A 248013-nucleotide genomic window follows, 5' to 3' on the forward strand; every position below is an offset into this window, starting at 1 on the left:
TAAAAATGTGCAAATGAATTCAGTGGACTGGATATTCATCAAATATGAGGCTGTCAGATCAGAGGGTGTGTGTGTGTGTGTGTGTGTGTGTGTGTGTGTGTGTGTGTGTGTGTGTGTGTGTGTGTGTGTTGTGCACGTAGGTGTGAGCACAGGCATGATTGATATGCTGGTCCGTATGCAGGTCAAACAAGTTAATAATAAATTTGCTCCAGATATGTTTTTGTCTATTTTACATTTTTTCGCTCTCGAATGTTCAGTCGTAATTGAACTTGGTCTGATGAGTCATCAAATGTATTAATATGAACCGAGATAAATAAAAATACATTTTAGAAAGATCAGTTGATGCTGTAGCTTAATCTAAATCAAGATGATTCCGTTTGAAAGATATTATTTTTCCACTAAGAAAATACATTTCCAATACAATTATACATTTTGTGTACTATTATCATATTGTTGGCTGACAAACATAGTTTTATTAATTGATTTTAAATAATATTAGTCTTGTTTTTCCCTTCTTTCAATGTAACCATACACATCTTGTGGTTTTCCCCTTCAAATACAAACACTTTGATGCAGATTGCCTTATTTAGACTGATTTCTTTCATATGTATTGTAACAAAAGCAATGGCAAAACAAAATATGTTACTATCCATAATATACCTTTTTACAAACAAAAGCGTTTATAACAATAATTATAATAATAAAATAATTTTCAATATTGATGTAGCTAAACAAGTTGTTCTAGTTCAATTAAATTATTGTAAAGAAAATGTAAATGTTAAAAAGTTTTCACAGCACCACAGCACAGGTCATCCGTTGTAGTTAAAACAGGGTAAGAACAGTACAAAGATTCATCAATCCATCCAGAAGCCCGCTCGTTGGTCGTCAGGTGCCCCTCTTCTGGTGGGTAACACGTCATTCCTGGAAAAATACCTTGTCATTGGAGTTTACTTCACTTGTGAATAAGAGCTCAAAATCATTGAGACCCTTTACCTGGGGAATTGGTCTCATCTCCAGTCGTCATGAGATCCTGGATTCATCAGACCAAAGAAGAAATGATGACCATAAATATTCTGAACAGACATGGCTTCAAAGGCCGATCTGACCATATGAGGTTTGCAGAAACACCAAAATGTTACAAAAAACAAAGCAACCTAGACCAGACCATTTTTGTTTTGCTTCGCAAGGAGAACAAACATGGACAAATTTGGGTCGTTGTTAGTGAGAGCTGCTGGAGTAGCACTATCAAAAACAACAAATAAAACCAACCATGAGCCGAAAACATAACAGGGACTTATTGCTTTTATTGCAATTGTTGTGGAGAACGTCTTCTATTTCTAGCTCCCTTTTGAAAATAATTGTGAATAGCCTGTCCTCCCCAATCGCACCGTGTCAGACCACGCTCTTGCTGCCTGTTCTAGCTTTGAAGTCTTCCAGTAGAAAATTGGAAGGTTCTTTAGACTACTCCGACTGGTTCCAAATGTTGTGGGTTCTCCAAATACAGCTTAATTCTCTGTGAATTGTTTCCACTAGTTACACAATTTTTCTTGGGCCAAGTTCTCTCTGGCAAAATATCACGTTCCCTTCTGTGTGTCTGCGATAGGGCTGTCACACTGAACGCTGGTGGGACAAAGACTGTTTTCACCCCCACCTAACACCCCTTCCTTTGCCGCTACCCGGCATGTGTACCATTTGTTTAGTTCAGAATACCTGGTTGTGAACTAGAACATCTGTACGGAATCGTCATCAGTCAGGTCACTGCGGCCCCAGTATTAATCTGTACCTACACTGTTGTGATGTTTTGCACCTGTTCGTTTTATTATTCTGTCCACAAAAATAGATGTAGTTGTATTTATAGAATGAATTTATGAATAAAACAGTATTCAATTTCACCGCAATTCCTAAGAAGACCAGCTGTAGATTGTAAATGTCGAATAATAAGGATTGTATATAGACTTGTGACAATCCCTATCTCCTCCCAATTTCTTCTCTCAATTTTGTCCATACCATCTCGACTGCTAATACATTCGGGTCAGCAAGGAGACCAAGACTTTTCTTTTCCTGTCTACTTCTTCCAGCTCTGAGACAGTATATCCAGTGTGTCCTGGGTCTTCCTTTGGTCTGATAGTGGTGCGATACAAATGTCCAAATCTGCAGATCAGTCTTCAATGCTAATGGTTAACTAGTTGGGCTAATGTTAGGAAAAGAATTTCTGTATTAAGGCGATTCTATGCGATTTGAAGTTGAGCGACGCCAGTGGACTAAAATGGTAGTGTTTAGCCCGACAGGAGACCACATTTCCCATGAGCACTCTAAACTAAACGTCCCAGTTTGTAGCATGAATTTTCTGTTTCCAGACTTCCATTGACTGAATGAAGGATGGATACCGATGAGGTAATGAATCAGATTGTGAATAATAAAATATGATATGCGTTATGATTGCTTTGTAAATAACATAACTTTAACTTTGTTATTGTACCTTAATTCGCCCCCCCTTTACCCCCACCCCCATAACCAGCGTGATATGTAGCATGTTCACACCATCCCCAAGAACTTTTACAGTGAAAATAAAAATCGTGTAACGAGTAACTGAAACTTGTGATACACAACAAAAACAAAAGCCTCACTATCAATTCCGTGGATAAGGAAAACGTTTTTAATCTTGGTTTATTGTTATTGTAAAATCTACAACTAAAACCACAATTGGAAATATTGTGACTAGAAATCTATTTTAAAGCATGTGTAGAAGTCCTAGCACGCCAGCTGAGATCATAAGTTATTCAAATGAATATCAAACGAAAACCAACATTTTCATGTTTAAATTCATCATCTCAGTTTGCTTATTGGTGTTATTGTTCTTACTGTACTGTTAAAAGAAACTTCCAATTATTTGTTTGCCTCAATAGTTATATATTATATATGTATAATTATTGTGTAAGTATAATATTTTTTCTGACTCCCCCTAGTGTCAGAATAGTGTAACTGTAATGACCTGTCTTGATTGTTTCACCTTTTCAGCAGATATATATTTGCTTACAAGCTCTTGTCAGTTTCTGGTTTCAGCTTCTTGGTACATGGTAACAGTCTTACAGTCCTTCATATAAAAAACTGTCTCTGATTCACTGCTGTAAAGTTTTGACGGGCTGATGAAGCCTCGTAAAGCAGTGTCATCATTTCCCAGGTGCAGAAGGTGGTGCTTTTGTCCTTAACCATTGCGTTATCTCTGGGTCAAGGTGACCCGGAGGGCCCAAGACAACCCAGAGACAACACAAGGGGTAAAGTTTTAAATACTCGCTCAAACCCAAAGATTAGAGAACCATCTCTAATAGCTCTGAAAATGATGTTTCATGAAGCTTTATCACTCCATAAGCACTTTTATGACATGTCACCATTTGGCTTTCATGTACAATAAAACAATAAATTAATGTCATAAAAAATAAAAAGTATGAGACTTCTTGTCCATACATATCAGACCTTGTTATAGAAGTTTTCTTTCTTTTTAGGGGAGAATCGAATGTCCTAGGTTTAAAATATATATTAATCCCAGCTGAACATTACAAATTATAAATCATATGTTACATGCATTGTTATGTATCTTCTGCTCTTTGTTGTTGGAGTTCCTCATATGTTGATGGGCCACGAGTGGCTTATGAAACTTGACTAAGGCACTGATATAAGCCTCCTGTTCTATTACATTTTTTGGAAACATACTTTAATCCATCAAATGTTTAATTCTTGTTTAAACATTATTTCTTGAGTGATATTGAGTCACATTGTAAAAAAACAAACAACTATTTTCACTTTTTCATTTCTAAGATCAACTGATGAATGTGCAGGATATGCAGAAATGTTTATGTTTGTACAGATGAGTGACTTCTGCACACAATACTCACAAAGAAATAAACATAAAAACATGTTGACACTAATGTTACATAATATAACATTGTATAATAATATGATTCTGAATACATTGATGAAGGTTTTATGAAAGCTTTCGATCATATTTTTTTTATAATATTGATTCTTTCTTTATCAGCCCTGGCAATAAGCCTTTATGGTTATGACGAGCCGAGCCAAAATGACATATTCATTTAGTGGATCCTTGTCAATAAATCCTGCTTTAACTCTACATCGCAGGCCGTGCTTGTGTTTTTCTCTTCAGTTAGAGTTGATAGAAGCTATTATTGGAGCCCATTTATTGATACTTTTTTAATCTCCCCAGTCACACACTAGATAGCACTCGAGCTGTTTCAAAGGACGCATTGCTGTTTCCCTGGAGTGGATTTCTCTGCTATGAATCTATAATGTAATCCCCGACATGGAGAGACACACATCATTCAAATGTTACACTACATTACAATTTCAACCCATCAGATATTTGGAAAGCTCATGCATGGAAATCTGAGAAGCATATGAGCTGGAGAGAGAAGAAGGGTGTGTTCTATAATTGTGTGTGTGTCTGTGTGTGTAGCTTGTGACTGTGTGTGTGTGTGTTTTGACATGCATTAGCATATATGGTGCAGCAGGAGTATGGAGTGTGTATGCGTCGTGCATGAGTTTATAGCTTGTGTGTAGATGTGTGGGAGAAGTGTTGTGTGCATCTGTGAGCGTGTGTGCGTGCGTGCATGTGTGTGGAGTTTTATTGAGAGGAACTGTGTGTGGGGGTGGAGAATGTGGAAGTGAATTATGCCTTTTGCAAAGGGGAGGGGCGCATATATATACATCTACGAGTGAGTGTGGGGGATGGGCAAACTGTATGTATGTGCATTAAGTATGTGTGGGTTGGCTTGTGGTGTGTGTGTGTGTGTGCGCCATTTTTTTTTTGAAATTCAAGAACATGCATTTCAAGTGCATGTGGTCATAAACTGAAGTGTAAATGAGATCTCCTGTCTGCTGCTTCACATTTGAATTTTGAGGATAAGCATAGGAGGGATTTGGACAAAAAACATATACAATTCTACCACGTTGAGCACCGAGATGATTTTTTTATGTGGACCATCTGTTCAAAAACATATATATTCACATCTGTGCCAGCACCAGACAACACTGAATCTATTTTCTTTTCTCACACACACTCTGTTTCATTGTCTCATTTATTTGGCAGACAAAAACAAACTCAATGGTGAAAAAAATTGGCATTGACTTTCTTTAAAATTGCAAGTTGGTCACATGGGAACAAATGACAAGCAATACACTTAGTTTTGCTTTCTTTTGTTCTCAAGGGTTTGTCGAATTAATAATATAAATGACACATCTTTTTCTTGTTAAGGTGTGGCTGGCAACAAACCGTCCAAAGAATCTGTAAGCAGAGCAAAAGCTAACATTCATGACATCATGAATACCTGCCACATATTGTGTCTCTCTCACCTGCTAATTGCAGGAATGTGGTTTTGTTTAAGCACGGTTTGGGAATGTTTCTTCGGTCTGAGCTTTCTGAGCCAGTCTGATGCAGGGAGAAAGGTTGAATTAGTGAGTTGTTTTCATGCTTTAAATCTAACACATGGTCTATTTTCAGAATGAAGGTCATAGATACACTGACACAAAAATGTGTAAACAAGTCAAATAATAACAAATATTTTGTGTTATGTTTGTACTGTGAATTCATTGTTCAAACAAAGAGACAGAGATCATTTCTATCGTCAGCAACAGTCATGTGATTACCATGTGCATCAAGCAGTGCGAGGGTCTATATAAAACTGAATAATTAATGTATGCTAACTTGACCACAATCACTTTAGAATAGATGGTTTATTCTGGTTTTAAATTCCAAATGAGTCAGACACAAAACTAAAACAACAAACAGAAGTCAGAACATGAACATAAATATAAATGTAGAATGAAACATACCACAAATTCCAAATTCATCTGGTACCAGATCAACCTGTTTAATTTCCTCAGGCCAAATGTCACCTTTCATCTGTCGAGCTCTGAAGTCAAGTTTTATTTATCTACCTCATTAATGGAAGAAGAAAATGTGCCACTAAAGTGTTAGTGTTGTGATCTTGATTGTACTCATCAGTATGTGTCCGTTTGTACAAAACTCTCTTTTAACTGTAATATTTATATAGCAAATTATACCATAATGGCCTTCACTCTTGTAACCTCTTGTTCGCCAAGTTTTAAGACTAATAACTTAATAAAGTAATATCTTCAAAACATCGTCATGATGACAGATTTACTGCATCTTGGAGAAAAAGACAACATTTGTCTTCTAGTCCATGTTAGAATTCATTGATAATTTGTTAACAAATCAAATATCTTGTCTTGTTCGGCCTCAAGCTTTATTAGTAACACTATGTCCAACCTATAAGTTGGTTCTTAGTCTCATCATCAAGCAGGTCGCTGCTCATATCAAAGTAGGAACAAACTTTTTCCATAAAGATATCTTGATTTTGGAGCAGCAGTCTACTACACTTTTAGTACAATTTGCTATGTTGTCTATCTTGGGGTCCTTTAATTGTAAATGTATTGTTTCTCTGTAATTTATTCTTCCTTTTTTTATTTTATTTTTTTCAGTACAGTAGGTTGTGCTTTTTTATTTTTTTGCATACAAGTTTGATTTTTACAAACATCACTCTAAATAAGAGGAGGAAGATTTAACATATAGTTGGACCCTTGAAACTAGAACTAGTAAATAACATTCTAAAACTCTTAAGGATACTGCAAAACATAACAATCTGTTTATACATTCTTCACTGTATTGTGACTGATAAGAAATTAGTCTATTACAATTTGAAACCCATTTATATATGAAAGTGATGCTTCACCCAAAATTCAAATTTCACTTATTTTATACTCACTCTGATGTTGACTAAAGGTGAATTGGGAGAATTTTCCTTTGACAGTTGCAACCGTAGCTCATTTGTCTTCGTCCAATAAGACACACCAAAAAAAAAGGCTTTGAATACATACTTGTATAATTTTTCTTCTGAACAATTTCTCATGTCAATCTACAATAGAAGAATGTAATTGTTACAGATGAGGAATTTGTTTTTAAGTGCGTGTTTTTGGACAAAGAAATGTCAGCCCCAGTTGTGACCGTCTTAGTACAAATCTTAACATATGTAAATGATAAAAAAAATTAAAAATGATACATTTTATCTCTTGTTTTTTGCAGCCGATGCATACAATTGTAAATAATATTTCAATAGTGATACAGGTATAAACAATAAGAAACAGCTTATCAAATAACGACTAACAAAATAACATTGAAAACAAAACAACTAGAGCAGTTTAAATGCAGTCATTTGTTTTATTTCAATAATCTATATTAAGTAAGACATAATATAAATTACTATACATTTGCATTGGTCCAGTTAAAGATTAAACTTTCAATATTTGCTAGACTCAGAACAAACATTTTTTTAAATAAAATATGATTTATGGTCTAAATTATGTTTCCTGCCCAGATAATTTCTGCATACGTCTCACACACCTGTATGTTAAGAGATAAATATAAAGTAGATGCATAACTTTGATTAAAACAGAATAAGCAGTAGGAAACCATGAATAAATGAATGAAAATCACATCGAAATTAACAGCATTGAAATATCTTCATTTTAACCCAAGATAAAATTCTTATAAAATATGATACCACATATATCTAGGTAAAGACAGGCTTCCTGACGTGGAAAAAGCACTTTTAATGATGGTTAAAATTGCTGTCGAGTGTAAATAATTAAATTATCTGGAGGAAATGGAAGGTGTCAGTTGGCAGAATAAGCCAACAAACCATTCACTATTAGGATGTAAACAGCATATGTATAACAATCCAGTGACAAAGGGTATTTAAACAAGCACATATATAACGTAAACAAATAAGTATTTCCGTTTCAGATGAACGCGAAAACCTGACACATGTGTGGATTTATTTTGAAACGAATCCTAACTTCCGGTGAGGGGGCAGCACACGCGCCAGCTTCATGACGGTGCTCTTTGTACCGGAGCAGCAGCGCAGCAGCAGCAGCAGCGCCACACGACAGTCCCAGGCAGGGACTCACCGCACCAGCGTCCTGTCCACGGAACTCTCCCCGGAGAAACACCGAGAAACTTCCACACTTCCAGAGACAACCTCCAGTTCATCTCCGACGCCGAGTTATCCGCTGAAAAGCGGGAAGTTTTGAGTTGTAACGCCGGTGGTGGAGCGCGAAGCATCCCGAGAAACTTCACGGACTCCCGCGTGAAACTCTCGTCTCTCTCTCTCCGCCGCGAGCTCCATAGTTTTGTCAAAAGTTTTCAGTTCCCCGCAGAGACGCCAGGAGCCGCAGAGGCTGTTGTTCCTCCAGCCATGGATGTAACCGTTTACCCGCCTCCGCCGCAGCCTCTGGCCGCGCCGGACCACAGCAGACTGGGGCAGCTGTCCTACACGGACCCGGCCTTCGGAGGAGCCAACAAGGTGAGTTTCCTGGAGGGTTTTCGGATCAACGTCACCTTTGTGTTGTGCGCGCGCGCGTGCACTCTGACGGCATCACGCGCGCGCTCTGTCAATTAAGATGTAATTAATTGCTTGATTAGCCCGAGGTTAATTAACGGTGCTGATGAAAGTAACTACACTCAACTTCATCCTCATCCATCATCCGCTGCTCCACTCCAACGACACGTATTATGGGATGGATCTGTTGAACCAAATGTCATCATCCTGAAGATATTCTCTACATCCCCCCACGAACCTTGTTGCCTTTTCAGCCATATTTGTTGTGAGTTAATTGGGGTCTGGGAGGCGCCGTTGTCTTCTTCCCAACTGAATGGGAGGTCAAGGGTCATGGTCAGAATATGAACCTGGGACAGAGATGCACTGTTGTGCTCTGGGATGTGGAAAATCCATCCATCCGTTGGCTAACGTGACAGTGATGAATGGCATCATTAAATAATTAGCTGTTGTTGACGAGTGGAGCCAACAACACATAATTAACCTTCGATCTGAAGCCCGGCGAAACAGAACATTTACTTATTGAAAATGGAATCACAAACCTTTTTAATTATCGCGCTGGGAAAAGGCAATTAATGCCGGCGCCATTGTGGAGACTTTCTTAATAACGTGACACTGAAAAGGGGGATTTCGTCTCTTGACACAAATAATAACCAAAACAACATTTTCGCCTGGATTATTATTTCACTATTCATTATCAGTCATCTACGCCATTGTGATCTGAGGAAAGACGTTTCGATGGTTCATAATGTGACATGTTTTTGGGTCTAAAAAAGTGTTTTGAGAGACTGTAGAGCTAATGATGTACTGGACGGTTTGCCGCTCTGTATTGTCTTGAGATCTTCTGTCAGATTCCAGTTGTGGAAAGAGACGCCCATCAAACTTTAAGATGGAAAAGCGGTTGAAAAACAATTGTCTTTGTGCAACACTAGCTAGTGAGCTCGCTTTGATCGTCGGGTAAGGTGAAAAAAATACTTTGACTAATTGACTCGTATCTGTTTGATCCCAGGTGCACATAAACTTTGGCTGTTGAATATTTTATGCAGCATCAGATTCTATATATTTAGTATATTTTTGTAAAAGAAAGAAACGCATTGCACTTCCCTGGATTATACCGTTGCCGCCTTGAATAATAATTTAATTCTTCTTATGAGATCTTAAATGTGTTGTCGATTCATCAAACTAATGAGCTACTTTTAAAAGCTAAAGCGCTTTGAAAAGTGTCCAATCCATAGGACTGGCACCGTCCCAACTAGCAAAGTTATTAGAAATAAAACCGGTTATATGAGCTTGTTTTTAAATTCCTCGACATCTAGCCGAGCTCATATGATCCACTGGTAAGTCATGATTTACCAGTCGGGCAATTCCTCAGAATATCTATTTTTTTAACGTTGTCATAAAACAGTACATTTGTGAAAGCATTGCACAAAAGGAAGAAGCTGCAAACTGAACGAACCCAGGAGCTACTTTGTTTTTTACGTTGATTGATTAAAACAGGATTATGCAAACAGAGGTCACAGAGTCGCCGCACCCCCACATACGATAACCTCAATACTCAAACAATAGTGATAACTGCGTAAAAGGAAATTTGCATGTGGATGTTTTTTTTCTTCGAAACTTATGCGAAGTACAATATTTACACATCCTCTCTTTATCTTATACTGCAGGGTTTATTTATAAGTTGTTTGATTTCTTAATGTAAATATGTATTTAATCTTATGGTTACTATCACACATCCGTGCAAGTAGAAAAACAACGGATATGTTGATGAAAGATATTTAGCTTTCTTACTAGGCGTGATTATCTTTAAAAAAATATATATCATGATCATTGGATGTTTAGTTTAATATATGCCATTGTGATCAGATAAAAAAATGTTCTGTAATAGCAAATATTGTAAGAAAGAAAATTGAAGTAAAAGCAGCTCTTAACTACTTCGAAAATATTTGTTACTGCCTCCGCCTACTGGTAGAACTGTGCAAATGCACGGTTTCGTGAAAACCTAAGTGTTTCCCTTGTGTGAATTAACATTTGGAAAATGACTTTTAAAGCAAGTTGTTTTGTTTCACTTTTCTTTTCAGCTATGATGGAAAAGAGTAAAAACCATCATCTCCTGTCGACTCAGAAGTTTGACGGTTACATCAACATGTTGTCGAGGCAAAGTTGTCGAGTGAAGAGTAGGGAGGGAGCAAAAAATCAAATATTTTGCTTTAAGTGAGTCACAAATGCAAAACCTTGAAACGACAAAGTGATGGTGAATTAATCTTCCATCTGCAACTTCTAAATATATTCTCTTTTGCTTCTTTGTTCAAAAAGATGAGAGAGTTTCTTAATGCAAAACTTTTAATATTTTCAGATTCCCTTTAAATCAGTGTGTTCAACAACTCTATAGTCGGTTCAATTCATCAACGTTCATGGATGTTTCGTGTTCAACAGAAATGTACGAAGCAGCAACCTTGATATTCACTCGACAAAACTTTGGTGCTGACCAAGAGGTTTCGATCCTCAACTTATCATGCGAATGAACATGTGTGTCGACAACGTGAACACACCGACGACAACACAACGCACCGGTGTGTTTAAATACGAAGAAGGCAGGAGCACACGAGCGAGAGTAGAGAGTAGTTTTCATCTCGTGTTTGTTTCAGAAAGAGAGCGAGATGTAAAAGATAGAGGCTGTGGATGTAGAGAGCTGGTTGGGGGTAGGGACTAGAGAGAGAGGGAGGGAGGGAGAGAGGGAGGGAGGGAGAAGGTTGTTGGGGGTAGGGATGTTGTAGTTGTGTGTGTGTGTGTGTGTGTGTGTGTGTGTGTGTGTGTGTGTGTGTGTGTGTGTGTGTGTGTGCGTAGTGGGGGTGGGGCCACTAAGGTTTATACTATATTTCTCTCTGTCTTTTGATTCATGGCTGTGTCGGCCTGATAGACGAGATCATATTACTGTGTGGGGGAATGGAGAGAACCGAGAGAGAGAGAGAGAGAGAGAGAGAGAGAGAGAGAGAGAGAAATGGGAAGCAGAAGGAGAAAATGACACAGGGCTATTGAAGGAGGGCACAAAGAGTAGGGCATGCCATACAGATGTGTAGGGCACAGCTGTAAAAATACCTATAGATATTTATCCGAGTGACTATAAAAACATCGGTCTGTCGTAAACGATGTTCACTTATGACAAGTCAACTTCAAAATGAGTGTTTCAAATATGCATGGACCTAAAAGTGTGTAACTGAAACACACATGTGGAGACTTTAAATATAGACAAACAGCCCAGGTTATATAAATACTCCTCTGACACGAGTAACTGTATGATTTGGTGGTAAAATGTGTGAGTTACCAGGATATACTTTTTGTAGAAAAGACGGACATGTACAATGAATATTATAAAATATACTCAAAAGCTTGAATGTATGATACACTTAATAGAATGAATAGTATCCTTTGATGCAACAACTAAGTTATAGTGTTCGGGTTGACTCTGTAAATGAGTGAGCGCTAAACTTTACTTTCTCACAGCTATAAACCACCAAATACCAATCAAACCAATTTGACTGATGTTAATGTTAACACTTATTTTCTGATGAGGGCGAAGCACTTTTTCAAAAATTTCCAACCAAAAACATTTATAGTTGTAACCCGACCTCAGTGTTTAACTGCAGTCTTTCACGTCCCCCGACTTGGACCCTATAGATCCAGTTAAAGACCAGAGTGAGCCGACTCTTGCCCTCCATCAAAGACATGAGGTTGAAGCTCGGCCACAAGTCTAGATACTAATTGTAAGACAAAGTCTAAGTACAGCGGTAAAGTTGGTTTGCAAACTGTAGTCTATTTCTGTCCTTCTGCACTCTTCAGCTGGACCACATGTTTCAAACTCATGGCAGCGGGCTAACTCTGGTCCGCCAATTCATTTATATGGCCCGCTTGATGGTACGCTGACTTTGTTGAAGATAACATTAGATCATCAAAGAATTAAAAGTCAATATAAACATTTCTGTCCTATTACATAAATATACAGTTAGTTGGGCTCACTTGGCCCTTGTGTGATTGAGTTTGAAACCCCTAATCCAGGCTCAACTTTGACCTAAACAACCTTCAAAGGAGCAGATGTTATCATTATCTTAATCCCTCAAAAGCTTTTCCAGCAACAACATCTCTCACTACCTGTGTATTTATACCAACATACCCCCAAGTTAAAATATTGAAATAGTCATTGATGCATTCATCTAAGTCTTGAGCATTAAAATGTGATTTTTGACTTGATTCCAATAAGTGACTGATAAGGTAATGCAGAGTGCCAAGTGAAGAACTGACTTCCACTCATCACTTAAACTCAGGCGTTGACGAAAGAAAATCTCTATGAAAATGTATCAGAAGCCAGCGCACTGTATTGGAAGAATGAAAGACAGTGGCAAACATCTATTTGACACAAATGTATAGAAGGACATCAACAATACACTTTGTAAATCACATTCATATGATTTTTGATCAATTTAGTTGCTCAGATTACAAACAAAAGCTATGTGTAAACAAATTAATTTGGCAGAAAAACTTACATTTTCTAATGAAACTATGAAATAAGTGATTCAAATACAATGACAGAATTTAAGATCTCCTCACTCTTGGGCTGGGATTTAAGAAGGAACATTGAAGACATAAAAAACATAATTTGTTGAAACTTGGATCAGTTCGAAGGGTTTTTAAGTTAACCCCATTATATTTTAAATTGTGTTTTGCCAATGGCGTGGATTAGTAAGGATGAAATGAATCAAACAACAGTTTTGTGTGCTTAATCTTAGTGCAAAATGTTGGGGCTTAAGTTGATTTGCTTCTAACAAAAACAAACATCATCAAGGCAACCTTTGAGGCTCCACTATAAACAGAGTATACATTTTTAAGACTTGTTTAGTGTCATAACAAACACAAATTCATCAGCACAACTAAGATTGCGCAACCAAAGTTCCGACGTTTTCAGAATTTGTTTATATTTGTTTTTAAAATGCATATTTTCAATTCATTCTTATAACAGAAACCCCTGTTGTTTGTATTGTTGTTGTTAAAAACAGGACTTTGATTGGAACAGCCACTAGAAAAACAACTTGATTATTCACGTTCTTCTGGTAAAATACTGCAGTGTTTACCTGGTAGTTGCTACTATATCGGAGCACAGCTGCGTTCAAGAGCAGCTTCCTGCTGTGTTCAAAACACCCACGAGAGCCAGTTGAAATACTTAATTTGTGCAATTGAAAGAGTTCAAAAGAAGTTCAGTTAATAATTCTCTTTTGATTTGTCGCCTCTCTTCATGCTTAAAATGTGACAAATGGTTTTTATTATAATGTTGAGCCTGCACAGATTAACAAGGATTCAAATCCACGTATCCTCCATCCTACACGTGCAGCAACCCTTCAATTATTTCTCACAAATGGCTTCATTTCATCTACATTTTACATTATAATCTCAGGAAGAGTGTGTTTCTCTTTTTTGTTTGCCAAACGCTGTGAAACAAATGTATTTTTCCAGTTGGTAAAATAGAAAAAAACAGTATCTGCTTAAAACATTAGGCTGATGTGCAGCAACAAAATCCATCCCATAATCTTTTTTATCAGAGGTGTGAGAATAAAAAATGGATACACGTGAATATAGCAATACTTGTTTTCATTATACCATATGGATAATTAACAGCACTATATCAGTTAAGATATAAAAGATGTTGATTAAAATCTTTATTTTGGTCCTCCAAATGAAATTTTATTTTTAATCATAGCTCTTAAAAAACAAACGTCAAGTAAAATGTATACGGTATATATAGATATTTTTAAATGTATATTTGAGATACGCCTTTATTCTTTCCAAATTGGGAAATTTGAAGGAAAAAAATGCAGACTATATTTAAAGTCAAGGAGGGGTCAACATACAAATATTCATGGTGTTTGTTCATTTTTGTGTTGCAATCAAACCTTCAGCCCCTAGATGGCAGCAGTCAATATATCTTCTGCAGTTAATGTAACAATGAAATCCCGCGAGATCCTGGTGATTACTGAGGACAGGAGGATACAGTTGACTCTGGCAGTTAAAGTTGATGTTTGACATATTTTGTTTTCAAAACAAATGAAAGCAGTAACGACTTTGTCTGGAATCTCGTTATCCTGTATCTTGATACGTATCATATCGCCTGCTTCTTGCCAATATACATATCCCTGCTTTCTATAGAACCTGATTTCATTACCTAGCCTATTTTACTTCCAACAATTGATCTATATTTTACACTGTTTAAATCAGATCTTAGATTAAGAGCCATCGTATAATCCAGTTATCCAGGACTGTAAATGGTTGTTGTCATTCTTATCAGCATGGAATAGACTCAAGTTTCATCCCATTGTTTTTCTTTTATCTTATTTTTATTTAATTATGTTACCACGAAGGGCAGTTGTCACGTTTTTGGTTTACTCTGTACTTCGTCGTCATTATAAATATGCACCACAACCGTTTGACTTTCCTCTGATGTTGTAATTTTTGGCACTGTGTCTGTTAAATAATCCTCAGTCTGCTGACAACTGATTCCTCCCTAAACCCCCGTAAGGCAGTGGGAACAAAAGTATCTGTCAATCATGCTTTTGTCCAAAAATATGTAATGGAATGTCATTATACTTGTTAATATTCGATCCAAATGTCTGCGCTTGAGAGAAAAAGCACTGTGATAATCATGGAATGACTGAGTTCGAGCTGGTGGACATGCGATGCTAAAAGTGTTGCAGCTTATCTAAACTCGGGGACATAACAAGGAGTGGCTCCTGATTGATGGAGGGATGCCAAATGGAACAGATGGGTGGAAATTGAAAGCTGCCAGAAGAGACTAATTATCAGAAATCCATTTCCAAAACAAACATATTGCAATCAAATCACACTCGGTAACCATCTCTACATTGTGTTTGTGTGCACGTTGTCTACAATGGCTTAGTTCAATTAAAGCCCATTTGGGAGGCTTGGATGTGTTCCTGGTGAACTATTTAAAAGTTCTAGTGTTTTGTTTCTTCACTGCTTAATTCTTTTGTTCATGATCATACACTAGTAACTGTCATGGCATCACGCTAATTACCAGAGCTCGATGGAAATACACTTGAGAAACGCAGGTCTGTCTTGACCCCGTCCTTATGTTCCTAAGCTCAATCTTTCGCAAAGTTTTCCTGCTTCTGCTTGCCACTTTTCTACTAGTTAGGCTGACATTTGATTACAAACGTGCATGAATTAAAACTCTCAGAAATACGCAAAAATAATTGATGCTCACGGATTAAACTGTTTTTATTTAGCCTTGATACTCGATGGAACGATTTGTTATTGTAAATAAAGATACACAATGTGAATGTCAGGCAACTTAAATAAGGGCCATGCTTTATTTTTCTACATTTTTAACGACATTTTAAAGGGATTGGACCAAGTCACAAACCTACCATATGATAGTACCAAATGCTTGAAAAATAGTTTGAAAATGAATATGACCTCCCAGTGAGGTTTTACAGGGGAGGGCAACTAAATCAAGTCAAGAGAGGTCCATTTAAAATAAAATATGAACCATAAATATTCAAGTTAGGTTGATTTCCTGGATTGTATCTCCTTTCAACATCTGTAAGCTCCAGACTTTTTTGTTATTAGGTCTGCAAATGTCCAATTATTTTTCCAATTACATCATACATCACATCTATTCATTCCCTTTTCATCAGACTCTTACTTAAGCAAACGTATATGCCAGACGTACAAAGCTAGTTTTCATTTGTAATTGGTCCTTAAAAAGCTACATTGCCACTCATTTATTTATACATCAAATGATTTCACCAAAACCTTAACGTATCTTATTTTAAAATTTGTTGTAGAATTTATTGGAATGTATTGCTCGATGACTACATTGATCACATTAGCAACGTCGTAGCTGATGTTGACTTACATAATTCACGTAATGTGCTAAAATATGCAGGTGATTCATGAACAGATCAGAAAATCGTTGAAATAGTTTTACATTTTCATTTTACAAAGTAGATTGTTGCCATGGTGATTGGGCGAATAATTTAATATCAACTCATCCTAACTTTTTAAAATGTATTCAGAATTAGTCCTACCTATTGGAAACTCGATTGAATGTAACAGGATTTTGTGTCCAGATTGGACCTTTTTCATCCCCTCCCTTATTTCTCCTCCTGATTCCTCAACTGTACAGTAAATGGAATTCCACTATTTCTCTCTCAATTCTTTCTCTCTACTACTGTATTTCTCTCTATTCCTTTGTCCTTGTCTGTCATCCTAATAGTCTCTCTCCCCTCTTTCTCCCCCTTCCTCCGACCCTGACCCACTTAGCAGACTGCTTGTTATTCAAACCTTTGCTTTCCCACACAAACACATACACACATGTGCTACAGAAAGAGGGTAATTTGGTCCGACTACAAACCTTCCAATCGTTTTTTATTTCCCTCATTGGGTGCGGGATGATTTTCAAAAGCTGCATGATCTTAAAATGTCTTATTCTACCCTAGAAATACGCAAAAAGAACACTCAAAAATACATGCTGATTTTTCATATAAGAAACTACTTTTCAAGATGATCCCTGCTTTCTGATGATGAGGTTTACTATGAAGACATGGATGCTAAACTTCTGCTTTGATATACGTGAGGTAAAAACTATAATTTGCTTTTTCTTAGGCACCCACCACAGATACAGCAGGGGTACTAATGGGGCACATGTACTATCTATAACTAATTCTATTTACTACTGTATAAAATGTAATGTATACATTTAAACGTATAAAATAATATTGTGTATAATTTGAATATCCTGTTTATATTTATTCCACTAAGGAAGAAAATACAAGGCAATTAAAAGTAAATGGGATCAGAAATTGAACAAATACTAGAAAGTAATAAATAAGTAGTACATTTAGCCCTAACTGTATTATTAAATAAAGCTCATGTAGAATACGTAGTTTGGTGAAAATGTCTCAAGTAATCATGCATGAATTTGATCTTTGTTAAATACACATTTTCCCCAAACTAAGACTACAATGGCAGGAGTTATGATGATGTTTTGGTACTGTGTGCATCTCTTAACATGACAAATGCACTTTGACGGAAATTGCCAGAATTTGAGAACAAAACAAACAAATATTTATGACCAAATCTGTGCCTAATATGGGACCGTCAAATTAAGTCCTTAAATTGAAGCTTTCAGTTCGTTCTATTCTGATGCATTTACAGGAACTGCGTTGCAGAAGCACCGCAGTTCGGTGGATGATCTGCTGCTGGTTTCTGGAACCGAGAGTTGTAGCCCTTTTACATAATATGAATCGATAACCTGAATAAAATAAATAGTGTATAAGAAATTCCAGTGAGGATATAATTGTTTGCATTTTGCAGTGTGAAATAAATATATCAAATTTGGAGAAAAATAGTGTATTTTATATTTATATATATATATATATATATATATATATATATATATATATTTATATATTTCTGTGCCCATGTCTGCAACTACAATCCATCTCAATGAACGAGTCACATTTGTAGGTGGAAATAAAGAACCAAACGTGCTACCAATGCTTTGAATGAGTAACTTATAAACTATTGTATAAACGAGGATTGATGTTGTTACAGCCCATAATTGGGAGACGTGGTTCCTCGTCTGTTCCTGTACCTTTTTTTGCTTTTCTTCTTTGTTGTGACTTAATAAATAAATACATTTAATACAAATGTATTTTTCCTGCTGCTGCACGACTCTATCTTTTGCTTGTTTATTATTACCAATCTTCTTTTAATGTAAATTACATTAGATAAACATAAAAAGCGAATGGTTCTTTATGTCGTTGCACATCTAAAAATAATCGGGGGCTATTGGGTTGATCTCTTAATATACCTAGTACACCAGCAGACCAATCTAATGAAATAAACCACGGTTTACTGGGACATTTCTTTTGTGAGTGATTATTTGCTTCTGTTGTTGTATGGTCGACATGCTGTGCCAACTTTGAATTTGAGTCAGACATTTCATCATATAATTCCTGAAGAGGTCCTTCTTATAAAATCCATAATTAAATTCCGAGCCGAATACTTCAGTGTGTGTGCTCACTGTCTCCGTGCTCACATTGAAGATATCAGCCGCCTTTAGAAGTTTGTGAGAGAGCAGTTTTGACAGGAAGGTCAACGTGTCCGCTCCTCTATCCTTCATCCTTGTTTAGTCTAAATACTCACTTTCCAGCGAGCAGAGACAAGGATTAGGCGGAGGGACGGGGATTGGCTGGAGATATTTTTCTTCTGGATGTTTTTAACAGAATTTTTTCATGTTATTAAAATTCAACTGTCATTCATATAGAGCCTTGAGAACTTGTCAGTAGACTGTTTCAGCTTTCTGTTGACTCTGTAAACATACACCCCATTTGCATAATACCCAACAGCTGGCAGATGGTTGGGCAGTTACACCTCTCTGTCCACTTGTGTTTGTGTGTGTGTGTGCGTCTGTGTGTGTCACCTCTGCCCACCTGCCTAAACGATCTCCTAAATACGTGTTTGACGACCAAGATGACAATTATATCCCCATAAAACCTGCTGTTACTGGACTGTTTAAGAGACACTTTATAAATTAGTTCATTCCAAGTGGGACTCGTGGAGTCGATAGCTATTGTTCGATAGCTTTTGTGTAAAATAAGTGACAACAACTTATACAGTTAAATCAAATTCCTTCTTGACAAACTACTTCCAGACCATCTGGCATTCCAACTTTTCCAGGAGAAGCTTAAGCTTTGTCGTCTTTTTGCATCGAGTCACTTCTTTACGCTGCCGTCTCCAACATTGCCAAGCTTCTTGTCAAACGGGTGTGTGCAGCATCTGTTTCTTCAACAGCCAGATAAAAAAAACTTTGAAATAAAAAGATGCATTTAATGCATTGCTTTTGCCATCATGAGGGTGTGTGCAACTATTTTCTTCTAAACATCGAAAGTGAAAAAAAGATCTGCTTTTACACCTTATATTACGGTAGTTGTGTGTCGTGATGGTTAATGCAGTCATGTGTTTCAATGGCCTTGCATTTTTTACCTGAATAAATCTTCACTTAGCTGATGCGCAGCACTATCTACATAATACATAGCCAGTTAAAATGTATGCGTACATTTCATTGGTTACTTGAAGTAATGAATGCTCCCAATATCAGTATTTTTTGTTACATTACTTTTGTGTAACTAAAGCAATTTTGTTGGCTGTTACAATGTTCTTTATGTTCTTAATAAGATGGGAATTTTTTTTATTTATTCATTTTGTTTAAGTTTTGACTTGTGTGTGTATAAATATATAGATAAATACATATATATCTTTATATATTCCCAATTGTAGGTGTAATTAATGCACAGGTTGTCAATGAACCAATCAGGAATGAATGCCACGCAAACAATAGGTGCTTTGTAATCCTGAAGATGTTTTGAAGTGACATCTGAAAAATGTATTGACATGGATTAGTAACGTCTTGTCTGTAAATTCTTTGAAATCTTTGAACAATTTCCTATTTATTCATGAGTCAATTTAAATATGTAACAGTCAGTTTGCTTACATGGCATTCCCTGTTTGATCATTGTCTCTCTCGCTCTTTCTTTAGTTGGAAGGAGACACAGTCTTTCTGGGCATGCAGGAAGCCAGCCTCGACTACGTTTCAGCCAATCAGGTGAGAGTTTTTTGTTTTTTGCTGTTTCCCTTCTGCTCTTATTCAAGGTGTCTGAAATTCAAGCTCACAGTAGTCGTTTTCAAGTGACTAGTCCATATGAATTCTTTTTTTTTTTTAAATGGTGAATATTATTTACTTGATTTTCTTTTAAATTAGAGACGGAAAACTATGTTTTAAGAGTTAATTATTTAGAGTTATATAGTTGTCTTCATCCATCGCTCACGCACATCACTCACAATAACACAATAACCTAGTCAGAAGTATTACTGTTTCTCATATTCCTAGCTTAACCAATCAACTATTTGCATATGTTGTTGAAGTGGACAGGTTATTGTTTATGGTGCTTTTTAGATGAGCATGAGTGTTTTATTTATATAATTTCTAATGACACATCTTACTTAATTAATTTATATCAAACCAATAATTGAAGTTCCTGTTATCTTGGGTCATCGTAATATTTTGACTTTGGATCAGACTTTATGGAGCCTTGTTATTTCAGGAATAAAAGATAATATAATGGGATGTTACTCAACACAGAAATTATGCCGTACCAAGTGTTAAGTCATAGCTTAATGATCAAGAACTTTTTTTTTTGTTTAAATGAATGATACGGCAAAACAGCATTGATGGTTTGTGTCGTTTTATTATCTTATCGGTTACACTTTGATTTGTTATGAAGTATTACAGTGTAACTATAATTGTATCACTGATGGCAGTAACGCCTTCTGAACCATCAGGAGCCCATTGCCCATTAATATGGGTCAAGTGCTTTGCTCACAGACACAATGACGCATCTTACTGTGGAGAAGAGTACAAAATAAATGAGTAATAAAGGTTAAACAATGATATTTTACAGTGTTTTTTTTACAGTGGTTCAATTTATGTTATCTTGTTTAGCTTGTATACAGTATATTTCTCTATATATTTCTCTGAATTAAATCATTTTATGGGCTACATTTCCACTTGCCCTTGACCCATCCAAGCGCCCTCTTGAGGTTGCTACAGTATTGAAATGCCAAAGAGAGGTTGTTTGGGTTCTGTCACTGTCATCTTTAATTTCGCTTTAAAGATAGATCTCATGTACGGTCAACACAAATACACTTTTAACTGGACACGGTATGTTTGTGTGTCTATGTGTGACATCACAGCGCACCAAAGCCATGCTTATAGGAAGGACCCCCACTCTAAATGCATTATTCATAGTGTACAATGGAGAATATTGTGTGGCAATGGCGTCTGATTTAATGTTTTATTCAACACAGTTTGGCTCCTGGAGTAGAGAATAAATGACTTTAATATCGAGTAGTAGTGCCTATATTCAGCCATAGGTTGTTGTGTTGGAATATTTTAAGGGTTTTAGTACAAATTATTCAACTGTTCTTCTAAAATAACAACATTATCATAACATTTTTACTTATCCTCCAAATATTTTTTCTGGGATTTTTATGAATGAGTAAGAGAGAGCTGGTGTGATCAGCTTCTTGATATGTCTCTTTTGCAAAAAGAAAAACAATGAAAGGCTTTGTAATAGTTTTTAACTAATTCAACAGATAATATTTGTATATTTATTTACCCTTTGTTTTAGTTTAGAAAACCACTCTGGATTACATTTTATAAAAGAAATGTTTTTGTTGGAGAAAACACCGTCACTGTTTATGCCACGTTTGAAAGAGGAGAAAAAAAAAGCTGTGGAAGCAATTATTAATGTGTTTTTTATGCCATCCTCATCTTTATTTCAGCCTTAATTTGTGTTTCTTATCAGGGATTAACACAACAAGACATTTATTTACAGCTTCTCATGCTAATTTTTCTCTGCTCAATTTTCTCCGGTGCTTCTCCAGGCACCTACTACAAACATGTTGTTGAACCTTCAAACTCCTTCCTCACCCCTGCCCCTCTTCCTGACCACTCAATGTGACCTTTGACCTCATCATGGCCCTCGGGTCCATCCTAATCTATTGTTTGTCTCCTCGCTTCTTCTCACAGTTTCGGGTGCCTCAGCCCCCGCCGCCCCAGAGCAAGGCAACACCCCTCAACCCAGGCTCGCAGCACTGGAGGAGGGAAGGACACATGGCCGACACACACCGTCTCCCCTGGGTGATTATCCACACACACACATGACATGTTCATGCACCATTTTCTAGTTCACGATCAATAAAGTAAATCTATCTATCAAACCATTTTTGAACGCAATGAAAGGGTTTCTGAAGGTCTGTAAAAGGTTTCGATCTGCTATGTTGTTTGAATTATTTTTGGCCTCTGCAAAAGCAAATCAATCGTTATTATAAAAAATGGAATCAGACATAACTAGGATAGACAGGCTTATATGTGTATTTGTTAACTTATGAAGAAGCAAGTATGTTGAGGGCCAGAAACCCCCAAAAATGTGTCAAAATTAATCAGAAAGGATGAAAACTATTAATAGTTATAAATTGTATTTTAAATGTAGATACTTACTGTGAGTTTTAGTAATCCTTTTAAAAGAAGCGTAACATTTCCAAATGTCTGTAAAATCTCACATACAATAACCAAAAAAATATATAATAATTCTGTTTTGTTTTTTATTAAAAAAAAACAAATCAATTACAAGTTCTTCCCACCAAATAACACTTGCATTCTGGTGGTCTAGATATTACTAAGACACTGTTTCTTTAGGCAGCAAAATAAAACGGATGACATTACAAAAATACATGTTAATTTATGTGCTTTTTTTTGTATTCAGTGTCTGGTAAGATTAACATTGCCATCCTGTTACACCTGACTTAGACACTTGGCAAGTTGATAGCAGTACAAACCAAAATTTTCTACATGTTGAAAAATGAATAAAATGAAGGTTTAGGAGAAATATTAAAGGATTATAATTAAATAAACAATAATCATTATAGCATGCCAATCAGGTTGTTATGAATGTGACAACGTGAATAATTGTTCGGTCGTTTTAAATGAAAACATGAAAGAGGAAACGGTGCTGACAACTTTAGCTACTAAAACTCATTAAAGTCAACCCATAAAAAAGGGAAACAATTTCATTTCAAGTTCAGATTTACATTTTAACGCAGCTGGACGTTAAATTTCCACATCATCAGATCCTCAGAAAGTAAAGTGCTAACACTGCAGTATCTCCAGATAACAGACACAGATAAAACAAAGTGTAGAGAAACTGACCCAGATATCTCTGCTCGGCAAGAACAATGCATGTTTAACATACTTCTATTTAAAAGTTGATCTTTTTGCAATGGCTGGATGGTGACGCTCATTAGAGGGCTTCAACATGTTTACTTCAAATTGATCATGAATATGAAGCAGCTAGAAGTGCGCTTCAATGTGAGCAGAACATGCTTGAATAGAGGTAATCCTCACAACGTTAGGTTTTCTTCTCGCTATACTCAAGGAGCAAGCTTTTGTGCCCACATGAATGAGAGAGAATTGAGAGACAAGGGGGGGTAATTTATGCATAACATGAAGAAATGATTGAGTGAACAGGAGAGAAGGCAGACAGACAACAGACAAGAGGTGTAATTTATGCAGAGTCCCGGCAGGCCACTCTGTCCGGACCCTATACACCCACTCCTGTTAGATCCCTGATATTTATGACATTTTTACTGTCAAGGTGACATTTGGCATTTCATGATAAAACAGTGTTGGCTCTTGTTTAGCTTTGTATTGGACGCATTTGTGCTTTCATACTTTCTTTTGTACAAAAAGGATTTTGTTTCTTTCCATCTGTAATCTCGTATGATCTAGAGGTGGCAAAGATAAGCTCCTCCTGCTCTAAATCAAGGAGCTAAAATGTTTTTTTTCCTGAGATCCTGAGTTTCCTAAATCCCATAGTATTGAGACTTTTTTAACATAAAAAATAGACAAACTTGACTGCACTGTTTTTCTTGGTTACGTTAATTGGTTTTAAGCCTAAATTGAATTAATTTTTACAAGCAAAAAAAGGAACTAGTGCTGGAATCATGTTGAAATATGGTAAATCTGACTGAAATATAAACAATGTAAATGGATCAAATGTGTTCATATTATGAACAGGTGCTTCCGATACATACATGAAATACTTGATAGAGCCAATTAGTCATTTAAAATATCAATAAACTTATTTAGTGAAATTATAAAAAGGGGTATCAGATGCCAAAAGACTAGGTGACTTGGAGAACCAATGATTGTCTGAGGATCTGCAAGAGATGTTGAGGACGACACTCCATAGTGGGTTGTTTCTCATTTAGAAATAATGTTTAGTCCTCAAAGTTTACTGATGTTCCTTTAACAAGCATGAAGATTTAAGAAGCAAGGTTTCATCTAAACTAAACTGGACTTCAACCGCTTCAAGTTGAAATTAAAATTTTAATAAAATAATTAGAGTTTTAAGAAATCTGTCTTCAAACTCAAAATAAAGAGTAAATTGACAGTGAGTAATTCAGAGAAAGTGTTATGTGTTGATGAGATGAAAATAATAAACAATAAAAGGAAGGAACTGTGTTAAGCTATGACAGAAAAAAAAATTCAATGATTGACTATGTTTTGAAGTCCTATTGATTGGAGTCAGTCCAGCCAGCGATGTCAGGGAGAAAGAAGCCACAACACCTGAGTTTAGCATGTTCCTCAGTGCAACTGTGGACCAGTCAGAGAGCTCGCCACAATCCTCACGACTGCCAAACGCACCAACCATGAGAATCCACGCTTCAGAAGTGGTTCATTTTATTCATGCTTTATTTAACATCACGTGATTCTGTTGTCGGTTCACTGCTTTTTTTCCCGTCTCACTTGAACCACTTTTTAATGGCTACCAACCAATGCAGACCAGGAAATGTGCATCAAACTGCACTTTGATGATGTTAGTCCTCAGAAAAATGTGATGTTATTTGTTTTTTAAAGTCAGTGATGATGTAAATCTCCATACTGTCATGCAACTACTACTTGAGGTTTTAAGTAGATAGAAAATCAACTGGATGAAGAGCAGAGATTCAAAGAAAGAGAGCCAAAGGAGGCTGAAAGGTGGATGATGAGAGATTTAGAGCAAAAGAGTGAGAGAGAGAGAGACTGGTGTGGCCAGCCAAGCAGAAAAGCTGTCAGTCTCTATAAAAGATCTTCTCTGTCAGATTAGTATGAGAGGGCTTCACTACCACTGCCTCTCGCTTTCTTTTAACCCCCATGTCTCTCACTCTTCTCTCGCATGATTCTTTCACTCCATTTCCCTCCTCGTGTCTCGCTCTTTTGTCTTTGCACTCACAACAAGTCATTGTCATATCAGTGAGCTGGAGGATCATGCACCTGAGCCAGTCCCGCATTCAAAAACCACTTATGAGACGTTGCATTGAAATGGTTTTTGGTGCTTTTTTTCTTCCAAAGGTTGTAATCATATGACTCCAAACCAACAAAAAAGTGACTTTTTACCCATTTAGGTGTCTAAAGGGACATTTGTGGCTCTCCAATCAGACATTTATTAAGTCTCTCGTCTTCTTCTGTGTCCTCAGTCTTATTCAATGGGAGGTTTGGGGGACGATGACTACAACATTCCACCCATAACCCCTCCTACCCTGCCAGAACACATGCTGCCTCCACATCTTCCCCACGATTCCTCCTCTGGACACTACCCACCTCTGGAGAACACCTCCAGATCTGCTCCTCACCACCAGTACCAGATGCAGAGGATGGACCATCCCAACATGGCCAACAACCCTGAAGGACCCATGCTGAACCAAGATCGTCGGACATTCAGCCCAGAAGGCGGTCCGATGACCAGCACCTTGTCTGTGGTGAGTTCAGAGTAACACACTTGTCACACCGACAGTCGGATGTTGCTGAAGCAAAACCACAGCTTCTGTTATGGAAAATGAGAATCCTCAATGATGACAAAGCTGCTTCCCCCACCGCTTTTCATTAAGAGTGAAACTCGCCTCCCACTCATGATCTTTCTGTTCTAGCTCCAAATATTTTTTTCAGTAATCGAAAGTATCAGCTAAAAAAAAAGAACCTGCCCTCATATGTTCTTCGATTAAAACACCTTTATCTTCTTTGTCTTTGGGCAATTTCCAAATTCAAGTCAGCTCCACGTTAACGTATCACTCCTGTCCTCTTCATGTCCTCTTTCAACATCTCAGTAAACATCTTTACGTGTCTTCCCTTTTAGTAAAATATAACAAGGTCATATATGAATATATTACTTATAATTGTGTCATTCTTTTTTTAGTGCTTCATCTGTCTTCCTAGGCCCAATCCTGAGCTGCTTTCCTTCTCTCTACCTTCTCCTGCCTCTACTTCACTTTTATATTCTCATTCCAACATACATTACTGCCAGTCAGTGAATTATGGTTGCCTAGCAACCCTCCCTGGCTTTGCCTAATCGGGGTGTGTTGGGGGTTGAGGCGTGCATGTGTGCGTGCGATTGCTTTTCCTTGCAGGACCATTACCACTGGTAATAGATTGACAAAAACAGAAATTAAAGATGAAAAGTGAGTTAAGTCATTTGTTATCATGGCTGTGTTTACTACTTTAATTCCAAACATGCATCTACGTTAACAACTAAGCTCGCATTCAGGTTTTTCTTATAAGGAAAATACACATTAGTCAATTAAATTAAGACATAAACAAAAGCAGGTTCAGTAACCTAGGCACATTTAGGGTAAACGAGTAAATAGAATTGTAATTGTGATTTGTTATTTTTTATCAACCACAGCTGACCAAACTCTTCTGCCCAGGAGAATTTTTTTTTTTTCTCTTTGCTTTAATTGGTTTACAGTGACAAGTTTGAAACACAGGGTACGCTGTGGTCGTCGTCTACAGGCAATATAGGGTTTTCAAAATATAAAGTCAGTATTGAAGTGCAAACAAAATGCAATTCACCAAGTGTCCACTTGAGGCTGACTAAGGAAAGACTGGATGTTGCAAACGCAAGCAGCCAATGAAACAGACTTTTACAGCATTAAAATACAACAAATATACAATACATGGCTACAAACATATAGTGATGATGATGAGTATATAGATGGGTAGAACAATGTTTTTTTTTTAATTTATGTAAAAATAGTAAACTCCAAATGTATACAATGGTATTCAAATATTTTCTCTGTGTGTATTGTTTGTCAATTCAGTCACATGCAGAAGGAATACATGTTGTGTCAATTGATCTTATGCTTTGCACATTTTAAATAAACAAATTTTGATATATAAATTACGGATTAAATATAAATGTATAAAGGTCACTTGGTAAAAACGGCAAGGTTCAGTTTTGAGAAATATTCTGGCAAAAATGTAATTTAACTATGCCAAACTATCGTACCTTCATAGTGGTTTCTGACAAGATTAAGAATACAGTTCTTCTTTAAATATATAGATAAAACTTTATAGATCCCTCTGGAGGTCTCATTCGGGACATTTTTTTAACCAAGAGATTACTGGCATTTTAATAAATCAATCAAGAACAAAAATGATAAGAAATAATTTAAATTCAAAACTGATGAATGGTGATGCTCGTTCATCTGTGACATTTAAAAAAAAAAGTCTCATCAAATGCCAAACCACAGCTATTATCTTTTAGCTATTGTTGCATGATCACGTGAAATGACAGTTTCTGTTTAAATACCACAAATGCCGCCAAATCAAGTGGAATAATGCACTCCTAAGTCAAGCTCACCACATCCGTGTGACCTAAAGCTGCTCCTCTATGATGACTACTGTCAAAGTTTCCACACAATACACTTTCGTTTTCTGAAGAAATGGTCAGATTCTCACGAGACGGCTTTTTATTGATGCTAGTCTGAGGAAATTCAGTTTGTGAAGAATATATTCAACTCATGAAGGGAGATTGATGAGATGTTATCAACGCATGTAGAGGTTGTTGTGATTAGATTAATAAAGTTTTGACCTGTTGGTCAACAAGGCTTTGTCTAGTGATGTTGACACTGGAATACAAAAGGTCCCGCAAACACACAGAAACAAAGACGTGAATAAAAATCCCAGACTGCCATTTAAATGAAAATAAATGTTGTAACAATAAAAAAAATGGCATTAGAGGCCTGAAAATGCATGAAACGCCCTTTACAATAGTTGAAATGTAAAACCAGTTGTACATAAATCAAATCCGTCATGTTGACATTTTACTCCACTGTAAATAAGATTTAGTGAAGATTGGAAGGCTGCAGGCAGACATTTGTTGTCAAAGACCACAAAGCCCTATAAAAACATGGCCGTCATGTTTGCATGACGCAGGTGGGCCTGTAAATCTGGTCCCCGTCAGGCCGGTTTTTATCTTGCTCAGAGTGGAACTATTAAACTTCCTGCATACACAAGGTGATATTCTCATCTTTCAGGGAAAGGTGCAGCAGCAATAAGAATCTAGACAAATGTATTTGCACAGCTGAGCGTTCTAGATGACTTCTGATCCTCTCTTTTGTCTGACCTTTATTGCTTGTTGCCACGGTAACTATCAGATTTCATTAAAGCTCCACGTCGTACAAATCCTGTCCATCAAAGACATGTTTAATGGACCCTCTTTCTGTTAGACCCTAATCCTCAGTCAAACACAGTGGACAAACAACTGCCTTTAGGTGCAGTGACTTCGGCAAAATGTTATATTTTTATATGATTACTGATTAAATCAGAAGATTTCTGATTAAACTAAAATAACATAAATGTGCGTTGAGTGTTTTTCTTTGTCTTTGACGCACCAAAGTGGATATTTGTTCACAACTATATTCACTTGTGTGTTTGCACAGATGCAGCAGATGGTGAACTCGGATTCTCGGTTTAACAGCAGCCAACAGCCAATCGAGGCAGCGCTCGGGCCGAGGAGCCAGTCGGGCCTGACACCGCAGGGCCAGCTTTCAACCATCAACCAGTCCCAACTGAGCCTGGGCGGGAACTCAGTTACCCACAATTCTCCTTCACCCCCTGGAAGCAAATCCGCTACACCATCTCCCTCCAGTTCAGCCCATGAAGATGACAACGATGATGGACTCAGGGTAACACCTACACACGTGCATACAGTAAGACATTTTTTTATTGCAGTTTATTAAAGTTTATTTAAATTATTCCTCATAGATGTACACAAAACAAGATTAAAGTATATGATTCATTCGATTTAAATGTGTACTGTAAACAACATGAGATTGAAATAAACCATAAACAACAAGAATAAGCACATTTTCAAACGATATATGTGTAGTTTCTCATTTGAAAGACAAACTACACATGCAGAAGAAAAACCTGGAATTCATGTTTATATTATAAATATTCATATCTTTCTGCGTCTTGATCCAACAGGTCAGTGTGGCAGAGAAACGACCTCTAGCTTTGGACGTCTGCAAGAAACCCAAAACTCCAAAGAAAAAAAAGCGGAAGGATCCCAACGAGCCAGTGAAGCCGGTGTCGGCTTATGCCCTTTTCTTCAGAGACACCCAGGCCAACATCAAGGCCCAGAACCCCAATGCCACTTTCGGAGAGGTGTCCAAGATAGTCGCCTCTATGTGGGACGGTCTGGGTGAAGAGCAGAAACAGGTGAGTAATCCTGGACATATGAAAGAAAAAAACAACATTTTTCTCGTCCGTGAGTGTTAAACAGAAGCTGGTTTCCACAGGTGTATAAGAAGAAGACTGAGACGGCCAAGAAGGAATATCTGAAACAACTTGCAGCTTACAGGGCCAGCCTGGTGTCACAGGTATGACACGAACATGTTAAGATCAAGTTAAATATGTGTAGGACAAAAATGTAATTGTGTTTGATTAAGTTGTTAATTCATTAATTTGGTGTCCACCACAGAGTTACAACGACCCCTCTGACATGAAGCCGCCCCACTCCTCCACACCTTCCTCCTCTTCTACCTCCATGTACACATCGAAACCTCCCATGTACTCCGGACACCAGGGCCAGCACCCTCACCACATGCCCCCCCACCAACACCCAGGCATGTACATGCAGTACCCTCACCCATCCAGCCTCAGCCACGCCGGCAACCCCGCCCTCGGACCCCACCACCTGCCTCCACCTCACCCCCAGATGCACCCCCAGCTCCAGGCCTTGTCTTCCAGAGGGACGGTACCGAGGCCGAGCGTGCCCCACCAGGGAGGGTTGTCACTAGGCGGCGTGGTGGCAGCGTCCACCCCCCCTCACCAGGTCAGCCCGCCTCTACACAGTCAGGCACACCTGGGGGGGCTGCACAGTCCTCATCATCACCAGCATCAGCAGCTCAGTGGACACACGCTCGGGATGACCCACTCACCTGCCATTACTCAGGTAAGATTGTTACACACTGTGGCCCCTGTGGTTCAAACTGGTGTGACCTTTGCTTCAGTCATCATGTGCTCATTAGGTGTGTAAGAAAACATCGATACACTAAAAAAACTATTTCAGGTTACCGTACCAACATTTAATGATTTTCTTAAAAAAAATTTCAATGACGTGTGAAAGAAAATTATTATTTGCAATTATATACAAATATCACAAAGTTTGTTCATTTTTGTGTTGCAATTAAACTCCAGGCTCCTAGATGGCAGGAGTCATTACAACCTCCGCAGCTAATTAAAAAAAAGATAAAATCCCTAGAGATCTCGGCTATAACTGAGGACGAGGGGATACAGTCAACAGCATTTTCTTTCTAAGGTAAAGTTTGGACATATTTTGGTTTCAAAACATGAAAGGAGTCAACATTCCATGCCAGAGTGAATTACTCACGCAAAACCAGGAATATATTCTTGTTCTTACAGTATCGCAGTAAATTCTATCATTCCCCGGTATTATTATATATACCGTATTGCCAGATTCTTGCCAATACACACTCCTATAGATGGCACGCTGCTCTAATTTTCAGGCTCTTAGGAATTATTTTAATGAAACCTTTTATGATGATTAATCAAACAGCGCCATCTACTGAGCTTGGAAAGGGAGGACGATGCTTCATGAACCTTCATCCGACATAACTAGTTTTCATCAAACTATTTTTACATGTATTAAAAAAAGGGATTTTATACCGATGACTTGTATATGCTAACTCTGCATGCTTGCTTTGAGGTTCTAAAAAAAATATGACTCACTTGTGTTGCTAATCCTGCAAGTACACGTGACCCTCACTGTGGTTTCAGCAACGAACCAAACTAACCACCTGTTATTTTGTATTTGATGTTTATTTGACAACAATGGCCTGCCCTTATTATAGTGCACCAATGTTTTAGTCAGCACCATAATCTTCTCCACTTAACTCTACATGTGGGATACTTGCACATAATTGCTTATTAGTTGCGAGTTAACTCACTTTGATCTGGTCATTTAGACTGTTTATACGTCCATCTTTAACTGCTGCTCAGCAATCTGGAGGTTGTCACATGGTCATAGAGCCTAAGCATGATACATTTTCCTATGAAAAAAAAGAAAGGGAGGGGTTGAAGTAAGAGCGTAGGAAGAGGACAGAACTAAGTTTTTTTTCATGAGAAATAATGGGGGATGGGAGAGCGAGGAGAGACAAAAGAGGCAGATGGAGTCTTTGTGAGGAGTGGAGGAGAAGAATTTACTCAACAATGGATGAATAGGTGAGGTAGTGGAGGAGAGGGGGAGAACCCAACCACCTGCTGTCCTCCTCTTTCTCCTCTTTCACACACAACACTCAGATTAACTTCCCTTTCAGCCTCTCTCTTCCACACACACAAACACACAACCCTGCACTGACGCAGCACTGGCTGGATTTCTACTTGGGAGACATTAAACTTGCTCCTCTTACCTTTTCATCCCCCTCTTCCCCCCGCCGCCCCTCAGCGATGATACAATCTGCATGACACTTAAAACTCTGTAATTACTGTTGATGAACTGTCAACTCATCGCGGCTACATTTCATTCCAGTGGCTTTTATGGCTCAATTCATGTGCCAGGCAATCAGGCTGCCGCTTGTCAACGAATAAAAGAGCTCGAGTGTTGATGATTCAGCGTTTAAGTGGAATAACAAAAAGATGTCCTTGCATTAGTATTTCAGTTTGAAATTGTTGGTTTTACTTTTAAACAACATGTTCCCGGTAGACTGATCAGTGCGTGTTGTCAACACTTATTAATGTTTTGTGTTAAAGGAGTGAAAAGAAAAGACGTTTCGAAGTGTCTTAGATTATCCATGTACCCTGTGAAAGGATGACAAGGCGTGCTATAGAGGCCTGTGAGGTACAATTATCTTGACTCCATCTGACAATGACAACACAAACCACTGGCAGCATTGTCGAAGAAACTCTTGACAATTATACAATTGATTCTTCAATCTCCTGCTGACTAGCTGACCACAGTTGTATATTCAGGGATTAAAAAGGAAAAAAAAAATGTCATTGGTGAGTGAACTAGTGATGGGCTGATGACGCTTCATGAAGCGCTGTCCTAATTTTCAGAGCCCACAAGATGCCACTCTACTGTAAAATGTATGACTTTAGCAAGTCTATTAATGTTCTCCTACTATTTTAAGCCAAGATCTACATCTGCCAGGGTCTGAAAATGATGACACTGTTTCATGAAGCTTCATCCACCCATTAATATTGTTAAGTCTTCATATTAGTCTGGGGATCCACCATATCCCCGTGATTACTAGCTATGATCCGAATGAATACAAATCATGAAAGAGGTTATGTGTAACTGTCACATTTCCTTTAAAAAAAATAAGTAAAGAAGTGTAATGCAAAGGAATTTGAATCCCATCAGGTTGACAACTAAGGCACTTTCAGGTCAAATTATTTACGGTTAATAAGGCCCTGCATATTAAGCAAGGGCTTATGCTGCTATGATTGGACCGCGCCATGTTAGCTCGATTGGTCTCCAGTGCTGTCTAACAAAGGGAATATGTTTTTTCTCCTGGTCACTGTTTTACATATTGTGAAAGCCAAGTTCATTTGTTTTGCCATGGTCCACTGTTAATGTCTCTGCTGCAGAATAACCATCTTGATCATGTGTTTAAAGAAATGTAAAGGAAGACATACGCCTGTTTAGATTATGCCACTATTAGATTTCCAGTGCCTGTTTTTCAGGAACTCAGTTTTGTATGGGAAGGTCCAATCAGAAAACTAGGTTATTCAGCTCCTTAGGTATTCACAAATTTTTTAAATACAACTAGGATGAAGTATCCTTAACAAACGTTCATCTCAATATAGCTCCTTCTTTTCAATTGAAGGCTGTACGTTCATCATTTCTATAGAGAAACTGTTGCTTGGTTGGCCTTGATGAAATAACATTGTCTTAAGGTTAACAAAGACCATCTTCTCACGTGTCTTCTTGTGTGTGATTCCAGGGCTACCCTCTCTCTCTCCAGTCTGATTATCAGACAATAGGAGGCAGTATGCTCAACAGTGGGCCTGTGATGTCATCTTCAGTGGACTACCACCAGCAGCTGGGCCGACACACGCCCAACCAGCACCTGTCCTTAGACTGGAGCAACGATTACAACGGCACCGGGTGAGTAATCCGACTCTCGCTGATGTTTGTCCAAGACCTGCTGTACTGCTCTTTAGATAGTGGATAGATAAGGTGCCGTCATGTTTGGGGAGCACTATAAACAAACTAGGAAATGTCTTAGCTTGCTTGACTTTGAAGGCCTAAAGTTTTTCAAAGCTTCCCGCCATTAAAGTTATAGTTAACCCAAAATTAAAACGTCATTAATGTTCTACTAACCCTCATGTCGACCAACAAAGGGTAAGGATTACTTTCAGAGTGATTTTAATGTAGGACTGGAGCTCCATTGTCTTCTAGCTCATCTTCCTCTAAAAGACACTTTTAGATACAATCTATATACCTCCGTGCTGCTTGTTTATAATTTCCATCATGTATTGAAGCCTCAACAATAAATATTTTCGCACAAAAAATTAAACCCGTCAATATTTTACGCTCCTTTGTAGCAGCCGTTGAAAGAATAACAACTGACGTAAACCAGGAGTACTTTGAAAGTACTCCAGTCTCTACTTTAAAATGGACGAACATTTTGGTCCTTAAACTAATGACAATGCTTCATGAAGCTTCATCAACCCATGTGTCAAGAACACAGACGTGTATGCAGGTGGAAGGCCTTAAATCAATACTGATCTTTCAAAAAGGCTGTTTCCTTTCCAGCTAAAAAAAGCACACGTTGTTTCCTGATTTCTCACATGCTATTGTGTACACATATCATTGAACACACCATACTTGTCGTCAATATGATGAGGGTCTACAGTTTGTAAACTCAATTTAGTCTTGTTTTATTCGTCACCTTGAATTTTAACTGTTATACCCCTCCTCACATGATAACGCTGTATTTGACCAATATTTTGTCACAATTTTCTTTGACACCATCGGAGCTTATGGGACTATGGCGGCTAACATTAGGCATTGGTTGGCGATCATGAATACGTAAAGCACTGGTCTGATATGGTATTTAGCAAATTGAAGACACACATTCACATAGTGATCAATGAAATCATCTTAACAAAGTGAACTTTAACACTGTTTTGTAGTCATTTTGAAAGAGAAAATCTGAAATAAATCAACTTAACATACTTGTTTGAAGCCATTCTGGTTTCAAACTCGCTTGAGTTCATACACATCTACCAGCCTGCATCACATGACTAGCACACAAGACAAGGCTAAGGTGAGGGATTATGAAAATAAATCCTTCAAAACCAATTTTCAGTCTCTCATGCGGAGTAGAAAGATGCATGTTCGTGTTTTCCTCGTGTGTTTAACTCATGTGTTTTCTTGTATTCCAGGGCTCTTCAGAGGGACAAACCTTTGTACCTGAGCTAAAGAAGTATTTGAACCTGCTGCCAGACCAAGAAACCTCTCTCATGGAAACTGCACTTCAGGACATCCTCCACTGATTCTGGGGGTCCAGCGTGGTTAAAAATAATAATTGTAGGGTCCTTCAGCTCTGGCTCTGGACGTCTTCTTCAAACTGGCTGTTTTTCTACTGATTGCTGTATAATGAATGCAAATGGTAATTCATGTAAATATGAAATAAGCTGGTCAAGAAGACTAACTTCATCCCAGTTTATGTTCCTTCACTCCAGGTGATACAATTCTGATTTTTGTAAAAAATGAATAAATTTGAGCTCCTGTTTCAAGTGGCTCTGCAGAGCCAATGTAAAATATTGTGATTGTTGTCAGTTAGAAATCCAGTTGGCTTTTTATTTTCTGTACAAAGTCAAACCGAGGATTAATGACCAAATACTCCCAACAACAAACTGTGCTTCTGTAAATACACGTTTTACAAGTTTCGGAGCGGTGATCTGAAGCTAGCTGTAGCCAGGTAAATGCTAACAGCTTGTTCCTGTGTGTTATAGTCTGTGAAATAATGAAATCTTCAATTTCTTTGTTGGAAAATGCAGGAAAATGTTCCTTTAATAGACGACAGCCCCCCCCTCAGTAGTTCACTTGATTTGGATCCAAAGCGTGTTGGTGCGCGGTCCTGTCCGTGAAGAGGGTGCGTGCGTGCGTTATTAATGACCCGGGCTGCATGGTCGATATTGTCATCATATTTAAAAATTGTAACTGTTGCTTGATTTACTGTATTTTAATGTTTTTTTTAATAATGACAAACTTTGTTTGGTCTTATCAATAATGGGAGACTCGATGCGTCTCGCTCTGTATCTCTATATTTTGTTGTTTTTCTTGTTTGTTTTTTTTTCGACAGATTTAAGGACTCCGTGCAGATTTTCTTATTTTTAGATTCTTATAATGTGTTTGAGAATAAAGTCTGCGCTGCCTTGATGTGCAGCCGTCACTCCAAGCTTCCTCGCAGACCCTTATTTCTTAATGTTGTGTGAGAATGTGTCTTTTATCTAAAGATAGGATTCATCACGATCCCCAAGAGTCTCACTTGTCTGCACACTAACATACAATTAGATATAGATTTAATGTGGGCTCTTGTATTCTTTTGTTTCTTTAAGGATGATTGCAGATGCTATTTTTAAATGGAACCTACGACATTGTGAATTAACATTACCTGAAAATAGTTGGGAGAACCCCAAGAAAATGGTGACTTCAGGTTTTTTTTGTAAAGATTAATTATTTAGCAGATACATGTTTTTCTGGCTCTCCAGTTGCTACCATAACAATTAAGAGTACAACTCAATGAATACATTGTTTAAAGTAAACTGAGAATAGAGATTAATTGTTTAACGTGTGTGTGTGTGTACCATTATATCAGAACGTGTACGTCTTAACGTCTCTTGTCTCAGTCCACGTGACAATACGTGTTGAAGATTAATACTGCCCTCTAGTGTCAGAATATACACCACATTACTCTCGAGTATGAGAAGTTATATTGTAGAATTTCTAAAATGACCATTACAGCAACATCTTACACTGGGAAAACCTCTATTTTAGTTCATTGACCATTATTATTATTATTTTTATCGGGTGCAATAAACTGTTTCAACCGGACAGAGGAGGCGAGTCCGCGCGTGGCCAGGTCAACAAACACCTGCTCAGGTAAAGAGCGGTTGAGAAGATGAAGCTTTGATCAGAAGAAACCTAACTCTAGTGTGTTTAGAGGTCAGTGGTCTGACACCACACCAGCAACAGCTGCGAGTCAGAACGACGAGGAAACTCAATCCAACACAGACACTGAAGCTCCCAGTGAGCACGTGCACAGAACACCACACAACCGTCTCATGAGATGACGAGGCCAGAACTTTGCTGTTGTCGAATTAGAACTCATAACTAGTACTACAACTGTGACATGGTTTCTTAGGTTAATCAAATCTACTAGTTGACATCATGGTACACCATGACCAGATGTTGGATTTAAACAACAAACTAATGAGAATAATGTTTGTTAAAGACAACTTCCCAGAGTCAATGTTGAAGTCTTTCCCTCCAAGATGCAGTAAGTCTCTCATCATGGTCATGTTTGAAGTTATTACTTCATAAAGTTCTGCCCCGTCGGAAATCTCAGTGAACAAGAGGTGACAAGAGCGAAGCCCATTATAACAAATTATTGGGATTTACTCCTCCTCCAGCCAGCTGTAATCATGTACCACTTTGTTTATACAACGAGTCCCTTGGAGGTGGAGACTTCCAGGATGGATGACGTGTGGTGACAAACCTTCATGCTTGTCCAATCACAGAAGTGCTGGTTTGGTTAGGGTAAACAATATTTCATCTCCAGAAAAAAAAAAATTGTTCAGTGGGCGGGGCTTAATCACATTTTCTAAGGTAAATATTTCAATGAAAAGAGAGTTTTGTAAGATCTTTTTAAGAGACACTTGAATCAACACATTTGTTGCGCTTTAAACGGAGATCTGCTTACTCAATATTTCACGGACCACAGTGTTGTTTGCAAAGGTTCTTTGATATACAACATGTTTTATGAACACAACATGAACACAGTTTTACCACCAGGCAAGAGTACAAAATAGAATGAAGCACTATTAAGTTTGTATTATTTTGCTTGCTTATTTACGACTGTGTCAATAATATGTGTCACAATTTCTTTACAGCTTTGTTTTCTCTTGTCCTGCAATGAGTGGTTGCCTTTATCCTCCATTTGGAACTCCCTCTAACACATGTCCTCTACTTTTGTGTCATGGCTGCTGACGGTAAACCATACATCCTGGCATTTTCCTAGAAGAGCATCTGCTCAGATTGTGTCTTAGTATGAAGTGGCATGAACATTAACAGTCTTGATAAAACTAGCGTATCTTCTTCTCCAGGGCGGTGGGTGGACGGCCAGACGTCTTCTCCGGAAGAACCAGTCTTAGTTTTCTCCCTGGTGATGCGGCTCCTTCTTCTGAAATGTACTCTTGCTGTAGTAGGGCAGGATCCACGATCGCGTCCTGTGATGGTATGTTGGCTTCAGGCACCACGGTCCCAGAAACATCAGCTCCAATGATTCCTCCTGCTATCGGAGTTGCCATCAAAGTCCCGGTTGTGTTGGCGCTCCCTTCTAAATTGCTTGAAGAAAGTCCAAAAGTAGTGACTTGGGCAGTAAGTGTAGCTGGAGTCTGCTCCAGAGTGACTGATGGCTCAATAATATCTTCACCAAGTACCTCCTCAGTTAGACAATCTTTTTCATTCTTTAGAACTTCAGTTTGATCTGGATTTTTTAGTGGGCTTTGGGGCACTGTCTGTGTGGGTTGTGTTTTTCCAGCTATGTTTGGGGCCCCCCCTGAATCTTGAGAAGTTGATAGAATATTGGTATGACTCTGACTTCCTTGAACACTGGAAACATTCACGGGTACAGTGGGAGTGGGTGGAACACCTGGCAATAAACCACTAACTTTAGCAGGACCGACTGGACCTGACGCAAAAGAGGTAGTTGGACCACCTGGTGACCCACTAAGTTGACCCATATTATTCAGTAGACCGGGTAAAAAACTAGTAGTCAGACTGGAAACGACAGGATTAGCAGGGCTAGGAAGAAGAGCATTGGCCTGACTACCTAATATCAAGCCAGGCGCAGTAATATTAGACAGAGCACCTGGCAACAGACTAGAGACTGACTGTTGTGCATGAGGTGCCATGTTTTGGAGTAAAAAGTTGCCTCCTAGAAGAGAGATGTTGCTTTCGGTCAGCTGAGACGTGGGGGACCTCATCTGGGACAGGTTGGTTGCTGAGCTTCTGTCAAAAGCAGAGAGGGAAGAGCTTGTCTGCGAGAAACCTGGAACATTTCCAAGAACCAAACCAACACCTTGTTGCTGATGGACCGGCCCGTGCCGGACCTGACCAGTGGTGGAAACCTGCGTTTGTGGTGAAGTCTGAGTGATCACAGATGTGTTGGATTCTTCTATTCCACCACTTGATGACTTTGTCTTCTCGTCGTGCTTAGGATTTTCTTTGTTGCTGCTCTTCTTTACCTTCTTGTCTTCTGCCTTTCTTTTCTCCTTCGAACCTTTTCGCTTGTGTTTGCTCTTCTTGGGGCTTTTTACCAATTTATCAGATTTCTCACTTTTCTTTTTGGGGTGGACTTTCGTTTTTCGGAGTGGACTCAGGTTTAGTTTGACCCTTAAGGGACGGACAGATTTGCTTTTCGTTTCTATTTCCATGTCGTTTTCTCGAGTCGACTTTGATTTTCTCTTCTCTGAATCCTGAGCTTCCTTTTCCAGCATCTTCAAACTCTCCAGGTCAAATGACACGTATCTTCTTAAATCCTGACTGCTGCCCTCGATCCGCTTCTTCGCGTTGGGTCTATGTTGCGGAGGGATACCTGCTCTGACGCCCTCTGGTGATCTGTAGGTCTGGTGGCAGCCCTCGCATTGAGGCAGGTCAGCTCTGTAAACCATCTCGTTGTTTGCCTGAACTAAAGCTATGCTACCTGGGCCCGTGTAAGAAGACAACTTGCCATTAGAAAAGACATGATTATGTAGGTCCAGCTTCCTTCTCCCTTCTTCTCTAAATACTCTTCTTCCTTCTGGATCATGCTTTGCTTCTCCTTCGTTCCTTCTGCTGTCTATCAGATTCATCCTTGTTCCTTCAGCTCCGCAGCTGGAGCATCTGGGGTGATTCCTGTCACCCTCTTGAATCCAACGCTGTCCACTGACTTCTGGAATCCGGGCTTCACCTTTTGAGTTGTCCCTCTTCTTTTTGTCAACATAGCCACTCTCCTCTTCGTCTTTCTCCCTTTGTCTTGTTTCTTTAAGCTTACGCCGGCGAGATGTCTGATACCAGATCAGAACCACCAGCAGAGTTGTGCCGACGCCACCTGAACAAAGACAAAGTGGTTGGCGATAAAAACATCTCTTCTCCATTGTCACATCAGAATAATTACGATTACATCAGAACTCGAGAACAATCCGGAGCTCTTTGTTACCTGCTGTGCATTTGTAGGACATGAGGAAAAACGAGGATTGGATTGCCATGACGGATTCTTACCGATGTAGCAAATTACTGCTGCGATGGCTACATCTCGAGCGTAGAGCTGAGGTGTCACGCTGTTCCTGCTCTCTATCCGGACTGTGATGTTCTGATTCGGGGGCACACAGTTGGCTTCTGTTAGCTCAAGAACCGTAGTGAGCGCTGGGTTGTCCGCACTCACGCACACCAGCTCCCGTCCATTGTGGAGGGTCTAATAAGACACAGACAGGAATTCTTCAAATAATGTTGGGGCTTTAATTTGTTGAAATGCTCAACTGCTGTTGGGTGAATAGATGTCTTTGAGGTTGGGTCACCTTGTTGGGCTGCTGTATGAAGGTCAACAGGAAGTCTGCTAGTTCAACCAGGTGACATGTGCAGTTCCACATATTTAGCTCAAGGTTGAGGTTGGTCAGTGCACTCAGGTAGGAGAAAGCCTCAGGAGGAGTTGAGGTAAGGCGGTTTCTGGAGAGATCCAGGAGGCGTAGGCCTGGCAATCTGTTGAAACTAACACAGGAAACAGTTATTTCATGCAGATGGTTTTCGTTCAAATTACAGACAAACCTGTTTTTATTGATCTTATTTATCAGGTTATCTGATAGATCCAGGTTCTCCAGGTGCAACATGCCCTGGAGAGGGAATGATTTCAAATCCACACTGACCAGCAGGTTCCCCTCCAGTTGCAAGGTACGCAACGCTTCGGTCCCTTTAAGAAAGTCAGCTTGAATCTGTAAAAACAAGAATATGCTTGTTACATCTGGACACCACTTGTATTTGAGTTTTGACCCACCATGCTGATACGATTGTGACCCAGGGCCAGGACCTCTAGATGTGCCAGATTCATCAGGACTCCGCCCTGGAGGGTTTCACTTGTCAAAAGGTTGTGATCCAAAAGCAACGTGGTGAGTGACATCAGGTTACTGAAGGATTCTTTACCCAGCTCTGAGATTCTGTTATGACTCAGACCTGGAAGTATAAACAAATCATTTTGTGGTTGTTTTTTATTTTTATTTTTTATTTAACTACCAACACTATGGCAGTTAAGCTAAAAGATCATTTTCAAAAACTCCAGCTCTAAGTGTCATACTATTCGTTTCTACTGTCTACACTGCAAGCATGAGGACGACCCAGACAGCCTGCAATATTTACTCAGAGTACTTCCTGTTTGTGTAGGATGTCGGCCTACCATCTAGCCTAGCAGAATCAGCTAAAAACAAACTTTAAAACTTAAAACATAGACGTCTTCATGTTTTTCCGGAACAATTTCTCTTGTCGAGGCTTCAATATAAGATATTACAGACGAGCACCATGGAGGTATTTGGATGTTTTTAAACACGTCTTTTTGGACGAAAATGAAGATGAAGACAATCAGTTGCTACTGGACTTACATTTTGTCTATAACTCCTTAGTCGACATTGATAAAGATTGAACATATTTATTTTTGGCTCCCTCTACTGTATGAAACAGCACAATAGCAACCCAAGGGATGTAGGTTGTAGCTCCCCCAAAATGTTAATTAACTAAACTAGATTACTAGTTTGATTCTGATGTTTTTATTTCTGGATGCTTGAACTATCCTAATTGATACCATGAATTTGTTCTACTTCATCAAACACTAGCTAATATCAGTTCCTTATCGTAGCTTAAACTATTTTCATCTACATCGACATTAATCTACATTTCTTTGGAGCCAACTATCCTTCGGGCCACATAAAAGAGTTTGGCCCCGGAGCTTTGAGTGGTTTAAAGTGTGATGAAAGGTCTCCTGTCCAGCCACCAAAGTTATAATTTGTTTACAAAACAAGAAGACAAAAGGTTTCTTGCTGGGTATTTTTTTCTTCTTCAAAAGCTTCAAAAAGTACTACTACTAAGGTTTTCTACTTGATGGAAATGAATGCAACCACCCCAGGCATCACACTCTGGGAAGAGCATGAGGTTCTCCATGCTAAATCATTAAAAATAATGGTTATAATTGTATGAGCCATAAATGTTGAAATGTAAACAAATCGCCACGACATAAAATGTTGAAATGACATAATGAACCGATTTCAGCAACTGACCAATCAGAGTGACGTTGCTCAGATCAGACAACGAAGACGACTGGACGTTTGAGATGTAACCTTCGGTGAGCAGCAGCGCTTCAGTTGTGTTTGGAGCATCTGGACACAGGATAGCAGATTGTAATGTTGGGTTCATCTGAACAGTGTGTGTGTGTGTGTGTGTGTGTTTTACCAATAATCTCAGTAAGCATGTGGCAGATTAAGGCTTTATCAGAACAGACAACACATGAGGAAGGACACGATGGGACACACTGGGCTCTGATCGCTGACAACAGCAGCACCAACAAGACCCCTGAAAAAACAGTAAAACTTTACGTTAAAGTTAAGGCAGCCTCTGGAAGACATTCTTTTCTTGGCAGTTTTCGTTGCCACATTGATCAATAGAGTTCCTTCATGGCTTAATAAGTTGTTAAACTCATAAACATTAATACAATATTAGATTTAGAAGAAAACACTCCTGTCTATAAATAGACAATATAATGACCTGTATGAGAAATAGTCAGAAACACAAACTATTCCGTTTTACTTACTGGTCATGTTGTGTTACTGAGGCAGCAACATGGTGGTGAGGAAACATGGCTCCGGTCAGGCTGCAGCCTGAAAATAATGAGCAACAGTCTTTCTTATAAAGATGCATCCCAAAGTGTTTTCTCTCAGAGCGATGCAGGTAAAACTGTACAATGAGCCACTTGGGGTAATAAAACACTGGCTTTGTATTCTCTTACTAACAATATTCATCAGCTCAGAGAGATGTGTTTTAGAGAAACTTTGTTTCTGTGAGGAGCAAATAGCACTAGGAAATAGAAGAGAACCCAGACCGTCTATTTGTTTGGTTGCTAGGCGAGTGGTTCATTAGAGTGTTATTTGCCGAGAGATGGATGACAGCCAGACTTTGGCCTGATCATGTTTCTACCGAAGCTCTGGTGAGATCACTCTTTACTATCATGTCTTACATTACACAATGTTTTCTGACACAAATTATGAATTATGACTTGTTAAAGGGCAACTCATTAAAAAAAAACTCTTCTGACTTACTCACATGTTTCAAATGGTGAAGTCTTCTTCTCAAAGATACAGTAAGTCCCTCACCATGAGCATGTTTTGAACTTATTGCTTAATAAAGCTCTCCCCCGCTTACAATCTTGACGAACGAGAGGTTACGTGAGTCTATTATAATGTAATAATGGTCTTCACTCCTCCTCCAGCCCCTTCGGAGACTTCCGGGATTGATGACGCGTCGTGACAAACCTTGATGTTTGACCAATCACAGCAAAGTGGGTGTGGTTATGGTAAACAAGGTTTTATCACCAGAAAAATACATTTTTTACATTTTACATTTGTGTGTTTTCAGTGGACAGGGCTTTAGCACATTATCGAATAAATATTTGAATGAAAGGAGAGTTTTGTATAAACAGATTCATACTGATTACAATAGTACTGTAGTACAATAGCACTGTACAATAGAGGTCCAAGAGCAATCAAAGACACACTCAAATCAACACATTAGTTGCCTTTTAAATTTCTGCAAAAGCTATTTTCATGGGTTAAATTGAAAGGTCTCATGGTCATAATTCTTACATCAAATGCTTGTATACTAGATTCTAAAGACAATTTAGTATGAGTACACATTGACTCACTATTGTCGGAGATTGACTACTGGATAAACAATTTCAACATTTCAAGAAACATCTTAAGACGTTTTTATTTGTTCAGGCTTTTCCTTGATTTTCTGGAACTCCTGTTGTGTTATCAGTTTTATCTTGATCTTTAAAGTATATACTTTATTGAATATTGTTTTGATTGTTTAAGCGCTTTGTGACCCTGGTCTGGAAAAGCGCTATATAAATAAAAATTACTTACTTACTTATATTAATCAACCACGGTTTTGAAGTCAGTCGGTGGTCACAGCCATCTTGGAAATGTTAATATGTTATTTATTGCAGTATTGCAGTTGAAGTCGGTGACTTCTTGTTTATAACCAGCAGGCCTCAAGTGGACACTCAATGAACTGCAACTTTTTGAAGATAAGTTTGAGACCCCCTGCTTCATAGTAAGTAAATAAGATAATGTTATTAGTTATTAATGTCACAAACGTTTGAAGATATATATATATATATATGTGTGTATATAATATACCCTTTTGTATATATGACCATGGTCTAGAAAAGCGCTCTACAAATATTACTTACTTACTTTTACTTGTGGACTTATTTCTCAGTTACTTACAAACAATATTGTTTATATATATATTTTATATTTATAAAGGGCACATTCCAGGTGATTTAAACCTTATAGCGACGACTGTTTATTTGCTGTCTGCTAACTTATCCAAACATGATGTTGAACACAGTTTCACAAACACACTGGTTGCAATAGTCTGTTGGTTCCACCAGTCAAGTTTCAGCCATGGAAACACTCACCTGTAGATCAGAACGTCACAGTCCACACCGGTCGACTGCAGCATGTTGCATCCTCGTCACTCATCAACTCATATCCATACTCCGGAGCTCTATTGGACTCCTCCGATGGCTGTCCAACTGTGAGGTACTTGTGTTACCATGACAACATCAGAGCATGCTCAGTGTCACACTGTGATACCTGAACCTCAGGTGTGAGTCCGCATGAGCCTCAGACATGCTTCATCAAGAGAATAATCGCATAGAGAAGCTGCCTTCACACTCACGTCACAACATTTGACTCAGGAGAAAAAGTTCCCTGACATAATAATGGCTTTATAATGGCGTTATGACAGCCAGGTAGTTTTCGGTTTCTTCGGGCTCAGATGAGTCACTGTTAGAACTGATCATGCGAGCCGATGTAGCTCTGATAGCAACAATGTTTCTGGTGTAAAGAACCGGCACAAGTGAGCAGCAGAACTAACTTACAATGGTGGAGCAAAGTAACTTAACTCACTAGTTTCACCTGCTTTTATAAGGCGAAGTCCACCTCAGGATACAGGAGTTGAAGTATAAGCAGGTAAATCTCAGACAATCTCAGTCAGGTTGTCAAAATGTTAACCCTGATGGACTCATGAAGCTTCATGAAGCCTCATTTAAACCTCCCATTAATTGAAAGTTAAGAGCTCAATATACTGAGCTTGGAAAACGACAGCACACTTTCAAGAAGCTTCATCATCCAACACTACAGCGTTCACATGAGATAGTATTGGTTATTGTTACTGCCTAACCACAAGAAGATTGTTGGTTTGCTTTAAGCTTTCTGCCTCTTGTCCGAGACAGCTGGGATAGAGGGAAAACACTGTAGAAATTGAGTGAATAAATGACTTTGGACACATTATCTGTTTATTTTTGAAAAAACATGAATAATTACAATGAAGGTTTTGTACCCAACTTGACGATTGTTCGCTTGATCACAAAAGAGCAGAACTGGTGAAGAGTACAGTGGAGGATAGTTTTAAATGTGTACATACTGTTTCCTAAATGATCTAGTCTGTTCATTGTACAGAATATCTTCGAAATGAATATTGTTGACATATGTTGTGAGAAATTCCCTAAATAACCCACTAACCTTTTACATGTTTTGTCGTCGTCTATGGGCATCTATCACCTGATGAACTAATGTCTCCTCGACCATTGACTCGACTTGTGGATCTCTGGCTTTGTCAAATGATCACATGGTCAGAACCATCTTTCCAGCAGCTCCAGGACATTCGATGATATCATGGTGGGCCTGAGCAACTTTGTCCAGTGGATACTGTGTACCGACCCGCGGTCGCATCCACCCACTTTCCATGCCAGCAAAGAAGAATGCAGCAGACTCCTTCCTCTCCTCCTGCAGCAGATTCACCCAAAATTAAAATATAATATATATAAAATAAGTTATTTTAACTTTTAAAAAAAAGAAGAAAATTGACATTATAAAATATCATATACTGTAAGAAGAAGAAGAGAGCTCAGATTGGCTGCTCCGCATGTCAATCAAATTGTTATTGCGCCGATTGGTTGGCGATTCAATTGACATGCACAGCAGTCTGAGCTCCCGCCTCTTCCAGTGTACTCACGGCAAAGTATATATGTACCAGGAATAAAAAGAGCACTTCCCGACAGGCATTTTCACACAATTCAGAAAAACAAGAAGGAATTATAAGATTGTTTTTATTATAATATAACGAACAAAATCTGCGTGTTTGATTGCTTCAAATCTTCGCCACTAGAGTCACATAAAAATCACGTCAGTTCTATAAAATGCTGTGATAACACTTTTTTCCTAAAATATAATAAGGGTCTGCAGCCGGATTTATGTATGTAAACATATATTTTGGCCTTCAGTGAAATAAACTTTAATGATTAAAGATATTGTGGAAACATTGTTACATATTTGAAACCTTATATGTGGGACATGCAGAAATACAGCAATAGACATGTGTCGATTTAATGAATCAACCCAGTTTGTGATAAACTGTGCAATCAGAGGTGAGTCACAGCACCAGACGTATCACTTTTGTATACATGTATGGAAATATATGCTAATTTAACGATTTTACTTTTTTTAAACGCTCAGAATTAGTCAGACATTAAGATTGGTTGAAAAATATTAATATTCATTTTATATTACAATATTTAATTTTACATGATGACAGGTGAGTCACACGCTTACTTGCCTTCCCTAATACATAATATTATTTTCACATGCACCTTAAGGGGATCCATAGAATCTTATAGAAAAAAATATTTAAGGATGAAAAATAATTATAGATTTTAAAATAAATTAAGGGAATTCTCATCAAAATCTTTCTTCGTTACTGTAGGAACTATTCTAGAGAATTAATATAGTTAGCAGATAGTTTATTATGGATCAATAATATATTAATAATTCAGTTAAGCATGAAAATGTGTCGTTTAAGAAAAGGGTTGCCTGATTACTGAGATAGTTCTTTTCCACCATCTAGTGGTGGATTATATTAATACAAAAACAAGAAAAAAATATTTTTTTAAAGTTATGTAATTTGAAGCATGTACTGTGATTGTTATACTCGTTTCGTAGCTTTAAAAAAACACAATATTATGAAGAACAGTGTTTATTTACCGGAGAGGCATTGAAAAGAGAGACTCCAATGATGCTGCTCTCTTTACCCATGGTGTCTCTTGGGTTTATCTCTATGGAACCTCTGCAGCCAACAACCTAAATGAGGGAAAAAAATCAAGATTAATATCTTGAACAACTGTTTTTTTCTGAAGCTGTGATACTCACCAAAACTCGTCCTCCAATGCTGAGCATGTGAAGATCTTTAGCGAGGTTCACGTTGGAAAGCATCTCGACAATAACATCGACGCCACGGCCTTCAGTGGCTTTCTGACACGACAACGGACACATGGACTCAAATACATACCGATTTAGAACTTTATGAATTATTTTGTGAAACTGGTGACGAGTCAAGGGATGTCAGTCATCGGTGTTATTAACATTTCCCAACACATCAACACATGTACCATGATCTTGTCAGTGTAGTCTTCCGTTCTGTGATTAAAAACCAGATGAGCGCCATTGTTCAAAACCAGCTGCGTTCCTACATCGGTCCCTGCAGTGCCCAGAACACGGAGGCCCAGGGCTCGTGACAGCTGACACGCTGCCAAGCCAACCTACGAACGACAGGCTCGACTTAAAGAGTCTCATGTACAGAATGTAAACATTGAAATGGTCCTCACTCCTCCACTGGCTCCATGGATGAGGACGCTCTCCCCGGGTTTGACATGAGCTCTGTGGTGCAGGAAGTAACACCCGTTAGTTACAGAAGTCAATTTGATAGTGACAAAAAACATGGTGGATTCACTTGTGAACCAAAGCTCTGTATGCAGTGAAGTATGGGATGCTGATGGCTGCTCCCTGACTGAAGTCCAAACTTTCTGGCAGTTTGTAGACACAGTCGTCCGTCGCGACAGTGAACTCTGCGTAACCGCCGGAGTCCGTCGATGTGGTGAACACACGATCTCCGGCCTGGAGAACATCAACACCAGAAAGATCAATAAATCATTTTGATTTAAATTCATGGAGAAGAACATCTGACCTTGAATAAAAGTACATCTGTTCCAACAGACTCCACCACTCCAGCTACATCAGTGCCGGGTGTGTATGGCAGGGCAGGTTTCCGAGGGTATGTTCCAGACCGGATGTATGTTTCCACTGGGTTTAAACCACACGCACGCACACGGATCAACACCTGCGTCACAGAGGGAGATACGAATGAAGGTCACGTGGTTCTGTTGCACATGATCGTTACAAAAAAAAGTAGTCAAATAAAATGGAACTACTTTGACATGGCTGGAACAGTGCTGGTCTTGTAAACCACTTATTACAGTTTGTTAACAGTTTGATTTTAAGTTCGTCTGAGTCACCTGTCTGAGGCCAGGCTTCGGAACCTCCACGTCCGAGCAAAGTTTAAGGACGGCCGGGCCTCCGAACTCACTCACCCTGATGGCTCTCATGAGCTTAGACATGACACACACACCAGCAGACACACTCGTGCAAACATGCACCAATGGAAGCTGCAGCTTCTAACGCAGACCGCTGGCTTCTTCTTCCCTTATTTTCTTATCAATAAACTTTTGGTCGTTGAAAGCGTTGTTGGTGCCCCCTAGTGGACAGTAAATAATAAAACATAATATAATTTGATATAATATCATCGTGAACCTAAACCTATATTTAAATTATATTATATTATATTATATTATATTATATTATATTATATTATATTATTTTATATTATATTATATTATATTATATTATATTATATTATATTATATTATATTATATTATATTATATTAATTATGTTTTATTATTTTATATTATGTAATATTATACTATGCGAACTACAAAAATAAAATAGATTCGATCCCTTTTTCTCCTAACACATTGCATACCAAATTGTTACGTTATAAAAATGCGACCACGCGTACGTTTTCGATGTCGTCATCCAGGCTACGCCGTCACGTGACCAAGGTCAATTGTAATAAACGCTGATTTTTTTTCCCGACACATTAAATTAAATATATCTATGACACTATATGAAGCGCAGTGGTAAAAAATTACGGACAATAATTAATAATGAATAAATAAAGAGTTTTCGGTTTTTTGTTTCAGTTCACGGCTACAGTTAGCTCCGCCCACAACACCAAACAGGAAGTGAGTTGAATGAAGCACGTTTACTACTTTATGTCATTGAATTATATTTGAGTTGTTCCCACACAGTGATGGATCTTCTTTAAAATGTCTGCAAGGGTAGGATTCTTGGTACAGAGAGTTCTTGGTGGACTCAGCTACTGGGGCTTGAATTTAAGACGTGTTGTAGTATTTCGACCTCAAATTCGTCCCTTGAGCTGCTCTCAGAGTTTGGACAAACCTCATCATTCAGGTACTGATTCATTTTATACGTTATTATTGTAAAATAAGTGAAGTAAACCCATAACACACATGTCAGAAGTGTGTGTCGTTTAAAAAACATAGTAGTAACAATGTATAATAGTAAACTATTTTAAACATGTATTGTAAAGATGTCCATAAAGACTCAGATTTAATGTATTTATTATTAGTCACAATAAGATAAGTCCATTTGTTTTTACTTGTGTACTGGAGTGTGTATCATCTGCTAACATGCTCCATCCATCCGGTCAGGTCCCAACAGTCTGTCCATCAGGAGTCATACATGTGGAGAACTGAGGCTCGAGCATGTCGGGGAGAAAGTTTCACTGTGTGGCTGGATCCAGTACTTGAGGTATAACCCATCAACATTGTATTTGAGATCATATTAGTGATACTGGCCTGTGATATTTGTGTTTAAATGAGTAATATAAATAAATATTTCTTAGTAACAGTTGATTATAAAAACGTAACCCAGATATGTTTTGGTTGAGAAGCCAGTGATACATTTGTGACCATAGTTTCCTTCTCCTTTACAGGCAAAATACATTTATCATTCTTCGTGATTACAGCGGCTTGACACAAGTCCTCGTTCCGCATGATGAAGTATGGTTATTTTCTACATAGTAGATTAGAATGCAACTTTTTAATGTATTTTTTTAAATGATTTAAACATGTTATTTGTCGACTGTAGGCTGCAAAACAGTTACAAGAAACTGTACGTAAACTTACAGTGGAGTCTGTGGTCAAAGTTACCGGAACAGTCTTGGGACGACAAGAAGGACATAAGAACGAGGTGAGACAAATTCCCCAAAAATAAAAAAAAGGAACAATGAACAATGGGCTTAAGACTAAAACATTTAAATAATGTTGTTGTAATGTCATTGTTTTTGATATCAGTCAATGCCAACTGGAGAGATTGAGGTTCTTGCTGAAAACATAGAAGTTTTTAATGTGTGCCAGAAATTGCCATTTGAGATGAAGGAAGTTATTAAAGTAAGGATTTATTATTTATATATTTATATTCATATTGTAATTACCAAATGATAATAATCATATTTAATTTGCATGATCAATTTTAAGAAATCAGAGTCTCTACGCATGAAGTTCCGTTACCTGGACCTGAGATCTTCTTGGCTGCAGAACAACCTTCGACTGAGATCAGAGATGGTTATGAAGATGAGGGAGTACCTTTGTAACCAACATGGTAGTGAGCATAAAAATGATCATAAACACAATGTTTTGATAATTGTTTACGATCTGTAATGAATTGATCTTTTATGTCTACATCATTAGAGCATTATTTTAAAACACCAGGTCTACATATAGTGTTGTAAGTTAACAAAACAAGAATGATATGATTCACCAAACCAATCAATGTCAACTTCAGCATGTGACTGACCATTGTTTTCACCCCAACAACTTAAGCACAATAAAACACAAAACAACACTCAGTCACTCAGTGATTAAATCACTTTAATTGATTAACTACATCATTTTATACACCTACTTATAATCTTGCAACATTTTCTGTGATTTCCTCTCACTGGATCTTCTGTATTCTTCAGGATTTGTTGATGTGGAAACTCCAACTTTGTTCAGGAGGACTCCGGGGGTAAGAATTTGCCTTGAGTAAAGCTATATTGCTTACATACCCTTTAAAGACAGACAAGCTCATTTTCTTCTTGTCAAAATAAATTTGTTTTATTAAGATTAATAAGAACCTGTGCTGTACCATTTCCAAATGTTTTATAAATAGTGCCCAACGTTAAACTGTTCTCTGCTGTGTTTCAGGGAGCCAAAGAGTTTTTGGTTCCGACCAGTTTGTCGGGTCACTTCTACTCACTCACACAGAGTCCCCAACAGTTTAAACAACTCCTCATGATAGGAGGAATCGACAGGTACAAACAAATTGCTTGTGTAGACACTGGCTGTGTCACTTCTGTTCTTCTTAACTGTGAATTAAAACTTAAAATAAGAGACTGAAAAGACACTCATGATCTCAGCCAAGCAGCTAATTATTATTTCATGATTTTTATCCGATGGGATTGGCCAATATTTTCATTAACCTGATAATGAACTGCAGTTTTTTTTAAATATGGGAACTATTAATAGCTTTCCTAGTTATAACATAAGCTATAACATTGTTACTTATGTCACATAATCTGTTCAGTCTTCGAAATACATCCAAAAACATGCCGATCCAACATTCTCTCTTGCTTCGGTGGCAGGTACTTCCAGATTGCCCGTTGCTATAGAGACGAAGGCTCTAGACCAGATCGGCAACCGGAATTCACACAGGTAAAATAAATGAAGGAATTGTTTTAATAGTTATCTTAATGAAGAAGCTTAAATACATGTTATGTTTTTTGGCTATTTATAGTCTTTTATCCATTTTATAATTCAAAATATTGATCTCAAAATAACCCATAAAGGGATGGATAATTTTACCGAAATAGTGCAACTTTGACGCCATTTTTATTATTGCATCCTGTGTGTCATTCAGAAGCATTTATGTGTTATTGTAGGTAGATCTGGAAATGTCTTTTGTAGAGCAGTCGGGCATCATGGCCCTGGTGGAGGGTCTCTTGAAGCACTCCTGGCCTGAAGCGAAAGGCTCTTTTAAGCTTCCGTTCCCAACAATGACTTATGAAGAAGCCATGAGAGACTATGGTGTGGACAAACCGGACACAAGGTTTAATATGAAGGTATGTGCTGTAATGTGAAATGCTTTTTTCATTTATACGACTTGTCTTCAAAAGTTTTCCTAATATCCTTTAATTTTTGTCTGTGCAGCTCATTGACGTTAGCGAGGTTTTCCTGAACACAAAAATTGACCATTTCAAGTCAGTTCGAAGTCAACAAGGATCCATCCTGGCAATCTGCGTCCCTGATGGAGCAGTAAGAATAGTTTATCATTGACAACACAGCTTGTTTGTTCCACAAAGGATTTCTACATGTAACGTTTTTGTATAAAACATTCAACATTAAGTCTTGTTGGTATCCACAGAAACTGTTCTCCATATCACATTTGGAAAAACTTAAGAAAACAGCAATGAATCAATTCAATCAGGTACGTTTTTAAATCAAATTCTTTTTCAATTTATTTTGAAAAGTGTTATTAATTCTTTTCATTTTTCATCCCGTGACTAGCTAAAAAATACAACAATTACAACAAAAATACAAATATAGCAATGACCTGCTGACTCCTTCAAGAAACATTTTAAAACACTTTCATGCAGGCTTCTCCTTAATTCTCTGAGACTCCTGTGTTTATGTCTTTGGTGTCTTGACCTTTTAAGTATATATTTTATTGGGTATTGTTTTAATTGTTTAAGCGCTTTGTGACCCTGGTCTGGAAAAGCGCACTACAAATATTACTTACTAACTTACTTAGATCGATTTAGATTTGCATGTATGGCTTCCCTCAGTGTCGGAACAATGTGAATGCAATGTTGCCAAATACTGCATGTATATTTGTTAACAAACAAACCTCTTGTAGGTCGATTTACCATTTTGTTTTCCTGGTAATTTCAAAAGTATCCCAGTACTTCAGTTGTATACAAACACTGTCTCTGACTATGAAAATGATTGTTTTTACTGTTGAACCTCTTCTGCCTGGATTACTGTGTTGTCTGTGTGTTCAGGGGCTAAGCACTGTCATGGTCAAAGAAGACAACCTGTTGAAATCCTCACTAAAGATGTCTGAGCTAGAAAGAGATTGTTTACTCTTGAGTACGGGAGCCAAACCAGGAGACCTGCTTCTATTAGCTGCCGGCCTTCCTCGAAGTGTGGTATGACTATTGTCCATTTTTGCTTGTAACAGCATTGTACTTTTAGATCTTTCAACATGAGTTATGTTATGTAACTGAAAGGTTTATCATCATCATCAACTCACCTGACTCACTCGCATGTTTCAAATGCTGAAGTCTTCCTCTCCAAGAGGCAGTAACTCACTCATCATGATGATGCTCCGTTTGAACGTTTTTACTTCATAAAGTTCTTCCCTGCTTGAAGTCTCGCAGAAGGAGAGGTAACAAGAGCGAAGCCCATTATTACGTATTAATGGACTTGGATTCTCCAGAATGCCCTGCTTCTTTGTTTATAATCTTTACTGCGAGATTATTTTTGCTTCAGGAAGATTCAGTCCAGATCCAGTAGAAAACATGTAAACATTTTGTTTGTATATAATGATGTTGTATATTTATATTTATGAAGTCTTTGTGTTTACAATTAGTTCAAATTATTTTTCTTCATTTTGTCGAAGCGCCCCCTGCTCGGTCATCTTCGCCTGCAGTGTGCAGCACACCTGGAGAGTCATGGCATCTCTCTGTGTGACCCTGATGCTTTCAACTTTTTGTGGGTGGTGGACTTCCCTCTGTTCCTGCCAAAAGAAGAGGACCCAGAGCAGTTGGAATCAGCCCATCATCCATTCACTGCTCCCGTGCCAGAGGACGCACACCTGCTCTACACAGACCCACAAAAAGTATTCGAACAAATGGAGTTTTGAACTCATGTGTGATTGTTTGATTTAGTAACAAACTCCTTGTTCTCAGGTTCGAGGGCAACACTATGATCTTGTGCTGAACGGCAGCGAGATCGGCGGAGGATCGATCCGCATCCACCAGGCTTCGCAGCAGCTTCACGTATTAAAGAATATCCTCAAGGTTTGTCTCGCATCAACTCATCTTACTTTGTAACATCGATGTGATGAAGCGTCATTTTCTCTGCTGATCATACAGGAAGATGCCAGTGTTCTCTCACATCTGCTGGAAGCTCTGGATTCTGGGGCGCCACCGCATGGAGGACTTGCTCTTGGTAAGAAAAGTCCTTTAAACCATTACTCCTCAAGAAACATAAAAAAGCCAGATTACAGTTTGCAAATGGATTCAAAGATCTTAATTTTTGGAGACGTGTCCTGTGGTCTGGCGAAACAAAAATTTAACTGTTTTGCCATAATGACTATTGTTATGTTTGGAGGAAAAAGGGGGAATCTTGAACGCCTGAGAACACCATCCCAACTGTGAAATACGGGGGTGGCAGCAACATGTTTTGGGGTTGTTTTGCTACAGGAGGGACTTGTGCACTTTAAAAAATAGATGGCATCATGAGTAAATAACATTATTCCAAGTGTGTTAAAAAATTATCTTTGTCATTATTCTGGCTTTTAATAATAATTGTGGTTATCCTAATTTACCTAAAACAGGAAATGTTCATTTGATTTCATGTCAAACAATGACAAAAAAATCTGTATGTGTCTTTTTATACAGTGTATGTAAACTTCTAGTTTCAACTGTGTACACGCACAAAGTATAACGTTGGCTGGACAGAGTTGTAAACAGAAATTAAACCTACATTTAGAGAGGTTCCCATATTTAAGATTAATAGGTTTTAATTTGTTTCTGACAAAATTGCAGAGCAAAACATGCATTTAATTGGTTGTTATGTCCTGTCGCTCGCCCTAGGCAGCTGGGACTTGCTCCATGACCCGAGTATGGGATTAAGGGGTAGAAAATGAATGAACAAATGACTTGAACTTTAAAGCACGACTCTTTATTTTTAAAGAATTTTGAGCAAAAATATTAAACAAGTTGCAGATGTGGTGGTCCGCCTACAACAGAAAATCATTCGTTTTCACATTTCCCTTTCATATATTTTACCCAAACATTCAATTCTACACTTCTTTTGTCTTTGTGGATCTATAAAACTTAAGTGGACATGCCTCTTTTATGAAAATTACTACATGAATGTGACATCATCATTGATCTCATTGAACTTAATTTGATGCAACAAATTACATGGAAACTATGTCGGCAAAACACACTATATGGCAAGTTCTCAAAAAGACCTGAAATCACATCATTATTGCTTATATTGTTCAGGTTTCATTATGGTCCGAAATAAAAAGTCAGAGTCTCCTAGAATGATGGAGTCGGATGGAGGCAGTGGGTTTATTTCAGGCCCATCATCTGCAGAAACTGTGTCCAGCTGAAGAACAGGGTCTTCCTCGAATATCATTGCCATGCCTTCATAATCGGATACATTTTCATCATAACCCGAGTCTCCATCAGCCGCTGGGTTGTCCACCACCACCAATTGATCTTCTGGGATCAGGATTCCATCAACTACGTCAAGGAAGGCGCCATTGTGTAAATGATTGACAATGTGCTCGTTGTTGACATTCTCGTTGTCGTTGTTGGGGACATCATAGATGAGGCCTCTGAGGAGTGCCACTTGCCTATAAATTTCAACAAGGGCGTTTGGTAGGGCGTCCCCTTGTCCCAGGTGAGGCCTTGAGGAGATGAGCCGTGACCACCGGTTCCTTATAAGTCGTTCCTTTAGCCCATCTCCCTTTGAACAGAATGAGTCTCCTCTGGTCCAAACTCAAGAGCGCATGAGACCCTTTATATAATGTTGGTGAACCATGTCACAAGATAAGAGTTGTCCATACTTTAAAGCCTCTGATGATGTTTTTTTTTACAATACTAACTGCCTCTCTCCCAAGCAGCTAGGACAAGCATAAGAACAATTAATAATTAATAGAAAATAATAATTTTGTGAAAGCCCAAAGCTTTCCCCATCCACTTGTTTTTGCATATTAATCCCACATTGGTCTTTTTTGCCTCTGAGCTAATCGAGCTGGATCTTTATCACGTAAGCTTTTGCCAGGTCGTTTATGACACAAAGCATTATTTTTATCTTTGTATATCTCTTCCTCTCCTGCGAGTTGACCTTCAACCTGATTTTCAACTTTGCATGTTCCTCCAGCCTCAAGTAGATCCTCGTCTCTGGGACTGTCCTCATCCACGACCAGTGCTGCTTTGCTGGCATCTTCATCTTCATTGTTATTTTCAGCAAATTCATCCTACCATTGGCTGCCTTCCCAAAGGAGTCACCAAGATCTAGCTATTCTCTTGACATAGACTGTTCTACGGTGGGCTGGACTGGCTCGTCTCCAGGGTTTACTTCGGGCATTTGGTCTCTTTCATTAAACGGGTCCTTTCTGCAAACATTGATGGTTTCTTATCCTGTAGCTTGATGTCTTTGAACCACTGATTCTGCTACTTCTTCCAGGTTTAAGTTGCAAAAGTTGAAACTAGTGGCTGGGTCTTCTCTTAAACACACAGGGATGGTCTTTGGTGGGTCTTCTCGAGTCAAAGCAGAGGGTTGCAGTCTCTTGTAGACACTTGGAATAAATGTTTCTCTAGTTTTTGGAGGGTCACTTATTATCACAGGCCCCCTGCGGTTTCCATCTCCTTTCTCTAGATGTGGTCTTGAGGATTCTAGCAATCTTCTGTACATTTGAAAGTATCTGTGAAACTCGTTTCTTTGATCCATTCAATTCAAAGAGAAGGTCACTATGCCTTTCTGCGAGTTGAAGTAAATTTGTTGGTAGATCCGACTATCGACATCAAGCTTCATCTAGCTTCTTTATAGCCTAGGACTGTGATGTCACCTAGAGGGATTCAAGCACCATCAGATACCTTAATGCAAGCCATGTTCTTTATTATGTAATACTGTCTATATCAGAACAGCATTGATGCAAAGACATCGTTTACACTTTTGAGTTCCAACATACTACTATAATTGTTTTGTTTTGTTTTTTTCAAAGGTGAACCATTTGTGTCATAAGGTTAAAAACATATGCCACAAAAAAAGCAAAAATGAGGACAAAGCTTAATTAATCCATAATTTGCTACAACATATGTTGGGTGTTGTTGCCCACACTTGCAAGGCTACCCACTTAAAAGAAAAAGAATGACATTTTTCTCTAAATTAAAGCAGCATTACATAAGATTGAAAATAGTGTTTCTGGCTCCCCCCGTGTAAGTAAGTAAGTAAGTAATATTTATTTATATAGCGCTTTTCCAGACCAGGGTCACAAAGCGCTTAAACAATCAAAACAATACTCAAAAAAGTATATACACTTTAAAAATCAAGATAATACTGAGAACAACACAGGAGTTCCAGAAAATCAAGGAAAAGCCTGAACAAATAGAAACGTCTTAAGATGTTTCTTGAAGGAGTCAGTAGATCCATCAAGCGCAAAGAGAGAGGAAGATTGTTCCAAAGCTTAGGAGCAACAGCCTGAAAAGATTTCTCTCCTCTGGTACTGAGTAATGTGCATGGAACCATAAGTAGATTCTGATCCACAGACCTCAGAGCCCGAGCTGGGGTGTAAGGCTGGATCAGATCAGTGATGTAAGGAGGAGCCTGACAATGAATAGCTCTGAAAGTAAGAACCAGAATTTTAAAGTTGATCCTGAAAGAAACTGGAAGCCAGTGAAGAGTTTTAAGGATCGGAGAAATGTTAGTACGTGTCAGAACAATATAACTGCTCCATTGTCACATTCCAAATAAAATAACACACATTATTTTGTAATGATAATAGTTGCCTACATCTTTAAACTTCTTTTCTAAATTAAAGTCTTAAAATAATGTATTTATATGGCCATTTTTGTCTTCTAATGCTAAGCAAATCCATAACATACAAGACACATTTTCAACTGTACATTTTAAATTCAGTATTAGGATATTAAAGTTTAATTTTCAGTTAATGTCTAATGCTGTTAACATTTTAAGATGGTGTCTGATATCAACCTAATTTGCCATTTACGTTGGCGGGACAGTTATAAACAGTAATTAAACCTATATTTAGAGAGGCTTAATTTATTTCTGACAAAATTGCAGAGCAAAATATGCATAGGTGTGTGATTGGTTGTTGTGTCTCTGTGTCCCATGTGACTGGTGTCCTCCGTCTCTTGCCCTAGGCAGCTGGGACTTGCTCCCATGACGCCATTGTGGGATTAAGGGGTAGAAAATGAATGAATGAATGACTAGAACTTTAAAGCATGAATCTTTATTTTAAGAAAAAATATTAAAGATGTTGCAGTTGTCATTGTCCGCCTACAACAGAAAATCATTATGTTAGCATTATAGAAAGGCGCTATATAAATAGAGATTATTATTATTTATATTATTATTATGCTAACATATTGGCAGCCCAAACATTCAATCTTACTCTTCTTTTGTCTTTGTGAATCTGTAAAACTTAAGTGGACATACTCTTTTATGAAAATTACGTCATGAGTGTGACATCATCATTGATGTCATTGAACTTAATTTGATGCCCCAAGTTACATGGAAACTATGTCGGCAAAACACACCATATGGCAAGCTCTCAAGAAGACCTTAAAATCACATCATTATTGCTTACATATGTCCAGGTTTCATTATGGTCCGAAATAAAAACAAAGTTATTCTTCAACTCTTTCCACACACTGACGACTGCATTACAGTCCATTGGATGGAGAAGTAAACCATATGTTGAGCCCACTATATTGCTTTGATTGTCTTTATAAAAGATAAATCGGCAAGAGAAATGTTGGGCAAGGAGACTGTTACAAGTTACAATAAGTGTATAAGTTCATGGTTTGACTTGGCAAATTTGACACATCAAGATGCTATTGATTGTTGCAGAGTTTATTTCAAGACGCGTCATGAAAAGGTTGTGAAAGCTATTAAGTACCTTTTATTGAGCTGTAAAGCATTGGTGTTTTCAGTAAATGGTCTTTTCTCATTTAGCAAAGAGTCTCCCCCAGGCTCTCCTTAACGTGAGCATCCTTCTCCAGAAGCCACGTTTCCTCCGAACATGGGGGGTATGAGGCTCCGAGTCTCCTATTATGATTGAGTCGGATGGAGGCAGTGGGTTTATTTCAGGCCCATCATCTGCAGAAACTGTGTCCAGCTGAAGAACAGGGTCTTCCTCGAATATCATTGCCATGCCTTCATAATCGGATACATTTTCATCATAACCCGAGTCTCCATCAGCCGCTGGGTTGTCCACCACCACAAATTGATCTTCTGGGATCAGGATTCCATCAACTACGTCAAGGAAGGCGCCATTGTGTAAATGATTGACAATGTGCTCGTTGTTGACATTCTCGTTGTCGTTGTTGGGGACATCATCGATGAGGCCTCTGAGGAGTCCCACTTGCCTATAAATTTCAACAAGGGCGTTTGGTAGGGCGTCCCCTTGTCCCAGGTGAGGCCTCGAGGAGATGAGCTGTGACCACCGGTTCCTTATAAGTCGTTCATTTAGCCCATCTCCCTTTTCCATTGAACAGAATGAGTCTCCTCTGGTCCAAACTCAGAGTGAATGAGACCCTTTTTATAATATTGGTGAACCACGTCAGAAGATAAGAGTTGTCTGTCCTTTGAAGTTGCCTTTGATGATGTCACGCCACAATACTGCCTCTTGCACTGAGCAGCCAGGACTAGCTTTAGCACAATTAATAATAAACAAGATAACAATAATAATTTTGTGAAATCCAAAAGCTTTCCTCATCCACTTGTTTTTTTTGCATATTAATCCAACATTGGCCTTTTTTGCCTCTGAGCCTATCGAGCTGGATCTTTATCATATTATTATATTTTAAGCTTTTGCCTGGTCGTTTATGACACGAAGCACTATTTTTATCTTTGTATATCTCTTCCTTTCCTGCAAGTTGACCTTCAACCTGATTTTCAACTTTGCATGTTCCTCCAGCCTCAAGTAGATCCTTGTCTCTGGGACTGTCCTCATCCACGACCAGTTCTGCTCCGCTGGCATCTTCATCTTTATTGTTATTTTCAGCAAATTCATCCTACCACTGGCTGTCCTCCTTCTCAGCTGCCTTCACAAAGGAGTCACCAAGATCTAGCTCTTCTCTTGACATAGACTAGACTTGACCGTAGATTGGTCTTCTGGAGTCATAGCAGAGGGTTGCAGTCTCTTGTAGACACTTGGAATAAATGTTTCTCTGGTTTTTGGAGGGTCACTTATTATCACAGGCCCCCTGCGGTTTCCGTCTCCTTTCTCTAGATGTGGTCTTGAGGATTCTAGCAATCTTCTGTACATTTGAAAGTATCTGTGAAACTCGTTTCTTTGATCCATTCAATTAAAAGAGAAGGTCACTATGTCCTTCTGCGAGTTGAAGTGAATTTGTTGGTAGATCCGACTATCGACATCTAGCTTCTTTATAGCCTAGGACTGTGATGTCACCTAGAGGGATTATAGCACCATCAGATACCTTAATGCAAGCCATGTTCTTTATTATGTAATACTGTCTATATCAGAACAGCATTGATGCAAAGACATCGTTTATACTTTTGAGTTCCAACATACTACTATAATGTTTTTGTTTTGTTTTTTTTCAAAGGTGAACCATTTGTGTCATAAGGTTGAAAAATAGTGTTTCTGGCTCCCCCCGTGTCAGAACAATGTAACTGCTCCATTGTCACATTCCAAATAAAATAAAACATGCATTATTTTGTAATGATAATAGTTGCCTACATCTTTAAACGTCTCTTCTAAATCTAAGTCTTCTAAGTCTTAAATAATGTATTTATATGGCCATTTTTGTCTTGTAATGCTTAGCAAATCCATAACATACAAGACACATTTTCAACTGTACATTTTAAATGCAGAATAAGGATATTAAAGTTTAATTTTCAGTTAATGAGGGATCAATGAAGTTCTACCTAACCTAACCTAACCTAATGTCTAACAGTTACCTTTTTAAGAGTTCTGATATGAACCTAATTTGCCGGCCTCTAACAACTATGTTCTGTGTGTTCCAGGTTTGGACCGGCTGGTCTCAATCGTGGTAAATGCTCCTAGCATACGTGATGTCATTGCGTTTCCAAAGTCGTACCGTGGTCAAGACCTCATGAGCAAAGCCCCTAGTGTCGTGTCAGAAGAGGAGTTAGAACGTTACCACATCTCCGTCAGAAGGAAGGAGGGGTCGGATGCCCATGAATAAGATGACTAACTTGTGTTTAGATTTTGAATGAATCTGTGTTGAAGTTCATTGTAAACTAAATTAAAGCAGAATTTGTAAATAGACGTTGGTCATGGTTACTGGCTAATTGTAATATTGTAAATCAACCAATACTCCTATGATTCAACTGAACCACTTCCCAGTGTTATTTAAAGTTCACTTGTTTTTTCGTATGCTTAAAATAATGTTTAAAGTTTGAAAAAAAAAATTCAAAGGTCAACTAATGTGTTGATTTAGTGTGTCTTACATAGATCTATTGACCCGCCCACTCTTCGTTGCATCGAGGTTTGTTCCATCCCAGAAGTCTCCAGCTCCATGGGACTCATTGTATAATCAAAGTTGAGAGCTTGATTACAGCTGGCTGGAGGAGGAAGTTAAGTCATAATGGACTCCGCTCTCGTAACCTCTCGTTTATGGAGATACCAGACGGGGGAGAACTTTATATAGTAATAAGTTCAAAACATCATCATGATGAGGGACTCACTGCATCTTGAACTTCAACATTTGAAACATGTGAGTAAGTCAGGAGAGTTTGGTTTTCACATTAGTTGCCTTTTAATAAAACAGTCTTTGTGTCTGACAATTCTGTTTAAGGCCCCATATTATTATTATTATTATTATTATTATTATTATTTTATTGTTTGTATTTTTCATTAGGTGAATCCTTCTGCTAGTTTCTGTACATGCAATATTATAAATTATTCATTTCGCTATTGTCAATGTTTTCCAAACAAGATAAAGGCTCTTATTGCGTCACTTTTTCATTTTATCCGATCGGTGCGTTAACAAATAAAAACTTGGACCCGTTTTCAATCAAGAACAACAACTGTTTTTAATAAATTGAAATGATCAATAGATTCAGTTTGAGCAATGAAGTATATATTGTATATTTTCAGTAGGGCCAGTAAAAAATGGGGGGTCAGACCTAAGAAATGTTACCAGGTGATACGTGTCTGTGTAAGCAGGGGAATAATGTTGCTCTACCCATCAGTCTGCACTCCAACATTCGCATGCCAACATTCTGACAATCATGACCTTGTTTTGATTGAAAGAAGGGTAAATGATTTTCATCAAGAACAATATTTTGCTTGTTGAATAGATGAATCAAGTTGCCCTGAACAGCTGCCACCTGTTCTGTTGTGTCTGCTAGTCATGTTATTTTTTTTTAAACTGAAGAAAATACGGGTGTAATAGAAAGTGTCCAAGTTAACTAGTAATTCATAATGCTTGAAAATCTAGTAAAACAGTAACTTGAGCTGTTATTGATCTATCTATCTATCTGTCTATTGTCAGAAGCCACCTCGGTCCAAATTGACAGAAACCTTCATGAATATTATTAGAGAAGTAATTTAATCGCCAGGAAGGTATGAATGGACTTGACAATTTCTTCAATTGAATTTAGTGTCAACAGTGAAAGGTTTAGACACATTTCAGTTTCCACACTTTCTATGGGGATTTGCTTCAATTACTGGTTGAGTAGAACTCTTATATTTACTCTTCATAATTCAACTTTGTTAGTATGTGACCAACAAAATGCTCTAGGGTAGTGTGCCAGGAAACATTTTGTTCTATTAATTTCTGTCATGGCTGAAGTACGTTCTAAAGAAACGGGAAGAGAAAACTGTCACAACTTTTATCTTGTTTTGACAATGCCTTTACACTGTTTTAACAGTGGAGGGATCCGTTTAATCTCCTGTAGCGCTGCTTTAAACACGAGGAAGCATTACATTTGATGTTGCACAATTGACCAAAGAAAAATAGTGGACCAGTTTTTTAGGGGTTTTTTTTGGACCAGGAGATTAGTTCTCCACTAATAATGGCAATAAAGATTTCTGATTCTGATTCTTAAGTAGGGTCTCAAATGTTGCTTGTGTCAGATCGATATCTGCAGTACGCACCTTAAACAACTTGTGAAAAGCAACCATGCGATATCTTGAGTAGATATAAGATCCTTAAACTTTAAATCCTTGGTAGTCATTTGGTTTCCTTTGATCTCATAATTACATCACATAGTACAATTCCCTTCTATCCGCCACAAACTATAAAGTACCTGCATGTACCTCCAGGTGACAAACTATCTGTCATCAGAAAGTGTAGCGACGGAATAGAAGTTATTTGCTAACAGCATGGAGGAATCTCCGAAACTTCAAGTCCTGGCTCTGGTCAAGGTCCCGCCTCTGAACGTTGAGGATGTGAGAATATCAGCATATGTGAAGAGCCTGGTTAGAAACCATCTGAACGAGCTGGAAACGAGACCCACGAGTGAGGCGTGCCTCACCCTGATGGTCGATGCTTGTCATCACATCGTTATTTTAACGTCCACCAGGATCCTGGAGGCCATCAAACCCGTCACCTCGCACTGGCACAGGAAAGGCCCTCGCGTGTTCGCCTCGGTCGACCCAGAGAAGTGCATATTCGGCGTAGACGAACAGGATGTGAGCACAAAATTGGAAAACGTGCTGCCGCGCAGTTTCTCCAGGAGCCTGGGCATGTCCGAAATCATTCCCTGTGAGAGCCTTAACGTCTTCATCCAGCTGGTCTCCAGGGAGATCACAGACAAGGTCAACTCGCGGATCAATCTCATCATAAAAACGGAATTTACCCATAAAAACTCAAAAATCAGCTACCCGCTGAAATTCGATTGCAACTGCATCAAATACACAACCCTTGTGTGCATGATCGGATATGCATTCAAAATTATAAAATGCCTGCGTAGAAAGAAGTGCGAGTGCATGTGCGACCAAGAGTTGAGAGACATGGACAAACTGTCCTTCTGCTCCGACTTAAAGGAGAAGATGGTGGAAGATTTAAAGGTGCAAAGCTATGATGTAAAGTTGGGGAACTTTGACGTGACCTACATCGCCGGGAACGAGAAAGCCATGGAGATTTTGATGGACAGCGAGGACTTCAAGCGTTTACAAAGCAGGGAAGTGAACGGCTTCTCAAGCGAGAGCTACAGAACGCCCCTGAACGACGACTACCCCAGCAGCAGCTCCTCCGAAAACACGGACCACAAAGACGACGGGTCTCTTTATTACGACACGGACGACAACAGCAGCGTCGAAAGTTTCCAGAGTAACGAAAACAGCGAGTCCTCTCAACGCAGCTCAAATCTCCCGTCCGTCACGGATGACGTCAAGAAGCGCGAGCTCTTCATCCTTCTGCTCGCGGGTCTGGTCCTGCACACCCAGAAAAGGGCGCAGACCATTCTCTCCCAACCAGATTTCAACACCATTGTTAATAACCTGCGGGACAAAGCTCTCGCATGTGAGATCCATCACAGCGATATTGCCGTTAGCTCCACCGCGTCCAGTGTGGAGAGATGCAACAAGGCGCTCTTCAAGGATCTGTGTGGGAGATTTGGTTCTGCCAAGGAGCTCCTCAAAGCCATGAAGACACAGGTCGCAGACGACGTTGTCATTGAAGCCTTCAAGGCTCATGTAACGATGAAATCTTCCCTCTTAGGCAGGGTGACTAAGTTTTTCACCCGTGTTGGAAAAAATAAGACGTCCCAATTCGAGCCCGCTGCAGCGATGGCCTTGAACCAGCAGGAGCTCTAAAGTCTCTCCGGACCGACCAGTCCAAAAATCAGATTAAAATAGAAATACTTGAGCTGTTGAAGTCACCAGATCTCCAGATGACCATCGGGTTGAAGGGAATGTTTCTACAGTTTCAATTGCAGAAAAAAAAGGATTAAGATAAATGTACATGATATTTTGCAAATGAAAAAGTGAATGTTCAATGTTCAGACTAATTGTGTGTTTGTTCCTTTATGAAAAAAAACATCTGTACTCATTTTTACATTTTAATCAATTTGATGTCTATAATAAAACGTAGGAAAATCTTCCAGTGTTTTTTTTATTTAAGATTTGTATTTAATTTGTTGACAATAGATAGACTTCTGTGTAAATAGCACCTGGCAATGCAACTAAAATCATCCAAAAGCCTTTTAAATAAATAATCCCACTAATAACATTGTATTTTACCGCAATTAATGTAATATATTCCAATATTCATCCAAAATAATTACTTTTAGTATTTATTTCTGTGAATAAATCTGTAAAAAAAAAACGTCTCTATGAAGCTAGATGTATTGTCACTGGTTATTATGTCCTTTGGTTCAAAATATCTGTTTATTGTTCAAAGTATGCCAAATTAAAATAAACTAACGACTACTGTTATTGTTGTCTCTTATAAATAAATAAATGATATGTACTATTGACTACGACGTAGTGGTCGTGTTCTGGCAGAAATAATTCGTGGTATTTATTTCCTCAAGTGACCCGGAAGTAGACGGGCTGACGTCGACCTCTGGCTACGTAGAGGAAAGATGAGAGAACAGAGAAATATTGTTCTGCTTGAATCAAACTGGGTCTCGACCCACCGGCGCTGACGTGTAATGTGACTTTAAAACCACACGAAGGGTTTAGTTTAGGTGTTATATTTCAGAGCAACTGTTTGCTCGTCTCATACTTCCACGATATAACCCGACAGAACCCGAACAGACGAGAAAATCTTCGTGTCGACTCAAAACAAACACAGGTAATCTCAAGGTCCTGGAGAGCCACGTCAACGATCCGCCAACAAACCTTCACCCGCCGGGTTTTTATCGTGTTGAGCGAGCATGGCTCCGATGGGTATCCGTCTGTCGCCGCTCGGTGTGGCCGTCTTCTGCCTCCTGGGTCTCGGTGTCATCTACCACCTGTACGCCGGAGTGATCTCCAACCGCCTGTCTGCTTTCAGGTGAGATGGTGCACACCTGAGCCTCTTTATCACCTGCTTGACATATCATATTAATGATATCAATGTTTACAACAGTATCGAAGGGAAGTTTTTAATCTGTTTCTTTATGAAAATATTGTGCAGTAAACATTTAATGATGGTATGTTGTGGTAACAGAATACATTGTCTTACAGTGAAATTGGAGCTGTTTATACAACAAGTGGGTGTTCCTGAACGCAACGCTTGATACATTCATGCTATTAGCCTAAGAACTTCTCAGTTTCCTATTTACATCTCATTCCAACTCTAATATCTGGTTTGATGAGACGTTACAAGGGAGAAATAAAGGAGTCATTGTTGACAAGAGACAGCGATACACTTGTCTGTTCACCTCAAGTTCATGTGAATTAATAATGTCTTATCTATTATACAATTGCGAGAATTCTGACCCGCTCAAGTAGATGAACTCACATTTCTCCGATCCTTAAAACTCTTCACTGGCTTCCAGTTTATTTCAGGATCAACTTTGATATTCTGGTTCTTACTTTCAGATCTATTCATGGTCAGACTCCTCCTTACATCACTGATTTGATCCAGCCTTACACCCCAGCTCGGGCTCTGAGGTCTGTGGATCAGAATCTACTGATGGTTCCTGAACACACTTCAGGACCAGAGGAGAGAAATCCTTCCAGGCTGTTGCTCCTAAGCTTTGGAACGATCTTCCTCTCTCTTTGCGCTTGATGGAGTCTACTGACTCCTTCAAGAAAAATCTCAAGACGTTTCTATTTGTTCAGGCTTTTCCTTTATTTTCTGGAACTCCTGTTGTGTTCTCAGTTTTATCTTGCCCTTTAAAGTATATACTTTATTGAATATTGTTTTGATTGTTTAAGCGCTTTGTGACCCTGGTCTAGAAAAGCTCTATACAAATAAAATGACTTACTTACTTACAATCCATTTGAACATTTTTATACACACATTATTTTGATTTGTGCTTTTCAAAGTGCTCTTTGATAAAGTCGTCAAACTGCATTGTCCATCCATTTGTTTTCTACCGCTCATCCCAGGTCAGGTCGCAGGGGCAGCAACATGGAAATCTTCAGCAATAATAATGTTTCCCAGTCATGTTTTCACGGTTGTAGATGCCTCCCACCTCTGCTATTTCATCGGTAAACTTCACTATATGACATCTCAAGTTTTTTGGCAGTCGTATGTCAGCAGGGTTAACTACATTAACATCCACTGCTAATGTAGGAGGGGAAGATGTTGATAGTTTGTGGTCATGTTGTCAGCGAGTCAGGTGCCCAGTTACAGAGGAAAACGTTCAGTTCAATATTTGGAGTTTCTGTTTCAGGGTTGATTGTGTTAAAAACAGACGTGTGAATGAAGAGCAGGCAGACGTAAGAGTTTTAAGTCTATCATCGGTGGCTCGGGTATGTCGGCTCAATTCATGAAGGTGTTTTAATCAAGTTTCTGCTGCTGTTTCTCACAGGCAAAAAAGTGTGAACCTGAGGGAGCTGCTGGCCGTCTCAGTGGAAGCTGCAGTTCTTGGGGGAATAGAGGTGAGATATTTAACATACACACAAGGGTTGTGTGTAGATGAGTATTTACAGAGAAATGTTATTTTTCTTTCTTCTAACCAGGTGAAAAAGGTGCGAGATGAAAATAGCTTGATGGAGAAATCAAAGGGCAAGACTAAAGAGGGTGCGAGTGAGCTGCTGACCATGGGGGACCTGCAGTCCCATAGAAAGATGTTTAACCTCTTGAGGAACACCTTTCCTGATGTTCTGGTAAATGGATGACGTCTTATCGTTTATTTAAGTATATGTCACTAACTCATTATTTATAGTCATTCTTTTTTCCTTTTTTTTTTAAACATGTCTTTAGCGTGTCAGTGATGGCTCTGCAGAGATTGTCGGTGACAGTGTTGAAAGATATGTTGAAAATATTTTCTTTAAGAGATTCATCTTCAAGTCATTGGTCACAAGGAAGGTAGCAAATCGTCTAATTTATTATTGAAATGTTAAAATAAAGTATGCATTAACACAATAATATGAATAGATTTAACTGACTACAACAACGACGTGGAAAAATGCTGTAATAAGCAAAAATAACCATAAGTCCAGCTGTCTTTGTTTTTTAAAGTACCCTGTAACAGTCTAGATCAGTGGTCCCCATAACTACGGCCCGCAGGCCAGCTGGCAAGTGACAACAGCACTAACTTTATTAAACATCTGAAGAAGCATCACGAGAAAGAATATGAGCAGATCGGAGAAACAAGAAAGACGGAAAAAAATAAAAGCGTTTACTTTGCTGTTCTGTAGAGACGAGAGAAACTTTAGAGTCAAAAATAACAAACATTCTTGTTAGTGTAAATGTTGACTTGGAATCTGCCTCGATCCAATAAATAGAGCGTTTAATAGTCATTTAAAAAAGGCTGACAGTGCTGAGTTCTGTTTGTGTGACATCACTAGACCCTCTGCTGACTTTACAAACTTCAGGAGGATCAATGATGACACAAAAATACTTCTAACAAATTAAGTTTAGTCATTACACTGTTAAACACTTTACTAACTTACTTTTAAATCTTGCTGATCACAGATCAAATGATTAAATTAAATAAAAATAAAAACTTTGAATTATATATATATATTTAACCTTTGAAATAACTATTTTAATTCCAAGTTATTTTATTGCTTATATTTTAATTGTGTTGATCACAGTTCATATTTTTTTTTTGTTACTATTTTGAGAAACAAGTGCTGCTACAAACACTTTCACATTTTGAGAAAGTGTTTTCTCAGTTCTTTGTTGTCAAAGTCAGAAAAAGTGTTGTTTCTTTAAAAGAAAAACATATATTGTTGTTCCTACAGTATCACAATATATCACAATATATCGTATCATCACACATCGTGATGCGTATCGTAGAGTCTGCTCTGACAACGAAGCTGAACTCTACCTGTTAAGATTAGAAGCAGAAAGTTAACGTTCCATGGCCTTTTTTATAGTGTAACTTATTTATTAAATAGTGTAATTATTTATTTATTTATTTTTTTTCCTGTGAAGATCCCGGGAAGGGTTATTAATATTTGTTTATGTGCTGCTTTCTGGAAAACAATAAATGTTTACGTTTAGGCACCCCTGCGATCGTCATACTTTTTCTGTTACTAATCGGAGAAGGTAAAAGTTATGTGGCCCTCACAGGAAAAAGTTTGGGGACCCCTGGTCTAGATGGACCAGATGAACAAAACGATAGATATTTGGTTCAATTTGTTGCTAATTCCAAGAGGGGATTTGGGGTTGTGTGTTGACAGGTAAACAGTGAGGAACACGACAACACGGTCGACAAGGCAGCAGCATGGAGCAGAGACATTCCAGCTGATATCCTGGACAAGGTTGACGGCAGAAAGGAAGTTCCTGCTGAAAGCGTCACTGTGTGGATCGATCCATTAGATGCGACTCAAGAGTACACAGGTGTGTGTTTTAGAGCACTTGGATAAGTATGTGTTGACACTTGTGCATTAAAATGCATCTCCTCAGAGAACCTGGTGAAATATGTGACGACAATGGTGTGTGTCGCTGTTCATGGTAAACCCTTGATCGGTGTCATCCACCAGCCATTCACTGGATTTACTGGTGGGTAGAAAGACAAGATTTCTTACTGAAGCCCTAGAAGGAGTTGATATTAAGTACATGATTATAATTTCTCTCTTGCAGCTTGGGCACTGGTGGACGGTGGAACTAACATGGAACAACGTCCTGCATACAGCATCAACCCTCCTAAGGTGATCGTGTCTCGTTCTCACTCGGGAAAAGTGAAGACCTACATCCAAGACGCCTTCGGCAACAGCACGACAATCGTACCAGCTGGTGGAGCAGGTGAGTAGAGGACGTGGATGGATTTCAAAGTCTCTATTTTTTGACGGATTTTGTCTCTCAGGATACAAGGTTCTCTCCCTTTTGAAGATGCCCTCCACAGATTCGGAAACCATTGACCAGGCGGACATTTACGTTCACATAACCTTTATTAAGAAGTGGGACATATGTGCGGGAGCAGCTCTTTTAAATGCCTTGGGTAGGATCCATGCTCACTTCTTTTACACCAGTAACATGAATGTCTTCAATCCTCTCATCTGCTTTTTCTTTGTAGTGCAAGCGTTTAATAGTCAAAATAGTTTAATTATGCTTTTATTTATGCAATGAGTACCTTGGAGATAGATCGATAGATAGATAGATACGTTATTCATCTCACAGAGAAATTCTCAGGATTGATGACTTAGAGTGACAAACCTAGATGACCAATCACAGCTGAGGGGGTGTGGTTTGTGGTAAACAAGATTTTACCTCGAGAAAACAAAGCATTTTCAGTGGGCGGGGCTTAAGAACATTTTATAATGTAAATATTTCAATAAAAACCCATATTTATGAGTACAATAGACGTCCATGATCTATTTAAGACACACTTGAAAAGCATTAGTCGTCCTTAAATTTTCCTTTTTCATAATAAATGTAAAGAATGATGTAATGATGTAATTTTCTTTTGAATCATCATGACTTGTATAGTAGAACTCTCTCTGGCTATAATTTTAATGAAGCTCTTCACTACGTAACTTTGTCTGGACAACCTGCACCAAAGGTTATGTTTTTACATGAAGTACTTAAAGCCTTTTTGAACTTACCAGGAAGATAAAACTAGAAACTGACACATAAGCCTTCATATTGTTTTGTGAACAATTTTATTTCCAGTATTTGTTGACCTTGCAGTTGGAGCCAGAAGCAATATTTTAATGTTTATGTATTGCTGTTTTAAGGTGCTCTTAACACTGTTGTTCTAGTGTAGAATCTTTTTATGTAAACGATCTTATTTTTATATTGCAGGTGGTCGTATGACAACTCTTAAAGGAGAAGATATCGACTACAGTGGAGAGCCACTCAACAAAGGAGGTCTTTTGGCAACGGTGGGCGTCGATCATAAAGCTGTACTGGAAAGACTCCCAACCTGGGACCCTGAGAAGCAGTAAAAGAAAAACCTGCAGGAACTTGGACTTTTGCGTGGAAGAGTGCAAAGATGCTTCTGGATGAAAACAAGCGAGTCCTGGTCGACTGACTAGACGTCTCTATCACTGGCAGGCTCATGGATTCGGAACACTGTGGAGCATAAGACACTTGACGCTGCAAGACTGTTCCTGCCTTCTTCTACATATTGTGCATGATTCTAATGTGAAACATTCAACCAAGCACAAGACTTTCAGGCCAATGATGTCTTTTTCGTTGTTGTCTCGATCAACCAAGTGAAGTTTCATGGCCACAGGTCCATCATCAGTGTGTCTAGAATCATTAAGAACTTGAGAATCTTTTTACCAGCTAAGAACAAATAATTTTAATGTAAGAGCTGACGACAATATAGGTGTGCTCTTTTGTCAGGTTCCCTTTCCTATGTTAGACTTTCAAAACAAGTCAATTGAGACTACTATCTGTCTCCGCCTATTAAAAAGTAGAAGCTGAAGCTTATAGTAGAATCAATATGGAGCAGATTAGATGTTCAGCTGTCGAAGCTGCGTTTTTGTTCTGCTTGAAAGTTCTTTTCCCTGCATCTGGTCACGATAGACGTGTTTTAATGAAGGACAATACAAACCGTGAAATGGCAAATAAATGATTTGTTTATTTGCCGGGGGACAACAATGTGAACTAACCTTCAAATGTTTTGGTTCCTTAACCACGTACAAAAATATCAATCTAGTGCTTCTGTTTGTTTAGCTGCAGCTACTGGTGTTGTGTTGATGAAGCTTCATGAAACATTTTCTGTGCTTAGTAGATGGTGAGACCAAAGGATACATCTCAAAGAAGAACATCTCGTGGGCTCTGAAAATGAGAGCAATACTTCATGAGGCTTCATCAGCTGCATTGGTGAATGATACTTCTGGTAAACTAGTTTCCGGTTAGTTTTTTTGGGAGATATGATTTGTTTCTGAGTGGCATGTTGTCACAGTTTACACTTCACAGACGTTTACACTCACTGCTATATGATACGTTTTATTGGTTCTATTGTTGTTTGGTAATGGTAATAACATGTTTCAGTAATATTTACTCTGGCTGTGAGTTTCTTTTTCTAAATAGCATCCTTCTTCTCGGACCTTGAGTATGTTTTGACATTTTAGTCATCAATGTTCTCTGCTCCATTGAAACTAGTGGTGGGCTGATGAAGCTTTGTGGAGATTTTTCTACCACTAGATGTCACTCTATGCTGTATAATCTTTGACTTTGGGCAATTATTTTATAAAACCACAACCTATTTTTCAGCCAAGAGTGTTCTAACTAGGTATTGAACTGTGTAAATGACATCACTGTTTCATGAAGCGTCATCGGCTAATCAGTACTTACAACTTATCTTACAGTGGATAAGCAACAATACATTTATCGTATTATTGAATTTGATGGGCTTTGAACGATGGTTAGATCATTAAAATAGAATATACAGAATCAAACAGGCTGCAAAATGTGGATTTCTTTCTCTTGAAATTCTACACAATTACGACTTAAAAATGTTATCTCTGTCGTCGTTTTTCAGATTCATACCTGCTGTCGATCCAATGGGTGAAGACGCCATCATAACCTGCAGTTTCTGCAAGTCAGCCCAGAGGTTTAAGATACCAAAAGAATGAGCAGCTTTACCGTCTGCAAGGACAGTTTTTATGGAGGGATTAATGTGTGTGTGTCACTAAAACGTCAACATTCAGAGTGTGGGATATGCAACCTCTACATATCATTTATCTTGGTAAACTTCATTGAGCTATTTTGTTTCATTAAGACCCATCAAATACAATTTTTGCATGACAACTTGTTTTTTTATTACAAATTCTGACATATTCTGTTATTTATGAAGTCATTAAGAGACTCTTAAAGGCAAATTATACCCCAAAAAAAACTCATTCTGCCCACAACTTAGTTGTACCTTAGCTTGCAGTATCATGTTATTAACAACTCACTTAAGGATGATACTTAATGTTGTACTTGGATCAGTAATACTTTGGATCTGGTCAGACCGGCTAGAGTGGTTGTTTACTGGTTCAGAAGTTAGAAGAACCTCTTAAATATGTTTCAATAAAACTTTTAGAATTAGTTGTTTATTGAATCCTGCAAAAAATGTAGTTGTAAAACTGTATTCATGTACATGTCTGCTAAAAATACAACATAACCTTTGTGAATACATACTAATACGTAGTATTAGTAGATGTCCAGTGAAACAAGGTGCACTTTCCTGGTAAATAATACCTACATTATTATCAAAGAACTATGATTGAACGTGTTATTGAACAAACATATTTAAGCTTCGACCAGAAAAGACCACAAAAATAGTGGCTTCAAATGGGTGACTTTGTAGTTCTTTCGCGATCTTCAATTTAAAATCGCTTTCCATTGATATTTTTTCATGATTATCTCAAAAAACAAAAAAAGATATACCTAAAAAAAAGACCATTTCGTTTAAAAATGAATCAAAAGTTGATTTATGCCCCTCTTTTCAAACAAAATCATTGGTTAATATCTATATTTATATTAAACTGTCTAAGATCTTACAGATCTATATCGTAAGCTTTAGTGCTTCAGTGTCGTTTGTCCCTCATGAGTAGCGGTAGTGACGTCACTACGCTGACGACGCTCCTGCACATGCGCCAATCGTGCGGCTGGATCGCATCGTACACTTTGTGTCGCGTAAACTACCTACGTTTTTTTTTTTACCTTTTATTTTATTTTAACCCCATTAATGAAATCCCGGTTGGGTTGTTTGAAACGTGCGTGTACGACCCAAAGAACAACATGTTCAACAGACAAACCTGCCTTTGGATGGGTGACGTACGTTTGAGTTCTTCTCGGCTAGCTTGGCTTTTAGCTAACGGCTAACTCCATTTGACTATTTATGGTGTTGTGTCGTCAGAGTTTCGTAGTTGATATCTTTTTGACACGACCATATATATATATATATATGTATATATGCAAAAACGACACACTTTCCCATTTGTTGAGAATGACTGTTTACACGTTATAGATCGTATGATGTTGTTTAAGCAGTAATGGTGGTTTAAATGTATTTTGGTAAATGATGCATCAGATGTTTCTCAAACTCACGTGTCCATGTCTGTCTAGTTGGACCCATACATGGATGAGAACTTCATCAAACAGGCTTTCACTGGGATGGGAGAGTCTCCGCTCGGAGTCAAAATCATCACACACAAAATAACAGGGTAAGCTACACGTATACACTACTATTCTCAGAGAACATGACGCAGTTTGAAATATTACCAACAAGTCTTTATTCTTATGGCACGTCTACAATAGATGTTTGGGTTTTCCCATTGTTTTTGTTTACGTTTGATCAAAGGTTGTTAATGTAAAGATAGAATATAGTGTCACATATAACCGCTGAGGTCTGATCAGGTTATATCTTCAAACATTATTCATGCATATTGTAAGTAAGTAAGTAATTTTTATTTGTATAGCGCTTTTCCAGACCAGGGTCACAAAGTGCTTAAACAATCAAAACAATACTCAATAAAGTATATACTTTTAAGATCAAGATAAAACTGATAACACAACAGGAGTTCCAGAAAATCAAGGAAAAGCCTGAACAAATAAAAACTGTATAAGCCGCACCTGTCTATATTCCACCGGTGTTGTAGAAGGATATATTTTACACAGAAAGATAGGGATTAAACATTTAAAATTCTTTAAATTATAACTTTAACAAAACAGTAAAACAGCCAGTTAAAAAACATACCCTGTCTACCAGGTCATTAAGTACAGGCCATCTGCTTTTATTACCCTAAAATCTTTAATCGTCTTTATGCATAAAGTAAGTTCTTTACGCTGCCGTCTCCAATGTCTCGCTTTTGATTATTAGATTGCGTGTAGCACGTTTTTTTGTTATGACAGTGTGTATGTTGCTCAATTTAACTGTTGGAAACAACAAAGTCATGTACAATAGTGGAAGTTGACAATGAAAAAAAAGTTTTTATTAGTTTCTCACTGAGGAAAGCTAATTTAAGAGTGTTTGTGAGCAGAACTCTAGGCTTAAAAAGGAAGATCTACATGACTTGACTTTCCCACCGTTGCTACATTTACAAGTACGTCCTTGTCTTCCCCTCACAGCAGCAATTCAGCAGGGTATTGCTTTGTGGAGTTTTCAGATGAAGATAGTGTTGACCGGTGCGTTCAAAGACTCAACGGAAAACTGGTGCCTGCGTCCAACCCGGTCAGTATTTAAGCATTCTTACAAACTTTTATACAAAACTTATGTGCTTTGGCTTGTTATGTTACTTAAATGTAATGTAAAGTGTGTTTCCTGTTATCTTCTCTTTTGTGTCAATAATTGTTTTACTGTGGACGAAGAGCCCATTTTTGCATGGCCCTTGTTTTCATCCTTGAATACATTCTCTAAATTTAATGTACTTTTCATTTAATTATTCAGTTGTCATTGATGTGAAAGACAAGCTTTGTCAAATGAATGTTCAGTCTGTTTTAACGTATGTGAGCTTTAGTCACTTACTGCGAGATACTGTTGGCCAATCAACCGGGCTCCTCTGTTCACGCCTGCTAAAGATGGCCGCTTGTACGTGTATGTACTTTGTTTGAAGCTGATGAATAGAGTCTCTGGTAGGAACTAACTGAGGAATGGGCTTAAGGCTGGTCTGGTTGGAGGAGGTATGTAAAATAAGTGTATTAACTCTTCTTTATTTCCAGCAATATTAGTGAAATACTACACACCTTCAGTGGGTCAAGTTAATTAAAAGTGTGATTTTTCTTCTCCCACGGTACAGCCACGAAAGTTCAAGCTTAATTTTGCTGCCAGTGGGAAGCGGCTCGAAGCCGGGTGAGTACTCGAACGTGGACAACCCTCTTAAATTTGCTTCCAAGATGCATGTCTGGAGCGACCCGCCAGGGCGATGTTCCATTGACATTTTGAGTGGCTGCTCTTGATGGTAACCATGTGTTTCTCCCGTCAGGCCTGAGTTCTCTGTGTTTGTGGGCGACTTGTCCTCAGAAATAGATGACTTCCAGCTACATCAAGTATTTAAGAAGTACCCCTCCTGCAAGGGTGCCAAAGTAGTGACGGATCAATATGGATATTCCAGGTAATTATGAGCCTATTCTGCCGAGCCTTTTCCTCAAATTTTCTCAAATTGTGAATGCATATTGTCGTAGCAGTACAGTGGACCTCCTTCCTCATGTTTGGACAGAGGGCTGCCGAAATGTTTTCCTTGCCATCCTTTGCTAAAACTATTGTTTTCCCCATATAGGCTAAGCAAGAGCAACTCACAATTCAAGTGATGCTACCTCATGTTAAAAGTAAAACAACAAGTTTCAGTTCTACCATAATATTACTCATTATATTCTGTGTCTCATAAGTGGTCAATCAAATACCAACTATGGTGTTGTATGTCGGAGGGCGGAGCCTGACTTTGGTTTGCTTACAGGGGCTATGGGTTTGTCAAGTTTGGGGATGAGGACGAGCAGAAGAAGGCCATAGAGGAATGTCAGGGTTCTAAGCTCGGAGGGAAACCGCTCAGACTCAGTGTCGCCGTGGCGAAGAGGTTTGGCCCCACATGAGCAGCAGGTAAAGTGTTCCGTGTTTGAACTGACCTTTTACTTTCAGTCAAAAGATGAGTGGCTACCAGGGAAGCCAGGTACCGAGTTACAACGGCGGCTACAGCCAGACCCCGCCTGGGTACTATGGCGCTCAGATGGCCGGACAAGCCAGTTACTACCCTCAGTGGGGGGGTTACGACCAGTATGGAGGCTACAGCGGTGCTTATAATAATGCGTACGGCAGTGGATACAACAGTGGCTACAACTACTATGGATATCCACCACCAGGTCACATGCTTCCACCTCCAGCAGAGATACCACCTTCTGACGCTCCTGTCGCAGCTGAGGTTGGTGACTCTCCTTTACACGTGGTCCCTTGTCACACACACTCTTTGAAAATAACCATCTTTACACACATGATGGATACGAACCACCTTTGTTTGTCTTTTTTAAATTTGATTTTTGGGCTGCTGATGCCTAGTAATGGTCTGATTTAGCTTCATGAAACCATGTTATCACTTTCCAAGCTCAGTAGATGGCGCTCTTTGTTTGAAAAGAATGGGTTTCGTTAAAAATAGTCGCTCAAAGATTATAAAGCAAAGAGTGCCATCTAGTGGTCTCCAAAAATGATGCTTCATGAAGCTTCATCCGCCCATTACTACTGAACACAAGTTCTTAATCTCATATACACAGTGAACATCTTAAAGGGAGTACAAAAATTATTATTAAACTTAAAACTATAGAATATCTGTGACTAATCATATTCATGAAGGTGTTTTTAATAATGGTTTGTTTTCCAGCAAACTCAAGGAGAAACTGAAGCAGCTGAAGAGGAAATTACAGAAGGTAAGTTGATCCGATTTTCAAAATATTTCTATTTCAACGTGAACTATTTTCTGTTTAAGGTAATTTTATTTTTCATTAAAAAATGAAACGATAATTAGAATCTCTTCAGTTAACGTTGATGATCACCTTCATTCTTTGGTTATACATTCAGCAAAAGATGGGGATTAAATAGCAATAATAATATTATTAAAGTTACATTATTTATTAACCTTGCTTACAGGAAGTTACATTTCAATGTAAATGTACTAGTACGATATACTTGGTTAGGAATACATGTGATTGAGTTCTCATGTCCTTCTACAGATCCCGTCACAGACTGTGATGTGGACCAGTGGAACAAAGACTTAATTCAACGCGGTGAAGAGCTTTTCGATGCTCTCATGGATTGTCACTGGGATCACCTGGACTCTGTGGACTCTCTGATCCCATCACCATCCTGATCAATCCAGCCAGATCTGGTGTGACAAACTCTTGACACTGACGTGTAGACACGGCTGCATCACTTTCTACCCGAGGATTTTATTTGGATTTTTAATTTTATTTGAGTTTTTTCATATACAAACTCAAAAAAGTCTTTGATCGAGACCAACTGGATGAACTTTTCCCTGGAGATCTTTGTTTTTGTCATTTTTATATGAGAAATTTTATTTAAAATTGTCATTCACATTCAAACCTTTGCAACTAAAATAATGTGTTTCGAAGTGTGTTCTTTTTGTTTAAGACTCATCAAATAAGTTCTGCAGCATTTACACTGTTTTTATGGTACGAAGAGTCTGTGATGCTGTTTGGACTTGAGCCACGAAGATACCTTTAGCATAACCGGACGACTACAGATGTGCTGATGAAGCTTCATGAAACGGTGTCATCATTTTTTTAAAGCTCATTAATGGTGCGCTTCGCTCAAGAACAATGGGATGGGTGTCATTAAAATAGTTTCTCTGAGTTCATCTGGTGGACTCTGATGATGATGATGATGCTTCATGAAGCTTCATCAGCTCGTCACTAACTAAAGATCATTTGCTTACATATACCATGGAGTCACTTTGATGAACTTTATTGTTTATTGTTAAATAAATTCAATTTATTTGTGTTTCATTGTGTGTGACCACCTGTTTATTTCATTGATCCTGCTAACTGTAGATCAACTGTTTTGTTCCTATGAAACGACTCAAACTGCTCTCGATGAATCTTTTCGCACATTTTCCAGCAGACAAAATGGTTTTCATTTTCTTTAAGTTCCCAAATACCTTTATTAAACAAGTCTGACTAGTTTGGAAAGAGTTTTTCCTTTAGAGTTTTTTGGAGTTTAAGTTTATTTAGTAATGCATGTTTTATCAACATGAAGGTGTTCTAACATGGTCCTGGAAGTTTATGTCAAACGCTCTGATGTGAGGAGATCCAAGAGTGATGACTCAGTTAATCTCGGAGTGGTTCAGTCCTTCATCCATCAGCCTTGGCATTAAGCAATCCTAGTCCAGGTCTTCCGGGACAGAACCAGCTCGGTCCCAGACGATACCAGCCCTGATACAGAACCCTCCAGCTCAAACAACCGAGAGCGCCTCCTATCAGCTGCGTGGGGAACTGAGGGAAGTAGGCTAGAAGACACAGCAGCAGGAAGAGCCAAAGATTGAGCAGCAGAACACAGAAGAGGAAGAGGATCCTCAGCGGGGCGTCCGAGAAACCACCCAGGCTGAGATATGGTCCAAACACTGCTGTCTCCTCCGTCAGCAGCAGACAGCAGAGGCAGAGCAGGAAGACGTCCTCGGACACTTCATAGCCTCTCCACAACATCCCGGCTCTCAGACACTCCAGTTTGCTCTCCCCTTCCCGCAGCACCAGGAGAGGTTCACCGTTGCTGAGGTCCACGCTGGAGGTCAGAGGTTCGTAGCAGCTTCCAGTGGCGTTTTCAAGAATGTCCAGGAGTTTGCAGAAACCCACCCAGAGCGCCCCGGCAAGCATGAGTCTGGAGAGATGACGGATGGAGAGGGAGAGCGAGCGGCGGATGGAAAACGACAAGAGAAAGACGAAGGAACCCACAAAGATGAAGGTCCAGCCCCAACCGGAGCGCAGGAACATCCTGGTAGAAAACATCAAAGGAGCATTTTATGTTACTCTAAAATACATCTTGTTTGGTTATTACATACAAACTGGCTGGTGAAGCTTCATGAGGCATTGTCATTATTTTAGAGCCCAGTAGATGGCACTCTTCACCGTATATGGGGGGTTAAGCTAATAGACTTACTACCTAAACTGAGTTTAAATATATCTTTGACTCTATTGTACTCATCAGGATGTGTCTGAACGTACAAAACTCTCTTTTGATTTAAATATTTACATTAGAAAATGTGCTTAAGCCCCGCCCACTGAAAACACTATCTGGAGATTAAAATCTTTTTCATCATAACCACGCCCACTCGGCTGTGATTGGTCACGCATCAAGGTTTGTGATGAAGGTCTCCACCTCCAAGGGACTCATTGTATAAACAAAGGGGGCGTGATTACAGCCGGCTGGAGGAGGATTAAAGATCATTATTACACCATTATGGACTCCACTCTCGTAACCTCTCGTTCACTGAGATTTCAGACGGGAGAGAACTTTATAAAGTAATACGTACAAAACATGGTCATGATGAGGAACTTACTGCATCTTGGAGAGGAAGACTTCAACATTTGAAACATGTGAGTGAGTCAGGAGAGTTAGAGTTTGACACTAGTTGCCCTTTAATGAAACTTCCCATCATTGTTAAGACAACAGCAGTTGATTAATGGACATCACAGGATCCGTGGTAACGGCTCGATTGACACTGTCATGACCTTGTGATGACACCATGAAGGTGTTGGGATCATCTCACCTGTACAGGAAGTGGCTCCTCCTGGCAAACACACTGTGCTGAGAGACCCAGAAGCTCAGTGCTGGACCGAACATCACCACCGATGACAGGAAAAGGTGAAAGTGCTGTCGGAACATGGCGTTACCCAAGAATTTGGCGGCCAGGTCTGTCAGGACCACCAGGACCGTGTTCAGTATCATGTTGTCACCCTGACGGTTTCTCTCGTGGAGGAACTTCTGCAGGAACGACAGTCAAGAACGCAGGTGGAGAGGAAAATATCTGGTGACCTTGCACTCTGATCGGTGGTCCAGGCGGGTCCAAAGCTGCTGGTTCTGGTGAAGCTGTTGTCTATGGAGTATGCATGTGCTGTCCAACAGTCATGAGGTGACAGCCGCCTTCTCGCATTTCACATGGTCCAAATATGATGAGTCGGGGAAAAACCCAAATGTAGAATTCCACCACCAGAGAAGGTCTGGCACTGATGTATGTCGTGCAGCAGTTCTTCACGGCAGAACCTCCTGGTCCAGCACAGAGTTCCTCCTCAGTCCCCTCCAGGTCCAGCTGCCGACATCCCAAGAAAACGCTCTCGCCCCGGCACACCTCCAACGGCACTGGTGTCACATTGCTCCTACTGAGATGTCCAAGTGTCAAGTTTGATCGACGGGTTCAGAGACCAACATTAAGGACTGACCTTCACTGCCCCCCCCAACAGCAGAGCTGGGGCACAGAGAAGACCAGGGCTGCAGGTCCACCTGAATTAAGAGAGTCTGCTAATATGTTTGATTGTATGTAATGACTCTTGTCACGATGTGTGTGTCTGTGTGTGTATTTATAGTCGTAACCTTTGTGCTGCATCTAAGCTGAGACTCAGCTGCTCCAGCCGTCCTTGTCAATCAATAGAGGACACATTGACAGACGCTTTTATATAGTGTCGATCACCAGCGCTTTCCATGATGACCCTCTCTCAAGACTAGGGCCAAAGAATTTGGTAAAGATAATCTGAATTTCCTTTTTTTAAAATTAATTTTTTTTTTAAAGCAATATTGCAATTCAGTATTTGCTTTTTATTTTCCTGGTCATGCTATACGAGTCAATGTATAGTATAACCAACACCACATCTGATAGAATCATCTTCCCTGTCGGCCAGGCCTGCATACGACGATGAAACAAGATGAATTGATCAATAAATACATTTATCTGAATAACACATCTTTATTAAGCTTAAAATTACTAACAATAAACCCCCCTAAATGATGCAGTACGGCACAACACCCCTGTGATAGACATTATAACAAATAATTATAAATATCACAATAAAGTAAAGTGCAAAGATCCTAATGAAAGAAATTATTCAGCACTCAAATATTTAACATGTGGATCTCCGGTCATTTTCGTAGCAAAAATAAAGCAAAAAAAACTAGAACAACGTTTTTGCTACATCCATAGAATATGTATTGCACAAATATAAAACAAAAAAACAAACAATAAAAGGCGCTTCGTCTCTGTCTACTTGTTTCTGTCACCATCTACTGTCGAGTCAGCGTAATCGCAGTCTCATTCTTTTTCCTGTCTACTTGTTTCTGTCGCCATCTACTGTCGAGTCAGCGTAATCGCAGTCTCATTCTTTGGCCTTTTTTATCAACTGCGGCCTCTGAATAAATTGTATTGTATTACATACAACACACAAATCATCCAAGTTTTTTCCAGAAGAAAAAGGAGGTTTTCCCAGGCTAAGGATAGAATATAGTCTTTTCAATGTATCCTGGTTCTCTCTCCAGTTGTATATTCCTGGAGCCCCTTCCTACAGGGTTAGAGAGCAAAGGAAAATGTTCTTAATCTTTCTATAGTTCTTATCTGCGATCCAAAATGACTGGACCACACAGCTCCCCTTGAATTCGGACCCTCTGAAAAAACCTTACTAGGGGAGTCTGAGGATTGAAATACCCCTACAGTTGAGGGACACTATCCGGTCCCTCTTTCTAACTGAGAAACCATCACCCAGTTGGTAGCTGTAGCTCTACGTGTGTCGCATAAGTACGTCAGTGCCTCGACATCCAGAGGCTTTGGATAGTTTGGAGAGTCTCGTCCATATCAGTGAAACTTTTGAACTACTTCAGCAACTGAATCTGTCCTGAGCTGCTCTGACTCTCTCCAGTAGAGGGCGTGTCTTTGGGATGGAGGTGAAACTCAAAGAATCTCTTCCACCATCCATCGATGCACCTGGTCACGCTCATGACTCCGTTGTACACACTTTCTAGCTAACATCTGTGAGGCCGAACAAAAGTCCTTTTCTATGGTCTCACATTTGTCCAGGCAACAGCTGCACACGGCCTGGTATAATGTCCAAAAATCGATGTCTCCGAAAATGGAAAAAAATGTAGGAATACTTAAGTATGTTATCAAACGGACCATGTGAGTGCAAAAAATTGTTGCCCAAATGTGTAAAATGTTGTTTTTTGAAGGCGCGAAAAAAGGTATAATTCTACCTATTTTAATCACTCGAACTTTAAAAAATGGCCAAAAATCGACGTCTCCGAAAAAAATGTCGGAATACTTAAGATTTTGGTCAAAAACAATGAAAATCAGAAACAAAATCTAGAAAAGAAAACCTTCACAAGCTGCAAGTGCTACTTTGGACTATTTAACCCTGTTATTAGCTGTTACCGCTAACATGCTAGCACAAAGTATAGTTTTTGTTGTGATTATAAGTGAATGATCTGAGAGAAAACCGAGTGAAAATAAAATATATTTTTTAGTCTCTTAACATGATGTTTCAATTTCTCAAATGTCCACAACAATGTTCCTCAGATACAAGCAAAATATGCACAAATATCACAATACACACATCATTAAAACCAGCTAATGAATACGTTTTCATTGTCTGTGTAGTATTGGTTGGTTATTGGTAGTATTGTTCAGTGGACCTTTTAAGGATCTTGACCTTTTAAGTACATATTTTATTAGTAGTATTGTTTGTGATTGTTTGTGTGAAGTGCTTTGTGACCCTGGTCTAGAAAGTCTTTACAAATAACCTTTACTTACTTACTTACTATTGTTCACAGGAAAATAAAAAAATTCTGTATATAGAAAAAGTAGTATGTTTTGTTTGTGAGGCACCTTTTCACAGACCATTACACAGTTAAAAATACATACAAATTAAAAAAACATTTTAGCACCAAAAGTGTTTTAGCTACACGTAAATTCAAAATACTTGGACAGATTTTCATAAAAACATTTGTAAATAAAGTTGAATTATTTTGACTAGTTGTTTTTTCAGCTTTTTTCTGTTTTAAAATTCGGTTCAGTTTTTTCAAAACCATGAAATACTTATATTATATATATATATATATAAACCTAGAAATGCATTAACAATAATGTTTGTAATATGCTCAAATACCACATTTCCTACTTGAGATATAATCAGATAATTCTCCAGAGGTTAATTTACCCGTGATTGCTTTTTTATTGAAACATTTGAGCTAATGAGGTAATAAAGAAAGAAACAATTTAAGAAAGAAATAAAAAAGAAAATGAAGTACTTACACTAGTCTTAAGAAGAGGAAGTGACAACTATGCGAGACACAATTGTGTTTGTGCGCTGCTGCTATCTAGTGGACAGAGTGGAGTAGTGCACTTGATTTTTTTCTCCTGTAACGTGATAATTATTTTAGGTTTTCAAAAGCTAACTTATAACTACACGTGTTATGTAAAAAAAAACAACAATATAGTAAAAAGTCAGCAGCGGCCATAATCTGAAAAGTGATCTCCTGTTTTGTGAATTTTTTTAAGAATGTGTTATTCATTAACCTGATGCTTATTATCTTAGTAGAGTCACGTGGAGTACATCCCTGCTTACTGTACGTATAACAAATCTATATGAAGTGGAAACCCACCCTCTTAATACTCACCATCTTCTTCTGATCTCTGTCGTGGCTGAAGTGTTCTTCTCTGGAGGATACATTGAGCTTGAACGTGATCATGTGATGGCCAGTCATCTGCACTGATGGTGTCACCGCAGCCACAGACTGTCATCGACAGGATCTCTTCTATAATCCTTGGAAATTCTCTGGAGGACAAGAGCGAAGCAGCTGAATGTTCCACAGCAGCGGCCAAAGAGGAAGGACACACAAGGAGGATGATGGATTTGTGTGCGGTGCTGCTGGAGGACAACTATGTTGACATCTAGTGCCATGTTTTTCCTAAATATGTAGGAGGTCACCAGCCGGTCAAATGATGGTCACACGTCCAGGATCCCTATGAGAGCAAAGGCTGGTCATGGAAGTACCACTCTGAGTGTCACTCATCATTTCCTTGTCGCTCATCTGAATGTAAACATAGACTTTGCTTGTAGTCCAGGTAAAGATGCTCACCTGCTACAATGATACATGCTCCTTAGATTATCCTTAATCCTGAAAGCCTTTCAACACGGAATGAAAATAAATATAATATTTATATAATAATCGTTTAGTTTAGACTTTATTTATCCCTCTGGAGATCTCCTTTAGCTGCAAAGGATGTTCAATTGCAGCACAAAAATGAACAAATGCGATAAATATTTGCATATAAATTGTAAGGCAAAATAAAAAAACTCTATTATATATAATTATTTAATTCAAACACTTTTTTTAAACTGAAAACTATTAAATAACTATGGTAAAAATGTTTAAAAAAGAAAGATTATAAGCTCAAACAAACCAAAAATCAATACAGTGCTGTTAAACATCAATACAGTATCATAAAAAAAATAATATTGAGATGTTTTTCTGTATAAATAATTTCTAACGATCACTTTTACAAATGTGGACAAAATGTATAAAATAAAAACACAAGACACACACTTCACATTCTTTTTTTTATTTAGATTTAATCATTTTTAACATTGTAACAGACGAAGTTTTTCGCACAAAATGACAAAATCTTCAGAAAAGGTAGCGATGGTTTTATTTCCCACATATTCATATCACACTCTTTTTGTTGTTCTTTGTGTGATTGTTTTAATGAAACCACTCTTAACCTGAACGTAATAACAACACCATCTACTGAGCTACGAAAATGACCAAAAACTGGACCTAAAGGTTTTCATACTTTACTGACATACCTCACAACAAAAGACCCTTGAGTTACATCTGGTAATCAGGATACCTTTGGATGTAAACAACCATCGATGTTCCATCACTTACCCATCGTTGGGTTATGGATGCAGCAGCTAGAACAAAGAGAAAAGAGGAGAATACAGAGGAGTTCCAAGGTCAAACAAACAGTAGATATAATCTCTGTGTCATGGGTCTGCCCCGAGGTCTCCTCCCATTTGGATATGCCCGGAACAGCCACAGGGAAAAGAATCCTTAAAAAGTGCTTAAGTCCCTATCAATCCATTTTATACGTTCATTTATATATCACTAATGTCTATAACTAGTTATGGGTTGACAAAGCTTCATGAAGCAGTGTCATCATTTTTGAGCTCAGTAGATGGCGCTCTTGTCTTAAAAATGATGGGAGGTTTTAAAAAATAGCCAAATTTGATTCAAATAGTTGCTCAAAGCCAAGGATTATACAGCGAAGAGTGACATCTTGTGGACTCTGAAAATAATGCTTCATGAAGCTTCATCGACCAGCTATAAGTAGTATTCATGATAATTTAATATGGGCAATATTAGAAAGATACCATTTCTAGGCGGAATAATCTAAACAGAACTCTGGTTAGAAGAAAAAGTATCTTTAGTTTGAACACATATCAAGCTGGATGCTTTAACTTCACTTTTTCATGCCGCTTAAATCTGTTGGCAACAGTAAATAAGTTGATGGTCCAAAATAACATCTCTATCAGCAGGTGCTTTGTTCCACCAGGCCGGTCATTTTCCCTTGTGACTGTGCCGAGACATTCTTGTGGGCCGTTCTGGTAAAAGCAGTGCTTTATCTCTGCGCCTGTTATCAGCTGAACTGCCACTGAGTGTGACCAGTAAACAATCTTTGTGTGGCCAGACCAGGAGGGTCACTCAGGACCTTAAACAAAAGGTTTATTAATATCCCCATCACAAGGGGACAGAAATATCACACGGAGTGTAGAAAGAACATTCTACGAGTCAACCAGTGTCTTTTGTGTCAAATTCATTGCATTCAAAATTGGTATTTTCTATTAATTCTATAATTAAAACCATGCCTTGAGACTTATGTATGTTGTTGTTGTTTTTTTAAATTCAAGTAGAATTTTAGAGCCAAGATCTCCCACAAAATTAGATTTTGTACTTTTAAATATTGATCTGTTTTTCTTTTTTGAGACCAATTACTAATATCAATGAATTATGATAAGGAAGTAAATATTATATATTAAAATACTAATATTGGTTCAAATGAGTTGCACCTTTTTGCGGGGAAAAATGCATTTTTCTTGCTCTACAAAAAGTAACACTGGGCACACATACACAAAAAAACAATACAAATAATAATAATAATAATAAAATAAAGAAATAAATATATATGTATATACAGACAGAAAGATAGATGGATAGAAAAGGATGTGTGAGATAAGGGTTATTTATATGTGTCTTATTACATTTTTAAGACTCGTGTATAATCTTGTGTATTTTTTTTCAGGTCTTTTCAGGTGTAGGCCTTTTTTTTAATTATTATTATTTTTAACTAGTTTACAGGAATATTTATTTTAGCAAAGGTGAAACAAACATTTTGATGTGTCAAGAGTCACAGGCTACTTCTAATCAAAATGAAAAAAAAGAAGTAATACTAGACAATGATAATCAACACAAGTGAAATTATTTAAACTATCAATTGTTTCAGCGCGGCCTGGTAATAAAAAGTACTGAGACTGAGGACCACTGCGCTGCTACATGTCAATCATTTATTGAAATTTTAGTCTAATAACCAATAATTATGTTTAAGTACTCAGAACTTCTTTTAGGGACTCCACAAAGGTTTTTAAAGGCAGGGTCAATGTGACCCGAAACAAATGTGTTTGTTGTATTCCATGTGTTGTCTCTGGGTCAAGGTGATCAACCTCCCTGGCTTCCAGAAATACATATGCAGTGGTGGAGGTCGTTCACCTTGACCCAGAGACAACACAAGGGATACCACAAACACATTTGTTTTCACCGCTTTTGGGTCACCTTGACCCTGAGGTAACACAAGGGTTAAACAAATAAATCGTCCACCCTAATCTAAGTGCACAGTATGTCAGTTTTTTTTAATTTTTATTTTAAAACCTTCAGTAATTGTCAACAACTTGTAAAATCCTGCTAAAGAAGAGAATCAACTTCTCTATTGCATTCTTACTTCTGAGGCTCTGATGGTTACAAAGGCTTCTAAAGATAGCCACAGACGCTCTTCTTTCCACATTAAGTCAGCTTAACCTATTATGACCATGTATAAATACAATTATGTCATGATTTCTACTGAAGGTATGGACACATGAATGCAGCTGCTGGGCTGGACCCTCACGTGCTAAGCTGCCAACAACAGCTCTTGAACAGCTGAAGAGGATTCCATCATATCTGATGATGGACAAATCACACATTCTGTCACGAAACTGTCACTGTCACTAACGGATTCTCTCAATAGGACTTGCCTTAAACAGTTTTGCAGAGTGTGTCGATCTGTATTTGTATTATAAGACACTCATTTAGCCTCAAATAAATAGAGACTTGCCTACGGTTCAAAGCTAGGGAGTGGCACCAACATCAGTACCATGAGGGCACTAGTTCTTGGACAAGTGTGTGTGGTTTACATTCTTTAGGAACAGTTCAGGCACCTAAGCACGGTGCTAGTATTGGATAAAACTTGAAAGCCATGACTCCTTACGACAACATTTATTTCACTCTTTTACTAAGAGTCACACGATTTCTTCTTGAAGGAATAAAAATCCTCTATTTTCAGATACATTGTAGACATTCATGGTCTCTATCGCTTTCTAAAAAGAGCCTCTATTGTCAATAGATTGCATTTATTTGGGTTTGAAACACATCGTTTAGCACCACTGGTTGTCTTACATCCCATCACAAATTACGAAAGTCTTATGCATCACAAAACCCGAAGAGAGCAGCCAGCCTTATTGAGTTGAGCCTTATCGAGATAAGGTTCTTACTTCCTTATTTGCATCAACGACCTTGGCCTTGACCTTTAAAATTTCATTGGCACTATCAGCTTTTGTTAACTTAAATATCTGTAAAGTCTGGAAAAATAGAATCTCTGATGCCTTCACTTATGATCTCTACACTTTGGAACATTTTAAAAGATGTAAGTCATGTGTGTAATATGTTAACAATGAAAAGCATTTTTTCTTTGTTAATTTAAACACCAAACTTATTGTTTTAAAGCCCTTGCACTTTGTGGGGCAGCTCCAGGGACATGGTTCATGTCACTGACCGGTCCACGCTGAGACCGGAGCGTTGCCAAAGCAAAGATAAAGGCCTCTTCCGTCGAGGAGTCACATGAGGTATGTGTCAAAAGTTCCTGGCAATGTTGCAAAAAACAAAACACTATTTTAATGATACGGTTTCTATCAAGTGCGGGACCGAGGGCCAAAATATCCCGAGGGCTATTAAGAGCTCTGTCACGAGTATCAAAGTGATGGTGATGACCTCACTGTGTTGAGTGTGCGGGGAATGTGTGTTTACCTGCTGATGTGAGTGTGTCTGTGTGTGTGCAGGTCAGGGTGGTGACCTGCCTTGTAAGGGAGGTTATCCAGGGTTATAAATTTGATCGTCCTTTGCTCTCCAAGTAGACCAGCTGCTTCCTGTCCACCTGCTTTTGTGAGTCCACTCTGATTATTTTAGTATTTGCTAAATGAGCTTTTCAAGTTTAGATTTTAAATACTTGACTCTTTCATTGTGACTTCAGGTCCATCATCACTGCTGACCTCTGAGAGCATCTCCATCCCAGCTGGTAAACATTGGTCTTAAAAGCGACACGGAATGATGAGTTATCTGGACCGTAACATTTTATCAATCGATCAAATATTTTCTCAGTGCAACCATGGGAGATGCGGAGATGTCTGTGTACGGGGCAGCAGCTCCTTTCCTGAGGAAGTCAGACAAGGAGCGCATGGAGGCGTCGACGCGCACCTTTGACATAAAGAGGGAATGTTTTGTTCCTGACCCGGTGGAGGAGTTTGTGAAAGCTACAGTGACGAGTCGAGATGGAGACAAGGTCACGGTGGACACGGAGCGTGGGAAGGTTGGCACGAATAGGACTTGGAACTGTCCATTATTTTCATAGATTTATCATTTATTACACCTAAATACAATCGATCTAACCAATTCAACTGTATCTAAAATAGCTCACAGATGTATTGTTCTGATTTTAATGCGTAAAATAAATGATAAATGCAATGTAAGAAAAAGTTAGGAACGTTTACACACAGAGAGACGTTAGTGGGATGCAAACAATTATTTGTCAAAGCTTTGCTTTTTGGCAAGTCCTGGTAAGTGGGGTGTTAATCTGTCTGATCAGCGTGTGATTTCAAGCCTACGCTCTAAAGCGAGCATGAATGAAAGCTCAGACTGGAGTTAAAGTTAAGCTTCAGTTGTTGCCTCTACTACCCGACATGAAACGAGACAATGCTGCCACCTGGCATAAGAAATTAATGTCTGTCGATGTTTTTTAATTCTGACAACGTCAAAATATACAATTGGTTCTAAACTCGTTTTATTTTTTCTTTTAAGTCTGTAATCGTCAAAGAGTCTCAGATTCTGCAACAGAACCCACCGAAATTTGACAAGATTGAAGACATGGCCATGTTGACTTTCCTTCATGAGCCTGCTGTGCTGTTCAACCTCAAAGAGCGTTACGCAGCCTGGATGATCTACGTGAGTGGGCTGTGAAGTTACATTTAATATAAAGCATATGTTTTATAACTTGTCCGTGACAATCACAGACCTACTCGGGGCTTTTCTGTGTGACTGTCAACCCCTACAAAGCGCTGCCAGTCTACAACCAAGAGGTGGTTGGTGCCTACAGAGGAAAGAAGAGGACTGAAGCTCCTCCTCACATCTTCTCCATCTCTGACAACGCCTACCAGTACATGCTGGCAGGTACTGAGTCCGATCACTCTCGCTAGTTAAGTATCATATGTTCTTAATAAACTGTTCTTGGATCTGCAGATCGGGAGAACCAGTCAATTTTGATCACGTATGTATTGAAAAAAGCCATACCGTGGACAGTCCTGACCTTGATTGTTTGAAAATGTCTGAGTGCACTCACACAGCAACATGTCCACTTAAAGTCTTTGAAAGGCATTCCTATTATTTCAGCGGAGAATCTGGTGCCGGAAAGACTGTCAACACAAAACGAGTCATCCAGTATTTTGCAAGTATTGCAGCAAGTGGTGTTCGTAAAGACCAAGTTGCTAAAGATAAGGTATGTGAAAGTCTTATACAGAGAATGTCAATCATCTACCACATACAAACAATTATTTCAGTGAAATAGGTCTATGTTGAGACATACTGACACATATTGGACTCCCACAGTAGCGGGAGTTAAAATCTTACATTTTATCTCACAAGAGGCTTTTAAAGTGTAAGGCTATTCTTATTCTCTGCAAACAGGGAACCCTGGAGGATCAAATCATCCAGGCCAATCCTGCATTGGAGGCTTTTGGTAATGCCAAGACCATAAGAAATGACAACTCCTCCAGATTTGTGAGTGCTAACCCATTAAGCAGAAATGATAGATATAGGTGATATATGTGGTTTTCATTATGATTTTTCTTTAGGGTAAATTCATCAGGATTCACTTTGATACTCGGGGAAAGTTGGCCTCGGCTGACATTGAAACATGTGAGAGCAGAGATTTGATTATCAGTTCTCCCTTAAGTACCTCTTATATAAACAGCTTCATTTCTCTTTTCACTCCACAGACCTTTTGGAGAAGTCCAGGGTCACCTTTCAGCTCAGGGCTGAGAGAGACTACCACATTTTCTACCAGATTCTTTCAAATAAGAAGCCTGAACTATTGGGTACATTGCACATTGCTTTATGTGACTATTTTACCCCAACTTCACGTTTCTTCTACATTGTCCAGAGATGCTGCTGATCACCATGAATCCCTATGACTACGCCTTCATCTCTCAGGGGGAAACCCAAGTAGCCTCTATTAATGATGAGGAGGAGCTGATGGCAACAGATGTAAGACTAAGACCTAAATTCTCTTTGTCCATTTTGTATACTTTCCTGCAACAACACACACTTAATATAATATTATATAAGGCCTAAATAAATTGCTCAGTGTATGATGAAATGTTATTTCAAACAGAGTGCATTTGATGTTTTGGGCTTCACACAAGAGGAAAAGAACTCTGTGTACAAGCTGACCGGTGCCATCATGCATCATGGCAACATGAAGTTCAAGCAGAGGCAGAGAGAGGAGCAGGCCGAGGCTGACGGCACCGAAGGTAGGAAGTATTCACAAAGACATGGTGAGCACAATTGAGGAAGCATCATGTTTTATTGAATCTGTAAATGTATCTAAAGATGCTGACAAAGTGGCATATCTGATGGGCCTAAACTCTGCCGACCTTATCAAAGGTCTCTGTCACCCAAGAGTGAAAGTAGGAAATGAGTGGGTCACCAAAGGACAAAATGTTGCTCAGGTGAGAAATTGACAACATTTCCAAGTTGAGGAAATATGAAACTTAAGTCACGATACGTTGCTGTGCTTCAGGTGACTTACGCAGTCGGTGCACTGTCCAAGTCAGTGTATGAAAAGATGTTTCTGTGGATGGTGGTGAGAATCAACCAATCACTGGAGACTAGACAACCTCGCCAGTACTTCATTGGAGTACTGGACATTGCTGGATTTGAAATCTTTGACGTAAGATATTTTGCTTAATAGACAATGTCCACTCCATTGCCGAAGATTTATTGAAAGTCTCGGTTTGATTCCCCCTGACAGTTCAACACGTTCGAGCAACTGTGCATCAACTTCACCAATGAAAAACTGCAACAGTTTTTCAACCATCACATGTTTGTGCTGGAGCAGGAAGAGTACAAGAAAGAAGGCATTGAGTGGACTTTCATAGATTTTGGAATGGACCTTCAGGCCTGTATTGACCTGATAGAGAAGGTAAGATTTATTGATGGTGATTTACTGAAGCCATATACATAAGGTAAACATAATCACTGTTCCCTTCAGCCCATGGGTATCATGTCCATCCTTGAAGAGGAGTGCATGTTCCCAAAAGCCAGTGATGCCACGTTTAAAGCGAAGCTCTACGACAATCATCTGGGCAAATCCTCAAACTTCCAGAAGCCACGAATCGTGAAAGGAAAACCAGAGGCTCATTTTGCCCTGATGCACTACGCTGGAACTGTTGATTATAATATCAACAACTGGCTGGTGAAGAACAAGGATCCTCTGAACGAGACAGTTGTTGGACTTTACCAGAAGTCAAACCTCAAACTATTAGGAATACTATTTGCTAATTATTCTGGAGCTGATTCAGGTAGATGAGGGTTTGTGGTCATTTGTTTCAATTCCAGAAATGTAATCTGCAATATTTCTTTTGCTAGCCATGGGTGACGGAGCTGAGGGAAAGAAAGAAAAGAAAAGGAAGGGATCATCGTTTCAAACTGTCTCTGCCCTCCACAGGGTATGGCTCAATCGATTAAAAAGTAAAATAAATATTGTTTTACACAACACTAATTTGTAATGGTTACAATTTCACATTTGCAGGAGAATCTAAACAAACTGATGACAAACCTGAGGTCCACTCACCCTCACTTTGTCCGCTGCATCATCCCCAATGAGTCCAAGACTCCTGGGGCCATGGAGAACCCTCTGGTGATGCACCAGCTGCGCTGTAACGGTGTGCTGGAAGGCATCAGGATCTGCAGGAAGGGCTTCCCAAACAGGATCCTCTACGGAGATTTTAAGCAAAGGTAAAACACAACAAGAAAATGTTCTGTTCAGTATTGAATGTTCCTGTTGCAAGGGATTACATGTAGATCACTCTATGAAACCTATGCTTCAAAAAGTTCTGCATGATATAAAATAACATTATATATTTTGCACCATGTGTTATGTTTTATATACCAGATCATTTTCTCTATGACTCCATCTTTATGAAGCCTTAAAAGCCACAAGTGGAACTAGTTTGTTTAAATATATCATGAATCACATCTGCAATGCTACAATAGTACATTATCACAAAGTTAGAAAAACGCTCAGGGTTTAGTATAGATGCCATGGTATTTGTATTTAATGTTAAGAAGCAAAATAAAATCCTTGATGCTGATATTTAGGTGTGTTTTTAGGTATCGCATTTTGAATCCTGCTGCCATTCCAGAAGGTCAGTTTATTGACAGCAAAAAGGGAGCAGAGAAACTTCTCGGTTCTCTGGATATTGATCACAATCAGTACAGGTTTGGACACACAAAGGTATCTATCTCTTTGAATGACAACTTTTATTCTAACTACAAAGAGAGCTTGTCAACTACTTCCCAAATGTCTGTATCATTAAGGTGTTCTTCAAAGCTGGATTGCTGGGTTTACTTGAGGAAATGCGAGATGAACGTCTCTCTAAAATCATCACTGGTATTCAGGCCAGATCCCGAGGACTTTTGTCTCGTATTGAGTACGAGAAGATGGTAGAGCGCAGGTGATTTTTAATTCTGATTTTGGACCGCAATAGAAAACACTGTGAAGCAGTTTCTAATTTCATTTTCCAGAGATGCTTTACTCGTGATCCAGTGGAATGTACGCTCATTCATGGGGGTCAAGAATTGGCCCTGGATGAAGCTTTTCTTCAAGATCAAACCACTGCTGAGATCTGCTGAAGCAGAAAAGGAGATGGCCAACATGAAGGAAGAATTCCTGAAGTTGAAAGAGGCCTATGCAAAGTCTGAAGCTCGCAGGAAGGAGCTGGAAGAGAAGATGGTCTCTCTTCTCCAAGAGAAGAATGACCTCCAACTCCAAGTTCAAACAGTAAATGCGACTCTATGAAGATTTTCAAAGATGCAACAACATGCTGAGGTTGTGAAAATCTTACAGGAACAAGATAATCTCTGTGACGCAGAGGAGAGATGTGAAGGCCTGATCAAGAACAAGATCCAAATGGAAGCTAAAGCCAAAGAGCTGACTGAAAGACTGGAGGATGAGGAGGAGATGAATGCTGAACTGACAGCAAAGAAAAGAAAGCTTGAAGATGAGTGCTCTGAATTAAAGAAGGATATTGATGATTTAGAGTTAACTTTGGCAAAAGTGGAAAAAGAGAAGCACGCCACTGAGAACAAGGTACAAAGAGTACAAGAGTTTGCTAATATATTTACGCATATAATGATTATTTATAAATTGATGACAGGTTAAAAACCTGACTGAAGAGATGGCAGCTCTGGATGATATCATTGCCAAGTTGACGAGAGAAAAGAAGGCTTTGCAGGAAGCTCACCAGCAAACACTAGATGACCTTCAGAGTGAAGAAGACAAAGTCAACACTCTGACCAAAGCCAAGACAAAGCTGGAGCAGCAAGTCGATGATGTAAGATGACTAACATGTTTATGATAGGATTGTTGAGAATTAATTGTTTATGGATTCATTCAGCTTGAAGGTTGCCTTGAACAAGAGAAGAAGGTCCGAATGGACCTAGAGAGAGCAAAAAGGAAGCTGGAGGGGGACTTGAAGTTGAGCCAAGAAACTGTCATGGATTTAGAAAATGACAAACAACAATTAGAGGAACGCCTGAAAAAGTAAATAACATCTTTTTTTTGCTTGTCTCCTTCCAAGTAATTCGATGTGAATGTTGTTGCTTACAGGAAGGACTTCGAGATCCACCAACTAAATGGCAAGATTGAAGATGAGCAGGCCTTGATCATTCAACTTCAGAAAAAGCTCAAAGAGCTGCAGGTAAGAATCAGAGATATTATTATATGTATTTGACACATCAGAAATGAATGAAAATGCTTTAAAGGCCCGTGTAGAAGAGTTGGAGGAAGAGCTGGAGGCAGAACGAGCTGCCCGAGCTAAAGTTGAGAAGCAGAGAGCTGACTTGGCAAGAGAACTGGAGGAGATCAGTGAGCGACTGGAGGAGGCTGGTGGAGCAACATCTGCTCAGATAGAGATGAACAAGAAGAGGGAGGCCGAGTTCCAGAAGCTGCGCAGAGACCTGGAAGAGGCCACTCTGCACCATGAGGCCACTGCTGCAACACTGAGGAAGAAACAAGCCGACAGTGTCGCTGACCTGGGAGAGCAAATTGATAACCTGCAGAGGGTCAAGCAGAAACTGGAGAAGGAGAAGAGTGAGCTGCGACTGGAACTGGACGATGTGGTCTCCAGCATGGAACATGTTGTGAAGTCCAAGGTAAAGAACATGTGGATTAATATGATCTTGTATGCTTTAAATAATAATTTCAACAATAATTAAATAACGTAAGATTTTTATTTACTCCAAAGACCATCTTTGAAAAGACGTGCAGAACTTTGGAGGATCAAATGAATGAATACCGGATTAAATGTGATGAAAATCAAAGGACCCTGAATGATTTCACTACCCACAAAGCCAAGCTTCAAGCTGAGAACGGTCTGTGACTGAAATTCTGATAATAATATTCTAAATCGGGATAAGCAGATGAAGCATTGTTCTATAATCAGAGTCTAAGGGCTTTTTGCAATTCTTTAAATGAAACCTCACTAAATGTAAACCAAAGATTAATCTACTGAGCCCAAAAAACTATGACGTGGTTTCATAAAGCTTTGCCAGCCCTACAGTTGTTTTTTAACTCTATACTTTTTTCTCTGTGAAGACGAATTTTCCAGACAGCTTGAGGAGAAAGAATCTCTTGTATCCCAGCTGACAAGAGGTAAAAGTTCATACAGCCAGCAACTGGAGGACCTTAAACGACAACTGGAAGAAGAGACGAAGGCAAGTGAGTTCCTGCATGAAAATATAAACAACTTACAAATTTGAACGTGTCTGTGCACCAGGCCAAGAATGCTTTAGCACATGCAGTTCAATCTTCTCGTCATGACTGTGACCTGCTCAGAGAGCAGTATGAGGAAGAACAGGAAGCCAAAGCTGAACTGCAGCGCGGCATGTCCAAGGCTAACTCCGAGGTGGCTCAGTGGAGGACTAAGTATGAAACTGATGCCATCCAGAGAACTGAGGAACTGGAGGAGGCCAAGTAAGTTATGATAATGACATCATTGATTCAAGTGAATAAGTTATATTTTTAATAAAAATGATTTGATCATTACAGAAAGAAGCTGGCCCAGCGTCTGCAGGACGCTGAGGAGGCAGTTGAAGCAGTCAATGCTAAATGCTCCTCTCTGGAGAAGACCAAACACAGACTGCAGAATGAGATTGAAGATCTCATGGTGGATGTGGAAAGATCTAATGCTGCTGCTGCTGTCCTTGACAAAAAACAAAGAAACTTTGACAAGGCAAGTCACATTCTATTCCAATATCAATTGCAGTTTTTAATTTCAAATGATTTCAGAGATAAAGTTCTTCGATTCCCAAGGTATTTATTATTTTTCTCCAATCTTGTTCAGGTTCTGTCTGAGTGGAAGCAAAAGTACGAGGAGTGCCAGTGTGAACTGGAAAGCTCCCAAAAGGAGGCCAGAACACTGAGCACTGAGCTGTTCAAACTGAAGAACTGCTATGAAGAGTCTTTGGAACATCTGGAGACCATGAAAAGAGAAAATAAGAACCTGCAGGGTAATACTTTAAGTGTATCCCTAACTGGTATATATAACACATAGATTAAAACCAACATTTTATCTACCAACAGAGGAGATTTCTGACCTAACTGAGCAACTTAGTGAGGGCGGAAAGACTGTTTATGAATTGGATAAGGCTCGTAAACAATTGGAGCAGGAGAAGGGTGAGATTCAGTCAGCCCTTGAAGAAGCAGAGGTGATTAGCAAAATTATGGTACTGTATTTTCGTCAGCTATTGACTTTATTTCTATGACAGGGTTCCTTAGAGCATGAGGAGGGCAAGATACTCAGAGCTCAGCTCGAGTTCAACCAGATCAAGGCTGATATGGAGCGTAAGCTTGCAGAGAAAGACGAGGAGATGGAGCAGTGCAAGAGGAACATGCAGAGGACCATAGATACCCTGCAGAGTTCTCTTGAAGCTGAGTGCCGCAGCAGGAACGAGGCTCTTCGTTTGAAGAAGAAGATGGAAGGAGATCTGAATGAGATGGAGATCCAGTTAAGCCAAGCTAACAGGCAGGCAGCTGAGGCCCAGAAACAACTGAAATCTGTTCACGCTCATCTGAAGGTGAACTCATGAATCAACTCAATCAACACAAAATTGAACAAAGATCATTTATATAAATGTTTTTCCGCCTTTTAAGGATTGCCAAATTCAACTGGACGAGTCTCAACGGTCTAATGACGACCTGAAGGAGAACATCGCTATCGTTGACAGACGCAACAACCTGCTACAGGCAGAACTAGAGGAGCTCAGAGCTGCTCTAGAACAAACAGAGAGAACCAGAAAACTTGCAGAGCAGGAACTGCTGGATGTCACTGAGCGAGTGCAGCTACTGCACTCACAGGTAAGTAGCATTAAAACTCATCCTGGCTTAATAAATAATTGATAACAGATTAACTAAAAAAATGATCTAAAAAATATTTAGAACACTGGCTTGATCAACCAGAAGAAGAAATTAGAGGCTGATGCATCCCAGCTTCAGACTGAGGTGGAAGATGCAGTCCAGGAGTGTAGGAATGCAGAGGAGAAGGCCAAAAAGGCCATCACTGATGCTGCCATGATGGCCGAGGAGCTGAAGAAAGAGCAGGACACCAGCTCTCACCTGGAGCGTATGAAGAAGAACATGGAGCAAACCATCAAAGACCTGCAGAACCGTCTTGATGAAGCTGAGCAGATCGCCATGAAGGGAGGGAAGAAGCAGATCCAGAAGTTGGAGGCCAGGGTACATTTTTACATTTATTTTTATTTTGTCATGAAGATTAGGTGAGTGTGATATTTAGCATTTTATTAGGTGACATAATCTTTTCATGCTTTCAAGGTGCGAGAACTGGAAAATGAATTGGAAGGCGAGCAGAAGAAAAACAATGAGACAGTGAAAGGAATCCGAAAATATGAGCGTCGCATCAAGGAGCTGACCTATCAGGTGAAATCACATTTCAGCTACAGAGAGTGAATCCTGTGTATCTAAAGACACTTTGTGTTATTTATTATTGTATTATTATTGTATTATTGTATCTCTCGTATCTGCCTGTTAAATAGATGATCCAGTATATGTTGAATTTATAACAAAACATAAGATTGACATACATCTGTGATCCGTTTTTTGGTTTCATGAAGTTGGTTTGTCTCATCCTTGCAATACATATCACTCAGTTGTGTGGTCACAACTGTATAACCAACTAGAAGTAAGGAAAGTTTGAAAATCTTTGGAGTATTGTAGTCTGCGAGTGCCAGCTAATGTGCTCTAAAATGTAGACATCGCTTTCTAAAGCTTCATCTACTACAAAGTGTTGCAATGACTAACTACTTCACCCCACAATAAACTCCTTATTTATCGTACAACATGACTATAATTTGCTTATTTTCATTTGTATATAATTTAAAAAGGTACGTCCTCTTATCCTCCTTCTTATCCTTTGTTATTTGCAATTGAAATTAAAAAATTGAAATGTTTGAAAATAACGTTTTTACAGACTGACGAGGATCGAAAGAATGTTGCCCGACTGCAAGATCTTGTGGACAAACTGCAGTTGAAGGTTAAAGCCTACAAGAGATCTGCTGAGGAAGCTGTACGTGTAGAAACACATGAATTCTGTCAGCATACAGATTTTCTTCTAAATATATATATATTTTTTATCAAATCAGGAAGAACAGGCCAACGTGCATCTAAGCAAGTTTCGCAAGCTGCAGCATGAGATGGATGAAGCTGAAGAGCGTGCTGACATTGCAGAGTCGCAGGTCAACAAGCTGCGAGCCAAGAGCCGGGATGCTGGTCCCAAGGTTAGATGAATGCTCTGGCTCTGACACATTGTGGTATCAATTCTGCCTCTGCTACTTCAGTTGCGTTAATCCCCACCAATGAGGATTCTTTCTACTAAACCCTGGCTAATTCTATTCTCCTTTTTCTCCCCCCAAAACATCCTTGCTGCAACAGAAAGGGTTTGATGAGGAGTAAGGGTTTGGACTCTTTGGGAAAACTGTTTGCCTGCTGTGTGAAGTAGTCCCCCCCAACTTTAAACATCCACCTCATGTAGACATGTAATAAAAGTTAGCATGAAGCATCAAGCTCTGTCCTGTCTTTTATCTCTTTATCTTTTAGAGAGCTTCTCCTCGGTTGAATGTTATCTATCTAAAGCTTGCATGTTGTTAATAATATAATGTGACGCATCACGTTCATAACCACTGACTGCTCGTAGCAAAGAACGCGACGATCTGAAATTGAAGATGAGCTGATCTCTTTATCTGAAAATAGCATTGAAGAAAGAGTGTCAAGGTCGACATTAAAACGAGCACACGCATTTGTGCCTCCGGTAATCCCGTACCAAATCACTTGCAGCTGGTCTGCCGATCCAAACTTAAGTCCGCTTCTTACTCCAAATGACAAGGATCGACGCATGGATCGACGCCATCAAAGTTTCAATACACACAGCGAGTCATCCAGTTACTTGAGCGTGCTAAGTATTACGAGTGGGAATTTGCAGCAGGGAATTATACAGTACAGAATATCTGTGCTCATTGCAATACAACTTTAAGCAAATTTTCAGTCTGGCATCATGTGGACGACAATAAGATTAGTTTCAAAGAACCAAGCTAAAGTTGTTACCATACCAACACAAGACAATTCACACATTCAGAGCACAATAATCCTATGTTGACATTCTATTCTCTCAGCTTTACTACTTACGTACAAAAGGTTATTTAAAATCGTTTACCGGAGGCAAAGTTCTAAATATTGTGGTTACATTCAAATACCAAGTTTCTTTCAATTTAAATAACCCAGGGGAATCATTCAAACATTCAATTATGAGAGCAAATTAACACCTCTGCTACGAGCGGCACTGCATACTTCCCAGGATGTGCTGAGGATTAACAACATGATTAGCAGGACAACTGAGGTAACATTTAAGGTAAAATTAAGTTTAAATTGAATCTAGAACTTCCAGAACACTCTTCTAGAAAAGTAATATAGACATAAATAATAACACTTCTGTTCTCTAAAACATGCAAGCTTAGTTAGATCTATTCAGTGTGAGGCAGGAAATAACACAGGCAGTTTGCCAGACAAATGGTTTAAAATGGAGAGGTGGAGAAGAGCTAGACATTCAGCAACATTGTGCTGTGATATTAAATAAAATGAATTTTCTTAGGATATTGTTTTTGATTTTAGATGTATCACAGTTATTAGACAGTGAACAGAACAAAGACAAGGAAATGAATTTTGGTAAATAGCTTTCCTGGTTCAAATGTCACTTAGTAAGCAGCACGATGGTGTAAACAGACTGTGACAAGAACAAGGCATTTCAATCATGTCTTCCTTCACCTCCGAGGTCTGTGTTGTCTTTAACGCTGTCATGGAATCTCACACTTGCATTAGGAAGCCTGGTGCTGAGTGTCAGTCACCATGGCAGAGAAGTTATCAGAATGGAAATAATCTTGGACCTGTTAGCAGTTGTTGACCCTCCTTTTATCACTTAACCCTTCAAAGGGTCTATGGATGTCGGTGCCTGTGACACTGTTAAATATTTAGACATACGTATGGCCAGCGCGCTTAAGCCAACAATCATGAATTCTTGTCTTTTGTAAGCAAATTATTGGTCTCTGAAAATGAGAAAAATGCTTCATGAAGTTTCTCAACACATAAACTTCATTGAGATGTTTTAATTCTATTTATAACAGACAGTTGAAGACTAAAGAATAGCTTAATTGACAAAGGTTAAGTCCATAAAAAGCCAACCCGAGCAAGGTCGTTAAATGAATGATCTTTTTTTTCAACGTGATGCACATTAGGAAATGTAAATGGCTTGGGCCTCGCTGCCCGTCACCATGTTTCAGGGAGTGATTTTACTTGAGGGCTTAACGTAATCCTGTTGACAGACAGACAGAGGGACAAAGAGTGCCTGGAAAACTCCTTGGCAGCGGTAATAAAACAGGCTTGCGGGTTAGTGTTGACGGAGTAGATTTCAAAGATATCAGATATAAAATAGGAACAAACGGCGGTTACAAAGCCGAAGCATCTCAGTTTACACATGAAAAGATGATGAGTTGTGTCATATATCTGTCAGTCTCAGTATCTAGGTAAGTAGGGAGCGACGGGCGGATTTTATCAGCTGCAGTTTTTCCTTGATGCATGGTAAGTCTGGTCTTGAATGCCTACCAGGCTGTTTGCCTCGGTCAGTGTGTGGTTTGCACCAGGCATTTCACACTGTTATCTTTGTCCTCAAAGACATATTGTGGTCATCTATTCTGTAACCAAGACTCCACCTTCTTCTGGCGACACACCTCAGAATGCCAAAAGATTCCAAAGTGATCTTGCAATTACATGGAAAGATGCATGACCCTCTTAACTGTGTGTCAGCATTGATGAAGTGAATCTCAAGCATGTCACCTGTGACAGCCCTCTGTCTGTGCCGCCTCACACTTGTCGCCTGCTTAATCTCATGGGCTCGTGTTCTTAATTTAGACCAACTGACTTGGTATCTCATGCTGTTTGTGTTTTAACAATGAGTATTCTTTGAACTAAACACAATATGCCAGTCCTGCTACTTAAGCCCTCTGAGTAACTGAGACCCATTCATCACATAACTTCTCCTAAATATCTCTTAAGATGTGATGATTCATTTATTGAGGCCTTCAACATGAACACAAACATAAACAAAGTTAGACCCAATAGAGACCTAAAATATTTAGAAAAAAAAAAATAGATATTCAATTCAATATTCAATTAACCAAGTATTTGTCTCAGTTCAATGTGTCGTCACTGATTCTGCTGCTGACCACATTTTCCAGTGACTTGCTCTAACATATCAGGGACGTCGTCTATTTAAAGATGGAGCCGGGTGCTGTGGCTGCTTGAGAATACCCATGATTAATCATTGTGCACCCGACTCCTATTATGGCCCTGTCGGGACGCCCCATTACTGATAAGACTTACACTGACTTCTATAGGGCACTCAACCCTCATTAACCCCCCACCCCCAACCCCACCCTGCCACACAGCCCTCATCCGTACTCAGACACAATAACATTCCGGGACCCAGTAAGGCTACTCCATATTTGGTGGAGGGGCTTTCTTTATAAAGGGGAGTCACGGTTGAACCCCCCAGCAGGTCACCATTCTATCACAAGGTAAGTTGCAAGGGCAAGCAGTTTTGGATAGATGCTCATCCTCAACAAGTGTACGGATCATAAAGCTGACTTATCATTTGTCTATTTGTATTCCACCAGGACCAGTACGCCTCATTCTCCTTAGATTGGGACTGATAAGGTAAGAGCATCCAATTGACGTTATCCTAAAAACAAGGTTGATTCATTTTTTTTAACATTCTGATGGATTTAAATAAGAATATTTTAAAAGATTATCGCTGTGTGACAGGTTGAAAAATGGGTGACGCTGTAATGAGAGAGTTTGGTCCAGCTGCCCCTTACCTGAGGAAATCAGATCGGGAGCGCCTGGAGGCTCAGACACGGGCGTTTGACATGAAGAAGGAGTGCTTTGTTCCGGACCCGGATGAAGAGTATGTGAAGGCATCCGTCGTCAGCCGTGAGGGTGACAAAGTCACCGCTAAGAATGAGAAAGGAAAGGTCAGTATCCTCAGAGGAAACCTTCCAGATGTCACCGTGTAGCTATTTTGGACCCAAAAGAAACCAGTTAAAGCACTATTATTTATTTAAATATGGTAACCAGTACAACCATCTTGCTTGATAACTAACATCCAGAAATCTCTTCACCCAGACGGTGACGGTGAAGGACTGTGACGTTCACCCTCAGAACCCGCCAAAGTTTGATAAAATCGAAGACATGGCCATGTTCACTTTCCTTCATGAGCCTGCTGTGCTGTTTAACCTCAAAGAGCGTTACGCAGCCTGGATGATCTATGTAAGTGTGCAGCTCTCACACCATTGTCGTTTTCCTTAAAAGCCACAGTTACAACGTGATTCTCTGTCTAGACCTACTCTGGGCTTTTCTGTGTGACTATCAACCCCTACAAGTGGCTGCCAGTCTACAACCAAGAGGTGGTTGTTGCCTACAGAGGAAAGAAGAGGACTGAAGCTCCTCCTCACATCTTCTCCATCTCTGACAACGCCTACCAGTACATGTTAACAGGTATTTCCCTATTCATCACAGAGTGCCAAATGACCATTTCTAGTTATACTATGAACACTCCATACTTGTAAAATGCTATATATTGTAGAATTTTTAAACTTTATATTTGTTTAATTTCCTTTTCAGACAGAGAAAATCAGTCAATTCTCATTACGTGAGTGTCTTTCATACCACATGACTTACCTCTGTTATTAACTCAACCGATAACCTATTCAAAATACTGGTTTTATTGAAAGCATGTTTAATTTAAAATCCACTTAAACCTTAAAAACAATCATTGTTAAAGTTGCCCTTCATTACCTCTTGAGATCCCTATATTTCGGTGTGTTTTTTCTGTACTATATACAAAAGAGAATGTGTCATACGTTTTTATTGTTTTTTCCATTTTTCACTGTATGAATCTAGATTTTCCAGAAATATAATAATTTCTTTCAGTTTCTTTTTCAAAAATTCTGATAGAATTGATTCAGTAGCTTAGACTGTAGAAGTTGAGATTTCAGCCATCGAGTTTCTTACTTTAATGGGTGACACTTAATGTTATAACTATGAGGTAGTGACCTTTAATGGTGGTAAAAGGTAAAAGGCTGTCCTTGTATGAGCATGTGAGTTTCTAAGACTCCCTTTTTCGAAGACCACCATATAGTGAGCATGAAAATGACGACACTGCTTCATGAAGCTTCATTAGCCCATCACTCAAGCGTGCTCTGGGGTGTACTAATACACTTGTTTGGATGAATCATTCACTCTTAAAGTAAATAAATTAATAGTAAATGAATGCCCTTGCTAAATGTTGTTCTCACTGTGCTATTTAGTACATACAAACAGGGTTCTGTGCAACATGCATCTACAAAGTTACACATGCATTTGATATGAGCTAAAAATGGTAAAATGTTTCAAGGTCAAGATTTACTCGACGGCATGCTGCTTGGTTGTTTGAGGTAACTAATTACAAATGTTGCTGGTCTTGTGTGTACATATACTGTGTGTGTGTGTTGCTGAATTACTGCTAAATCCCTTTAGTGGAGAGTCTGGTGCTGGAAAGACTGTCAACACTAAAAGAGTTATTCAGTACTTTGCCAGCATCGCAGCTGGAAGTGGCAAGAAAGACACAGGCTCTGAGAAGAAGGTTTGTCTTAGGTGTGCATTCATATTATCGTTACTTCTCTTGACAATAATGTGCTGACTTTTCTTCTCAGGGCACTTTGGAGGATCAAATCATCCAAGCAAACCCTGCATTAGAAGCCTTCGGTAATGCCAAGACCATCAGGAATGATAATTCATCCAGATTTGTGAGTGTCATTCTTAAAATATCAAATATTTTCAAGCTATCCGATCAGTTGTAAATGCTATTATGATGCTAATACAACTACTCCACAGGGTAAATTCATCCGAATTCACTTTGCTGCCAGTGGAAAGCTGGCTTCGGCCGATATTGAGACATGTGAGTTGAAATTAGACTTCACTGCATATTTTGTGAAATGGACCAGGATATCACAAAGTGAATTTAATGACACTGGTTGACCGCAAGCGCTATCAGTTAGATACACACTACAAATGTTACAAAGCTTATAATATATTATGAATTCTAAATTATACTTATCAAATATTACAAATTCACATGTTCTTTGCAATAATTAAAAACAGTTTAAACAGATAAAAAATAAATAATCTAAAATTACAATATAGTTATTACGAAAATGTGTGTATATTTTTAGATCAGTCCACAGGCTACTCTCTACGGGAACATGTTGGCGACCTCTGGTGTAAACTATTTTAACTGCTTATTGTCTCACAGATTTGCTGGAGAAGTCCCGCGTCACCTTTCAGCTGAAGGCAGAGAGAGATTACCACATCTTTTATCAGATCCTGTCTCAGAAGAAGCCAGAGCTACTGGGTATGCATGAATGCACATCTTACTGACTGATTTAATATCCTAAAAAAAGTTCTACTTTCTTCCTTCCTCTAGAGATGCTGCTCATCACCAACAACCCTTACGACTACGCCTTCATCTCCCAAGGTGAAACAACCGTGGCCTCCATTAATGACTCTGAAGAGCTGATTGCCACTGATGTGAGTTTGGTTCCGATAGATAAATTATTTCTCACGTGAATGACATTCCTTACAAAGTTCACTGAAGAATATCTTGGCTTTAATATTTTTCTACATGTCCAGCAGCTGTTTGCATTATATTTAGCTCTCGCTCTAGACTTGAAACTTTATATAAAATCTGAACTACACACCTGGATTACTTTTAAATGTCATTATGGCTATAAGAATAATCACAATTTTACACTGAAACAAATTGTCTAAAATTCTTAATTGCATTTAGGATGCGTTTGATGTGCTGGGCTTCACTCAAGAAGAGAAAAATGGCATTTACAAGATGACCGGTGCCATCATGCACTATGGTAACATGAGGTTCAAGAATAAGCAGCGTGAGGAGCAGGCTGAGGCTGATGGCACAGAAGGTATTTTGTTAAACCACCTAACCTTTGTTATCCATTAAAATAGTTACATTTTAGGATTGTCTTTAATTCACAGATGCTGACAAAGTCGCATATCTGATGGGCATGAATTCTGCCGATCTCATCAAAGGGCTCTGTCACCCAAGAGTGAAAGTTGGGAACGAGTGGGTCACTAAAGGACAAAATGTTCAGCAGGTAACAGGAAAAGTCAAAGGGGGAGTTATTAAGTAGATTTTCAAAATTAAATTTGAATCACTGTTTCATTGTTTTCTAGGTCTACTATGCTATCGGTGCACTGGCAAAGTCAGTGTATGAAAAGATGTTTCTGTGGATGGTCATTCGCATTAACCAGTCGTTGGACACCAAACAACCTCGCCAGTACTTCATAGGAGTACTGGACATTGCTGGGTTTGAGATCTTTGATGTAAGATGCAATAAAATATTTTCAAATATTTTCGGTATATTTGTACATTAACTTCTTTTACTTTGCAGTTCAACACGTTCGAGCAACTGTGCATCAACTTCACCAATGAAAAACTGCAACAGTTTTTCAACCATCACATGTTTGTGCTGGAGCAGGAAGAGTACAAGAAAGAAGGCATTGAGTGGACTTTCATAGATTTTGGAATGGACCTTCAGGCCTGTATTGACCTGATAGAGAAGGTAAGATTTATTGATGGTGATTTACTGAAGCCATATACATAAGGTAAACATAATCACTGTTCCCTTCAGCCCATGGGTATCATGTCCATCCTTGAAGAGGAGTGCATGTTCCCAAAAGCCAGTGATGCCACGTTTAAAGCGAAGCTCTACGACAATCATCTGGGCAAATCCTCAAACTTCCAGAAGCCACGAATCGTGAAAGGAAAACCAGAGGCTCATTTTGCCCTGATGCACTACGCTGGAACTGTTGACTATAATATCAACAACTGGCTGGTGAAGAACAAGGATCCTCTGAACGAGACAGTTGTTGGACTTTACCAGAAGTCTACAGTAAAACTATTAGGAACCCTCTTTGCTAATTATGCAACTGACGCAGGTGAGCAATTCTTGCTGTTTTTTTTTATTCTAGCAAACAGTGATATTTAATATTTCTATTGTTTTACAGCTGATGGAGGAAAGGCCAAAGGAACCAAGAAGAAGGGCTCATCCTTCCAGACTGTGTCTGCCTTGCACAGGGTCTGTATTCATACCATTTATTTAACTAAGGCTTATCTTGATTTGATCTGTTTGTGTTAACTTTAAACCAAATAAGATTACAATTTTTTTTTTTAGACAAATAACTATCAGTTAAAAAGGTATTTCAATAAATTGAAGATATACATGTTAACGTAACATTTCATTTCTTTTGGGTTTTAATAAATACAGAAGAAACATATTTTGGGAGCATTTGGGTGAAGTGTATAGTATACAAAATATAGTAATGTCAAATACAGGTGTTTGAATTGTGTTTGTCCACAGGAGAATCTAAACAAACTGATGACAAACCTGAGGTCCACTCACCCTCACTTTGTCCGCTGCATCATCCCCAATGAGTCCAAGACTCCTGGGGCCATGGAGAACCCTCTGGTGATGCACCAGCTGCGCTGTAACGGTGTGCTGGAAGGCATCAGGATCTGCAGGAAGGGCTTCCCAAACAGGATCCTCTATGGAGATTTCAAACAGAGGTATTAATTAAGATCAGGTGCAGCATCATAATAAGAAATGGAGAGCAGACATTTGACCTTCTTCTTTCAATATTAAAGATACCGCATCCTGAATCCTGCTGCAATCCCTGATGGTCAGTTCATTGACAGCAAGAAAGGAGCTGAGAAACTCCTTGGTTCTCTGGATATTGACCACAACCAATACAAATTTGGACACACAAAGGTATTTATCATCAGCAATAAAGCATTTGTGAGAAATAAAAAATAACAAAAGTAGAAGGAAAGCAACCTCAATATATGATTATATATATGAATATATTCATCTCAATCTCAAATAAAATTATATTTATATATATATAAAGAGAGAGAGAGAGAGAGAGAGAGAGAGAGAGATTGAGATCAATAGTGAATAATTCTACACCATTTCTAGGTGTTCTTCAAAGCTGGTCTGCTTGGACAACTAGAGGAAATGCGAGATGATCGCTTGTCACTAATTATTACTGGAATCCAGGCAAGATCAAGAGGTCTTCTGGCAAGATTAGAATTCCAGAAGATAACTGAAAGGAGGTAAGAAGAGAAAACTGTTTTTGAGTGTAAATTTATACATTTAAATGCTCTTAATCTTTCTCTTGCACAGGGATTCACTATTGGTGATTCAGTGGAACATCCGGGCATTCATGGGGGTCAAGAATTGGCCCTGGATGAAGCTTTTCTTCAAGATCAAACCTCTTCTGAGATCTGCTGAAGCAGAAAAGGAGATGGCCAATATGAAGGAAGAATTCCTGAAGTTGAAAGAGGCCTATGCAAAGTCTGAAACTCGCAGGAAGGAGCTGGAAGAGAAGATGGTCTCTCTTCTCCAAGAGAAGAATGACCTCCAACTCCAAGTTCAAGCTGTGAGATTTTTAAACATCAACAGTATATACTAGTAATTTTTTCTTATTAAACATGTGAAAAATGTATTGTAACAGGAACAAGATAATCTTGCTGATGCAGATGAGAGATGTGAAGGGTTAATCAAACACAAAATCCAAATGGAAGCAAAGGCTAAAGAATTGTCAGAAAGACTTGAGGACGAAGAGGAGATGAATGCTGAGCTGACTGCCAAGAAGAGGAAGTTGGAGGATGAGTGCTCCGAGCTTAAGAAGGACATTGATGATTTAGAGTTAACTTTGGCAAAAGTAGAGAAAGAAAAACATGCCACTGAGAACAAGGTTTGTCTAACTGCCTTGCTACAAATTTTCTCACAGCACAAACAAATTGTAAGTTAAATACATGCTTTAAATATAGGTAAAGAACCTGGTCGAGGAGATGGCAGCTCTTGATGAAATCATTGCCAAGTTGACCAAAGAGAAGAAGGCTTTGCAGGAAGCTCACCAGCAAACACTAGATGACCTTCAGAGCGAAGAAGACAAAGTCAATTCTCTGACCAAGGCCAAGTCCAAGCTGGAGCAGCAAGTCGATGATGTAAGAAGAAATATATCTGGAAGTCTATCGCAAAAATAAACGTATTTAATGTTTTTTCTCAGCTTGAGGGCTCTCTAGAACAAGAGAAAAAGGTCAGAATGGATCTAGAAAGGGCAAAGAGAAAGCTGGAGGGCGATTTGAAAATGAACCTGGAGAGCCTGATGGACCTGGAGAATGACAAACAGCAACTTGAAGAGCATCTGAAAAAGTAAAGCCCCTCACACAGGACCTTGTTTGAAGGTTGAAGGTAAAACAACATTTGCTCATGAACTCTGTTCTACAGGAAGGACTTTGAGGTTAATCAGCTCAATAATAGGATCGAAGATGAGCTGGTAGCCTCCCTTCAGCTTCAGAAGAAACTGAAGGAACTCCAGGTAGAGTCGTACACTAGCCAGATTACACCAAACATGATTAACTCAACAATTAATACAATTATCTTATTGATACAAAGGCTCGCATTGAAGAGTTGGAGGAAGAGCTGGAGGCAGAGCGAGCTGCTCGAGCTAGAGTGGAGAAGCAGAGAGCTGACTTGGCAAGAGAACTGGAGGAGATCAGTGAGCGACTGGAGGAGGCTGGTGGAGCAACATCTACTCAGATAGAGATGAACAAGAAGAGGGAGGCCGAGTTCCAGAAGCTGCGCAGAGACCTGGAAGAGGCCACTCTGCACCATGAGGCCACTGCTGCAACACTGAGGAAGAAACAAGCCGACAGTGTCGCTGACCTGGGAGAGCAAATTGATAACCTGCAGAGGGTCAAGCAGAAACTGGAGAAGGAGAAGAGTGAGCTGCGACTGGAACTGGACGATGTGGTCTCCAACATGGAACATGTTGTGAAGACGAAGGTTTGTGACAATAGCTGAATACAACTTGTGTTCAACTGAATCAGTTTCTTATGGAATTCTCCATTACAGACTAATCTTGAGAAGACATGCAGAACTATGGAAGATCAGATGAATGAATACAAAACAAAGTATGAAGAAGCTCAACGCTGCATTAATGACTTTAATATGCAAAAAGCAAAGCTTCAGACTGAAAATGGTGAGATGCTCGATCTTATTAAAAAAAGTCATGTTTGCAATGTAGAAACAATCAAAATCAAGTGCTTATTCCCTCTTTGCAATAGGTGAATTCTCAAGACAACTAGAAGATAAGGAGTCTATGGTTTCTCAGCTGACAAGAGGCAAAATGTCCTACACCCAACAGATTGAAGACCTAAGAAGGCAGCTTGAAGAGGAAACCAAGGTAAAATATGTGTCGTTTTTATATGACAGGCTGATCTAAATCAACATGGAATTGTGACGCTCACAGAGATCTTTGTGACTGACAGGCAAAAAGTGCTTTAGCACATGCAGTTCAGTCTTCTCGTCATGACTGTGACCTGCTCAGAGAGCAGTATGAGGAAGAACAGGAAGCCAAAGCTGAACTGCAGCGCGGCATGTCCAAGGCTAACTCTGAGGTGGCTCAGTGGAGGACTAAGTATGAAACTGATGCCATCCAGAGAACTGAGGAACTGGAAGAAGCAAAGTAAGATTATTAGAGAACAGGTAGTCAGACAATTGTGTGAAAAAAACAAAGTATCTTGTCTGGCAGATCAGCTTTTTGTTTGTGTTATGTTCCTATCAAAATGTAAGACGAACAAAAAGTTTGTCTGTGAGATGACTGAGCCACAAGTGAGACAAATAGAATTAAAAAAGAACATTTCAGGGCTTAGATAATTGACCAGAAATAATGTGTTTAGGAAGAAGCTGGCCCAGCGCCTGCAGGACGCAGAGGAGGCAGTTGAAGCAGTCAATGCTAAATGCTCTTCTCTGGAGAAGACCAAACACAGACTTCAGAATGAGATTGAAGATCTCATGGTGGATGTGGAAAGATCTAATGCTGCTGCTGCTGCCCTGGACAAGAAACAAAGAAACTTTGACAAGGTTTTCCTACACAATCTTAAATTTAAATATTAATATTATTATATCTTATATTATTTTCTAAAAACTACATTTATGATGTTTGAGTAATTTCCATGAGGATGACGCAGTTTTGGTCTCAATAGGTCTTATCTGAGTGGAAGCAGAAGTACGAGGAGTCTCAGTGTGAATTGGAAGGCTCTCAAAAGGAGGCCAGGGCCCTGAGTACAGAGCTTTTTAAACTTAAGAACTCATATGAAGAGTCTCTGGACCATCTGGAGACTATGAAGAGAGAGAACAAGAACCTGCAGGGTAAGATGCTGATATGCTTACCACTACATTCCTGTAAAAAACTATAGGAATGTGTTTGATTCAAAACATACATTTTATTATATTAATCATGTCCGTTCAATTTCCACAGAGGAGATCTCAGACATCACTGAGCAACTCGGCGAGAGTGGAAAGAACATCCATGAACTAGAAAAACTAAGGAAACAACTGGAGCAGGAGAAGAGTGAGATCCAGTCAGCCCTTGAGGAAGCAGAAGTATAAAATCCACTCATTGTGTATCTCATCTAGACTCTGAACAGTAGTTTTACACTATATCCTACTCTCTACCAGGCATCTTTGGAGCATGAAGAGGGAAAAATTCTTCGAGCTCAGCTTGAGTTCAACCAAATAAAAGCCGAAATTGAGCGTAAGCTTGCAGAGAAAGACGAGGAGATGGAGCAATGCAAGAGGAACATGCAGAGGACCATAGATACCCTGCAGAGTTCTCTTGAATCCGAAAGTCGCAGCAGGAACGAGGCTCTTCGTTTGAAGAAGAAGATGGAAGGAGATCTGAATGAGATGGAGATCCAGTTAAGCCAAGCTAACAGGCAGGCAGCTGAGGCCCAGAAACAACTGAAATCTGTTCATGCTCATCTGAAGGTAAGTAAGAAAACCAGGGTTGTTTTTATCATTCTGAATGGCAGCTCTCATGTTGCTTTTTTTCTCAATGAAGGATTGCCAAATTCAACTGGATGAGGCTGTCCGAGCTAATGATGATCTGAAGGAGAACATCGCTATCGTAGAGAGACGCAACAACCTGCAACAGGCAGAGTTAGAGGAGCTGAGAGCTGCTCTTGAACAAACTGAAAGAAGTCGCAAACTTGCTGAACAAGAGCTTCTGGATGTTAATGAAAGAGTACAGCTACTGCACTCACAGGTAAAAAAAGGTTTTATTGTTTGTTTATTACTATTATTCCATACAAAATGGTTGTATTTTTAAACTCTCTACTTAACCCCGCGCCCAGAACACTGGTTTGATCAACCAGAAGAAGAAATTAGAGTCTGATGCATCCCAGCTTCAGACTGAGGTTGAAGATGCAATCCAGGAGTGTAGGAATGCAGAGGAGAAGGCCAAAAAGGCCATCACTGATGCTGCCATGATGGCCGAGGAGCTGAAGAAAGAGCAGGACACCAGCTCTCACCTGGAGCGTATGAAGAAGAACATGGAGCAAACCATCAAAGACCTGCAGCACCGTCTTGATGAAGCTGAGCAGATCGCCATGAAGGGAGGGAAGAAGCAGCTTCAGAAGCTGGAGGCCAGGGTAAGACCATTCATAGTTGAGTCAGATATACAAAAAGGTTTAAATATAATTCACTTAATTGATTAAATATTAATTTAAAAATGCTTTTTTAGAAATAAACCATTAAAATGAGCAAACAAAACACTAAACATCCAACCTTTCACAAGAAGTATTTTTGTTTTGCTTTTCCAGGTGAGAGATCTGGAGAATGAAGTGGAATCTGAGCAGAAGAAGAGTGCTGAAGCTGTGAAAGGAATTCGTAAATATGAGCGCCGTATTAAGGAGCTTACATATCAGGTCTTGTAGCCATCACTATTTCCACAGATTTGCAAGTTTTTTTGATGCAATATTGTGAATTAATCTGTTTTGATTTTCATTCAGACCGAAGAAGACCGCAAGAATGTTGTGCGTCTCCAGGATCTTGTTGACAAGCTGCAGCTGAAAGTCAAAGCGTACAAGAGATCTGCTGAGGAGGCTGTAAGTGTGTTTTTCTGTCTGTGAGTGGTTTTAATTGGGAGCATTTCAGAATCCTCCTTATGCCCTACATCCAGGGGTTAATTAATAACTCAGGCCTGAAGTTGGTGGGGGGGTCATCTGTTAACATTTGTCCTTCTCCGAATAAGACTTTTTCTAATCATTGTAGGAAGAGCAAGCCAATACACATTTGAGCAAGTTCCGAAAACTGCAACATGAGTTTGACGAGGCTGAAGAAAGGGCTGATATCGCTGAGTCTCAGGTCAACAAGATGCGTGCCAAGAGCCGGGATGTTGGGGCAAAGGTAAGTACTGACTATTAATAAAGATTTATATAGTCAAATGAATTACGCAATTCATTTTGTAGTCTTTATTTTGGAAAATGTGATTTAGTATGTTAGTAAAAAAAGTATTCTTAGGAGTGTGACAAAAAGGTTATAGTGAGTAAAAAACACAAGTACGTAAACATATCTAATGATACCTAATGACCAGTAGATTAGGCAAAAACGTTTGACTGACTTGTCTGCTCATGCAAAGAGATTAGTGTGCAACTTGAATTACATTTTTTGTCCACACCACTTAATTTTTGTCTGTTCTGTCGTCTTTCTTTCTAACAGAAAGGGCTTGATGAGGAGTGAGACTCACAGATGGCCTTTCCAAGACCCTTGGGATCATATCTTCTTTGATCCCGACCCTGTAGAATAAAGCAACTGTGCATTAAAATAAAGCGTGTCAGTGTGTGTATAAGCCAAGAATCAACAGAATCGAATGCTGTGCATTAATAATTCAAAGACAAAGAAGTCCTAACCTTGGTAACCAAGTTTAATAAAATATGATTAAGTAAAGCTATTCCAATGTAAAAGCAAGCACAGATGTTCCAAACTTAAAATTTTCAAGGTGTATTTTACTTTTATATTTCATTACTTTAATGTAATCCAACTGCATTTTCTTTTCTTGTAGCCTCCAAATGACATCAAAAATCCTCCTCTTTTCTGATTTTAGTTAGTATTAAAAAGTATTAAAATGCACCATTGCTATTGAAATTATCATTAGTTTATAACAATCTAATCTTATTTATGAAACATGTATTTAGTACATACTTATACAAAGTGGTTTGAGACACAGGTTAAAATGAAAGATTAAAGGCAACATCAAATTTTGTTAAACTGCTTATAAATATTGCTTGACAACCCTAAATGGTGCACTGTATATGGCAATGACAGCAGTCTGACCTCCACACTGTCTGTGTTCTTTACACAATCCTCACCTTGGACTTCCTGTCAGCCTTGATGTCACATGGCTCTCTTGGTTCTGCGAAAAGATATCAAAATGATCGGTCACACCCACATTCATTAACACGTGTTTCAATCCTGATTGAGCATGTGAGGACTTTAGGATTCCCCTGGGTCAACAAGAGTATTTCATGCGGTGGACATTTCTATTTTTCCAATCAGGTCTCATCATCAACTGGTTCTAATTTAAGGCTTACATCTCTTTCCTTAAAGAGAAAGAGGGAGTATCGACCAACATTTTAGACATAGCTGTTGAGATCATCCCTTCAAGCTCAACGTTGCAAAAATATACTACTATTGAAGTCAAGACCTATTTGTAGTTCAAATTTCAAGGTCCCCTTAAAAGGGTAAGAGTCAATCATAAAGCGCACACACTTGACTGAGGTGACGTTATTGTCTGGTTCTATATATATACTCACCTGTTGCTTCCCTTCAATCAATCCCTCAGAGTTCTTTTTAATCTTGTCACAACCCTCAAGTGCAGCCCTTCTCAATTAGAAGAACAATCCAGCTAAGAATTTCACAAGGTTATCTTTGTCCCTAAGGCCAAAGTCATGAAGAGACAAAGGGCAGACTGCATATGAATTCCATTACTGACCTTAACAACAGCTGCAATGCTTTGTTATGTCAGTTGTGACCCCCTAAACCTCCAGCATCTTATGACATGACTGTACTTTATTTTAAACACAATGACCATTTTACACTGTGCATTACTAATACTTTCATGGTTTACAGTTTGGATTGCTTTCATGGATTGCGATAGTAGAATTGTTAAATGTTTTTTAATAAAAGATTGAGAGATGAGATGAAAATTGTTCCAACAATGGTTCTAACTCTCCATGTCTTTCACATGACGCAAACTACCTACGTGAAAACTGCAAAAATAAAGAGTAACAGCCGCTGATCATCTTCAAAAAATGTGATACACATATGAATTGAAACAATTTCCACAATATGATGATATAGAGTTAAAAATGTAGTCAGCATTTCCTCAAAGTTGAAAAAGGATGTTCTTTGTTTGTTTCTGTAGAAATAATTAGATTAGATTTACTCTCAACATATCTATTATAGTACCGCTGAGGGTATTCGGTGTGACTGCATACTTTGCCTGTTTAGTTTGTAAAAGTATCATTTTTTCCTTTACTCTTACTATTAATCATGCTCTATATATACATATTTATATTTATATTTCTCTCTCTGTCTCTCTCTCTCTCTCTCTCTCTCTCTCTCTCTATTCAGTATATATATGGAGAGGCCTATAATATATATAAGAAAGAGGCCTTTGAGAAGGAAAACAAGATGCTAATTTATAGAATATAGAATAAGGATCCTCTGAACAAGACATAAATATGTATTTAAACCTTTCGAACTCAAGAGTCTGAAAGGAAGGGGCACAGGCTACATTGAAAGTAAGTTAATATAAATATATTACAGTGGTTAATTAACTGTGGTTTAAAGGTAAATCTGAACAAACTGATGACAAACCTGAGGTCTACTCACCCTCACTCGGTCCACAGCATCATTCCTAATGAGTCCAAGACTCTTGGGGCCATGGAGAACCCTCTGGTGATGCACCAGCTGCGCTGTAATGGTGCGCTGGAAGACATCAGGATCTGCAGGAAGGTCTTCTCGAACAGAATCCTCTACAGAGATTTTAAGCAGAGGTATTCTTTAAAATGAAAACAAAAGTAAAACAACAATTTCCTATTTTCAAAACAAGAAATAGTTTGACAAAAGTTATATATATATATAAATAAATAAAATTTATCTATGATTCGGATGTGCCTTGCTAAGGTAACACTTAAATCCTAGTGCTATCCCAGCAAGACATTTCTTGAAAAAAATAAAGCATCTGAGAAGGTTTTGGGTTCCTTGAGTATAGACAATAACCAGTACAAGTTAGGGCACAACAAAGAAGATTTATTAGTTGTATACATTTTTTTTTATGTTCTAATGCAAAGAGTTTACCATGAACATCAAGTGTGAAGATATTCCAGGTTACAAATTCCAATATTTTAATATCTGCTTGAAGATATGCAAGATGAACTGGAACCAGGCAAGGTCTTGAGGTAAGCTGGCAAGAATGAAATTCCAAAATACTTTAGAACGCAGGTACATACAAGAAAAATGTGTTCCCTTTTGAGAAGACTCAATTAAACTGCCAAAGTAAAAGTAGTAAGCTTGAATAAGCTTTTGTAAAATCTGAACGGCAAACTCCAAGAGAAGAATGGCCTACAGCAAGCCTTTAACGGGAGCAAGACTATCAATGTGATGTTGAAGAAAGGTGTGAACATCTGATAAAGAACAAGATGCAACTGAAAGAAAAAATTATAGATACAGATATAGAGGCATATCAAGAAGAGATGAAAGCAGAACTGAAAAAAAAGAGAACGCTGGAAGATGAGTGCTCCGACATGGATGATTAAGAGTTGCTGAAGAAGTCATTTTGAAGAAGATGGAAGGAGATCTGAATGAGATGGATCCAGTTAAGCCAAGCAAACAGGCAGCTGAGGCCCAGAAACAACTGAAATCGTTCATACTCCTCTGTAGGTATTGTTTTTCTTCTTTCTTGAAATCCACAAGAAAAGTTCAGCAAAATATCTTACTGTAATATAACCAAAAGTCCCAATGTTCAACTTAAGCTTGATGAAGCTGAAGAAAGAGCAGGTATCACAGGGTCACAGGTCAACTAGCTCCGCGCCAAAAGACGCTGTGTGCTTGAGGTAAGTGTACATAGACTGTGTTAATAGGATACTTTTTTTCTGGCAGACCTTCAAAAGTTAACAACAAGTCAAATACAGAAAAAAGTTCACATTAATTTTAGATAGTGAGAATGATTGGGAAATGTTACATTTTTAATTGTTGTAATGCTGCCTTGAAACATTTGTGTAAGGTACCTTTTGCTGGGTAACAAAAGCAACAAAAGCAATCAGCAACTGTAATGTATTCCTGACTTTTCATTGTTGAATAATATTTGACTCTAATCACTTGGTAAATAATTCACAATAAGCTTTCCTCATTAGTCACTCCAACAGCAAAATCGTGCTCCAACAGACAGCCTGTAGAGGGCGACAATCCATATCATAACCCTGGCTATGATGCTTTCCAGTGATAAATTATTTGAATCAAAGTGATAAAACAAACAGTGATAATCTCACAACTACTATAAAACATAATTTTCGCAATTATCAAATTCATACTTAAAATCAATTAAAAAAAACCCAATCAAACAAGACAGACAGTAGTTGGCTTTCAAGATTGACAGTATTTAATTGGGACATGATGTCTGAAAGTATATGTACACTGATCCCTACAGCTGACAGTATTAGATGGTTTACACTTTTAGTTTATATTCATCTTGATTGAAACAGATACAGCATGAATAACGTTGTATTTTGTGTGGAAACCTTAGAAACAATAAAGCCTACAAAAATAAACTGTAGCAACGGAAAAATAGAAAGCCTCCAGCTCAATTCAACCCAAACTAAATATTTATTTGATTTCATTTTTTGGGGTTTCCAAGAAAGAAAATGAAAGATTCCAACCTTCATTTAGAGGTCAGATCTCACAGATCGGCATCTTCTTTTCAATGACAGGCCCTGTCAAACAAAGAGAAGAAAGACATGATCATATCTAAGCTGTGCCACAAATTCATTGAATAGCAACATTTGATTAGAGTACATACAATTATCTCATGCAATCTCTGTGTAGGTCATTTAATATGAGTCCATCATTACCTGCTGCAAGTTGACGAAAATAATGCCTGAATCCAGACCTAGATCCAATGTCTGTTTGAACCTGCAGAAGACGAGAAAATATACTTGTGACTTCCCAATACAGTTTTCAATACAACTGAACTCCCTCTTGGAAGTGACCTTTTCCAATTATGCAGAACAGAAACTAACAATAGCTATACCAGCTCCAGTTTCAAAACTTAAGTGAGTCAAGGTGCCTCACACTTCCCTTGTGTGTCCATATGTTAAGTCAGGGTTAACTTACAAGGTCTTTTGGACAGCTGAGAATGAGACTGTGACTAGAGCGTGTGCCTGGATTAGTCCGAGTGATAAGCGAAGAAGAAGAATTTGAAAATAAAGGCAGGCAGGGTATTGCAGGGGAAGGATGTACTATTGACTAAAAGAAAGCTTTATAGGTAACAAAGTGACAGATATAAAACAATACTTCTTATTATGCTTATCTTAATCATAAAGTGGGTATGTTTACAAGCAAACTAACAATAGAACGACAATAAAGCTTAAAAAATGTAAAGACCTATTATCTGGCCAAGCAGCTAATTCAAGTCACACTTTTTTTCACTTTACAGCACTAAATGCGTCACAAGCGTTCCTATCACCAGGCGCCCAAAGGCAGCCAGGAGGAATTTCACAAGTTATCTTTGTGCTCTACGACAAAGAGAAGAAAACAATGGCTTGTCAACAGCAGCAGGAAAAGGACACTTGGGTCAGAAGCTGTTGGCAGAGCAGCTATGCTAGAATTTCATTCTGCTGTGGTTTGGATGATGGCTTCTCCACACCTGAGTCTGATGACCTGTCATATCTTTGTATATTTATGAGCAATTCAAAATTAAACATTGTTTTTGATATCCCTGTAATGAGGATAGAGAATAAAAGGAGGCAATTGTCCAATCTTGAGTTGGTATGTAGAATAAAAAAAACGAATGGTACCAGTCTTAGGGTTTGGTTCAGTGCTGAGTGATAAGAGATGTCGCAGCTGCGACCTTGGTGTTGTCTTGTGTCCTGACAGCTGCTGCACTTTATTCTCCCCCTTGAAATTTATATTGCACACTATCACTTGATACTATTGTTGAACCCTCTGTGACGACAGTGTAAAAGTAAACAAACAGTAAAGAGAAATCGATTCAACCTAACGTTCGTTATTTTTTATCTGGGATGTGCGTGACATTGATATCCTTATAAAAAATATAACAAAATTAGGATTCATTAATAAAATCAAATAAGACAAAAAAAACTAAAACATTTTATTTTTAAACAAAATATATTTCGCTAGCAGGTATTATATTATTTTTACCCTAGAATACATTCATTTCAAGTTTATATGTTGTTTCCCTTGAAAACAATGCATGTGTAAGAACAATAAAGTAGATGGCTAACTTCTGTGTGACCCAAGCCCCCACCACCTCCCCTTTCCCAGTCTGGTATATTCAATTATTGTCCACAAGGTGAGGGCAACAAATAGCATCAGTGTGCTCAGCCCAATTTGGAAAGGTTTTTTTGTGAGATGCAAACTGGATGCCATATCTCTGATATCCACACCCATATTTGGATTAGTAACAACCTTTATAATGGGAGAAAGCCCGAGGTCAACGACTGGATCCATCATTTCACTTGAGAAAGGTTGATAAATTAAGGTAAGACAATGGAGGGTGATTGCAGAGAAAAATATGGTTTAATATGTTAACATTTATGTGATTGTCTACTTGAATGTTGCATGTTACTCTTTTTTATATAATACATTTTTAAATAATTTTGAGGGCATCTCTCTCTCTCTATTTATCAATCCATCTATTAATTTATCTATCTGATTCTCATTTGTCATTCACTATTATAATATCATTCTAGGCTTCTTATTCATAAACAGTTTTAAAAATGGGTGACGCAGTAATGGCAGAGTTCGGTCCAGCTGCCCCTTTTCTGCGTAAGTCAGACAGAGAGCGCTTGGAAGCCCAAACGCGGGCATTTGACATGAAGAAGGAATGCTTTGTTCCGGACCCTGAGGTTGAATATGTCAAAGCATCCGTTGTCAGCCGAGATGGAGACAAAGTCTCTGTTCAGACTGAGTTTGGAAAGGTAAAAATATAATGTGTTTTGCTCATCTTACTTTTACCACCAGATAATGACAAAATGTTCTTCTTGCAGTCTGTGACGGTGAAGGACTGTGACGTTCACCCTCAGAACCCGCCTAAGTTTGATAAAATCGAAGACATGGCCATGTTCACTTTCCTCCATGAGCCTGCTGTGCTGTTTAACCTCAAAGAGCGTTACGCAGCCTGGATGATCTACGTGAGAAAAAAAAGATTCACTGTTGTAACAATGATTTAATATTTTGTTGAACTAATCTATTCTCTGTCTAGACCTACTCCGGGCTTTTCTGTGTGACTGTCAACCCCTACAAGGGGCTGCCAGTCTACAACCAAGAGGTGGTTGTTGCCTACAGAGGAAAGAAGAGGGCTGAAGCTCCTCCTCACATCTTCTCAATCTCTGACAACGCCTACCAGTACATGCTGGCAGGTATAGTTTCTATTTATTTCTTAAGTAACCGACTATGTATGTTATTCACTCCTATTTTAAAATCATCAATATATATGTTGCTTTGATTGACAGACAGAGAAAACCAATCCATCTTGATCACGTAAGCGAGGACGTCCATCAAATTCTAAAAAACACTGACAAGCCTTTGACTAAAACGTTTTGTCTTCCCCTGCAGTGGAGAATCCGGTGCTGGAAAGACTGTGAACACCAAGCGTGTCATTCAATACTTTGCCAGTATTGCTGCTGTTCCAAGCGGGGGAAAGAAAGATAATGTTGTTGAGAAAAAGGTCTGTTTTACAAATGATTGGAATGAAATCCCATTGACAGACGGAGGTGATGGTTTTAAAAAAAAAACACCTATCTTTTTAGGGTACTCTGGAGGATCAAATCATTCAGGCCAACCCTGCCCTCGAGGCTTTTGGTAACGCTAAAACCATCAGGAACGACAACTCCTCAAGATTTGTAAGTTTTAAGATAATCTTTAACTATAATAAACATAGACTTAAGAGGCCATGCTTTCTTCTAGGGTAAATTCATCAGAATCCACTTTGATAACAGAGGGAAGCTCGCCTCTGCTGATATTGAAACCTGTAAGATGGCATATTTGTACTTGTAATTTGTAATTTTAATGTGGTCCAATATTTAACTTAAAATCTTCCATCAGACCTCCTGGAAAAGTCACGGGTGACCTATCAACTCAAGGCTGAGAGAGATTATCATATATTCTACCAGATATTGTCTCAACAAAAGCCTGAACTACTAGGTATTTACAGGAAATTTGAACTGAATATATGTATTTACATTGAAAACTATTGTGACAATGATTATTATTTGGTTTGTTCAATTCTATTACAGATATGCTGTTGATCACAAACAACCCATATGACTACGCCTTCATCTCCCAAGGAGAGACAACAGTCGCCTCTATCAATGATTCTGAGGAACTGATGGCAACAGATGTGAGTTATTAGAACAACTTCACAAAATGCAAAACGTTCTCACCCAAATATAATGTTTGCTTCTTTGATCCAGGATGCATTTGATGTGCTGGGCTTTACTCAAGAGGAGAAGAACAGCATTTACAAGCTGACTGGTGCCGTTATGCACTATGGTAACATGAAATTCAAGCAAAAACAGCGAGAAGAGCAGGGTGAGGCTGACGGCACAGAGGGTAAGAGTGTTAGAAATACTTCTATTACTACTTTTATATATAAAATGGGAGGAGTTTCTGAAATAAAAAAAATGATGGAGCCACTGTTTGACAATATTTATAAATAATAAAGATATTACACATGTTTTCTGTTACATAGTTGCTGACAAAGTGGCATATCTGATGGGTCTGAACTCCGCCGACCTCATCAAAGGTCTCTGTCACCCAAGAGTGAAAGTAGGAAATGAGTGGGTCACCAAAGGACAAAATGTTGCTCAGGTGAGATCCTTATACATAAGATACTGTGAAAATGATTTAAATCATACTACGTCATGTTTTTTTCTTAAGGTCTACTATGCTATCGGTGCACTGGCAAAGTCAGTGTATGAAAAGATGTTTCTGTGGATGGTCATTCGCATTAACCAGTCGTTGGACACCAAACAACCTCGCCAGTACTTCATAGGAGTACTGGACATTGCTGGGTTTGAAATCTTTGATGTGAGTAATCCAAAAACAATCTAAATACATGTTTTATGCATTGAATTTCACTGAATCATTTCACATCTTCAACGTTCTTATTTTCAGTTCAACACGTTCGAGCAGATGTGCATCAACTTCACCAATGAAAAACTGCAACAGTTTTTCAACCATCACATGTTTGTGCTGGAGCAGGAAGAGTACAAGAAAGAAGGCATTGAGTGGACTTTCATAGATTTTGGAATGGACCTTCAGGCCTGTATTGACCTGATAGAGAAGGTAAGATTTATTGATGGTGATTTACTGAAGCCATATACATAAGGTAAACATAATCACTGTTCCCTTCAGCCCATGGGTATCATGTCCATCCTTGAAGAGGAGTGCATGTTCCCAAAAGCCAGTGATGCCACGTTTAAAGCGAAGCTCTACGACAATCATCTGGGCAAATCCTCAAACTTCCAGAAGCCCAGAGTTGTAAAAGGAAAACCAGAGGCTCATTTCTCGTTGGTTCACTACGCTGGAACTGTTGATTATAATATCAACAACTGGCTGGTGAAGAACAAGGATCCTCTGAATGAGACGGTTGTTGGACTTTTCCAAAAGTCAAACCTTAAACTCCTGTCCATTCTTTTCGCTGGGTATGCAGGATCTGATTCTGGTAAGTTGATATAAACACCAAATTCGTCATGAGAAAATCAACTGAAGTGAATATAATACACTTAGACAGCCAGTTTTCTAATAGATGGATGTTAAAATCTGAAATATGTTTACTTTCTGTTCAAGAGTCTGGAGGAAAGGGCAAAGGTGGAAGCAAGAAGAAAGGTTCCTCCTTCCAAACAGTATCAGCATTACACAGGGTAGGACATTTACTTACTTATCTTTGGATGGATACATAAGACAGAAAAAAGCATGACAATTTAAGGAACTAATTTAATAGATAGGATGGGTGGAAGAAAAGGAACAGATTTGCATTATGTTCATCATTTGTACCTTCAACATTTGCAGGAGAATCTGAACAAACTGATGACAAACCTGAGGTCCACTCACCCTCACTTTGTCCGCTGCATCATCCCCAATGAGTCCAAGACTCCTGGGGCCATGGAGAACCCTCTGGTGATGCACCAGCTGCGCTGTAACGGTGTGCTGGAAGGCATCAGGATCTGCAGGAAGGGCTTCCCAAACAGGATCCTCTACGGAGATTTTAAACAGAGGTTTATAACTTAAATAATATACTTACTAAAATGATAGTTTAAGCTATTTTTATTTTTATTTCGAAAAAGGTACCGCATCTTGAACCCAAACGCCATCCCAGAGGGACAATTTATTGACAACAAGAAAGCTGCCGAGAAATTATTAGGATCTCTGGATATAGATCACACCCAGTACAAGCTAGGACACACCAAGGTCGGTATTTTACAGAGAAATTTCAACAAAATGTTTCAATAAATAATGTTTTTTTCACTTCATTTAAAAGGTGTTCTTCAAAGCTGGGCTGCTTGGAACGCTAGAAGAGATGCGAGACGATAGACTAGCACTGATCATCACAGGCATCCAGGCTCGGTCAAGAGGCCTTCTGGCAAGAATTGAGTTCCAGAAGATTGTTGAAAGAAGGCAAGTTATTGTCCTTAAACAGACATAAATAACTATTCAATAACAGGAATAGGAGGGGTAATATTTAATATGTAAACAAAATTTTATCTACAGGGATGCACTACTTGTGATCCAGTGGAACATCCGTGCATTCATGGGAGTCAAAAATTGGCCCTGGATGAAGATGTACTTCAAGATCAAACCTTTGCTCAAGTCTGCAGAGACTGAAAAGGAAATGGCTAACATGAAGGAAGAATTTACAAAGCTTAAAGAGGCTTTTGCAAAATCAGAAGCCAGAAAGAAGGAGCTGGAGGAAAAGATGGTTACACTTCTCCAAGAGAAGAATGACCTGCAGCTTCAAGTCCAAGCTGTAACTTCACAGACTTTCCTTATGCATCCATTGTGTCAATCAAAATAGAGTAAGGAAGTTAATTTATTTATTTTTGTCTCCCTCAATAGGAACAAGATAATCTTGGTGATGCAGAGGAGAGATGTGAAGGGCTTATAAAAAGCAAAATTCAGCTGGAGGCAAAAATTAAAGAACTTACAGAGAGGCTGGAAGATGAGGAGGAGATGAATGCAGAACTGACTGCGAAAAAAAGGAAGTTGGAGGATGAGTGCTCTGAGCTCAAAAAGGACATTGATGATTTAGAGTTGACTTTGGCAAAGGTTGAAAAGGAAAAACATGCCACTGAGAACAAGGTACATCAAATGAGTGTATATTAAGTTGGCTATGCTTGCTTTAATATATTTTCTCTTACAAAGGTTAAAAACCTGACTGAAGAGATGGCAGCTCTGGAGGAAATCATTGCCAAGCTGACCAAAGAAAAGAAGGCTTTGCAGGAAGCTCACCAGCAAACACTAGATGACCTTCAGAGTGAAGAAGACAAAGTCAACACTCTGACCAAAGCCAAGACAAAGCTGGAGCAGCAAGTCGATGATGTACATTTTTTATCTGAACTAATTAAACATGTAACAAATCACACATAACTATTAATTAAGTTGTTGTTTTCCTAGCTGGAAGGATCTCTTGAACAAGAGAAAAAGGTGAGGATGGATCTTGAAAGGGCAAAGAGAAAGCTAGAAGGAGACCTGAAACTGTCTCACGAAAGCGTGATGGACCTAGAGAATGACAAGCAGCAACTGGAGGAGAAGCTGAAGAAGTAATTTTAAATAAAAATCATTTTACAAACAATGAATTGCACTGCTCAAACATGTGTATTCATCAACAGGAAAGATTTTGAAATGAGCCAACTAAATGGTAAAATAGAAGACGAACAAGTCATGAGTGCTCAGCTCCAGAAAAAGTTGAAGGAGTTGCAGGTAATACTCCATGATAAACACAAGTGAAAAGTAAGATTCTGGGAGAAAATTAAGTGTGTTTTGATGCAGGCTCGCATTGAAGAGTTGGAGGAAGAGCTGGAGGCAGAACGAGCTGCTCGAGCTAGAGTGGAGAAGCAGAGAGCTGACTTGGCAAGAGAACTGGAGGAGATCAGTGAGCGACTGGAGGAGGCTGGTGGAGCAACTTCTGCTCAGATAGAGATGAACAAGAAGAGGGAGGCTGAGTTCCAGAAGCTGCGCAGAGACCTGGAAGAGGCCACTCTGCACCATGAGGCCACTGCTGCAACACTGAGGAAGAAACAAGCCGACAGTGTCGCTGACCTGGGAGAGCAAATTGATAACCTGCAGAGGGTCAAGCAGAAACTGGAGAAGGAGAAGAGTGAGCTGCGACTGGAACTGGACGATGTGGTCTCCAACATGGAACATGTTGTGAAGTCCAAGGTAAGTTAATCAATCCAACTTTCACCAAATGCCAAGTTGGAATGAGAACTGTCTTCTCCTCAGAATAATTGGGAGAAAATGTGTCGTACTCTGGAGGACCAGATGAATGAATACAAAACAAAAGCTGAAGAAGGACAGCGCATCATCAATGACTTCTCCATGCAGAAGGCCAAACTGCAAACTGAAAACGGTGTGATTATGTCACTGTTTCAGTTAAAATGATCACATGACTTATATTCTTTTGACTCTCAATCTCAGGTGAGCTAACTAGGCAGGTGGAGGAGAAAAACTCTTTGGTTTCTCAACTAACCAGAGGAAAGCAATCATACACTCAACAAATCGAAGATATTAAACGTCAACTAGAGGAAGAAGTTAAGGTGGGTCCTGCTAATGTTTACATAAAGAGCAACACAGATAGATATGTTTTAAGAAAATCTCTAATTTTAGGCCAAGAATGCTTTAGCACATGCAGTTCAGTCTTCTCGTCATGACTGTGACCTGCTCAGAGAGCAGTATGAGGAAGAACAGGAAGCCAAAGCTGAACTGCAGCGCGGCATGTCCAAGGCTAACTCTGAGGTGGCTCAGTGGAGGACTAAGTATGAAACTGATGCCATCCAGAGAACTGAGGAACTGGAGGAGGCCAAGTAAGTTACAATGATAACATAATTGATTCGAGTAAATTAATTAATTTTTTCTCTAATAAAAATGATTTGATCATTACAGAAAGAAGCTGGCTCAGCGTCTGCAGGACGCCGAGGAGGCAGTTGAAGCAGTTAATGCCAAAAGCTCCTCTCTGGAGAAGACCAAACACAGACTGCAGAATGAGATTGAAGATCTCATGGTGGATGTGGAAAGGTCTAATGCTGCTGCTGCTGCCCTGGACAAGAAACAAAGAAACTTTGACAAGGTTTGAACAGTACATCAAAAATGTTGCTGCATGAAAATGAGGACCTGTATATACTGTATATCTAAAGCAACAAGATATATCTGTCAGGTTTTGTCAGAATGGAAACAAAAGTATGAGGAGTCCCAGACAGAATTGGAAGGGTCCCAGAAGGAAGCAAGATGCCTGAGTACAGAGCTTTTTAAACTTAAAAACTCTTACGAAGAATCCATCGACCACTTGGAAACATTGAAACGGGAAAATAAAAATTTACAAGGTGAAGCAGTATTTTAATATATTATTGTATAATTATCCAGGGATTGTCCATTCATTTTATTTTGGTGTTTTTAGGGGAAATATCTGACCTCACTGAACAAATCAGTGAGGGTGGAAAGAGCATCCATGAGCTGGAGAAGATCCGGAAACAGTTGGAGCAAGAGAAAACAGAGATTCAAACAGCGCTGGAGGAGGCTGAGGTGCAACTTATCAAATTTGTATATATTTACAACTATAATATATAAACCTTTAATTCAAGGCCACTTTGGAGCATGAAGAAGGAAAGATTCTAAGAGCGCAACTTGAATTCAACCAAGTTAAGGCAGACATGGAGCGAAAAATTGCAGAGAAGGATGAAGAAATGGAGCAGTCAAAGAGGAATCAACAGAGGGTCATAGATACCCTGCAGAGCTCTCTGGATGCAGAGACCCGTAGCAGGAACGAGGCTCTTCGTTTGAAGAAGAAGATGGAAGGAGATCTGAATGAGATGGAGATCCAGTTAAGCCAAGCTAACAGGCAGGCAGCTGAGGCCCAGAAACAACTGAAATCTGTTCATGCTCATCTGAAGGTATACATTTAATAATTTGTAAAAGTAACACCAACAATAAAAGGATAAAACATAGTTAACATTTAACTGACTTTTTTTTAGGATTCCCAGCTTCAACTAGATGAGTCCATCCGGGCTAATGATGATCTGAAGGAGAACTTTGCCATGGTTGACAGACGCAACAACCTGCTTCAAGCTGAGGTTGAGGAGCTTCGGTCAGCTCTTGAGCAAAATGAGAGAGGTCGCAAACTTGCAGAGCAAGAGCTGCTGGATGTTAGCGAGAGAGTGCAGCTACTGCATTCACAGGTAATAACTATGAGCGGAATAATATATATATGATGAGGAATATAGATAATCAGTAGGATTAACAAAATTAAATAAATAAAAACTCTTTTGTAAATATTTCACCAGAACACCAGCCTTTTGAATCAAAAGAAGAAATTAGAGGCGGATGTATCCCAGCTTCAGAGTGAGGTGGAAGATGCAGTTCAGGAGTGTAGGAATGCAGAGGAGAAGGCCAAAAAGGCCATCACTGATGCTGCCATGATGGCCGAGGAGCTGAAGAAAGAGCAGGACACCAGCTCTCACCTGGAGCGTATGAAGAAGAACATGGAGCAAACCATCAAAGACCTGCAGCACCGTCTTGATGAAGCTGAGCAGATCGCCATGAAGGGAGGGAAGAAGCAGATCCAGAAGCTGGAGGCCAGGGTAAGAGTCAAAACATGTGAATTGACACAGTAATTGTGTAACATACGGTTTTAATTCCTCGTCTGATAGATCAAAGAATTGGAAAATGAATTTGAGGGTGAACAAAGGAAGTCAATTGATGCTGTGAAGGGGATGAGAAAATATGAAAGAAGAATTAAGGAGTTGACCTACCAGGTACTGAAGTTAATGAAACACCAAACGACTGAGTTAAACAAATGTTTTTTTCCCTAAATAGACAGAAGAGGATCGGAAGAACATTGCCCGCCTTCAAGATCTAGTTGACAAACTCCAGCTGAAAGTCAAATCCTATAAGAGATCTTCTGAGGAAGCTGTAAGTTTTCCATCATGGAATATCACAGATATTGACAATTCTTCATCTCTCAAAAACCTTAAAACCAACAGTGACACTACAGAATCACGTTCTTACAGGCAATACATCAACCAACAGTGATTTTGTTTTACAGGAGGAACATTCTAACAACAACCTGACCAAGTTCCGTAAGATCCAACATGAGCTGGATGAAGCTGAAGAGCGAGCAGACATTGCTGAGTCACAGGTCAACAAGCTGCGTGCCAAGAGTCGTGACATTGTGTCAAAGGTTGGTGATTTTTTTTTTTATTCTTCAATCATCCTTCAATCATTTTATTGAATGTCTCTCTTGTTCCAGAAAGGACATGATGAGGAGTAAAGCTCACCGCATCATATGTTTGGTTCTGAGGCACTCTGAATGTTGTTGCCTCCCTAAGTGTGTTCTTAGTAGAATAAAGTTCCTGCATCCCATGTGTTGGTGTGTCTTCTTTTATCCACCTTATTGTGTAGAAGAAGAAATATAGATTTGTTATAGTGAAATGGAGCCAGGTGTTACCACTGTGAGTGAGGTTCACTCAATTTTTTGCTCTCACCTATAGACCAGTTTAATCATTAAAACATTAATCAATTGTTTCCTATAAACTTTAATGATTTCAAAGGGACCATATTAAAGTTGTTGTAATTTTCTTTATTTATTAGATTTAATCAGAACACTCATAGTAAAAGCATCAGCAAACAGTTGTCTGCCGACCATGTACTGGCTCACCAAACTTTTTAACTTGAGTTATTATCAAATTGCTTTCTTTTTGTTCAAGGCCACAGCCCTCCAAGCATTGCTGTATATTATTCTTGGTTGATCCCAATCTGGCGTTTTAAAACAGGTCACGTGTAGACATGCTCGTGTGAAATTTGAGAACCAAATCACAAGAGATTGTTTTTCTAACACGTACTGCAGATGATGAATATTAATCTCTTCAGCACAGCTTTACAATTGAAGGTCTAAGCCCAAAGACAAGATCGACAATCACATGTTTTATCTTCTCTTTTTGTCTTATTGGTTGGCACATCTTTGCCCCGCCCCCAGGCTGAATACTGCTTTGGTGAGACAGGAGGAGTCTTCATATATCAAACCATATTTGGATAAAGACACTGTAATACTTATGTACCAGGTACTTGTCAGGGAAGAATATAACATCCATTTGGAGTCTGATCATCATCTACAAAAAATCTAAGAAAAGCTGTTAGTGAGCAGGTTTGTCTTTCACTTACAGTAAGCTAAGTGGGGTTTGAGCTAAACCTGCTAAAACGAATGCGAAAATGAATGCACCATTATGTACCCCACCAGTCTAAAAGGTGGCCCTCCACATACATTTAAAATGATGTGTAATGGATAAAGAAATATTAAAGCCAAAAGGATTATAAGAACTTGAAATATTTTCAAGAGAAAATAGAAAAGAAAAGGTATTAAGCATTAAGCATCTGGGGAAGAAAATTACTAGTCAGTACAATGACTTTAAATCTGTTTTAAAGAGGATATAACACCAGTCCATGGAAGGCATATTTTTTATGATAAATTTAAATGCCCAATCCATAGCATTTCAAATAGCCTTTACGCTTCTGAATACCGAAATACTTTAACTGCAATGAAATACAGGCTTTGGTCCTCAGTAAACCTAGAAGACCAGACCAATTTGAGAAAAAGACTATTCAAGATAAATGCAAAGACCAGGGAAAAAAAGCAAAATAGTTGACACATTATTAAAAAAAACAACAATTTGCTCGATTTCGACAATTTGACTTTCAGGCCAAAATGTAGCTACACTGAGTAAACCTCAAGAAAAAGGCCAAAGGTCTGAGACCACTACAACAAGAACACTCAAAACAATCCTCAACAAACAATCTTCAAGTTTCTTGCGTTCGATTTTCCAACAGTTAATATCTGCAACTTACCCCTTTTTCTGCACATCGTTTAACTGCTCTCCATTGTGTTCCTTAGAGCCTAGCAAAAGCACAAGCTGCGTCCAACAGTGAATGGAACAACAAGAAAGAGCAAGACAAGAAAAGAACATATGGAGGCTGGTTCCAGTACTCAACACCTCCTCAAGTAACCCTGAGAACATAACAAGTCTATCTATAGAACTTGGTCTGTAACATGAGTTGGCTTGGATTTTAAACTTGAGAGACTGAAGGTGTAACAAAGCAACCCTAGTGTGTACTCTACTTAATATTGGTAACAAGTGTACAAGGAACAGGCACAGAAGGGAAACTGGAAATGTATTTGTGCAACTGTTTAAAGATAGATAAAAGTTGAAATGCATTACCAACAAATAAAGTCGTTGTTGGTTAAAACCCTTTCGTCTTTAATAAATAAAACCCGTAAATTATATAACAAATAAATTCAATAGAGTTAATTTAAGAAGACTTGCCTTTTTTAACCAAAAAAATATGAAATAACTGACTAAATAAAACAAAAAAAAATATGCGTCAACTTTTTTTCCTCCAACCCATTGAAATGTTCTCTGAAACCAGGTATGTCATTAATAAAACAAGATGATCGTTTACCCTTTTGAAGTCACCAGACTTTAACAACCATTTCATTAGCTATATATAGCTATCCACTACGCTGTGGTCTGCTGGGGAGCAGGCAGCACGGACCGGGACAGGAAGAGACTGAACAGGCTGGTCACGAGGGCCGGCTCTGTCCTGGGCCGCTCGCTGGACTCGGTGGAGGAGGTGGGAGAGAGGAGGACACTCTCCAGACTATCCTCCATCAGGGACAACGCTCTTCACCCACTGCACCTGACCGTGGAGGAGCTGGCCAGCTCCTTCAGTGGCAGGCTCAGGCACCCCCAGTGTAGGACGGAGCGTTATAGAAGGTCCTTCATCCCAACTGGTGTCAGGATATTTAACTCTCTACTTTAAATATCCTGATGCTAATCCGTAGTGTGTTTTTCTTCTTGTGTGCTTTTTATTTTATTTTCTTCCGTTTTTTATTTCTATTTTATTTTATTTTTATTCTATTTTATTTTGTTAATAGTGTCAAATTTCTAATTTTGTAAATAATTTGTATATTCTTAAGATCGTTTTTATTTTGTATTATCTCTTTTATTATTTCTTTTTTCCTTGCACTTTATTTTTTCAACTGCGCTGTTGTGAAAGTGTGTTTCCCCTCTGGGGATGAATAAAGCTTTTCTATTTCTATTTCTATTTCTATTAATTATCTGGTATCACCTTTAGTCTGCAAGTGCTTGCTTACCTTTACCTTCTTCTTTTCCCCGGGAAACTATATGGTGTCCATCCCAAAGGCTGGAGATGAAAAGATTTGAGTAAACCTTTGAGTCGTTTTTCCAGTTATCATTCTTTCTTTTTATTCTGTGTTGTACGTTTACTGTATATAATTAGACAATAAAGGTACTTGACAAGGCATTAGCAGTTTATGGTACAGAAAATTAACGTTTTAAACATACAACTCATGCAACATTCATATGCGTAAGGGAAAAAGACAATATACAACAACTGTAATGAGTATTTAGGCTGAAAGTGTGTTCCTCAGACTTTTAACCTAACATTTATTGAACTATTTAAATAGTATCTATTTTGTTTTATTGAGCTTGATTTATTGATCACAGTAAGCCTTCATACATTTTCAATTCAAAACAATTTACAATGATACAATAGATGTGTTCATGTCTGAGTATTTTTTTTTTAGCTAACACACTGGCCTGTTGGCTAATAGACAAGTGACAACAAAAATCTTTTCTTTTTATCTCACTTTGTATAAAAGTCATTGACGTTGGCTGTTTTCTTTCAATTTAATATTCGTAATAAACACTGTGCGTTTAACAATAGAGAAAGATTTTCTAAGTTAACAAAAATGTCACCTTTAACTTTAAACAATATATTTTATTAATGCTTAACATCTAGCTTCAAAATATTCTTATTGCTAAGTGAACCAGGTCAAGTGACGTTGATTAAAAATAAAATGGCGGACGTGTACCACTGTAACTTGTAATATTTCGGGCCCCAACTTGTAATAATAACTTTTATCAAACAGAAGTAAGTATTAAATTAAATTAAATTAAGCTAACTGGAGAAAAAGGTAAGTGAAGTCATAACCTACTTTTTCGACGCTCAGCCACAAGTCGTCATGACGCAACACACAAGCCCCGCCCATACATTTCCTTAAAAAAATATTAGCGATTTTTTCAGTTCCTAGTTTTAAATCACACTTGTAAATTTGTTCATTTTATTTATATGAATTGGGGGGGAAAAAAACAAGTCAAGAGCAAGATTTTAATATTTTTGTTTATTTTATGATTAATATTCACATCACTGGTTAACAAATAATCACAATGAACACCTCTTTCATACGGTATATTCAGACCTCCGAGGAGGACATGAGCTCTATCTACAAGGACAGAAATCTTTTTCACCAGCAGTCGCTCGTCTGTTCCATGCTCCAGACATGATGTTGGGCCCTTCCTTCTCCACACTGAAAGTACAGCACCATTCTTCTCCTCTATATGCCAGTTCACGATGACTTTTATTAACCGTCTGAAAAAATGCATAACTACTGACTACTCAATATCATCATTTATATGTCGTCAAACAGTGACGTGATCATCAATCTTTGTGTTTCTCGAGAGATGACGTCTGTGCTGTCAAGCCTGTGCAGGTGGGAGAAATCATTCAGGATTTTTATATCTACAATTTGCAGGTTTATTTTATACCCTTTATAAATGAGACTATTTAACTATGTAATCAGACTATTACATATACTTAAGTTTCTTTTTTTTAATCTTATTCCCACAAAGTTCATCCTGTCATGAAAATAACTAGCTGTGTATTTTTCTAGTGGTAGACATGTCAGTGTGTCGACAGGAACATTCGAGAACATGCTGACAGAGAGACACAGCTGTGGAGGCAGGGAAAGACGGGCTGGTGTGTTCACTGTCCGAGTGCCTTACATTTCCAAAAGCAACCACATTTGTTCTTCATGTAAATGGTGTTCTAACAGTACATATATTTTAAATCTTCTTTCTTTTCTGAATGTGAGCTTCAAAATAAAGACAAACCTCAAACGTGGATCACATCTTAAACATTCTGAACAGACTCACAGTAAAGAAAACAAACAAGTTTCTTCCTCCAGTTTTATATTTTATAATATTAATAATGCTATAAGGGGCAATTTCATAATTATAAAAGTTCGTCCAGAACACCCTGTTTTGTTATTCGAAAGATAAAAACACAGTATATATACATACGTACGACAGTGTGAGCTACTAGTGACAGGGTTGTTCAGTGTGAGTCAATCTTCACTTCTCATCTTAAACAACACAAGCTTTAAAGTACTGTTGATGCAGAGAATACTTGCTTCTGCCTCATGTTCATGTGCAGTACATTTATTTGCGTGGCACCATCAGCAGCACAACACCAAGAACTCCATACACACCCACAACGGTTGACCACGAAGATTGTGTAGCTTTTTTTTTTCCAACCATCTCGTGGTAACACACACTCAACCTTGGACAACTTAACTACCACATGTTTTCTATGTACATGTACACGCTACATATATCAAAGTGCTTGATATTCCCCACTAATATTCACATTATTTTTTTTCTCCACACATGATACACACGTCGTGTTGAATTCTAGGCAACTCATGGAAAACCATCTAATATTCTCGAATGGGACTCGTTGATTTGATCACTTGCTCTCTGATTATCATCGATTCAATTCACTATCAACATTTGTTTGACTCCTAAAAGCACACGTTACACAGCCGGCGAACATATTTCACTGTAGTGCCTCAAAAGACGAACGAGCTGTGTGTAAAGTGCACAAAACTATCGAGACTTAAGGGGAACTCTACCACACAAGTGGTGGACGTTTTTAATGGGCAACACTTCTCTCTTAGCTTGGATTTCATTGACCTTTAATTCACAGCCTTCTGGAGCCAGACTATCAGTGTGCACGAGGCCAGCAGCGCCATCTAGGGGGTGTATAACGCAGCAACACTTCACACATCTGACAACTCTCAGGCAACATGCCACTGAGCACATCTGGATGATGCATAGAATCACAGCAGGTAAAGGAGGGCTTCACTGTTCCACTCCTTCAGACATGCGACTATGGTTTGGGCCTATAAATGATGATCACATCACAGTGTTTACGATGAAATGTCTCATATGTTATAAGATCAAAAATGGTGACTAAATGTGGCTCTAACGTTCTAGCAAAAAATATGTTTCTTTATTCCAATCGTTGCTACAAAAACCCGGAATGAATGGATTATTTTTTTAGGTTTTGTTAAGTTATTTTTTTTTCAAATATTGCTTCACTCCTGGACTAATATGTGATACATCCATCGACAACATCCCAGTCACTATTTCAAAATGTATTAACCAAGTTTTAAAACTTAACTTGAAACTTGAAAACAAACTCATCTGCAGAAATAGAGATATATTTTTTTTAGTTGACTCTTCTTTACGGCCTTGAGTTAGAAAGACTGTTCCAAATTCAGATGTGCCATGAATGCAACATTACCTTCCTACTGGCTGCTCCGTTCTGTGGCGGCTCCCTGTCTACCTTTACATGTGAACTGTGCATGGGCAGCATCACATAGAGGGAAGGACGGAAGTGAGCAGGAGTGTGACACTAATCACAGATACACAAAAGTTATTTCCTGTCTACACAACAGCATATTACTTTAGGGTGCAGGTCTCTGTGCGAATACGTGTGTTTTTATTTCCTGTGCATGTGTGATTCTGTGGCTAAACTAGAGGCGAATATTCCACGTAAAATACAACACAGCTGCAGGGTGGGATTAGGAAGGCTCAGAAGGTGAATCACATGACTAGTGAGTGACACATGCACGTGAGGAAAGGAGGATGATTTACCAATCATAGTTGTTGACTATAACTAAAAGGATGAATCCTGGTGCTAGCATCCTACACTTTGCTAATACTTTGCAGGCCTAAAATACACATATTTTCATTGTGTGTAACATACTGTGGGAAAAGTGCAAAACTATTTTCATCGTTTTACATCAATTGCAACTCATTAAATAGAGTTAAAGTGGGTTTTTTCCAGTATATAGAATTTCCCCCCTTCTGTTCAAATACTTGGACCTTTAATACCTTTTCTTAAAAGGTAGTGCTGTTTTTTGCTTACTCGCTCTCTTAGGTAACTAAGAAATAAACACCTACATCAATCTGACGCTGCCAGGATAAAGTCTCGATTAGTGGCCCCCAACCTCCAGGAAGTGGCTCCGTACCGGTCTTTTCTTTAATTTCCACTATAAAGAACCGCCTGATCTGACTTGCATTATCTGTAAAAGGCATGACATTTACCCTCTTGACAAGTCATTACGCTTGTCTTGATCATGTAATTAAGAAATAAATCTGGGATAAATAAGCCGAGGGCTCCCGCTGATTCAGCGTTTTGAAAAGTCATATTTTTAATCCCTAAATAGTTGTTTTTACACCGGTCCGATATTTGATCAACGCTGCATTTATCTGCAACACCTTGAATTCCAGTCAATATAATCCCTTCAATAAAAAAAGGTTGGGGGCCGCTGTTCAGATAGTATTACGGGGAAAAAGAAAACAGTTGAGTCAACATTATTTGAAGTATAACTGGAAGGTGTAAATGAAAACATTATTCAGCAGTTTAAACAAACTGTCTACGCCCCAGAACTTGCACGAAAGCGCCTTCTACAGCGATGGGGATTATTGCCTTTTCGGTGTTAATGGGATTGAATACGTCAAAATATATATACTGTATATGTGTATATAAAAAACACTTGCAAGAGAAACATGGAAGGATGCTTGTCTTTGCCACGTCACGGGAGTGAGAAGGCGGACGGGAAGCGGAACCACAACGAAACACAGACAAGTGAACAGTGAGTGCAGCAGTGGGCATGTAGAGACCGGGACCAAAGGAGAGTGAATGCCATGGTTGGTAGTTTGGTTGGTCGATCAGGAGGTCAGCAAGTGCCATGTGTGACCCGCCATACTCTCTTTGCCACAGAGATTTAATCTGCAAAAATAAAAGCAGGAGATTAAATCTACCTTTTCGATCTGGCTTTTAACCAACAATTACTAACTATATTACATTTCTTGGTTATTTAATGAAGTGCTTTATCTAGATCTTTAGAAGTTTAATCTTTGTGTTGCCTCTGGGTTAAGGTGACCCAGACGCAACAGAAGGAATTACACAAACATATTGGACTTCAACCCACTGGGTCACCTTGACCCAGAGATAAAACAAGGGTAAAAAAAATGAATTGTTAATCTGTCAAAATGTTTTCACGTAAAACGTTTTATTTCATGATATTTAGTTGTTGTTGCTGTTTGACTGAAAATCATTAAAAAGTGTTAATAAATGTTTTAAACTGAGTTTAAATTCCGGAACTTTACATATTTAGTTAGGCAACAAACGTGCTAACTCGCCCTGATTTTCACAACAAAATTATTTTTGAAGAGAGTGTAAAAAGACAACCTACTCCTTCTGTCTACGCTCAGTGGCTCCCTCAGTCCCTCTCCTCCGAAAGGGGTCGGGGATGTATCCTTCACCCCATTCTCCTTAGACACCCCTCCAAGTGCTGTGGTTGGAGTGCTACTTTGGGGTGACGGCGCCTTGTTCTCTGCCTTCTCATCCTGCAGTGAGGAAGACAGTAGTATTGCGTCATCTAGTGGGTATGACTTGTAAATGCTAGATCAGTTAATGAACAAATCAAACTTGATCTATCACCTTGTGTCCGTTGGTTTGAGCCCCCAGATTGTCTAGGGATCCAATCTTGGCTTTCGCTTTGATGTTCAATTTATGGGACTCGATCTTGACATCACCTCCGCCTAGACGAAGATCACAGGTACGAGATGAGGTCGTGGACGAGGTGACAACCATCCAGGAGTTAAAAGCACCAACCAGGCTTGTACTTGATGTTGTCCTTGGAGCCACATTTGGACGTCACCTTGCTCAAGTCGACCTTTTTGTTCAGGATCTGCACCTGGGCAAACACATACACTGCCATTCATATCCACGACAATACACACACTTGTCCCTTTTGACCAGGATAGAAATGTGCAGTTGGAGCCACACCAGCTCCTGCAGAGCTCCCCCTGGTCACACTCGTGATAATCCCTTCAGTCTCCATATTTTCGCGAGTGGATTTCCTTTCTTGTTTTGTTACAGCATTAGGAGATGCTCCACTGAAGCATGCTAATTGTAGCCGGCTATCACTGGAGAATGTTGTCATGTCATGAGAGCATCAGAGCGTGAATAAAGCTGGAGCTCAACAGAGCTTCACTTTTGCTTGAGAAAACAAAACGCATGATTCTTTCTCCACCATCATCGGGACTTATTTACTTTGACCATGTCTTGTTTATATATACATTTTTAAGGTACAACATATATGATCACCACTAAACTAATTATATGTTGTATCACAAATCATGCAAGGATGTGCAACATTCATCATCTACGACCAGTGAATACCAGTGAAGAAATCAAAAACGTTTTCTTTTTTGTGCCGGAGCTTCAAAACCATTTATGCCTTTCTTCTCTATCAATGAAAAATACTGAGTTTCTTTCCTAGTGTCATTTAAAACAATACCAGGCTGTCCACAGTTTGAATAAAAGGTTAAGGAAACTACAGATGGGCTGATGAAGCATCATGAAGCATTGTCATCAGGCCACTAGATGTCACTCTTTGCACTGTAACGTTTAGCTTTGGTCAACTATTTCAATGAAACCTGCCATCGTTTTTAATATAATAATGGTAGGAAAATGGTGACACTGTTTTAATGAAGCTTCATCCCCACTCACTTAAGTATCCCCTTAAAAAGTTCTTAAGGTAAACCTATTTTAATGAATTAAACTATTGTTATAAATATGTGTACATATAAAAATACACAATTAATTGACATTTTAAAAACATTTAGAACTATCTTGTTCTTTAAATTGTATTATTGATATTTATTTTATTCATAAAAACAATGTTTAATGTTTGTTATCAGCAGCAATTAGAAATAAAGTAGTTGTTTCTGTAAAATCTTTGATACATAGTAATAACAATTAGTCCTGACCAAGTGGCTGCAGACGCCCTCTTTATGGATTCAGACTCCACCAGTCTGCAGTACTTACTTTGCCACCTCCAGGGACATGTTTGATATTGTCCTTGGAGCCACAGCGAGACGTGATATGGCTGAAGTCCAGCTTTTTGTGCACTATTTGAACCTATAGACACACAGGGAGACACAGACAGGCAGGAAACAGATAGAGGGTGGAAAGAGAAGGGAAAAAGAAATCAAGAATCAAAGAAAGAAAAAAAGAGGAGAGGAGCAGAGACGAGCAGATAAGCTTGCAGCTTCAGTTAACAGGAAACACAAACTTAACTGTTAGTATGGAAGATTTTCTGTGATTAAGATCAAACCTCACCTGCTCTTGTCTGTACTAGAAAATAATACACACACAAATATTCAGTTATAAACATGTTGGATTTTCTCGTTGTATTACATGGACAACATAAAAAAAAGGTTTAAATGATTCAAACATTGCAAAAATACTTAATCACAGAGCACTTCCATAAACAACAAAAAGTTAACACAAGCACACAAGACTGCGAATGCTATCAGGTGAGATGGAGCTCATGCAACACTGGAGGTTTGGGGGGTTTGTGTCAACATGTGCTCACTTAAGTTAGCAAAGAAACAGTGAAAGCACTAACATACTGAAAATATTAGATTGAGACAAGATCACGAAACATAACCCTGGATCTAAAGTGTTTTACACAATTTTCCTTTTAGCTTTCTGGAATTTAAAATGATTTAGAGTAAAAACATACATTGTTTTGACTTAGTTTTCATTTTAACAAGCACAAAAAACATCTATTATAATTGCATTAATATATAGAACATACAGGTATATCTCACTATTCTTTATTATTATTATTATTATTTTATGTTTAATTCATATTTTCTTGATCTCTTAAGTGACCTGCAGCCACTCCTTTGTATGTCAACCAGAACCTCCATCAGAAATCCTTACCTTTTTGAACTCATAAGTCCCTCCTCATGTTTAAATAATACTTTATTTTTTATGTTTCTGTTTATCTCCTTAAACAGTTGCATCGCTGTTGATCAAGTTTGGATGACATCACCGCAACCGGACTGATCAAAGGTAGACAAGGTAGAGCCTCGCCACCCAGAGTGGCTCTACTGAACAATGTGAAGGTCACGCCACAGCAGGGACCTCCTTCACCTACAGACCTGAAGGGTCATTGAAACTTGAGTGTCCTCCTCCATTAGTGTGTGGTGATCACATCACAACAATTTGTGTGCTTTTCACAGGCAAAAAAAAATAAATCCTGAGAGCATCCAGTAAAGAGATGTAGCAATCCAAATACCGTAATTACCGGACTAAGAAGTGCACCTGAATATATGCCGCATGTGTTTTAAAATGATTACTATGGGTGTATATTGGCAGGAATCTGGCAATACGATGCAAAGCAAGATAAACAGATATAATTGTTCCTTTAGCTGCGGAGGACACTGTTACTTGTGCCATCTAGTGGCTGGAAGTTTAATTGTAATACAAAATTGAACAAATGCAGTGAATTCAGTTGATTGTAATTTAATGGAATACTTTTGTTTTAAACACACTTTATTGAACTGTAAACCATTAAATAACTGTTAAAATGATTTAAAGCTGAAGAAAAGAAAATCCATACAGCACTGTCCAAATTTTGATTCAGTATCATGAAAAAAATGATATATCACTGGATTGATATTTTATTACACCGCTAATTATCACATTTGATGTTAAATTAAATATGTATTTATTCGATTTTCTATTAAATGAATGTTTCTTTTTTTTTCTTAACAGCGCAACACGCTTGTGACAAATAAGATAAAAAAATAACCAGCCTACCACTACCGTCATGGTCAAGTTTAAACCATCTGCTTTTACTATCTCAGATCCTTTTTATAGTCTTTTTGCATCAAGTTAATTCTTTATGCTGCTGTCTCAGAAGTCTCAAAGAATTACACATAATTACACATATCAGCATTTCTCCGTTACTTTTCCATCATGAGGTTGTGTAAGTGATACCTAATTGACTGTTCAATCAATCTTTAAATTCCACATACCTTCACTCTTGTGCTAACTGCTACAGCGCCTCATTGAGGCCGTTTACTTAAATCCATAGAGCAGCATCATTGCTAAAGCCGTACATTTGAATAAGTAGTGGCTTACATTACTAAAATGTCATGTACATCATAATCTTTCTTGAATTCTTTCCAGTCAGAATTTTTTTTATCTGCTTTCGGAAATAACTTCTGGTTGGTGAACTTTCATTTTTTATAATAATATGCGAATAAGTGAGTTCTAACAGGTGAGGTGTGAACTTCAAGGCTTCTCACATTTTACACTCTATACATTAGCTTTTTTTTTTGCCTTTTAAAAGAGGTGAAGAATAAGCCAGACACAGCACAGCTGCGTGTTATTAACAGATACATTGCTAATTTTAATAGATTAATCAGCTTTGTTGCTACAGGACAATGAGCAGAAGACTTCACTGTCAGACATTGATTTGCCTGCTTAAGAACAGGTCACCATGATAACGGACAAAATGATAATAGACCCAGTGTATCAGTCGTCTAAGTAGCCATCAAAGCGAGAACCAGATCTCACATTTCGCTGTTTCTGTGAATTCAATTAGCCTTTCATTTTTCCCTTTAATCAGACCTGCCGGGATATCTCTGCTCCCTTCATCTGTGTCTGCTGGATGAAAACGACAAGATGACGCAGGTGGCGCCAGTAAATGATGACTCACCGAGCATTCGGCTAACACACACACATTCTTAGTAAGTAGCTCTTGCCACAAACACACACTAAAAGAGCAGCCGTCTGCAAACAGCAAATTGTCCCAGTGATGATGTTTCTTGCAAGGCTATATTTAAACCCACCTGCTCTTAACCTTGCATGATCAAACAGGTTTTGCCAAAATAATAATGATAAAGGTGCCTTTAGGAACATGTATGAGGTTGTTCTGTATCATTGAATTTTAAATAACAAATGTAAGTAAATCAAATATGAGTAGATTTTTCTCATTTGGGAGATTTTTGTCTTTTGTAATTATGATACTATTATGACACTATTTTGAAGCTTCTTCTTTCTGGGAATTTCGTAATTATATTATTATTGCTAATGTTTTGTTTGTTAAGCTATAATTAAACAGAAACCAAGTAGTAATAACTATATAATTAAAAATTCACAGATAGGACTCGGCATATAGAGTCAAAATCTAACTGACGGGTGGATTGTACTTTCTGGCAGAAGACAGCAGTAGAACCGTCAGGTGTTGTATCTTTTCTCATGTACTTCTCAATGGTTTCATCCATGTTGCATTGCCTCACAAACAATTTTTTTATACTGATAATATATATATATATAAATATACAGTATATTTATATATATATATAAAATTAATATAATTAAATATATACATGTAATTAATATAATTACAATACACAAATACACAAGTGTATTGTAATAAACTGATGATTACAGATGAAGAAATTCAAAACATCCTTATGTCTTCACATGTGAACATTTGTAGAAAATCTAGAAAAGCAAAGAGTCAAACTCTAAAAGTTTTTATAAAACTTAACTTAAGTGCAATAAGTGATTAAGCATGACCTATTGCACTTAATGGAATTATTCACGTCAGCTCCCGAAACTGTAACTTGCCATGAATATAGTTATTTTATCTTTGACTACTTTGTAAAGAGAAGCTCAATAAAAAACGTTTTTGGTCTTTTCAGTATAGGTTTTATAGAAAAGTCCCAGTGTTGTTTTTTTGGTGGATTGCAGTCGATTCCAGTTTATTTGACAATATATGGGCCCGTGTGTGTCTTTGGTCAACACAAAGATGGGACACTGGTGCGTTCAGTGTAAGAATGTGATGGCCGGGACTCACTTTGGCCTTGGCGGCAGGGTTGGAGGGGTCTGATGTCTTGTTGTTCTGGGCGGAAGTGACCTGGGGAGACAATCACCCCCTGGTAAGTATTACCTCCTACCCACCACACGCCACAACACATGGGCTACAAAAGTATGTGGATGTGGCAGTAGATTGGGTCAAGTTCAAGAGTCGATGGATTGTTCAGTGCATGAATTGTCGTGCAGTTCTATGGATGAAAAATAGCTTGATGATAAAGACCTGTGGCTATTAGGTTATTAAAAGCAGCTATGTGGTTCTAGTGAAACATTGAACTCACTAAAAAGCCATATTTTCTGTTTAAAATTTGAGCCATTAAGTATTTAATGAAATCATCTTTAAGCCAAGAGCACCACCTACTGAGCTGGAAAAATGAGGACACGGTTTCATGAAGCTCTCTACTATCAGGAGCTCCTTCATCACAGGAAGTATCTCCATATAAATAACTTACTAAACATAATTTCTTACTTAAAAAAATAATAAATGAAAAATAAAACAATGATCCAAAAAATATTTACTGTCAGCAGAATTGAATAAAAGCAAATACTACATGACATAAATGACCAAAGCAGCACGTGGACAGCAAATAAAAGATAATACAACAATTCTTTCTAAACAGTAATTATCCATCTGCAGTGTTTTCTTATGGGGGGGGGGTTGTAGAAAATTCAGTTTTAAACGTCAAAAGTGACAAAATGAACTTAATCAACAAATTGAATGATAGAATCTCAGTATATTATAATTAGAAATGTCAAGATAGAATGAAGTTATTTTGTAGGTGAGTGGAAATATGGAATAGATGTGCACCATGTCAATTTGTTCCCTATAATTATTTTCATAAAAATATATAAATATTAAAAATGTATACAATACAATACAAAATAAACCCAACAGATACATATTGTTTAGCATTACTTGGCATCAACAAGAGTCCAAGGATCACCTGCTTTGATAAAAAATGTAATATGAACAATTTTCAACTAGCTTCTGTAAATAAAAAGTCACCTTAATCCATGTTCCGTTTAATACCAAGATGGTTGCTACTCATTCACTTCTCAATTTCTTGAACAACATCTTTTGATCGGCTAAACACAAGAGTTCAGCTTAAATAAACCACCTACCTTTCCTCCACCAGGCTGGTACTTGATGTTGTCGATGGATCCAATCTTGGAGCGAACATTCTTCAGGTCCGGTGTTGGGGCATTCATGGGCCTCGGGGTCCGAGGAGCACGTGGCACGGGCGGTTTCTTCTCAAGGGTTGACAGTTTTGGAACGGGAGGTTTAGTTATCACACGGCGGCGATGGGTGTTTCCTGCTTCACCGTTGGTGGTGGAAGCAGGGGTTGGGGGAGTGGTGGTGGAGGCAGCACGAGGTCGAGCTGCAGGAGACACAGGAATGAGGAGGTGAGCTTGTTTTATAGTGTTTTAGAAAAACTTGATCCAAACAGTGGAATCATGTGGTGGCAAACTTACAACAAAGGAGGATGTATACACTTGTAGTTACATTAACCAATATAATTTGCTCACAATGGTTACTCATTCATTGATCAGTTCTAAAATATAAAGTAGATCAATGTGGAGGTGGTGGATACAGAGTCGACACACACCTGGTTAGAATTGTGAATGCAGGAAGACAGTCTTGGAATTTGCATCGGCCAGTGAAATATATCTTGAAATAGACTTACTAAACTAACAATACGGATAAAGGAATAGTGGGTGCCTGGGATGGGGGCGGGTGATACCATTCATACCGTTTTTATGCCAAAAACACAATAGCCTCTTAACTTATATATAGAGGCCGTCATAGCTCAGATGTGAAAGTCCTGTTTTTAATTTTAAAAAATAAAAAGTGTATTAAAAAAACATTATATTAAATTGGGAATACAAACTATACATTTTTAAAACATATTATGAAAGTGAAAGAAATCTTTGTCTAAATCAAAAAGACAAGGCTGGACAGTGGCTTTCAAAGGTCAGCATAACCCTTCTCAAAATCCAATTCCTTAATCTCACTATGATTGTTTTATAATCATTACCTGCAGTGCAGTCTGTAGCTTCTCACCTGTAGCTTTCGGTTTCTTGGCCTCGCTCGTCTTGTTGTTGTTCTTTTCATTCTTATTTGCTGGAAAAAGTAAAACAAAAACATCACCAAAACAATCAAGATGTCTATCTTTCATTTGTCTCTGTTTCAATAGAAAAAAAATCAAGTGTATGAAAAGTCCTGTGCTTTGTCGAGAGTGAGTCATCCATTCTCACTGGTTTAGGTGTGATGTTGCTTGTGATGTACAGATATAAATACCACGTTGTTATATAAGGTACACATCTTTTCTTTCTCTGTGAATGTAAAACATATGGAGGTAATAAAACTGACTGGAAGCCTAGACTCTGTGTCTTACCTGATATTTTTATCCCTAGCCAAGAGTAGAGGTTTTTTTTTTAGAGATTATTTTATTGCAGAGAATATACGCAGGTGGCTCAGACAGAGGGCAGAACATGGGACAGGTGGCGCCAGGAAAGCAGTTGCTACTAATAAACATTAATTATTATTGTGATGTAAAACTGATAACATTATTTTCTTTCATGTGAATAATTCAATTATGTAATCCATTATTCCAGAAACAGTTATTTAAACAGACAAAAACATAATTGTATTGCTTAATCCATAGAGTTTAATAAATATATTTTTTTCAAATGATTGATTTTGTGTTATTATGACAAGTATGTTGGGGGAATTTATAATGGATAAAATCAATGTGAGTAGAAAATATATTTTTTGTTAATTACCTGCTGCTTTGCTTCCAGTTGGAGTAGTTGGACTCTTTTTGGTCGCCTGCTGGCTGGGCACGGCTTTTGGTGCTGGTGGCCGTTTCTCAGCCGATCCACCTTCAGGAGTCTACACAAAAATGAATGAATTGAATTAATGAACATTTATATTTGGGCTTAAAACAAACTTACAAATATTTTTAAAAGAAAATAATTGAAGTCTGATCAAATCTTGGCTTATTGAACAAATGTATTAATGTAGCAATTTCACTTGAGTTACTGGAAAAACATTGGTAAAGTAAAATTATGCTACATTCAAAGCTGAATTAATATCCTTTTTATACAGTAAAAAGAACATGTGCTTCCCTTTTCGGTTTTTCTTGATCTAGTCGTATGGGATGAGGAAGCTTCATTAAGCTGTGCTATCATTTGGTTTAAAATAATAGGTTTAATTGATATTAGCTCAAAGCTAAAAACTATGAGGCAAATAGTGCCATTGAGTGGACTATAAATATAAGGACAGAGCTTCTTCATGCGTCATCAGCCCAGTTTCTAGGCAGAAATCTAAAAACAAAAGAATAGCAGGACTGAAGCCAGACTGTTCCACCTATGTGGTCCATTAATTGAACAAAAATGTCCGGGAGCAGCAGAGGCATTAGGAAGACAGCGAGAATGAGTTTCATCCTGAGCGTTGAACACAATTAGAGCCAAGATTAAGACAAAGAAATAACGACGATATTGCACAGTAACGCAATATATTAACATATATACAAAAATTGGCGAGTGACACATGCAACAGAACAGCAGTAAAACAAAAACTGTATACCATAGGTACTGTATATATATATGGTAATATAGAAAAGGAGACTTGGTGGTGGAAGGATGAAAACATCAACACAATGTGTGAGAGAAGATGAGGAGCGATGAGAATCCTTTGTGTTGATGTTAGGGACAGGTTAGCTCGGCCTAAGGCAGGGGTTTATGGAGCATAACGGGAAAGCCTTGCGACCATAGAAGAGATAAATGTTTATTTATTAGAGTTCAGGCATAGAGCAGGAGAGCATTTTCTTCATGTAAGTTGATCTGACATTAAGTTAAAAAATGATTGAAGAAATACTTTAAGAACTCCATGAATCAACAGAGAGAGGCCAGAGACAGCAGATGTATTTACAAAAATAAAATATGGTAGAAATGAAGTCATCTTGAAGAGGATTAAGAGTGAAAATGCAGCTGTGCAGTGCTTGGTTGATATGCGGGAGTGTTCAGGCAGCATCTGTATTAAAACACTCCAGTCCTCAGGCATTCTTCCAAAGAAACCAAGGAAGACAAGTTCAACCTTGAGTAGCACTGTGGATACATTTTGAGGAGCAACACACAATGCCAGATTATGGCTTGTGGATGCTGATACAGTAAATGTCTAAAAGTCATTACCACCAAAGTAATGGAAAAGGATCCAAGATAAAAGTGTTACAACAAGGACAGATAAATCTGTACAAGAAAGTATTGGTAGGGTGATCTAGAAGAGAAGATAGTATGTGATCCAAAGAAAATAAGAGATGAATATACTGGGTTAAAGAAGAAAGGAAGAAAAATCACTTAAGGTTCGTATGGGCAGAGTGCATCCTAATTCTGCTGTCCTTTCCAGGTTCAAACTTTGATTCATTTATTATTATTAAGATCCTAATTCCATTTAATATTACCGATTATTAACGATTCTGCATCATTAAATTGGTCACTTTTGGTTTTCCTTTTGACAACAAAATATAAACCGTTTTACCCCATTATAATCACTAAACAGGTAGTGTTTTATTGGGTAATCACTTACTTGTTCTACTAGTCTATATTTGGAGCTGACCTTATGCGTTATGTCAGTGAGATCTTCAGTATTAACAGTAAGTAACTTACGAGTATCACTGATGTCTGGTGCTGAGGACAGGGGCTTAATAGTTTTCCTTTAGTTTTTAAATAATTTGGTTTATACTGGATGATGTATGTCAGTATTATTGATATGTGTTTTCATTTGTATCTAAACTAGGAGCATAATAAACATTATTATTCATCATTAGATGTCAAAGACTTCCACATGTAATCAATATTGTCTAAGTTAAATATAGGACTAGAATGGTATAGGCAGGGAAAGATACGTGAAAAGAGCTATACCTAGAATATTTTTCACCAGCCGCCATGTATAAATATATATACATATATATATGTATATATAGTACAAAAGATTCAGTTTAAGATGGAAGAGGCGGAATTGGACTGGATGAAAATGGTGAAGGAAGAAGAATGAAGAGGAAGCTGTGGACGTGAATGTCTTACTTTTGATTGTCCAATCTCAAAAAAACAAGCACTGGATGAGATTCAGGGACAGAAGAAGACATTTGGGGGAGTGGGACACAAAGAGCACCCAGATATACTTACCTTAGCACCCTTGGCAGACCTAGTTGCCATGGGTGGCCGCTTAGAAGCGGTGGGTGTGGTGGTCTTTGTAACAGGGCTTTTTTTATTTTGTAATGCTGAGGTCTGGGAAGAGCGTTTAGCTGAGGAGGCCTCGGCATGGGTAGAGAGGGTGGATGGGCGGGATTTGTCTGGGTTGGGTTTCGTTGAACCGACGGACTGATAATGGGATTGGCAGGAGTTGGGAGCATACAAGAAAACCAAGGTAGACAGATATTACATGGAAAGTAGAGAGAGAAAAAGAAGGAATGCAAGTTACTATCAGCGGCGGCAGCATGATATGATAAAAGCAGCCGGCGACCATTGGTTAGTCAAATGTTGCAATTTACATTTCAGAGCTCATGAAAAGCAAATTATAAAAGAGTAAAGCTCATATGTAACATTTGAAAAGGATCTTTTGAGGACACATCACAAACATGCAGTACATCAGCGCATTATCATGAATTAAGATCAGACAAACAACTACTAGATAGTTTCTCCTGCTCAAGAAAATTGCATTTAGAATGATTTCCTGAACCTGTTTGTCATGTTTTCCAAACCAAAACACACCAACTATGAAATGAAGCTCACATTGTGAGTCAATATATATTCATCTTACCTTGCTCTTGCTGTCAGGACTAGGCAGAGTCTTGCTAACATTCCCAGTTGGAGACTTAGCCGGGGCTTTCTTCTCCTCCTTCTTCTCAGACAGCTTCTTCTCGTCTCCCTTTACCTCATCTTTGTTGGTTTTCTCCGGCTTGTCCACCTTCTCTGCCTTCTCAATGGCCTTGTTATTTTTCTCAATGTTTGTCTTGTCTGCCAGCTCAGCGTTCAGAATGCTTTCGGACTTCAGGTTCTTGTCCAAGGTGTTGTCTTTCTTTTGCACCTCCACTTTTTTGTCATCCACCTTCTCTGTTTTGTTGGATGGGATGTCCGGTTTCTCTTGCTTGTCCTTGTTGTCAGATTTCGCTGTTAGGGAGACAAAAATGCTTTGGTCAGCTATGATAAAGATCCAGTTACAAATAACATTCATCAAACATCAACATCGCAACTTTTCCTTTTGAGGACTGCTTGATATCCGATTACAATAACTTAGACTTAATAATGTTTGTCAATAAAGAAAATTACAAATATACCTCCACGAGCTGATGACCGAAGTGAAATAAATACACAATTCAATAAGTCAGTGAATAAATCCAATTGAAGTGATTGATTAATAAATATTAATTAATGAACAACCATTTTAAATCTTTTTTGAATTATCCAATTACAATTTTTTTCATTATTTCATGATTAATTCATTTATTTTGCTGGTTATAAATGATAGGTACATATATTTAATTGTTGTTTTTGGTCAATCATAGCTGATGATGTATTTTCCCTTTGTGTATTTGCTCCAAAATCATATGTACCTTCTTTAGTTTTAAATAAATGTGGATTCTAAGTAAAGACATGTCAAATATTGTATTGGATATAGTACTGGATAGGTTAAGTTAAGCATAGGAAGATTTCTTTATGGACAATATTTTTTCAAATTTCACAATCATTTTCCAAGATAAAACTAGAACGTTTCTCTGTTGGTTGATACGACAAGGACAGAAGATCAGAAAGAAGAGTTAGGGATGTGGACGAGGTCATACACATTAGCAATGAACGATGTGTGGCAAAGAGTCGGCCACAGTGACAGTGGACCCATCTGGTTCTGCTCAGCCCTAATGACTCCTAATATCCTAAGCTTAGTGTGTGTGACTGTTCCTTTCAACAGAAGATTACAATGACAGCTCCTATTTCTTCGACTTCCTGCAAGCAAGCTGACAATTCTGATCCCCGTGGAACTTGTCACTTTTAAAAGAGCAGATCAAGATTAAGATTTGGGGCCACAATCAGATCTGGAAATTAAATGTTATAAAAAACCACACACTCTTCTACTTACAATCTCAACCAATCAAAACCCATGTATCTTTTGATGAACTAGTGCAGGACAGTACAATGAAACCGACACTACACTAATAAGAATTTTAATTTATCTGTAAACATCTATACTAAGAAGGTTATCAGTTTACATCTGTTAGTCACAACTAATGCGCGGCTAATGATGGACATGGGATTTCGAAAATTAATTAATTTACTTTATATAGCTACAGGTAATGAAAGCCAATAATATTAGGTCAAAACCGAGAACAAATGGACAGATTAATAACCACCACATACTCACACGTGATAACCCACACACAACACTCTTGCGCTTGATGATAAGGTTCCAGGGTTGAGTCAGTACTTGGGTGACAAACTGAGCCTGAGAAACCTGGGTGTTTTATTCGACAAAGACATGTCTCTAATACAACACTGCAGAAAACTGACCAGAAACTGTTTCCTTCAACTGAAAAAAATCTCTAAACTTAGGAAAATGTTGTCAAAACATGATCTGGAGCTTATTATCCATGACGTTTGGTCCACAAGAAAACTTGAACAGATGAAAGACACATCAAGCTTATTTCCCTTTGAAATTGGAAGATGTCCAGCAGTGCCAATGCTGAGAAATACAGGCAGATACTTATCCATCATGCAATACCATCAGGGAGGCGTATGATTGGCCCAAAATGTATTCTGCAGCAGGCCACGACCCCAAGCATACAGCCAATGTCATTAATAAACATCTTCAGTGTAAAGAAGAAGAAGAAGAAGTCCTGAAAGTGATGGTATGGCCCCCACAGAGCCCTGATGTCAACATTATCGAGTCTGTCTTGGATTACATGAAGAGACAGACGGACATGAGAAAGCCTACATCTACAGAAGATCTATGATTAGTTCTCCAAGATGTTTGGAACAACCTACAAGCCGAGTTCCTTCAAAAACGGTGTGCAAGTGTATCTAGAAGAATTTATGCTGTTTTGAACACACCAAATATTGATTTGATTGACATTTCTCTTCTGTTCATTCGCTGCATTTTGTTAATTGAAGAAAAAAAATCAATAAACACTTTTATTTTTGAAAGCATTCTTAGTTTACAGCATTTTTTAACACCTGGCTAAAACTTTTGCACAGTACTGTAGATACAGTATATATATAGTATATATATACTACTATATCTACTGCGATATATATATCTATACCAACTTTTTTATACTGTTTTGAAAAGGCTACTGATTAAGCCGAGCCTGTCTTAATCATGTCAGTAGGAGCTTCTCACCAATGAGTTTGCGCACAAGCTGCACTCAAAATAGCTGCTCTAAATTTAAATGAGTGCAGTCAATGTCTAATCAATGTTCCAGCTTTCAACACGTCGTCTTCAGTCTAAAAACACTTTCTATAAGTGAAACCAGGCTTTAGAGGTAGAAAATGTATAAATAAAGGATAAAGAAATTTGCATCATGTACAGAGTAATTTGAAATGGCTGATAAAAACACTTCTGTTGCCTGACGTGACAGCGGGGAGGTGATTAAAAACATTCTAAAAAAGGATGTTAAACTGAAGTTATTTTATTTAATCAGAATTCCCTCAATATAAGTTTGTGTACCAGGTTAGTTTTATTAGATAGTATTTTTCACACACATACAATAAACAATTATCTAAAGGTGGAGAAGAGTAAAAGTCCTTAACAAAATCACTTTAACTGGTTGAATTTGCAGTTGAATTATAAATGAATACTGTAGTTATAATATAAATGTGTGAGTCTCCTACATGATCAGTTCGATAGTGTCGCTCTAACCTACTGAGAGCTGCATATTCACTGTTCAGCTCCATCAGGCCCCCGGGCTGCACTTTGTCCAGGTCTGGTTTAGACTGAACTATAAAAAAAAAGACGAGTGCTAATACTGAAAATTAAGCGTTGATGTAAAAGAAATAAAATGTGGTTAAACACCAGATTCTTATTCCCAAAACTATGATGAGACATAATGGAAAAAAAAACTTTACTATCTCACATCTCTTGGTTAAAGAGCAAAATTGAACTCAGACATTTACTTACATGTAGTTTGTCTGTAAAGTAATTGAAAGTTTTATCTTTCTAGACATTATTGGACATACGTGATCTTTCTATTTAGAATGTATTTTTGTGGTCTCCTCCTCATCTTGATTTTAGTCTGGTCTTGGTTTCACTCATTTCGTAACAATGGTCTTGAAGCATAATGGATCATGATTATTTTTCCACTCCTTTAGTAACACTGGACTAGACTAACCATTAAAACAACATAAAGACAAATAAGAGGATAAATATTAGACTCAACCTTTACACAGGATTTCAGAACAATAACAATGTTTTTTGATCTGGAAAAGTCTTGGTCTCAACACACTCTGTTCTTCTTAAAGTCTTATGGTGATTTTGACTTCAATTCTTTGTCATGTACGAATAATAAAAGTAATAAGCTGCCACAGAATACAAAATATATTTTAATATAAATCCAGCTATATTATCCAACACTCCAGATGACCTTGCATATGTCAGAACTAGATACCTCATTGTACTCTCTTCAGTTTAACCATTTTTTGGCTCTGATTACTTTTTTTTGGTGCAATTCATTAAGCAAAATTATTAGAGCTTCAAAGGAAGCTTGAACAAAACTTAAAGATATAGCCATAGGTTCTGAGGTGAAGAAACAACATCAGTATTTCTATCATTCATAATAACCTGCATCAAACCACCTGATCTGAGTGACTGTGTCTGCTGTGTATTCAACCAGTAATACAACAGGGACAGGTGAACCAAACACAACAAGACAATAGCAGATATGTAAATGGATCATTTGTCTGCTGACAAAAGAGCAAGTCTTCAGTGAGTTACGGAAAAGCAAAGCACAGAACATAAAAATCGTGCACCACTTGGTCACGCTCCATTAAACCATAACACAAGGTTTCTTTATCCAAACCCCAGATAACATAGAACTCACCAGTTACATTTCGGTGACTTTCCACAGTGGTGCTAATGTGACTTCCTTTGGGGCTCGGTACAGGAAGCAGAACATTGTTGTCACAACTGCCATGGTGCCTCTTGGGAGGTGGAGATGATGGTAAAATCGATGAAATGGCAAACATGTTTGTCATTAAAGCAGACTGTGAGCCGTCTGAGACTGTGAGCGAACGCCGGACAGCTGTGTGTGGGTAGGGAACCCTGGCTGAAGAATACGCCTGGGTCACGGCAGAAATGTCGGGTGCTCCGGCTGATGGGGCTCCAACCGGGTAGGTCCCAGCTCCCAGTATTGGGACGGAAAGATGTGAACAGTCCGACATTGTTCGCCTAACCACAGTGCGCTGTGGCGGCTCGAAAACATTGTTCTCTCTGTTTAACGATGAAATCATATTTCCTTTCTCAGCTGTATTTTCATTTTGAGGTACTTTGATATCCGTTTTTTCTTTACAAGATTGCAGGTCAATTATCTTGTTTTCAGCATTGACTGATTGTCCTCCAACACCGGAGATCAGATGTGGTGTCACCGTACCAGATGTTGGTTCATTCGATGTATATTGTCCTGAATGCACAGTTGTGTGTCCAGTTAGAGAAACATTTAAATTGCCTTTAGGACTCCCAGAAATGCCTTTAGACGAAGAGGTTGTTCCCTCGTCATCCTTTTCTTGACCCGAGTTGTTGCTTCCAATAATAGAGGATTTAAGAATGTTCTCCTCCTCATAACGTGATGTATTTTCTGTCATAAGAAGCTTAGCGTTCCCTTGCAAAACATCATGTGTGGCGCCAGAAGTGGATCCATCTCTTCTGTCCATATGTTGATCTTTTAAGCTTTGTTGGACACGTTCCATGTTGGACATAAGCCTAAGATCGGACGAGGATGAGATTGAACTGGTTGGGTTTTGTCCAGCATGTCCAGGTACGCCACATGCTCCCTCCGGCCTTTGTCTTTCTTCTAGACGAGGACCATCTTTGGAACCTTCATACACAACATTTACATCAGGAATTGATTGTTTTTGGGTTGCTTCGGCCGTTGTTTCAGACATACTACCCTTGACCATGTTGTTCCCCAACATCTTCTCGTTTGTCAAATTAAATGGGAGCTCACGCTGGTCTCCAGCTGGTACAACGTGGGTCGGTCCGTGCAAGTCTGAATGCCATGGAGCTTGTTGCGATGATGATAAGGGGCTCAATACCGCGGCACTGTTGGCACCAGAGGTAGCATCAGGTAGTTCAGGTAGCTGTTGTTGATGCTCCTGCAGTTGTCGTCCACTAGAGGTTTGTTCAAATCCGCCGCTACCATTTAAAATGCCAGGCTCCTGCCAAGGTGTTCCAGACAGGAAGGACATTGTCTTCCTCTTTTCAAAAGCTCTTCCTGTTGTTTGGATTCTTCTTTTCGATTAGTTCGTCTTCTTTTCTCGGGTTCAAGTCTCTTTGTTTCTCGTCCAAAATGCCGAAGAAAGTGCCGTGCGGAAGCTTATGTTGTCGGAAAATGTATCCTTTCCTTCAGTGAACTGATTCACAATATGAGATCTGGCTGGAGTGTGTGTGCAAGGCATATATGTGTGTTCACAAGCAGCCACCGAGGAGGAGTGCATGTGAGAATGTCTGGTCGTCTCAGCGTCTCTCCGAACGCTGCACGGATCAGCTGTAGGGATGGATTTCACCTTGCTCTCTCTCTCCAGCTCTCATTTTCTCGCTCGCTCACTGACATCACTTGGTCACATGGCAGCCAATGATATTTCCCCAATTGCTGAAAAAACATTTCAGGATTTAGCCCCTAGTGTCAAATGTGCAGTGGAACGCCGACAGAACCAGATTAATGACCCTTTCCATTTCAAGATGATAGAAAATGACAGATTATTTGAACTATTAAATGGTATTAATATTAAAATATTTAATTGAATTACATTTTTTCTTTTTCTTTTGTGAAAGCTATGGATTCCTTGCATTTTCTAAATGTCTTGACCATTTAAATCCTGTCGTTTTTTTCAATTATCCGTGTTATAATTCATGTTTTTACAATTTGTTTTCTCTTTTGAAAGCAATACAAAAATAATAAAAATAAAAATAAACAAAACAAGGAATATTGTCATTCCCACAGAAGATGTTACCTAATATTAAATATTTTCACATATATTATCTACTGTATAATTCATGGATTTTAAGGAGCATACAATACTTAAATGTGTCAGATTGAAGTAGGCGTTGAAACTGGCATAGATTCTTGAACTTGGCTCAACTGTAATTAGTCATTTAATAAACATGCTGCGGTATGTTTATATAATAGTTCTAGCAAATAGCATTATTAGTTTAAAAAAAACCCTTTAAGTCTTACATGGATCTAAATATTTTCTGATTTTTCTACACACCGATCAGTCACCGACGTGTTCCCCAACCACTAGACCAGGGCACTGTGATGGTCTGTGGGCATTTGGGACTGGGCCTCACAGAATGAGAAATGACACATAATTTTTGTATTAATAAAGTACTCTCATCTTTACATCCATCTTTTGAATGTTACTGTCTGAGATGTTTTTAAGATTTTCTTTGAAGTCCTATTTGTCTTTGACTCTTGACACATCAAGTTGGTTTGTTAAGGACAGTCTGTATTTTTCATTTAATTTTGTGAAAAATTGGTTCGGTACTACTGCTACAGACCTGGCACTAAATCTCACTGGTCATGTGCAGTACACCATCTTGTACAACAGACGGCAACTGCAACCCACCAGTAACAATCTTAAAATAGTCATATTACATTGTGTGAGCCCGCTCACAGTGCATGTATAATTCATTGATTATGGTCTGAAAAACAGACACTAAAAGCAAATTAACGACATTATATTTTAATTAGCATCAATCCTTACAGATGCCAAATTTGAATATGGACATGCAGCCGGTGATGATCTATAATAAACTGCGAACAGCTTGTGGCAGTGACCTTCAAAATTACCTCCTGCTGGGTTTAGATCCTCTGCAGCTGTGTGCAGATGTTGGATTCTGCTCGAAGCAAAGGTGGTGTTTGCACCGACACTTGCTTGATTCTGCACAGATCACTAGTCAGAACCTAAAGAGGCTTTTTGTTTCTTTTGCCATCCTCCCGCTGAGCATGATAGGGAATAATGATTTGGCCAAAACCTTCTTTCTGAGCTATTAAGTCGTCGATATCACCTTCAATGTGACTCTCAAGGTCATCCGGGTCAGAAGAGAAAACAGTCTAGACAACGATTCATCACAAATCTTTCACTCCATCCAGTTATTCATTGTTAAAGAGGAGAGCGGAGTAGGATCCTTAATGATGAAAAAAGGCATATTTTACTGTTTTAACCAAATATCTGAGACAATTACTCATATATAATCATATAGTTTTGAATCAAATATTCAATTATACTCTTTGATCATTTAAGATCATTAGTCAGTTCAGACGGTTTAGTTAGTTATAATTATATAAAATTTTTAAACACAGCATTAAACCACTAAATATATGCATAACTAACAGTATCAGATGCTAAATTATTATCTGGAGTACACGCATATTAAGGACGGCTTCTTTCTTGCCAGGCATTTGAAATGTCACAAAGTGACTAAGCTCAGCTCTTCTTTCCGTCTTTGACGCAGAGCAAATGTCATTTTTCTGGTCAACAAAGATGGCAAATCTTTGGTTTCGAAGCCTGTTAAATCAAGCCGAGAGCTTCAGGAATATTGACAGCAATAGGTAGGGCAGTTGTACCCGGTTTGAAGGTCATGGATTGCTGAACATCAGCTGGAGGAGAAACAGAGAGCGAGGCTGCAGCTGCTTGCTGGCGTTGAGAACGAAAGAGAGTTAGAGGAGGCGGGGCTCTTGTCACACCATTTCTATTTTTGCCTTCCGTCCACACTGTTGCACCCAGTCCACCCCTTTTCTATCCCTCCATCCCTCACTCAAAGAGTGGCTTTGTTGCTACAGCAACCGCCTTCCACATCGCCCTGACAACCCCCTCCACCCCGCAATGATGTTACTACTCCTTTTACCCGCCTCATCCCTTGTACGTCGATGCAGAGATTATTAAGGCACAGCGGCAGAGCAGGGAGTCCGTGAAGAAGAGATGATTGTATGGTGTCAGTGAAAGGGACGGGAAGGGACTTGATGGCGGAAGACAAGGATGTTGGTGTATGGGTATGTTGGATCATTGTCTGATAAGAGATGGTGAAGCACACATGATTCATTTTGATAGAGAAGAGAGGAAGATAAAAGGAAGAGAAATTCAGAGAGAGAAGGATAGAAAGAAGGTAGATTTTCTTTTTTTAGCTAGCAACAAAAGCAACAAAAACATGACAAATTGACACATTGTTATTCTGACCAATAGCTGCACTTGTAGAACTGTGACGTTTTCTTTCTTTAAAAACCATGTTAAAATAGACAAGCATCAAGCATTGACATAGGGTTGATGATAATTATCACCCATTCTGTCGCAGCTTGATTGCCTAGTGCATTGAACATGTTGCATCGTAAGGAAGAAGGATAGTCAAACGGAATCCACTCCCGAGCGCCCACAACTACAGGTAGAAACTGCAAAACCACCCTGGAATGAAACTTTACCCTCAACCCCCAAACCCCATCCGAACCTCTGCCTCTACAACCCTGTCTTTTCTGTCATCCCACAGAGAACAGTACAAGCTAAACATCAACAGCACGATGGGACCAATCGCATTCATCCTTACGTGCTATTTTTAGGCACAAATTCCTGGATTTTATATGAGAACTTGAACCTTTTTCCAGAGGTTTCATTAGAATAGTAGCCAAATACAGTATACAGCAAAAAGTGCCCCCTAGTGGGTTCTAAAAATCAAGACAAAGCATCATGAAGTTTCATTAGACTGACAGTCATGGAGGTGTTTTTCATGCATTTAATATTCATTTCTTGAGTTGATTGGAATTCGATTTTATAGGATTTTTATATAGACAGATTATATAGATATTTTATCTTCTTCGCTGTTTCAGAAGAAGCTTAATTCAAAAGGATAAATATTTTGTTAGAAAAGAAAGACACATTTTTTGTCAACATAACCTGTGTTTAATAAACACATAAAGTGTATATTTTTATATTCCTTTTTAGCTTACGCTTGTTCAAGCGACATTTAATACGATTAAAATAGTTTCTAATTAAATTTTTTAGTGAATAACCCAAAGCAACCTTGTGATTCGTCTGATTTTAACTACACTTAACTACACCATAAATTCACAAAGGTAAAAATGATTAATTAACGTTGATAACTTCAACCAACTAGAAAATCCAATTCTCAGATATTTTGACATGTGTCTCTTCACTTGCCAGGTTTGTTGGATGATTAAACATACAGCCACACTTTTTCAACACTTTTCATAGGCACAACAAAGAATGCAACCAGCCTAAAAAAGGGCTAATTTTGGGCGGATTAGCCACTGAGTTCACTGTCTATTCTATCATTGCCTCTGCTGCGTGTTAATCATGAACCAATCCATACAACTGTCAACAAGTAAAACAGAATTTTGTTTAAATATTACCAGACAAATAGTCAGGCAGCACGGTTTATAAGCATCAAGGTGCTTGAGCAAGAACCCTGATTCACATATTTAACGGCAAATGCACACAATCACTTCAACAACGCACAATAGCAATTTAAATCAGTGAAGCAAATGTAAAAATGTTTTTACCTGATTATTGAAGATGGATCATTTGAAGCAAAAAAGAGAGAGAGAGAGAGGGGGAAAGACAAAAGATTATTATTTCAGAATTAAATGTTAACAAACTGTAATGTTTATATTTTAATCATCACTTATCGTGAATAAAATCTCAATCGTATTTGCTTTATTTTAGTACAGCTTTGTGGAATTAAAAAAGACACAAAACTGGGCAGTTTTAACAGTGAAAATAAATATTAAAACAGTAAACGCTATTAAAATAAATATATAATTTACTATTTGGGTTAAGGAATCAATGACATTGATCATACTATAACTTAAAATAAAATTATCTTTCAAAAGCTGAAAACAGAATGTTATGTGTTATAGATGATTGTAGAGTTAGAAGGGAACATTGAGAACAACAGCATTGAACGAGGAGTCATTTTTACTCCTTTGATCTAGTGACTTGTTGAGTTTAATTTGGGTCTAAAAAGACCTGGTAGCAGCAAAAAATACCAAGCATATTCACATTCTCTCATCCTTACGATAACACAATTGTGAGTTTTTGCAATAACGGAACGTCAGTGGAACGATCTTCCTCTCCCTCTGCTTTTGATGGACTCCTTTAAGAAGCATTCTTAAGACTTTTTTATTTGTGCAGGCTTTGTCCTAATCTTCTGGGACTCCTGTGTTTGTCTTATGTCTGGGCCTTTAAGAGTTTTTTAATTTTTCGATATTTTTAAATGCATATTGCTTTTGATTGTTCAAGTGCTTTGTGACTATGGTCTAAGAAGGCGTTTTACAAATAACTATTACTTACTTACCAAAAATGACTGCAGTATAATTCTGCAATATTTATGTCGTCAGCCTATTTACAAGAAGCTTTCTTTAAATCAAAATCTGTTCTTCGGTGAGTTGGACATACATTGTAAGCAAATCAACAAAGGTGGTTAATGAGGAAACCATAGACAGAGGGAATCATAACAGTTATGTCGATTTAGCACATAACCAGGTAAAACACACAACAACAAACTCTTGTTTCATGCACACATCAGTTATAGATTTTTTTCAGGTAAAGCTATAATCCAAAAAAAATGTATCTGTGGTCCCTAAATATGTCACATACACAGAAAGCCCGACCCAAGCACACGAAAGCACGAAGGTAGCAAGGTCATGGCTGCACTCCTAACTCCACATAAATAAAATCTTCTCTGTAAGTCACCAACCTTCCAGTGGGGGAAGCAGTGGCGATGGAGGCCCCTGAAGTTGAGAGTGTGTAGGGAGAGAGGGTGCGGGGGTGGTGGAGGGAGGGGCAGTGGCGGTGGAGGCAGCAATGGTTGTGGTGAGAGTGTGAGGGCTATAAGCTGATGGCTGTGGCGAGCTTAAGGAACCGGTTAAAATGACAGGGGTAGGAGCTGCGGGAAGAGAACCAACCGATGTGACGGGAGCACTCGTCGAGGAAAGGTATGACGCTGAAGGGACAAAAGGTTTGGCGTCAACATTCAGGGAGGATTTGATCGAAGTGTTTGTGGGATACGCGGACGTGCTATTAGGAAGACTTGGTGTGTAATTGGAAGAAGACGAGGTAAGTGAAGTTGTGTTGGACGCCTCGGTGGTCGTGGGTTTCGGTGAGGCGGCCAAAGACGGGGTGTTGGTGATGGGGGTGGTGGTCTGAGAGCCGGGGGTGGAACCGGGCGGAGTCTGGAGGACTGAATCGAGGAAAGAGAAAGTCTGAGAGACGGGACTCAGATTGTCGCCTGATATTAGCGCCAAAGTAGCGCTGACATCAGCGGGAATGTTGGATTTGTTTGGAAGCGTCATGCTACTAGCAGGTTCAGGATGACTGTTGACAAACTCATTGCCTTTTGGCTTCTGCCATTCTTTTGTCGGGACGTGAAAGTCGTCCACACACATGGGCTCGTAAGATCGAGGCGCAGAATTGATAGCTTGGGAGTTGTTGTTGATATTATCCGGGATGGACATGTGGCCTCGGTCTGTAGCATTAGAGTCGGTCGGGTGGGGATCGGCCGCCGTCGCCCACGTTGGCGCAATAGTCGCTGGTATGGGAGAGACCGGTTGCTGGGGTGCCCCCCACTCCTGTGGAAGTCTCGCTCGACTTTTTGACTTCTTGCCTCTCACTCTACCCCCACCACCGCTCTCTCTAATCTCCCACTCCCAGTTATCTTCATCATCTTCGTCCTCATCCTGGTCCCTGTGTTTGTCGGACTGGACATTTTTCTCCTGGCTATCCAGGAAGGTATAGACCTCATCCCGACCCTTCTTCTTCTTCTTCCTCCGCCTCTGCTGTTGATTCCCCTCGGCCCCTGACCCAATTCTCACAGGGCTGAGGGTTTCAGAAGTGGACGACGTAGGACTGCTGTCATCCTGTGAGCCGCTGGGTGAGAGGATGGGAGCTGCCGAGGGGGGAAGGTTTTATAAGAGTGGGAACCAATCACATAGTGCTTCAGAAATTAAATCTGCAATCAGATTGTATTTATATGACGTAAAAAATACTAAAGGGGCGCCTAGTCAAATAAGGATTGGGTTTTTACCTGAAGAAAATGTTCTTTCAAAGCAAAGAATACACATAAAAGTGCATACCTCAGTTTAATAATCAAAATGAAAGAATGTACATGTACAAGAACCTAGAACGAGTCTTCCAGTTTTTCTCTGGATTTTTGCAAATCTTTCTGCCATATAGTGTATCCTATTATATATATAGATAGATATATATCTATCTATCTATATATATACACTGTATATGATAGATATATACCGAATACTTTAATAGGTATTTGATTTGACTTTAACATCTATAACTATTCTATATTCATAATCATTTCCAAAAAAATCATATGTTTGGTGGAAATCATCATTCACATCATCGGCACCTTTACCAGATTTCAGTGAAACGTTTAAGCAAAAAAAACATCAACACAACTGTTTTAAACATGCAAAATTAAACTGGATCATGCTCACATGCCTCAACACTACAACTACTGCCATATTTGGTCTGTTTTGCATGCAAACATGGTTTACAACATATGGTTCCCTCTGTCTGTTGGTGACTTGGTCTTTTGGGATGTCACCTCCCCCTCTTTGAGGATATATTCCAAAATGTCAGACGCTTCTAAGACAAAGATTAATCGAACAAATTCTCTGAACCTACATGTCCACCGTCTTTAATCATATTTACCACATGTTACTGAAAGAATGGATTTTCTACCAAGTTATGTAATACTGGACTCTGGAACTATTTCCAGGATTGAATATTAAAGAGTTCGCATCTGATGCAATAACCAGTTTAATTAATATTTATTTCTCTAGTGTTGGCAACTCAGGCTTCTACAGAGCCATACAGTTACGTAAAGTCCCAAACATACAGTATAAGTGCAACACCCAGTTTTAAGCCTGTGGATTATCTGCACATCTGCTAACTGTATTCAATGCTGGTTATTTTTACATGTTCCGGTTATTTTTAAATAAATGGAACAACTTGTGTGTTGACTTAAAACTGATGTGATGTTTTTTATTAAAATAGTTGCTCAGAGCCTCGAGATGATAAAGCAAAGAGTGCCACCTAGAGGACTCTGAAAACGAGGACATGGGGCTTCATGAATCTTCACCAGCCCATCTTTATTGCTATTGATTTTGAATGCATTTAATAAATTAGCTGGTTATTAACCTTTTTAAACCAACAAACATTTATGAAATAAGATTTCTCATATCTCAGCATCATTATTCCCTAAATGATTCAAACTTGGTTTCCTTTTTTTGGTGAAGTCTCAATTAATCTACGAGTAAATCTTGCATACATACATACATTAGTAGTTATTATTGATTCATTTTAATTGAAACAAACTTAATTAATAAAAGCCTAGAAGATAATGTTTAAAATGATCAAGGACATGAAATGGATAGACAGTTGTTACTCTCAATCATTGTGGCCCAATAGTTTATGACGCACATGAGGAAAAAACACAAGTGCTTTGTTGCAAGTCATCCTTGGTGCATCACCTTGAAAATGCTGCCCTCTACTGCTGATATTGTGTATCATCAAGATTCATGTCAAAGCTGTTTGTAGGTCATAATCTAGGGTTTAAGTGTTGCGCAAATAACACATTACATTCTTACAGCACACTGTGGAATGTTTAAATATGTATTTTATATTTAATACAATTCGTTTTTTTGTAAATACATAATGCATGTGGGTTGTAAAGTCACTAATGGCATTGTGGTCCCATTTATTTAATTGTGTTGCTGCTATTCCAGTTTCAACCGGCGAAGAGGCGTCATTGAAGGTGGATATTTTCCCTGCTCACGGCCATGCTTTTTTCAACAGAGGACTCTCGACCAGTGATCGAGAGAGAAATGTGTTTAAGGTGGTAAAGAGTCAGAGAACGGATATATATTTTTCTCCATCCTCTCCTGTTATCTAAGCATAGCACATGCACGAAACCCTTATCGAATACCTGCAGTGTGGTCCATGGTTTGGAATCCTGTTCCCACTGATGAAAATGGATCCCCGGTTTTACAAGGGCTGGTATTGATGCTTGGTTTGGGCTCCGATCCAAACAACCCTGAACTTTTCTGTGTGTCCATGGGTTTGCCTCCGAAAGGCTGGTTGAGGTTTGGGCTCATACTGGTCTGGAATGGTGGTAAGCTGGTCCCAGTTGGTCCACCAAAGCCAGGCTGAGGCCCACTCACTACAGACGGAGAGAATCCTGATTGAAAAGAAAAGAGAAACGTCATCATGTAAATGCAAAGATTAATTTGAACAAGTGCTTGTTACCTTTTACAATGTTTATATATAGATTAATACAATACCTAGATTTGACCATTTTTGGTCTTTTGTCTTCCAATACATTCAAACATCTTTTCACAAGGGTTTTAAACCACAGGAGACAATATCACATTTTTCAGCGGATTTATACGTCATTCATACAACATTGGTGAATGTATATTAGTGTTTGTTACTAAATTATTTTCTTGAAAAGTTATTTTAAAACCAAACGGTCTAGTTTTTTTTTTTTTAGTTACAATTTAGGGAAGAAGTATAATCACTTTACTGTTACTTTCCTTTTAACAAACAAAACAATGTGAAAGTTATACACTAGTTAGAAGCATTGAAGACAAGTGCTTCAACAGTCCTGTGATATTCTTTTTAATTCCTTAAAACAATAAATCTTTTTTATAAATAAAATGGACTATGTGAAGTTGGATACATTTCAACATTGGCAGACTCTCATCAATAATGTTAACACAGACATGGACAAAGAACCGATGAACTGAGCTAACAGTTGACATGTTGGTTTAATCGAACTATAAACTGGATTATTTTGGCAGAGAAGAAAATGTCCGATTTCTCCTATAGCTGGACTGAGCTATGCATGTTAAAAGTCTTATCATAGTCAGACTAAAGCATCAAACTTGTTTCCTGAGCATGTGGCAATGGTCAGTGATACCATAGAGATGATGCTAAAGCTACACTGTTAGCAGAGGTTTTTCCATTGAAAGGTTGTTTTGTTTTATAGCCTGTAGTTTTTGTGTTGATGCAGCACCTGATGAATGAATTGTAGTAGAAAAAGAAAGATAGTCAGTGGACCTAGAAAAGAGTCAGTACTAATTATACCGATCTATTACTTCACGTCCCAAGAGACAACAGTGTCAAAACAATTACAGATGGACTCAAAGAAAAAACAAGATTAAACTCAAAACTTTTTTGCAGTAGGTTCATCTTTTTGCCACTAAATACATAACACCAAAATGTATACAACATTTAAAATAAACTAGTAAGTTGCAGCGGCAAATGCAAAAAGTGAAAAATTGGCTAGCTTGGGCTAGCTTCTTTTTTTCTATATATATAGTAATACAATAATAATAATAATACAATATTTTAAAGTTACAAAAAAGTGACACAGTATACACAGTCAGGGTACAGTTGTATTTCTCTATTTCATGTCTTGTGGAAAATACAAATGATAAGTATTATAACCCTTGTGTTATCTCAAGCTGAACTACCTCCCTGGCTTCTATGAATATATATGCAGTGCTAGAGGTTGTTCAACTTGACTGAGAGACTACACAAGGGTTAACCGTGTAAATCAGAAAAGATATTCCAGTAGATATCACAGAAACATCTTTTTTTTTACACATGAGTTAAAAACGGAATAGTAAGCAATTGAAATGCCTAACTGTGAGGAATTTGGCGTTAATGTTTTTTAGTAAAATGTTTTTCATGCTGTGAATCTAAGGTGCTTCATATTGCCAGGTTCTTACCAGAAAGGTAGTCAGTATTAAACATCGACTGGCCAGGTGGGTCTTGACGGGCCCCAGAAAACACAGATGACATCATTCCAGGGCCTAAGGATGAGAAGAACAATGGTCAAAATGGTCATCATGATAAAATTGTAAAACTCTACCAGACACGATGAATTATCAGTGAAATCAAATAATAAACATAATTCCATTAGCACATATTGTTTTATTACAATGAATACGATGTTCAATCTGTCTGTCGCTCTGCTCTGTTATCGGTATATGCTCCACACATGTTGTCAACAAACCTCTCAAATGCACATAATCCTATTTATGGGTGCATGTGTTTGTGCGTCTTCTGACAATGATGGGTTTGGACACAACATGTCACTTGTGGGTATATCACCATGGTTACACAAGAATAGGATGACAGCATCTGTGGTTCCGTGTCTTTGGAAAAATAGATTCCTATCCAATCTTCTGATTCCCTCATGCTTACAAAGGTTGGCCTGTCAGAAGAAGTACTTGGAAAATAAGAAGAGCAACACAACTTCAGCTAGCAAGAATAATGAATAACTCCTGGAGAAAGTGGTTTGTATAACAGTACTTAAATGATTATAGTTTAACCATTCAGTTTAGTTATACATTGGAAGTAAAACACAAGAAAGTCTTAATAATGGCTTTTGTTTCAGCAGAATAGTAACACATGTGGGGAAATAGGTCATCAGTATGCACCTATAAAAGTTTTTTTCTATCAAAGTATTAATGCAATGTCTGCACCACTGAACAGAAAGCTCTCTCAGGGCTTCTATTTTTAGAAAAAAAAACAAACAGAGAATGATTTAAAAAACGATTTAAATCGATTATGATGCATAGAAATATCTACAGACAATATGCAAACACAGGATTATCATTGAAGTGTGATGTGTGGTTCCGAGTGTGTCCATGTTTGTTCACGAAACATCGAAGAAAGATGTTCTTTGTGTGATATCTGCTACTTTTGACCTGTTCTAAAAATTGAAAATAATACTAGTTTTCAATGGACAGCAGCCCAAAAGGGTTCTCAGTTAAGTGCACTTTATGAAGCTGAAGTGCAGAGGGGCTATATCCATCACCATCATAAGGTACAGCTGGTATCCAGGGAACCGCAGCTTCTAAATTTATAACCAAATGTTTTTGCCTCAAAAACGAGTACTTACAAAGAAAAAGTCAATGTCAACATCATTCTTTATAGATTAAATGACAGATTTTGCATGAAAAGCAAAAAAAAAGCCTGAGCAGCCTCAGTAGTGCTGACACGGTTCACAAAGTAAAATCTGCTAATCTGGTCTGTTGACCTGTCAAGAGGCTGGTCCTGGAACAGGTTCCATCCAATATTTTGTGTCGATCTCAGCATACTTTCAGCCTGTATGTATATTAAAAGTGACATCCCCTGTGTGTGTGAGAGAGATGTGTGGTTGGGAAAGGCGAAAAGAAACAGAGAGGCAGTAGAAAGATTACAAAGATACTATGGATACTATACTTACTATGGCAAAAAAAAATATTTTCCCGCTCTTAAGTATATAGTGCATTAGACAACGTAATAGTGCATAAAGCAGAATCCTTTTATTTATAATCATATTGACAAATCAATTTTATTGAGCTCTGAGTCCCTCAAAGATGAACTTTTCACCCCCTTTGTGCTTCTTCATAAGAGCATGAACAGCACATCTTGAAACCCCAGTCTGCTTTGAAATCTTTGTCTGGGAGAAACCTTGCTGATGCAGTAGATTTTTTGTTAAAGCTCTTTGTGACCTTGGTCTGCGGAAGAGGCTTTACAAATAAAAATGACTTACCTATTTACTACTATATCTGGTAAATGATGTGATGCAATCATATGGTTTAAAGGTCAAGAGGTAACCAGAGTAATATAAAAGGGCCACAAAAAATATCATGTGAAAGTATCATTTAATTCAGCTCATGCAGTTGAACACCAGTGTTATCCACAGCTTGTCTGCACTTAAGTTCCACCAAAAAAACATCTGTCGATGTTTGTGTCTATTAACTTCATAACGACTAGTACCAGACATTACAAGTGTTGCTGATAAGCCTGCAGCTCGCAACTGTTTCATATGAAACTATGAGAATTTAATAAGTCGTTGAACAGCACTGTCTTGCTGTTCTTAGTATGAGTGGGATGTCAGCTATTAACACAGTCACTGCAGGCCTATCACTAATGAACAGAAGACACCGAAGGCAAATGGATAAACACACTGTCATTTCAAGCGTTGCATGAAATTCCTTTTTGGAATTAAAGAAAAATAACAACAGACAAGTCATGTCTTATACAATCCGAGTACAAATGTAATCACCACACACGTCATCAGATACTAATTTCCAGACTAAAGATAAAGTCGTATAATTTGCGGTTTTGCTTATTTTCAGAGGGCTATTAACAAAATATTTTGCTTTCAGCAAAAACTCCATTGATGAAACCATCATTTTTAAGACAAGAGTGTCATGACACTGCTTTAAGGAGTTCAATCATCCCAATCACTAGGTTATATTTTCAGTTAGGGGTATTATTAAAATACATTCTTTAATGCCTCATGAAGATTCATAGCCCAGTATCCACAACAAATGGCAGACATTAACTGTGGCCAGCCTCACTTGTGAATAAAGTTGTTTGATTTCTGGATATTTACTTCAGATGTCAGTTCATAACCATCCATCCATCCATCCATTGTCATCTGCTTATCAGTCGCCGCGTCGCAGGGGGAGCAGCTTCAACAGGGAGCGCCAAACGTTCTTCTCCCTAGCAACATCTGCCAGCTCTGACTGAGGGATACCAAGACACTCCCAGGCCAGTGAAGAGACATAATCTCTCCACCTGGTCCTGGGTCGACCCCTTGGTCTCCTCCCAGCTGGACACTCCTCGAAAAAACCCTCCAAAGGGAGGCGCCCAGGTGGCATCCTCAAGAGATGCCCGAACCACCTTATTTATCTCCTTTCCACGCGGAGAAACAGTGGCTCTACTCCGAGATTCTCACCCTATCTCTAAGGGAGACACCTGCCACCCGACAAAGGAAACTCATTTCAGCCGCTTGTATCCGGGATCTCGCTCTCTTCTCGCTTCTCTTTAAGTAGACCTTACCAGGAAGGAGTGTGATCCTTGTGCAGTTGGCTCACAACCTCTGGTCCCCCTTTTTAAATAGAGGGACCACCACACCGGTCTGCCACTCGTCAGGTATTGACCCAGACGCAATGTTGAAGAGACGTGTCAACCAAGACTACCCTTCAACACTCAATGCCTTCAGCATTTCTGGGCGAACCTCATCAATTATCGCAGCTTTACTACTGTGGAGCTTTCTGACCACCTCAGCGACTTCAGCACGAGAGATCAATGAATCCCGCCCATCGACCTCCAGCTCTGTCGCCACCAGAGAGGCACATCTGGGTTGAGTTCCTCAAAGTACTCTTTCCAACGGCCAATAACATCCTCAGTTGCAGTCAGCAACATTCCATCCTTACTGTAAACAGCTTGGACACTCTGCTGCTTCCCTCTTCTGAGGTGCTTGACCGTTTTCCAGAAGCGCCTTGGTGCCGACCAATAGTCTTCCTCCATGGATTCCCCAAACTCCTTTCACACCCACTGTTTAGTCTTTGCAACAGCCGAAGCAGCAGCCCTTCGAGCCAGGCAGTACTTTGCAACGGTTTCAGGAGTCTGACAAGACACTAGGTCTCGATAAGACTCCTTCTTCAGTCGGATGGCTTCCCTTACATCTGGTGTCTCCTTGGGCCACAGCCCCTTGAGGCACCGATGACCTCTAGACCACAGCTTGCGACTAAAGCTTCTGCCATGGCGGCTTTCAACACCGACCATCTGTGTTCGATGTCACCAACCTCCTCAGGCATGTTGGAAAAAGCTTCCCGGATGTTGAGCTGAGAACTCCTCTGACAGCTTCGTCCTCCAGGCCTCCCCAGTTCACCCAGACTAGGCATTTGGGTTTACCTGGTCGGTCCAGAAGCTTCCCCTGCCACCGCCTCAAGTCAGATGATATGATTCGAAAATCGATCATTGACCTGCGGCTTAAGGAGCTCTGGTACCAAGTACACTTATGAGCTTCCCTATGTTCAAACATGGTGTTTGTGTTTTGGGTTAAGATCAGGCAAACAGTTCCTCCCAATCACATCTCTCCAAGTTTCTCCATCATTGCCCACCTGTGCGTTGAAGTCTCCCTGGAGGCCCGTACAGGACCCTTCCAAGAAGGCCGGATACTCCAAACTACTGTTTGGTGCATATGGACAAACAACAGTCAGAGTTATACCTCCATTAAGCCTAAGCCATAGGGAAGCGACCCTTTGATCCACTGGAGCGAACTCCAATATACAGGTGCTCACCATGGGCAACACCGAAGAAGGACAGAGTCCAGCCCCTATCCAGGAGCTGTGTTCCAGAGCCTAAGCTTTGCTTGGAGGTAAACACCACGATATATAAAAACCTCCATCTACCGCGCAAACTCAGGCTCCTTACCCCACAGAGAATTGACGTTCCACGTCCCCAGAGCCAGCCGATGCAGCCCAGGCCTATAACGCCAAGGCGCCCTGTTTCCACCTCCACCCAATTGGCAGCGCACCTGACTCCTGATATGTTTCCAACATGGTGAGCCCATGGGATGCAGATGGAATGGATGGAATGTCCACGTTGTTTATTCAGGTTTAACCGGGCCGTGCTACAGTTGTCACCCAGCCACCAGGCGCTTGCCGATGGGCCCAGCACCCAGGCCTGTCTCCAGGTGTGGGCCCCGTTGTCCCTCCAGGCAGGGTGAATTCCATTATTCTCATTCATGGAGTCGATTTTGGACCATACTTAACCCTACTAGGAGCCTAGTCACTCAGTACCAGGCTCTCTGCAAAATAGCTTCCTGAATCATTGGGATACACAAACTCCCTCACCACGGTAAGGCGATGGTCCTTGGAGGAGAGTTCATAACCATTGAGGAGAAACCCCCCAAAATATAATTTTAAAACTGTTACGTACTTGGGTCTTTGTAAAAATCTAGACTCTAAACAACTTTTCAATCCATTCCACCAAGAATAATTACTACGTTTTTTCTGTTTATTAGAGATGAGCCTTATGAAGCTCCATGACACAGGACCATCAAGATCTAAGTTCAGTAGAAAAAGAGCTGAAGTATTTATGTACTTTTAAATCTAAGAAATAAAATTACAACAAAAAAAGCAAAATAAATAAATAATAAAAATAGGAATTACATTGTATAAAAAGTGTTTCTCAGGCCCTCATCAAACACTTTCTGCTTCCCCTTTAAACCTGAGACAATGGCCTCTTTATAATAATCCATGTCTGTGTGAGTCTGAGGGGCTTTTGTGTCTGCTCTATTTAATTCCCTTGGTCTCCATTCGTTCAGCTCGGTGTCCTCAAATCCTCCAATTTGATCTGACACATAACACTTCCTCCGACCTTGTGTCTCACATCCACTGTTCACATGATTCGGTTAAGGTGAGCGCGCCGTATGACTCTTCCTTTGCTTACGGCAACATGAGATTACAATGACTAAAAACTTTTTTTTTTCCTGTACCTGTTTGGGACTTAATGGTTTGTTATTTTTGGGAACATAAAATAATACTTTTCGCTATTTCAAGTTAAGTTTTTGCAACACGAAACTTGTGTGACTCATCTGTAGTGTTCGGGTTAAGTCACAGTCAGGTCAATAATTTAACAATTTCACTTAAGTCAAACTTTTTGATTTGTGACTCATTTGAGAAGACACAAGACTATGTCAACTTAAACTTGCAAATGTTATGTTTTATCATTTTATTATAGATTATTTTTTAAAAACGAATTTATCTATGAAAACAATAACAATATGGCATTATACTATATGACTTTATTATTCCCACATTTGAGAAATTTAAGTAAAATAAGGAATGCTTTAATTTATTGATAAAAGTGATTTTCTTTAATATTTCATTAACCAGATAAGTATAAAGATAACTATATTCTTGTAATTAATGATAGCACTAAGCTATGGACATGACTTCCAGCTGCTGTACGGTGATGCAGGTTTGAATCTAACATCTACTCACCGCTCTTGTTGTCCTTCCCATCCAGAAGAGGTCGATAGTCACTTTTGGTGACCGTCTCTCCGACCTTGTCGTCATAGCTCTCCTTAGAGAGCGAGTCCACAAAGTCTCGTTTCAGGAGGGCTTCAGCGGGAGCTCCACCTTGGATTCCACCTCCGCCCCCGCCCATAGCATCTCGCAGGCTGAAGTCCATTACTTGTTACTACAACACAAAGACACGGCTGATGTTAGCATCCAGAAATAAAACAAGCGCAACATCTTTAGTTAATCGATAGAGCGCTGAAGAACTACGTCACAGTTACAATCAGGAAATTGATTCAGGAAGTTACAAACATGTCAAAATGTAAAATGTCATCTCTAGGTGAATGTTTCATGGACCAGGCCATTGTTGTCATCCTATTCATTTACAGAGTTTTTTTTTAATAATTACCTCAAAACAACAACAAAACGCCTTTTTGGTTACAGTTCACGTAATAACTACATGAAGCTTAACCACCACTAAAGTGCCCATTTACTGGAGTCCTCCCTAATTCATAACTGTCACTTTAGCTTTCCACTCTGCATCAAGTGAACACTTTACGCTGGGAAGTCCACTTTCCTTCGCATAGACTAAGAGATATTTTTAGTGACCACTTACGCTTGTGACTGAACCGTGCATTTCAATGAATATAAAGGAATAATGTTTCCTCAATTAACCATTTGACTGGATCCACGACTATTCTGCGTAATTTATATTTAGAAAGTTTAAACCCTAAAAATGACTCTTATTTCAAGGTTTCTGTTTCTCCTCTATCCACAACACAAGCTGCTTTTGTCTCACATTTGTGTGTGCATGCATCCACAATGGCAAGTAGCCATTCATGAAATTGACAAAATACAGTTGTGTGTCAGCTGGACCGGGGTGGAATTGTAGGCCATTGTTTTAATGGTTGTTTAAGTGCAAGGACACCATACACTGGAATCAACGAACATTCACAACTTTACTCCACATTTGGAAATTCTTTTTTTCTTGTTTATTTGTTTTATTTACATTTCCTAGAATATCCTCAATGCTTATTGTAGAAAAAACATTGATTTACAGTAACATAACTAGTGACAAAACAAAACTAATGAGATCACATTTTAGAAAATACTCTTCAATACAAAGTGGTGTCTTTCTTCTGCAATTTCTATGCTCTGCTGGACAGGTTGCATAAGCCAAAAATAATCAGCGTCTAAAAGCTGATGTTATTTAATAAAGGACACACGCAAACTGTTTCATTATATAATTAGATTTATCCGGAAAAAGCATCACATTAACACGGTGCAAAGCCAAGGTGCTTGTTCAACCAAGGAAAACGTATGAGGATAGGTGCAGTGGTGTTTCACACAAGTCTACGATCCATTAGTGCCAGGCTAGGCAGCCACAGTCAATGAGCAATGCACTCGGTAACCCCTGAAAGTCTTGTGATCCCTTACATATTCACCACATGCTCCACAGAGACAGAGCCAGATAATTGCCAATTATGAAAAGAAAATATGACAGTCTGCAAGTGCCCTATATTTCTGCACGATCATCATAGATCAAAGGTGGGATTAGAATTGCAAACTTAAATGGTTCGAAACCTTGAAAAGCAACAGAAAATCAATATAGTGAAAAATTATCTTTGCATCTCGCAGAAGAACGTGCCAAACCCCAATAATCTTAGTCAAGTATCTTTCTACAATTTGATTTTATAATTGTATACATTTTATAATAATTCTGAAAGCAACTTTGCAACAAAAACTACCTTGAACAAGTCTGGTATATAATGACTAAAGGTCAGATTATATAGACCTAATATTAGTTTGAGAGTAATTCAACACTTTTCTTGAGTCAGCACATAACCAAAATAAACTTGAGGATTTTAAATCTATACAAAAACAAAAGGTTACTAGAATACTTAGACTTCAGCCAAGAAGCTCGTTTTCACCGATATTTTCATTCAAATAAGTTCTTCCTTGCTTTATTGCCATTTATATTAATATATGCATTTGATATTATAAGTTTCATTATTTCATATTATGCGCACTGTTTGCTTAATGTCATTTTACGTATGTTGAATATTATTTTTATTTATTTTATACTGTGAATTTGCTGATGTGACATTTCAAATTTTCCCACTGTGGGACGTATTAAAGAATATCTTATCTTATTAACCCACTAACATCCTTGCAAGATCCCATACTAGTTGATGTAAGAATATGCAATAGTATATATTGGTGAAAATAGGGTTAAGGTCAAAACTCTCTTTTTCTTGTATGAGTGGTGAATGAAACAGAGCGGTGCCTGGAATGAGATGGAGGAGTTGGTTTGGAAAGACAGCTGTTTAGCTTGAGGAGATTAAAACACTTTACCCACAATCCCCTGCATCCAACATCCGCTTCCTCTCACTCTGTGAACCCAGTGCCCAGCAACATAATCATCTCATCCTCCAAAACATTGACAGCTTTCATGCAACCCCCCGCCCTTCCACGCGCACACCGACGCTAGCAGCTCTATGGTATTATCAAACTACAGGAGATTTGGTGACATTTTGTCTTTGTTTCTATCATCCAAATGAAGCTTGGATTCACGTGGCTTCACTGAACATTAGCTAGATTGAAAGGGAATTTCCTTGAACAATGTTGGCTAAATTCATTCATATTTGGTTCTTTTTTCACCTCAAGTTTGCACAATTATGTGTTATTATATATGGCATTTCATTTATGTCACAGAAAATATAGGATTATAGTCAAATTATCTGCGTTATTTACCATGTAATGAACATTTCATCAACACACAAAAAAGGAAATACATTTTGTCAGGAGTTTCTTGCTGAGAAAGATGTGTGTCACTGCTTCAGGTCAGCTCAGTTTTGAGATGAGACGCAGTAAAGGTCTGTGTTGTGATGTAACAGCAGGGAATGTGGGGGTCAGAGGTGCAACTCCCTCCTGCATTCATGTTTTAAAGACAGTTTATAATATGAATTCACATTGCATTTGCAATTTGGCACAACATTTTTAAAAATAATTGTGTCCAAACAATATCTTTGTCTCCAATGCTGCTGATTTTATCATTTCTTTTTTTTCGTTATTATCCTTAGCTGATCCAAAGTACAGTAGAAATGATGTCGCTATTAAATTGTACTTTAGAACAGTGGTTCACAACAACTGTGTTGGGGCCTGGTTACCGGTCTATTAGGCATTTGTTCCCAGTAAGAAACAAATAATTGATTTTAATTATGCGGATTATTACTGCCTGGAAGGGTTTTTAATTTAGAAAAAAGACCAGCTTTTCTCAGAAGTCATATTAGCCTGTGGTTCTTGACACGTTAAGATGCTTTTCAAAGCAAGCCTGTAAAATACTACACAAAGTGTAAAAATGGTTCAATCTTGTTTTATATAAACCAGCCCAGAATTCCTGCTCTTTCAGTTTAAGAGTGAAACATATTTTAATGCACTTTATGATTAAAAACAGTTATGGGTAATGGGTAAATTAAAACTGATTTGAAATGACCATATTATTTTGCCACTTTAGTCAGTCACCAGAATATAATACAAATTAACATAATGCGATTATACCAAAGCTTCTTTAAGAAATAGTCAATCTTTTGCTGATCAGGTTGACAGCCCAGAGCCCTAGTTGTTTTTGTAGACTATTTTTAGTCTCTGTAATTGGGTCCTTTTTCATACATATCAAAAAATGAATAGAATAAGCACATTTCCTATACAAGTTTCTACCCAACATTATAACTTTGGAGCACTGGTGCACCCTAGCTGCAGAGTTGGGGACCCCAACTTGTAATTTAGCTTCATAATAATGTGACTGTTAGGTGCCTTGTCTTATTATTTTATTTATTATTATTATTAATATATTGGGGTGTTTGCACCTTCCATTTCTGGAGTACTTTCCAAAAGTTGCAGTTTAGGAATCCCTATGGCCCGTGAGCCACATTCGGGTATAGTCAAAGTCAAATTTTGATTTGTCTATCTTTGGAGTGGCTGTGACAGGTCCCTTCACATATGGCCTTGAGCTCCTTCATCATTGAGATGCTCAAATGTCTCCACAATGATATCAAGTAGACGTGATGTATAATAATAATAATAATAAATAAAAGCGCCTTTCATGAGACTCAAGGTTGCTGCACAATACAATCACAAATACAATAAGATCACATAATAAAATATAAGCACACTACAATAAAAGCCTAATGGGAAGGATAAAAATAACATTATAGAACAAAGTTCTAGCAGTAGATGAAAGGGGTTATGAGGAGTATGCAGTGCGGAACAGGTGAGTTTTGAGTTTGAAGAGGGGGAGAGAGTCACACTGCCCCCCACAGTGCTGAAAGGGAGCGAGTCAGGGTTTTGATGGATATGAGGTCAGACAGGTAGGGAAGGGTGAGGTTGTGGATGGACTTGAAGGTGTGCAGGTGGAGTTTGTAAATGATTCTTTGGTTAATGGGGAGCCAGTGAAGCTGCTGGAGGATGGGGGTGATGTGGCGGCTTCAGTGTTTGTGGAGGGACTTTTGAGGGGGACCGAAAAGGAGGGAGTTGCAATAGTTGAGGCGGTAAGAGACGAGGCTGTGGACAAGGATGCCGGCGGTGTGGAGGATGTGGGAGGGGCGAAGCCTGTTGATATTGCGGAGGTGAAAATATACAGGGTGAGTGATGTTTTTAATGTGAGATAGAAATGAACTGAATGAAGTACTGTCGAGAATGACACCCAGACTCTTGACCTGAGGGGAGGGGGAAACTGATAACTGTCCATAGTGAGGGAGAAGTTGTCAACTTTGGACAGCGTGGATTTGGTACCGAGGAGAAGGATTTCTGTTTTGTGTGAATTTAAATCGAGGAAGTATACTTATGTCATGGTTTTGGAAAGAACTTTCCTGCTCTGTTTGTTGGTTGTGGCTACACTAAGATTTAAACATTGGGAACTGCAAACTTCAGTGTATCATGAATACACAGCATGGTTATTTGTAATTTCCTTTCTTATTGTGCCATAAATTGGTGCCATGAAAACCTATTTCACTGAGGTAGTTCTTACCACTTCAAAAAATGGTGACCCAGGACTGAAATTATCTTCCTTTATCGTTTGTACAAGAATATGTTGACACTATGAGAGACATAACTAGGAGTCTTGCCTTCAGCCCCTTTTTAACCACTACTTTAGCCCTGTTGGAAGGACTTTGCTTCTTTCAAACTAGGTCACTCAAGTGCAAGAGTCACTCAAATGACATACTGGCTTCACTTCCCATCACTCAGTAAGCATCACCAGGAAGACTAAATGTGCTCGACCTTCACAGCAGACACTGGAGCCCTGAAGGACGAGTTCACTGCAGAGTCTGGAAGGAGGTGGAGCTGACATGCTGACTTTCAAGTACACAGATAGAATTGAATCCATAACCAGTGTTCATGATCCAAATGAATACCAATGAGACTGTTTCCATCTGGGGTTAAAATAACTTGAATATTCTAACAAACAGTAAGGAACTTGCAACAGTGTGACTTGTAAGTTCATATCAACATGAAGGGTTGTTTCAATAATTTGAAGTGTCATGGTATATTTGTATGGCTGATTAACCAATCCACTATGAGATGCACACAAAGGCTGACACAGTGTGTAAATGATGGGATTAATTTTAGATTTTTGCTGACATCACAGTTTTAACTAACACAAACCAAGGAAAAGTAAATGCAGAAAGTTAAGAAGTAAGAAGCTATTCTAGTTGAGACACTTTCTTAACCTTTGTGTTATCTCTCGGTCAAGGTGACCCCGGACGCCTGAAAACAAATGTGTTTGAGGTATCCCTTGACCCATAGACAATACAAGGGATACCTAAAACACATTTGATTACGGGTCTCCGGTGGCAACTTGACCGTGACCATAACTATGAAGGGTTAAATAGATTCTATTTTTCTCCTGTCATCGAGGTAAATTCTCTTCTCATCACGCTATTATTGTCACGTTTCCAATGTTATGGTTTTATTTTGTTTGTATGTTTTCGGTGTTGTTTGAGTTCACAGCTGAGGATGATTGAGTGGCGGGTTCTTCCCATTAATAAGGAGCATCTCTTCCCGGAAGAACTCACAGACCAAGGTTTGGCTTGTTTTCTCCCGAGTATTTCCCTGGATCGTTTTTTATTGACAGTTCCTGAGGTTGTCAGCGTTTTTAGTTTCTCATGTGAGCTCTTTTTTTGTTCTTCTTTTAGTTGCTGATGAGACCCAGATCCTCAGCCGTGCCCTGCCTCCTGTCTGAGTTTGGCTGCTTGTTCTTGCGTGTTTGGATTGCATTTTAGACTTATTTCTGGATACATTTTGGACTTATCTCTGGATAAATTTTGGACTTATCTCTGGATACATTTTGGACTTATCTCTGGATACGTTTTGGACTTATCTCTGGATACATTTTGGACCTATCTCTGGATACGTTTTGGACTTATCTCTGGATACGTTTTGGACTAAAATCTGGATACGTTTTGGATTACTTATTGGGTACGTTTTTTATTTATTGGAATTATTTGGACTATTGTTATTAAAACCGTCTCACCTGGTTTTGAAGCATTATTTTGGTCTTTGTCTCGAAAAGTCCTGGTCTTGACTAGGTCTCTCTTGGTCTCGTCACTCTCTGGTCTTGGTCTTGGCTAACGGGGACGTGACCACAAGTCTATAAGACGTGTCAAACTCAATCACACAGAGGGCTAATATCTTTAACATAACTGTATATTTCACAAACAATCTGTGAACACACGTCCAACAGTTTTACTGTCATTGTAAGTCTCTGTGTAAGGTTTGACATAAATTAACCTTTTTTTCTTATCTTATCTTAATAACTGGCATCTTTGTAGGTCACAATGTCGACGTTAATCTACCTTTGAGTCGACTATATAGCGGGCACACATAAAATGATAATGCCAGGTTTGGCCCCAGGGCCTTGAGTTTGACACGTTAGTTCAATATCAATATGAAATGAAGGGATATGCTCCTTTTTTTTTTGAAAGCCAGAACAATGTGCTGTAGATGTCCCTCACTCACGATGTTAAAACCACATGAATTATTACCTTAATAATTATATTCTCATTCCACAATCCCTGACTTGAGATTAACCAGTTAAGGTAGAGTCTTTTAAACGGCTGTTGATGTTTGCTAACACCAGTAATACACAATGCAGCAAGGTAGTAAAGCCACATAATACGTTCTCATTTTAATATTATAGTTCCCTTCAATGCAATTCCATTACCTTTAAACAAAAAGCTCATTGCCTGTATTACTCCCAGAGGTCATCAATAACAAATGAAAACTAAAGTGTTTTGGTTTGGGCCCAGTGGAAGTTGAAGCAGCCACAGCTATATTCACATTAGTGCAACATAAAACTCAGATAAATGTTGGTTTGTCTTCTACTGGGACACACTTGGTAGTTTTGGAGAGGGTTATCTATCACACATGCAACCAAAGAGATGTAGGACTGAAATCACACATACTGTACATGCTACCAAGTATGTCGATTAATAATTTGTAGCCAAAACCTCGGAAAACAAAAAGTAAAAGTCAACAATCTCAACAACTTCAAGGAAAATATTGGACTGACCGCAAACACCGAGAACATTTAGAGAAAGATTATTTTCAAACAAGACAAGACGACAAGCCACCACATTAATAGGGAAAGTAGCATTAACCCTGGCATAGTTAGCTGCTACATGTTGATTTAAACTTCAAAAGTAAAGTGAGAGACTAACATATCTTAGAGGAAACTATGCAAAAACACAAGCTAGTTTTATGTATTAAGGTCCACAAGTCCACAATAAGATTGACAACTATGTAAATTGTTGTAACAAACTTCGGTACTATAGAGGAGCCTTAAATATTAGGTATGACATCAGACCATGCTCTTCTGCCTGCCTGAATGTTCATCATCATAACATTCTGTCTGCACAACCGGTAATCGGGAGGATTGTATGTAATCTCACCAATCCCTTAAACAGAAATTATAGCATCATCAGAAAAGTGATGCATCAGATTATTAATAAACTACCCTCAAAATATTTCTTTATAAACGGCCATTCAAGGTTTTTTAAGTGTCCTCCTGTGTTGAAAATTGACCCATTTACTATAGTGAACAACCCATTGTTTATCATCTTTCTGTGTGATCTCACACACAGAAACACATAGCCACTTTAAAATGTAGAAGTTTAGTTACAAGCGTCAAGGATAAAAGTTTTCCTTATGACCCTTCTGAAGTGGATGACTTGCATTTCCAACAGGGAGCTTGGTCATCCAGAGGGCACTGACGTACAAGAGTGAACCAGCAACAGAAAATAGCTTCTCCATTAAACATTAGGAACGGTCATTGGGTCTATGACCGCAAAGCTACAGGAAGACAGATGGCATCTATACTTCTGAATATTTGACATCCATTTTGTCAGTGCTGGATAAAAAGTATGCTGCGTCTTTGGAAGACTTAAAAAAGAAGACTCATGAATCTTACCTTATTGCAAGTGTTTGAAAGTTAAATACAGTTTTATGAGTGAAAACATGAATAAATATGTTGTCAAAATCTAAATTTCTTTCAGTTCAAAATCAATTTGAACATGAGCTTGCCTATACTTCTGCGGACCTCAAAAGGTCAAAAACATCAGGCAATAATTGACAAAGTTTCTTGATAGTTAACAGTTTCAGCAAAGGTTTTGTAAAAATCATATTTTCATTACTATTTGAAGTTCAATTCCTAGTTTCCTTCCCATGTTTGTCTGCTCCTTGTTATTTCCTCCACAAATTATTAGTATATGTTAGAGATCTTCACATTTGTATTGTGTACCTCTAGATTAAGTATGTATATAGATTTATATAATGAATATTACGTTTCCAACAAGACATAAAGTATTTTTTCTATGCTTTCCGATCATATCAAAGCACTTCTTTAATCTGTTTCAAACTCTTTTTGACATTATAGTCTCTTATAATAGTCATCATATATAATGTCACCTGTTAAGAAATTGAAAAAGATAAAGTTAAAGTCCCTCTGCTTGTTTAGTTAAAGAAACTACCGATGACAGGGTTTTGGTCATCAGGCCCCGGATCTTAACCAACTCGCTTTACGAGAGGACGGCACAAATGATACATTTCTTCAAAGCATGGAGACTATTTTTTAATATACATGTATAATCTAGAACGCTTGAGAGTAATAATATAGACTTGTGACATCTCGGTGAAGGTTTTATGGGGGAGTGTCACTCGATCAGGTCAAGGGAAAAGGGGACCCCCATAAAAATTGAAATAAATCCATGATGATCGTCCCTGAAGCAGCCATTTCAAATATCTGATATGCAGACCCCCATGGTAAATTACAGTACATGTCGTTGGTTTATTTATTTATGTATTTGGTGCAATACATTAGAGACAAGCTGCGCACATGCAGAACAATGTGTGCCTAATCCACAAAGACAGTGTGTGTCTGTGCATGTCTCTGTTTGTGTGTGTGTGTGTAGCAGGTTTATTTGCTACAGAGCAGAGCCAACAAATGATACACTTCATCCAGGCACAGAGAGCTTTTACATAACCAGGCCTGGCGCATCTGCAGCCTTGAAATAAAACCGTTAAAATCTCAAACTAAAGTCACACATCGAGCCTCAAACCAGTTGGATTCAGGTTAGCCGAGCATAATATGGGATGTTGTCAGGGGAGAGGACGGGGGGGGGGCTGGAGTATTTTTGGATTAGGAGAAGGACCAGCATGATGGTGTACCATCTCGACTGCGGCACCACCATAACAAAGAGGCACGAATCCAGCACCGGAGTCACACGCCCACCATTCTTGGCCTTCGTGAAGGAGTAGCAGCAGAAGAAGCAGTGTTTTTACAGCAGCAGGGGGACATATAAACGGCTAAATATAGAGCAGGGATAACTATAACATGCTGTCTATGCATCACATAGCGACGCCATAAGGAAGAAACCAGACTCGACCGTGACCTGCGCTAGAAGCACGTCGCGTTGATAAAAATGTACTCACTGTGCAGAAATGTCCCGCTTCTCTCGCTGAGAGTCACACGGACGCTGGAATGGAGGTTTTTGTGTTGGTCTGTAAGTGTGTGTGTGTGTGTGTTTGCAGAAACACCTTTCGCAGCTCGCACTCGTCTGGTGACAGGACTCAACGCGAAGCCACGCCCTCCTGCCTACCGACGCAGCCAATCAGAGGCCGGAAGCAAGAAATCCTTTCTCCTCCGAGTGCGCAGCGAGTGATGCTGAGTTCAAGTTCAGCGGGACACGGTGGAATGTTTTCGTGTCGTTGGAAATAATAAATATGGATACAGCTATATTGTAGAGCGCATATTTGATATACTTAAGACATATTCTTAATATAACTTTTTAAGCGTTTTGCAACTATAACAGCTGAAGTTTTTTAGGCAGTGGTGCATTGAGGACCACAGACTGGCTGATTCAGCTGTGCCTGGTTGAGTGACTGGTTATTTTAAATGATGTTTCCATAGGATTAGCAAGAATTAGAGCTCCTGTTTGATGGGGTCGTAATCCCTTAAATATCCCATTTGGTCTAAATGCAGGGAAACACACATCAACATACAGATTTAATGCCAATCTTTGAAATTTGTGTATAAAAAAGCTGTGAGTATACATCTTAGTTTTGAGTTTGTTTACGGTGATGTTTCTGCTCATCTGTGTCCGTCAGATGAATGTCAGCAAGACAGAGTGAAATGTTTCATTTAATAAAGGCCACAGCTTAATATTGGATGAAAATATATTATTTCACAAACAGTAAAGTTGTAGAAATGTGTAGCCGTAGATCTGGATGACTCAACGCAGCTGCTGTTAGAGGTGGAGTCAGACTGAGATTACATCATTTCATCCCCCTTTCACCAGCCCACACACCTCCTCCTCTCTCACTGTTATGTAATATCGCAGCCTGAATTATCTTTTTGACTTTAACTCTGTCATCAGTGTATCAATTGATTTTTAATCTTTCCATCCGTCAACAACTTGTCCATGCTTCATTTTTGGGTTTGATCCATAGTTCTTTCATGTCAAAGCTGAAGGAACATTTGTCACTTGCTTTTCTTTTAACCTCATAATAGAAGAATCCAGATAGTAATGTGACTTCATTTAACTATCTTAATGCCCTCAGCTCAGGTCAGGGAATCTCAAATTGCGGCCTGCAGGCCATTTGCGACCCACAGGATGATAGTTTGCGGTCTGCCACTGGGAGTCTTATTTACAAAAACTTTTTTTATCATCTTCAATGCAGGATAACAACAGCTAATAATGTGGCTGTAATAAGATATATCTGGAAAGCCTTTAGTGAAACTTAAGGTGAAAATATATCATAATGGATATTATCTATACTATATCTTAAAGGCTTTTGTACACTTTGGTTTAATTAAGATTGAACACTCTGTGAAAGCTACTATTTCTATATTTCTAGGTTAAACATATTAAGAAACAATGTATGATGTATTGGTGCCGGATATTAATGTTTAATTCAATTAATTCATTTATTTATTTGATTATATTCTATATTCAAATATATATATATATTTTAAAAAAGAGAAATTGTCAAAATAAAGTGCATCCAGTAAGTATTCACAGAAATACACTTTTCACATTATATGATGTTACAAACCATTTTAATTTTCTGGTCTGAAATAAAAAGAAGATTGAACTCTGGCAGGGATGCTTGAAGGTAACAAGACACGGCTTATCACAAGGTCAATGCTATGGTGACAGTAAAGTATGGTGATGGTCTGGAGGTGTTTTTCAGGGACAGGATGAAACAGAGTAGAAAGGAAGAAGGGAAAGTTAAAAGATACAATAAGACTTCATGACTACTGTTTGACTGTCCTGTAAATGATACATTAATCTTACGATATGATTCTTACGATATATTTAGCTCACGATACAATTTCGATATAAAATATTTTGAGACACTGAGTTTTAGTGATATATTCGGATTGTTCCACTCCCTTTCAGTTTAAATAATATAACTTAAAGCCAAAATATGTCCAAAAATCAGCTTTAAAATCAGCTGGACCTGGCTGGAAACTATCCTCTCGTTCTCAATCATCCCTGGGAACTTACAGGATTTTATTGTTCCTTCAGCAGCAGAGGAAGTAATGACTTCTGCCATCTAATGGCTGGAAGTTTAATTGCAACACTAAAATGAACCAACATCATGAATATTAGCAAACAAAATAATAATACAGTGCTGTTGAATATTGATGTAGGATGGTGAAAAAAAATGTGTACAGAGGTGTAGAGGATGATAAGTTACCAGGTAGAGGTTGACAAAAGACAGACTAATAATGACACAAAAACACAATCTAACACACAAAAACGTCCACAAGATGGCATCAATGTTCAGAGTCCAAATGTCAGTCTTTACAAGTCCGATTAAAAAACAGAATGCCAAGGGAACAAAGGCAAGGGTGGCTGCAAGACGCAAGATCCACTATAAAAACCCAAAAAGGCAAAAATTAAATCCAGGAGTAACAAAAGTAGAACAAAAATTGCTGACATAAAAGGCAGTCAGGAAGTTAGTGTCCAAGATGCAAAGTTGGTTCACTAGGCGAACTACTGCGAGGTTTACTGATGGTTCAAAGAAATTTTATGAAGCACCACTGATTGGCATGATAGTCATCAGCCGTAGATCTTGCCAAGCACGGCCTTCACCGACTGTCGAGAGAGCCACAAAAAACTAGGAAACCCACAAGAGACTGTGCAAAATGAAAGCCCCAGGAAGGGGAACGTGACAAAATATACATTTTCTATTTTTCTCACACACCTACTTGAGAGCCCCATCAGGGGCCGAACCCTGAATCCACCCGAATTTCTAAAAAAAAGTCTGGAAATAACTGATGATTAGGCCGATGAAGCTTCATGAAGCATCGGCCTCGCATTGAGAGCCTACTTGATTTATATCGTTTTTACTAGAGCATATATTTTATTGAAACCTTCCTATCCTTTCGATTTTGCTGCGCTCACCATGGCAACCATGACCTTTGACCCCAACATCAGTAACAATCCTCAAAAAACTTTGAACATAAGTAGGAGCTAGGGATCTTTCAATTGTGTACCATAGCTGTGCAACATGGTAACATAGTGGGGTCCTGAGGGATTGAGGCCACACAGGCCAGATGTTGACTTTTGAAAAGTGGACAAATCCACGGGAGACGAGTCCTGTCACAACAATCGTGACCTACATAAGAGATGCACCCCTGTGGAGGCGAGGCTTAAGAGCAGGATTGACACGGTAACATGCTGCGCCCCGGCACCAACAACACGACACTTGATGAATCCTGAATTTTGGGGACAGCCCAGAAACCACGAGCCGGTCCTGCAGTGTTAGCAGGGATTTGTTGTGGGGGAATTTGGGCCGAGGCAGCACAGGGGGTGTCTGGGTTGTGAGGAGTGAAGATCCATAGTAATGGGTAAGATTGATATGTTTATGGTGGAAAGAAGATTAGACAGTGGCACAATAAAAATATCAGCATTATTATGATATGTTTGACTATATGTACTTTTAAAATTGTGTTTATCTTCAGCTAAACTAATTGAATTTTCTTTTAACAACCGCTAACAACTGTCTAAAATAGAAGAAGAACTTATTAAAGACATGGTCCATGTTTAAAAACTACTAATCGAAATCTCGCTCAGTGAAGTAACGTGACAAAGTGGAATTAATATGCAGCACCACCTGCTGGCCCATTGTGTTTTTGCAACGGTGAAGTAGATAACGACGTAGTTTACTTTAGGATTAAAAACTCTAATCAGATTAGGATTTATACGAGTTTTTATTCAACAATGAACAAATAATTGTTATTCAATAATAAAGGAAATTCCATTATCTTGTATTACAAAATATCATATTGATAAATATATACAATTTATAAAAATTAATTAGAGACTTAATTTTTGGCTCTTTTCTGTCGTACACTGTTTCATCCTTTCTTGCACTATGTGTGCATTTAAATGATTTAAAATATATTCATTCAGGAATTTACACTCATTCTAAGTAAATGCTTTTAATTTCCTCAAAGCGTTACCCTCTTGGCTTCTTTCATCAATCCATTCAAAGTGGTTTCCTCTTTCTAAACGTGTTGATATAAGTATCCTATTGGCTGTGGCATGATGCTGGACTACTGCTTTTAACTCATTGTGGTGTAAAAAGAGCGTGCCAGTGCACACACAAACACACATCACCAAAGACATGACAAATGTCAAATTTCCGCCTAAATGGACTTTGTTTGTGTATGTGCACCATTGTGTCTGTGAGTTAAAACACTGTAAACTCGAGGGCAAGATAAGATCTTAGTGTCCGTTTCAAAACTTTTATTTTACTTGGTTTTTAAAATTCTAAATATAAATCTATTTAACTAAAAAACAAAGGGCAGCAGTAACATTACAATAAAGACAAGACTGACATAGGTCTGTAGTTACTGTACAATATTTCATTAGTTAATGATGCTGCCATTTTGTTTTTTCTTTCTAAAAATGTAATCACTCATAGTTTTTTTTACTTATCTGTGGAAAGTAGGAAACAATAACTTATAATAAATGATGGGAAATTTTACATTAGCACTATCCTGAATAGTCCCCCCCCATTTTAAATTTTTTATAAAATGTAACAAAATGTTCCTTCCCTCATTACATATTTATTTTTAAACAGCCTTATTCCTTAATCATTTTCTATTGTTAATGTAATTTTTTTTACTACTCCTTAGTCTTTAAAAATATATCTTTTATCTATTTTTATCCCTAGGATTTTTTATTCTTAACACAGAGAGCTTAATTTTGGCTAAAAATCATTTTTAAAACAATCGTTTACCTTCCAAAGTGTTGTCCAAGTGTACTGCATTATTTCACACAATTCACTTTTTGTCAAGTCTTCATGAAGCGTTGAACTCATTTTAAGAGCCCACTAGATGGCACCCTTTACAGTAAAACATTTGGCTTAGAGCAACTTTTTAAATCAAACTTCTCTTTTGAGGGTCGCAAAGACTTAGATCTTCTGAGCCTCAAAAAATAACTTTAAACTAATAAATACATTTTTAAATATTGGCCACACATCATTATCATTCTACCTTTTAGCGTCATCACCCCATAATATGTGTGCATGTGACACGCACACCTACACAAACACACAACCTAATGATACCATCATTTTACAGGATATCCTACCAGCACTATATAAACACTCAGAAAAGTTGTAACGGTCTCCCCTTTCTTTCCTGCCCACCCAACCCCACCCCCCGTCTTACCTCTGGTATCTCTTACGCCCACATTTCTCCAAATCTTACGCCCTGTCTAACCAATGACCTGTGTGGGCCTTTACACAAATTTAATTTTGATAGTTAAAGACATGATTGCCAGCTTTTTTTCTTGAGTATATTTTTATCCTATTATTCCAATAAATGTCCAAACAACACCGTAACACTAACACTTTCAATTTTATTCCAATGTGATTGATTTTTACTGTCTGAAAAGTTATATGTTTATTTTTTAAAAATGAACATTTAATTAATTTAATTTAATTTAATCAAATAATGAAAATTAGTGACACACAAACTCTTTATGATTTATTTATTTTAACTGTTTTTATCTGAAGGTCGGTCTGTGATATAATGCCACCATAATACTGGTCCGTGTTGGGGGACCCCTGTTAAACAGTACAATAAAAATACCTATTTTCAATGAAAGACAATTTGTTTTAAAGAATGTACAAACAGTAAAATGAAATAATATACAGTAAAATCTTAACCATCTCAAAGCTTAGCTTTAAGTTGTGGAAACTGAAATCAGAATATTTTGTTGCTCACTCTGTCTCCAGCAATGTTCCTATTGAAGACAGGAATCCATTGAATACAATAATGTGTTTCTATCTGAAATAAACTAAATGAGGTCATGATGCCTTTATATAGGACTGTGATCAATTTAGTAGTAATTAAACCAAGACTACTTTTAGTTCTTTGTTTTTAGGCTTTGGTGTAGGTGTTTTAAAAATATTGACTAAACAATTATCACTTAGATCACATTGCGTTGAGGTTTTCTCCTGAAGAATAAATTACTTGAGTGTTATTCCTTAAAGGAGAATCGTCTTCCACTTGGCCAGACTGGTGGAGCCTCAGATACTTCCTGTGTGCGTCTGTGTGCGTCTGTGTTTCACTTGAACTAACACCTCTAGACAGCAACAGGATATTGTTGTCAGTTTCGGTTTGGATGAGAGAGACAGATTATTCAGATTTAAATGATTGTGATATGACTTTTGTAAATACCTGTACTTAAGTGCCGTACTACCCTTTGTTTGGGAAAAAAAAAATTGCATTAAAAAAAAGGAACATATTTTTCCGTGCCAAACCAAATCCTGTTAAGATGTCCTGATTGTATTCAGTGACATACATACAGATTTATATAATTTATTATATAGATTATTATTAATAATCTATTAATAAATAAGATAGATGGATAAACTTTATTAATCCCTCTAAAAGATGATTCAACATTTAAGGTCGCTATAAAGATTCACCTAGATATATATGTATAGATAATAATTATATTTGAAATTGGCTCTTGATAATTAAGTGCAAGACTAATTTAGAAACCCTTGAAATAAATGTAAAAGTTCATAAAAACACATTTTCAAAGTTGTAAAACAAATTTACAAACTTCATGAAACACATTTTCAAAGTTGTAAAACAAATTTACAAACTTCATGAAACACATTTTCAAAGTTGTAAAACAAATTTACAAACTTCATGAAACACATATTTGAAGTTGTGAAACAAATTTACAAACTCATGAAACACATTTTCAAAATTGTAAAACAAATATACAAAATTCATTAAACACATTTTCAAAGTTGTGAAACAAATTTACAAACGTAATGAAAACACATATTGAAGTCGTAAAACTAATTTACAAACTCATGAAACACATTTTCAAAATTGTAAAACAAATATACAAACTTCATTAAACACATTTTCAAAGTTGTGAAACAAATTTACAAACGTAATGAAAACACATATTGAAGTCGTAAAACTAATTTACAAACTCATGAAACACATTTTCAAAGTAGTAAAACAAATATACAAACTTCATGAAACACATATTTGAAGTCGTGAAACATTTAAAAACTAATGAAACACATTTTCAAAGTTGTAAAACAAATATACAAACTTCATTAAACACATTTTCAAAGTTGTAAAACAAATATACAAACTTCATGAAACACATATTTGAAGTCGTGAAACAAATTTAAAAACTCATGAAACACATTTTCAAAGTTGTAAAACAAATATACAAACTTAATGAAACACATATTTGAAGTCCTGAAACAAATTTAGACTCTCATGAAACACATCTTCAAAGTTGTAAAACAAATTTACAAGTTCATGAAACACATTTTCAAAGTCGTGAAACAAATTTACAAGCTCATTAAAAAAAAATCTAAGTTGTGAAAAAAATTTACAAAACTCATGAAACACATTTTAAAGGTTGTAAAAAAGCTATTTAAAAACTCATAAAATTATTTTACAAAACTGTGAAACACATTTACAAACTCAGAGCGGAGTTTCCCCTGGGCTAGGAAGTGGCTGGAACATATCCTGACTGCCTTCGGTAATAAACTTCTCCAAATAAAACCATAAAGAATTTTTTTATTTTATCAAAAGTAAGAAATCAAGCCCCGAAGACCACATTTGTTGTGTGACAGCACTAATGTTGTTTATGTGCCACCCAAAGATCTACCCCATTACCCTGCGTTGTTTCCTTCCACATGGTACCCAGAATAACCTGTCACTCAGCAGCCACTGTTCGCCAGCTTCCTCCAATAGCGTGACTCTGCAAAATAAGGAGGCGGGAACTAAAAGAAAACAGGATAAAATGAGAAAAACAAGATGTAACAGAGAGGTGGGTTTCAAAAGAGTCACGGAACACAATGACATGCCAGAAACAGTTGAGAGATGCAAAGATAGAATGAGAACTTGGAGAGATAAATGGGACGAAGAGAGATCAAAGCCTTCATAAAGACGAGAGAAGAGGGAAGGAAACTAAAAAATAAACCTGGAGGAAAAAGAACACACAGTGACGTATCACATACAGAATGCACATGGCTGGCAGTCGAAATCTGACCTGAGCTTTGAAGTGTATTAATGAATACAAAGTGGATTGTTTTGTTCATGTTTTGATTAATTGAATAGCACGAGGTAGTGTACGTGTTCCACCAGAATGGCTGATGAAAGATTCCTCAAACAAAAGCATCTCAAAGGTTTGGCTTGTTGGCAACCTGAGTAGAAATGATGACAGCTCCAGCTTTGATCTAGAACTCCCAGATGACAGAAGGCTCAAATATATCCATGTATTTACATGAACATGTTTTTAAATTATCAGAGGAAAAAATAAAATCACTCTTTTCCATTGATTCCCATTTTTTTTTTTCTTAACTTAAATTCCTTTATCTCACGTTGGATTGACGTTGTGGATATTAATAGTAATGCATATTGATTTAAAGAGTTTTTAAAAATAACTTTTGTATTCCCCGTTTTTCTCACTAACAGTTACAAAAATAATATTTGGTGCAACACCCAATCAAACTTTAAAAAAACTAATTTACAGTTTACATTTATATATGATCAGGCTGGGTCTCTGTTAGGGTCATCCCAATATAACTTCTGTAATACAATCCTTTTGGTCCTTGAATGGCCCTCAGGGGCCCAAAAACATCCAATCCATTGGGTGATGTCATTTTGCCCGCTGACACAGGCGACCACCAAACAACTTTTTTTTTGTCAGTGAACATAGTGCAGGTCATTTGTCATTGGTTGCTGAAGATAACGAAGGCCAGATGTGGACGATATACTTCCACTTCAGTTCCGCTCTTTTTCTTGTTACACCATACCAAAAACCATGCTGTTTATTGTGGTTGTCATGGTGATGGGTAACTGCAGCGTACATGAAAGTGGAGTTCAGGAAAGATGTGGGGAGCAGAGCCAGGCATCCATGTGTATCTATGTCATAATACTCACACACTATTAAAATGAACTGCACTTCTAACAGCCTTGTACATCTATTATATCGTTGAAGAAGACATCAACTGACCTTAAAGCCACTTGTGTGGCCTGATACTGGTTTTATCGTATAACTCATAGCATGCAATGAGCAATAAACAAGCAATAAACAACAGGAGTGTGTTTGGGATATGCTGGGATATTTTAGTCTAAAAAGGAAAGATAAGCCTAATCACAAATGACGCCACTTCTCACACGCCCTTACAATTCAATAACAAGCTACTTCGAAAGTACAAAAATACAATTTCCTGTCCACGTACAGTAAGTACTTCATTTATTTTACCTTAATATTCAGATGTATTTATTTTCTTTCCGCTTAAAATCATTTTAATGTTCCAAGTTAAAAAATAGCATTCGAGTAAAGATAATTTTAATAGCAACATTTCCAAATATCAACTTTGAACCAACCAGGCATAACTCTGCAACATTTTGAACTAGAAAAACACTGTGACGACGCAAACCTCTGCCAAGGAGCACCAAGGATTTATAAAAAGACAGCATACATTTGTATAAACTAAACAAAAGAATAAGTTCTTGAACTAGGACCTCTGACATGAGTCACTGGCTAATGTTGTTTAAGAGAAAATTAACCAATATTTTTTTCATATAAAAACACCTACCAGACAGTTACAATCAACAGAACATAGATTATTATTATATTATTAGATAATTCTTTTTTTTCTTTGCGACCCTTTAAAGAAAACGACCTGTACACAAGTAGATTTCAAAAATAATTAAGGCTCTTAGTGAAAACATTGTAGATGGCGAAACAGTGAACCAGAATCTAAATAATACCTTATTACGGCAACTAATGTCAAAAGTCCCTTATCATGACGATGTTTTGAAATGATTACTTTATAAAGTTCTTCCCCGTCTGAAATCTCAGCGAACGAGAGGTTAAGACAGTGGAGTCCATTAATATAGTAAAATATCACAGCAGAGTGGATGTGGTTATGGTAAATAAGATCTCCAGAAATACTAGAAAAACTCTTGTTTGCAGTAGGCGGGGCAGGACCGGAGGTTGGGGACCACTTCTGTATAAAACGTCATATAACAACCAAAAAAAAAATTTCAATTTAAATGAATAGAGAATATATTCCCAATCTTTCCTTCTAGTGTACATATTTCAATGAAAAGAGAGTTTTGGACAACAGTTGTTGGCCTTTATTAAATGCTCATGTGCAAACATGTGCTCAATGTTTAAAATCTGCTTTAATTAAGTATATTGCAGCATAAACCTGTGGGATAGGAAAACCAACCAAAACTAGTACTACCTTACTTGATCCATGAAAAACAGACCACCAGAACCTTTTTTGGGTCCTTGGGATTCATTAAAAAGTTTCTCTAATTCACTGTGACAGGATTTGAGGCAAAGGGTCCCTGAACGCACCAGTGTACCCTCTGGATATGACGTATAATGTATGTGTGCTATTCCCATACTGCTCGTTTTCTAGCTCAGTCAGGAAAACATTTCTGTAAAGTTTGAAAAAAAAAAAAAAAGGCTGTGTGCTCCCAGAATACTACTGTAATTGTTTTTAGTAAAACAGACTTTTATACAAGGAAACAACAATAAACAACACTTTACTGTAATTATCCTCACAAATTATATTTATACAGTCCCTGACAAAAGTCTTGTTGCTTGTTGCTAAGTTGTAGGAACAACAAATAATAACTTGACCTGTAGTTGATCAATTGGAATCAGAAATGACTTATATGAAAAGAAAAAGGCCTCTAGATTATGCTTATCATACCAAAATAAGGTTTTGTATCATTCGAATGGATTTTTTATTTAATTAGGGCAGAAAGGTCAGATTTTGATTCTACAAAAGTATTGTTGTGTCTTTAAATGATTCAACCAATCACAGATTAGAGCTTCACCTGTGACAAATACTGTAATGAACACATTCCCAGGTGTGTATAAAACGAGCCCCAGCACACCAGACATTCATGTGAAGAGCAACGTTGCCTCTCACAAAATGCCAAAGATTCAACCACAGACCAAAGTGCTGATCATGAAGAGCCTGAAGACCAAGTCTGCTGCTGAGGTGAAAGAAAGAAACTGGTGTAGTTCATGACAAGACCAGGTCAGGCAGACCACGTAAGACAACCGTTTTGGAGGAGCGTGTGTTGCTTCGACAGTCCAGGGCTTGGAGAAAGGATGGACAAGTGGCAAAAGGTTGAATCATCCATTGAACTGCATTCCAATCGCTTCAAATATTGCAGAAGACCTGTTGGAAGACGCATTGACCCAAGATTCACTCAGTAAATAGTAAAGTTTGATGCAGAAAAAATCATGGGTTACATCCAGTATGGGGGTGTGCGAGAGATCTGCAGAGTGGATGGCAACATCAACAGCCTGAAGTACCAAGAGATTCTTGCTGCCCATTACATTCCAAACCATCTGAAAGCGAAGAAGGTCAAGGTGCTCCAGGATTGGCCAGCCCAGTCACCAGACATGGACATTATTGAGCATGAAACTAAAGAATCCTTATGAACTCTGGGAGTCCTGCAAGACTGCTTTCTTTGCTATTCCAGATGACTTCATCAATAAGTCATTTGAGTCACTGCCGAGACGTATGGATGCAGTCCTCCAAGCTCATGGGAGTAATACACGATATTTATTATTTTTCCTAAGGCACCCTGACTTACTGTTCTTATGTTGTTGTAGCCTTTTTGTGTATTCAAAATAAAACAATATATAATAATAATATGTAATTTGTACCATACATTATTTTTCTTGTTTTTTATGAATCTATCGTTCAAACAATTTCCCGAAAGAGACCTCCAGAGGGATCAATAAAGTTTTATCCATCTATCTATAAGTAAAGTTATTATTTGTTGTTCCTACAACTTAGATAAGCGACAAGACTTTTGTCCGGGACTGTATATTGTCTGGTTAGGCAGTTTTTTTTTCTTATAACTTAATACACTGAGCAACAACACAAAGGCTGGGTGCTCAAGGGGGATTGGTCCAGTGAAGGATAGGGAGGAACCTTTCTGTTTTTTTCAAGCGGCATAAAGTAGTGTTCCGCATCAGTTTGTCTCTGCAAAGAAAGAAAATGGGTTTCATTTGGAGTAAAAACATCAGGATTGGACAGAGATGAACTTGGCTGTAATTGGATAATAAGAGGACATGTTTAACTCCAGGAGTTTGGTAAGTTCAGCAGAGTTCAGATCATTTCTATATTAATATGTTTTTATTTGTATGATTATTAACCTATTCTGTCATTTAAAATTATAATACACATTCCTTGAATATAGATACATCACATAGATTCATCTAAATAATTTAAATCTACAGCTATTTGTTTTTCTTCACCCATCTTTTTTCTTTACAAGAAACGCAATGAAATACTACATATCTACCTAATTGTGAGCGGTTTATCTTTTACAACTTTTTACAAATAAGGAAGTTATACTAAGAGCTATTTGTAGTATTTTTTGTATGAGTATAATTGGAATCATCAGATTGGATAATAAGGGAATTGTAAATAAAATTAAAATGTAAAACAGATCTTTGGTTATATTTACAGTAAATTGCAAATTATGTGTTTATTATTATACTGCTATGGTTTTAGAGATTTTATTTTAAACTTTTAAAATGCTTTTCTTTCTTAAAAAATACAGACAAATAAACAAATAAATACATTTTTATTGTATATAATTGTGAGATGTAGACATAATATAGACTTGTTTCTGCGCGACTTTAAATTGTCAATATGAAGGTGAGATTTGTAAAAACTATAAAAGTTTTTAAAAGTAAGTAACAATAATTCAACCCACTAATATATAACATTTCCCGTGGTTACGTTTTCCGGTTGTCCCCGAAGTGGTCCCGGTGGCTCTTTAGAGATAATCACACGCACGTGCGCGCCCCGGCGTGATTGACAACCGATATCAGCTGTTGAGACGCGTCTGTCTTATCTGTCAAAAATAACAAAACAAGCGACTATTCCAATTTAAACAAATAGAACCATTGACATTAAGCCGGAACCATTGAAGACATAGTTATAAGAAGAAATACATCAAAGAATTGACCTGCGCCGGTAGACACGGACCTTTATAAAGATGTCGGACGAGGAGGAAAGTGGTCTTTCTGAGACGGTGTTGACGGAGCTTCACCAGGGGGACACGCTGGTCGACACAGTAGGTGCTAGAAAACATTTTAGGTGACTTTAGTAGAACTAAAAGTCCGACTGAGGCGGTATTTGGTAGTTGCGAACTTCAAAGGGCCACCGCCTTCCGGTTAGGAACATGACAGTGAACGGGATAAAGTTGTACATATATGTATCTTTTGCGTTAAAAGTCACTTGTAAATAACGTGTAATATGGCCTCGCAGGGTTCCTCTGGGGCGGAGGATGTGTTCGAGGATGACTCGTACTCTCCACGCTCCGTGTCCTCCTCATCCTCCTCCACACACGCCGTGTCTCTAGAAGAAGCTGTCACCTGCACCTCCTGTGGACAGGATATCTTCGACAGGTACCTGTTGAAGGTGAGTTCTTGAAAAAGTACAGGGAATAAAACAACAAACTCCATTAGACGTTTATTAAATCCGAGGCGTTGGTACTGTTTTTCTATTGGTTATTTTGTGTTTTATCTTTTTTATTTTTTTTTTATTCTGCACTGCCACCACAAAAAACAAAACATGTTGTTTACAATACTGGCAATAAATCTGATTCTGAATATTAATTGAAGTGGTATGGTTGAGAAAAGGGGGAATGTAACCACTGTTGTAAAACTTTTCAGAACATTTATATCAACAAAATACTGTAAGTAAGAAAAGGTTATTTGTAAAGTGCCTTTCTAGACCAGGGTCACAAAGCGCCTTAACAATGAAAAACGATGCACAGTTTAAAATATATACTTTAAAAGGCCAAGACATATAAGACAAACACAGGAGTCCCAGAAAATCAGGGAAAAGCCTGCACAAATAAGAATGTCTTAAGATGTTTCTTGAAGGAGTCAGTAGATCCATGAAACACAGAGGGAGAAGAAGATCGTTCTAAAGCTTAGGAGCAACATTCTGGAAGGATTTCTCTCCTATGGTCCAGTGTTCAGGAACCATCAGTCACCACCATCCACAGACCTCAGAGCCCGAGCTGGTGTGTAAGGCCGGATCAGATCACTGATGTAAGATGGAGCCTGACCATGAATAGCACTGAAAGTAAGAAACAGAATTTAAAAATGTATCTTGAAATAAACTGGCCAGTAAAGTGTTTTAAGGATCAGGGAAATATGAGTTCTTCTACTAGAGCAGATCAGAATTCTCGCTGCAGAGTTTTGTATTAACTGCAGGTGAGACAGCTCCTTCTTGTTGAGACACGAAAATAAACTATTATAATAGTATAAACGAAAAGGCACAATTGCATGCTCCAGATCATGTTGTGACACTATTTTCCTAAGTTCAGAGATTTTTTTCAGTTGAAGGAAACGGTTAAGTAAGTTGCTCGTACTGTCGCAGACGTTTCCTTCATCATTTTACATAGATACTGATCACTTAAAGACCATCTTTAGGTGACTCTGGAGTGCATTTAAGGCACCAACTAACTACAATAATTTGTGTTTCTGTGACATTGAATCAGAATCAGAAAACTAGTATTGCCCGTGTTGTTAACGCGACACTGGAATCTGTTGTGGTGGCATTACAGAAAAAAAACTTGACTTTTGCTAAAGTTAAAAGACGAACTTGAATGCTAATCCCATCGTTTAGCATTTTTTGCTAAACAGTAAATGTTTCTTGGACCATTTCTTCTGTAAACCGTCTACAGATAATAAGACAATGATATATTTTGACTTCAGGTGAGCAACTTGTGTTGGCATGTGCGGTGCCTCGCCTGCTGTGTGTGCAAGACATCGCTTGGACGCCATGTCAGCTGTTATATTAGAGAGCAACAGGTGTTCTGCAAACTCGACTACTTCCGGTGAGCAAACCCAGCAAGTCATGCTTTGTATGTCACAAGAATTTTCAAGATCCAACAGTGTGATGTATGTCAAGATTGAACCGTGCTTTTTATTTGTATAAAGGTACAACATATTTATTTTTAAACTGCCTAAATAAACATGCATTTAATATATTAATATTCAAAAACAATATGGTTAAAAGTATCTGGGTAAACCCCTCCTTGCTCTGTTTCAGGAAGTATGGAACCCGATGTGCCCGCTGTGGTCGGAACATCCAGGCGAGCGATTGGGTTCGCCGAGCTCGGGGCAGCACTTTCCACTTGGCCTGTTTCTCCTGCAAGTCTTGTAAGCGCCAGTTATCCACCGGAGAAGAGTGTGGACTGCTGGACAACCGAATATACTGCCGTCGGCACTATGATCTCCTGGTGGAGAACATTAAGAGGAGCAAGGAGAATGGTGAGTGTCTGGTGTGGAGAATTATACATGTTTTAAGTGTAACAATCTTTTTATTCTAACAGGATCAAAATCTGATGAGGAAACGAGTAAAGAAAGCTCCTACAATATGCCCAAACCTGCTAAGAGAGCCAGGACCAGCTTTTCAGTGGACCAGCTGCAGGTACTGCATTGATATACTAAATATTTTACTTCAGTTATTTTGTTTCAGTTGTTCATCAATCGAACCAAACTGCTGGACTTTACTACCATCTAGTGTACGAAATGTGTAGCTGTATCTGTCCTGACAATTGTGTTTTCAGATTATGCAAAACCAGTTTGCAAAGGACAATAATCCAGATGCTCAGACCCTTCAGGCACTATCAGAGAGGACTGGTCTGACCCGCAGAGTTATTCAGGTTTGCCTTCGTTCCATTTATGACAGCGCTATAATTGATTTGTTTTTCAATCCAGAGCATATTCCAACACAATAATTGCTCCTTTCACTCCAGGTGTGGTTTCAAAACTGCCGAGCACGTCAGAAGAAGCATGTCATTCCAAACCAGCCTCATGCAAGCATTATGACCTCGCTTGCTCCTGATCCAAGTTCTGCACCCATGATGGAGGATCTGCACTACACAAGCTACATCTCCCAAGATGTGCCCCTTCTCACCACATTTACCTACATGGATGGTACGAAACTGCTTCAAGTCTTGAGTCGTATCGTTGTGATTTCAACTTTGTCTGTTTACCTTCTGTCTCAGTTCAAAATCCAGACACACTTTTGCTGCAGCCTCTGATGTCACAACCACATGTACAGCTGCCCGCCAGCCATGCCTGAGGATCCACGCATCATCGTTTTCATGAAGGGGTTAAATAAATGAGCAATTGACTTAACATTAAAGAAAAAGATTTTCAAAAGGTGAAAAAAAGAGGGTAAATATTTAATATTTTTCAAATATTGACAAATGTATTTTGGTTGGCTATAGTGTGTGATTAATTTGTTTAATTTATTCAGAATGACTTGAGATGATTCACTTTGTTTACTTATGTCAGATATTTTCCTTGTTTTGTTTAACTGAACATTTAACAAATTGTAAAGGTGAAAATAAAAAAGATTTGACAAAGTCTGGAATTCTCATTCTACGCCATGTATCTTCAAACATTCAGTCTAATGGATGTTTGTTTTTTTCCATTAATAATGGACCTGGAACCTTTTTCAGAATCAGTTTTCTTTGGACAGGATGTTTTTGTGGAATAAGCTAGAAGTCTTGATCGTTCATCAGTCTGCACGGAAGAGCTGAGCTGGGGACCATTGATCTAGAAGGTTGAGTCTGGCATGTTTAACCAGATTTCTTGTTGCGAGCACACATTTGCCAGGAAGACTGTTAAATAGTGTGTTAGCAATTGGCTTTCCTGGAAAGTTAGCCCTCTTGCCTTTCTTGTCTCTGGTGTGTAATGCTTGTTTTTGCCTTTAATGTACTTGTTGAACTGCACCAGGCTGATGTCGTCAGCAGTCAGTCTGCCAAGTTTACTTATGTCCAGAGAAATGGATCAGTTCAACTGATACCATACTTGATGTTCATATTGTCCAACAGAATTGGAACAAACTCATCCATAATCATGTGGTCATTTGCTGTCAAACCCGGATCTCAAAAAGCCGGCGCACTGTTGTGGGATGGTGGAGAGGAATTACCCTTTTCAGTATTTCCCATCAGGAAATGCAAGTCTCAGCCTCCACCAGCGACTTCAACCCACTATATTGTCTTTAGTTGCACCTGTCCTACTGATCATGAACCGGTAATTCACTCTCCCCATTATGTATTTAAACCCATCTATTAAAAACTGACGTCTGATGTCTAACTCCTGTCACTCATTCCCTACGCTTTCCACTCTGTCTCTCCTCCATTAACATTTATATTTTGTATTTAATGACTGATCTCAAATAGTTCAAACATTTGAACTCCTCTATATAATGAGTGGCACACAGTGGCCTAGTGGTTAGCACAACCACATGTAGGGTTTCTATCAGCTTGCAGACAAAATAAATAAATAAAATAAAGTTTAAATACACTAAACATAGCTCAAATTGAAACCAGAAGATATATTGAGCACACTAATGGTGCCTTCACACATGAAAGGATGTTAATTTTGTTTAAGGTTGGTAGGTAGGTAGGACTTTATTGATCCCTCAGGAGGTCTCCTTGGGGAAATTGTTTTTTTTCCTCCAAATTATCCACAGCAAATACAGCAATTTTTCATAAAAATATAATCGAAATAAAATAAAAACTAGAACAAAGAGAAATAAAGAGAAAGAACAAGATTATACAATCTAAGTCTAAAGATAAAGACAAAGAACATAGGTCAAAGAAAAACAACAAAGACAAAGGATACCCCTCCTGCCCCAGAACTCAGAATTGTACAATTTAATAGCCCGAGAAATGAATGAGACCCTGAGTCTATTTGTTTTGCACCTGAGGAGCATTCGTGCTCCATCTGCTTCTCCGCTCACTGACGACAGTGTTCAGAGGATGACTGTCATCGTCCATGATGGACAGTAGTTTGTCCAGAGATCTCCTCTCAACAACTGTCACCAGTGAGTCCAGCTTCATGCCAACCTTAAAAGCCTCAAGATCAATATTTACTATTCCAGACACAGTCTCCTTAATATCTAATTATGAATAAAAAATATACAGTATGAGTATGTGTATTTTTCCATTTGGTCTCTGAACTTAAGTGTATATTAATATTAATTAATGATCATGAAAATTGTTTGTACAAGCAATGCCTTTGATAAACTTTTTTGCAGGGGTTCTCAACATGCGATGTGCTGCACCATCCTGTGATGCTATTATTGAATCCCTTTCTTAGCCGAGATATGTTATCATCATGTCGCCCTGATTGATTAATCATATAATACATATTTTTCAATAAACTCATATGTCAAAGTTATTATTTTACAGTGTAACTATAAGCAGTTAATAACTAAATAATAATTTAGACTTATTATTAAAACTGACCGCTGACGTACTTCTTGACTTTTATGTTGAAAATATCCGAGCCGGAAGTGAGCGAAGGTATTAGTCATGCGCAAACCAGTGGGAAAGAAAAGCTGCACTGTTTGACCAAAAGCATTAAATTGTAAACACCAGCAACAGCGTTGCTTCTGGGTCAAGCTGGAATGGAGATATAAGGTAAAGTAGATGTGAAATCTTCTTCGTTACTTACTTACTTCCGTCTACAACTATCATGGACTTGTTTTACATTAGCAACATTTGATAGCCCTCGACGGCTAGGGCACTAATGGTAAGAATCGCACCAGCGACCTGTCATAGCTCGTCGAACCTTTGAGCGAAAGTTGTGGTATTTATCTGTTTTAGTTTTAGAATAAGTCTCACTAACTAACTCAAATCAGTTTTGCTGTATTTGAGTTAGCTCTTAGCAGCCCAGTACAGGAAACGATTAATGTATTATTGTTGGATTTTATCCTGCAGAATACTTGATTTAAGAAGATGAATGGATAGTACATGGATTCAGTTGAAGTTGTTACTGACAAGTTAATTTCGTGCTGGAGTTTGGTTATGAAACTATATATACCAACTAGTTTTCCTACCAGCTACCAGTCATATTTTGGTGGTTTAGGTTGACATGCAGCTGCCTGTGGCTCTCAAGAGTTGAAAGTGTTTAGAAGTTTTTACTTTGACGTCACATTGTGTTTCATTGGAATATTGAACGTTTCTGATCCGTGAGTGCTGGTGAAGCCTTGTCTCAGCTGTAGTTTACAACCTCATGTGGCATCAGCTGTTTGTCATTAACCAGCGACGTGTTGACAACTGGTTACTATTTAAGTTGTGTTTACCTTGTTATCAGCATCAAACCTTTCAGTGTCTGACAGAAGTTGGATGGTTTAAAAAGATTGGAAGCCCTTTATCATTGGCTGGACTCTATTTAAGAGGTTTTTCTTTAAAAAATATCATGAATATACATTTGTTAAAAACAACCCAACATTCGGACTCATTTGTTGTAGGGGAGTCAATGTGTGCAGAGAAATGAAGTGAGGGATGTTTACCTTGTAATCGAACCAAACGTTTCTGATGAACTTAACCTTTGGCCAGTTGCGTTATTGAAATACAACCAAGTCCTAGAAAGTCCTAAGGAGTGGAAAGTTGGTACACATTATGTTCTTTTTTTAGTGTTCTTTGCAGCACTAAATGTATATTTTCCAACTCCATGGCTGTCGTAAACCAGTTGTGATTCTGTCCATGTTGTTGGTCCAGTTCAAGTCATCTGTTGACCTGTTACTCCATCATAAAAGCGCTTGAAAAATTCAATTTATTTTAGGAGTTAGATGCTGTGAGGTGGAGTAATACACAGTGTCTTAGTTTGGGAAATTCCAACATGACGAATTACTTCATCAAACTATTCTCAAATTCTTTGGTAGGAATTGACTTTTGCCACCGAAAAATCTCAAGTTCCAGCCTCTCTCTCTTGCTGGCCACATATTGTTTATGGATTGTCTGAGGCCCCTCACGTGTTATATATGAATCTTTTTTAAACCCATTTTTAAATTCATATTTTGTGAAATTAATGTTAAGCAGATTTAAATGGTTAATGGTGAAGAAGACCCCCAATATGAATATATATATGTATATATATATATATATATATATAAGTAAGTAAGTAAGTAATATATATTTATATAGCGCTTTTCGAGACCAGGGTCACAAAGCGCTTTAACAATCAAAACAATACTCAAAACAGTACATACTTCAAAGATCAAGACAACACCGAGAACAACACAGGAGTTCGAGAAATTCAAGGAAAAGCCTGAACAAATAGAAACGTCTTAAGATGTTTCTTAAAGGAGTCAGTAGACTCCATCAAGCGCAAAGAGAGAGGAAGATTGTTCCAAAGCTTAGGAGCAACAGCCTGAAAAGATTTCTCTCCTCTGGTCCTGAGCCGTGTGCGTGGAACCATAAGTAGATTCTGATCCACAGACCTCAGAGCCCGAGCTGGGGTGTAAGGCTGGATCAGATCAGTGATGTAAGGAGGAGCCTGACCATGAATAGCTCTGAAAGTAAGAACCAGAATTTTAAAGTTGATCCTGAAAGAAACTGGAAGCCAGTGAAGAGTTTTAAGGACCGGAGAAATGTGAGTTCTTCTACTAGAGCGGGTCAGAATTCTCGCTGCAGAGTTCTGAATCAACTGCAGGCGAGACAGCTCCTTCTTGTTAAGACATGAAAACAAACTGTTACAATAGTCCAGACGAGAAGAAACAAACGCATGGATTACAAGCTCCAGATCATGTTGTGACAGCATTTTCCTAAGTTTAGAGATTTTTCTCAGTTGAAGGAAACAGTTTCTGGTCAGTTTTCTACAGTGTTGAACGAGAGACATGTCTTTATCAAATACAACACCCAGGTTTCTCAGGCTCAGTTTGACAGACTGACCTAAGTCACCCAAGTACTGACTCAACCCTGGAATCGTATCATCAGGAGCAATCACCAGAGTTTCAGTTTTGTCCACATTAAGCTGTAAAGTGTTTTCACTCAGCCATTGTTTGATTTCTAGCAAACAATTGACTAAGCTGTTCAGCCTTTGGGGCTCAGTTGGGTCAAAAGAGCAGTAGAGCTGGATGTCATCAGCAAAAATGTGATAAGAAACATCTGGAAATCTCTGAATGATTTTACCAAGGGGAATCAAGTACAGCAAAAACAATAAAGGACCCAGAACAGAACCTTGAGGGACTCCACACAACAGATCTTCCGATTCAGACCTCATTTGATTGGCAGATACACTAAAACTGCATATATATTTGTTCATTGGTTTTCCACATAAAACAACCAGTACACCTTGGAAAATAAAATAGTTTTATACAAAGGAAAAAATTACCTCTCTTACACATGTACAAATATTTATAATATGACAGTATTGCAAAAAACTAACTGTGGCTATGATAACAAGTTTCATGAATAAATACTCCTATCGGGTGGTATAGATGCTTTTGAAAATTAGTATCGTATCCGGACATAAGATTTTAGAATCTATACTTATTGAGCTTCAATACATTTGACAACCCTTGTTCATCGTAAGAATGTTAGATTTTTAAGCATGCGATTATGACTTACTTTCTTTGAAACAAAAAACAAAGCAAGCTTCTGATGTCATAGTCAAATCGATAGAACTAAAATGATGCCTTTGTAAAAATTCCTTATGGAAATTAGGTTTCCTGTCACCACACAGTAGACGGCAAAGAACAAGGGCACACGGATCAGATCAAACTTGTTAGCAGTATACAAAGAATAAACTTGGATTTAATCTTCTCCATCACTTCCTTAACCTTCCTCTGAATTCTGTTTTTATTTATACAGTTTGATGGCACTAGAAATGATTCAAACATTTTTCAAGCACACATTTTTCTATTTTATTTTGATACTCACCGGTGGTGCTTCAGTCAAAAGTATCAGAATACAAGTGACCCTTTGAACAAACAAAACAAGATCAGCTGTCACTCAGTTTTGAGTGATGACTGGAGTTGGTCAGTGAAAGTAATGATTTCCTGGGATTGACACCTGTTTGACATGTTGTGCTCAACAACTGTACAGCCCACACAAGAGTTATCACCGAGCCGTCGACAGGTGTGCCCAATAAAATAAGTCAGCTGTTGCTACAAATCTGGTTGTGTGAGCGAGAAGGAGTGTACATTCTAAGCTTAGCTTTTCTTTGTTTTCTCTTAAGGTTAAACTTGCAGTCTGGGCGAACTCCTTGTTCTTCAGTGCATGGACGCAAAGCCAATGCGCAGGTAGGTGTAAAGCAAAATGGTTTTCCTTTAAAATCCCAAAGTATTTTATATAACTGTAATAGTCTGTGATCATTCTAAAATGGATCAAGTAAAAGATTAAAGATAATCAAAATATCAGACAAGTCGCATCAAATTCTGAAAGACACAATAATTAAATAAATGTTTTTCCATTTCCGGCATTAATCCCCTTATTCTATTGTGACAGATCAGATCATATAGTGGATTTATTTATCTCTACATCCTTTTTCTTGCTGTGTGTTCATTAACTATAATCTTCAACTTAGACTAGCTATTTCTAGGGTATTTACTGTAGAAGCTTTGTTGTATTAAGGTTTGTTTCTCTCTAAGGGCCACCAGTGCACGTCAAGACAACACTGGAATGGACATCACCAGCCGCTGTACTCTGGGGGACCCCAACAAGCTCCCTGAAGGGGTCCCCCAACCTGCACGCATGCCCTACGTTTCAGACAAACACCCACGACAGACGTTAGAGGTGATCAACCTTTTGAGAAAACACCGGGAGCTCTGTGACGTGGTTCTGGTGGTCGGCGCGAAGAAGATATACGCCCACAGAGTCATCCTCTCTGCCTGCAGTCCCTATTTCAGGTTTTTTGATCAATGTTTTTCTAGCATGTTATTTTTCTTTCAAATGACGCATGACTACAAATGTAAATGTTGGTCATGGTTGCTGACCTGCATAGAGTTGGAGGAACAAGCATTTGGTCTCCTGTACTCATTAAACTACTTACTGTTAAAATGCACAATATATGTTGACTTGTTTCTATACTACTGCACCAATACACATACAAATTTAACATATTTCATTATGATAACAGTAAACATTACTGGTATATAGCAACTATGTAGGTGAAATTACATCAGAGTTTCTTCACTAAACACTGGAATAAAAAATGCTCTCAAATGAGTGAATTTCTAGGATGTTTTATTAGCGTTAGCCTAATAAAAGAAAATGTGAATTATGTACAAACCTTTGTTTAAAGAGAAAAAAGGTGTTAGATTATTTTATTTTCTTCCCATTTAAATGCCAAAATACATATGCTACCCAAAAATGTATTACCATTTACTTTATTAGCATTGGCCTAATTTAATCTAAGACTGATAATAAACAAACCCACTTTTTTAAAAACTGATCATATTTTTTGTTAGATTTTTAGAATTGTTTTAAGATGTGAGTTTATTTATTTAAATCAACATTACAACACCAGAATATAATACGCTACTCAAAGGAGTGCTATATTTTTCAATCATCTTGTATTAGCATTAGCCTTAAAACCAAGCAATGGTGGTAAGAATGATGTGGATTCATTAGAAATGGAAAATCTCAAATGTTGAAATACATTTTCTAAACAAGCAGGACTGTGATCATATATTTCCTTTTGCTCAACTCAGGGCGATGTTTACCGGAGAGCTTGCAGAGAGCAGACAGACTGAAGTGGTCATCCGTGACATTGATGAGAGAGCCATGGAGCTGCTGATTGACTTTGCTTACACGTCACAGGTAACTTCACTCTCAGCATATTTCTTCTAGGCAAAATTAAATGTTATTGTTTGTTTAAGCTTGTTAATTTCATGTTCATGAATAATGTTAATTCAATGTAGATTTTCAAAATGTAATTTGAAGTTATAAAACATGTTAATAACAACTAAGAACAAGTTTATTTGATAGTATTATCATACTTGTTTGATATTGCACCTGATGGACTCCCGTCAAACGTCTTATTAATATAATGAGGTTGTGATTAGAACGAAATCTCATGAGGTTAAATAATGTCACTAAAGCTGTACTGGGTAGAGAACAATTATGCAGTGAAGGTTGCTTGATTCTGGATGCTTGATTTTTAACAAGCTTTCGTGTGCCCCCTTTCTTCTTAGGTGACTGTTGAAGAGGGAAATGTTCAGACTCTTCTCCCAGCAGCCTGCCTGCTTCAGCTGGCTGAGATTCAGGAGGCCTGCTGTGAATTCTTAAAGAGGCAGCTGGATCCGTCCAACTGTCTGGGAATCAGGGCCTTTGCAGACACGCACTCCTGTCGCGAGCTGCTGCGGATAGCCGACAAGTTCACCCAGCACAACTTTCAGGAGGTAAGATGACGGGAAAGTAACTTCATGTACAATCTAGATGATTAAATGTGTTCTTCATGTGCTTGTATTCGACTATGTATTTCTTTTGTTTTAATACAGTTTTCAGATTTCTTAATATATTCTTATTAATTTACCGAAAAGAAAACACTTCGAAGTAATGTACAGCCAGACAACAACAATAGATCAAAAAGTAACTGAAACGTTTTTTTGATAATCTAGACTTTCGATCAATTGGTAAAATCAAGAATAAACATATATATATATATATATATATATATATATATATGAAAGAAATAACAATTGACGGAGTTCAAAAAGCAATTAAAACATGAAAAAAATGATAAAGCACCAGTTTCCATCAGAATGGTATGAAATATTTGAAGTTTAAGTATCCCTTTTGTCCCAAACAATGTTTAATTTTGTCATCAATGTAGTGAAAAAGTGTTGGTTACTTGTGCAGATGAGTTATCTAGGTCAGTTTAACCATGTCTTGAATATTCTGCTGTTGGAAATAGAAAGAATTGTTTAACCATGTTTAAATCATGATTATCACACTGTTCACATGTTGTCTTTTGATTTAAAATAAAAGTTATAACTAACACACAACTGTTCATCCCAAAATCCAATCAAACCATGTACTTTTTAGCTGACAAAGAAAAACATGTTCTGTGCACGCTGGGCCAGAAAAACAATCATTAAGTGAGCATCTAGGAATGCCAAACGTGGAGCACAGGTGTCGTTGACACATGAGAAGACTGTTGCAGATCTTTCAGCTGAAGAATCAATCATCCGTAAATTACAACGTGTTCATCCTTTATGATGCTTCCCCGATGCTCGTTCATCACCCCTTTATTACCATTTCCATCTCTATCCAGTTGGCAAAAATCTAGAAATGGCCATGCTTCTGTTTATAATACTAGTTCTCTTGACAGGTCATGGAAAGTGAGGAGTTCATGCTTCTTCCTGCAAATCAACTGATCGACATCATATCCAGTGATGAACTCAACGTACGGAGTGAGGAGCAGGTTTTTAATGCAGTAATGGCCTGGGTGAAGTACAGCATCCAAGAACGCAGACCGCAGCTTCCGCAGGTCTGTGAACCGTCAGTGGTTTCCCCAGCGGTTACGTTTCCCATAATGGTATTAACAGAAGCTGTCCATAGGTCCTACAACACGTCCGTCTGCCGCTGCTCAGCCCCAAATTTCTTGTGGGCACTGTGGGTTCAGATCCCCTAATCAAAAGTGATGAGGAGTGCAGGTACATCAGCGCTACTATCTCGTTGAACACTGTCATCTTTTTCTGTATGCTAACTGTATTTATTATTTAGAGACCTGGTGGACGAGGCCAAGAACTACCTGCTGCTTCCACAGGAGAGGCCTTTGATGCAGGGGCCCAGAACAAGACCAAGGAAACCTATTCGATGTGGAGAAGTTCTTTTTGCAGGTTTGCACCACATATTTTGAAGAAGAGTCTTAAATATGCTTTCGTTGATTTGCTGCTTTTTTATTTTAATTTTATTTTGACTTTCTTTTCAGAGCAAAAAAAAGTATTCCTTAATTCCTTTCTTGTGATATCCTTAAAATATTTAAAATCCTCTTACAGTTGGTGGCTGGTGCAGTGGTGACGCCATCTCGAGTGTGGAACGCTACGACCCGCAGACGAACGAGTGGCGTATGGTAGCGTCGATGAGTAAACGAAGATGTGGCGTTGGTGTCAGTGTCCTTGACGACTTGTTGTACGCGGTCGGAGGTCACGACGGCTCGTCGTACCTGAACTCTGTAGAAAGGTGAGTCAAGTTGAGGCATTCCTCCATTGAGTCGGTTGTATACGCAGCCGCATCCCAAAGGCTCATCACTGATACATTGTTGGAGCGCCCCCTGAAGGCCCTTGACCTGTGAAAATCCATGCATTAGTAGGGCTAGGTATCGAGCCCACATTTTCAATACCTGCACTGATACGATACCTTCACTTGGATAACATTTCCTGAACAATACTTTTTTAGATACCAATTTTATAAGATCAATTCTTAAAATGAAATGGACATAACGCATTTTACACAAATATTGATTGATTTTTTTAGGTTTGCATTTCAAGTTGTTTTCTCAACAAAAAAGAAAACATAAAAAAAAATGCTAAACTCTTGCTAACAAGTGACCAAATATTTTGACGTTCATTGCCTTTAACACTTACACTTACTTAAAAATTCACACATGATCAGTTTTTTTTTTTATAACGCTTGGGTACCTTAGCACTGATAGATGAAGCATGTTTGGATACTGTATAGTTTTTAATACTTTATTGTACTTTATTACTTCTATAAAAGCATTTTGGTCAGAATCACAGAAGAACTGAAGTTTGATACCCAGCAATGTATACATTAGTCACATGTTTTTTTTTTAGATTATATTTGATAGACTTTATTAATCCTTCTGTGATCTCCTTTGGGAAATAAGATTAAATTAAATAAAGTTTTAAGTGCGGATAAAGTAGGGCTTATAGTACAAATTCAAGTATTAATAGAAGAAAAAATTTATATTTTAGTATTTACCTTCACATATTTCACCTAAAAACAAAAAAATAAAAAAATAAATTTGGAAACACTAATTCAAATCTATTGTCCCTTAATTGTACATAAACTACAGTTGTCTTGATGAAGCAAATCTATTTTCAATGAATCTCCAATAATGCTTGAAGAATCCCACTTACTTCTGATGTTCATCTGCGTTACTTTGTGAAAACACCGTCAGAGTTTGTTTGACAAAAGGCTGAATGACTGTCCAGATATGATCCAAAGACCAACCAGTGGAGCAGTGATGTGGCACCAACCAGCACATGTCGCACCAGCGTGGGAGTGGCCGTGCTCGGCGGGTACCTGTATGCAGTCGGAGGCCAGGATGGCGTCTCGTGTCTTAACATTGTTGAAAGGTATCCATTGTTCTTCCCATTGTCTTGATCGTTTCAAATCTTAATTCATCTAATGTTGGGACGTTGTTGTTGTTCAGGTATGATCCAAAAGAAAACAAATGGACTCGCGTTGCTTCGATGAGCACCAGACGACTCGGTGTTGCTGTTGCTGTGCTCGGAGGATTTCTTTATGCCGTCGGTGGGTCAGACGGGACGTCGCCATTAAACACAGGTACTTATAGACTTAAGGTTATATTTCCTTCGGCTACTTTTAAGACCTCTAAAGAAATCTTTCCGTCCATTTCACAGTTGAACGTTACAACCCCCAAGAGAACCGCTGGCACACAGTGTCGCCCATGGGCACCAGGAGGAAACACCTAGGCTGTGCAGTTTACCAAGATATGATTTACTCCGTCGGTGGCCGGGATGACACAACAGAGCTGAGCAGTGCGGAACGTTACAACCCCAGAACAAACCAATGGTCTCCTGTCGTGGCCATGACATCCAGAAGGAGCGGGGTGATTACTTCTTTTCATTTATTTGACAGAGCTTGGGCCTCATGTACCAAGAAGTTCGTAGATCCTCTACTAAATATGTAAATATTCTGGGCTTAATATGTATGAATCTGTGCGCGACACGAATTTAGGCACTTTTCCTTCGTACATCTCAATCAACGTAGAATTAATCGCAGACTTGTTCGTCCCTTTCCATGCTCTCATTTACATATTTAAATGAAGCAGAATCCAGGATTTTCCTTCCCACGATCAGAACAAACGAATGAAAACACGAATGTAAACTGCTTTTAACCGTTTATATTCGTTCATTTCTGACATGGGCCGGTGTACATGTTTATATTTTCTATACAAAGTTATTCACGCAAATACTTTATTTACAGACGATCAGGGGCTTATTTGAAACGTCTCAAAATGAGTTTAACAAAAATAAAAGTGTAAATCAGTAAATTAAAGTGCTGAGTATTGATGAAGATGATCTGATCGTCTGAGTTTCATATAAACGTGTGACGCAACTGCAACCCACATATGCAAGTTCTTATTACATTCATAAAATAAAAAAAGGTTTGTGTAGTAATGCCAAATGAACAAATCATGTGACAGTGTATTTATATAGGTGTGTTTTTCAAAGAGATCACTCCGATCACGTGATCACACGGCTTCAGCTGCTTTCACTTTAATCAAACGTTGTTTCACAAAAATCTTCATGACTTTTGTTGACTCGACGCATCAGATGCAAATCATTTTCTTTGTTATATTATAAAAACAAGCTCATAATTCCTTTTTTTTTTTTTTTCTGAATAGCAGATTAAAATATATTTATTATAAAATGATCGATGTTGTCTGAATAAATACAGATCATCAATTTGGTGAATGAGAACATATTCATAAGTTTAAAAAGTTAACTACTGTATGTTAATTTATGATCAATATTGATCGTTAATGCGACCTACAGAGCGTGCGGGAATTATGAACGTTGTACCGCTCTTTTCAGTGTTGATATATATGAACTTTGACGTGGAAAGGTTGCTAAGCATGTTTTTTGTCATAAAACCTCTTAGTACATGAGGCCCCTGGTGTTGTGGTGTAGAATGTAAATAGAATTTTTTTTTTTTAATTCCTTGTCTTAAGGTTGGTTTGGCTGTGGTCAATGGTCAGCTGATGGCAGTGGGAGGATTCGATGGAACAACTTATTTGAAAACTATAGAAGTCTATGATCCGGATGCGAACACATGGAGGTATGTAAAACAATGATACAATAATAACTGATTAAGAAAGTGCTCTTAATATTCTTCTTTAAGTACTTAAAAGGCGTTAAAACAAGAGATAATATTGCACTTTTAATTGTTGGATTGTCGGTGAACGGTTCTCCCGTGGATCAGCTCACCAGCAGCTCTGTATTTATAGCATCACTGACCTTTCATGCTCCTGACTCAACATTCAAGCAGGTGCCTTCAGATTACATCAGTCATGTTTGGCAGTGCAGCAAGAGCCCATAAAAAGACCTTAAAAAAATAAAAGCATGATTTAGACTTTTCTATATAGCCCTTGTCTTACAAGATGTGTAATTCTGCTCTTATGTAATCGCTCATCCACCTGAGGAATGACGGAATTTCCACAGCCGTTCATGAAGGGCAGTAAATTTAGCCCGACAAGAAAGTACGATTGAACATGAAATATAATATATTTTCCCACCAACAAAATATTTTCAAGTACTTGTTGAATTCATGTTTGGCCACTGAGACCGTAGTAACTATTGACAGTAACCCCATAATAACCAAGGGACAGTTTTTCCTCAAATGATCACTGAATGAAGAATCGAACTGACTGACATTTGTTGAGGTACTAATGTATATATATTTTTTCAGGTTATATGGAGGCATGAACTACCGGCGGTTAGGTGGAGGTGTGGGCGTCATCAAAATGACTCACTGTGAATCCCACATATGGTAACATTACCCTCCGTGGACACACAAGCCCTTGTCATCACATTACAATGGATTTTTTTACCCACACGTGTTTGACTTCAAGACATTCAAGGACAACAAGGGTGTCTATGAGGACAGTTCGCAGAAGGATCGTTTATTTTTATTATTCACCAGAGTTCACGGAACTAGGAAATTCAACTCGCTTCCTTATCAACTCCACTTGGAACTGTCTCTGCACCGTAAGTGTGATGTGGATTGAGTTTGCTGCTGAAGGAGATTTGGCTTTGTAGGAGATGAAAGGGCTCAAAACGTTTTGCCTCGCCTTTTTTTTTTTCCCTGCTCAATATTGTTTTTTATTGGTTAAGACGCACGATACGATGGACTCAAGATAATAATTCTAATTGGTTTTTGGTCATAAGTGTATTTATTTTCAGACACCTACATTGAGTCGAGGGTGTGAAGCATCCGCTTTCCAAACTCAAACTCGGTAACAATAAAGTCATGATTAGAACTGCCACACCAATTCAACTCTTTCTCAAGCAGCCCCCTCGATGTGCTTCTTACATTTTGCTAAACAAAAAATTGTTTAAGCTTAAATCTCATTTGATAACGATGAAGAAAAAGTGTTTTCTGTTTTCAGCCTTCTTTAATCCTAAAGACAATCTCTTTATTCATCATATCTACTTTCTGAGTCCTAAAACAAAAACTGTCGTATTAACTTTTTTTAACAGTTCTTTTATACTAATCTACGGATGTGCAGAAACATCTTGTGAATCTATCAGCTCGATGTGTAGATTTGGCTCCATCTATCGCTCATGTTGGGTATTTCAACCGTCTTCATGTTTCCAATATGTTTATGCATCTGCTGTCATCAGACAATAAAAATGATGGATGATACATTCTAGTCGACACCTGGTGAAATGATGGCTGCTGCTGCTGCTGGGGTTTCAAATGTTGGTTGTAAAGTGTGCATCGACAACACATTATGTGCTCGAGGGAGAATCCTCCAGACACGCGCCTTGTTATGCACAAACACCAGTCGCTGTCTAATGAAGCAGTCGGCTGTTCAATTCAGCTTCAGTCTGAGCAGGAAACAAGTGTCGATTTAGAGGTTTCACACTTCTGTGTTGCAATATCTGTAAGTTTTGTTCTCGAGATGCATTTTTTCTTTGTGTGTGGAGAACAGTTGTATCACTTCACGACACTTGATTTTTGTTTTTCTTGGCCAGTTAATGAGACCGGTTTACATAAAGAGGTGCTACAGAATGTTGATGTCAAGTCCACTGCTTCTGGATTCATTTCCTGTTTTTTCACTGCCACGTACCCCTGCCAGTCATGCCACCTCTTCTAGTTCCTGACCTCCAGAATACACCACATCGAGCAGTAATCTACGATATCGTTGTTTAAATGGAGAACTGGGGTCGACAATGAATCACAACACGGCCTTCAGTTTGTAGTTCAGAACTGGAATATGTCATTGTAGTCCAAACACAACGTGACTGATGCGGCTGATGACACCAGCGGCTGCTCTTCACCACCATAATAAAAGACTTGAGTAAAAGTTTCTGCCATGTTGCTTATTTCAAAACTCGGATCAACCAATGTCATACAAGGTAAATTGCAGCCTTTAAGTTTCTTGACACTTACTTGATAGGAGGTGAAATATTTGCTCAAAGATTATATAGCATAGAGTGCCATCTAGTGGACCCTGGAAATGAATAAAACACTTCATAAGTCTTCATCAACCCATCACTATTGTTTGCAGTAAGATCAACAGTTTAGGTTTGGAGCCTATATTTAAGATCCCTGGTCTTGTCTAATTGAAATGAATACTTTTGAAAAATAATGTTAAGACCAAGTCATCTGTAGGTAATAAAATCCATCGTGAGACGTCCACAACTAAATCGGCAAAAAAGCCATCTTTTTAATGATTTTATCTCACCATATACTTGCCCCGAAACAACTCTTGGTATTTGAAATGAATCTCATTGCATATAAGTGGAGGTTGTGTAGATGCTTAAACTAAAGTAAAACTTTATTCTTTAACCTTTGTGTCTCTGGGTCGAGGTGAACGACCTTCCCTGGCTTTCAGAGATGCATATGCAGCGGTGGAGGTCGTTCAGCTTGATCCAGAGACGACACAAGGAATACCTCAAACATGTTTTTTTTTTAGGTGCCAAGCTCTGTGGATTGCACACTTTGCCTAAAAATGATGTGAGGTTTCATAAAATAGTTGATAAAATCAAGCATTGGTGCTTGTTCCTGTTTTTCTTTCTCTTATATTTTAGTGCCACCACAAAAAAAACATGTGTTTTCAATACTGGCAATAAAATGTAGTGGGCTCTGTAAATAATGAAGATTCATAAGCCCATAGCTACCTTCCTCAAATAATCACCTGCTAACTTCACAGCCACCAGAATAATTAATTTGACAGTAAGTTATCATCGTACTAATAATTAAGGCCTGAAAAGGTTAATGAAGCAGTCTAATCATTTTTCTGAGCTTAGATGTTTGCACACTTATCTTTAAAACAATGAAAGGTCTCATTAAAATAATAACAATGATGCTTCATGAAGCTTCACTATCCACCAGTTCACATAGTTATGGGCTGACGAAGCTTCATGAATCAGTGTCGTGATTATACTAATTCAAAGGTTTTCCCTCCTCGTTTAAACACTATGAAAGATTTTATTAAAGTAGTTAAAGATTATAAATCAAAGAGCGCCATCTAGTGGACTATGAAAATGAGAACAATGCTTCATGAAGCTTCATCAGACCATCACTAGATAAATGGTGACTTTATAAATGAACCATCAGGATTAAGGTTAAATAATTGAATTTTAATATTAATATAAGTTAATTAACATGTGTTATTAAACTTAACAAAACACTTAACCTTCATAATTATTTAGTCTGTGGTTTGAATAACACAATACGATTCATTTGTATCATTTGATTTGCTCTGTATCTTTGTTGAATTGTCCCAGAAAAAAAACATTTTTATTTTCACATAAATTCTCAGTTACAATTTATATATAAAATAACTTAAAATTATCTTTTTTATCTGCCTTCTCGATTTTGTTATGTGCAGCAGATCCAGCGGGTTTGTTCAAACACTGCCAAAAGGAGACTGGGATCAGTGTGTGCACGGGTTCTATTCCAACATCACGCTTTCTGTTCTGGGCACGTCCCTTTCATAGTCTCAAGAAGTGCACACTCGCTTCAGGCTTCTTCACCGCTTCGTTCTTTCTCTCGGAGTCGATGTGGCTTTTCCCTCAAGACGCCAGAAGCAAGACGTCCAAACAAGTCAGGCTGCAGTTATTTTGGTGGAGGTCCCCAGGTGTACAGTGTGTATTACTTACACCGAGCTTCAGATAAACATTGAAGTCTTGCTTTAAAAATACACTTTCTTTTCAATCCTGATGTGGAAACTCAGCCTGTATGCCTTGAAGATCTGCAAGATATTTCAGTAACAAAGCGTGAAATAGAAAACCTCTAATGATGCTTTTTTTTCCAAAAAATAAATTTTGTTATTTCAAAAACATTCATCGTCCTATTGGGATATGTTAGTATTTTTAAGAATTAGCTTGTTTTATCATACCTTCTTCCCTCAATTGCTAAATAAGTATCTTGTTTAAAAACAAATCGTATTTAACATGCTTTAAAAAAACAACTTCCTAAAGTAAATCAAAGCCACATTTTCACTCACAACAGGCAGTTACTGAAAATAAATGATCTGCCTTCCGTACGAAACGCTTTATTTTCACAGTCTATTTGAACTCATAAGTGCCTCATTTCCTCTGATGTGAACTCTGATGCTGTCACAACACTCATAGCCACTTTTTCCTTTGAGGCTTCTGCCCAAAAGCATCTTGTCTGGCGCTAAATATAATCTCACCGGAGGGTACTGGCAGAGACTGAAGCGACACGCGGATGAAGAGACAAAGTGTTGTTCCATTCCACAGTGCCATTGTTTTTCACCTCATTTGACATTTTATTGACGATAGGACAGGATGTTGAAATAAACAAAAGTGATGTAGATAATACAACAATATGCAGTATAGGATAATATGTATTTTTAATGATTAGAGAAGAGGAATGTGGCATTAAAAACAAACCAATACGTTTATTTCTTCAATTTCCTCTATGATGAGTGTAACTTATCATCTCGTCTGTGGAAAATAACGACGCAGGGACAAGGTCTGTCTTTGAGTTTTCAAAGGTGTCATGTCCAATCGGTGAACACGAATGGCGGTATGGAACTTTGAAGCATCTTTTGCTTTGCTTTCTGAGGTGAAATGCATCCCGTGAGGACTCCGACTTCAGTCCTGTCACAAGAGATTCTCTTTACAAGTTTAGGGATTTGTTTGGATGTAAAGCAGATCGTGTCTCACGCATGCAAGATCAGACACCGTGCAAAAATAAATCCTCCTCACGTCTGCGAACCAAGAAACAAACGAGTGGAGACTCAATAGTGATCAATGCAGAGCAGAAATGCACAACTTCTATTTTTATCTATAAATTAGATGAAGGTTCCCCTCATGTCTCGAATAGATGAGTCAAGACATGAAAAATGCAAAGGCCAAATATTCTGGGTTTAAGTCCATCCCCTTGTTTCGTGGGTTTACTCTGGGCACTCCGGTTTCCTCCCACAGTCACAACATACAGAGGTTGATTAGGAACCTCTCGCCCGAAGAATCTTGGATAAGCTCCAGTCGCCCCATGAGTCGCATAATGGAGATAAGAGGCAGAACATGAATGACTGAATGAAGTGTATCCAAAATAGGAAACACAGATCTTGCTTTCCAGGCTATAGATCAATGACACATACTTTTCAGAGCCCACTTTTTAGTGTATAATCGTTGGCTTTAAGCAACTATTTTAATCGAACCTCACATCATTTTAAGACAAGAGCGCCATCTACTGAATTCAAAACTGATGATACTGCTTCATGAAGCTTCATCTACCCATCACTAATTCCCATAAGCTCCAAAATGGATGATATTATATTCAAAGATACATAGATAGATACAGAGAGAGATACAGAGAGAGAGACAGAGACAGAGAGAGAGAGAGAGAGAGAGAGAGAGAGAGAGAGAGAGAGAGAGAGAGAGAGAGAGAGAGGGGGGTGGATGGATGGATGGATGGATAGATGGATAGATAGATAGATAGATAGATAGATAGATAGATAGATAGATAGATAGATAGATAGATAGATAGATAGATTTGATCCCTCTGGAGGTCTCCTTCGGGAGATTGTTTTTCCAAGGGATACCACAAACACATTTGTTTTCAGGCCACCAGGTCACCTTGAGTTAACAGGCTGCAACTTGCTTAATATTTGAGCTACAAATCTCTAATTTAGCTTAAAACCGTTCTTGGAATGAGACAAAGAACATGATCATATTCATGACAGAAAAAACAGGTTGAGTCCAGACACAGATACGTTGATGACGGTCATGTTGAGGGCATAATAGCTCTGTAGCAACCGTGAGAGGTAGATATGACCTATTTCATCATAACTGAAATATTAAACGACAGAACATTACGTTCAATAATGTAATTGCAGCTACTCAGAAGTCCATCTGCGAGTGTTTTCACCTCAAACTTTAATCGTGTTATTGGAGCCGGGAAACTCAATTTGAGTTAGTCGCACCATTACTGTTACCACTTGTGAGTGAAAAGTTAATTTGCGATGGGAGACGTTTCAAGGAAAGGGAGAGTTCTACCAAATGAACTTGGAATAAGTTTAAAATGCCCAAGGTTCAGCGACTGATAAAAGGACGCGCAGCATTAAAAATGAAAATGGGATCAGAGGCTTTGAACGAGCTGCAGTGTTTTATCATTCTTCCACAAGTTGCCCCCCCGGTAAAGATTATAAATGGCAGCGGCTGAGCTGCTACTCCAGGGCGTGTTGACGTTTAATCTGTGAGAACAGCGTTTGTTTGAATACATCTTTATTTTGTAATAAAATTAAGTGTCTTTCAAGGAGTTGTGACTCAGGGCAACCTGCACATGTGCAAAGTCAAGTGTGTGTACGACATTACGTGATAACGCGCCACAATGCAGCGTTTCACGCGTCACATTTATCGTAGGACTTGTGCACATATTGAGCCTTTAGTCACGACACGCTGCAATATCTCACATGGAGCAGCTTGTTTCAGAGGAAGGTTAAATGTCCCTGCACAGAGAGACTTATAGAGCAGATATGATTTACAGTGGCAGCGTCTGCGGGGATTTACGCTACGAGAAAATGATCGTGGCATCCAGTGTCAGACTTATTAGTATCACAGTCCTGTTCAATTGAAGTGATCTTTAGTGGTGTCTGCTCCGTGCCAGGAAACACTGGACCCTTTCTTTTCCAGGCGGAGATGTAAATACTGTCTGATGCAGGAAGTATTGTCCTCATTTTCTAGTTTGATGTTTGAACTTTGGTTTTGAGCAACTATTTTAATGAAACCTCAGAGAAAATTATGAGACTGTTTCATGAAGCTTTACCGGCACGTCACCAATGAAAACATGGCTCTTATTACATTAAAATTTAAGGATTAGGGAGCAATAGGGTTCATTTATATTTAAAAAAATTGTTAAAATATTATATCTTTGATCTCCCGCATTTATTCCTCATAAAAACATGATGGAAAATACACTTCTTGTATCAATAGTAGTATTTTGATAGTCATGCTTACCTGGTTGGATGGTATGTGTGGGTCAAAGTTGGGTTGTTATATAAAACAAGTCTGTTTTTTTCTGTTCCGTCGAAGTGATGAACACGGAAAATGTGCTGATTCCGAATTTTCATTTTGGAACATTTCAAACCTTTCATCAGTATTATGACCGTCAGTAGAAATTTCCTTTTTTCCTCACTAAATATTGTGATTAATTCCTGAGCTACGTATCCAGCATTGGAATAAGAACATGAGTTTCCCAAAGGTATTTAAAATACAGAATTATTTTTCAGACATTTATTTTATTTTAATTCAAGCATTTTAACACATTTCTGGATTTTGATAGGTGTTTGGAATTTTCTCATACAAAGGATGTTCATGGCTCATTTGCCAATGTACGACAACGAAACAAAACAATAAAATCAATCAATAAAGGAAAAAGAAATCAAGTCATTTTTACTTTAAAGACACCTGTTACTTACTGTAATACCCAAAACATATGTACTGTAGTTAAAAAACATTGTGTTTCTTTCTTCTCTAACAAACAATTTCTTATTGATATATTTGGTTCCAACTCCATATTTTTCTTTTCAGACATTTTCAATAATCCAGATAAAAATGGGCAGAAAAAGTTTGTATTCTTATTTAGATTCAAATTGAAAACATATATTGTGTAACTATCAACAAATTAGATTTTTTAAAAACATATGTATATATATAAATACATGTTTACATTTCCAAGAGATGATTCAAATGCACCAGATGCACAAAAAATACACAAAATAAAAATAAAAAGAAGGAATCCATTTTGAAAGACGGAAATAGTAGAAATTACTTACATACATTACAAATCGAATCTTCCAGTTTGGTTATAGATTTAACTACATTAACCGTTAACTGTTTCTGAATCTTCCATATGGGTCTCATTTTCCTCGCAGAAAATCCTCTCAAGAACAAGGCTATTGTCGTTTGTATAACTGAGGCTGTTGTTACCGGTATGGCCAGGTGAGGGCAGCAATGATCCACAGATCCTCCTCCTGGAGTTGTTGTCTTTATTTCTCTGGACCCTCTCAAGGACCCATTGACATTAAGGAAAGCAGCTAAAGGTTAAACACTTCTCTCCTGGGTTCGCTGCACAGTCCCTACAACAAGCAATCATTTTCACACAGCCAGCTAAAACCTGCAGCTGAGAGATCCTCCGAATCCATCTGTGCGTACCTGCTTCGGGGTCCAATGCTAATCACCTGGATTCACTCTTGAAAGAAAGGATACACGCTGACAGCCCCCCCCCCCTCCCCCTCTGCAGTGTTGAAAACTGCTCAAATGCAGTTCAAGTGTTTCCAGACTCAGGCAGTAAAGGTTGTGTCTAAACTTTGGATGCACGGCTGGTATACGCTGGCCGTGCAGAAAAAGCAGCTTTGATCAGGTGGAAGTATACAAGTGGGTTGACAGTAAACATGCTGATTCAAAGAGCTACGCCGCTGTTAGATATGAGATCGCTTGTTGCGTTTCTCGAGGTTTCTTTCAAAAGCTTCCGAAAAAACGTTGCGCTTTTGATGAAACTTTGTGCTGCACGCTTGTTAATCAACCTCGAAGCAACACTTTGGGATCAGGAGTTAAGATTTTGAAATCCTTATGAATAAAATATCATTCTCGTTTCGTTTATTTTTCACCAAACTAATTAGCTTAATCTGTGCAAACATTCATTTGTGGAGGCATTACAATCATGAATGTGCAAATAAGATTTCTCCAGTGCAATTCTAGTTTTGTTCTTTTTAATAACACATTTATAAAACCTCAACACAAAACAAAGACAATAAACATATATAATCACATATGATCATAATCCTAGATTGACTGTCATGCTTCTAGAATTATGTTTACAAATGAAACAGAATTATTTGACAGGAACGATCAAAGAGGAACTACCAACTACTGCCATGTCAGGGCCAGTCACATGTTACCACCAGAGATCGTCCAAGCTTTATCTGACTTTACTTTTGAAACAGGGACTGAAATGGTATTTAAAAAATGACCAAAACATGGATCCAAAAACTGTAATGAAAGTGATTTTTTATCAATTTTAATTGGCAGTATTATATTAGGTCTGAATTCGATCAGTGGTAAGACATTGACTTACATTCTGTCAGTATTACTTTGGATCTAAATATTGTCGGTGGTAATTCCGTCATAGTATTTTGGGACCAAATTTGGTCAGATGTAAAACACTGAGTTACATTCTGACAGTATTATTTTGGGTTCACATTTTGTAAGCGGTAACAGAACAGGTTTCATTCTATCCTTACTATTTTGGGCCTAAAATGGGTCAAAGAGAAGAGACTTAGTTACATTATTTTGGGTTTAAATAATACTGATTATAGTCTGTTTTAAAGGACTGAGATACCCTTTGTTAATATTATTTTAATTCAGTCAGATGTAGCAGACCGATTTACTTATTTTTGGTCCACATATGGTTAATTATTACAGGAATAATAATGCTCTGTCAGTATAATTCTGGGCTAAATGTATGTTTGAGATGACGTGAATGAGCCACTTTGTTGGGAAAGTTAAATGTGTAGTTAGAAGGATGTAAATCATTGTCATGACTAAACCTTTGTAGAGTAGATGATTCCAAAACCAAAGGCACTGAAATCTGTGCTGCTTTTAGGTCTTGTTACGATCGTTTATGTCAGAACCGGCGCCATTACGGTACCAAGCATTCCCAGGATGCTGTGAGAAGTGAAGCATCCATTGGAAGTTGACACGGTTTTGATGAGCGCATCCACGACGCTGTCTCTCTGTGCTGCTGGATTAGGTTGTCAACGCCCTTATTTTAACAAGAACAACAGCGATGCGCTGAACAGTCACATCTTCACTTATGGTGCTGGCAGACGTCAGAGAATATGGCCTCAACCGGGCGAACATAATCATCAGGGGGGTGTTGTGCTGATCGTTGAGGTGGAGGAAGCATCATGGTGTGGAGGAGCATCAGTTACCATCACAAAAGCGCTCGGATCGTTTGTCATTGCAAATTGAATGCCTTTGAAAAATGTCCTCTTGTCAACGAAACCAAGATGTGCACCGATTTCAACACCATAAATCTCAACACACTGAAGAAGTTTTCACATTAGAAAACAAAACAACATTCCTCTACTTTCATGCATTGTCACCGGATTTGTCCCATTGAACAGCTGTGGGATTTCCTCGTCCAACATCCTCGAGGTACTGGAAACTGCCCGGCAGCAGGAGTAGAAAGCAGTGCCTCAGGACATTATTCAGGGACCTATTCGTTTAAAAAAAAGAGACATTTCTTTCAGGATCAACTTTAAAATTCTGGTTCTTACTTTCAGAGCTATTCATGGTCAGGCTCCTCCTTACACTGATCACTGATCTGATCCAGCCTTACACCCCAGCTCGGGCTCTGAGGTCTGTGGATCAGAATCTACTGATGGTTCCTGAACACAGTTCAGGACCAGAGGAGAGAAATCCTCCCAGACTGTTGCTCCTAAACTTTGGAACGATCTTCCTCTCTCTCTGTATTTGATGGATCTACTGACTCCTTCAAGAAAACATCTTAAAATGTTTTTATTTGTTCAGGCTATTCTTGATTTTCTGGAACTCCTGTTGTGTTATAAGTTTTATCTTGACCTTTAGAGTATATACTTTATTGAATTTTGTTTTGATTGTACAGACGCTTTGTAACCCTGGTCTAGAAAAGTGCTATATAAATAAAAATGACTTACTTACTTACTTACTTACTTACTTACATTGCACAGGTATATCACTTTAAACAGTTTCCAGACATGATTTTCCATTCAGACCACGATATATTTTGGTAGATTTGTTGTTTGTTGTCTACATAGGTATGTAACTATATTATAATATTGCTTATTTTCAACCCTGGTTGTCTACAGGCTGTGCTTTAAATAAAAAATTACAACATAATCAATGGTGATGGGCTGATGAAACTTCATGAAGCGTCATCGTTTTCCAAGCTAAATAGATTAAAACTGATAAAAAAGGGAGGTTTCATAGAAATGTTTCTCCAAGAAAGATTATGTACTGATTATACAGATTATACTGTATAGTTTCTCTTGAAATAAAAACGATGCTTCATGAAGCTTCGTCAGCCCATAACCGTAGACACTTGGGAAGTGAGCGGTATATCTCATTTCTCAGAGAAACACTCTCAATGCAACTGTTGTTAAGGGTGTCAGGAGGTCCTGGTGGAATAGACAGTGACACATAAATACTAGATCTGAATGCAAAACAATCTCATTTCCAATTCAGTGCAGCTGAGAGAAACACGAGATAAGGACTACCACAGGAACTATTGTGAAGAAATTCTTACAATTTCCTGACCAAATATTAGTATATAAATTTCAAATGAATGATTATGAAGTCTTCACATAACTGCCTTTGTCTACAATTGTCTCTTCATGTATTTAAGGGTCTTCTCTGTGAAGAACACCTCTGATCCACAGATTGTTTGGCTGGAGACAACAAACCGCATCTGTTGTCTCGCAACATCTTACTTACTGATGTGGGGCCTGATGCTTGACTTCATCTGGAGGGACTGTTCTAAATATGTGCACACTGTTTCCATCGTATGTCAGTGTGTGACAGTAATGAATTCGGGTCATCAAATGACAAGGTGGTACGAAGTCCCAAGGGTGGCCCCCGTAACGCTCCATGTGCTCTGCCTATAATCGTTTCCACTTCCAGGCTTAGAACCTGTTTCTGCAGTTAAGTGTAAACATTCTTCAGTTCTATTCTAGCACAAATTCTTTGATGGGAATTTATACAGTAGATCCCTAGAAAATACATTCAAAGCCTTCAGTTTATTAGCACTTTCCAAGGCCATTATGAAGTGACGACGGCAAGAAGTCAAATCTGTGCTTTGAAAAACAACTGGAACCAACAACAAGCAAATAAACGCAGCTACTTATTCTGACAATAGAGAGACAGCGTTCCAAATCCTGTGTCAAAATTCTGATGGGCTTTATCCAGGATTTTCTCACTTGCAGCTGTACAGCAGCAGATGTGGACTCATCTCAAACACCTGTAGTGCATAAATACCGGCGATAATTGGCTGTTTTAATGTGACTTGAGGAGATGAATTTGAATTAAAACAATTTAAAAAAAGAAATGTCATCATTAAAAGAACATGTTTAAAAGTGATCAAACTCCAAAAACCGAGAAAACCATGAAACTTTAATGAACTTTCAACATTTTTAGTTTATTCTTTTGTATTTTTGGCTCATTATTTTGGTCTGGATGACACCCAGGATTATTACACCAGATACTAAACCAAAAATTCTAATCCTCCTTGTGAATCCATTTTAAATTGTAACTCTAATTAACCTTATTTATTTCAAGGTTTCTCATTTGCAATTATTTTTATATTTTACAGACAAATGTGTTAGATGTAAACATGTGCAACTTTTGTATTAAGAAAAAAGTGTAGATAAAGTGATATTAAAAGTGATAGTTACCATAGACACCCAAAATTCAGACTTATTTTCTACTCACCCTCTTTTCGACTAAGGGTTGGTATTGTTTTCAGAGTAATCTTAAAGAGTTATAGACAAAAATACACATCCATTTTAATGAAGCAACCGTTGTATACACCATTGTATACACTTACTTGACTGTGTGTGCTCTGGAAGCACTTGCAATATTTACCCGCATTTACTTCTGGTTTATATCGCTTGTTGTTCTTCCAACGTCTGCCGCATAAAATATAGACTTTTTTGTTGTTGTTGCAGGAATGATTGTTCTTGTCGAGGATTCAATACAAGATGTACATTACAGACGAGCAGTTTGGAGATATAAAGAGGTTTTCAAGCGTCTTTTTGGAGGAAGTTTGTCTAATGTGCACCAGTCGCTACAATAAAATGAACAGACATTTTTGCCTAAAACTCTAAAAAGGAACAGATAACTCTGAAAATAATCCCAACCCTTAGTTGACATGAGGGTGAGTAGAAAATGAGTGAAGTTTGAATTTTGGGTGAAATAACCCTTCAAACTGAAGTGAGGCACCAACATCTGTGTGGTTTTTGAGTCTAGTTAATAAAGTTTATGTCAGAACCTGTACAGTTATGGTACTGTATCGTCCATAGTTTCAGAGGTAAAAATGAAAGCTGTTGACCTTGTATTGTCAAGAATATAAGAATGATAATGATAATACGATAGAATTGAATCCAGTCGTGGCCTCAGGTGAACTCAGACCATTCTTTACTTTCACGGGAAAACTTGAAAATTTTGTCGATTCAAGTAATATCCAGGAAGGTTTGGAGACTTTTAATCCTTTCAAATGACAAGAGTGGATCTGATAATTTGTCACTCAGATCTAATATGACATTACGCCAGTCATCAGTCACGGCTCTCCACCAACATCCAGACGTCTAATATTGTATTTGCTGTTTGAAACAAGACAAAATGAAGATCCACAGACACTTAAGTTGATTGACAATGTCTTCAGTTGAAGGAACTTCTCTTCACTTCTGAAGCCTTGATTTATGGTGTTGGCTCAGACCTCAAACCTTTTTACAAGATGAACTGTCCATTCTCACTGACAAAAGTGTCCACAAAACATTGAAATATTAATATATTATTTGTTTGTTTTACTCATTGGTGTCTGGATATAAAACAATATCAACATCTTTTAAAATCAGTGCAAGTCTCCGCTGTCTATAATTCAACCTTCCCTTCCTGTTGTCAGCATCGATCCATTTTCTACTCAACATTCAGTAAACGTTTCATCCTTTGTGATGAAAGGATAATAACGCACCGCAGCAACGGTGAAGCTATTAAACATACATTACTGAAAAAGATGATGTTATTTACCTTAATTGGCTATTTTTGTTTGCAGTGGTTAAAATACTGTCGCTCTGGTTTTATCTCTGCAACCAACAGACATCTTTACTCAATAAATGCAACTATTTATTTTATACTCTTTTATACGTTGCTTCTATCTGAAGTAATATTTTTATTTTATGAATGACGGTTTTTAACCTTCAGCATTGTTTTTTTGAGTCCAGCTTAAGGCAACCTTCCAAAAGCAATGCCATTGAAAACATATACAGATAAAAAAGAGCCCGTATAGAACCTTTAACACTATATTTCATGGTAATTATATCTTCTTTTAGCTATTGTTTTCATAACTATCCTGTGCTCTTATTTTGAATTTCTGTCTTCTTCGCGAGCCCAGTTTCTTCGGGTGAAATGCAACCATGCACACACACACACACACACACTCATACCTATGGACGTTTTCCCCAAGTTCTCAATTAACCTCTGTGGGAGGAAACTGGAGTGCCCGGAGTAAACCCACGTAATATTAAAGAACATACAAACTCCACATAGAAAGGTCACAAGTTGGCTCCCTTGTGACCTTGAAGCGAACTGGAAACCTTCTTGCTGTGATGCGATCGCTAACCACTGCGCCACTGTGCCCCCCCCCATTAAATATACAGTATGTAGTACAAAAAAACAACCTTTTTTGAGCATAATGATATGACAGTTACAAAACATTATGTATTTCAGTCACTCGAAAGGCAAAAAAGACATTAAAGGTTGTAAGTTATACGAGTTTAATACAGTGGCTAAAATCAGATATTTTTCCTTAAAATTGAAGCCGTTTGGTTTATAAATTATCGTCAGATAGGAGTCAAAACTCATTTGTCAATCTGAAACCGAACATTCAGGGAGAGCTTTTTTTAAAAAAAACATGAAGCACCAACACAATGACTAATTCCTACCATACAAGTGAGAAGTGAAAGCTTCCGTGACTGACTGAAGTCTTCAACAATCAACAATGAAATAACCCTTGAGAAACAACTGAGAGTAGAGCAAACTAAAAGAGGTGCTTAGACTTCTGTGGAAGCTAAAGGTCATCGACTTACTTATCTTTAGATGGAGCTATTTGCAGCAGTAAAATCTCCACATGATAAATTACACAGTAAAAAAACTAAAGCTTGTCTTGGACAATACAATTTGCTACAAACAAAAATCCAATGATAATACTATTATTAATCATTTTAGTGTCATTCAGTATGTGATCACAATGTTTACATACCAAGGAAATCCTCCTTGACAGATGAGCGCCTTTTTCCAGAGGAGACGTGGTTGATATGTCGCAGGCAATTTCTGCGGGGAATAGCAAATGTTGCAGCCAATGTGCATTTTTAGAGAACCAACCATCCATTCATCAGATCCGACATGTATGGGCTCGTACTCGACACTTGAAATCGCTAAATAAAGCATGAAAGCCGGTGCCAATAAAAGCATGATATCATCACACGTATGTGTTTGTGTCTTTATATAACCTGACCCTTGTTTGGAAATCTACTTGAGACAGGTAGACAGGAAGAAAACATATTACAACACTAATACAAAGAAACACACATTTAAATTCAATGTGTCTACTCAGAAAAAAGTTTAAAAAAAAACTATTAACTGACAATGATGACTCTTTTGTTGCTATCAAATGAAAGAGCTTCATATTTTAAACATTTTTTCAAAAAGCTGCAGTCGTGATCGAGGTAATAATTCGATCGACTTCATCACAAATGTCATGAAGCGTTTGGATTAACGTGATCAAAGGAAGTAATTGAAGTGCTGTCAAAATACCTTAAATTAAGCGACAGACATAATGCTTAATTACACAAGCTAGCTTATTTCCGTACTTAGGGGAAACATTCCTTTTCTGTCCTAGACTCACACATTTATAAGACAGATTACGGAGCAGCGTTTCTTTAAAAAAAAAAGAAGTCATTACAATGTGACAGCTGTGTGACTGTCAGCCAGCTCCTGGTGATGATTTGTTTTCTGTCTGGCATTTTGCTGTTTCATCAGCTCCCATGAAAAGTTGAGGTGTGTGTACACGTGCACAACGTTGTTAACTGGAATAGCCACTCAGTCATGTGCTCTGTCTTTGTTGACAAAAATCTGGCACCATGTCATCCATTATTGTTGTCCTTGAATCAGCTAATCAGCTTTTTGGCTTTTGGTTTTAAATACTGTATTTATAAAAGGACAGAAGACACTCAGTAGGAGACTTGAAAGGCAAAATGTATTTTTTTTCCTCAGGGTCAGTCCATCTAACAAACAGGGCTGAGAAACCTTGAGTGTCAATAGCTGACATGTAGAAGGATGCAGCGAGTGCCGGCAGGTGCCTGTCTGGAAACACACACATGGACCCGCCTACACAACACCCACACACAGTCTAGGAAATCAGATGAAGCTCAATAAAAAGAGATGATCAAACTTATGTTAGATGTTCAATAAAAACCCTTTTATCTCTCCGAGCTCTGATACTTTCTGCTATCAAAGGTTTGCAGGAACTTAAAGTTCTCTCTGAAAACTGTTGATAAATAATTCTGACAGGCAGTTTCTAGTTCCGCTCTCAGTCCGTCCTCATGTTCAAGCATGGATGATCCGAGACGACGCATACTTTCTTTAAAGAGATGCCGCCCGCATTTACGCTGGACTCAAATTCTGAACTGCCAGTGTGGAGCAAAACACGTAATTACAAACTTATTTAAACATATTTTCAAAATGTTTGAATTCCTTTTTAATCGCTAAGAATAAAACCCAATGTCCCATAATGCAACGGGGGGGTCCAACAAGTACTTGATTTTATGATGACTTAAGTTGGAGCTGCTTACCCAAAGACAACCCACCAATAAGTGTTCTTAGTCTGTTCTTAGTCTACGTTCTACCAAATCGTTGGATGTGGTCCAGCAATACCAATGTTGCCAACTTTCGGAAAATGACAAAAAAAAAACCAATAACCTTTTTTCAACATAAATGTACACCTTAAGACTGATGTACTCGGCTCTTCATGCTCTTTTAGCTCCTGATGATAGTAGTACAAGTACATCTGAACTGAACTTTAGTAAAGATGAAAGATAGTTAGAGTCTAAGACCCGCTTCATGGTGCTTATGATTGGTTTAGATTCCAAGGTTGGTCAGATCGGGTAGTTAACTGCATAGTTATGGGCTCTTGTACACAGTGTCTGAGCCCAGTAGATGGCAGTCCTTGCTTAAAATGATTGGAGATTTCATTAAAATAGTTACCAAAAGGCCAAATATTATTAAGCAAACAGGGCCATCTAGTGGTCTCTGCAATTAGAGACAATGCTTCATAAAGCTTCATCAGTTTATCACAGCCTCTGGAGGACCAAATCTCACAACCACTACAATATATTGTAGAAAGTTATTCACAGTTTAAAAAACTACATTTATCCATCTGCAAATCATTATTTTAGTTTAAAACCATCATAGAAAAAGTTTATATCGTCAAATTTGCTGTTTGAGTATTTCATTTTCTTTAATTAAACAATTTCAAAGGGTTCCATTTTGCACAGTATCCATTATTTTCAATAAATGTTGCTCAAAACTTTCACAATGTAGGTTTTTAATATCTCATCGATGTATTTAAATGGGACGATCATATATCTGAGAATCCTATTTTTCACTTATTGTACAAAGAGTTTACTCAAATCTCTTCATCTAAATTAAACTTCTTGTTTATCAATCAAAACATATAAAAATGGTTTGAATCCATTATAAAATATATAACCTCAATATTAATTTCCTTTCATTTGGTCAATTCGAACCACTCTAAACCCAGTTATGGAAAATGATGACCTTAAACAAGGATAAAACTGTGACTCTTTAAGAAATAATTGCATAAACCCAAGAGGACGGATGGTAATTGTTGATTCTGTTTGAATTAGTGGTTACGCCACTTCGTGGAAATGTGGATCAATGGCAATTGCTCCTCTGGCACATTGAGTAATCCTGTGATTAATATTTAATAAGCACTGTGACGCAAATCATCTCAAACAGTTAAAGAGTCGAACCGTTGTGGCTTCAAAACATAAATGATACAGACCATTTGGGATAATTGGTTATTGAAAAATAGAAATCTTTCACATTTTTCACCGGCCATTTTAATGTCATTTGGATTAGAGCTTGTGTTTGTGTATTTTGTCTTATAGTTTACAGCTATTTTTCCAATTGCCTCTTCTCAGAAAACACTGGACCTCAAAAGAAAATATTTTAAGGTTTATTTTGGTGGCATCTAGACGAAGTACCTGTTTCAATTTATTATTAAATCATTTAAATGAGTCACATAAAAATATTAGAAAGATTGTTTATTAATGGTTGATTACATTTTTTAATTCAGCAAATTATTCTGTTTTTATGTCATGCTGATGTTTTTGTCAGTCCTTCTTTCTTTTAACAAATAAAAATGATACAGACATGTTGCACATATTTAAAAATTGTCTTTTCTTACTGGTCTTTTCAAGAGAGACAAAAACAAATAACAATAACATTTTAGTGATGGTCTCATGAAGCATTCTCAAACCACTAAAAATAAATAATGATCCCAGCAATCCCAGAATCCTTTGTGAATTTAAAGCATCTTCAACAAATCTCAAATCATTTAAATATGATATACCACTAATATTATAGTGAAATATTTAGATCACCTTTGAACTGAAGTAAACTAAATTAAAGCTTGTTTAATTAGTGATGGGCTGATGAAGCTTCATGAAGAATTGTCCTTTTGTTCAGAGTCCACTAGATGGCGGTCTTTGCTGTATAATCTTTGGCATTATGCAGCAAATCTTTTAATGAAAACTCCAATCACTTTTAAACATTACTACTTCTGACACAATTTTCACTTCTTGTTGTTTTGTTGTGCAGTTATACCACGTGATAACGACAATGCAACAGGCTTGTATTGATGCTATTGTTGGTCCTTGGCTGGAAAAACCTCTGGCCAAGTTGCAACATCACTAACTACATATTAAAGCTGGTTTACCATTCCACACACATGATGGAAGAAACGTTGTTGAAGGATTTATAACATGTCAGTGCTTGAGGTTCACAGAAGACGACACCATTCAGTGCTCGTTGGAGGTGTTCTGAGAATAAACACTGACTGCAGACGTGTGCAAACCACTGCTGATAAGAACAATTGCTGGAGCTGGTGAAGAAATCACAGGACTGTACCACAGGAGTGTTTGATATTTGCACCTCACCCCTCTCGAACACACGGCCCGCATCTGTTCATCGCAGCAGTTACTCGTCCAGCTTTTGAATCAGAATAACGGTGACAAGTTGTTGGGGATGTTCTGAAAATAAATGTTCATTTTGGAGTGTTAACTACAACAACAACAACAATAGCAGAAGCTCAATTTGTTGCTAGAAATTATCTGTAGCTGCTGGTGAACGCAATTTACCTTTTCTACTGGAAAACACACTGTTTCTGCAGATTGAACACACACACACACACACACACACACACACACACACACACACACACACACACACACACACACACACACACACACACACACACACACACACACACACACACACAAACACATCAGCCCACCTCTCCTTCTTTAAATGCTCTTACAACACAACAAGTTGTTTATGCCTCCATCCTTATTTAGTGAGCTGCCCCAGGCAAGTAAACTTTTTTCTTATGTAGGCACGCACTTCAAGTTATCTTTTAAAAATAATAAGGTTGTTGATTACAAAATAGTAGAATGAACTGCACAGAGATATTAAACTCAAAAATCTGTTTGTTGTTCAAAATTCAAAATCTTCAAAAGTTCACCGCTCTATAAAGAACTAAAGTTTTTTTTTTTTTATATCCATGTAACTATGAGCTCTTCTTTTTAAAAAAATCATATATATACATTATATATATATATATATATATATATATATATATATATATATATATATAACCAACGTCAGCTATTTTATCAGTTTTAACATCACAACTATGCGTCAGATTTCATTGTCATATCAGACACAATAAAAGTAAACAGAAACAACACAGGAATTGTATGTGCTGTTGTGGAATACAGCTAAGAATAGAATAAATGAAAAAAAAAAAATTAATATAAACTTTATAAAATCAAATCAAATCAATGACTCTTACAGTAAAGTGGGAATATTTAAATTAAATATTTAAAGTGTTCACTATCCATATCATTTTGAACCATAAAGAACCAGGTTTTCATCAGGGCAGCATTTATGTCTAACAGTAGCAGTGATGCATTCGTGGTCCTGGCGTGAAGATTTTCTTTTTAAAGGCCAACGGGCAAGTCTGCAAATGCAAGTACGTTTTTTTTCCATCCATCCTTGTAGGAGGAATCGGTGAATCTTTGTCGAGTGTGTCGGCTACATGCTGCTGTAGCCTCAAGCGCTGGTACACCACTGGTGGCTGGTTTTGCAAGATTGGGTGTTTTTCAAAATAGATTAATAAACGGTTTCTAGTGTTTAAGTGGGTTACTGCCTGTAAGTGTCTGTAGAACTCTGGAAAACCTACTTGATGAAGGTTAAATGAGAGAGTGAGACGTTCACAGACACCAGAAGGAACGTGTCAACAGAAGCATTCATCAGGAGAAATACACTACTTTCAGTTCACGTTCATCTGAAAGATGAGCTAGTTCACGAGCTATCATTAAATTAAGTAGTTCAGTTCCAACCTGGTGGTAGTAGTCCTGTAAATAGGCGCTGGTCCTCAAGGAAGAGCTGTAAACAATCAATGTCAAGTCCGGCATTTTTAAGTTTTTTCCCGGTTTCTTGTTGTTGAGATGGTGGACAATTGTCTAATAGCATTTAACTTCAACAGCGAGTCAGCCCTCTTTCCTCTCCGTGAGCCTAACTTATTTTTTCCTTCAATGTTTCCATTGATCGTGTCTTTAGTTTCCCATGATGCCCTACACCAAACCGATGTCCTCAGATGATTAATTCTGAGAGTTTTCTTCAGAGCTCACGAAGAGCTGTTAAGTCCGAACTTTATAAAACTTTAATAGGTTCAGCTGAGCCGTACTTCATACTTGTGCTGAGAGGGGAAAAATAAGATCAAAACAATCCATTAAAATGCTGTTACTTTCGGCTTAAATCAGGAGCTACAACTACTGCTGTGAGGCGCCATCTTTACCTTTGGTCAGAACAACCCGAATGAAAGGTGGGATTATTACACTGGCAGCATTGAAAACAAAAGAAAAGAAAACTTGGGTTTTTTCCTGTGTATTCTGCTATAACTTTACACCCAAAGTCTGAAGCCAGAACCGTAGTTAGTTGATACACAGGACCACAAAAGAAACTGATTGATGTAGCAGAAAGAATCCCTCTGGGATTGAAGGCCACGAAAAAACTGATCTACTATAGCACAAGTCTGTCGTGCTTGGTAAAAATAATAAATAAAAAGAGACTGTTTGTTATAAGTCAGTCAAACAAACTTTCTGGGGTGAGTGAAGTTTGGCATAACTTTATACATCCACATATTTTATACATACAGGCCAACAAATGACAGAAAGTCTTCAGAAGTTCTGTAGAGAGATTGTGCTGATGCATCATGTATGCAGTCGAGACTAAGAAGCCAAGGCGAAGTCATGGGAGTGTGAAGAGGAAAACCCCCTGATGCTTCGACTGTTTACTGGGCTGTCACGGACCGTTTCTTTGTGTAGATGAGAGTCCGTCAGGGCACCTTTTCCCTTCCAAAGACACACATCTATAATTCTGATTCACTGTGTTCGCTGGCTGGAAACAACAAAATGCATGTTTTGGGATAATTCAGTTTTTGCATGCAGAGCATAAAAGAGAACAACAAAATAAAGAAGGCTGACAGGAAGATAGATGAAATCTCTTAGAAATGTTTATTCTATGATCGACAGAAATTGAAAAAATAAACCAAAAGAATTTTAACTCCGAGGTACTAAATAGACTTGACAAAAATATGTCGGCTCACAATATAGGGATATTTCAAGCAAAAGAAAGTACTTTACTGTTCCTTTCTTTACTTGTGTCAAAAGCGATATTATTTTTTAATTCTCATATTTTATACACCAAGGCCGATTAACATTATTTTTATAACCCTAAAATTATTAAATTATTGATCACATTTTGCTGCTGATGAGCTGATGAAGCTTCATAAAGGATTGTCCTCATTTTCACGGCCCGTCAGATGTCACCGCATGCTTTGTAGCACTTAGCTTTGAACTCATTTAAAGAAACCTTAAGCAAAATAATCAAAAACCTTTATTTCTAGTGTTATACTCATTGTTTGTGTTTGCATTAAAGAAAACAGAATCAAATAATATTACACACAAAATAAAAGCTGCCATTTACCGATTTTTGCCGTGGCCTGAAAACAAATGTGTCTGAGGTATCCCTTATGTTTGTTTTCTGGGTACGGGTCACCTAGACCCAAAGATAACACAAGGCATTAAACTCCTGCATGTCTGTCATTGTTTATTTCTTATTGTATTTTTCCATTTTTCCTCCAATTTCTCAAGAGTTTTCAGATTTATTTGAGCTCCATTTCTGAATATACTAGAAATTATTTTCCTCTTAGATAATGATTTTTTAAAATTTTTATTTTACAATACATATACAATGGAGAAAATCAGATCATAGTTTATTGGTGGTGTGAAAACTGACTCTGCAAATCTAAGATTATTACTTTTACCTTGTAATTGTATTTCTGATCGAAATTATTTCAGAATTGTGCAAAATGTAATACCACCATAAACTTTAAAAGGTTCTTGATAGTGATGGACTGGTGAAGCTTTATTTTTCAGGCTCAGTAGGTGGCAAACTTGGCTTGGCTTAGTTTTATTAAAATAGTTCATTAAATGGCACGGATTATACAGCAAAGAGGTGTAGTGAGATCTGAAAAAAGGTTGTTGCTTGATGAAGCTTCATCAGCCCATCACTATATATTGAATGTTATCAAAGGGTTTGCATCTTATCTCACTTGATATCTCAATTAAAGACAATTAATTTCCTTAAAAATCTTCCTCTACAATGACTTTGTTTAATTTCAAACGTGAAAGACACTTTATTCAACATATTTTCATCTATGAACTCATCCTGAACTAATATAGTACATAAAGATCAGAGGAAAAACAAACTGGGAGGACAAAGCGGTGACATGTTTTGGGTCGTTTGTCTTTCGAATTCTATACTATTATTCCTGCTGCCACAGTTTTCCATATGCTTGCTGTGATTTATGAAAAGAGTAGCTGCAGGAATTATCATCTATTCATGTGGCAGCGTGCAAAATTCTGACTGCTGGGAAAGAAATAAGTCAAGTTTGTCAGCGATTTTAAAACAATTCAGAGGATCTCTACGCCTCTCTTTCCCATTTAATTAAAAAAAACAAAAAACCTATTGATGTCCAGGGCTGAAATGACCTCAGTAGTATTAATTACAAACATAGCTTTAAATCACATCACCTATGCAGTTAAATGAAAGATGTGATATACTGCTCTGTATTCGTTTATTATTCCTGTAGGCTGTCATGGTCACATGATTCCTCTTTCGTTGCTGCTGTCTGGAATACATTGGTCCTCGGAGAGCACCTGCCCAGGCACATGTCCGGGAACATTAGTGATCAACGTGGCCATTCATGTACTAAATCAGATAATTTTTTCACGTTTCAAGGGCAACTACATACAGGCCTGCCATATTTATTTCCCCCCGTGATCAACAGCCTTTGTTCTCATTGTCACATGCTGACAACTGAAAGGACTGTCATGCCATCATATGAGCGAAGCAGAGCTAAGGTTCAGTCGCTTTCATTGAATATTTGCTTCTAATTGGGTCTCATCCTGAGGTTTGTGCTCAATAAAAAAAACTGTTCATATAAAGGTAAATGAAAGAGAGCTATGAGGCAGCAGCAGACACTGTTTTGTTGTCTGCTCATCCTCATCCCTTTCCAGAGCTACTGTTTTAAAACAAACATTATAGCACGCCTGACTACTTTGTACAGATCACTTCTGTCAATTAGAGATAAAGTTTTAACAACACTACTACACCATCAGTTATATTATTGTTAAAGGTGAAAGCGCCCCCTACTGAGCTCTGAAAAATCAGGCTTTGCTTCATGAATGTTCATAAGCCCATCATGGGATGAAATAAAACAGTGATGATGAAAGCGGTTGTTGTGCAGTCATCAAAATGCAAAACATGGGACCAGCGAAGGTGATAGTTCACAATTTAAACTTCACTCATTTTCACCCTCATGTCCACTAAGGGTTGGGATTATTTTAAGAGTAATCTGTTCCTTTTTAGAGTTATAGACAAAAATGTAGGTTCATTTTAATGTCTTGTCATCTTCGTCCAAAATGACACACTTAAAAAAAACACCCAAATACCTCCATGGTCCTCGTTTAAAAAAAAAAAAAAAGACCTTAAAATATAGAATTTTTCATCCTGTCGAGGCTTCAATACAAGATGGACGTTACAGACGAGCACCATGGAGGGATTTGGATTTTTTAAAGTGTTTTTTTTGGAGGTGACAAGGCTAAATTAAAATGGACAGACAGACAGTTAGTATAAAGACAGTTTTAGTTTAAATCCGAAGTACGGAATAATTCTATGGAGGTTTTTACATGCTGGAAAGGATTGAAACGCTAGTCTGAGCAACAATATTCAGTCACAGCAGCCCGGGTAAGTGATGAAGAAAGACGCAGTGCATGTGCGCTCAAGGCATTGTTCGACCTCTCATACCAATTGAAAGAAACACGACTGTGCTGTGAGAGGAATATCAGCCAATTGTCCTCCTCATCATGTCCCTCAAGCACATGATACAAGAGAGCATTGCAAATTACCGTATCTAGTTTCGACACTGAACTGCTACTTTTGCTTTTTTCGTTTCCTTAAAAAGACTGTATGTTCCCGAAAATACTGGTTGGTAGTAATAAATATAATACAAATATTTAAGGATCATGTTCAATTTCAGTAAATTTATCCTTAACTTCCTGGTATTTCATTTCCAGAATATGGCTTGTTTTTTCCAATTCATTGCTTTTCTGGACAATAAAGAAGAAATGCAGTACCCAGAACTAAATACGTTAACAATATCGTACAGTGAGATTATATTATTTCTTCTCTATTTCATCAGTCATCATCTCATTTTCTGATGCCGTCCCAGTATCACCCAAGATGATAAAACGAGCTGATCATCCAATACAATAGATCGAATCACATAAATTACTTTTTTTCGGAGCAATTTCACATTGCGCTTCTTTTATCCCCGACCATATTGCAGCGGCATATTGAGGTGATGATGTATCCACGTCCTTCACTTAGCAAGTCTTTTCACACCACTAATAACTGGCTGAATACAAGATTTAATTACTACCTCCAATTACTCCCTTTCATTACTCACTTGGAATTCGATCCATGTGTAAATTAGATTCGGCAAGAGAAAACTAATTAACATCATTAATATCATTAGGAAGAGGTGTGCTCAGCTGTCAGGCCTGTAGTAACTTCACTACCAGTCAGCACACTAGTATAAACAACCATGAGAGGGACGCATAAGACATCTTTTTTTTTCGGATCTTGCTTGATGGAAAAGTGAGGGTATGGAGTCAGAAAGAAACAGCGGGATCAGTCAAGTTTGAAATATTCACCCTGGTACCAGACAAAGAGCAGATTGAAAAGGCTAAGCTCCTTATCATCTCATCAACTTTTGATCCGATCCTAGCAACAGACATCTGTTTCTTCCTTCTCAACACTTTCTCCCTGCATAACATAATGTTCGTGTATTTATCTTGGGGTGGAGCTTCTGTTCAGGTGGCTGGACTTTTAAAATTGTGATTTAAAGAAAGATGTTAGTTGATGAATGCCAAAAACATAATATATGTATCTCAATTAAAAGTAAGATAACGGCGGAGCCCGGGCGTGTAATGGAGTAGACGTGTTTAAGTTGCGCCCCGTGAAGATAATACCTTCAGCGCCAAAAAAACTACAGCCTTTTTTTACGTGTGGTCTGCATTTTTGGAACAAGATGCCCAAGAAGGACGACACAGAGAAGAATACTAAAGCTGCAAATGCCGCTGCCAGCAATGAGGACATATTAGCAGCTATTGCTAAGCAGGGCGACAAACTGGCCAAAGTGTGTGTGCTGGTGAACTCTCTTAAAACATCTTTGGAGGGCCGGTTGGACACCATTCAAGGTAACCTTTTGATGCTCCAGAATGACAACCTGAGCTTTCACCAGCATATAAGAGAGCATTGAAAGAGGCCCTGTCATCATCTGATGGCCGCATCGCTGCGCTGGAGGCAATGTGTGAGGACCATGTTGTCGGCTAATGGTGCTAACAGCTAAGCTAAACGATTTGGAGGGGCGCTCCCGACCACTGAACATATACGGATTGTGGGGAATAGATAGGTGACCCGACCTGGTTCGTCTCCCAGCTCATTCCCGAGCTACTCGGCAAAGAACACTTTGGAAAGCCGCTCAAAGTCGACAGGATCCAACAAGCAAAACCACAGGCCTAGGACCGGCCCCTGATCACTATAGCTGAGCCACACCATGACAGTGACGAAAGATCTTCCGCCTGAGCCGACAACATGGTCCTCTACACCATCATGGAAAGAGAAATTCTTTCTGGATTACACCGCTGAGGTGTTGGCACAACGTCAGTCTTTCAACATCGTGAGGAAAGAGCTTGAAGAAGCTGGTCCTAAATGCACTCTGCGCTTCCCTGCCATACTGCATGTTGTATGTTGTAACAACTCTACCTTGGTGTTTCACACAGCTGACGATGCTGAACAGTTTGCAAACTCCTTACCAAACAAATCATAGTTACATTGACACGTTTAAAATGTTTACGGTTTCTGTTCACGAGTTGTTCTATGTGTTAAAGCATTAATCAACCTATTAATTAATTAACCAATTGCATTTACATCATGGAACTGTATAGTTCTGGGTAGTTCTATTAAAAAAGAAAAGGTATTTTCACTCCAAAAGTCTCCTGTTTCTGATATAATCTTCTTGCAGGAAACCCATATTCAACCATCCGAGAAGAGACGATTGAGGGTTACCTTGGTCTCATTTTCCTCAAGAGCCAGAGTCGTCGCCATACTTATCCGTAAAGCCGTTCCGTTCAAATTACATTCTATAACCACAGACCCAGGTGGGAGATTTCTTGTTGTTACCAGTTCTATCAATTCATTTGACTCTTTTAAATATTTATGCTCTAAATTTTTTCCCTGATTCCCCTGACTTTTTCAAGAACATTTTTACTATAGCTTCACAATATAGTAATCGTAAATTAATTATTGGGGGGGGGGGGGGTATAAACTATTATCTTAATACTGTATTAGAGCGATTGTCTCTAAAAACAGTGTCTTCTTTGAAATCGGTTTCTGTTATAAATAACTTAATTAAACAAATGGACCTAGCAGATATTCGTCTCCTTCAACCTCCACTTGACAGACAATATACTTTTTTCCCCCCCAGTACATCGTACCTTTACGAGAATGGATTAGGCGACAGAGTTTTCAGGAGATTGAATTAGAATTAACACAGCTTGAAATTAGCTACCAAAATACAAAGTCTGAGGACATACTACAATCCATGCTAAAATTTAAATACGAATACGATCACCTACTCGGGGACCAAGTAAAAAAATTACATAATGCGATTAAAACAAAAACATTTTGAGCAGGCTGATGGACAGCTGATAACCGACCCAAAAACAATCAATAGTTGGTAAAACTTGTGGCCCAGATGGATATGGAATAGAATTTTATAAATCACATTTAGACTTGCTTTCCCCTTTTCTACTTCGCATGATATGCTGCTCATTGAAAGAAGATTTATTTCCTAAAACACTATATGAAGCCAATGTCTGTCTGCTGTTGAAAAAAGACGGCGATGGCACAGAAGTTTCATTCTATCGACCCTTAAGCATTCTGAACTGCGATCAAAACAATCTAATTCACTCTGATCAAACAGGTTTCATACCAGACCGATTTCCGCCTTCAAATACACAACGTATTCAAAATATAGTTTATTCCACTACGCCTCCCCATTCTGCTGTCATAGCTTTGGATGCGCAGCAAGCGTTCGACCAAATCGAATGGAATTTTAATGTTTTCAACTCTTAGTATATTTGGTTTTAGCGACAAATTGATTGCATTTTTAAAACTTCTCTATAGGGATCCTAAATCCTCTATACTAACACCTTTTGACAAATGGATTATGTGGTTTTAACTTTATCCAACATAAAAAGCTCCCTTCCACCACTCCTTGAATTCATGAACAGATTCGGCCAACTTTCAGGTTTTACTATTAACTGGAATAAAAGAGTCCTCATGCCCCTAAATAATGATCTTGACAAAAACTTTCTTTCTTAACTTCCTGATAGATGGAAGCTATTACCTCTCTCTCTTTTTGGACGTATTAATGCTGTCAAGATGACTATACTTCCTAAATTAACATGTTTCAAAATCTCCATATATTCTTAAAAAACTCATTTTTCACAAATATTGACTCCATCATCATGCCATTTATTTGGTCTTATAAATAACCCTGGGTAACTAACCTTCAAAATCCAAAGTCGATGGGGGTTTTGTTCTTCCTGTCTTTCGGAATTATTACAGAGCATGTAACGCAAGAAACGTTATTTTTTGGAATCAGCTGCATTTTGTAAAAACCCCATTGTGGCCTTTAATTGAGACCAATAACTTCATTTCAAGTCAGGGGATGTCGCCATCTCCTCACTTGTTTTCAGAGGTTAAGTTGCAAACAAAAAATGCCTATGATTTAATATTATGAAATTCTTTCAAAATGTTGGGACATATTAAGAAGACACGGCAATCAAGCCCATTGTGTCACAATCCTGATTTTAAACCTGAGCAAATGGACCAGGTGTTCATTGACTGGGCTGAGAGAGGCCTGACAACAATGAGAGATTTAAATATAAATGGTACCTTTCCATCATTTCTACAGCTGCAGGAAAAATCTAAATTGCCTAATAATCACCTTTTTAAGTACTTTCAAGTGAGGAATTTTATCAGACAGTCTTTTCTGCATTTTGAAACACTCCCGGTAGATCACAACTTTTTTTAGTTTTCTTTTGAAATCTCCCACCTTAAAACATCTTATCACTTAGCTCGTCAATCTACTCGACACAAAACCATTATCAAATCACAATTGTGATGCCTGGGCAAAGGAATAGAGTGTGAACATTTCTGAGGAGTTATGGGAGGACAAGAATAACATCATGTTCCATAAATGTTCGTTTACAACTTATACAGTTTAAGGTTAATTATCGGCTCCACTTCTCAAAGAGATTTAATCGGATTTTCCCACGTTTCCTCTTTGTGCGATACATTTAAACAGGGTGATGGTACTCTTGCTTATTTGTTTTGGTTTTGTCCAATTCTCACCTCTTTCTGGTCTAATGTTCTTAACAGTCTCTGTGTCGCCTACAACCAGACACTCTTTGGTCATTATTGGTTGTTCCAACAATACAAAAAAGCTTCCTAAAGCATTTCAGAAGGCCCTGGTCTTTGCTTTGGTTGTAGCAAAGAGGGCAATTTTACGTGAATGGAAGTCAATTTCTTCTCAATCATATAAAGTGTGGATGAACAACATGGCCTCATGCTTTTAGCTGGAGGAGCTTGGATTTGCTCTTCGAGTAATGCAGGAAAATACAGACAGATCTCGGATCCTCCATTAGATTAATCAAAAGAAACGCATAAATATTAAAAAATGTACTTTGAACTCTCCTCGTTCCCTGGACACTAAGGATCTATAGACTGTCTGATGGACTACATGTGCATTTTATGAACATTTTGTCTGGCTGCTGTCTTTATATATATATATAATCATTATTGTTTTTTGTTGTTGTTTTCCTGTGCCTTTGTATCCTGATGTTTCAGATTCAGGTTATTTTGTGTACTTCTTTTGTTATAAACTGTATAAATAAAATGTATAAAAAGAAAAAAAAATGAAGATGAGCTTCCCACTAAAAGAATAGAGGCATAAAGAAGATGTGTAAAAACACATGTATTATTATCTTGCTGAGATAAATCAAACACCTATTCAGTCCATCATCAACCATAACACCCGACCAAGTCAAATTAAAAATACATTCCAGGACCGTCTTCAAACTCTGCTTCTTGGCCATTTCTCCTTCATCGCTGCTGTCAATTAAATTTGAGGCCTGACCTCAATTGCTTTTCTAGTTCATGTATTGAGAGTGAAGACGTTTACATTGGCCGACTCCAAAAAGAAGACCAGTGGTATCGTGAAAGTACTCTCCTACCCTGGTCATTCTCCCCTCCTCTGGAAGGGAATAAAAGACAAAAACTCACACCGCTAGACTTAAAAAACAGATTTACTTAAAAACAATTTCTACCCCAAGGCTGTTCAATTCATCCCCCCTTCCCACTGAAAGTGAAGTGCATATGGCCATCCAAGCACAGATATGTGTCATTGGTGTCAATATACATATACATTTAACTTTAAGTTTATTTTTATTGTATTGTGCTCTTACAGCAGTGCAGAGATGCTAAACTGATTTTTTAATGTAAAGTTTACTATACCAACAATGTTACATTTTGACAATTAAGAGATTCTATTCTGTTCTATTGTAAAAACTAATTAAAGCAGTGATTTAACTCATACTCACTGGCATTTAAACTAGCATCCTCCTCCATTTGAGTAAGTAAGTCATTATTATTTGTAAAGCACCTTTCTCAGACCAGGGTCACAAGTCGCTTAAACAACAAGACTATATACCGTTAAAATACATGCTAAGGCCATGACGACATAGAGACAAACACAGCAGCTCCAAGAAAATGAAGAAAGAGCCTGAACAGATGAAAAGTTCTTAAGATGTTTCTTGAAGGTGTAGGTAGATCCTGTAACGTAGAGGGAGAAGAAGATCCTTCTAAAGCTTAAAAGCAACATCCTGAGAGTGCAAGGAACCTCTCGGAAGAGAGCGAGAGGTTGAAGCGCCAACTCAGGGAGTGTTCACTTCGTGATCAAGTAAGTCGAAAAACATCTTATTGTGTTTCAGCGCACTAATATGGTTTGGGCACCGATGTCTCTCCATAGACTTACGTGCCGAAGGTATATATAGGTTTGGGCACCGATGTCTCTCCATAGACCTACGTGCCGAAGGTATATATAGGTTTGGGCACCGATGTCTCTCCATAGACCTACGTGCCGAAGGTATATTCATAATGGAGGACTAAATCTTTGTTGAGGTAACTAGATACTGTTTGACTCAAAATGTCTGTTGTACTGGGAAAGAAATAGGAAGGGCAGTCAAAGGCAAAAAAAACCCCACAAAATATTCAACGATAGTGAAACATCACACCATGAGGTTGTTGAGACTGTGCACGAGGTGTCAGTGCCTTTTAAGCACAGCAGGGAGCGATCAGCAGAGATTGCTCTCAGGTGCAGAATGTGCCGAGGCTCAGTCAAGAGGAGAGGAACCGACCAGGAGGTGGAAGTGAACTAACAAACTACCATACGAAGGAGGAGGAACCGTGACACTGTCATTTGAAGACAACTGTGTTGAGGAAGGCCATTGACAGAATTGGGAACATCACGACCAATTGCTCAAATCATCTCTGGAGGATTTATGGCAGATTGAATGTGTCTATACTGTTCTCTATTAGAACATAACTTTACTGACCTTCCTTGTAAGGAACATATAGACCCAGCTAAAGTTAACATACATCATACCCTATGTTAATCTATTACATCATTTGTCTTCATTATTTTCTTCCTGAGCTTTAATATGTAAAAGCAGGACTTTTGCAACCTGTGATTTACTTGTGTTATATCCATTATTTCCATGACTATTTCATTAAATTGCTATTGTTACTTTGCTGAAGAAAAAACAAATTACAGGTTGGGGAGCTATTCATTTCTCAAGTAAAGACTCTTTTTATGTGAAACCATTTTCTTTAATATAATAAATGTTTGTTGTACCGTTGGTGCAAAAAATGCCAAGTGGTTCTGCAAAGACATTATGTAGTTTGGATTCACTTTATGTATAAATTAACTGAAGGGTAATGGGTTTGATAATGCATGTTTCTAACATCAACCCTATTTATTAATGGCCACTGACTGAAGTGATCCCTGGTGCATCGGAGTTAATGGATCACTTAACAACACATCATAGCCTCACAAGTGAAAGATTTAAACCCCGCTGTAGGAAATTCTCTGCATTTAAAAAAAAAAGCCATTGATGCAACCTCCTTCATCGATTGGCTGGACATGATTAGCAGGCATCCCATAATTACAGCTCAAATGAATCTCTAAACTGACAAGATCCGACTTTTTTGCCCTTAAGTCGCTCTTCTTCTTTCCTCACTCGTGCTCGACTTCTGAGTAGCGCTGATAAAACAGGCTTTAGAAAAGAGACGCTTTGTCAGATCCCACTTCTGTTACCGACTGTCGGCTTGTCTCTCAGTCAATCAAAAGCTCATTAGGAAAATCTCAAGCTGTGTTTCCTCTGATGCCGCTCCACTTTAATCTTCTTTGTGAATGTCTTGTCGGAGTAATCTTGTTCGTGTTGCCGTTGTCAGAGGTTAGAGTGGGGCCAACCACAACCAAATGTATTTGCACAAAAGTATTTTAAGCTAAACTTGTTGTTTCTTTCTTAGTGAATATATCATTTTTTCAAGTAAAAACTGCTTATGCCCCAAAAGCTATATCAGCTTGCAATACCCGTCCTTAAGATAGGAATAAATATGAGTGATTCTTACTCTCTGAATAAACGCAAAGACGGAGTCCATTGCTCCAGGTCTAAGGCACTATTGTGTACTTGCATCGACCGTTCATGGCAGTGTTTGTCATAGTTCTTAACTTCTCCAAAAATGCTAGCACTTTTGAACCACCTGAGACTTTTTATGTTGGTGAGGGGGGCTTCAATCATATAACCCTGGGTGTCCACCAGGTGTATACCAGATGTGGCCATGGCCTTTTCGACAACATCTCCATCAGGAGCTCATTTGCCGACTGTCAGCTGCTAAAACAGAACAGTCTAGTATGAAACCATCGCGGTGTGAGCCTGGGATTTGAAATAAAATGCTTCAGGACTTCTTCGAGTGCACACATTGGAATGTTTTCAAAGAGGCTGCTACAAGAGGGATAAGTGAACCTGCAGGAATAGATCTTGGCTTTCCTCAGTCTCCAACCAACATAGTGAATTGTAATAAGAAACCTTAGCTCAACCCAGGGGGTCTGATCTCAACAAAAAGTCAGGGATGTTGGTTTTTTAGACTGTTGCCACCAAGAGGTCTTCGAGATCTAATCTTCTAAGAATTAAAGATCATTTCTCCATCAGATACCTATGACAAAGTGGAAATACATAAACCATCTTAATGACTTTTAACTGAGAAGTACACAGTCACCTGCTGACCTTACCCTTCCAGATTCTTTGCCCAATCCGAGGATACAACATTCTGAGGGCATCAGACTCCCAACGCCTCCAGATTGTGTGCCGTGTGGCTGATGCTTGCTGTAGTGGAAAAGTCCCAGTTGGAAATAGTCGCCGGAGAAGCTGCAGGGTAGGTACCAGGGAGGAGACTGAAAAACTGTGCTGCGGAGCTGTCTGAGGACGTTATCTACATATTTAACATCTTCTTCTCTCAGCAGCTGTTCCATCCTACATGAAGTCCTCCATCATTACCCCTGTTCCCCGGGGCTTCCCAGTAACACTGCTAAATGACTATTGACCTTTGGCCATCGCACCGATTGTCACCGAGTGCTTTGAAAGGATTGTCATGGCCTACATTAGGAGCACCATCAATGTCACTGTGGATCCTCATCAGTATGCGTACCTGCAGAATAACTCAACCGGTGACACCATCTCCAGAGTGGTCCACATGGCCCTCATCCACCTTGAGAATTAAGATTCCTACGCCCACCTGATCCTTAAAGACACCACGTCTGCCTTCAACACCGTCATCTGGAAACTCCACACACTTGGATTGAAGACATCATTCTTAATGATAGAAATGACAATGTAAAATTTAAGGTTGAATTGTATTCTATTATATTATTATATCAAGAGATCATAAGGAACCTATGAAAAATTACGGTAACACTTTAAAATGGGTAACATGTATAACTTTTAAATAAGCTACTTGTTTACATGTGTATTAACAGAAAATGTGTCATGTATTAACCATTATAAAGTACTAATTCAAACCTTGTTCATTGTGACTATATTCTACATAGTCTTAATAGCATGATATTAAGGAGGTCACTCTTAACTACACAGCAATTACTGATTGTTAACAGGAAATAAACAAGTAATAAAAGATTGATTTGGTGAAAACTAATTTCTCTCTAGTTAGCCCTTATTTGGTTTAAATACCATGAGAGAAGTAATTCACTATTAATAATAATTTCTCTTTTCAAAGAAAAGAAAACAACTATAAAATAATAATATCATCCTAAATAATCAAAAATAAGTATTTGTGAATATTTTCCCTATTCTAAAGTGGCAGCATATTCATACTTCAAACACGAATCTACAAGTATAAACATCATTACCGAACATATTCACACACTTGTTATTTTCAATTCGCTAGGATGCATGTGTTACTAATAAAATGAGTTTTTTAGTTATTATTTTATTTCTACTTTGTTTTTTTGTTGTTGAAGTTTATTTTGACCTAAAGTAATCTTTAATTACTTCTTTATATCCTGTAAATAATTAGTAATTAAGTTATTTTTCAGAGTGAACTCCTTATTATCATGATCTTGAGAGTAGAATATAGTCACAATGAACACGGTTCCAGTTAGTACTGGAGTGTCCAAATTTGCTGTTAATACACATATCAACAAGTAGCTTGTAGATTGTAAATATATGTTCCCCTTTCTAAGGTATTACCAAAACCTTTTGAGATAAAAGTTGCTCAAATTTAACTCGCACATTAACAATCTTTGGAACGAATCATGTTTCTGTCAAATATTCCACTATGAGCATGCCTGGGGCCCAATGCCATGCACACTCTGGTTTGCTGGTGTATGTTGGGATCTTTCTTCTAATGTCACCAAGTATTTGTGGGAATTATTCAAAAAATGGATTTTGTACTAGTTTTTCAGAGTAGAGCAGTTTCTCCATGGATCATATGCACTGTTTATAATGAACACAAAATACAGTAAATAAAGTGCATCAGTCATCATAGAGAGTTTGTCTGTCGTAATATTTTGACTTAAATTATTAAATTATTATTAAAATTCACATCAGAAAAAAACCCAATAAAAGAGTTTAAAAATAAAAAATTCTATGCCCATCACAGTTGACGGTAAAATTGACTTGGCCTCAGACGTACTTGAACATCCATCGCTAACTAGTTTGTCTCTGGAAACGTCTTGCAGCCTTGGTCGTGGCTATTTAGCCTTCCTGTGCGGAGAAAGGATGATGAATTTTGTTTGAAAATAAGCAGCAACCTTGGTGAGCTTGATGCATTTTGAAAAAATATTCCAACGTACAGCGTACAGGCCACTTAATAGGAAATGCGACAGAATATTATTCTCCGGCCTGTACAGAGTACACACTGTACTACTTACAAGTTCACTGCTAGCTAGCTATACTGTTTCTCCCACTGAGGTTTTTTATCAGATAAATATTGCATATCAGCTGATGTATATGGCACTGATGCAATTTTGTTGAAGCTGTTTAGTATTACTGGGTATTATGCATTAAAAAAAGGTTTCTCACAATTTTCCATCTCTGTAATTGATGTGTGACGTACCCAGAACTAACTTGAACGTATTGACCAGAGACAAGTACACTCAACACAATGAGAGAAATTCAACAATTTATTTAGACATGCACAATAACAACGAGTCAAGTAAAAGTAAGGGTGTTTCTGAACTTGGAGAAGACACAGGGTTAAAAAAGGGAAAAACTTTAGACAAATAAAAAATTAGTCTGATAGGATGATCTGATAGAGCAGACTGGAAACTCATGTATTGACAGAATCAGTGTTTCTGATTGAGTACATACAAATAAGGATAGTTAAGTAAACACAATATGTTGATGGGAATTATAGCTCTTTAGGGAGGTGTGCACGATGATGAATATGTTAATAGAATATAGTCCATAGATGTTGGTGTTTCCAAGGCTTTTCTTGGAGTGCACATTGTGTAGTGGTGGTTTTCATTTAGGCTATTAATTGGTTAATACTTTCTCCTCTAGGACATTGTAAGAGTTAACTTGATGACAAAATGTGATAAAAGAGCTCGAAAACAGAGAATAAAAGTGCCACAAGAATTATTCAGTAGTGATCTGGGTGGACAAGACTAACCCCCTACTCTAAACTAGTGACGGTCTGACGAAGCTTCATGAAGCATGGTCCTGATTTTCAGTCCATTTCCTCACGAATTTACTGTATAATGTTTGGCTTTGAGCAAATATGGAGTTCTTAAAAATAAGATAGATATTGCTTCTCTTTCTGCAACTTTTTGTAGAATCAGAATCCAAATTCCTTAATAATGCCATTATTAGTGGAGGGGGTCCACTAATTTGGAATTTGTTACAGAACATTGTGCAACATCAACAATTATAGGATAACATATTAAAAATAAATACGTCTTACAATTTGGCTCTTTATAGTCTTTATATGGCTCTCATAGTGCAATTACAATTAGAGATGTGTGGATGTAGAAGTGGAAGATTGTGAAAATATCAACTTTAATTAAAAATCTAATTTAGTAAGAAACAAAACTAGTAAAACTAGTAACCTAAAATATATTCATGAATTTAAACTAAGAACTTAACACATAATGAGAAGATACTGCTTTTTTTCTCTTCCATTGACCTTACATAACGTGGCTAAATTGTTATCACTTTGGAAAAGCAATTTTCTCAATACGCAAAATAAATAAATACAATTAAGGCTGAAGATCAACTTTTTATAAATGAGGATGTGTTAGTTTGTGACACATTTCTGGTTCTCTGTGAGAGCAGCATTAAGCTGCATGTCAGATGTTGCCCCCAGCTGAGCGAGGATTTAAACCGAGCTTAATGAACATTGTAATTTCAGTCTCTGCCCTGTCAGCACGGCACTCTCCTTTGTCATAGTGTGACAGCGCACACCACTACTAAACTTTTTAATCTTGGGTTTTACGAGAGCAGCCCACCGTTTCACCCAGCCTTAATAAGCTGAATCATTGATTTCCTTGTATTCTTTTATTGCATAATGGATGGTCCGGGGTCTGTAAAGGGACAGAACATTCTGTACTGACAAAGGCCAATCATTTCCTGTATTCAAGCAGTGGATTTCAAATGATTGTCATTGTAAAGTCACATGTTCCGTATTGGAAAACAAAATTGGCACAGCCACAAAAACAAGTCGACTTGTTGATTTCATTATTTCTTTCATTTGCTTTTTGACAAAGAACACATGTATTCCGGATTCATTTCATGTGTGAACATTATATCCAGAGATAGGAAATTTAAAGATCAGCTATGAGACAAATCCTACTGAAACCAGTGAACAATTCCTTTAAAATGTTATATAATCTTGGGGATAATAACAAAATGTTCGATTTAAATGTATTTAACAGCCATTAGGATAAAAATGTTATATTTTGGGGAAAGTAGGTAAAGGTATTCTGGTTTTAGTGCCGATGCTTATACAGTGCCTTAAACAGCGCTTAAAGAATGGTCATAAAATAAAAGGGATATTTCCAAAAGTCTAAATCCAAATATGTGTTTCTTTATAGTCTGGTTATGACCATTTATGTCAGAACTGGTCCCATTTTTGAGTAGCTGGACCCATTTCTAGTCATCCGTGTCCCTTAGAAATACACATCCCACCACCAGGAGATCAAACGACTCCTCTAGGTAAGAAAAAGGTAGGGACTCCAAAAAACCCCCAAATTCAATACTCACGGTATTGAAAAACCTAAGCTTTGTTTGCCATTGCTACACAACACAGACAACTTGGATGGAGAAATGAGCACTCTTGATTTTGAAAAAAAAAAAATCCCTTTAAGACAAAGCAAGAGTGTATCTGCTGTCAGACTTGCTGTTGATCTCACATCTCTTCTATGCAAATCCAACATCTGTTACAGCCTTTGCCAACTGCATCCTTGAAACCCGAAGGCAGTTTGATGAATACATCCATTCCATTAATATATGAAAGCGGCCGTGAACACTTTTGAATCGTTAAGCAAAAAAAAAACCGGTTATTTTATGCTTATCAAATAGATTACATCAGAAATGTGACTGTATTCATGTGGCCCTCATGTGATCAAATATATGGTTTTTATATGGTATTTATTATTCATTACTGTTCTCTTAATTTGACTGTTTTTGTTTAGACTTTTGTCTTTGCTTTAATTTTTGTGAATATTTTATTCGCCTTCAAAATGATTAAAATGAACATAAAATTAATAATTATTGAAAAAAAGTATTTTATATGAGGTAAAAAATGAATTCAAATTACAATCAAATCACATTTTTGACTGATGGCCCCTCACAACAGCCGCTGTATCAATTGTGGCCCCTGAGGAAACATAATTCCTCACCACTGCTCTAGATGATAGATGCAGGGAAAGACCATGTCGTTGCTTAAGAA

General features: G+C 38.2%; 14 protein-coding genes and 1 long non-coding RNA gene across 22 annotated transcripts; 10 read left to right on the forward strand and 5 right to left on the reverse strand.

The window, feature by feature from the left end:
- Positions 1 to 7983: 7983 nt before the first annotated feature.
- Positions 7984 to 36069, forward strand: tox (thymocyte selection-associated high mobility group box). Of its 2 annotated transcripts, none has more exons than XM_087811594.1 (10): positions 7984 to 8396; positions 20041 to 20106; positions 22093 to 22203; positions 25581 to 25862; positions 28821 to 29090; positions 29368 to 29601; positions 29682 to 29762; positions 29864 to 30337; positions 33351 to 33514; positions 34798 to 36069. In XM_087811594.1, the coding sequence occupies exons 1-10, from the start codon at positions 8289 to 8291 to the stop codon at positions 34832 to 34834; spliced, it is 1827 nt and encodes a 608-aa protein (XP_087667720.1). In that variant the 5' UTR covers positions 7984 to 8288; the 3' UTR covers positions 34835 to 36069. The 2 variants fall into 2 exon arrangements, with proteins under 2 accessions (XP_087667720.1, XP_087667721.1); XM_087811595.1 differs by having other exon boundaries at positions 28821 to 29066.
- A 1653-nt stretch (positions 36070 to 37722) lies between these two features.
- Positions 37723 to 42503, reverse strand: lrrc53 (leucine rich repeat containing 53). The gene is made up of 9 exons (XM_087811712.1): positions 42471 to 42503; positions 42113 to 42232; positions 41941 to 42039; positions 40671 to 40846; positions 40445 to 40608; positions 40198 to 40387; positions 39902 to 40094; positions 38691 to 39731; positions 37723 to 38642 (listed from the first exon to the last, which is right to left on the reverse strand). Exons 1-9 carry the CDS (start codon positions 42475 to 42477, stop codon positions 37723 to 37725), a joined length of 2910 nt encoding a protein of 969 aa, XP_087667838.1. The 5' UTR covers positions 42478 to 42503.
- Positions 42504 to 45220: 2717 nt separating this feature from the next.
- cryz (crystallin, zeta (quinone reductase)) lies at positions 45221 to 48475 on the reverse strand. Its single transcript, XM_087810921.1, has 8 exons — positions 48294 to 48475; positions 47966 to 48118; positions 47732 to 47895; positions 47607 to 47658; positions 47391 to 47540; positions 47152 to 47253; positions 46987 to 47082; positions 45221 to 45732 (listed from the first exon to the last, which is right to left on the reverse strand). Exons 1-8 carry the CDS (start codon positions 48393 to 48395, stop codon positions 45571 to 45573), a joined length of 981 nt encoding a protein of 326 aa, XP_087667047.1. The 5' UTR covers positions 48396 to 48475; the 3' UTR covers positions 45221 to 45570.
- Positions 48476 to 49094: 619 nt separating this feature from the next.
- On the forward strand, positions 49095 to 61200 carry dars2 (aspartyl-tRNA synthetase 2, mitochondrial). 2 transcript variants are annotated; one of them, XM_087810776.1, is made up of 17 exons: positions 49095 to 49310; positions 49571 to 49670; positions 49855 to 49921; positions 50010 to 50111; positions 50216 to 50311; positions 50399 to 50525; positions 50884 to 50930; positions 51110 to 51216; positions 51547 to 51616; positions 51844 to 52023; positions 52112 to 52216; positions 52326 to 52388; positions 52963 to 53109; positions 53583 to 53801; positions 53872 to 53982; positions 54058 to 54133; positions 60938 to 61200. In XM_087810776.1, exons 1-17 carry the CDS (start codon positions 49166 to 49168, stop codon positions 61117 to 61119), a joined length of 1944 nt encoding a protein of 647 aa, XP_087666902.1. In that variant the 5' UTR covers positions 49095 to 49165; the 3' UTR covers positions 61120 to 61200. The 2 variants fall into 2 exon arrangements, with proteins under 2 accessions (XP_087666902.1, XP_087666903.1); XM_087810777.1 differs by having other exon boundaries at positions 50399 to 50522.
- Positions 61201 to 63257: 2057 nt separating this feature from the next.
- LOC148063228 (uncharacterized) lies at positions 63258 to 64829 on the forward strand. The gene has a single exon (XM_087811351.1). It carries the CDS (start codon positions 63264 to 63266, stop codon positions 64695 to 64697), a length of 1434 nt encoding a protein of 477 aa, XP_087667477.1. The 5' UTR covers positions 63258 to 63263; the 3' UTR covers positions 64698 to 64829.
- A 619-nt stretch (positions 64830 to 65448) lies between these two features.
- On the forward strand, positions 65449 to 71943 carry bpnt2 (3'(2'), 5'-bisphosphate nucleotidase 2). The gene is made up of 8 exons (XM_087811637.1): positions 65449 to 65880; positions 67349 to 67418; positions 67500 to 67646; positions 69171 to 69330; positions 69397 to 69492; positions 69574 to 69735; positions 69797 to 69931; positions 70735 to 71943. The coding sequence occupies exons 1-8, from the start codon at positions 65762 to 65764 to the stop codon at positions 70875 to 70877; spliced, it is 1032 nt and encodes a 343-aa protein (XP_087667763.1). The 5' UTR covers positions 65449 to 65761; the 3' UTR covers positions 70878 to 71943.
- Positions 71944 to 73502: 1559 nt separating this feature from the next.
- trnau1apb (tRNA selenocysteine 1 associated protein 1b) lies at positions 73503 to 78378 on the forward strand. Of its 2 annotated transcripts, none has more exons than XM_087811187.1 (9): positions 73503 to 73707; positions 73999 to 74096; positions 75001 to 75103; positions 75669 to 75721; positions 75855 to 75983; positions 76326 to 76442; positions 76505 to 76784; positions 77238 to 77283; positions 77587 to 78378. In XM_087811187.1, the coding sequence occupies exons 1-9, from the start codon at positions 73522 to 73524 to the stop codon at positions 77721 to 77723; spliced, it is 1149 nt and encodes a 382-aa protein (XP_087667313.1). In that variant the 5' UTR covers positions 73503 to 73521; the 3' UTR covers positions 77724 to 78378. The 2 variants fall into 2 exon arrangements, with proteins under 2 accessions (XP_087667313.1, XP_087667314.1); XM_087811188.1 differs by having other exon boundaries at positions 75004 to 75103.
- Positions 78379 to 78471: 93 nt separating this feature from the next.
- On the reverse strand, positions 78472 to 80903 carry fitm1l (fat storage inducing transmembrane protein 1, like). 2 transcript variants are annotated; one of them, XM_087811191.1, is made up of 3 exons: positions 80806 to 80903; positions 80136 to 80745; positions 78472 to 79360 (listed from the first exon to the last, which is right to left on the reverse strand). In XM_087811191.1, the coding sequence occupies exons 2-3, from the start codon at positions 80312 to 80314 to the stop codon at positions 78724 to 78726; spliced, it is 816 nt and encodes a 271-aa protein (XP_087667317.1). In that variant the 5' UTR covers positions 80315 to 80745; positions 80806 to 80903; the 3' UTR covers positions 78472 to 78723. The 2 variants fall into 2 exon arrangements, with proteins under 2 accessions (XP_087667317.1, XP_087667316.1); XM_087811190.1 differs by having other exon boundaries at positions 80136 to 80835.
- An 8047-nt stretch (positions 80904 to 88950) lies between these two features.
- LOC148063232 (myosin-7-like) lies at positions 88951 to 99341 on the forward strand. The gene is made up of 38 exons (XM_087811899.1): positions 88951 to 89009; positions 89093 to 89300; positions 89789 to 89932; positions 90001 to 90157; positions 90227 to 90254; positions 90377 to 90482; positions 90671 to 90763; positions 90838 to 90901; positions 90982 to 91080; positions 91146 to 91249; positions 91377 to 91515; positions 91595 to 91713; positions 91785 to 91934; positions 92016 to 92186; positions 92256 to 92565; positions 92633 to 92712; positions 92796 to 93001; positions 93377 to 93500; positions 93584 to 93720; positions 93791 to 94046; positions 94113 to 94355; positions 94423 to 94599; positions 94663 to 94808; positions 94875 to 94965; positions 95030 to 95419; positions 95512 to 95638; positions 95862 to 95980; positions 96043 to 96239; positions 96315 to 96498; positions 96610 to 96775; positions 96849 to 96973; positions 97034 to 97342; positions 97419 to 97622; positions 97704 to 98000; positions 98097 to 98201; positions 98752 to 98847; positions 98924 to 99058; positions 99213 to 99341. The coding sequence occupies exons 2-38, from the start codon at positions 89100 to 89102 to the stop codon at positions 99231 to 99233; spliced, it is 5820 nt and encodes a 1939-aa protein (XP_087668025.1). The 5' UTR covers positions 88951 to 89009; positions 89093 to 89099; the 3' UTR covers positions 99234 to 99341.
- A 3031-nt stretch (positions 99342 to 102372) lies between these two features.
- Positions 102373 to 113622, forward strand: LOC148063233 (myosin-7-like). The gene is made up of 39 exons (XM_087811900.1): positions 102373 to 102403; positions 102503 to 102542; positions 102651 to 102859; positions 103011 to 103154; positions 103226 to 103382; positions 103509 to 103536; positions 104403 to 104508; positions 104579 to 104671; positions 104760 to 104823; positions 105178 to 105276; positions 105349 to 105452; positions 105712 to 105850; positions 105924 to 106042; positions 106122 to 106271; positions 106340 to 106510; positions 106580 to 106886; positions 106956 to 107026; positions 107309 to 107514; positions 107593 to 107716; positions 107924 to 108060; positions 108131 to 108386; positions 108462 to 108704; positions 108781 to 108957; positions 109020 to 109165; positions 109241 to 109331; positions 109409 to 109798; positions 109868 to 109994; positions 110080 to 110198; positions 110284 to 110480; positions 110695 to 110878; positions 111001 to 111166; positions 111276 to 111400; positions 111476 to 111784; positions 111858 to 112061; positions 112150 to 112446; positions 112618 to 112722; positions 112807 to 112902; positions 113069 to 113203; positions 113516 to 113622. Exons 3-39 carry the CDS (start codon positions 102659 to 102661, stop codon positions 113534 to 113536), a joined length of 5808 nt encoding a protein of 1935 aa, XP_087668026.1. The 5' UTR covers positions 102373 to 102403; positions 102503 to 102542; positions 102651 to 102658; the 3' UTR covers positions 113537 to 113622.
- On the reverse strand, positions 113454 to 118024 carry LOC148063234 (uncharacterized). Its single transcript, XR_015713583.1, has 5 exons — positions 117928 to 118024; positions 117736 to 117789; positions 115691 to 115833; positions 114166 to 114209; positions 113454 to 113592 (listed from the first exon to the last, which is right to left on the reverse strand). It is a non-coding gene; the product is annotated as an uncharacterized LOC148063234 (long non-coding RNA).
- A 1508-nt stretch (positions 118025 to 119532) lies between these two features.
- On the forward strand, positions 119533 to 128671 carry LOC148063235 (myosin-7-like). Its single transcript, XM_087811898.1, has 38 exons — positions 119533 to 119576; positions 119788 to 120015; positions 120085 to 120228; positions 120300 to 120456; positions 120550 to 120577; positions 120653 to 120764; positions 120847 to 120939; positions 121004 to 121067; positions 121142 to 121240; positions 121333 to 121436; positions 121510 to 121648; positions 121788 to 121906; positions 121976 to 122125; positions 122213 to 122383; positions 122453 to 122762; positions 122888 to 122961; positions 123110 to 123315; positions 123385 to 123508; positions 123579 to 123715; positions 123809 to 124064; positions 124154 to 124396; positions 124460 to 124636; positions 124712 to 124857; positions 124927 to 125017; positions 125087 to 125476; positions 125540 to 125666; positions 125735 to 125853; positions 125924 to 126120; positions 126200 to 126383; positions 126471 to 126636; positions 126711 to 126835; positions 126895 to 127203; positions 127285 to 127488; positions 127594 to 127890; positions 127960 to 128064; positions 128126 to 128221; positions 128355 to 128489; positions 128559 to 128671. Exons 2-38 carry the CDS (start codon positions 119815 to 119817, stop codon positions 128577 to 128579), a joined length of 5820 nt encoding a protein of 1939 aa, XP_087668024.1. The 5' UTR covers positions 119533 to 119576; positions 119788 to 119814; the 3' UTR covers positions 128580 to 128671.
- Positions 128672 to 132489: 3818 nt separating this feature from the next.
- On the reverse strand, positions 132490 to 180402 carry LOC148063236 (uncharacterized). Of its 4 annotated transcripts, XM_087810616.1 has the most exons (16): positions 180298 to 180402; positions 170293 to 170491; positions 164227 to 164310; positions 162420 to 162671; positions 159174 to 160361; positions 148023 to 148372; positions 147389 to 147583; positions 144986 to 145094; positions 144264 to 144323; positions 143324 to 143580; positions 142185 to 142244; positions 138350 to 138442; positions 137132 to 137213; positions 136958 to 137058; positions 136710 to 136863; positions 132490 to 136243 (listed from the first exon to the last, which is right to left on the reverse strand). In XM_087810616.1, exons 2-16 carry the CDS (start codon positions 170480 to 170482, stop codon positions 136239 to 136241), a joined length of 3180 nt encoding a protein of 1059 aa, XP_087666742.1. In that variant the 5' UTR covers positions 170483 to 170491; positions 180298 to 180402; the 3' UTR covers positions 132490 to 136238. The 4 variants fall into 4 exon arrangements, with proteins under 4 accessions (XP_087666742.1, XP_087666745.1, XP_087666744.1 ...); XM_087810619.1 differs by lacking the exon at positions 159174 to 160361; XM_087810618.1 differs by lacking the exon at positions 147389 to 147583.
- Positions 180403 to 192411: 12009 nt separating this feature from the next.
- On the forward strand, positions 192412 to 196820 carry lhx8a (LIM homeobox 8a). The gene is made up of 8 exons (XM_087810831.1): positions 192412 to 192512; positions 193699 to 193851; positions 195159 to 195280; positions 195496 to 195716; positions 195779 to 195876; positions 196016 to 196111; positions 196205 to 196385; positions 196457 to 196820. The coding sequence occupies exons 1-8, from the start codon at positions 192492 to 192494 to the stop codon at positions 196531 to 196533; spliced, it is 969 nt and encodes a 322-aa protein (XP_087666957.1). The 5' UTR covers positions 192412 to 192491; the 3' UTR covers positions 196534 to 196820.
- A 1944-nt stretch (positions 196821 to 198764) lies between these two features.
- klhl20 (kelch-like family member 20) lies at positions 198765 to 211504 on the forward strand. Its single transcript, XM_087811073.1, has 14 exons — positions 198765 to 198886; positions 202431 to 202494; positions 202843 to 203100; positions 203905 to 204013; positions 204388 to 204594; positions 205527 to 205685; positions 205757 to 205851; positions 205922 to 206037; positions 206197 to 206380; positions 207376 to 207519; positions 207597 to 207730; positions 207808 to 208016; positions 209142 to 209248; positions 209879 to 211504. The coding sequence occupies exons 2-14, from the start codon at positions 202472 to 202474 to the stop codon at positions 209961 to 209963; spliced, it is 1830 nt and encodes a 609-aa protein (XP_087667199.1). The 5' UTR covers positions 198765 to 198886; positions 202431 to 202471; the 3' UTR covers positions 209964 to 211504.
- The last annotated feature ends 36509 nt before the right edge of the window (positions 211505 to 248013 follow it).

This window comes from Callionymus lyra, chromosome 16 (assembly GCF_982586985.1).
Source record: "Callionymus lyra chromosome 16, fCalLyr1.hap1.1, whole genome shotgun sequence".
Lineage (NCBI taxonomy): Eukaryota > Metazoa > Chordata > Actinopteri > Syngnathiformes > Callionymidae > Callionymus > Callionymus lyra.

Excerpts from the sequence above, each read along its gene's own strand:
- tox (XM_087811594.1), top strand. The coding sequence starts at position 8,289 with ATGGATGTAACCGTTTACCCGCCTCCGCCGCAGCCTCTGGCCGCGCCG. Across the intron at positions 29,091-29,367 it reads CACCTACACACGTGCATACA|GTCAGTGTGGCAGAGAAACG; the intron begins GTAAGACATTTT and ends TTGATCCAACAG. Across the intron at positions 30,338-33,350 it reads ACTCACCTGCCATTACTCAG|GGCTACCCTCTCTCTCTCCA; the intron begins GTAAGATTGTTA and ends GTGTGATTCCAG.
- lrrc53 (XM_087811712.1), bottom strand. Across the intron at positions 40,609-40,670 it reads GTCACAATCGTATCAGCATG|ATTCAAGCTGACTTTCTTAA; the intron begins GTGGGTCAAAAC and ends TTGTTTTTACAG. Across the intron at positions 40,095-40,197 it reads TCATACAGCAGCCCAACAAG|ACCCTCCACAATGGACGGGA; the intron begins GTGACCCAACCT and ends GTGTCTTATTAG.
- cryz (XM_087810921.1), bottom strand. The coding sequence starts at position 48,395 with ATGTCTAAGCTCATGAGAGCCATCAGGGTGAGTGAGTTCGGAGGCCCG. Across the intron at positions 47,254-47,390 it reads ACTACACTGACAAGATCATG|AAAGCCACTGAAGGCCGTGG; the intron begins GTACATGTGTTG and ends TTGTCGTGTCAG. Across the intron at positions 47,083-47,151 it reads GCATTGGAGGACGAGTTTTG|GTTGTTGGCTGCAGAGGTTC; the intron begins GTGAGTATCACA and ends TCCCTCATTTAG.
- dars2 (XM_087810776.1), top strand. The coding sequence starts at position 49,166 with ATGTCTGCAAGGGTAGGATTCTTGGTACAGAGAGTTCTTGGTGGACTC. Across the intron at positions 51,217-51,546 it reads ATGATAGGAGGAATCGACAG|GTACTTCCAGATTGCCCGTT; the intron begins GTACAAACAAAT and ends CTTCGGTGGCAG. Across the intron at positions 52,024-52,111 it reads ACACAAGGTTTAATATGAAG|CTCATTGACGTTAGCGAGGT; the intron begins GTATGTGCTGTA and ends TTGTCTGTGCAG.
- LOC148063228 (XM_087811351.1), top strand. The coding sequence starts at position 63,264 with ATGGAGGAATCTCCGAAACTTCAAGTCCTGGCTCTGGTCAAGGTCCCG.
- bpnt2 (XM_087811637.1), top strand. The coding sequence starts at position 65,762 with ATGGCTCCGATGGGTATCCGTCTGTCGCCGCTCGGTGTGGCCGTCTTC. Across the intron at positions 69,331-69,396 it reads TGCGACTCAAGAGTACACAG|AGAACCTGGTGAAATATGTG; the intron begins GTGTGTGTTTTA and ends GCATCTCCTCAG. Across the intron at positions 69,932-70,734 it reads AGCTCTTTTAAATGCCTTGG|GTGGTCGTATGACAACTCTT; the intron begins GTAGGATCCATG and ends TTTATATTGCAG.
- trnau1apb (XM_087811187.1), top strand. The coding sequence starts at position 73,522 with ATGCGCCAATCGTGCGGCTGGATCGCATCGTACACTTTGTGTCGCGTA. Across the intron at positions 73,708-73,998 it reads CCTGCCTTTGGATGGGTGAC|TTGGACCCATACATGGATGA; the intron begins GTACGTTTGAGT and ends ATGTCTGTCTAG. Across the intron at positions 75,104-75,668 it reads TGGTGCCTGCGTCCAACCCG|CCACGAAAGTTCAAGCTTAA; the intron begins GTCAGTATTTAA and ends CCCACGGTACAG.
- fitm1l (XM_087811191.1), bottom strand. The coding sequence starts at position 80,314 with ATGATACTGAACACGGTCCTGGTGGTCCTGACAGACCTGGCCGCCAAA. Across the intron at positions 79,361-80,135 it reads AGGAGCCACTTCCTGTACAG|GATGTTCCTGCGCTCCGGTT; the intron begins GTGAGATGATCC and ends GTTTTCTACCAG.
- LOC148063232 (XM_087811899.1), top strand. The coding sequence starts at position 89,100 with ATGGGAGATGCGGAGATGTCTGTGTACGGGGCAGCAGCTCCTTTCCTG. Across the intron at positions 93,002-93,376 it reads TACGGAGATTTTAAGCAAAG|GTATCGCATTTTGAATCCTG; the intron begins GTAAAACACAAC and ends GTGTGTTTTTAG. Across the intron at positions 94,600-94,662 it reads TGGAGCAGCAAGTCGATGAT|CTTGAAGGTTGCCTTGAACA; the intron begins GTAAGATGACTA and ends GGATTCATTCAG.
- LOC148063233 (XM_087811900.1), top strand. The coding sequence starts at position 102,659 with ATGGGTGACGCTGTAATGAGAGAGTTTGGTCCAGCTGCCCCTTACCTG. Across the intron at positions 109,166-109,240 it reads CTTGAAGAGCATCTGAAAAA|GAAGGACTTTGAGGTTAATC; the intron begins GTAAAGCCCCTC and ends TCTGTTCTACAG. Across the intron at positions 110,879-111,000 it reads AACAAAGAAACTTTGACAAG|GTCTTATCTGAGTGGAAGCA; the intron begins GTTTTCCTACAC and ends TGGTCTCAATAG.
- LOC148063235 (XM_087811898.1), top strand. The coding sequence starts at position 119,815 with ATGGGTGACGCAGTAATGGCAGAGTTCGGTCCAGCTGCCCCTTTTCTG. Across the intron at positions 121,241-121,332 it reads ACAAAAGCCTGAACTACTAG|ATATGCTGTTGATCACAAAC; the intron begins GTATTTACAGGA and ends ATTCTATTACAG. Across the intron at positions 124,065-124,153 it reads TGCAGCTTCAAGTCCAAGCT|GAACAAGATAATCTTGGTGA; the intron begins GTAACTTCACAG and ends CTCCCTCAATAG.
- LOC148063236 (XM_087810616.1), bottom strand. The coding sequence starts at position 170,482 with ATGGACTTCAGCCTGCGAGATGCTATGGGCGGGGGCGGAGGTGGAATC. Across the intron at positions 145,095-147,388 it reads GGTCTGCCAAGGGTGCTAAG|ACTCCTGAAGGTGGATCGGC; the intron begins GTAAGTATATCT and ends ATTTTTGTGTAG. Across the intron at positions 143,581-144,263 it reads CAAGAAACCGAAAGCTACAG|CTCGACCTCGTGCTGCCTCC; the intron begins GTGAGAAGCTAC and ends TGTCTCCTGCAG.
- lhx8a (XM_087810831.1), top strand. The coding sequence starts at position 192,492 with ATGTTTAACTCCAGGAGTTTG. Across the intron at positions 193,852-195,158 it reads TCGACAGGTACCTGTTGAAG|GTGAGCAACTTGTGTTGGCA; the intron begins GTGAGTTCTTGA and ends TTTTGACTTCAG. Across the intron at positions 195,281-195,495 it reads TGCAAACTCGACTACTTCCG|GAAGTATGGAACCCGATGTG; the intron begins GTGAGCAAACCC and ends GCTCTGTTTCAG.
- klhl20 (XM_087811073.1), top strand. The coding sequence starts at position 202,472 with ATGGACGCAAAGCCAATGCGCAG. Across the intron at positions 203,101-203,904 it reads GCCTGCAGTCCCTATTTCAG|GGCGATGTTTACCGGAGAGC; the intron begins GTTTTTTGATCA and ends TGCTCAACTCAG. Across the intron at positions 204,595-205,526 it reads CCCAGCACAACTTTCAGGAG|GTCATGGAAAGTGAGGAGTT; the intron begins GTAAGATGACGG and ends TTCTCTTGACAG.